We start from the raw sequence: 284,141 nt of genomic DNA, 5'->3' as shown, positions 1-284,141 counted from the left end.
TACCATCTTCTGAGGGACTCAGAGGCCAAAAATAAAACAACATGGAGGTTTTGGGGAAAAACACAAACACACAAAACTGATTTTGCCTTCTTTTTGCTTTTTGGGATTTAGGGGCAAAGTTTCATCTTTACAGCTTCCAGTATCTGCACCTACTTTGAAAAAAACTAAGAAAAAAATAAATTATAAGAGACCAAAACTGAACAAAGCAACACAGCTCACAAAGGAGCAGGAAGTTGCTCCCTGTGAGGGTGCTGAGGCGCTGGCACAGGGTGCCCAGAGAAGCTGTGGCTGCCCCATCCCTGGCAGTGTTCAAGGCCAGGTTGGATGGGGCTTGGAGCAAGCTGCTCCAGTGGAAGGGGTCCCTGCCCGTGGCAGGGGTTGGAGCTGGAGGAGCTTTAAGGTCCTTCCAAAACAAACCAGGCTGGGATTCTGTGATCTCCGCAGACAAGCACGGGGCTGGATGCTTCCTGAACACGGGGCTCAACCGCCCTCAGTGCCCAGGTGCGCACAGTTACACCATTAGAAGACACCGCAGTTCCCGTGACACCACCGCAGCTCTCTGACCACCGGGGCTTCAAAAACCCGGCAGGGGATAGGCCCCAGGGGCTGTCTGTCTTAACGGGGCCGTGCCTCGCTTCTTCTGCTCCCCTGACCCTCTGCAGGTCCCCGGGAGCCCAGGCCGTGCCTTGCGGGTTGTGGAGCCCAGTGAGAGCACAAATAAGAATCACGTTCATCTTTTTAGGTAGCGCCACAATTAAACCTGCGGGGGGCGAAAGCGGAGCAAGCCAGGAGCCGCATGAACACGGCAGTCCCCACGGCTATGGCAGCCCCGGCCCGCCGCGCCCCCTCACGTCAAGGTGCGTTCGTAACGGTGAGTTCGGAGCCCCGTGCTCGCTTCCTTCCTGCCTCCCTGCCACCGCCCGGGGAGAGCGGACCTCCTCACTCTCCTCCTCGTTCTCCTCTTGCTCCTACCGCCCGCCCTGCGAGCGCAGCCCCAGCCCCGCCGGGAGCGCTTTGCCGCGGTGCCGAGCGGGCCGTGCCGGGCCCCGCCGCCTCTGCCGCTGAGGGGAGCCGGGGCGATGACGTCACCGGATCAGGCCGGCCGGCAATGGGCGCCATTTTGAAACCCCGAAGCCTCCCGCGGCGGCAGCTCCGTGCGGCGGCTGCGACCCGCTCCCGGCCGGCGCCTGCCCCCGCGGCCCCCCCGCCTCCGCCGCACCGGCACCGCGCGACATGGCAGGTGAGGCCCCGCGGCCCCGCTGCGGCTCGGGCTGTGTCTCGCCCGGCGGGCGGAAGGCGCTGCGGGACCGGCGGGGCAGGCCGCACCGCGCTGCCCCGGGAGGCGGGGGGGGTAGCGGAGGGGGGCATGGCGGGGAGCGGGCCTGCCCCGCGGGGCGCCGGGTCGGGCTGCAGCTGGGGGCCGAGGCGGTGTGGCCTACGCTGGGTCGGGCCGTGCGGCGGAGGAGCGGGCCCCGCGGGGGAAGGGGCTGGGCCCGAGGCTCCGCGGGGCGCCCCGTCCCTCACCGGCCTCTCTTCCCGCTTCAGGGGTGGCAGGAGGTGGAGGCGTCGGCGGCAGCAACGACTTCCAGTGGTGCTTCTCCCAGGTGAAGGGAGCGATCGACGAGGACGTGGCGGAAGGTAAGGGGAGGGCCGGGCCGGGCCGCGGGCTCCCGGAGGCGCCGGTGGCTCCCGCCCGCCGGAGCCACCGCCACCTTGTTTTCCTCTCCCAACATCGGTATCACGCTCGCGCTGAGGGAACCGGGGCTGGGAAGGGCAGAGCGGCGACAGCATCTCCTCGGTCCGTGCCCCAGGCTCGGAGGACGGGTTGCAATGACTAAGCTACTGCCTGAGCTCTCAGTGCAGCGTGCTGCTCTTTGCAGGAGAGCATAATAGAGAAGGCACGGTGGCTTCCTCCAGTTCTTTAGTGCTAATCACTAGGGAGAAAAAGGTAATGACAGTGATAAAACACAGCGGGGAGGGGGAAACATGAATGGAGTCTGTCAGGCTTGTCAAGTTTTCCTCTGATGCAAAGAGAGCAGCAGAGAGCATGTAGGTTTGTCATTTGGGCTTCATTTAAAAAGCAGAGTTTACAGGTTTCCTGCAGCTATGAAGAGATTTCAGTCCCACTCGTTACATTTGGGAGCTATAAATAGCTGTGTTTCAGTCGGGAAAATGGGCACACCTTTGCATGGCTCTGAAACTTTCTAAGCATAGCATGTTTTGCAGTGATAGAAGCTAAGGAGAATGTTTCAACTGGACAAAGCCTTTTTCTGTAGTGTGTAGAAACAACATGAAGTTTTGCTCAGTTTTGATGAGATTGAATTTTTTTTCCCTTAAATTTTCAGTGTTCAGACTGTTCACGATTGCAACACTGGGTTTTATTTAGAAAGGAGGGTGTGAAGTATGTGTGTGAAACAATTCTGTGCTGTTTGTCTGATTTTACTGCATTAACTGAAATAGCTGCATGTATTAAGGGAAGCAGCTTGCAGTGCCAGTGTGTGGTTTGGGTTTGTTCTTTACTGGATGCAGTAAGTATTTTTCCTAACTGTCTACTACAGGGGAATTATGCTGACAGTGTTTTCGTTTTCATGCCACTTGTTTGGCATTCCATTCAAAATAGTAGCTATGGGAGGAATGGACTTGAAAACTGCTTGAGAAACAAGTCCTCAGGCTGAGTTGTTGCTCTCTTCCTTTTTTCCTTTCTAAATACATGGTTTAGCTTGTGCTATGGTTCTGAAGTTCCCAGAATTCTTATGAAAATGGATTAAAGTGGCTTTTATGAGTTTTCCAAGTAGTCCTTCTTTTTTAGGATTTAGCATCTATGTGACAGAAAGTTCTTCCTGTTGCAAAAGTATACTCCTATGAGCACCTTATTCCTATGAGCACTTCACAGTGCCGTATAGAGCCAGAAAGTTGCTCAGTCTTGAAACACTAGCGTGGCCTAAACCCAATTTAATTGTTTAAGAGTGTAACAGGACTGTTCAAAGAAGAACTTTGTATTACTGTTTGTATTACTGATTTGTATTACTGATGAGACACACCACTAAGGCACAGTGGTTAGAGAGAGGAAAACTCTGGTTTGAGTAACTAGGAATGGTAGAGGGAATAGTGGTAACACTCAACACTTTTACCCTGGGTTTTCCCAGGGTAGAATTCCCAGATGCATGTTATTAATGTGACTTCTCCTGGAGTGAGGGCTTCAGATTGCGTGTGATGCTGCTGCGTGTGGGGATTTTCATTTTCTCCATAGAACAACTAATATAATTATTCAGCACCTGGCTTTGTGCTATTGGTAGAGTTTGGTTTTCCTACTGGCAAACTTGCAGCTTTTGGACTCATTGTCTGTTTTGGTTTGTGGACTTCCCCCATTAGTTTTTTTTGCCTTGAAATTGGAATTAAATAGACTTGCAATATATTTGCTAATAATTGCTTGAAATTGATTGAGCAGTATGCAATAAGAGTGCAATTACATTTGTAGTATTTTGTCCCAAGTTAAGGAACTATTTACTCATTACCATCTTCTAAAACATTTTTAAACCATCTTTCACCAGACTGCACATCTAAGCGTATGTGATGGGTGACAGTTCCCTTGCTGCAAATATTACATAAACCCCTGGGAGTTTCCTGTAAGGTTTTGTGATGGTGAAAACTTACAATTTCTATAAATAACTATTTTCCTCTTTTCTCTTGTGAAAAAGCAGCTCTGTAGATGCAGTCTGGAAAAAAAGACAACATAAAGTACCTGTCAGATGTATTAAATGCAGGCTTTTTGCAGACTGTTCTTACAGACAGTTCAGTCAGTAGGTGAAATGACAAAGCCTGATAGTCAAGCACCTTAACCCAAAGTCACTTCTGTTGAAAGTGTAATTCTAGGATCTCTTTAGATTCAGTAGTTGTTTCTCACATGTATTGCTTTGATACACATGCCAACATGGTTATGCCAGATCCCTGCAGTTGGATGTGCTGCTGCCATCTTCATACCCAGGGTTTTTTAACTAGGTTGCTAATCTATATATCACTTTGTCTCCTCCTTGTCTTCTGTGTATTCCCTTTCTGCACTGAGTAATCTTTGAATCTGTACTGTGGTCTGTGTAAAGAAATAGAGCAGTGTTTGCGTGCCCAGTCTGGCCACCTAAAGCAGAGCAGGGATGGTACACCAGTTACTGAAATACGGAGTTTTCTAATGCAGAAAAGTTGAATTGGATTCAAGGAGGAGGAATAGGGGATAAACCAGATACTGAATGAAAGAGTTGACATTGAGACCATTTAATTTAAAACTGTGTGGTAATTCTGTTGTTAGTGTAAAACCATATGTCTACAAAACCCCTACTGACCGCTTGTGAAACTTGTTATTCCTGGATTACTTTTTTTTGTGGAAAGTACCTTTCTAAATGCAGAAATATTTTTAAATTATTATTTTTTTACTGATACTGCAGCCTGAGACCTCATCAGTTTTGAGATTTCAGTGTTTTGTATGTTCAAAACTGCTCCGTTTGGGGGGTTGATTTTTGGTTTTGGTTGTGTTTTTTGTTGGGTTTTTTTTTTTTTTTAAGCAAGCAAAATCTAGTACAGTTTATTAAATAGCTTACAGATATTCCTAATTTCCTTGGGCCAGATGTGCATATAATCCAGGAGCACTTCTGGATGTAATTAACGATTTATTTTTTGTATGTGTGTATATATATATATACACACATATGTATCGAGTGGCACTCTAAGTCTTCCTGAGTCAGTTGTGCCAGTGACAGACTGGAACTGCTGGGCAGAACGTCTGCTCTTTGTCAGACTGGGAGCCAGTATGCTGTGGAGATCATTGTGGGTTTCCCATTGTGGACACCGGGGTTTCTTTGGGCTTTCAAAGAAGTCAGTGTTGGAGTTTGGGATCGAGATGAACCATTCCCTTCTCTAAATGCTGGTTAGATGTATCTTCCTGTTCAGACACAAGCAGCTTTAAGGGTATGGTGACTCCACCAAATGAAACAGGTACTGCTTTCCTCTCAGAGCTTCCTCAGCTTAAGCTTCACCTGCTTTAAGTGTGGGTTTTGAAACCTTCTTGTGAAGCAGCTGAGTGTGAAGCCTAGTTCTGCCCATGAATGCTGTACACAGTGCCCTTTGGTAGTAGGCAAGAGCTCCTTGGAAGCTCCAATCCATTAACTTGAGGATGAACCTTTGTGAAGTATTTCACATGGGCAAAACTTCTGTTCTTCAAATTAAGTTCTGATTGACTTTCAGAAAACCTGCCTTGGATTTTCTACTTGCTCAGAAGCTTCATATTTCCATTTAAATACCAAAATAAGTACTGTTAGGGTTTTATAAAAGGTCTTCAAATAGTAATAGGTATAGACAGCACTGATAAATTCAAAGATACCTTGTTGTCATCAGGGGAACAAATTCTTTGCTTCTCCTTTTAAAGCTTGTTACAGTGCTAAGGAAGTCCAGCTCAGGAGATTGTCAGAGCACAAGTATGGAAGAAACCCACAATTAATAAGAATATATTGGACTCTAATCCTGTAACTGTTCTCAAGTCTGGATACAAGGGATTTAAAAACACTTAGTGTTAAGTCATCTTTATAAGTCAGTGGTTCAAAACTGTTCTGTGGGGCTCAGGAATTTAACTGGCCTGTTCTTGCTGGTTTTAAAGCAAATTCTGGCACAGTTTCAGACTTAAACTTATTCCAGAAGAGGCACAGTTATTTGACATATGCTTAAAACTGCATGGAAGGAGTGACAGAACTGGGTGATGGCTTTTAAGATTTGTTTTCTGTAAGAACTGGAAAATATGGTAATAATGGCTCTATCATCAGGCCATGTGTATGGTCTCCTTTCATTGTAAGCAATGGGCTGTAGCTGACAATGGAACTGGACAGAAGATGGGTGTTTAAGCTGTGTTGTGGTTTGGTTTTTTTCCCTGAAAAGCACTGTTCTGCCATAAACAAGAGCTGAGATACCTGCTTTTGCCCTCCCTAAAGTAGTTATGCACTGCTCCCCAGTAGCAGTGTGCTTTGCCTTGATCCTCTGACAGTTCACCACATCCCCACTGCCCAGAGGACTGATGTGAGCATTCTGAAGAGCCCCCATTCCCAGCAGGGACCAAAGATTTTGGAAGTTTCCTTCATCTTCCCTGCTTTGTGTATGTGGTAATTTGCAGGATACAGCTGATACCGGCTCTGGGAAAGGTTTTTGCTGGTGTTTAATTTGTAGGATCACAAGGTGGTTTTTGTTGGAAGAGACCTTGAAGCTCATCCAGTTCTAACCCCCTGCCATGTGCAGGGACACCTTCCACTAGAGCAGCTTGCTCCAAGCTCTTGTATCCAACCTGGCCTTGAACACTGCCAGGGATGGGGCAGCGACAGCCTCTCTGGGCACCTTGTGCCAGCGCCTCAGCACCCTCACAGGGAAGAGCTTCTGCCTAAGAGCTCATCTCAGTCTCCCCTCTGGCAGGTTAAAGCCATTCCCCTTGGCCTGTCCCTACAGGCCCTTGTCCAAAGCCCCTCTCCGGATTTCGCAGCATCTCCTCGCTCCAACAGCTCCTCGTCTCTCTTGTGCTGTTGCCCCAGAGCTGGATCAGGACTGCAGGGGGGAGTCTCCCCAGAGCACAGGAGAGGGGGAGAATCTTCTGCCTGACCTGCTATGCACACTCTGGGGCTGGAGCGTAGCACACAGGGGGGTTCTGGGCTCCAACACACACTGAAGTCGGGCCATATTACTATGCAGGCAGGTTTGACTTGCATGCATGTTGTATGTTGGTTTCCCGTTGATGAAAGTTGCCTTAGTGTTTCAGGTAGACCACTTTAATCTCAAGTCATTGTACAAGCCATGGGCCAAGAATTTGTCTTCACCCTTTATTCTACAACACACTATTACCTAAAAGGTTGTTCTCTGCTGGTAGTATTTAATAGTAAGTGTTCTTTTGAATTCCAGTCCTGTCAGACAACATTAAAACCAGGGTGTTAGCCACCTGAAAGTAAATTGCACTGGCTTACTGTCTTACAGTCACCGTTTCTGGGGGCATCTAAAAGCCGTGTAGATACGGCACTTAAGGACATGGGTTAGTGGTGTGGTTGGCAGTGCTGGGTTAATGGCTGGACTTGATCTTAAAGGTCTTTTCCAACCTAAATGGTTCTGTTAATATGTTAATGTATAATATGTAGGTTTACTCTATAAAATTAACTCTGGATACTAAGATGTGTTGTGTGTGAGGAATACAACATTAGTGCACTTTTGGAAGCTTCTATCTCATAATTGTTAGACTCCTAGTAGTGAGAAAGCCCAGATGTGCGGGTGAATAGTTATGTTTTAAAAGACAAAGCTCCAGGTGATCTTCAGGCTTCACAGAAGTGGTCATTTGGGGTTTCTGTGGAGAAGAGACTCTGCCTTGCAGCCATCACACAGGGAATTCAAATCTGGAATCTTTAGCATGGTATCAGGTTTTGATTCCTGTTTTCTTTGACATGTGCGCTCCATGAGTTTCTGGACCTGCATGGGCAGGAGGAGGAGCATGAATACAAGTAGAAAAATGTTTAGTATATCTGTCCTTTTTTAAAGGGAACCAGGAAGTTTACAGCTGAAGTGGAGACCTTAAAGGCAGTCAGAAGTGGTTCATAAATGCCTCATTTCACAGTTGAAGTTCACCCGTAGCTTTTGCATCTAGCATCTTTTTCCTGACTTAGATGCATAACAAAGTTAGGACAGTCTGGTCAGAAAAGAACAAGAGTATAGGGTTGTGGGCATTAAGGGGAAAACATTCTCAGTACCAGGGGAAGATGGCAAGTGGAATATTAAAGAACAGAGAGGAAAATCCTTTCAAAGACTAAGCCAGAACAGGTTGCAGGAGAAGGCAAATTGCTAGGTGTAGTTGGGTGATAGTTACATGTGTGAAGCTGCAGGAGTGTGTATCACTGAGTGAGTGATGAACGGTTTGGGTCAGCAGTGAGTGTTACAGAGTTGTGGGGTGTGAGTGCAAAATACAACACACTGAGTAGTGAGAGTACAAAAGTTAGGGCAAGTCTTTACAGCCACGTGTTAACTGTGTGCACAGTGAAAGCAGCTGCTGTTTGTCTCTGCAGTGCCAGCAGGTTGTGGTACCTGTTGATACAGTTCCCACATGGGCTGTCACTATTGTGCCATTTGTGGAGTGTTTTAACATCTGGGGGAAAAGCTTAAAACTGACAAAACTGCTTTAAGTAAAGAAAAGACACAGGAAAGTGAGTGCTGCAAGTGGAAGAAAAGATATTTACCCATCATGTTAAGGCTTTTATTAACTCTTATTAAAGTACAATAAAAAGCATGACAAGGAGCTACATAGAAGCAAACCTAACAGAATCACATCAGTTCATTAAATATACTTCCAGTAGCAAAAAGCTTGTTGGAATTGCTATTCCAGAGGGGGAAAAAAATAATACTGAGACAATGGATTTGCACCCAGAATGCTGGACTGTGTCATGAATATTAAAAATAGCCTCCACAGTTACTTATTGCTTGCAAGAAAAAGCACAGAAAGCTTTGGCAAGCGTGAAAGTAGTGTTCATGGCTGCTTTCTTCTCTTGCTTCCGCTTTGCCCTTTCTTTGTACTAACATCAAACTGTGTATGGTAAACTAGGTGAAGATGGGGGAGTTTAAAATATAATTCAGAGGACGCTTCCAGCACCAATTTATGATCTGGTTCCATTGAAAAGGAAGTGCAAATTGAACTCCACGAGGGAATTGAACTAGTTGTCCTTTGGGAGAGGCAAACTCCTGTTGTTGAGCCAGCTGAGCAAGCGCTTGGTGTGGGGTGATTGCTGGACAGCCTGGGGAGAATAGGGAGCAGCTTTGGGAACAGGGTTTGGGGGCGGTTTGACACCTTCAGTTGCTGCTTCCCTGCCCGGATCCAGCAGCCTGGGTGCTCCTCCCGCTAAAGTGCCGAGTGGCTTCGCCCTGGGCAGCCTTCGAGGCGCGCAGGGCTGGCAGCCCGGCCACAGGAGGGCTGTTGTGTGCAGTTTGCCGTGGCACAGCAGCGGCTGCGCTGACTGCGACCGGCTCCCGCTGCTGCTGTGCTGGGCGGGCAGCTCAGTGCCTAGCGCGTGCCCTTGGTTGACCTTAGATCTGCTTGGTAATTCAGATTCGCTCAAGAAGCAGGGTTATTTAGGGCTCTGGTAAACTCTTCCGGGTGCTTCAAGGTACTTCTTTGGCCTGCAGTGCAAGAGGGATGTGGAGCTGTTGGAGCAAGTCCAGAGAAGGTCATGGAGCTGCTGTGAGGGCTGGAGCAGCTCTGCTCTGGAGCCAGGCTGAGAGAGCTGGGCTGGATCAGCCTGGAGAAGAGAAGGCTCCTGAAGGGGAGACCTTAGAGCAGCTCCAGTGCCTGAAGGAAACGTGGAGAGGGGCTTGGGACAAGGGCCTGTAGGGAGAGGCCAAGGGAAATGGCTTTAACCTGCCAGAGGGGAGACTGAGATGAGCTCTTAGGCAGAAGCTCTTCCCTGTGAGGGTGCTGAGGCGCTGGCCCAGGGTGCCCAGAGAAGCTGTGGCTGCCCCATCCCTGGCAGTGTTCAAGGCCAGGTTGGACACAGGGGCTTGGAGCAAGCTGCTCTAGTGGAAGGTGTCCCTGCCTATGGCAGGGGTTGGAGTTGGATGAACGTTGAGGTCCCTTCCAACACAAACCAGGCTGGGATTCTGTGATCCCAGATTCCGATGTCCTGGCTGATTTAGGAGCACAATAATTGCCACTTTGCTTGCTTCTGCACTCTCAGCTTCCTTCCCATCAGCTGTCGGAGGCTATGTAATGTCTCCTGCAGCTTTTTCCAGCCGTAGCATAAAACCCTCTGTAGAATAGCAGTGTGTCAGAGAGAAAGGTGTGTCACCTTTGATCTCTGTGACAGGCACAGAAGTGTTCATTCTAAGTTTAGTTTCCACTGGCAGTCTCCCTTACAGTTCATGCCAGCTGCCTGGCTCTTGTCCAGATCCAGTCTCCAAGCATGAGCCTCCTCAGGGAGTTTCACAGTCCTTCATTCCTTTGCTGGATCTCTAGGATACATCATGGAAAAAGGTGCTGTGTGTTAAAGTATTTTCCAAAGGGAGGGGTGGGACCAGGTTTCTGATGGGTGGTGTTCTGTCAGTGTGTGTGCTGAATGTGAAGCAGTGTGTTGGCCGTTACCTGTTTGGAAAATAAAGTTAAAATCCCCTGGAAGTTGGATCTACCCACTTTAGGTGATCTTCCCCAACAGTGACTGTGTGACTTCCCTGTTCATCAGTTTTCTGGGGAGTGGGCTTTTGACAGAAGGCTGTGAATAGCTTAGAAGAATGAGAGGGAAGTCGATGCTGTTTGTGTGTAGTTAGTGCCAGTCCTAAGCATGAACTGCAGCTGCACATTCATTCATCTGGGTGAGCTGTGCAGCAGTGATGCTTTCCAGGGTTTGGAGTTTAACCCAAGCAGCAGTGTGCAGCCACCTTAGAGAGGAAGGGTTCATGGGTGCTACTCTTAAGCATCTAATTTAGGTGTTCTGGATCTCTTGGCATTCCTCAATACGTAAAGAGGGCACAGGCATCAATACTGGTGTCAGTTAGAAGCACCCAGTATGAATCCTTTGTGGGGTTAAATTAGTTTGCAGGTCTAAACTTGCTGTCATCTGTGAATCCTAACAAATGGTGGTCTCTGTGCCCCTTCACTCCCCATTATAACAAGCTCAGAAAGATTTGGAGGTTAGAACCTTAAGAGCATTCTGGCAGGATTTTTGTGATAGAGGGAGATGATGGTGATGTTAAAAGGTTTAGAGCCCTTGTACTCAATCTTGGAGCATGTGTGAAGGCTTACAGGACAGTCTCCTGAATTGCTGAGGGTGGCTTCCACTACATTATTATACAGGTGGATGTTTGTACCTTTTTCCTGTGTTGGGAGGATGTTTACTGCCCATGGACGTGCTCAGTCCTTTTGAAGTTGAGATTGTAGAGAGCCATAATTTAGTTGTCCTTTAATATACCAGCTTTGAAGACAGCTAGGAGTTTCCTGCCGTGTAGCTAGACTAACTACAGTAGAACTCTGTTCCAAAAGTGAGACTAAACATTTTTCATGCCTAGAAAGCAATATTACCAGGGAATATCTTACTGTAAAGCCATAGGTATTGCTGCTCTCCATAGTTTACAGGAGGGAAGCTCCCTTGCCACTTGCAGAACAGAGTTCTGGCCACAGTGGAGTAGAAACAGAGGGGAAGCTGAACACCTTTGCTTCTGGACAATCAGAATCACAGGTGTGTCTTGCATGTGAGAGGAGTGCTGTGAGATGCTGTGTGTAAGCCAATGTGACAGTAGTTTGTCTTCTCTTGCCCTTATGTACATGTCAACGCAAGTTACTTTGTTAATATAGAGAAAGGGCTAAAATAGGGAAGGCTCCAGAGGACCTTAGATCAGTTCCAAGTGCTTAAAGAGGCTCCAGGAAACCTGGAGAGGGGCTTTGGACAAGGGCCTGCAGGAACAGGACAAGGGGAATGGCTTTAACCTGCCAGCGGGGAGACTGAGATGAGCTCTTAGGCAGAAGCTCTTCCCTGGGAGGGTGCTGAGGCGCTGGCCCAGGGTGCCCAGAGAAGCTGTGGCTGCCCCATCCCTGGCAGTGTTCAAGGCCAGGCTGGACACAGGGGCTTGGAGCAAGCTGCTCTAGTGGAAGGTGTCCCTGCCCGTGGCAGGGGTTGGAGCTGGGTGAGCTTTGAGGTCCCTTCCAGCACAAACCAGGCTAGGGTTCTATGATCATCCTGTTCTTTATCAAAATGGAATCTTTCCATAACCTTTGAAAGAAAGATGATTATAAAATCAGATGTGTCCAGCAGCAGGTTAATAATGTGGTTGGGAAGGCTGGGATACAGCTGTAGAAGGTTGTTATTTGTTTATTTTTAATAATTATTTTTAATCTGAGAAGGTAAATCATTATCTTTATGCACCAGGAAAAACTTTTCATGGGCATCTGTTAATAAAAGATGAAATACGGATTATATATTGGGAAAACTGCTTAGACTTCTAATTGCCTTCCTCAAAAGAGTGGGGGCTTATTGAAAGGAATTTAAGAGATAAGCAGTTTTCATCTACTCTCCAATTGCAAACTCTGAAACCAGCTGGTATCATATAGTTCAGATCTTGCACTTTCTCTGCCTGCATCATCCAGTGAAGCCCTTGTGTGGCCACAAGCACCAGCCCAGATGAGTGTGTCCAGGATGAATGTTTACTCATCATCTGATGCTGAGTAATGTGTTGGTTTTGTTGCCATATGCCTGAAGCCTGATAGATGTTTACAGCCCCTTATCTCTCTGTCCCTTGGTTAGAGATTGTTTAAGGGCACTTATTTCTTTACTGCCACCTCCAAAGATTTATTGTGGTGAGCAGTGGTGAACTAACGCTGGTGGTTTCCAGGGTTCAGTCCCAAGGGCACCTAGCTCAGTTTGAACTGGAGGTGCTGCTTTCTTTTCCTTTATTCTCCCGGTCCTTCAGGTGCAGTGAGCCTTGCCTCTTTGTTTGTGGTGTATGTGCTGGTTCTTCTGCACACTTGGTTCGGGAAGCTCAGCTAGAAGCATTTTGTTTCTTTCCTTCCTTCACCCCAACCCTTCAACAGAGATGGATCCCCAGCTCCAGTTCCTGAACTAATTACATGAGTACTCAGCGTGAGGAAAGGCAGGTATGCCTCAGCCTCAGTGGGAGCAGTGCATGTGCAGTGCTGCTCCAAAGCAATACCAGGATCACAGGTGAACCTGCTTCCAACAGGATTTATACTTGGGTCTGCACAGACTTCCCATCTCCATTACGTGCTTCAGCATTTACTGGCAACAGATGGAATACAGAGTCTGGATTCCTAAAACAATATGCCTTCTCTGTCATGATTGAAGGCCCTCAAAAGCTTAAACTGAGCAATGAGGAATTGCTTTAGATTATAAACTTAAATCTAAAAGTGGTGTTAGGCTCCGAAACATGGCTTAGTGTCTGGATATGATGATGTAAATGAAGGAGTTGTGTTGTTGCTTTAATACAAGTAGTAATTTTGTGTTCAAGTCTTGAAACATCTTGCTTTGCTACCCACATTACAGTGCTGTTTGTTTCTGTTCTGTTTACAGCTGATATTATTTCAACAGTTGAATTTAATTACTCTGGTGATCTTCTTGCAACAGGAGACAAAGGTGGCAGAGTGGTTATATTTCAAAGGGAACAAGAGGTCAGTGACTTGAAAAACAAAAGTGCTGTTACTCCACTGTTCTTGTGTTGCACTGTCTCACTTCATCTTTCCGTGCTGTGAAGTTTCAGTGGCTGATGGCTTTCTCATAAAACCCCAAGTTAGCCAAATCTCTAAATACCTGCCCTGTGCTGACCTTGGGAGGTTGGTTTGTGGTGGTTAAACCACCCTCCACCCAAAAAAGAGTCCTCAAAATCCAAGGGAGTTCTTCACATCCATACCTACTGTGCTCCGTATCATGTTGCAGAATTGCCTCTGGACTTTCCTTTGAACTTTATACTTGGCCAGGCTGATCTAAGGCAGGCTGAGAGAGCTGGGCTTGTTCAGCCTGGAGAAGAGAAGGCTCCTGAAGGGGAGACCTTAGAGCAGCTCCAGTGCCTAAAGGGGCTGCAGGAAACCTGGAGAGGGGCTTGGGACAAGGGCCTGTAGGGACAGGGCAAGGGGAATGGCTTTAACCTGCCAGAGAGGAGACTGAGATGAGCTCTTAGGCAGAAGCTGTTTCCTGTGAGGGTGCTGAGGCGCTGGCACAGGGTGCCCAGAGAAGCTGTGGCTGCCCCATCCCTGGCAGTGTTCAAGGCCAGGTTGGACACAGGGGCTTGGAGCAAGCTGCTCCAGTGGAAGGTGTCCCTGCCTGTGGCGGGGGTTTGGGAGTAGATAAGTTTTAAGGTCCCTTCCAACCTAAACCATTCTGGTCTGTAAAATTATAATGCCTTTGAAGATAATGAAAGAAAAGTTCATGAATAAGGATACAAGTTAAGCTGCAAGGACAGCAGGGTGGGATGGTTCAAAAACTGAAGAATTAATCAGATATATTTCAGGATTTTATGAATCAAAACCAGTGGGAACAGCTTCTGGAGGGAATGCTCAAGCATTTTCAGTTCAGAGAGGGGAATCCTCATCTTCCTGCAGTGGCACACTCTTGGCTGGCTCCTCGCAGTGCTGCTCAGTTGTGTGATAGCACTGTAGCCTCTGCTGCCCATTCACCCCTGCAGAGCCATCTCTGAGCTTTTTATATCCAGAGAAATAATGTGTATTGGAAAAGCGCACTAAATGCAGAAAAATGTCATGCTTTGTCATGTCTGGGAGAAATCTGGAATTGTGTTCTTTAAACAGTCAATATTCCACAGAGATATTTTCACCTTTGCTCACCTGCCAAAGAACTTGTTTATCCTTTCCTTTGAAGAGCTGATGAGAATTTGAGCCTTTGGTTTGCTTTGAGCTTTTCCTGGGTCAGAAATACCAAAACTGAGCCTGGAATTTTAATTCAGCTCATTTGTGCATGAATTACACTGATTTTTAGATGCTTCCGGTTTTTTTTTAATCCAAATCCTACTTCTTTTGTGATGTGGCTCAGCTGATGCTCAGTATATTGCAGTATCCAGTATTATATATCCAGTATCTCAGCTTCCATTATATTGCATTTCATGCTCACTGTGATACTATTTATATCCCCTTTTATCAAAGGTGACTTACTGTTTTACTGTGAGGATTTGAGAGGTAGTGACATGAAAAAGCTGCTGAAACACTGCCCTGCTGCACCTGGACAGCTCATAGCTGACGGATCAGTTAGTCTGCTCTAGAGACTGAACCAAGGCACAGAGAGATCAAGGTCAGAAGTGTCCACCTGCTCAGGATCTCTGACTGTCTTGATGTGTGTTGGGAGTGGAGCTATTACTGGTTGGCTTTCAGCTGTTCTGTAAGTCAGAACCCAGCTGGGGGGAAAACCACCACCAGTCAGACCGCTTACCCAGGAATATTCAGGTGTTCTGTGGAGCACATGCAGACTGTAGGGAAGAGTTGGGCATGAGTGTCCTATATCTTGGCACGTGTAAAGCTACGTAAGTCACAGAGTGGAGGAATAGATCTCAAGTGAGTAAATAAAAACTTACAACCAATATTTTTCGATAGTGTGGATTTTAACTAGGCCAACTAGGTTACCAACAACTTAGGATAGTTATAAAATTCCCCATACTCTATGGTTTGGGAAAGTGGGCTGAACTCTTGTACATCATGCCCTGAACTTGACATCAGTTCCAAGCAGCTGATGATTCCAACCAAATGTGTGAGTAAAGAGCGAGGCCATGGCTTAGTGCCTCAGCTTGCTCAAAGCTTGGGTGGCTGTAAATGATGCAGAGTGATACTGAGCAGGGTTAGCTGGGAGCATCCTATCCAACATTTGGAAGAGCGACAAATAAGGAATAATAATGTAGAGTCCCAGCATTGACTGAAACTCCTCCATACCTGCAAGACAGTGCAGGAAAACCTCTCACTGAAGTAACCTTGCCCATGTCACTGTGTCAGAACACAGGTTGGCTTTGCAGCCACATGCTGGTCTGGTGGTCTCTAGGGCTGTGAGTCCCACTGTGTTTTCCACCACCAGTCAGGGTGCAAGGTGGGCTTTCCTGCTCTGCTGCCTGCCTGCCTTTGCAGAGGAGTGATCTGCTACTTCTCCAGCAAATGATTTCCAGCTGTGTTTGAGGAGTTTGTTTTCAGGAGTTCTGGGCTCTGCAGCTCTCCGAACATGAATCAGCATCTCTCATTAACCCAGTTGAAATCCTGATAACGAACTGTCCCAACTCTGATAGTGCAAATCTGTGGATGCTTGGGAATGTGATCCTTGCCAACAAATGGGGATCGTACAAAGTGTTCGTCTAGCTCTGTGAGAGGAAAACTTGTCAGTGTGTTTGTAATCATCTTTGGGACACCGTGATGAGCACTATGGAATGGCTTAAATGAAAATGTACTAATGCCAGCCTGCATGGCTTTTGACAAACAAAAAAGGTTGTCAAAGCTCAATTATAAACCTTGATACCACTTCTGAACACAGCAGGCTTTAAAAGGAGTAGGAGAGGAGGTAGATCTAAGTGATCTCATTGATCTTGCTGTGCCTTCAGCACGACGACTTCTATAAAAAACATATTCAATTACTCCATGTCTTGTGTCCTTTTACATTATGTCCATATTGTGGTGATTTATAGGAATGAGTAAAGAGAAAAGGATGGGAGTAGAGATTAAGTGAGGAGCAGAAACTAATGACATGGAGTTAGTGGTGTGGAACTTAGGATGCTATTTCTCTGCTCCAGCTGTGCTGAAACTGCTTGAGAGAGGTGGAGTAGCTTTAAACCCTTTCAGGCAAGCACAGGGACTCCTTTGTGGCCAGCATACCTTGGAATGGGCTGTGTTGTATGGGTACACATGTATTAATAGAGAGATGCTTTTAAGTCTGTGTGCACTCTAGTGATGCTAAACTAAGTACAATATCACAGAGTAAAAATGTAACTTCAAGATCTGTTGTAAAAGTTTCTACTTGACAATCTGTAGTCATTAGTTTGTATGTGCAGTTCCTAATGAACTCTTGACACTGCTTGCAGCTGATGTTACTGTTTCCTTGCAGAATAAAAGCCGTCCTCATTCCAGGGGGGAATACAATGTTTACAGCACCTTCCAGAGTCATGAACCTGAGTTTGACTACTTGAAAAGTCTAGAAATTGAGGAAAAAATCAATAAAATTAGGTGGCTACCACAACAGAATGCTGCTCACTTCCTGCTGTCTACAAATGGTAAGGATACATCATTTCTGCACAGAAGACTTCATCATGTGAATATTCTCTTGCTGGGGGGAGTGTCTGCAGGGTTTGAGGTTGGTTTAATGTCTTCTCTGTATGTAAAATGTGTTTTGTTTGTAACACTCTAAGTACTGATATATGAATGTAGAAATGAGGAAGCAGCAAGAGACATGGTTCCAGAGCTGCCTTCTGAGGACAGATGGACCACTTTACGTACCCTGTTACCCTGTTGTATAGTTCTTACATAGATGGGTTCCTGATGTGCTGAGCTGTAGCAGAAATCTGGATTTAACTTCATCATCCTGATTTTGAAATGTAATTTTTTGCGATCCCTGATGAATTTGTAACAATTACATTTGAAATGGAAGCACTGTGGTTACAATCTTTTTGCTTTCTAAATGCCAAAACATCACATGTGCTTTGGAGAGCAACTGTTTGAAAAACAACAGTTACTCAAGGAGGAGGTTTATACCATGTTCACTGTGTGCTTGTAATTTCTGCACAGCTTCCATGTATTCTAAGTCGGAAATGACAAGGTTTTATGCACTTCAAGGCTGTTTCTGGTTTTTCCCCAGTATTTTAGCTGTGGTTCTTCTGTATTGGGTTGGTTTCATTTTGATGCACCATGGAGCAAGCTGCAAATGTAAATGGAGAACTAGGGATGTGGTTTAGTGGTGGCCTTGGCAATGCTAGATTAACAGCTGGACTTGATCTTAAAGGATCTCTTCCAACCTAAATGATTCTGTGGAAAAAGTTGCTGTTACTTTCAGAGGACTATGGTTATTCCTAAGAGTTTGGATCACTTTTTGCCTTGTGCTTAAATGACTGTGTAAGTGCTGATATCCTGCCTGCTATATGAAACTGTAAAAGCAGGAATGACTTTTGTCTGCTGCACTTTGAAATTCAAATAGCCTTAACTTTGATAATGATTTCCATGTATTGGTTCTGCTGAACAACATAGCTGAAGGCACAGAGTACCTGAGGGGGACACTACTCTGTGTTACCTTGGTGTTTAAAGGACCCCATCTTGGCCCTTCCTGTTGCACGCAGGGGAAACCAAAACAGACAACTGACAGCTACTCTGCTGCCTCTGTGGTTTAGTGGTTTTATTTGATTTGAATTGATTCTCAAGCACGTGAATTTTTGGTTTTAGATAAAACTATTAAATTATGGAAGATAAGTGAAAGGGATAAAAGAGCCGAAGGTTATAATTTAAAAGATGAAGATGGAAGACTGCGGGATCCCTTCAGAATCACAGCACTGCGGGTATGTGTCTGCTTGCTGACTTTTAGTATCTTTCTGCATGTACTTCTCTACTTTTGTATTACCAAAGTGCTCAGCTGCAGTGTGGAGATTAAAAATGGTTTGGTTGGGGTCACTGAAAACATGTATAAAAAATGGAAACATTTCATTACATACATATGTAGTAATTAAATAAGGTTCCTCTGGAGAACTTGAGGCAAACTTTTATTATAATATTGTATTATTGGCTTCCAAATAGTTTGTTGGGGTTTGTTTCTTTTTTTCTTGGAACATTTTAGCCTGTTGAAAATGGATTTGAAATTTAAGCTGTTTTTAAAATGAAAATATTTTGTTAGAGAAGCCTTTGTCCACCTCAGTATATTAGAATTGTAGAAGACAATGCTGATTTATTGACAGCAATGAAATGTTAACAAAATGTTGTTATTCAAGCCTGAGAACAGCTTTTTGGGGTATCTCTGGCTGGGGCTGCACTACTCTGTGCTCAGTTCATAGCCAGCATGGGCTCATCCTGCTGTGCTCTTAATAGTCTAATGTCTCAGTGCAACAGAAAGGAAAGTGCAGAGACTGCACATTGATTTCAGACTCTGACTTATCCTCCTGACCACAGCCAGTCAGCAGAGGACAGCGCCATCGTGTCTGTGATGGTATGAAGGACCCAGTGCCCAGGTTAACCTGTACAGCTTCCCCAAGGGCTGCTCTGAAGCTGGCATGTAGGATGCTTCTCTTGGGGGCCCTTGTGAATTGGGGAAGAATTGGCTCTGGTTATATTATAGAATCATAGAATAGGGTTGGAAAGGACCTTGAGATCATCTACTTCCAACCCCCCTGCCATGGGCAGGGACACCCCACACTAAACCATGCCACCCAAGGCCTCATCCAACCTGGCCTTGAACACCGCCAAGGATTGAGCATTCACAACCTCCCTGGGCAACCCATTCCAGTGCCTCACTACCCTCTCAGTAAAGAATTTCTTCCTTAGATCCAATCTAAACTTCCCCTGTTTAAGTTTGAACCCGTTACCCCTTTTCCTGTCACTACAGTCCCTGATGAATAGTCCCTCCCCAGCATCCTTGTAGGCCCCCTTCAGATACTGGAAGGCTGCTCTGAGGTCTCCACGCAGCCTTCTCTTCTCCAGGCTGAACAGCCCCAACTTTCTCAGCCTCTCTTCATACGGGAGGTGCTCCAGTCCCCTGATCATCCTCGTGGCCTCCTCTGGACTTGTTCCAACAGTTCCATATCCTTTTTATGTTGAGGACACCAGAACTGCACACAGTACTCCCACGTGAGGTCTCACGAGAGCAGAGTAGAGGGGCAGGATCACCTCCTTTGACCTGCTGGTCACGCTCCTCTTGATGCAGCCCAGGATACGGTTGCTTTCTGGGCTGCGAGCGCACACTGCAGCCAGCTCATGTTCATTTTCTCATCGACCAACACCCCCAAGTCCTTCTCTTGCAGGGCTGCTCTGAATCTCTTCTCTGCCCAACCTGTAGCTGTGCCTGGGGTTGCTCCGACCCAGGTGTAGGACCTTGCACTTGGCATGGTTAAACTTCATCAGGTTGGCATCAGCCCACCTCACAAGCGTGTCAAGGTCCTCTGGATGGCATCCCTTCCCTCCGGCGTATCAACCGAACCACACAGCTTGGTGTCATCGGCAAACTTGCTGAGGGCGCACTCAATCCCACTGTCCATGTCACCGACAAAGATGTTGAACAAGACCGGTCCCAACACCAATCCCTGAGGGACACCACTCATTACCAGTCTCCAGCTGGACATGGAGCCATTGACCACAACTCTTTGCGTGAAGTTTGTTCTTCCCCCTCAATATTGATGAGATTTAACAACTTTGGTCTTTTTTTCCTCTAAGAACAAGACTCCAGTGTAAGCAGGGTGCTGAGTATTCTGTGGTAAGGTAGAAGGTAGTTGTGTTAGAAGCAAGTTCTGAGCGTTTGGAAAACCTAATGTGCATTTGAAAGATCCTGACATTTTCCACTTGCACAGTGATATAGAGGTAGGATTAGTGCTCCAGACTTGCGATCCTTCAAAGCAGGAGCTCAGGCAGTGAAATCGTGTGGAATTGAGGGTGGTTCTTGGGTTTTAGGTGGTGGTTGTTGCCATAAATAGGAATTGAACTGAGGCTCTCCCTACTTTCCAAGACAACGCCACTGCTGACTATGCCAGGAACACTTGTGTGATGAGACAGGAGAATTGCCTAGTAAAAGTAATGGATTAATTTTAACCATTCTGGTTTGATGTAAACAGACTGAGATACAAACACGGTGAAAGCCATTGGCAAGCTCTTGAGTTCATTTGTTTCTTGTTGTGGGAGTACAGATTGTCTTGAACACTGTCATAACTGTTTTCTCTTGGTTAGATGATGTAATTTGGTGTTCGTGAAATTCCATGTACTAGAACAGCTTAGGATGTCCTTGGGCAACCTTCACTTGCTGGTCAGTGGGAAAGAGCCAGAGGGAAGCTTAGTCTACTTGTCCCTGGCAGCTCAGCTGCTTGTGGCAGGGCATCTGGGTGTTCCTAAAGCTGTTCAGGGAGCACGGTGAGGTGTTGTTTGCAAACTGTTCTTCCCAGTTTCACACCCCTCTTAAGATGTGGGGGGCGTTTAAAGTGCGTGTTTCAAATGAACATGATCTCAAATGTCATAATAAACATCCACCACTGCCCTGTGGGACGGGGTATGAAGCTGCTGTATTTGACAGATAACTCCTACTGCAGTCAGTGTCTGAGGTGGTGTGTGCTGGCAGCAGCAAAGTCATCATTCATGGGCTGCTTTATTGCTTTCTTGCTCAGTGGGTTTCAGAAGTGTTTATAGTCACTAAATCAAAACAGGAATCGGTGATGTGCAATTAATTAATTAATTGCCATCAACATTTATCAACACCCCTATGGTGTTCCCAGGGCTCAGTATCAAGCTTGGCTCTGTTAATACTTTTATCAGCAATCTGGATGTGGGGATTTGAGTGCCCCCTCAGTCAGCTTGCAGATGACAGCCAGGTTGGGTAGGAGTCTTGATCTGCTTGTGGATATCAGGGCTCTACAGAGGAATAGGGACAGGCTGGATCAATGGGACAAGGCCAATTGAAGTTAAGCAGTGCTCAGTTCTGGGTTCTCTACCCAGGCCACAACAACTATACAGGCTTGGAGCAGAGTGGCTGGAAAGCTGCTCATGGAAAAGGACCCGGGGGTGCTGATTGACAGAGCTGAACATGAGCAGCTCGTGCTCAGGCAGCCAAGAAGCCAAATGTATCCTGGCCTGTATCAGCACCAGTGTGGCAGCAGGGCCAGGGCAGGGACTGTTTCCCTGTGCTGAGCGCTGGCGAGGCCGCACCTGGAATCCTGTGTTCAGCTCTGGGCCCCTCACAACAAGAGAGACATTGAGGTGCTGGAGCGGGGCCAGAGAAGGGCAATGGAGCTGGTGCAGGGCCTGGAGCCCAAGTGTGATGGGGAACGGCTGAGGAACCTGGGGGGTTCAGTCTGGAGAAGAGAAGGCTCAGGGGGGACCTGATCGCTCCATATAACTGCCTGACAGGAGGATGGAGCCAGGAGGGGCTGGGCTCTGCTCCCAAGGAACAAGGGATGGGACAAGAGGAACCGGCCTCAAGCTGCACCAGGGCAGTTTTAGATGGAGCTGAGGAACAATTCCTGCCCCAAAGGGTGCTCAGGCATTGGAACAGGCTGCCCAGGGCAGGGCTGCAGTCACCGTCCCTGCAAGTGTTCACACACTGTGTAGACAAGGCCCTCAGTGCCATGGGTTAGTGGTGGCCTAGGCAGTGCTGGGTTAATGGCTGGACTTTAGAATCTTCAAGGTGTTTTCAAACCTAAATGATTCGGATTGTAATTAAGATCTTCTGAATCAGAAATCAGGTTTATGCCAAAACTGACTGTTCTTCTTCATGTTTCAGGTGCCAATCTTGAAACCCATGGACCTAATGGTAGAAGCAAGTCCCAGAAGGATATTTGCAAATGCACATACTTATCACATAAACTCTATTTCAGTTAATAGTGATCATGAAACGTACCTTTCTGCAGATGACCTAAGAATTAACCTATGGCATTTAGAAATCACAGATAGAAGTTTTAGTATCCTTTTTTTTGTTCTCTGTGAACACTGGGGCAGTTCTAAATTGAGTGTGTTTAAGAGAATCACTTTAATTTTACGCATCAGAGTAGGTGTGTTTGAATCTAGGGATTAAAATAGAGGATTTGGAAGTCTGGAGTTTAATACAGTGAAAGCAGGCTTTAGGATGCTCTCATTTGTTCTGAGTGCAAGCATCATTGCAGTAGAAAACTGCCAGTACAATTGTCATTGATAAATTTATTTCTAAAGAGAAATGGATTAATTAAGGGAGCATCCTTTATCTGTGGAATTCGATTGACTTAAGATTGGAAAGATACAAAAAGCAGCTCCTTAGTTACTTTAGATATTCCTTTCCAAATTCTAATGTCTCTTTAACTGACACTTCTCTTAAATTGCAGGGGGGTTCCATGCAGGTGATACCATTAACTGCAGAAATAACTTTCAAACCTCTTTGCAAGGCTGTGTGTGCACAGCTCAGGATGTTCTCTCACAAGCCTGCAGTGAGGTAGAAGTTGGAGAAATACTGAGTGTTCAAGAAGTCACATACAAGTTTTCCAAAGCCTTAGGTAAAGAGAGAGAATGTGTTCAGTAGGAAGCATTAAGAAGGAGGCTTGGGAGGAGTCTGGAATTATCTCCAGCATCTGTTAAAATTGACTTGGAACATCTAGACTTTTATCTACTCAAGTCAAGGTGTGTAGATGGCACATGGTGGAAATTAAGATCTCGCCCTGGTTTTCTACATGATACTTTAGCATTTTTCAGTAGGCACCTGCCAGAAGCTGTCTGAGTGTGAACTTGCCTTTACAAACCCTCTCCAGATATTGTAGATATTAAGCCTGCTAACATGGAGGAGCTGACAGAGGTGATCACTGCTGCAGAGTTCCACCCTCACCACTGTAACGTGTTCGTGTACAGCAGCAGCAAAGGAACCATTCGCCTCTGTGACATGCGGTCCTCAGCACTCTGCGACAGGCACTCCAAGTGTAAGTTGGGATGAGTCTTTGCTTCTAGGCTTGCTTCGGTTTCATGCAAGATAGAGTGTGTAGGTGTCCTGCTTTTAAATGACCATGCCAAGTTCTGCTTTTTGGTAAAGAGCATACGAGGTAAGGGGTGGTAGTTTTGTAGAATGGAACATTTTAATTGTCTTGTTCTAGGCCATCACCAAGCAGAAGTGTAGCATGAGACAATTGACCATCTGACTCTGCTCCTGTTTACCCATTTATGCATCATAAAGTGATGGGAACAAGTGCTTTTGGCACCAGTGAGACCTGTCTTCTGGCCAGACTCAGTCTTGGTGCTTCTCAAAGGTATCTGCTTATCAAATGCCAGTTAAGGGCAGTTTATTCACCTTTGTGCATTAGAAACTGGGCTGATGCTGCCAGAATCCATTTACTTTGTGACATTTGCAGCTCTTAGCATAGAATTAGTTCCTAAGGCCACATGCTGCGCTTGAAGTAAGTTTTGCTCTTTAGTCTGCTGAAAAGGAAAGCTTTTGTATTGAAGCCATAAGGAAAACTGCCTATGCCTTGCACACAGCCTTTTGTTCACAACTGTAGTGGTTGTGGCTTAGCAGTATCCCTTAGCCCTATGGGGTGACCTACCACACTGACACTTGCAGGTAAGCTCTCTACAGTGCAGATGGGGTTTTCCTGCTGGTGGAAGGACATATTTGTGCATTGGGAAATGCAGACTGTGAGGCCACTCCATGTATTCGAGTTAGAGTTGCTTTCAATTACCTAGAAGCACTTTGTTTTTTAACTGTTTGTGACTGAATAACATCCTGCTAAAAGGGATCCATTCAAAAATTAAGTAGTTCTTGTGTCCTGAAACACTGACCTCAGAGACTGACTCCTCAGTTTAAATAATGCTTTTCTTTACCTGCTTTTTAAAAGCATACAAACTGCATTTCAAGTGTAGATACTAATACTTGAGTAGGTTGCATTGTACAACTGTTGTTCAGATCTGAAGTAGGCTGTACAGGAGTCTCAGTGCATGGGTCATGCATTAAGGTACTGTGTTTGGGGTGCTGAGGCTTTCACCAGCTCATGTTCAATGTGATTTGTAGCTCAGCTGTAATGTTCACTGCACCCATGTGTGGGTGTTTAACTCTTTCCTCTGATGGACTTATAAGACCCATGAGTTGTAATTTGCTGATGCTGTGCTCCAGTTGGGAATGTTTGGAGATGGGCATCTAGCATCTGATGACCAAGAGCATGACATTACTCAAAAAGACATTATTTCTAAAGACTGTTTACCAGCACCTTTCTTTAAAAAGCAGAGAGAGTGTTGATGTAAAGCTTTGCAAGCACCACAGGCGCTGGAGGCTGTGAAGGTTGGTGTTGGTTTCATTGTCACTGTGTCTTCTGTCTGCAGTTTTTGAAGAGCCCGAGGATCCTAGCAGCAGATCATTTTTTTCAGAGATAATATCCTCGATATCTGATGTTAAATTCAGTCACAGCGGCCGATACATGATGACAAGAGACTACCTGTCAGTCAAAGTGTGGGACCTCAACATGGAGAACAGGCCTGTAGAGACATACCAAGTATGGTGGTCACCTTTTCTTCAATACACCTCTTTCACCTTTCCTTCTCTTTCTTTATATCTAACAGCAATTTCAATGTTCCCAAAGGTTCATGAATACCTTCGGAGCAAGCTGTGTTCCCTCTATGAGAATGACTGCATCTTTGACAAGTTTGAGTGCTGCTGGAACGGTTCTGATAGGTCAGTTCGGGGCTTTGGTTTGGGGTTTTGTTTTCCCTTAGCATGAGGGATTTGGTTTCCAGTCTGGAAAGCCATAAGGAGGACTTTCAGATTGTAACAAAACAGCTATGGCAACATGAGCTGCCTGTTAAAATGCTTTCAGATGACATAGATGAGACCATGGCAGGTCTGGATCTTGTGTCTGGATGCTCTGTGTTGGCTTCCCTTGGGCATTCTTACTTTGTTGAAGATTGAGTAAATCTGAAACACCTAAACCAGGGACCTGTCCGCAGCCAAAGCTTGCAGGCTCTTCAGTGAAAAGGTATCAGGTTTGATTAGGGTGGTAATAGGATCAGGCTGTGAAACAAGCTTTGTCCTAAACCCTATCCACTGTTGGAGAGCAGAAGATCCACCACATAGGTTAGATGGGGAGAGTGATTGGGGAAATCAAATCTCAAAGCTGTGCACAAGGGTCAGCAAAGAAAGTGACACCTTCCTCCTATATTGCTACTGCAGAGGTAGGTGGGATTGCCATGTGCTGCTTAAGTACTGATTCCGTAAGTGAAGAGCATGAAAGAGAAACCTGGAGAGGGGGCTGTGGACAAGGGCCTGTAGGGACAGGACAAGGGGAATGGCTTTAACCTGCCAGAGGGGAGACTGAGATGAGCTCTTAGGCAGAAGCTCTTCCCTGTGAGGGTGCTGAGGCGCTGGCCCAGGGTGCCCAGAGAAGCTGTGGCTGCCCCATCCCTGGCAGTGCTCAAGGCCAGGTTGGATGGTAGGGGCGGGGAATGGCCAGAGGAACACCCAGGGAGAAAGCAGTGGTGTGGAGGCAGTGCTGAAATCCAGATGGAACAGAGCAGTGGTGTACATCAGGGAGGGGAAGAGTGTGATGCCCCATCCTGGTCATGAGCTGGGGCTGACAGACTCCTTGTGAGTGTGAGGAAAAAGACTGGGGTTGATGCTGTGTGTGGCAGCCACTAAGATGTGCCTTCCCTCCGCCTCTGAACAGCGCTATCATGACTGGGTCCTACAACAACTTCTTCAGGATGTTTGACCGCAACACGCGCCGGGACGTCACCCTGGAGGCCTCCCGCGAAAGCAGCAAGCCCCGCGCCGTGCTGAAGCCGCGCAAGGTCTGCACGGGGGGCAAGAGGAAGAAGGACGAGATAAGCGTTGACAGTCTGGACTTCAACAAGAAGATCCTTCACACAGCATGGCATCCCATGGAGAACATCATTGCTGTAGCTGCCACCAATAACTTGTATATATTCCAGGACAAAATTAACTAGAGATGACTTCCCCGAGGATGGAGCCGTCGTCTCACATAGTTACGCTCAGTTGTTTATCTGTAAAAGAGAAGGCCTTGTTGTCCTACCAGTGAAGAACATTGATGCACTTACTTCCCTTTAGCTCCAGGAGAGGATCTGGCTGGGTTTGGAGTCATGGATGTTCTGCTGTTGGGGTAGGGAGCGTCAGCCACAGCTTTCCAGGTGGAACCCTCAGAGGCAGAATGGATGGACAGTGCTCACGAAGGCCAGCGCTCAAACCCAGTGTATTTATTGAAGTCTGAGCCTTCCTTTTCAGTTGATAGACCAAAAATCTAACACCCAAGAAGGAAACTTGTCATGACAGTGTAATTTCTTCTCTCTCACGCTCTCTCTGCTGTAATATTTGGGCCTTTCAGAACATATATTGTGCTTAACGCCTGTGAACATTCCTCCTCTGGCCTTGTCGGGGCTTAGGTGGTTTTACCTTGGAGCACTTAGGTAGGTCTTGAGTTGGGTTCTTAGACAGGTTTCCATGACTATTTACTCAGCACCTGTATCTCTAACCACACCTGCTGGTGTCAACCACTTAATAAAATAACAAGCTATAAAATGTGTTTTTAAATCTGAAGGTATGTATCCAGTCCTCTTATTTTTTCTATTGCATGTCCTGAGATTGTGCAGAATTACTCAAGGGGCAGATTTGACAGGGTTTGCCCACAAAACAGTGATTTTTTTGGCAGACTAATCCAGATGTTTTTGTGTAGTATCTCAGATTCCAAGGTCAGAGTTCCCACGAAGCTGTTGTTCAGTTCAAATTGCACTGGTTTCCTTGTCAAGTGCTCTCTGTACCAAGTAGGAGACTCAGAGGTCAGTATAAAGACATCCACAGCCTTAACAGAAAGTGACCAGGAGGGAAAACCAAACGTGGAACACTATTTCTTCTTTGAAGATAACAAATTGAGTTCATTGGCTGCATCTCAACGTTCGCTAGAGCCAAACCTCATGTGCATTATGGTTTTTAACCTTTTTAGTCTTTGTCAGGAAGATAAGAGTTTATTTTAACTACTTGGCATAATGTATTGTATTCCTGTTGCAGTTCCAGGCCCAAACCCGACCCCTCTCATGGCTGTGCCCAGCTCTGGGGCACGCTGTGGCTCTGACACCCCAACGGCAGGAGGCACCAAGGCCACCGGCGGGTGTTGCTGTGGCTGCTGGGATCCTGCTCTCCCCTCCTGTTCTTAAGCCTTAGGTACTTTTGTTTTCTCCAAAGAGGCCTAAAATGCATCCACCTTCTCCTCGCCCTCAGGCAGGCTGGGTGAGGGCTCCTGCCGCTGTTGCAGCACCTGTTGGTAGCATCGAGTAGGTAGAGATGATGCTGGGAATGTGCCTGCACATTGGGAATGGATGTGAGGCCCCAACTCCCTGGAGGCAACAGCTCCAGTGTGGTTTGTGCTCTGCTTCCTTAAACCCAGGGCTGTTGCAGTGCTGGTGGGCTCTGCACACACCAACGTGTCTCTGTGGAGGGCTGAATCCCCTGGGGGGAGCTGAGGGTCTGAAAGGGTCTGAATCAAACAAACCTTGCTCTGTACATTGGTTGTGACACTACTGGAGGCTCCTGGGCCTGGCCGATGTGTTCCAAGCGAGCCTGTTTCTGCCGTGCCCGCGGGGACGCGCTGGGGCGGTACAAAATGTTCAGTTCTTTTGACCAAAAAGTTTAATAAATTTTAACTGTTTACGTGGCCTCGCTCTGTGTGTTCAGCCTGAGGGGACAGGGAGGAGCTGCTGCCCTGGGAGGGTGGGAGGAGCTGGCACAGGGTGCCCAGAGAAGCTGTGGCTGCCCCATCCCTGGCAGTGTTCAAGGCCAGGTTGGACACAGGGGCTTGGAGCATCCTGCTCCAGTGGAAGGTGTCCCTGCCCGTGGCAGGGGTTGGAGCTGGAGGAGCTTTAAGGTCCCTTCCAACCCAAACCAGGCTGGGATCCATCCTGTGTGTGCAACTTTTCCTGCTGTTTGTGAGTGGATTGGCCAGAAGAGCTGTCCCAGGGTTGGTTGTTCTGCAAGCGCAAAGGGGGTTTGAGTGCTTTCTGTCTTGGAGCCCTGGCTGTCCATGTGCAGCAGTTCTGTAAGTGCTATTTCTGATCTATTTGTTCAGCAAATTAAGTGGAATATGAGTATAAAGAAAAGGAAATGATGAAATCTTGTGTTACATAAAACATGATTTCCTTGTGCCACTTCCAATTAAACAGTTCTTGTCAATTCATGACATTTTTAGCAGTTCTTTTTCTGTAAACCCAGATTTTATTGTAAAATGATACCATTATTGTTTTTTCAGGTATTTGCCCCAAACAGCCCTTGAGCTCAGGGCTGGTTCAGGAGCATTGGACTGCTCACACGTGCAGTGCCCTCAATGGTGACTCTCAGGAGAGGGGAGGTCTTGTAGGGTGATGGGGGGATCCTGGCACTGGGATACATGGAGTAAGAGGGGAGGATCCATCACCCTGTGGCTGTCCTGGGGGTGAGATAAGGCCAGGCCTGGGCTGGTGCTGAAGTGATGGGGACACTGGTGATTTGTTGGTGATGAATCCATAGTGCCACACTGGCTGGGGCTTGAGTTGTGTATCTGGGGGGGGGGTGTGTCTGTAAACCTGATGGAGACTTGGCTTCTGCTCCACTTCTCCTTTCAGCACTCAGTGCCAGCTGCTCACTGGGGTCTGTCTGGGTGCTCAGTCCTGCCCTGGTCTCTTCGCTTCTGTGTTTGAGAAGAGCAAGAACAGAACAAGGAACCGAGGTGCTTCCTCTGGTCACAGCAGAAGTGTCACAGTGAGTATTCCCTCGGAGAGACTCTAAGATGCCTTTAACAATGTCTGTGGTGGTTTCTCTTTAAACACCAGTGATGGACTGAAAGCCCAGGGACCGCCCAGCACAGCCCCTCTGGCAGTGGACACAAGAACCCCACACAGATACAGGCCAACAGTGAGGCGCTTGGACCAATGAACCATAGCCCAGCCCCTCCATCTGCTGTACCCCCAGGGACAGGGGTGAGCCGTGGGGTACATTGTTGGGGTTGTAGCAGCATTCATAAGGAATCTTTTATGTACATTTGGATGCAGTGGTATAAAAACCCCACCAATCTTATTAGTTCAAAAGGTGGGGGGAGCAGTTGATCAGAATGTAATTCTGATACCAGTATTTTTAATACAATCTTTGTGAAACTGAGGTTCAGCTCCAACTGCAGTCAGATTAAAGTGTGTCCAATTCCATACCTAAACCTGGAGAGGGGCTTTGGACAAGGGCCTGTAGGGACAGGCCAAGGGGAATGGCTTGAACCTGCCAGAGGGGAGACTGAGACGAGCTCTTAGGCAGAAGCTCTTCCCTGTGAGGGTGCTGAGGCGCTGGCCCAGGGTGCCCAGAGAAGCTGTGGCTGCCCCATCCCTGGCAGTGTTCAAGGCCAGGTTGGACACAGGGGCTTGGAGCAAGCTGCTCCAGTGGAAAGTGTCCCTGCCCATGGCAGGGGTTGGAGCTGGAGGAGCTTTAAGGTCCCTTCCAACACAAACCAGGCTGGGATTTCACATGTGGGAGCTATCATTCAGAAATGAAGGTAATTCTGTAAATCCGTTTCATTGCACAAAGAGTAAAGAAACCCCAAACAGATCCTGCCTCTGCTGTAAAAGGTGCACAATTAAACACCCATGAGAAAAGATTCACTCCCCTTGCATGTAGCACCCACAGCAGCAGGATGTGGACTCATGGTGGAGCACAGAAGGAATCAGTTCTGGCTGAAGGACAGAAGCCAGAGAGTTGTAGTCTATGGGGCGGAGTCCAGTTGGAGGCCTGTATCTAGTGGAGTGCCTCAAGGGTCAGTACTGGGACCAGTATTATTTAATATATTCATCAATGATTTAGATGAGGGAATTGAGTGTACTGTCAGCAAGTTTGCTGATGACACTAAGCTGGGAGGAGTGGCTGACACGCCAGAAGGCTGTGCTGTCATCCAGTGGGACCTGGACAGGCTGGAGAGTTGGGCAGGGAGAAACTTGATGAAATATAACAAGGGAAAGTGTAGAGTCCTGCATCTGGGCAGGAACAACCCCAGGTTCCAGTATAGGTTGGGGAACGACCTGTTAGAGAGCAGTGTAGGGGAGAGGGACCTGGGGGTCCTAGTGGATGGCAGGATGACCATGAGCCAACACTGTGCCCTTGTGGCCAAGAAGGCCAATGGCATCCTGGGGTGTATTAGAAGGGGGGTGGTCAGTAGGTCGAGAGAGGTCCTCCTTCCCCTCTACTCGGCCCTGGTGAGACCGCATCTGGAATATTGTGTCCAGTTCTGGGCCCCTCAGTTCAAGAAGGACAGGGACCTGCTGGAGAGAGTCCAGCGCAGGGCGACAAAGATGATGAAGGGAGTGGAGCATCTCCCTTATGAGGAAAGGCTGAGGGAGCTGGGTCTCTATGGTTTGGAGAAGAGGAGACTGCGGGGGGACCTTATTAGTGTATATAAATATATAAAGGGGGAGTGTCATGAGGATGGAGCCAGGCTCTTCTCAATGGCAAACTATGATAAGACAAGGGGTAACAGGTATAAACTGGAACACAGGAGGTTCCACTTAAACTTGAGAAGAAACTTCTTCTCAGTGAGGGTGACAGAACACTGGAACAGGCTGCCCAGGGGGGTTGTGGAGTCTCCTTCTCTGGAGACATTCAAAACCCGCCTGGACACATTCCTGTGTAACCTTATCTAGGTGTTCCTGCTCCGGCAGGGGGATTGGACTGGATGATCTTTTGAGGTCCCTTCCAATCTCTAACATACTGTGATACTGTGAATAAGGACAAAAATAAGAGTAGAAAGCAAACTGATTGTGAACTGATGCCTGGAATAGAGCACACAGTTGTGAGTTCAGTGAGTCTCCATCCACCGAGTGACTTCTGCACCCAACTCAACCATGTTCAAGAAGGAGCAGTGAAGCTGTTTTCTAAAGGAACTTCTTAGTTGTCAGTCCCAGCAGTAACCAGTGAGAGACTCTTGTTTGCAAAGAGTCCTGTGAGCCACCTCCAACAATCACCAGAGAAAAAGGAATGCCAGAACCGAGTCCACGAGGAACCTTTTTATTTAAATATATAAAACATGGTATTTGGCAAACATTCATCTTCTCATTAAATAAGGTAAAATCACTGGAAGGCATTCCATCAGTAAAAACAATGAGCGAGCAACCCTTGGAAATCTATACAAGGCTGGGGCAGTATCAGCTGCTAATTTAGTATTTTACAGATGAAAAGGCTGAGAAGCGATGGCCTGTGAGCAGATACAACGGAAGAACTTCAAGCAGTTGGCGAGTTAGATCAATGCCTTTGCAAAGCAGCTATTTCTTAGAGGCACCAGAGTCCACACTGTAACTCAAGGCTGTTGTGCACCCCACTTAATAGTAAAAACTGGTGCAGCTTTACTCCGAGGGGCACTGCTCCCACCTGACAGTGTCCCCCTGCTACTCATACCCCAAAGTGAAAGAGCCCACCATGATCTGCCTTGAGTGAGGCTGAAGCTTCCTCACTCCTCCTGTAACACAAGAGGCCATGCACCGTGCGGGGCTCATCCCTTATCGTGGTGATGGCAGCAGCAGTGACCAATACATCTACAAAGCACAAAAGCAGCCACAGGATGAACACTCAGAATCACTACGGCTACACTGGAGCAGGGCTGGCTTTAAACATGGAGTTGTTTTGATTTGCAAAGATACTTCACTACAAAGCAATACAACAGACGTGAACACATCGGAACTTGCTCTGGGAATGGCTGCAGGAGATGTCGGCACCGGATTCCCATCCTCCTTACTAAACTGGGAGCACAGCAGAATGGGTGTACATGAGTCGTGAAGTCACAGCTTGCTCCACATTCCTGCCTTTCCCTCCTGTATTCCCAGGCTCTGCTCCGAAACCAGGCTTGAGGTGCCTCTAAAATGCGCTGCTGGAAGTTGTGGTTGTCAGGCGCCGCCCGATGTACACCCTGAGGAGGGAGAGCACATGGTCAGTGAGTGCTGTGCTGCAAGAGGCACATACAGCACGGCGGGAACACTCTTTTCCATCAGGATACAAGTCCTGTCATTCCCAGCAGGAGCAGCAGCTATAATCCAGTGGGCAAATCAAGTGACTGCTCCAGGACTCAACTTCCAGTCACTGGTGACTCTGTGCCCACCCCTGGCTTTTTCTATGGAGAAGTGTTTATTCCTCATCTTTAGACAGAGAGAATCAGGGGTCAGAATTGGACCTTGGGAAAAAACAGGTCAAAATATAATGTAGCACTGACCCCAGTCCAATGGCGAGCAAGTGGGAAAGCAGCAGAGATGGGAGGAAAACCTTCAGGAATTCTGCTGAGAATATCCCCCCTTTCTTCATCACACTGGTGTTCCTCATGCTCAGGGTGGCTGCGCGCCTGGGGTGCTTGAAAAGGAACTCCCTGGTTAGAGGAATGAAACAGTGACAGCATTAAGGGATGTGTGTTTAGACCAGTGGAAGGAAAAGCTGCATCTAAGCTGACCCAGAGGCACAGAGTACTCACTTTGGGGGGATGTTCTCTGGCCTGCTGGACCAATCCCAAATCCAATCCGCATTCTTCTTCAGGAGCCTTTCCACCTCCCTTCTCCTTTCAAGGAAATCTTCTTCAGACTAAAACAAAGAACCATTGTCAAACACCTCGGAACTGTGAGAGGTGGGAAGCTGGTACTGCAAAACAAAGGTCTTGTTCTGCCTCTACGGCCATAAGCCACACTAGCTCTGGAGCTCGCTTCTCCCATCTCTGCCCACTGGGGACTCTATCACTTCTATGGAAGTGTTTAGATCCACAGAAGGAGAGGAGGGAGATCTTTCTTCAGAGCAGGATCAGAGAATCTGGGAATGGTCTGGTCTGGAAAGGACCTTACAGCTCCTCCAGTTCTAACCCCTGCAACAGGCAGGGACACCTTCCACTAGAGCAGCTTGCTCCAACCCCTGTCTCCAACCTGGCCTCGAACAGGGCCAGTGTTAAAGGATGTGAATGGAAAATATCCCATAGCCTTATCTGCTTAGTAAAGACTGCCCTGGAAATAAAACATCAGAGCTCTGCATTTAATCCTTCCATGCAGGATCTGAAAGTGCCCCCAGCACACACATCTGACTGGCACTTGGCACAAGCAGCTTAGTGCCTGCATGCAGAACTGGATGGATGTCACTGATCTGACAGCCCTGGATCAGGCTCAAGTGAAACCAGTCCCAGTGTGGGGCCAGTGCTGAGCATGCAGCAGTGAGGTGAGCCCAGGTCCCTCTGTACGCACCTCTGCAGAACCCCCTCAAACAGCAGGGACTTTGTTTTCAAGTGAATCACAGCATAAACATTGAGTAAGAACACAGCTTCTTGTTTAATACATGGGCATTCAATGGAGCCAAGGCTTGAGGTAAAAATAGTGTCTGATCACAGAATGTGAATAGCTGTATCTGCACTCAGACACCCTGGAGATGGAAATGGGACAGTGCAGGCAACTGCAGCTGTGAGGGGTTTTGAGCTTTCCCCTATTGGTCCTCAAAGTCTAGGTAACAATCACGAGACACATGAAGGGGTTTCTGGAAATACAAAATCATTGTTTTCCAGTACTGTGCTTTGCTAACCTAAAGGCTGTAATTCCTTCAGCTGGATCCCTGGAGGAGCTGGGGAGACAATGGAGAGTTTCATGTCAAGGAAGAGGCAACAGGACCAAGCAGAGTTTGTGTAGCTTTGAGAACCGATCACATCTATGTGCTCCTGATGCAACTGTGACACTCCATGGAGCTGGAGCCCCGCAAGGCTAAATACTGACAGTGAACTTGTTTTAAAAACAACTGGGCAGGAAAAGATAACCTATAAACTAACACAGCACCAAGGCCATCAAGGAGAGCTCAAAATGACAGCAGACAGTGTCCACTCATCTACAGATAACACAAGAGCAATGAAAAAAGGGAGGGGAGGGAAGTAGTCTTCCCTTGTTTAAACTCAGATGTGAGGGTCCTGACAGCACTGCCCACTGCAGCACAAGGCCCTCAGTGCTGGTAACATTTGCAAGGTTATCACACACTGCTGTTTCTTTTCATGCAGAGGCTCCAAGTGAAATACAATCCTCATTCTCAGTTGCTGACTGGTAACCCTGTGGGAATCAGTCACAGGCACGGAATATACTTCAGTTTAATGAGAAACTACTATCTCTGTACATAACAGTGCAGGGAGAGACTTACCTAAGATAGTACAGCAGGTCTTTGGAAGAGCAGAGACATTTGCTCACTTTTAGTACACCGCTCCCCAAAATGTTTTGTAAGTTTTGTCCTACTAGAGCCGATTAATTACAGTGAAAATGTAGGATTTTAGGCTGTCATCATACAATAAGCTATGGATTGCTAAACCAGGGTTAACATACAGCATCCTCCTTCCCTGCTTCTCAAAGATATCTACTGATTTTCTTTGCAAGCATGTAAATGTGCTAAAATGAAATTAGAAGGAACGGAGGGGAAAGAGGAAGCTTCTGAAGCTCTGATGGTCACTATAGAACAATGCCTGCACCCACCCTAGTGATGTGTTTCCTACACATCTCAATGCAAACCTCAGTTGTCTCCCATCTGCTGGACTCACATCACAATCCACCCAGTGAGCAGAGCAGAGTAACCTCTGTTCCACCACAGATGAGAGCACTTAAATCCTTCTGGAAAATCCCAGATACAGGTGAAAACATAACCCATGCAAGTCAGATACAAACACACAAGGCCTGATTCTGCAAAGATTACTTTAAGTTACTACATTATTTAAACTCTACATTATCAGCTTCACCTCCTCTTGCCTAATGCTGGGTTTCAAACAAGGGTAAGGAATCCTTTCTCCCAAAGCAGGATGAGGTTTTTACCTGAAAGCTGTTCTTTTCTCCACTGCTGTGACTCTCTATTTCCAGAGCTCTGTGACTGTCCTGAGGTGTCTGGGAACGAGGAGGGCTTCAGAAATGGAAGCACAAGGAAGAAAACTCATTAATTTGTGATGACAGTTTATGGTATGCACTGAAAGCTCATCAGTGGAGCTCACCTGCACCCAAAGAGCTACAGAGCCCTAACCAGAACCTGAGAAACTAATCAGTCAGTAGGGGACATCATCCAGCCACTGTATGCAATTCATCTTTGATTCTCTAGCACTCTGCTAGGAAGCTTCTGCCCAGAGCTGTTCTCAGCAGAGATGCCCAGAGGCTGGAGGATTTGACTTAGGTTATTTACTAATAACAATGGGCAGCAAATGACAAAGGAAATTGGGTTTGGTCTGAATTCAACTGGCCAGGTGAAAGTATGGGAGTTGTGCATCCCACTGTCTAGTCTGAGTCCTGTAGCTCCCTCCCTTCTTTTCTTTTATTTAAACCAGATGTAAGCTGGTTTGTTGTGTTGTACTTGTGTTTTGTATCTATATTGTAAACTGTATCTAGGTGACAACTCTTCAGCAAGTACACAGGAACTATTAGCTGATGTACCTCATTACAAAACACAAGCTGCTCTTTACCCTTGCTCTTACAATCCTGCTCCAGGCAGCAGTGTGAGCAGCACTCTGTGCTCCTAAGGACAGCTCTGACACTGCCTGCACAAGGTATGATCCTTGAACACAGCAGCTTCCCACTGCTCCGAGTATTTAATTTACTGGAACACGGCTGCTGCTTGTACATTAGCACTAAACCCATTGCTCAGCTGCTGGACACCTCTATGGGAGTACAGCAAAACCCCAAGGGGGCATCTTCATGAGCTGTGAGAAGTCTGCGTCCTCTCCCCTGTAACTTGCTTTTGGTTTCAGGACGGGCTCTAACACAAGTGCCACTCTAGTACTTAAATACCAGTCTTCTAAAGACAAAGTTTTCCTATGTCTCCCTCTTTGCACTTGTGTATATGCATGTGCACATGAAAATACATGTGTGTAAGCATTTCTCTGTCTGCCTCTTGTGCATAAAAATGGCTCTGTGTAGTAGAGACCTTCACTTTGCTTACAATAGAGCACTCTGTTTACCTGTCACAGTGTGAGCTTTCTCTTGAACTGCTTCTTCCAGATTCGTGTTGAGCATCAAGGAGTATTTTCTCCATGTCACCATTGTGAATGGAAATGGAGGCTGGCACTTGCTCCTGGCTTCCCGCACTGACACTGCTCCCATTGCCGTTGCCATTGCTGCTGAAGTGTAGTTCCACCCAAGAACCTGTTTGGCACAATTGAAAAGAGAACCACAATCAACCAAGTGCTTATGTATAAGAGATATGTAAACTCTGCTGCTGAGCCTCCCCAGTGTGCTGGTGCAGGACAACCTGCACAAGTATTGACACCTCTGCTAATGAACATGCTGGAATGCCAAAGGGCAGAGGGGCTTTTATCAGCGCGCTTGAAACCCCCACAGGGCTGAAGAGCTGGCGAGCACACCCAGTGTCCTTCTGCTGCTGAGGAGCCTCTGGTTGGAGATATGTTTAATTCTTATTGTTCAACAAAGGTGGCAGCCAAACAAAATAATCTCAAGGACTTTCTGCCAAAAGCTTATTTGTTCATTTACTGAGCATATCTGAGGCCCCAGGACCCAGCAGCCCTGCTCTGTTTAGCTTTTGCAGTAAGCATTTTCAGTGTCACTGTTAAGCAACAGAGGATATGTGGCAACGACCAGATCATGTGTTTGCTCCTCACAGTATATTTACCACAGACAGTCGGTCACATGCTGTGTGTTGAACAACAACTCCCTCCTGGGCTGGCAGCACCCAACACACTGCAGGACCTGCGGCTGTTGCCTCAGTTATACAGCAGCTCAAGGCTCAGCTAATCTCTGAATTACACAAATGTCGGGGCAAGTCACCTCTGGAACATGTTTGTGTGGGTAAACAGCAGCAGACAGAGGTATTGTGCCCATCCCAGAACAGTTTCCAGGCAATACAACAGTGAGTACAGGAGGGGAGGGCAGGTGAAAGTCCCTGCTTTCCAGTGAGCGCAGCAGAAAGCATGCGTGAGGCATGAGCAGGGAAAGGGTGTTTCTAAGGAAGAGAGGCTGGGGCAGAGCCCGGGAGCTCAGCAAAGACAACAGCAGGAGCAATAGCAGAGCAGTTTTTAAGGTATGCACAAGAGCAGAAGCCAGTGCAGAGCCCTAGTGTGAAACAGAAACACCAAATGATGATGCTCCTTGTGTGAAGAGCCTGAAGATTCACTATTCTGTGATTCATAAATGAAATGAAACCAGCAAAAAGCCAAGCTGCTCAACCTGTGTTAGAGGAGAGATAGTGGTGCTATTAAAAAGCCAGGTGACCACAAAGTCCCTTGGATGGAACCATGCTGGTCACCCAGCTCTGAAGGGTGAATAGCCTCTGTTACGGAACAACTGCTTTGCTGGTTTGGTTGGGTTGTGTTTCCCCTCCCTGTGACTGTGTGGTATGTGCCTGGGTATGTGTTTATACCCACACAAACTCCTTCCTGCCCTTTCCCCCCAAACTTATGAAAGCGCAAGCTGTTTTCCAAGGAATGAGCACAACCACTGCAGTTTAATAGAAGGCAGCGTCCACCCGGAGCTCCAGCTACCCTGTGAGTACCAGCATGCTCCCACTCCACCTCCCCTCACTCCTCAGCACGCCCCACCTCAGCTTCCACCCTCTGCTTATGAGAGCAGAGCACTCAGTGCTGGGGGATGGCTCTGCAACTGTCTCCGTGTGGGGCCAGAAGCTATTTTCTCCTGTAAAGACGTGTGACATCCGAGGCACACTCAGGTTTCAACAGGCATCAACACAACTGCTCCACACAGCAACCACCACCTATGGAAACCGCACTGGATACAGCGCGGGGAATGCACAACAAAGCATGGAGGAGGTTAAATGTAACCAGGATTGCACTATTATCACTGAATCACAGAGTAGTTTGGGTTCAAAGGACCTTAAAGATCATCCAGTTCTGACCCCCTGCCATGTGGATGTGCTTTACCCATGTCCTTTTATTTCCTTTAGACACTTCAGAGAGTGAGGCTGTGCTGGCGCACCAGGAATGTGCTGCTGCATTATCATTTACAGATAAAAGAGCCCATATCTTTATGGAGTTGGAAATATAAACAGATAAAAGCACATGTAACATGGCAATGCAAACTCAACAGACTGAGCGGTGGCGAAGGGTTTTGAAAGGAGAGATCCTATGCTACTCTAGCCCAGGGCATATCTGTGGGAGGACAGATTAGCACTGAAGTACCAAGTCAGCTTTAAAGTACTCGATCAGCTCCGGGCTGCTTAATTTCTTAAGATACAGCTTTCAAAACTGCTAACAAAAAGGCAAAATTCCACCGAAAGCCAAGAATGTAACCTCAAACTGCTGAAGCCAACCGTGTAAATCACACGGTCTCATCGAATCCCATCCTGGTTTGTGTTGGAAGGGACCTTAAAGCTCCTCCAGCTCCGACCCCTGCCACGGGCAGGGACCCCTTCCACTGGAGCAGCTTGCTCCAAGCCCCTGTGTCCAACCTGGCCTTGAGCACTGCCAGGGATGGGGCAGCCACAGCTTCTCTGGGCACCCTGGGCCAGCGCCTCAGCACCCTCACAGGGAAGAGCTTCTGCCTAAGAGCTCATCTCACCCTTGAACGCACAACTGAGCTCAGATCCTTCACCTGACAGCTAAATCTGCTTCAGACTCTTCCTACACGCAGGTCAGTGCCGCTGACCCCGAAGTCTCCTCAAAGGCACATCCCAGAAGCACACAGACGGTTTCTCTTGGCGAGGAGGGGCTGACACCACAGCGCAGAGACCTCACCAGCGGCGATGTGCATCCAGCCACGCTTCAGCTCAGCTGCACAACCGAGACGCCCCAGCGCTCTGTGACCCGTCCTCCCCTCCGCCTGCCCTGCTCCGGCTCCAGGCAGCCCTGTGCCGGCTGTACCGGGCCGGTACCGGCAGGGCGGGGACGGAGCGCCCCAGGGCCCGCCTGCCGCGGCGGCCGAGTGTCCGCCGGGACCCACCGCCCAGCAGCTAGCCCAGCCCACCCCGCTGCCGCCGGCACGGCCGCCAGCCGTTACACCGAGGCCTTCCCGAGCAAAGCGGCCAGGCGAGGGCCGGGGCCGCCCGTCCCCAGGCCCATGCAGGCAGCGGCACCGCCCGTGCCTCGGGCAGGCCCATGGCGGCGGCCCGACCACCCACCTCAGCGCAGCGCGGGCCGGCGGGCACCGAGGACCCCAGGCCCGGCTCCCCCCGCAGCGGCCCCAGCCCTTACCCTGCAGGTTCTCCTCCTGTGGGCTGAGCCGCGACATGGCGCGGCCGCACCAGGACACGCACTGACCGCTGCGCACCGCCACTCCTGCGGCCAGCGCCTTGACGTCAGCCACCGCCCCGCTGCTGCCATTGGCCAGCGCGGAGGGGCGGGGCCTCCGGGGCTGCTCCCTGGCCGCGGGCACGGGGAAGCTGCGGGGTATCGGGAGCGGGCCCGGGTTCGGGACGGCCCGAGCTGAGCACACGGAGACCGCACAGCGCGTTCCCAGCCCGTGCCAGCGCCCCGTGACCGGCCCCGTGCTGCCCGTGACTGCGTGCGGCGCTTCCTCCGTGAAGGTGCGCACGGCGAGCGGAGAACCGGGACTGGGAAACGGAGAAAGGGGGTCTGGCGGTGAGAGCCAGAGTGGTGACGCTGGACCGGGCTCTGGGAGCGCCCCTGGGTAGGTGGTAATTGACTGCCCCTGGTTTGGTGTTCGGCACGGTCACAGGGGTCTCACATAGGACATTGCTCAGGGAAGGCTTGTGTTGTGGTTTGCAAGCATGCACTGATTGACTGCAGGGAGTTTATGAACACAAGTAAATCCAATTATAGTTTATTCGGCCAGAGGCCAGGTGAAGGGTTATTTACTTAATGAGAGCAGGCAGGCGTTTTATCCAGGCTGAGATTGTTTTCATTGGTGTAGTAGAGCTTTCTACAGTACACAGTCATGGAGCCCAAGTACCATCATGTATCACTGAATCCCAGCCTGGATTGGGTTGGAAGGGACCTTAAAGCTCCTCCAGTTCCAACCCCCTGCCACGGGCAGGGACACCGTCCACTAGAGCAGCTTGCTCCAAGCCCCTGTGTCCAACCTGGCCTTGAACACTGCCAGGGATGGGGCAGCCACAGCTTCTCTGGGCACCCTGGGCCAGCGCCTCAGCACCCTCACAGGGAAGAATTTCTTCCTTATATCCAATCTAAACTTCCCCTGTTTAAGTTTGAACCCGTTACCCCTTGTCCTGTCACTACAGTCCCTGATGAATAGTCTCTCCCCAGCATCCTTGTAGGCCCCTTTCAGATACTGGAAGCTGCTCTGAGGTCTCCACGCAGCCTTCTCTTCTCCAGGCTGAACAGCCCCAACTTTCTCAGCCTGTCTCCATACAGGAGGTGCTCCAGCCCCTGATCATCCTCGTGGCCTCCTCTGGACTTGTTCCCACAGTTCCATGTCCTTTTTATGTTGAGGACACCAGAACTGCACACAATACTCCAAGTGAGGTCTCACGAGAACAGAGCAGAGGGGCAGGATCACCTCCTTTGACCTGCTGGTCACGCTCCTCTTGATGCAGCCCAGGAAACGGTTGGTTTCTGGGCACACTGAAGCCGCTCGTGTTCATTTTCTCATCCACCACCACGTTTTTAGGTTAATGTGTGTTTACTTTGTCTCCATGTGCCAGGCCCGGTGGCTGCACCCAGCCGCGGCTGTAGGAGCGGAGCCTGCCCCGGCTTGGTGCTCGTCCCGTGGCTCTCTGCTGCCCTCTGCTGTCCAGCAGTCCCGCCCGTGTGCCTCGCTCAGCACGGACACGCCGGCAGCCCTCAGCGCAGAAAGAGCGCGTCCGGCATTCCAGGGATGTGGCGGTCTCCTCCCTTTGTGCTTAAGGAGCAGAAAGCTCAGCGCTGCATTGACACTTATGCGGGTGGACGGGCTCAGGAGGGAGGAGGGGGTCGCCAAAGTGACTGTGACCTGCTGATGCCATCACCTTTTCAGTCTTTCCCACAAAAACCCCAAACATCTACATGGAGGAGTTTACAGCACTGGACACCCCCCCATCCGCTCCACTCTGGGACCCAATAGTAGCTCCACCATACTCCCCAGGGCAGATCTGTGCTGTGACCATGCCTCCTGGTAGCACAAAACCCCTGCAAGTATTTTATGTTCTGGTGCTGTGCAGACCCTGAGCATACCCTATGTGTGTTCACCAGGGTGAATTACAAGGGCAATGTTGTTTCCAAACCGATTTCCTCTGTTGGGGGTTTCTGGCAGCATCAGGATACAGGAGGAATCTGGGAAAAAGTCAGGCTCTGTTAGGGGTTTCCTGATGAAGCCCAGGGAAGCAGGGAGGAGGGACCCACGTTTTCCCCTCTGCAGGATGCACTTCACGGTAAGGCAGCTGTGTGGGAAGGTAAGAAAGACAAAATATTGTAGTTTCAAGCCCACTGTGGTGGGAATATCAAGCTGGTGTCCAGGGTTTGAAGCTGCTTACAGGTCCTTGGGTCATTCAGTTGCCCTGTGAGCTGGGTGAAGCGAAGGCAGGCGTGTAAGAGGGACTTGGAGCGACGCTAACCTGCTGCTGTTAACACAGGCAGGCTGTTCAGGGACTCCGGCAGTAGTTTGCAATGAGGAGGTGCAGTTTGGGGGCCAGCTCTTCTAAAGCAGGGACTTTGTTCATACCAATACCTGGCAGTGCTCCCTTACCCTAAGTGCCACAGGGAAGGGTGCTGGGCAGGGAGGCATGGCTGGGGGCTCACCAGCACACCCGGTGAGGCTGTGAGTCACACTGGGCTTGTTTCAACATCAAATCACTTTGTCCACCTCCTGGGAGGGGAAATTGATTTGTTTGGGAGCACAGGAGCAGCTTTGGTACAAGTGGCAAACTTTGTATCCCAGCAAGGAAACACCAGGGAAGGGCACGATGTTTAACCCCTGAAATGCTCGGTTATGGTTTTACAGTGTTTGCTGCCCCAGCCACCACAGACTGGTGGGGGTGTGTGAATGAAGTGCTGGGAAGGAATGGTTTAGGTCACAGTGAGCTCGGAGTGCGCTCAGCTGAACTTAATGGCTAAAACATTACTCAGGTGCTGGAGCGGGGCCAAAGGAGGGCACTGGAGCTGGTGCAGGGCCTGGAGCACAGTGTGATGGGGAACGGCTGAGGAACCTGGGGGGTTCAGTCTGGAGAAGAGAAGGCTCAGGGGGGACCTGATCGCTCCCTACAACTGCCTGAGAGGAGGATGGAGCCAGGAGGGGCTGGGCTCTGCTCCCAAGGAACAAGGGATGGGACAAGAGGAACCGGCCTCAAGCTGCACCAGGGCAGGTTTAGATGGAGCTGAGGAACAATTCCTGCCCCAGAGGGTGCTCAGGCATTGGAACAGGCTGCCCAGGGCAGGGCTGCAGTCACCGTCCCTGCAAGTGTTCACACACCGTGGAGACGAGGCCTCAGTGCCATGGGTTAGGGGTGGCCTTGGCAGTGCTGGGAATGGTTGGACTGGATGAGCTTGAAGGGCTTTTCCAACCTGGTTTATTCTGTGATCCTATGCTAATTACACTGGTAGTTATAGTAAATGCGTGTAAGTGCCTGACACACAGTGTCTGTGCTCAGGAGCTGGGATACACTGTTCAGAGACCCTGCTGGGGCCCTGGGTGCATTGGTAGCCCCAACCCTGAACACCCACCCTCAGGCCCCCTCCCAGTCACCCTCTGCCTTGCTGAAGCCCATCCCTGGGCCTTTGCTTCTATTCAGAGCTGTGCTCCTGGCTCTGCTCCTGGAGATTTTGGATCTTCTGATGTGCTTTAGGGACATGGTTCTACCTGATGATGGCTGTGCATGTGTTATCAATATAAATCAAAGTAATCTGTACCAACTTTGTAACAGATACAGTGTGAGACGGGTGCAACCAGAGGGCACTCAGGACTGATTTGGAATACCATGCCTGCGTCACTTTGGATGGTGGCATCACTGCACAGAACAAGAGATGAAGCTCACTGCTTTCATAGAGGCATAGAATCCCAGCCTGGTTTGTGTTGGAAAGGACCTTAAAGCTCCTCCAGCTCCAACCCCTGCCACGGGCAGGGACCCCTTCCACTAGAGCAGCTTGCTCCAAGCCCCTGTGTCCAACCTGGCCTTGAACACTGCCAGGGATGGGGCAGCCACAGCTTCTCTGGGCACCCTGTGCCAGCGCCTCAGCACCCTCACAGGGAAGAGCTTCTGCCTAAGAGCTCATCTCAGTCTCCCCTCTGGCAGGTTCAAGCCATTCCTCTTGGCCTGTCACTTCCCTTCCGTGCCTCCCTGTCTCTCCAGCATGGTTCTGCTGTTGAACTCTCTGTGCAGGGCACAGGGCCTCAAAGCTGCTGATATCTGAGCACTACCCGGTTTCATCTGGTTTTTCAGTGCCAGCAGTGGCTTAGTCATTAACCTTCCTGCAGCCTCTGCACATCAAACCAGAATGTGTGTTTTTATGCTGTGCATTTCGTGGGCTGGTGTTCATTAACCACCACACTGGTCTCAGATACTCATTCCTGAGCTGTTCATACTTACTCAGGCTGTTGACATGAGGAGGTCAAATAGACAAACACAGAGTCTATTAGTTTGGCTTCTTTATTTCTGAGAGTTAAAACCCGTAACAATCTTGGCACAGGGAATGTAATGGTCTGCTTTAAAATACAGGCTGAAGAAGGAAGGGAATTAGGGGTTAGGTCTGCACATGATCGTCACACCAGTTCAAGCAAGTGTATTTCTGAAGTGGTTTAAATAGGGAGAATCTGATGTAGACAATCTGACAGTGGCTTACATTAGCTTAGAAGGGGCTCAGATTGATCAGACCACTGGGCACAAGGGGTTGGGTGGTGCTGGGGAGCCCAAGCTGCTCCGTGCCCCCTGAGCTGCCTCTGGGATGCACTGCCTCTGCACCACAGCTCAGCTCCCCAGCACCTCTGGCACACTGAATGTCACCAGTCCTGAAAGCTGCTGCTGGGGAGCCTGGGTCTGTGCACGGCTGCTGCCAGCCCCAGAGTCAGGACCTGACGGGATCAGGCTGGAATGGGACATGCATCCTATTTGTAATGAAGGAAGCAGAGAGGAGTGGGGGACAGACAAAGATCCTCTTACAGGTGAAATAAACCCAGGACTTGGGTGCAGAAGAGCCCAAGTCTTTTATCTGGGCAGTCTTGTTACTTTTTGGTGAGATTTCCTTTCTTCAATTTATGGGCATGCATCACTATTTCTTGCATGTTATTGTCTCTTTTGTACATGTTAGCTCTTTCTCACAGCAGTTTCTGATGACCCAGTGACATAAATCTGGTCATTAGTATTGTTCGTTCCTCACAGAGCCATCAGCTGGCTTTGCAGCCTGGGCAGAAGCAGGAAATGGGACCCACTATAAGTAGGACTTCATTGATTTTAGATGTTCAAACAGATACTCTACTGGTAGGACTCAGAAACAGCATTCTCTCAGTTGTAAAAGATGCTCGTAGAACCAGGTTTGACATTAGAAACACAGATTGGAGCTTACCTGGCAGGTAAGTGAAGGAGGAAGTATCCTCAGGACATCTTTTAGCCAGTGGTACCCCCAAGGTGTCCTTATCCCACTCCAGAGGCTGAGGTGGGGAGCAGCCCCCTGCAGCTCAGCATCCGGGGCATGTGTGGCCATCTACTGCTCCTGTCCCCAGCACGCTCTTCAGCAGAGCACTGTCCCTGGCTATCGAAGCATCACTCTATTCCATTGCCCTCCACATCTCATTTCTTGACTGAGAAGGTTTCAGTTTGTTCCATTCGGAGAGTAAAGGGAGAACCAAGCTGCTTCTGGTGTAACTGCTGCAATGCCAGGGCTGGGCTGTGTGCTTGTGCAGTGCCTTTCACAGCTACCGCTGGCAAGCCCTGAGGAAGAGGCTGAGGGAAGATTTGGGCCCAGTTCCTGTGCAGTCCCCTGGCTGACCTGCTGCGCTGTACTGCAGATAAAACGGCTGATGCAGGGATGTTCGGAACAAACCCAGACTTCTCATGCTCTGCTTCTCAGCCTCTGAAATGGGAGTGCTGAGCACTTCCAGTGTGAATCAGAAAAGTGGAGCATAAAGATGCTTTCAGCTCTTATTTGCTTGCTGTGCTCAGGTTCTAAAGTTCATTAACATCTTAGTTCTGCATGATCAAGCACTGAGCAGTGGAGTGCTCTGGAGGAGGGCACCTCCTCCCACTGCAGTGGGTACAGCTCAGGGTGTGGAAATTGCCAGAAGGATGCTGGTTCCCTGCTCTTGCCCCCTGAAAAACAACCCCCCTTTGTGGGGGTGATGTAAAGCACCAATGAGCTCTTGCTTTGTGTCACTTACAACACTGCCGTCAGTGTTCCTTGTTCTACACACAAACTGCCACAGAACACTGGGATTCAGCTCTAGAAACAAAAAACAGTCCTGTTTATCCAGTGGTTCTACAGCGATTGTTTGTGCAGCTCTGGTGGGACCGCAGCCAGCCCTGGGGCTGAGGGACAGGGCTCCGGGGTTCAACCGGGAACCGGCCGGGCTCTGTGTGACCGGGGCAGCGCACTGAGCCCAAGCGTGAGCAGCGGCTCAGGAAGGGGATCCTGCCCCTCTGCTGCGCTCTGTGAGACCCCCCCTGCAGCCCTGATCCAGCTCTGGGGCAGCAGCACCAGAGGGGCTTCAACCCAAAGCACTCCGTGATTCAGTGATTCTGTGAGAGGATCTGATTTTAAAACGTTGGTGTGCACGGGAGCAAGGGAGATGCTGAGGGGTTGTCTGAGCTGGAGACATTTCCGGAGGGGGCAGCCCTGCTTTGCCTGGGTCTGACACAGGCCTCAGTGTCTCCGTGTGTGCAGGTTGAGGCGCTGACCCCGCAGTGTCTCTGCCGACCAAACTGATAGCAGTGGGGTGCCCCAGGGGCAGGAAGCAGCCAGGCCTGGGGCTTAGGAGAAGCCAGCCCTGGAGCCCGTGTCCACAGTGTGGATAGGCAGAAATAAGGCAAATTTTGAGTCTGTGACTTTGATAGCAACCCCACAGATCCTGTTCTGGCAGCCTCCTGCCTGTAGCCATGCTGTCAGGTTTGTCTTTCTGGGGGTTTGCATGAAGTAAATAGAAGCCTTGTCCTCATGGTTCTCCCCAAGTGCCACCACACGTACCTCTGTCCAAGGGCAGAGGGCACATGAACTCCAGGAGTTGGTAACCACAGCAAGAGGAGCAGGTTTCTAGGAACCTGGTTAGAAGTCACACACGTTTCTTGGCTTTGCATTGAGGTGCTGCACAGAGCTGCGGGCTTCGGACTTTGGGAAAGCCAGGGATTTAAATGGGAAGTTCCAGGTTCTGAGGGATTGTTTAAGGTGGTCCATGGAATGAGTCACTTAGAGTTACAGTGCTGCGTGTGCCAGTGCTGTGCGTTCCAGTGTGTGTTTGCTCAGCTCCCCTTGCCCAGCAGCAGCAGCTGATCTGCTGAACCCCAGCCCATGAGCTGTGGCTCTCACCTCGATGTGCTTTGGGCTGGAACAGAGCGGGTGTTTTCCCAGTGATGTTCCAGCAGCTGGTACCTGCTGTGCTTTGTCTTAGGGCGGAAGAATGTCGATAGCACAGGGATGGTTTGGCTGTTCCTGAGCTGTGTTTATCCAAGGCCTAGGAGGTTTTGGGGTCTGTGCTCTGCCGATGAGCGGGTGAACAAGAAGCACAAACCAGAAGATAAAGGGGGCCACAACCCTTGGCAGAAGCTGCCACTCAAGAGCAATAACTGGCCTGTATGGAGGTGAAGAAAGAGCCCACGAAGGTGTTAGAAGATGCCAGACCAAAGATCACCCTTGAAATAAAAAGTATATGAGGGGTGGGTGCATAGATCCTAAGAGCATAACTGCCCAGGGGTTTCTTTGTCAGGGTCCCTCTCTAGAGGCCCCTATCTCAGACTTCCCTTTTTGCTGCAGCTGTCAGGAAGATACAAAAAACCAATAAACAGGCCCCAGATCCTCTTTACTTGTAGATAATTCTGCACTGTGGGGCTGACACAAGTAGCTTGTTACCAACTAAGTTAATTTTACCTGGATTTGTTACTCGGTTCTGTTGTAAAGGGGAATTTTCAGTGTGGTAAATAGGAATATTGAATAATTTTCTGTTACAAAACTAGTGAGAGACAACAAACTGGGGTTAAAGACGTGCTTTCATCTCTGCACTGCTTTACTTCTCCAGTCGCACCTTACAGGGGTTTGTAAAGACACCTGCCTTTTTCCCACCATATTCCCACTCCCATATAGTTCCAGAGCATGGGGTTATCCAGTAATGACATTCCTGGGAGGCTCCAGTGCCAGGCTCTGCACTTACATATGTAAGGATTCTATAAAATATGGACTCATTGGAGTGAGTCCAGAGGAGGCCACTGAGATGCTGCGAGATCTGGAGCAGCTCTGCTCTGGAGCCAGGCTGAGAGAGCTGGGCTGGGTCAGCCTGGAGAAGAGAAGGCTCCTGAAGGGGAGACCTTAGAGCAGCTCCAGTGCCTAAAGGGGCTGCAGGAAACCTGGGAGAGGGGCTTGGGACAAGGGCCTGTAGGGACAGGCCAAGGGGAATGGCTTTAACCTGCCCGAGGGGAGACTGAGAGGAGCTCTTAGGCAGAAGCTCTTCCCTGTGAGGGTGCTGAGGCGCTGGCACAGGGTGCCCAGAGAAGCTGTGGCTGCCCCATCCCTGGCAGTGTTCAAGGCCAGGCTGGACACAGGGGCTTGGAGCAAGCTGCTCCAGTGGAAGGTGTCCCTGCCTATGGCAGGGGTTGGAACTGGAGGAGCTTTAAAGTCCTTTCCGACACAAACCAGGCTGGGATCCTGTGATCGTAAAGCTTGGTCCCATCTCCTTCGCTAGGAGCCAGTGGAAAGCTGGTTCTAAGTCTGAGCATCCCTCAGATGCTCTCTGCCCGTTTCGGTAACGCAGCCGCTGCTTCAGGAGGAGCTCGGCTCATCTCAGCCCGTGCTGGAAGCCAGTCTCTGGCTCCGGAGTGAAGCTGCCGGCAGCAGGTGCTGGAGCTGAGCCTGCGCTGGCGGGGCGCTGCCATGTACCCGCACGCTTGACTTGCGGCGCGGGGAGGGCGGGCTGTGGCTGCCGGGGCCGCGCCGTGACGCCCGCACTCGCTGCAGTGACACTGCAATGGCTGAGGGGCGGCTGCCGGCTCCGCGCCGTGAGCTCATCCTGCCCGCAGGGAGCAGCGCTCACCCAGCAGCACCCGGCGGCCGCAGCCTCCCCTCGCTCGGGCTGCTCTGACGGCCCCCGCGGGGTCCCGTGGTGAGCGCGGTTTGCTCTGCTCCAGCTTTCCTTCATTTTATCCGCTTTTCCTTCTCTGCCCTCTAAATCCTGCCCTGGACTGAGGACCCGTTTCTCATCCGGCTCCACTCTTCAGATGATAGGGATGGAAAACACGACCTCATGCAGCAGGGATGGATTATGATGTTTTGGTAGCCTTCTGCAGCAGGAATAGTAAAAATCCTTCCAGCTCTGCGTGCTAGGAGCAGCCTCCAGGTTTGCAATGAAGTGCCCTGCACCCGAGGAATGCTGCTGTCCTCAGGCAGTGCAGACAAGCAGTGTGCGTCACGCTGGAGCCTGCCTCTGAGGTTAGTTCTACGTGTGTCTATGCATCTCTAAATGTGTACGTAATGTGTGTTATATATTTGTATGTTACACATGCATCGTCTGCTGCCTAAGGGCTTTGTATAACCCATTTCCAACTGTCCTGATTTGCATTCTCTGTTTGGGTTTCTCCCCTAGCCCCCAGCTCCTCCTTGGGGTGGTTAATACCCCCCAGCTCTGCTGTGCAGCAGCTTTGCTTTAGGATGCAGGAGCCTAGGGAAGGGAATGGCTCTGCCTTTCCTTGGATACGTGGGCTGCAATTCCTGCTCCATTTATTCATCAGGATCTTCATAGTCTTGTCATGTGTGATGGAGTTAAATGTCAGGGCCTGAGTTGCTGACAGATCTCTGCAGCTGTAGGTGTTGGTGTTTCAGTGTAATACAAGTTATGCTGAATTACTGTGATGAATAATCTGGTTTCTGTGCTCACCGAGTAACTGATTTGGACATTTCCTGTTTGCTGCACTCCAGTGCACATAGTGTGTGTGTGCAGAACACACAGTGCTGCTTAACCTGTTAGATCAGAACAGAGCCCATTTCCCCTCCTGCTCACTGCCTCAGTGGTTGGAAATGTCAGTTCTGTCACCAGGATTCATTTCCTTTGGTTAATGTGGCTGCACCTCTCCTGACACTGCTTCAAACGCAGACAGGAATTAGGGAGCAAATACACTGGGTCTGACTTCTCTCTGTTGTTTCTTGCACCATGATGCTGCCAGAGAAATGTGTATAGCATAAAATAATAACTTACTGGCAGGAGACACGGACTGCTGTCAGTGCGGGCTGGCAGCTGACACAGAGCATCCTTTAGCTACCACCTATCCTATCCGTCTGCTCTTCTCTGGGGGTTTAAGTGCATGGCAGGGGCTTAAATGTGCTCCAAAATGTAGAGTTTGGGGGGGACTGTCTTAATACTTTACTTCTGCAGTGGACTGGGTCTGGTTTGCGTTGGCTCCTGTCAGCTTCCTGAGTAGTGACTGCTTGTTCTTCACCTGAAATAGCAGCTGGTAGCAGTTTAGGGTCTGTAGTGGTGAATTAAAGGGCAGATGACACTGGTGCGAGGGTACAAGAACACCTTGACCAGAGGAAGTTGCATTTGTCTCTTGAGCCCCAGTGGAAAACTATCAGCCCATGTCAGAATGTGCTCAGGGCCCATTGGGTGTCTGGAGGAGAATCAATCTCGAGTATCTCTGTGGAGCTGTGTGCCTCTAAATCCTTCCTTACTGCATGCTGTGCAAGCGAGGGCTGTCAACACCTCCCACGTGCTGAGGCTTCAGAGTTCCCAAGTGTGCTGTCAAAGGATAAAAATGGGCTTCACTTTCCTCTCTTCATCCCCCCACAAATGCATCTCTGCAATGTTGCCTCTACCGTGCATGGCTCAGATTCACAACTGTGTCAGCACAGGAATGTTAACCAGTGAAGGCCTTTAAATAATGTTCTTTTTTAAACACCTCCCTTTACACTATGTGTCTTCTAAGTTTGCCACCTTCTGCAGTGCAGCTTTTCATGTGCAATCACCAGCAGGGGGAAAAACATAGAAAGAGAAGGTTCTAAAACTGTTCCCCAAACTCAGCACCCTCACAGCTTCTCCCTAAGAGCTCATCTCAGTCTCCCCTCTGGCAGGTTCAAGCCATTCCCCTTGGCCTGTCCCTACAGGCCCTTGTCCCAAGCCCCTCTCCAGCTTTCCTGCAGCCCCTTTAGGCACTGGAGCTGCTCTCAGGTCTCCCCTTCAGGAGCCTTCTCTTCTCCAGGCTGACCCAGCCCAGCTCTCTCAGCCTGGCTCCAGAGCAGAGCTGCTCCAGCCCTCACAGCAGCTCCATGGCCTCCTGTGGACTTGCTCCAACAGCTCCACATCCCTCTCATCAATCAACACCCAAAGTTCTCCTCCTCAGGCTGCTCCATTCAGTCTCACCCAGCCTGTGTTTGTGTTGGGATTGCCCGAACCCAGGGGCAGGAATTTGCCCTTGGCCTGGTTGAACTCCATGAGGTTCACACGGTCCCACCTCTTCAGCCTGTCCCTCTTTCCACCTTTTGAAAATCATTATTGATGTTATTGATTGAACTTGGTCTTTTAATACCAGAAAGACTTTTCATTGTGCTGAGTGCTCTGGTTTGTCTTGCATGACCCTTAGTTGCATAATAGATGTGTCCCCTGGCACCTACCGTGGGTGAAGGACAGTGTAAATGAACTCCAGATGGCACATACCGTATTTGACTGGGTGTAAATCTGAAACAAGCTCTGTCTTAATGGGGTTTAATTAAAAACCAAATTGCATGCAAGAGGCCTGGTTCTGGTGCCACTGAGTCAATGTCGGCCACAGTACCGACTTCAGGGAGTCAGGGTATGCCCAGAGGGAGAACTTTGCTGACAGCTGTAGTGCCTGAAGATACACTGATCTGCACTGCTTCCCATCACCCTCCCAAGAAGTTTCCTACATTGTGCATTTGCATTAAGTCTATGGTAAAATATTGACTTGATTCATGTGATATTGGATTACTTTTCGAGCTGCTCCATCACAAATGAAATCTAACCATGGTTCACAGTTAGAATGTGTCCAGTTTGGATGAGGACAGTGCATTTAAAGCAAATCTCTTGATAGTTTCCACGTGCACTCTGGTTTGCATGATGGTATGGTCTCAGCACCCACCATCTGCATTCCTTTTGGATGCCACTAAATCAGAAGGTGTTTTCCAATGAGTAACCACACCACAGGGTAAGATTTCAAAGTTCCATCAAAAAGTCCCACAAGGTTGGCTTTTTGTAGATACGGGGCTCATTCCTGTAGGTGATATTTTCTTAGTCTACCTGAAAAGAAATATTGACACAGAAAGTTAATGAGGAACTTGAAGGCATAGTAGAAACCCAATGTAACCATCCAAAGCACAGACTGTTCTCTGCCTCAAAAGCTCAGGTTCAGATTTTCATATCAGCAGGAATAAACATTCCCTAAATATAGTTAAAGCGGTGATGTTTGTGTGTTGAAATAGAGAGTAAATCAGAGCACAGCCTCTGTCCCCCTGGTGAACTGCAGAGGTTCAGAGTCAGGAAGCCATCCAAGTGTTGGGTCCATAGTAGTCAGTACCCACAGTGGCTGATGAGATGGTTTGTCTTGTTCCTGGAAAGATAAAATGATTAATCACAACATTTTGTTATTGGGGCAACAGCACAAGACTGACGTGGAGCTGTTGGATTGAGTCCAGAGGAGGCCATGGAGCTGCTGCGAGGGCTGGAGCAGCTCTGCTCTGGAGCCAGGCTGAGAGAGCTGGGCTGGGTCAGCCTGGAGAAGAGAAGGCTCCTGAAGGGGAGACCTGAGAGCAGCTCCAGTGCCTAAAGGGGCTGCAGGAAAGCTGGAGAGGGGCTTGGGACAAGGGCCTGTAGGGACAGGCCAAGGGGAATGGCTTGAACCTGCCAGAGGGGAGACTGAGATGAGCTCTTAGGCAGAAGCTCTTCCCTGTGAGGGTGCTGAGGCGCTGGCACAGGGTGCCCAGAGAAGCTGTGGCTGCCCCATCCCTGGCAGTGTTCAAGGCCAGGCTGGACACAGGGGCTTGGAGCAAGCTGCTCCAGTGGAAGGTGTCCCTGCCCGTGGCAGGGGTTGGAGCTGGAGGAGCTTTGAGGTCCCTTCCAGCACAAACCAGGCTGGGATTCTATGAATATCATCATTGCTTTGTGCATGTCAGGTATTGACCACATTATCCTGCCAGGATTCCTTGAGAAACATTGGATGGGAAAGCCAGTTACATGTCTGGTTCTTTTCGATAGAAGATGGTGGGGGCACCTGTGAATATCTAAAGGAGGATGAGCAGAGCAGGGAGTATGTGGCTGTGAGCACCCAGGTACTGGGAGCAACAGCACTCAGTGCTCAGCTCTTCCACCCATTTCCCACAGAGCCTTTCCCTGTCTGGAAAACACGGTGACAGATGTGCTGCACTGAAGCTTGCTGACAGGGAACACGATGTGGGGATGAGTCACTTTGTGCTGCTGGGGCCTGTGCCATGATCGCTGAGGTTTCAAGATCTCTAGTTTGCATTCATACAAAGTCAAAGGAAGCTACAGGCAAAGGAAATGTTTGCATGCAGTTAGTAAAGGTCCTGGTTTGGGCCTAGGTAGAGTTAAGTCTCTCACTAGTAGCCGGCACAGTGCTGTGTTTTGGCTTCAGTCTGAGAACAATGCTGATAACACACCGATGGTTTAGTGTTCTGAGGTGTGTTTACTCTAAATCAAGGACTTTCCAGTCTCATGCTTGCCAATGAGGAGGGGCACGGGAAGCCGGGACGAAGCAGAGCCAGGACACCTGACCCAAACTAGCCAAAGAGGTATTCCATACCACAGCACGTCATGCCCAGTATAGAAACTGGGGAGAGTCACCCGGAAGGCCCAGATCGCTGCTCAGGTCAGACTGGGTACCAGTCAGCGAGTGGTGAGCAATTGCATTGGGCATCACTTGTGTTTATTTGGTTTACTGGGTTTTATTCCTCTCTTTTCCCTTCTCGTTGTTGTTGTTGTTATTATTATATTTACTTTATTTCAGCCATTAAACTGTTCTTATCTCAACCCACGGGTTTCACCTTTTCCAGCTCTCCCCGTCCCACTGGGGGGGTGAGCAAGCCTGGTGCTCAGCTGCCAGCCAGGTTTAAACCACGACAGTCCTTTCTGGCACCCAGCGTGAGGCCCGAAGGGTTGAGATAAGGACAGATCTGCCCGCAGCGCGTCCGGACAAGCTCGTTCTGCGCTGTCGCTTTGTTAGGGTGGCGGTCGCTGCTCGGGATGTGGGTGCAGTCGCTGTCGGGGCTGCTGCTCTGGCTGCTGTCGTGGCGGCAAGCAGCGCCTCACCTGCTCTACGTGTTCCCGGTGGCGCTGTTCCTCTCCTCGGGGCCCTGCGGCAGGGTCCTCATCCTGGTGTACTTCGTGGTGCTGGTTTATGGCATGATCGAGGCGGCGCTGGAGGAGCTGACCTGGGCCGTGTGCGCGGCGCTGCTGTCGGTGCCGTCACCCGTGGACCTCACTTCGGGAGCCATCTCTTGGGAGCTGTAACGAACTGCACTGCTCCCGGGGAGCCATCCTGTGGACACCCCCTCCCACGTCTGCCCCGGCCCCACCGGGCCGAGCACAGCAGGGAAGGAGAACTCGGACGGTGGCAATGTCCCTGGGGTGCTGGCACCAGCTTGGTCCTGATGCTGGCAGCCAGCGCGTTGATGAACTTGCTTCAGATCTTGTTTAGGCTCCAGCAGCGATTTGCAGCTACTGCAACCCCTGCGAGAGGCACTGCATCCACTGCAACCCCTGCGAGAGGCACTGCGACCCCTGCAAGAGGCACTGCAGCCACTGCAACCCCTGCGAGAGGCACTGCAACCCCTGCAAGAGGCACTGCGACCCCTGCAAGAGGCACTGCAGCCACTGCAACCCCTGCGAGAGGCACTGCGACCCCTGCGAGAGGCACTGCATCCACTGCAACCCCTGCGAGAGGCACTGCAACCCCTGCAAGAGGCACTGCGACCCCTGCAAGAGGCACTGCAGCCACTGCAACCCCTGCAAGAGGCACTGCAACCCCTGCAAGAGGTACTGCATCCACTGCAACCCCTGCGAGAGGCACTGCGACCCCTGCGAGAGGCACTGCAGCTACTGCAACGCCTGCGAGAGGCACTGCGACCCCTACGAGAGGCACTGCAGGCACTGCAACCGCTGTGAAAGGCACTGCAGCCACTGCAACCCCTGCAAGAGGCACTGCAGCCACTGTGACCCCTGTGAGAGGCACTGCATCCACTGCAACCCCTATGAGAGGCACTGCAGCCACTGCAACCACTGTGAAAGGCACTGCAGCCACTGTGACCCCTGCGAGAGGCACTGCATCCACTGCAACCCCTACGAGAGGCACTGCAGCCACTGCAACCACTGTGAAAGGCACTGCAGCCCCTGCGAGAGGCACTGCAGCCACTGCAACCCCTGCGAGAGGCACTGCAGCCACTGCAACCCCTGCGAGAGGCACTGCATTCACTGTGACCCCTGCGAGAGGCACTGCAGCCACTGCAACCCCAGTGACAAACAGCATAGCTCCTCAAACCCGAGTGACAGGCACTGCAGCTACTCAGCCCCCAGTGATGGGTGGCATGGCTGAACCAGAGGCCCCTCTCTCTCCTGCTGCTGGGACAATGGGGACAGCAGTCAGGAGTTAGAGGGGAGGGAAGCCAAGCGGCTGGGATCCCTTGCTAGGGAAAGGCTCATTGATAAGGTGACTGGGAGAGGGACGCAAGCCCTCAGCCTCTGGAGGCGACTGCTGTCAGCTGTGGGGGAAAGGTATCCCTACGAGGAACACACACGTCACCCAGGCAAGTGGGCCATGGTGGAGAGAGGTACCCAGTACCTGAGGGAACTGGCTGTGCTAGAGGTGGTTTATTCCGACCCGAAGAGCACGCAGCTACTCACAGACCCAGAGGAAGTCCCATGCACACAGCGCATGTGGTGGACCATGGCGCACCATCATCGTATGCTAGCACACTGGCTGCAATGGGCTGGAGACACAAAACACCACCCGCAGTGGATGAGGTGGCTCACTGGTTCCTGCCATATAAAGATGTTCTCTCTTCTTCCTTCATCTCAGCAGTGGGTGAACTGTCCATGGAGTTCCAGCAGTTCAAAGAGGATAATTCCTACTCCCCACCCGCATGGACCTGCACCTCAGCTATTAACAGTAATTGTCCTTTCACTCAGGAGAGAGGATGGAGAGGGTACCCACCATGGGGTGCAGCCCTGGGTGTGCTGGACTGTGTGGATCGGGTGGCCTGGCACGTGTCGCAGAGGAGTCAGACACATCGCTCAGGAGACCGAAGCAGCAGTGTGCTGTATTGATAAACCAACAGTAAACGTGACAGTGGTTTAATGTGATTTAATGTCAAAGGTCCCTGGATTATGGACTTCATAGAAGACGGCGTTAGATAGAGCTGTCAGGGAGAGCCTGCCCTTGGGTCATGAGGTTCAGAGAGGAACCCCTCACTTCCTAAACTCCTCAGAGGGGAGTTCAGGTGTGGCTGGATCCTCTCTTAGACCCAGACTTGCTCAATGGTTTATGTGTAAAGTATTATATATATACATGCACAATCAATCCTTCAGATCACTTAGTTGAGATTCCAAGGTTTAGATGCTATTAGTCACTGTCATGGAGGCCCACGAAGCTCACTTAGGTAGTTTACAGGGCCCAAAGGAATCTTGTTCATAACCTTAATTCATGTAATACTTAGACAGCTTTAGTCATTTGCCAGTTCTAGATGCTGAGTGAAATCGAATACTACATGACTGACTTATCTCAGGTTTAAAGGGAATTCACCTAAACCACGCTGCCCTCGCCAGTCAAGATGAGGGCTCTCGACCCCGAGAGTTACCTCAGGCAGCATCCCAGCCCCAGGGGAGAGTCCTTGACTCCAGACCTGCTGCTCCAAGGAGGATCAGCTCAACCCCTGCCCTTTGACGTGGCCCTGTTTGTACCCTGTTTGGTCAAATAACAGGGTCTGAGAACTCTTGGCTTTCAACCCGAGTGTGGGTCCAGCAGCAGCTACTTGTGTCTCTCCTGCTCTGCCATTAGAAGCTGGGGGACAGCAGAGACAGGACCCCAGACCTGAACCATCCAAATGGATATTCCATACCAGAGAAGTCCGTGCTTGGCAGCTGGGAGTGTTGGCCATGAGCGACTGATCCTTGCGGGTGCTGAGCAGTTGTATTGGGCATCACTTGGCGTTACTGGGCTTTATTCCCCTCTCTCTTTATTATCATTATGATTATTAGTAGCAGTAGTGGTAGTATTGTTATTATTCTATTTGCCTTCATTTCAATCATTAAGCTGTTCTTATCTCACCCCACTGGTTTGACCTTTTTCTGGGCAGGGGGGAGCAGCAGCTTTGTGGTGCTTTGTTAACCCCAGTTGGGGTTAAACCATGATGTAAAGTAAAAATGCAAAGGGTCTTAAAGGAAAATGTATTTGTTGGGCCTGTAGGGATAATTACTAAATGTAATTATTATACACAACCATAACAGTCAATATCAATCCATTTCATCCCTGATAATGTGTGCAGTTAGCGCCTTTTCCTTGCGATCAAAGCAGTTTGGGGATTTCTAGTGTTCTGACTGGGTGCTGAACTGACTGGGTACTGTACTGATGGGACCCAACATGGTGCTGCAGAAGCTGTGGATTTTCCCAGTTGTCCCTGGAGGAAGCATTATGGGTTTGGGTTTGGTACCAGACTCCTGTATTTCCAGCAGGACGTTGGCTTGCGATGGGCAGCACCCAGAGCGCTGCAGGAGACTTCCCTTGGCTCCAGTGGATTCCTGAGGGTGCTGAGCCTGCAGGGCTGCGGCAGTCTTGGCACACCAGGGTGAGGGATCTGTTATTTATGTTGCTTGCAGGAGGATTCATTGGATGCTTTGACACTTCCACCTTTTCCTTGTGCCTTCTTTTTTCAGTGTCCCATGCCTGGTGTTCTCAGGTGCTGTTTGGGTTTGCCTGTGGATGTGCAGGGAGAGGCTCCCTGCCCTCCCTGCCCCGCAGGCACTGCCCTGCTCTGCTCCTGGGCTTTCACCTCTTGCCTTATTTCCTGCTCTGTGACATAGTCTAAATTCATCCAGCATTCATTGTGGAACAGCTCAAGTAACCATGGGTTAGGTGCTGAGAAAGCCTTGTCCGCTTTAAAAAGCATAGCGAAGGCTGAGTTTCACATCCCAAGACCACAGATCACAACATGTCGTAGCACAGTTAGAGGAGAACCAAAGCAGGCTTTTGGGGCAAAAGGAGGGATTATGCTTTAGTTTTCTCTGCTTCCCCAAAGATTTCCTGAACATGTAATTTATGTAATTTACAGGGACAAAACCATCACTGCCAAAGCTTTGGACTTCACTGGTTTGCAGGCTTGTAGTAGAAGGGAAACCTCTTTATGTTTCCCTTCCCTTAGGATACACTCAAGCTTAGCAGGAGTTAAACCCCAGTTATGTGCTCCCAGGTGCCCTCATTACACTGTCAATGAGCCCAGCAGGCTCAGAAGGGCTGACCCGGTTTTAGGCAGAGCCCTACAGGGCTGTCTGAGGAGTTTTGTCAGGTGGCTCTTCCTGAACAGGGGAGGTTTGTTGCTTTCTTTGGCTTGGGATATGTTTTTCCTTCCCCTCTGATTGAAATGTCCGTGTGTTGCTTAAGTCTGGCTTGGCAAAATTTTGTAACCACAAACTAAGCAAAAACAGTGGAGAAGCAAGCACCCGGGAAAATGGGGTATAGCACAGATGTGAAGAGGAATGGAAAAGTGAGGAATGCTTCACATGGTCTTGGAGTGCATCCTGTGCATGAAGTAAGTGGTGGGTAAAGGTGTCTGAACTGGCCAAGGTGGGCAAAGCAGAGAGCACAGAGGATGGGGAGAGTGACTGAGTTTGGTGTCAGACTTACCATTAGGAGTAGTTGTAACCAAATACTGATATTGCCAGCAGGATATGGGCTCACTCATGACTAGGAGCAGGGAAATACACCTACACTCTGCTCCTTGAAATTTGTTTTAGGGGGGTTTTTGGTTGGTTGGTTGTTAATTATGATGATGATGATGATGATGATGATGATGTTTGTTCAAATGGGAAATCTGAGCTGGAGGAGTATGGGAAATGACTGAATCCAGCAGTACCTGGTAACCAGCAGGATGGCAGTAGATGACCAGGATCAGCTTGGTATTAACAGAGATCATCAAATCCCAGCCTGGTTTGGGTTGAAGGGACCTCAAAGCTCCTCCAGCTCCAACCCCTGCCACGGGCAGGGACACCTTCCACTGGAGCAGCTTGCTCCAAGCCCCTGTGTCCAACCTGGCCTTGAACACTGCCAGGGATGGGGCAGCCACAGCTTCTCTGGGCACCCTGGGCCAGCGCCTCAGCACCCTCACAGGAAAGAGCTTCTTCCCTCTATCTAGTCTGAATCTCCCCTCTTTTAGTTTACAACCATTGCCTGTTATTCAGGATGGGACACTCTCACTAGTAACTAAAATGAATTTGACATAGTGCAGGTGTAGCTCTCGATTTGTGATCAGACAAACCCCATTGTTAATGTTGGTAACTTGGTATTGACAGAGGTGGCACATCCAAACCCACGGGAGAGGTGAGCAAAAGCTTTGGTACACCCCAGGCAGCTGAGTGAGCTCTGCTGCTGTGTGCTGTGAGGCTTGGGAGAGGACTTGTGAAAACTGGGGGAAAAAATAGGCATAATACTTTTTGTCCCTCTTTTACATGCAAAATACATTCACCACTGCCCTTCTGTTCCTGGTCTGTGCTGTGAACACAGCTTCCCTGTGTGAGAGCTCCAGGAGCGTGCTGGGGGTGCAGAGTGAGGTGATGCTGTACCCGGTGCACCGGTCAGCGCAGGTGCAAGGACTCTGTTCTGGGCTGATGCCCTGTCCAGGCATCGCCTGTGCTGCCGGCAGCCAGGAGAGCTGGGGCTCCAGGAAGTCTGGGGTTTGCTGGGGAAGAGGAAACGATCGGTGTTAAAATCCTCTTTTCTATTTGCCCTCCGTTATCACCATCTCTGCCTGGCACTAGAGAGGCACGTATAGCAAGGGATGCAGCAGGCCCTGGGGACCAGGGCTGGCCTTGCAGCATAGCTTGTGTTTGCTCTTCAAGGGCTCCAGCAACCTCTCACAAGGAGCATCAGGAGTGGGGAGCAAACAATGTTCATGGCCCACGATCCATTCTCTTTCCTGGATGCGAAGTTGGGAGTTTCCTGTGAGCATGGACTTCACATGAAAGAAAAACATGGAAGAAATTTCTTCCATCAGCTAAAGCCAGAGGCTGGAGAGCCCAAATACTCGACAGGAGCAGACTCACACCAGCACTGTGTGCTGTACAGGAATCTGAAGTGGCTCCCAACAAGTGAGATGCTCATTCGTTGGCATTGCTCTAGTGATTGGTATTGGCAAGGGGCTGAGCATCAGTAACTGGGCTGGTTCAGTTGTCCATCTAACAGTGATTGCTTTCAATCTGCTTGATGCTGTCAGAAATGTTTGCATGTGTGTTACTGTAAGAGCAGTCCGTGAGGGGGGAAAGTTGCTGATTAACTCAGTGTCATGAATAAACATCTGGAAGTACAGAAAAATAGGTGCTTCTACTAAAAATATCATTACTGTCACTAAAAAAGAAGCCACTCGACTGCATTTGACACTGAAGACTCTTAGACAGGCATGAATATTTTTCCTGTGCTTGTATTTCTGTGTCAATCAACAAGCAGTGGTATCAGGGAGCATTAGTCATCTCAGGAGCAGATGTACCTCCTGGGAAGGAACGTCTGCGCCAAAATAGATGTACATGGGAATGTGCAAATCGTGAGTGAAAGATAGGGAGAAAAAGGGTTTGTTCAAACAATAGATGCAGCTTTGGGACAGAGCTTGAGGAGGTTCCTGTGTATCAGCACTAGCTGAAGCCACATAATTCAGTCACTAAAAAAAAACACCCTGGAAACTGTGAAACACATGCTCCTGCCTCCAGCCAGCCTTCGGGCTCAATGCCTCATCCTCTCATTTGCCTTAGGGTCCATTATCTCTTTATCACTTCTTTCAACCCTGTGCTAGTAACTCAGGTGTGATCTAAGAGCACTGGAAATACCTTCTATCTGCTGTTCCAGTCCCTATGTCTGTGCTTGCAGCTCCAAGTGCATCCTGTAATGTATGCCTGTAACAGTTCTAGAGGTGGGGCTGATGTTATCATAGTCACAGACTGGTTTGGGATGAAGGGACCTTAAAGCTCCTCCAGCTCCAACCCCTGCCACGGGCAGGGACCCCTTCCACTGGAGCAGCTTGCTCCAAGCCCCTGTGTCCAACCTGGCCTTGAACACTGCCAGGGATGGGGCAGCCACAGCTTCTCTGGGCACCCTGGGCCAGCGCCTCACTTTCCCGGGTAACTCAGGGTAAGTAAGGACATTCCCAGTTGCCACCATGGCATGCTCCAGCGCAGGTATCCCCAGCCCGGTGCTGGGCTGTGCCTGCTCCAGCTGCTGAGGATGTGTCTGCATTGGGTGTTTAACACAGTCACCAGCAGGATGGGCCATGCTCCGGTTCTGGCAGCCTCACTGTCCCCACTGTGCCTTAGTGCTGCAGCCATCCAGCAGCTCTTCCTGCTGTGTGAGCTGAGCACATAACTGATTAATTACAGAGCTAATTGTGAGCAGAGCAGCTGGGTGCTTCAGTTTGTGCCTCAGAACCCACTGCTGAGTGCATAAGCAAACATAAAGGAGCCTTGAGTCCCCTGGGGTACCAGGGAAGGTTTCACCCTTTGAGCTTCCTGTAATAATAACCCTTAGTGCTTGGGTCATAGGCAGAGGTGTTTGCACTGGGTATGAGCTGTGTGCTCCAGATTGCTGTGAGCGATTTGTTAAGTAAAGCCATAACAATAAACAATTAATTTATAATTTATATAGGTGCATACACAGAGCTGTATGTGAGGCTCTCTATGAAGAGTATAAACCCTTTAGGAAAAAGGGAGTCAAACTACAAAAAAGAAACTAATTTTTCCTCACAAAGATTTGTTCCTCACTATGATCAACACTAAGGAGCTGAAATGTTTTATCTTGTTAGGAGCAATCAGCACTGATTCACCCTAAGGACCTAGACATACTCATCAGTTACATTCACTGATGGAAATGGAGATGTTTCCTCACCTGGAAAGGAGGACATTGAACCCCTTCCCCATGGTGTATGAGGTGATCACATGCAGAACCTTGAGTGCTCTTTTAAAAACAGGCAATTTTGTGTATCAGTGACTTGTCATCAAACTCAGCTTCAGTTGCCTAGCTCAAGGGTGTCATTCTGAACCTCATTTCATACATGCTTATTTCATATTAATGTGACTCATCCTTCTAAAGTAACACAAGTGCAAGCTCAGGGCCCCAAGTTTCCATGGGGTTTTGGATTCCAGGCACCAGCTTCATTAACTTTGCATCAAAATTTTGAGCCATGATCTTATTTACAGCCAAAATCAGTGTCATTGTCTCTAAATTCAGGCCGTCAGTCATGCAGGTGGGATCAGGAGCAGTTATTTGTTATAAAAATGGAATTGTCCCATGACTGGTGTGGTTTCACGCAGAAGGTCAAACCGGTTTCTGGATTTGGATCATGTTCTGCCTGTCTCTAAAGTCTGCACTAAACATCAGAAATAAAAAGAAAAGGAAAACCTGAGTGGCCCAAACTTGCCCCTGGAGGTTAGGATATCGCTGCATTTCTTCTGCAACTCGTAACAGCTTTAGGTCATTGCCAAAACTGCCTTTGTGCAGTAACTCATGCGGATGTTCTGTTTCTTCTCTGAAGAGGAGCAGGAGTGAGCTCATAGAGCCAAAGCTGAATGTAAAATACCACATTTGGGATGGTTACAGCACCTCTCCAAGAAGTCTGATTTGGATTTGGAGGTACTTGTAATATTCTCCCTGGGATATAGGGGTATTTGGGTACAAATAGATTGTACCACATCTATTTGAAGATGAAGCATGAAGATTTCCTTCTAGCATTTGCTGCTAAGAGATGATAAATGACAAAGCAGAACAAAATTTATGGGTTCCTTCTCTATGGCAATAGCAGGAAAAAGCACATCTGCTTCCTGCTGGAATTGGCAGCTTTCCTCTGCTCCCTCTGGAATCAGTCAGCTGGGGTCAGCAGTGTGGGGCAGGGAGGGATCCGATCCTCACCCTGCCTGGGTTTAGGGGTTTTGTGGTGTTCCTTCAGAACAGAAGTGCAGTGCAAGCCCATGTAGCTCTGTGCCTTGGGATGCAGTGGGCATGAAGACATACTGGGGTCAGGTTGGAGTTTTGTCTGGATTCCTTGATATCTGGGTTTCCATGGAGACATGGCCTATACCAGCACACAGCAAACCATTGGCTTAGTTCAGGCACCAGCCCACTGACACATCCCAGACATGTTCTCCTTATTGGGACACTTACTTCTCCCTTTAAGCCCCCCTAGACACAATACAAACCCATGGCTTGACACAAAGGCATTCTTCTTGGAAGCAAATTATTAAAATAGGGCTTTTAAACTCTAGGGTTTAATTAAATGTAAGTAATTCAGTGCTGAGGCTCTGGCACAGGGTGCCCAGAGAAGCTGTGGCTGCCCCATCCCTGGCAGTGTTCAAGGCCAGGTTGGACACAGGGGCTTGGAGCAAGCTGCTCCAGTGGAAGGGGTCCCTGCCCGTGGCAGGGGTTGGAGCTGGAGGAGCTTTAAGGTCCCTTCCAACACAAACCAGGATGGGATTCTGTGGTGACTAAAATGACTGAGGACTAAATCCATCATCGAAACTCTCTGTCAGCACAGTAGCTGCGGATGCTACTGTGGTATGCTGGCATACTGCGGATGCTGCCACTTGTTCCTTTGGCCCTTGGAGACCTTGCTGTAAATAACATTTACTGATCTGCAGCAGAGTTGTTGCCTTTCTGCTTAATCAAAACCAGGCTGTGAGAGGAGGCAGCAGCAGCAGCAGGGCTACAGTCACTGTCTGCTGCACAGCAGGCAGGAGATGGTCTGAAACACAGCCGAGCACGTCCAGAGCTCCATAGCAACTGCAGCAGCTCCCTACGGGAGGGATTCGAGTGTTCTGCTGGGCTGGGTGTAAAGCTGCTGCGTGGGTAAGTTGCTCCTGAGTGTGTGTTTGTTTGTAAGATCTCTCTGGCTACAAGCCCATTTGCCAGTAAAGTCATCTTCACATCCGGGTAGGATGTAAAGATCCAACTGGATGTCCCTGCAAACAGATCCTGCAAGTCCTGCTCAGCCCTGCAGATCCCATCACGGGGCTGCCTCTGCCAAGAGTTAAAGTGGGTCCAGAGGAGGCCACGGAGCTGCTGCGAGGGCTGGAGCAGCTGCTCTGGAGCCAGGCTGAGAGAGCTGGGCTGGGGCAGCCTGGAGAAGAGAAGGCTCCTGAAGGGGAGACCTGAGAGCAGCTCCAGTGCCTAAAGGGGCTGCAGGAAACCTGGAGAGGGGCTTGGGACAAGGGCCTGTAGGGACAGGCCAAGGGGAATGGCTTTAACCTGCCAGAGGGGAGACTGAGATGAGCTCTTAGGCAGAAGCTCTTCCCTGTGAGGGTGCTGAGGCGCTGGCACAGGGTGCCCAGAGAAGCTGTGGCTGCCCCATCCCTGGCAGTGTTCAAGGCCAGGTTGGACACAGGGGCTTGGAGCAAGCTGCTCTAGTGGAAGGGGTCCCTGCCCATGGCAGGGGTTGGAAGATCTCCATCTATAGCTGCAGAGATGTCAAAACCGTGCACTCACCTTTCCTGCGCCTGCTGCTGGAGCACCCGCACCTCAGCACCTGATGGTCAGGTCTTTTGTAACCCTGAGGACTTTATTGAATCCACCGGGATGTGCAGGGGATGACTGGGAGATGTTGTGGTAGCAGTGGAACAAAACAAGCAAATCCTGGATGTAAATGACAGCTGCAGCCTTGCTTCTAATTAAAGAACTGCAGGGAAACACTCTGTAGTTCAAGTACCTGTCTGCTGACTTGTCACAGGCTGAACCCACAAGCACTTGATGCTTCTGGAAGTAAACTTCCAGCTTTCCTTCTCCATAAGCATTCCTCTGAACAACTCCTCATGGTTTGAAATTCCAAGGGCTGGGTCTTGGAGTGGACAGGGAAAGGGCTCCCACAGAACTGGGGCTGCAGCATCCCTGACCTCATGGGCATATTCCCATGTCCCTGTGCTGAGTTTGTCCATGGCAATGCCCCCCTGCCTGCTGCACCCTGAGCACAACAGGGCAGTACCTCAGGCCTTCGCTTTCCCTCTTGTGCTTGTTTGTGTGAGTTCTTAGCAAATAGAGTTTGTAGTGGTGGTGGCAACGTCTCTCAGATCTTTGTTGCAAAGGGAAAGAGTGAAAAAGCATTAAGAAATAGCCTGGGGGAGAGCAGTCATTTCTGTATTATCTGGTGCAGTGGGGAACTGGGACATCTTGGATTAGGAAAATAATCTTGTAGGATTGATGGAGTGGTGCTGGGAGTACTCAGGGCGCTGCCTGGGAGCTGCTGTGGGTTCACGGGGCTCAGGGGAGCCCTGTGCATCCTCTTCAGGTACATCCTCATGGCAGGGACCAGTGACAGAGGGGAGCACAAGTATGAGATGGTGGCTGTCAGGTTTGTGTCTGGACCTGATGCATAGTTGGAGCTGCAGACAGTGCATTGCGCCTGAGTGTACATTGCCTAATGAGGAGCCACTGAGGCTGCTGAGGTTAGTGTAAGACATCAGGGTTTACATTGGAACAGGCTTGGGATTGCAAGATGAGCCTTGGTCCATGGGCTGTGGCTCTTTCCCCATGCACCCCATGGCCCTGCCCTGTGCCAGGGCTTGTTCCGAGCCCAGCAGTGGGGTATTAGGTGAGGGCTGCCCCTCCCGTGATCCCGGCCTGTGGAAGGGCAGGCGGGATGCTCGGTGGGCAGAGATGCAGGGCAGGAACGGCGGCTGCTGCCCTGCTCCAGCTGCTTCTCCCCTCCACCAGCCCGCCGCGTCCTCGGGCAGGCGGCTGCGCTCCCTGCAAGCCCGCAGGGCTGAGGATGCCTGACTGGGAGCAGCGGGACCCCGAGGCTCATAGCAGGACACCTCCTTTTCCCTTCGGCACGGCGCAGACAGGGGCTGAGATCGTTTCCTTCTCGCTCAGCCCGGCTCCCGTGCAGGCTCGCGTTTGGTATTTTTCCCCCTAAAGAAACCGTTTCCTGTTGCCATCATGTAAGCAGATGGGGAGGGTTCAGTGGAAATACCTCAGGAGAGGCTGGCAGAGGAGTGGATCCGGGAAGCAGATCCTCCCCGTAAGGCTGGCACGGCTTGGTAAGTTCCATCTGGAACATGGGAAGCGGCTCCCTTTGCTGAGTCACAGCCCCTCGGAGCTGGAGCTGGGACAAGCCGGAGCCGCCGCGCCTCTGGAGGTGAGGCAAAGGTGAGGAGAGGCTGTCCGGAGCCCTGCCCCGGCGCGCTTCTCGCCTGGAAGCATGTTTAGATCTCATTAAAGTACATTGGGAGCCGAATTCCATCGGCGGCAGCGGGTGCTGGCGTTCCTGTGCTGCAGGGCTCGGCTGCGTGGATTCGCTAAGGCAAGTGCCGGGCAGATCACGGTGACAGCTCCTTCCCTCCCCGAGGGCAGGGACCTCGGGATGCAGCCCCTTCCCGCATCCCGTGGCGCGGGTGGGGAGCACAAGGGACGCAGCACGGGAAGGGGGTGCCGGTATGTCCGGGAACTTGTCCCGGAGGACAGGGAGACTCTGCCTGTCCTCCTCTTGCAGATCGGGGGATGCGGCGGTGGGGAGCGGTTGCATTCTCCCCTCCACTGCTCCTGTGCACCCTGCAGCAAAGCAACCACTGATTCCCTGTTAGAGCAGCCTCTCAGCCTCTGCTGCGCATCTGCCTCGCGTTCCTGGAGCTCACCATCACTCAGGCCTGGTGCTTCTCCAGGCTCTGCCCTGCTGTTTATTTGCTGGAGTTGTAGCAGCTCTGTACTCGCTCCAGGACCATGTTTCAGTGGTTCGGATGCACTGTTATAGGTTGCTGTCGGAAGCGTTGTTGTCATCTTGAGTCTGCAGAAATGGGTGTCAAATCGTAGAATTATGGAAGAAGTTGTTGCCTGTGAGGGTGCTGAGGCGCTGGCACAGGGTGCCCAGAGAAGCTGTGGCTGCCCCATCCCTGGCAGTGTTCAAGGCCAGGTTGGACACAGGGGCTTGGAGCAAGCTGCTCCAGTGGAAGGGGTCCCTGTCCGTGGCAGGGGTTGGAGCTGGAGGAGCTTTAGGGTCCCTTCCAACACAAACCAGGCTGGGATTCTGTGGTCCTTACGGGCTGTGACTTGGTGTTGCAGGAGCCTTGGCTCAGCTCAATCTTCCATCCTCAGCACAGGATGCTGTAGGGGGAGCTGACGGTCCCTAGGGCAGGAGCTGAGGTCTCATCTGGATGAGCACAGGTCAGGAAGCAGCAGGGATGTGCTGGGTTCTGTGTTTTGCAGTCTGTAGAACAGGGAGGCCACTGGCGCTGCCCTTGTGCCTGAGCCCTGGGCTCCTTCCTGCCTCTCCTTGCCCAAGCAGATCTGCTTCAAGCCAACCTACCTGAGCTGTGCCCTGGTGCACCAGCTTTTGCACAAGATAAGAGAAGAAACCATGGGATTTCAATACAGAAATTGAGATCAAGGAAACCAGGAGGGCTGACATTCTCCTTAAAGGAAGGATGAAGACACGTTGTTGTTTCAGTCCTGACACCTGATGCAGGTTGTGCACAGAAAGTCTGAATCTGAGCAGGGGATACATTGCTGCTGTGTGGGGAGCAGGTGACCACTGCGTTGTACTGGGAGCCACGGCCTCTGTGAGTTCATCACACACATTTTGCTGCTGAAATGCATTTCCTGGCCTGTTTTTTAAGCAGCTGATCACTTTTGGCAGCAGCAAACACAAAGGGTGCGGAGGGGCTGAGAAGAAGCTGCCCATCAACCAAGCAGTGTCTTGGAGGGGTGCGTGGAGCTGGGGTGGATGGCTCTGCACAGTGCCTGTGTCACAGGGTGCACTCTCCTCCCCCTTCCCTGAGGCCGTGCCACTTGTAATACAGCAGTATTTGTTTTATTGAGCCCCCAAGGGGGGATTTTGTCACTGGTTTCAGGAGGAGCAGGATTCTAATTTTAATTATACTGCAGTAGCAAACGGTTGTCAAGGGAAAAATATGGTCTTGGGTGTAGGAAACATGTTCTTTATGACCATGTAAATATGTTTTAGTTCCCTCCTAACTATAGCCTGATGCAGGGCAATGCTGAGGTCAACTCCTGAGCCTGATGTGGTGCTCATGGGGTTCCTTTTTGTCAACCACAATGGGCTTAAAAAACCTGTAAGCTGTGTCCAAGTTCACATTCTCCTCTCCATCATGGAGCTCCATGGCCCAAAAGTGCCATGTGGATCCGACCTACTCTTGGGTCCAACACGTGAGATTTCAGTACAAATGTTTTTAAACGCTGTGCTGAGCACTGGCACTTGTTTGACTCTGGATGGGGAGCTCTGGGGTGATGTTAGTGCTGGTTGGAAGTCAGAAAAGCAACTGATCGAACCCAACTGCTGCTGGGATGCTCCTGTGCTGCTGGGCAGCACCAAGGAGATGTACCATGATGGTTTTTCTGTGGGTGATTTAATTGAGTACAACTTTAAAAACTGATGTAGACAAGTTAGCTCCATAATGCACACTCGGTGAGAGCTGGGATTGAGGTGAGGCATCACCAGAAACAAGGACAATGTCACCCATCTCCTCATCACACTGTGGTTAGACTGGGAGGCTCCACAGCCCTATTTATAGACCAAAATAAGCAGAATATTACCCTGATGGGCTCCATGGACTGAGTCAGGAGGGTCAGAGGGGTGAGCATTCATCCATGTGCATTGGCCGAGCTTCACCGTGATGTGTGAGGAGCAGAACTCGGAGTGTAATGATCCCCAGACGGAAGCAATGGGGAGGCTGCAGAGGGAGGAGCTCCTCCATAAGCTGTGTGTGCAGAGTTAGTTACTGGAGATCTTTTGGCTACGTAGGGAAAATGCTTTAAAGAAGTGAAGCAGTGTGAAAGCTTAATTATACATCCAGAGCTGTGCAGAAATGATAGTTTACTGTGAGAAAAGAAACTGGATTTTACTAATTATATGTGGCTGAAAATAGACTGAAATTGCAGCCAGTTTTACTATAAGCCTCTTAAAAACCCACCCAAACAAACAACACCCCTGCCCCAAACAGCAACAGCCCCTGTGAACTACAAAGCCAGGCTACATCATTTTAATGCAGTGTATTTTACTTCTTTTAGCATCCTTCCACAGCCCAAACATGTAAAAGTCGGAACAGACTGGAGAAGCCAGGATCCCTGAACACTCTCCCTTCGAGAGCTGCTGTAGGTGCTACACCTGCTAGTTAAACAGCTCTCTACCACATCCTGCTCCACTGATGCCAGCAGGTCACCTCGGAGGGTTGGTGTTGCAGGATGTCAGGGAGGCTCCATCGCTAACCACGTGTCAGCCCTGGGAATGCTCTGGATCCTCATTTGTAAAGGGTTTGTGTATTCAAAGCAAGGGCTGCAGGGTGAAATGGTCCTGCTCTGGGCAAACTTGGGAGGCACCTGCAGCCAAACCTCTTGAGCTGCTGCTCTGGTTGCTGAAGCAAGGGAACCACTAGAAGAGTTGGTGTTATACCTTCCATGATCACTGTTGCAGGTCACGTTGGGGCTGGATGCTGCCAGTTCTGCTGCTGTCACCCTGCACCTCCTGACTCTGCTTTTCTCCCCTACTAAATTTGGCTTGTGGTGGTTTGAACCAGGGGCAGCAGAATGATGGGGAGCTGCTGCCGGGGTCTGTGATGTGTGATACACAGTGGAACGTTCATCTTTCTACTGGAAGCACCATGTAACTATCATCTACCAGGGCCACACAGGGCGGCTTCTTGTTCTTGCATTAGTGTGAACAAGTAAATGAAACATCCTTATTTCCTACACAATATCAGTCATTTTCTAACTGCTTGTCTGATGGCTCTTCACAAAATCACAGGTCCCCAGGCTTTTATTACCCGGTCACAGCAATTATGTTTCCTTTAGACAAAGATGAATGTCATAATGAATACCTACCACTCATCTCTCTGCAAGGTTGTAATGCTTTTCAGCTTATCTCCCATCTCCTGCTATTACAATCTAATGTCTTATTTACCTATCTGCATACACAACAGATGTCCTCAGTGATGACTTGCTCTTTCCTTCTAAATCTCTGTTTGCAGGATATGTCAAATTGTATTTTTAAGCATAGATTATCTTGTACTTTTCTATACTGAAATGCATGTTGCTTAGTTACCTATTTTTCTAGTTTGAGGTTATTGTTTTATTTTGTCTTCCTTTTTCTTGCTTTATATTCCCCTCCCATCCTATTGACCTAAATACTCCTCTCTTATCAGCAGATTTGTATATCCTACACTTTCCTGCTTTTTCACAGGTCTCCAGCAGAGCATCACACGCTGTCAGCCCCAGCTCTGGTCCTTGGAGCTCATGAATCTCCTCATTTTAGCAGTAATTCCTCTTCTGTTCCTATCCCCCATCCGTGATTAGAGTTTCTCACACATCATGTTACTACATCTGCTTAAGCAGTTACCAACACAGGCGTCCAAGCCTTCAGCTGTACTCTGTGAAGCTGAGATTCAGATGTACCTTCTCACATCCTTTGCACAGTTAGGTGCAAGGTCTCACTGAGGACATGTCACTACCCAAACACTGCTCATGGTTCAGGCTGGGAAGTCCTTTGCTTCTGGCAAGTAGGTGCCTGTGCAGGGCAGGTGGCCACCAGAGCTTCAGCATGGCAGCTTGGGCATGGACGGCTCCTATGGCTTTGATGATCCATGTGTATTTGTACAGCTGGTACATGTTTTCTGTTAAAGCATGAACACACTCGGGTTACCCAGGAGCAGCCACAGCTATTGCTGGTCTGAGTTGAAGGGACCTTAAAGCTCCTCCAGCTCCAACCCCTGCCACGGGCAGGGACACCTTCCACCAGAGCAGCTTGCTCCAAGCCCCTGTGTCCAACCTGGCCTTGAACACTGCCAGGGATGGGGCAGCCGCAGCCTCTCTGGGTACCCTGTGCCTTCACCCTCATGGTGAAGAATTTCTTCCTCATAGCTAACCTAAACCTCTCATAGATCTAGAATGAGGGACTTGGCCACAGAAGTGAACTCCAGCAAGGCAATTGCAGTGACCCAGTAAGAGAGCACGAGCAGAAGCAGCTGCTGAGGTTCCCCTTTTTCCCATTTACGTATCTTGAGGTTGTCCCAGTTTTGTCCCTCAGCAGAACCAGCAGATTGACCGGGGCCTTAGCTCTGCTGCTGTGCTCTGATGCCAGTGCTGGTGTGATCTCAGGAGTGCCTTGGCCTTCAGGACCTCACACCTGGGAGCAGCAAACATCAGGAGAGCTTTCAGAGCTGCTGCCCAGCTCTAGTGAGCCACAGGAGGCTCCTGTGGCAGCACTTCTGCTGCTGGGGGGCTGGGGGGATTTTACAGTGAGTTGTGTATTGGTCCCTGGTGGCTTTTGTAGGCGGGTAGAGGCCACATGGTGCTGTTGGGGATTTAATCATCTGCGTGTGTTTGTCATTCCTGGTGGCAGGAGGCTCTGTAACATGCATTAACTCCTATTAACTCTCATCACATGCACACACGCTTGGCTTGGATGGGCCACATTCCGAGCTACTCATCCCAACGACTTTTATAGTTAAAAAACTATTCCAGTTGTGTTCATCTTCAATGTGATGCTTCTTGCACATAGTGTAGCATTAGGAGGGTCAGTTTATGTTATGCTTGTAAGTAACTGGGATTATATCTTCAGTATGCTCATGTGCACAAACTGAATGAGTTTTGCATCAGCTGTCTTCTTGTTGGTCTTGTTAAAGAAAGTTACAGAGCTCTTGTGTTGGAAGTAGAATCATAGAATCATAGAATATGCTTTTTCCAGAGGAATTGATTCTCTGAGTGTTAAAGTGAGGTTGAAACAACCTTCGCCTCTTATTCCCTTCAAAGCACAAAATATTTCAGAGCAGGTTTGGTTTTGCCATGGTGCATGGAAGTCCTAAACCCTCTTACTGAGCTGGTCTGTGAAACTACGGAGAAATGGGTGTCTGCCTGCCAAGCAAATTGACTGCAGCATCTCAAATCAAATCAGCTTTAAAAGACCAGATTATAGCTTAAACATTCCCGGCCATGTACATCCGGTTAATGCAGAGGCACATATGACAGGATCACCTTGGCAAGGTCAGCAGGAGCTGCATGGCCTCAGCATGTCAGCACCTGGTTTGTGCCATGGCACATGGACATTTCTCACCCCTCACTCTGTGCTTCTCCCTGTGCCTCCAGCATTTGCTTCCCAACTTGTTGCTGTTCCTCTCCCTTGAGAAGCGTGAGCTTTGTCATTGCAGGGTTCATGGGTATCTTACTTCTGTTTCACTACTTGGGAGCACATTTTGGCTTTAAGATGTAGTCAGTCATCTTCAGGCGGTGGGCTGCTTTGGCTTTAAAATCTTTTTTAAAACAGATCTTTTCTTTATAGTGGCAAATATATGTACTTAACCCGATGGAGCTGGGGTTTTTTCACCTTTCTGTGTAAATGCTGAGTATTCCAATAGTTCCTATGCACTATAGGATGTTGTGCTGGTTCACAGAATCATAGAGTCACACACTGGTTTGTACTGGAAGGGACCTTAAAGCTCCTCCAGCTCCAACCCCTGCCACAGGCAGGGACCCCTTCCACTGGAGCAGCTTGCTCCAAGCCCCTGTGTCCAACCTGGCCTTGAACACTGCCGGGGATGGGGAATGCATTTTTAGTTTAACCTTTAATTTCTCCTTAGAGGAACACAAAGATAGTCAATCTGTTCTGAGTTAAGTCAGCAAAATGCCAAACTAGCCATTTAGAATTAGAAATGTCCTTGAAGAGATAAAGGGCAGAAAGCACCATTTCTGAAATTAGAAGCCAAACTGCAATAACCAATAACAGCAGGAAGTGCAGGCAGCAGGACTCTGCTTCACAGCGCGAGTGTCAGTGGGGTCCTTCTCTATGGACCTCAGTGCTCAGGCTGTTATTTACAGGAGGTCATATCAGTTCTGCTCTCCCAGCTGACAGCCCATCATCCTGAGCACAGTTTGGCTAATCAGGATAGGCCCTCTGTGTACCAGAAGCAAATGCAAGAAAGTAAAGTATCAAAGAAAGGTGAATTCCCTCATGTTTGGTACAGCCATGGCTGAATAGGAATTTGCTTCCACATGTAAAATTATGTCGAGGCAGTAATATTTTTCACAGTCATCCGGAATAACTATTGTCAGGACTGAAGACGGTCCTTACAACGTCATAGACTGCTTTTCTTTAGAGCACTGAACCAGCTCTGCTCTGCTCATTCTCCTTGACTGCTTCTCTGCTCTTTCCTAACATTCCAGCTGCGCTTGCCCTGAAGATGAGAAGACACAAGGAGGCCCCTCTGACCTGTGCCCATGTGCAGCTCATGGGTGTCATCCCTCTGCCCCTAGGAGCTGCAAGAGATTCCTTGGGAAAGAGCAGCGTCCCCTCAAGCTGCACCAGGGCAGGTTTAGATGGAGCTGAGGAACAATTCCTGCCCCAAAGGGTGCTGAGGCATTGGAACAGGCTGCCCAGGGCAGGGCTGCAGTCACCGTCCCTGCAAGTGTTCACACACCGTGGAGACGAGGCCTCAGTGCCATGGGTTAGTGGTGGCCTTGGCACTGCTGGGTTAATGGTTGGACTGGATGAGCTTGAAGGGCTTTTCCAGCCTGGGTGATTCTGTGATTCTCTGATTTTTATCCCAGTGGAATCGAGGGAGGAGCCTGGTGTCAGTGAGCTGTGGGTGAGGCTGTGAGGGGACACGGCTATGCCCAACTGCATCGCTCTTCTCCAGCATCCCTGTTCATAGAATCCCAGCCTGGTTTGTGTTGGAAGGGACCTTAAAGCTCCTCCAGTTCCAAGGGCAGGGGCACCTTCCTTGCAGAGATGCATTATTTCTAGAGATGTACTGGAGCTTTTGGCTCCAATGAAGTTGGCCAACAACATTTTGTCTTTTCTTTCCAATCCTTTTCTGCTTGCTCAACGTTTCCATGTTCTCTTCTACCATGTGTTTTATTCAGTGTGTAACTTAAAATGTGCAGAATCAATGAGCTGGCTGTTTTCACTTCGTGGTTCTCATGGTGTCAATCAGGTGTGAAGAGACCGCTCACGTGCTGGTTACTGGGGATCATGAAACCTGGAAACACCTACAAACACTGAGGTGTGCAGTGGTTGGTACTAACAGTGCTCTGTGCCCTTAGGGTGCCAGCTGGTACATTCGGTAGCAATGCTGATGTTTAAAGACAAAACCAACAAAGGTTTCTGTTACTTTGTGGCCAAGTTTATAAGCAAATTAGAGCAATATTTACAAATAAGCGCAGTTTTCATTTGTTTCTTTTGCTCAGTGCATCCATTGGTAACTTTTAACAGAGACATTGCAAGGCCAGGTTGGACGGGGCTTCAGGGCTAACTCCTGGCCTGTCTCATGTGTAAGGTCACCCTTGGTGGGACCCCAGCTATTGTGTAACTTCCCACTCAGTAAATTCGCTGCTGTAGCTGCCTCAGGGCCTTGGGAAGCTCCAGGTCTGCCAGATGACCTCTTGTTGCTGTTGTTAGTGCTGCTGCACCGCAGAACTGCTGCTCTGCCTCATAAAACCCTTGGCTTTTTAACCGGAACCGACCACAGCTGCACTCTACTTTAGTCTTTTGTGTCGGGGTTTAACTTGAACCTCTCATGTGTGTGTCTGCAGCTCTTGCCTTTCAGAAGACAGAATCTCCCACTGTTGTCTTGTCTCCCAGTTTGCCATGAGAGATAGTACAGGTAATGGATGGTCACCAGTAATGAACCAGCACTGCTCCGGCTGGGTCCTGCGGAGCTCGGCTATACTGAATTGACAGCTTCCTTCAGGAAGGGATCTGAGGAGGAGTTTATAACCCCCAGAGCACAGCATCATCCCTAGAACTGGTTTTTATTTCCCTTGCCCATGCTCTGATGTTATCATCTGATAGAAACCCCTGTACCTAAAATAACTCCAGCTGATGATGTGCAATACATAGACATGACCATTAGTTTGTTATGGTTTTCCCATCCTCGTTCCAGTTGTCATCTATCACAGTATCACAGTATCACAGTATGTTAGAGATTGGAAGGGACCTCAAGAGATCATCTAGTCCAATCCCCCTGCCAGAGCAGGAACACCTAGATAAGGTTACACAGGAATGTGTCCAGGCGGGTTTTGAATGTCTCCAAAGAAGGAGACTCCACAACCTCCCTGGGCAGCCTGTTCCAGTGTTCTGTCACCCTCACTGAGAAGAAGTTTCTTCTCAAGTTTAAGTGGAACCTCTTGTGTTCCAGTTTGTACCCATTACCCCTTGTCTTATCATAGTTTGCCATTGAGAAGAGCCTGGCTCCATCCTCATGACACTCCCCCTTTATATATTTATATACACTAATAAGGTCCCCCCGCAGTCTCCTCTTCTCCAAACTATAGAGACCCAGCTCCCTCAGCCTTTCCTCATAAGGGAGATGCTCCACTCCCTTAATCATCTTTGTCGCCCACTCCAGATGTCTGATACCGAGCACTAAATCAGAAGCACTGGTGATGTGATATTTGACCAGCTTCTGTTTCTGAACTCATTTGTCACCTCTGTATTGATCTCTCTTGGCTTTATCTTCTCTAGCAATGTTCTTGCCAGGACCTTGACCAGTGGCACATTGTCTCTTCAGTTACTGCAATGCAAAAGGTCTCCCTTTCAGTGGAACTTACCTAAAGCTCTCTTGGTGTTCCCCAGGGCCCATCTCCCCATCTGAGATCACACTGCAGGGCTCACACTTGCTTCCATGAGATCTGGGACATCCAGCCCCCCCGGACTGCGCTCCTCAACCAGATGTTAGTGGGAGAGGAATGGTGCTGATCCCTGTGCTGTCGCTGTTGGTGGGTACTGCAGCTGGACCCTGGTATTGTAGATATTCATTTATAACCACAATAAGTCTCCAACAAGTCTGCTGGGTTGATCATAGTTTTGCTTTCTTTCTCAATCAGTTATGGACAAAGGGACCTGCTATTAACTAAATGGGCAGAGGTGGCCTGAAATTAGGGAATGCAGTCTCACCAACTGTCAAGAAAAGGTTGTTTAAACTGGGGTATTTAGTAAAGAAAATTTTTGACATAATCTGATCCCCTTTTTTGGAGGCTGAAGGAGCAGCTTTTCATTAGAGCTTGGTGGCACCTAACAACTTGTAACTGTTTTCATTTGGGAGATTTATTGACTTTCTACTCAAACTCTTGGCTGTTGATGTTAAATCATAGAACCCCAGCCTGGTTTGTATTGGAAGAGACCTCAAAGCTCACCCAGCCCCAACCCCTGCCACGGGCAGGGACACCTTCCACTGGAGCAGCTTGCTCCAAGCCCCTGTGTCCAACCTGGCCTTGAACACTGCCAGGGATGGGGCAGCCACAGCTTCTCTGGGCACCCTGTGCCAGCGCCTCAGCACCCTCACAGTGATGGAAATTTTTGCCTCCACTTAGACCAATAGCACACATCTACTGGGAAATGCCTGTTTTGGACAACCTCACCAAAGACAGGTTCCCCCTCCCAGCAGCATCTCTCCACGCTGCCCAGTCCCTAAAGCTGAGCTTGATGCGGATGAGTCACTCTGAAATGAGTGTTAATTCTGAACTGTCACCAGCAGTGCTTGCGTTGCCACGCTGGAGTCTGTTATTTTCAAGCTCATTTATGAATTGATTAAATCCAACAACTGAAAATCTTTCATAACAGTGTTCAGTTAAATGCTGCCTTCTCCTCTCCCAATCCAGCTGTGTTGCATGTTCATGCAGAAAAGGGGTGGGGAGGTAGTGTTAAACAGTTATTATGGGATGTTAATAACATGCTTTCAATGTTTCCATAAAGTGCTTTTGGATCATATGATGCCATCTGTGTTCCAGCTGATTGTGGGTAATTACACAGGCATGGATTCCTTGGGAAATGGATGGCATTACCCAAACAGTTTGTTTGCCATCAACATAATGGAATGACACAATATTAACTGAGGGAATTAAGTCTGAAGTGCATTCCTCACTAATAATCCTCAAATCAGTGGAATTATTCACTGGAACTGAGAACTCGGGTACGTGTCCTACTGTAATGTTATTGCAATAACTCCAGTGGATTCTTGAACCTTAAGTGTTGTGAAGTGTCTGAGAAGGAAGAAAAATTAGCTTCCTACATAGCAGCCACTGTTTCTGATTAATTATTTCACTCTCTGCCATTGGGAGATGTGAAAGCTAAACGGGTGTCCTGCTTTGAGATGCACATGTTGAGAGCTAGCAGCAGTTCCGTCTTCCAGCAATGAAATTCAATTACTCTCCTCTTTTTTGCTGTAAACCATTGACTATTCACATAATTGACACCCAGCTGTGCTCTGTATTTAAAAACCCCACTAAGTGTGTAAAACTTACGATGAAATATCAGTGGATGGGATGCAGATGTGTGTGTGTGATGCAGCCAGTCACCTCTGCAACAGGAATCTACATGCACCATGCCTATAGCTTACAGGGTGCCAGATTTCACTTGTAGCCATGGTCCACCCAGCAAAGGGTTAAAGCTCACAATGTCTAAGGATTAATGTTTAGGAGAAATTCAGGTCAGTCGGGATTTGACATGTGTCCATTAAAGCTGTTGTTGGAATTGATCTAATCCCAAGCAAAACTTTGACTAGACTTCATCTGCAGGCTCGATACTGCGCGCTGGGGCTTGGGGAGGACTGTTCCTATCTTTGATTCAGATCAGATATTATTTCATCAAAGAGCAGTTTAGGAACCTATTTCTCACTGGAAACATTGGCTGGATGGTTTTTTCCCCTTATGGAAACAGATCTGCTCTAAACCAGCCAACTGTTGGTAAAGGAGTGTGTTCACTTTGCAGCATGGGCAGCCCACGAGGGGTGTGCTGGCATATGGTAGTGCGGGGTGTTCTGTTTAGAGTGGGGATCTCCACACACGACAACATTTCTCAGTGAGTGTGGCTCTTGACTAAAAGCAGGGTCCCAAATGCAAGTCTTTAGCATCCTTAGTGAGTGTGCTGCATGCCCAGGCTTTGCTTACACCAGTGGCTTCTCCTGGGTTTGATGGGAAGTGTTGTTCTGAACCTGGAATGTTCTCAGCAAAAGCACGGTCAGGACAGATGGATGTGCTCCACTGGAATTTGGGTTGAGTTACCCACAGCTGGGTTTATTAAAAAAAAACAAAGTGGTTTATCAAATTGTTCCAATTTAATCCTGGTCTGAAATAGAAACCAGCAGCTTTCACAAGGCTGTATTGTGCATTTGACATGTGCAGAGTTTGTAGGAACAGTGTTTTGCTGAAGTGATGTTTTGCTTAAACTATTGGCACTCTGGGCAGGGGTTTATTCCTTTATTTTTCAGTGCAGTGAAACACTGATGTCAGAAGCTCTCACCTGGAAAACACATTTCCCAGCTAGCCTGGATGGCTGATCGCGAGTCAGGAGGCACAGTGTGAGGAGCCCTGCTCAAGTCAGCTCATGCTGCATTATTGATGCTGTTTTCAATATCAAACATACATAATATATTCTCCCAGATTCAACCATGTGCTCTATTAGGGTGAGGTGCTTTAGAGATGCCCCTTCTACATAACTCATTGGAAAAAAGGAAAAAGGGACAAAAAAGGTAATACTACAGCGGCAGGGTGCCTGCTTTGTAGGAGGTGGATTCCCGGTGTGCCTCTCTTTCAGACTGACATTTCAGACTGCACCAGCAGCCACCACCGTCCCTTTCATGAGTACAAGTGACTGCTCTCATGGTTCCCAACAATGCTGCTTGTCCCACGGCAATTACAGAAGCCTGTGGCTGTCACTGGGGAGCTGCCTAACTCTGCTCAGCCTCATTTCCCATTGTTATCTCTGGGAACAACAACCCAAGTGTATACCAAATGGAGCGATGACCCCAAACTGGGTAAATCCCTTTGTGGTGTGCAGGACACTGAGTGCAGGAGGGGTCCCTGTGTCTATCACCAGTTCTTGAGAAAAAGACCGTTGCTTTGGGGGTTTTCCCCTACAATCCATACAGCCGCCTGAGAATTCCCTGCTCTACAGTGTGTGTCCAGGGATGTGATCAAATCCACACTGTTGCCATCTACTGCCTCCCAGGAAAGCAGCTCTGAGCATGCACTTCTGTGCACCTCTGGTAACACTTTTGCCTTTTGGTTCACTTGTATCAGTCCCTTAGTTTTAATTTCTATAAGCAAAGAAGCAACAATTCTTGTAGCCCTTTGTCAAAAATGATCCTTCTGGTTGAGGTTATGCTCACAAATCCCTGTCTGGTTCAAATTTGTCTCGCATTCATGTGTAAGCAGTGAAAAGCCCGCCTTGTGCTGCTGCTCAGCTCCTTGACTCTTGGAATAACCTGGCTCTGCCCTCTGCATCTTTCAGCAGAGCACATCATTTAAGGAACTAACTGTAACGTGCACAGCTCCATTCATTGCAGGCAGGAGGATTCAGTGCCTGTGGCCACAGTCTGCCCCATTTTTTCTCTATAAAGCAAGAGGGTTTCTAAGACCCCCATTGTAGATCACTGATTGCATTGTCTTACACAAAGAAGCAAGAACCTTAAATGCAAAGAACATCCACGCCTGTTTATAGGTTTTCAGGCAATATCTGTAAAATGTTATTCATTCTCTATCTTTGACCAACCAAACACATTTCTTTTTATGGGAACTTTAGGGCTGCAAAGTCAGTCATCAGCCTGAGGATTAAGGCTGTTCGTACTACCTTGATTCAGTCAACTAATACCAGGAAATTTACATTTTCCCTACTTTTTTCTCTAAGTCCCAAACTCTCACGGTGACCCCAGTGTAGATTGGCAGTGGCTGCTTGTCCTGCTCCACTCCGTCGCTCAGCAGCTTTGCCTGCTTATTCCCGAACTCCAGCCACTTGCCCTAGATGCTTTCAGCCCTTTCCTGGCTTTGTATCCTATTGATGTATCCCCCAAGGCAGCTGCCTCCCTCTGCTCTTTTCTCCCCAATGAATGTAAAGTTTTGCTGTTAGAATCAGGCTGTTCCATTATTGTTACACTTGTCTTACTATTACTATTATATTGATATTTTACTATGATTATTTACTGTTATTTTATATTACCATTTACTGCTATTTTACTATTACTATTTACTGTTATTTTACTATTGTTATGTATTGTCATTTTCTTATCACAGCTGCCCTGAGCTGTTAAGCCTCTTTACTCCTGCTTGGACAGGGAATAGAGCTGCTCTGTGGTGGTGTTGACTGCGAGTCATGACGAATAAACCAATGCAGTGAAGGTCATCACGTCCAGAAAGATCATTATCCACAATAATAAGGTCAGTATTAACAAACTTGAAAATGTTACAAATTTGAGCTTTTTTGGGGGTTTTTTATAGTCTAACTGAAATAGCTCTTTAAAATAAGGATTTATTTCAAACTAGCAATGTAGTGCTAGTTCAAAACGAGTCCCAGTACATTTGTGAGCTGAGAAGCACGTCATCATCATCAGGGAATAGTTTTATTTGAGCAAGTCAATGATCTGCAGTGAAACATTTTTCATGAGATTTTATATTCTCCTGTTAACTTGCACATTGTTGTAAAATTTCCAATGCTCTCTGCTGTGAAACAACAAAACTGTGTTATCCTCGTCCTCATCTCAGAGGATGGCCCAAGTCTTGTCTGAGCACCTGGTTGAAAGACAGAGCCTTTATACCGCTGGATTTCACACTGCTCTGTTACTGCAGCTTTTAGGATCATCCGGTTCTCTGAATATGACTTTGATCCTTCTCTTTGCTGATGGGATTTCCCCATTTGGCACTTCCATATGCATGTATCCTGTGGGAAGCTACCTGCTCCTCAAGGGCCCTCAGTGAGGGCTTCAGTCCTGTTCGGATTTCTCACAGTCTGTTTTTAACTACACTTGTGTGGTGAGTCAGCTGTGCCAGGAGCAGGGGGAAGGTTTCTTTGGTGGTGACCTTTTGAATAGGAGTGAACTGGGCTGTCCCAGCCACAGTCTGTTTCCTCAGACTGAAAACTTGCACAGGGTAATTATCAAGGAGCTTGGGCGGCAGCGTGGGGATTGTCCTTCCATAGCGCTTTGGCAGAGCTGTGTGGTTGTAAGAGAAGATCCTGCCAAAAGGACACAAAGTATGAAAGAAATGAGGAAGGAGGCCACGGAGCTGCTGCGAGGGCTGGAGCAGCTCTGCTCTGGAGCCAGGCTGAGAGAGCTGGGCTGGGGCAGCCTGGAGAAGAGAAGGCTCCTGAAGGGGAGACCTTAGAGCAGCTCCAGTGCCTAAAGGGGCTGCAGGAAACCTGGAGAGGGGCTTGGGACAAGGGCCTGTAGAGACAGGACAAGGGGAATGGCTTTAACCTGCCAGAGGGGAGACTGAGATGAGCTCTTAGGCAGAAGCTCTTCCCTGTGAGGGTGCTGAGGCGCTGGCACAGGGTGCCCAGAGAAGCTGTGGCTGCCCCATCCCTAGCAGTGTTCAAGGCCAGGTTGGACACAGGGGCTTGGAGCAAGCTGCTCCAGTGGAAGGGGTCCCTGCCCGTGGCAGGGGTTGGAACTGGAGGAGCTTTGAGGTCCCTTCCAGCACAAACCAGGGATTCTGTGATTCTTTGCAACACTGGAGAACCCCCCCCATTTTGGGAGCTGAGCAAACAGCACTTCTGTTCCACTGCTCCAGAGCTAAACAAAGCCTCCAGGCACAGCCCAGGCTTTCTTGATGTCCTCAGGTTCCTATGAAGTTAAAGCTATTCACAGTGTTGATGAGCACTGAGTCAAGTACTGCTCAGAGGAAGGGTTCTCAGTGACCTGCCCTGGTGTGTTCTGCACAGGGCACTCCTGTGCAGGATGTTAAGGGCCTGTCTGCATCAATGTAAGGAGCAACCCAGATGCAGCGAGGACGCCCGGTAGTACTGTCAGTCACATTCACCTCTGTGCCGACAGCTCACAGTTCCCAGGGCTTTAATTTGATTTGACAAAGAAGTTGATTATTTATTTTTACATAGAACTCACAGAGACTTTCCTGAAGCAGGGGCTGGATGCAGCATAAAGATGGCATTAACAGATTAAAAAGTGTCTTTCTCCCTGCTTTCATCTGTCTCAGACTGCAGCCTCTTTGGAGTGGGTTTTGTCTTGCTCTGAGGCTCCCTGTGCCTGACAGTTGCATTGAGCTTGAATATCTTCTTTGCAAGGAAATGAGTTTTCAGTAACTCACACTCTCCCTTTCCTCTCAACAGTACTGATTAGAAAGGGCCTTTGGGTTTCATTGATGACACGATGTATAAACTGGCACAGCCCCTGCAGACCTTAATGGCTGTTACCCATTCCAGACCGCTGCTGTTGATCTGTGGGCAAAGCCTCTGTTGGGGAATTCTGGAATAAAATTAAATGCCCGTAGCTTTTAGCACTGTAATTCAGATTCTGTGTTCTGCTGACAAATCTGAACTTGTCGCTATAAATTGTGTCTGTCGTGTTATGAATGTGTTGGGATTAATGGGAAGCATAGAGTACAAACTATGTTACTGTATGAATTCTGTGAAGATGGGCCCACTTTTGCCTGGTTTTCCACTGTTTAATAGGATGGACTGTCTCAATTTTGTTTGCTTAGATTTGACATTGTTACCAGGCTTGGATAAACCTGTATGGAGTTTAAGTGCTGGTTTGATGATGCACCTCACATCCTGTGTGGAAAGTTCCTGCTGCTCTTGGGCAATCCCTGCTCCTGCTGTAGCTTCTTTTTCTTTACTTTCATTATTTGTATCATGAATAGCTGAGGAGTATCTGTAAGAAACCAAAACTGTTTTTCATAGAATCATAGAATCATAGGATAGGGTTGGAAAGGACCTTAAGATCATCCAGTTCCAACCCCCCTGCCATGGACAGGGACACCAGCCTTTCTTAAGGCTCTTCTTTTTAAAGCACGTAGAAGTGTTCTGCCCATCCTGAGAACAGTTTGAGTTGTTGCTGTCTCCAAGCCATGACGGTTCCAGGGGATGGTGCTTGGACATCCTTCCCCAGCATCCACCTCCTCTGCACTCGGGGAACTCCAGTGCAAATGAAGGGACAGAAAACGTTTCTACTTTGTGATTTAAATGCTTTGCTTTGCAGAGGTGTGATAACAAATAACATCACCATGAGTGGGTCTCTTGCTGAACCCAGGGGAGAGCTGCTTGATCTGGCTATCGGGTACCTCCTGCTGTCTACAACTGCCTTGTGTCCCATGGTGTGCTGGGTGGGTGCTGCTCCCCCTGCCCATCCCGGTGCTGACAGTGGCTGTGTCATCTCCCTCCTTCCAGGCAAGAAAGAAAATGTAGAGGGCCGGAGGCAAGGCCGAAAGCCCGGAGCGAGCACTGGGCCCCGCGGCATCACCATGTCCAAGAAGGGCCCCAGCAGCCGAGCCCGGGGGGAGAAGCCGGATGCCCTGGCCGCACTGCAGGCTGCCAACGAGGAGCTCAGGGCCAAGCTCACTGACATCCAGATAGAGCTCCAGCAGGAAAAGAGTAAGGTGTGCACCCTTCCTTTCCTTCCTTTAAAGCACAGCTGTTGCTCTGAGCGCTGACCACTGTTTGCCTCACTCATAGCTGACTGTACACGACTTCAACAAGAGCCCTGAGGGCAGCACCGTGACCCAGCCTCTGCAGGGCACACAAGGGGCAGCCCCTGTGCTGGAGATGTTTAAACTGTTCCTGTATTTAGAACATGCCTATTGCAGAATCATAGACTGGGTTGGAAGGGACCTTAAAGATGATCCAGCTCCAACCCCTGCCACAGGCAGGGACCCCTTCCACTGGAGCAGCTTGCTCCAAGCCCCTGTGTCCAACCTGGCCTTGAACACTGCCAGGGATGGGGCAGCCACAGCTTCTCTGGGCACCCTGTGCCAGCGCCTCAGCACCCTCACAGGGAAGAGCTTCTGCCTAAGAGCTCGTCTCAGTCTCCCCTCTGGCAGGTTAAAGCCATTCCTCCTGTGGTACCAAAGAGCACTGAAAGTGTGGGTGATGCAGTGACATGGCTGGCAGTGGGAGAGGCGAGTGGTGAGGATGAGCAGGATGGGCTCTGTGCTTCCTCCCACCATCCAGGGAGAAACAAAGTTGAAATATCACAAAACTAAATGCCAGCAAAAGGTCTGGAAACCCAAACATCTGCTTGGAGCAGACGGGAGGATCACATGGTGGCGGAAAGCTGTCCTCCTCCTTTGCTTCCCTCACTACAGCTTCCTCTAGTAAATATTTACCTATTCCCGAGGCTGGCTCCGGGGGGGGGGGGGTTGGGTGCAATTTGTTTTACTCACAAATTCTCTTTGCTGATTCATCTCCACATTTACACTGATTTCACTTGGATTTTGTGCTCAAAATCCTTCAAACTGGCTGCTTACAACTTCCAGATGTATGGCCACAGGTCTCAGCTCTGCCTCCTGCTCCCGTCACCAGCGCTCCAGGAGCCACCACTTCACCTTGAGCTTTGAGAGTGGAGGCTGGTGCTGCTCGAGCCTCAGCCTTGAGAGCTTTCAGCCCCTTCCAATGAGAGCATGAAAAGTTTGTTTGCCTTTCCCTCATCGCCTGAATTAGTTTCTACTGATCAACTTTGGGGTTTTTGTGGTTAAGGGATGTTAACAGCGACATGCGTTATCTGCATTTTTCCATTTCTTTGCATCATTTGTTAGGCGGTGTAGACTGTGATTCCAATTTTTAAGGAAGCTTAGTATGTGCATCTATTATATATATATACACACACAAAATAACAAAATAGACCATCTATTAAGCCTTTTGTTGTGAAGCAGCATTTTCAGTTTTAAGCCTAAGCACCCTATTTTCCTTCTCTGCTCTCCCCTGTCACTTCTCACTGTTGCTTCTTTGCAGGTTATGGTATGGTTTTCAGTTCAAATGCCATTTGGCTCTTCTGTGGTCAGGTAGTTGGTTATTTGTACTGAATAATTCATTGCTTAAAAAGCATTTGATGAAGTGCAGTTGGTTGTGGATTCACAGAGCTTTCTGTGCCATGCGTATGTGTGTGCTCACGGTGCAGTTCGAATCCATGTGCTTGGGCATGCTGAAATAACAGCTTAAAATCTTATTTCTCATGGATTCTTTTGGGATGTGCTGTGACAGCTTCTGCAGATGCCCAGCTGAAGAAGAAAGTGAGGACTTGGCCTTACCCGGAAGATACTGGCCAGTTCCTGAATGTGTGTTATCTTACACACGCATCTGCTTCTAGCACCTATCACACATGTGTTAGCCTGCTTCCTGAGCAGACGTTTCCTGTTGTGTCTGATCCGGGTGGTCGGTTCACCCAGGCTTGTGCTTCTTGCATAGATTTATGGTACTTATTTATATTGTGTTAAGTCAGGGTTTTCAGGGCAAGGAATTGGGCAAATTAACTTGTCGATAAGATTGCAAGGGATGTTTTTATGTTGTGGTTTAACGGAGATGCTAAAATCAGCATTGGTGCCTTGACTGTCATCCTCAAATCAATAATTTGCAATGTGATAATGACACAGTTTTGCTTCTCTTTTTCTAAGCACACAAATATTTCTGCTTATGCTGCTTCCCAGTGAAGGAAAGGTCTTTTCTGCAAATTTGTCACCACTCTTTTTCTCATTTTTTCCTTATTTTCACAAATTTCTTTTTCCCTAGAAGAATTATTGAAGTTCTCCATAATGCCACAGTTTTCTTTCCCCTGCACAGTTTGGTTCTGCAGGGCTCTGTTTGTGAGGCAAACATAGGCATATTCTTAGCAAGGAAACCTAATTGTGTCAACTGAGGAAGAAAAAGGCATCCTTACTGAATAGCATTGACTGGAATATGTATTCCAGATAAACACTTCAGTAATTACATGCAATGTAAGAAACAGCCACTTCTTATTTCTGGCATTTAATTGTGTGCACAAGCTCTTTGATAGATGTTATACGGTAGAAAAGACAGCAAACAGGCATGCAGTCCCTGCCCAGAGCACCCCTGCCCAAAAGAGAGGGTCAAGTCTGCAGCCTTGTCCATGCTGTGGCAAACACATGTGTGGGAGATGGAGAATCACTTCTTCAACCCTGAGACCGTCTGCCCGCATTGGTGACTGTGTTACTGAAGATCCTCACAAGGTACCCACCGAACCTTGAGGCCAGTGAGAGCCGCAGCAGTTACTGAGAGTGTTTGCCATTGCCTGTCAGAAACCTTTTCCCTGTGAAGATGCTTTACAGGGTTTGTAGCATGTATTTGCTTCACACAAAATGCATCAAGAGAGGAAATTGCTCTTTCCTAAGTCCACAGCATGAAGGCACTGCGGCAGAGCTCAGAGTTCAACCTGGAACCTCCTTAGAAAAGGGATCTTTGATATGTAATAAAGTATTGGATCATAAAGGATGAACCAAATGCCAGATGTGTAGGTCACCTTGTGGTGATACTGACCCACTGGGCTGAGCCTTCACTCTGAGGCACAGACCTGCAACACTGAGGTCTAATATCTTAAAGTGATCTGTGCCACTTTTAAATGACGCCATGATTTGTGATAATCATGTTTTGATTTTTCCTTCTAGGTCAGCAAGTTGGAAAGGGAGAAAAACCAGGAAGTGAAGCAGATCAAAGAGCACGAACAGCATAAAAGTACAGTGGTGGTAACGGAGCTCAAAGTCAAGCTTCACGAAGATAAAATGAAGGAGCTCCAAGCTGTTCGAGAAACGCTTCTGAGACAGCACGAGGCTGAACTGCTGAGAGTGATAAAAATCAAAGACAATGAAATCCAGAGGCTGCAGACGCTCCTCAACGCTGTGCGCGACGGGGCTCCTGACAAGGTGAAGACAGTGCTGCTGTCCGAGGCCAAGGAGGAGGCCAAGAAGGGCTTCGAAGTTGAGAAAATAAAAATGCAGCAGGAAATCTCAGAGCTGAAGGGGGCCAAGAAACAAGTGGAAGAGGCTTTGACCATGGTCATCCAGGCTGACAAGATTAAAGCAGCGGAGATCAGGAGCGTGTATCACCTGCACCAAGAGGAGATCAGCAGGATCAAGAGGGAGTGTGAGAGAGAAATCCGGAGGCTGGTACGTGTTGTATCTGCATCTCTGTGTGTCCTGCTGTTATGTTATTGATAGTAAATGAAGGTTGAGGCTGGACACAGGTGGCTGGGTGATGGGCATTCAGACTCTGGAGCTTGCTTTACGTCTGGGTTGCATTCACTAATAGAGATGTCAAAGTGTTCTTTGAAAACTGTCAGGATGTTTTCTAAGGAACTTTTTCAGCCATGTAAGTGCCTGTTAAAGTTGTTCATATTTCAGTGGTCAGGAAAAGGCCTTGGTTTAGGAGAAGTCTACAAAACAGTTACATTTATGGGCCTATGCCTCTGTTTCCCCACTATTTGTTCCTTGCTGATTCCCCTTGATCCCTCCCTTTCCTTGCCCTTGCTAGTTCCCATAAACATCCCATAATGAGCTTTACACAAACCCAAACTGCCTTTTCTTCTGCATCTCATAGTGAGTCCTATACCCTGTAGGTAGTGACCACCTTCACTCAGCAAGGCGTGCAGGAAGGGGTTCCTCTCTGTGACCCACCTTGGTGGCTTTCCCCTGGAGCTGGGGCTCCTCACCCACCACTGCTCATCTGGTCCTCAGGGGGTCTTTGTGCTGATCAGCCTTCAATCACCCAATTGAACCCCTTGAGTCTCAGGTGCAAGAGGCTGAGTCTGAAAGGCAATAATAGCTACGTGCTTATGGCTCCGCAGTATTCCTCCAATGCCTTTGGAGACTGGTTGGAGAGGTTAAACTGGATCATGGTGCTTCAAAAAGGGGTTGCTTCTATGGACAGGAGGGAGCTCCCTCAAGAGGGAAGGCTTTGCATGACAGCCTGGCAGGCCGCCAATGCTTCCTGGGCATTCGGATGATTTCTTCTTCACTGCCATCCCAGACTCACAGTCTTGTGAGTGCACAGCTGATGTGCAGGACCATGTCCCTTCACTGTTGCTGCCTTTCCCAAGGACATGGGAACAAATGGATCACCCGTGTTCTTGTGATGCATGTTTTGAGTCTCTTCTCAGTATTTAGTTGATGTCACCATCCTTTTGTGTTTGCTGCGATTTTTATAGTGTTCAGTGTTTCAGTATAAAATCAGCCGTGTCTCTTCGAAGTCATTATCCCTTGGCTATGATCCAAAACCCTTCAGAACCTCCTGCCACAGGGATGGTGCAGTATTGTCTGTGTCTGAATGAACCTGCTCGAGAGAGTCCAGAGGAGGCCGTGGAGCTGCTGCAAGGGCTGGAGCAGCTCTGCTCTGGAGCCAGGCTGAGAGAGCTGGGCTGGGGCAGCCTGGAGAAGAGAAGGCTCCTGAAGGGGAGACCTGAGAGCAGCTCCAGTGCCTAAAGGGGCTGCAGGAAACCTGGAGAGGGGCTTGGGACAAGGGCCTGCAGGGACAGGCCAAGGGGAATGGCTTTAACCTGCCAGAGGGGAGACTGAGATGAGCTCTTAGGCAGAAGCTCTTCCCTGTGAGGGTGCTGAGGCGCTGGCCCAGGGTGCCCAGAGAAGCTGTGGCTGCCCCATCCCTGGCAGTGTTCAAGGCCAGGTTGGACACAGGGGCTTGGAGCAAGCTGCTCCAGTGGAAGGGGTCCCTGCCTGTGGCAGGGGTTGGAACTGGATGGGCTTTGAGGTCCCTTCCAACACAAACCATTTCATGGTGCTAATGCAACGCAGTGACTGCACAGCTCCATTAGTCCATGGGGTGCTTCGTACCTTTATTTAGCCACCCTTTCTCTCAGACTTGAGGTTAAAAGATTTTTTTCCCCTTATAGATTATTTTATTTTTATCAAGAAGATATTAAAATAATTTATAGCCAACTGATCTATTGATACTGCACAAGCATCCTGCAGGGTAAGTACTTCCTATTCTAAACAGACATTACCAGCAGCATTGATTTAATACCTCAGTGTGAAGGGATGGCTAATGTACATCCTAAATAAAGTTGCTGTGTTCCATGGGAAGTCCATGGTAATGGCCTCTAATGGAGAAGCTCTAAAACAAATGTGTTCTTAGTTAGAAGGAAGTGGGTTGACATTGTGCTTTCTAAACTGCCTTTAAAAATAAAACTTTTTAATTCCTGCTTGAAAGAATCCAATTATCCAACTGTAGTAATTAAATTACATCATTTTACCAAGCCCTGAGTGCTTCCTGAATGACTTCAAGTACTCTCAACTCCATTGACTTGACCGTAATTGATTTCAATGGGAGCTGTTGGCTCCTGTACCTTGAGGGTGTTGTGGGAGAAAGACTGGTGCCACCTCCTCTCCTAAAAGCTGTGCTCTCTGTGACTCTGAAGCTGTTCTCAAACACACTGTGACTGAAAACCAGGGCTTGTTTCCTTGTATAAGGCAGGAGCCATCAGTAACTGAGGTCGCTGAGCCTCCCTGGGGCTGCAGTGACATAGAGACACAGAATAGCCCAGCATGGGCAGGTCCCTGCAGCCCACAGCGCAGTGGGGATTGCACCTCTGGGTAACAGCTATTGCACCCATCCAGCCATGAATGATTAATGGATTCCCATTGGGATTTTAAGAGCTCTGATTCATGTACCATGCATTGTTAGTCATTGCAATTGAGGGCGAAGTAACCTTTGAACAAATTCTAACTTCATGCTTAGGAAAATTCTGCCTTATTTGTTCGGTCAGAACAGAGCAAGACAAGTTGTACTCACTCACTCATGTTTGGCTTTTGCAAAGATATGCACAGCTCACACTCCAGAGGAACCAGTTTTCAGAAGCAAAAGCCTTTAGGCATGTGGCAAAGGGAATTTTGGGGTTCTTTATAGCTGGAATGGGGCAGCAAGTCATGATTTCACCTGCCCCACTTAACGTTCCTACACTTAACAGCTGAACACTGCAGCTCCCTCAACGATGCAGCAGTGATGTCAGTGGAATGTGGAGGTTTGCAGATGGTAGCAAGTGCCCGAGCCCTGTCCATCAATGCCAGTCCTTTCAGCTTGGAGAAGAGAAGGCTCCTTAAGGGGAGACCTTAGAGCAACTCCAGTGCCTAAAGGGGCTACAGGAGACCTGGAGAGGGGCTTTGGACAAGGGCCTGTAGGGACAGGCCAAGGGGAATGGCTTTAACCTGCCAGAGGGGAGATGAGCTCTTGGGCAGAAGTTACGTAAGGGTGCCCTTAGCAGTGGGTGATGCTCCTGCATGGACACCCCATTCCCAGCACTGGGTGTGTGGACTAGTGGGCCCTAGTGGGCCAGGAGGAATCTCACTGGTCCCACGCCACTGGTCCTGCAGGATGAGACCGGGCTGTGTCACAGCCTAGTGGGATGTGACTGTGGACCATCACCTCCTCGAGCAAGTGGCAAGTTGTTCCTTGGCCTTTTGTTTTCCTACTGTTACTAGTGCAAGGAGGAAATGTGCTGAATCATGTTTGCCAGTGAAATGCTTCCTTCCATTTTGCTCCTTTTACTGTATTTCTGCTGGATAACGGGCTGCTGCCATCGTTGTTTTGCATATTTCATGAATATGAATTTAATCTTATGAAGGAAAATTGTTGTTGCCTTTGTTGTTTGTGAAGATTATATTTAGGGTTTTTTCTGGGAAACAAAATGCTGTGAAATGTTTTGTGTTTTCTCCAGTTTCTTTTTTCCTCCTAATTTAAAGCATTGCCTATGTTGTAACACGTCTTTGTTTTCATGTGAATAGGGATCAACTGCCCAATATTCTGCTTCTTCTGAACCAATAACCATCTGACGATGTGTTAACTTTTCATCTCTCCATCCCTTTAGATTTCTGCCTGATCAGATATTTAGCAGAAAGACCTCAGGAGGCATTTCTGTTTCATTCAAAGCTAGTAGACCGTTGCCTTAATGGAAATTGTTGAAAGCACCTTTAGATGGCACCCAAAGTACATTTGATTTGCTCTATCTTACTAAAGGAATCTATATTTTGCTCAAAAGTCTCCACACAGGTGCTGATGAGTTGTCCCACGGTGTCTTCTGGCAGAGGCTGGCTTTGCCCCCCGGGACCATGTGGGATCTCCTTGGGCTTGTAGCTCACTTCTCCCTTCCTGCAGCTACCAGAAGGCAGGACCTTGGGACCAGTGCATGACTCTCACCCATGGCCAGAGCAGGGTGATGGGGCCACCCCTCTGCGCCAGCAGCCTCCCTGCTGTGCCATGGAGGGATACCATGCCCTGACCCACTGCATCCTCTGCTGTGGAATTTATCCCACAGTTGTGCACTGCGGTCACCCCCTCTGTTCAAATGCATGCCATGGAAGTACTTCCCCAATACACTTGCTAGGAGTGTGTAAACCACCACTGCTTGCTTCTCCCCTGGATGTTCGTGCAGCATTGAACACAATACTTTGAGAGGTCTGTTAATGTACAGTGTCATCTTTTCCAGGTTTGCAGGCAAAGCTAGCAAAGAAAAGTACTAAACGCAGCTCTCACAAGGCAAAAGGTCCTTACCTCAAGCAGGCCACATTTTAAAACTGCTCATTTCAATGAAACATGTAAAGTCTCAAAAATCTTATGCATTTATGGTGTCTGAAACCAGATCAACAGACATTTTAGAGGCTGTGAATGACTTCTTTCTTCCTTAGGATCATTATCTGCCAGCACGGGGGCACCCCTGTGGTGTGACTGTAATTAATACTTTCTGGTCATGTATAATGTATACATGTGCACTCCAGAGGGAAGAGCCTGGGGCTCTGTCGCAGTGCCATGTATCAGCGCTGGCACAGAAGAAGATGTTGGGCTGTGCTGGGTGATTTTCCGTTACTTGGCAGGGCACTGACTGTCCAGCCTGACCCCAAGGCTCCGGTGCCAGTGCCAGCCGTGCCCCATGTGCCTGGGCTGCAGCACAAGCACTGTGCTCCAGGCTGGTGAACTGGGATGGGCTCCATGGAGATGGGGGCTTTAACCCTGCAGAAGCATCCGGAAACATCCAAGTGTGCTCTCCCTTGGAAATATTCCTGGAGCACTGGTGAATGCAGCATGCCCCATCCCAGGGCAGTGAGATGGCAAGAGCAGCAGGCAAAGGAAGCACAGGAGCATTGGGGACAGCTGGACCTTTGTCATTTAAGCACTTAATGGCTTTGTATAATGGTATCATGCATAAGCAAAACCTGTCCTGGGAAGGGGATAATGAAACAAATTGCTCACATGGGGGACTTGGGGGAGAAAGAAGAGTTAAAGAACTGCCTTTCTGTCTCTATGTTTAAAATGAAAAGGATGTTCAGGTTTTGATGTTTTTCATTCAAAATTATTACTCCAAAGTTTCAAAAGGTGGTGTCTGAGCAAAATGCTGCAAAATGGTTAAAATGTCTGAGTGAACTCCTCCGCATTGTGATATCAATACTGGGGCTTAAAAAACTGGGGCTTCTTTAAAGAGACTCTGAAATGCTACTAAGAGCATGGGTTACTTCCCGGTCATCTTAATGAGCTATTCCTGCTGAGAAGAGACTTTATCCTGGGTAGCCCCCAGGAGAAGAGCAATATTCCAGAGTTGTTGAAGAGATTCATCTCATACATGCTATTTGCAAGTGATGCTGTTGTATTTTCCGTGTGGAGGGCTGTTGGCACTGGGCATCTCCTGTCTGGCCGCGCTCGGGGTCGTCAGATGCTGTGTTGTTGTCAGCTGCTGCCTCGTGTGATTGTGTTCTGTTCTCCTTGTAGATGGAGGAGATTAAGTTTAAAGACAGAGCAGTCTACGTGCTGGAGAGAGAGTTAGGGGTGCAAGCCGGGCATGCTCAGAGACTGCAGCTCCAAAAGGAGGCTTTAGATGAACAACTTTCCCAGATCAAAGAGGCTGATCGGCATCTGAGCAGCCCCAAGCGGGAACTTCCTTATCCAAGTGGTGCAGGAGACGCTTCAGACCATTCGGGAAGCCCCGTAAGCACTTTCACATGGTTTCACCTACACCAGCAAGCAGGCACAGCGACGAAAAGGCACAAAGTGACAATCTTGATGAGTGCACCCTCGAGCAAGAGCTTTCCCATAGCTGTGCAGGGAGACCCCGGGGCACCCATTGGTCAAGATCTGAAATGAAACCTTGTTATGGGAGAGCTTTTGCTTGTCTGTCGTTGTGTTTTCCGGTTGGTTTGGTTTTGTTAGCAGGGGGAATCGTTCTGTTCTCTCTTCCTCACTGTACCATACTGCTGCCACCTGCCTGAACCCCACAGTTTGACACAACTTTGCTAACAAATGATGCAAATGCATTTCTAACAAGTGATGTATGTGTGCGAGCTTCCGGAGCTGCTAACAAGGAGTTTGAGAGCAGATGTACAAGGCCAGTTGACAAAGGGAACTGGGGGACGGCAATTGGTGCACAAGAGCCTCTAGCTCAGGGTTCCATGCAACAGAGTGCTCTTGCTCTCACCAGCAAGGGAATCCATTAACCTGTCCTCTCCTAATTCTTTTCTACAACACAATATCCGAACATGAACTTTTAGCCACCCTTTCACAATGGATTGTTTAACATAACTACAGCACCTTCCTGCTTCTGCCTTACTTTGCTCACATGCCCCCAACCAGTTGACTGACCTCATACATCTGACGTGTGCAGATTTCCTTCATTGCTGATTCTCATCAAGATTTCTTTTGCAACAGCCTTAGTTTCTCTCAGTAGAAGCGTAAAGACATAGACAGGAGCAAACCAACCTGGTTTATTCTTTGTCCCAAGCCTCTCCTGCACCTGTTGAATGAGGAACCAAGACCTCCCAAAAGAGCCACCACTGCTGTGGACACTAATTTGCTTCTTTCAATTTGAACTCCACTTCTGCCAAACATGAGAACAAGCCCTAGAGAAAGGGAAAGTCTGTCCCATTCCCAAATAGATGTAACTTCTCTGATTCTGAACGAGAACACATCTACCGATATTCCTACTCATTTATAATTTGATGTAAGCATTTTCACTCAGATAAAGTGGCTTTATGAGTGACCCTTTAGAGCCCCATAAGGCCACAGCTTTATGGATGAAGAGCTTGTGCAATGGTAGAATTGCCTGGATTTTCCTCGCTTGTACCCCATCATTTTTAATACCTTTTTCTTACAAAAGGTCCTCAAGAGTGGGTGATGAGTCTGAAGCTCTCAGTTCAACAGTGGCATGCATTGGAAACACTGCCTCATATTGGATGTTTTCTTTTCTCTTTCCATGTTTACCATTTACGACATTGTGTTTACATATACATACTTCTGCATTTGCATACTTTGTTCCATTATTCCCACCTTTCCATTGGTCTCATCCTGCAGCTCTCGGTGGCCGGTTAGGTTACATAGGTTACACTCTGCCCTGCAATGTTTTGAAATGTTTGGATTTGGGATAAGATAAAGTTTGAGCTTTGAAGAACATTGGCTTTGCGTGTGCACTTATGAGCAGTTATTTGCAGTTGATCTTTGTTTTAGGAACAGCAGTTGGATGAAAAGGATGCCAGGCGATTCCAACTGAAAATCGCGGAGCTGAGTGCCATCATCAGGAAGCTGGAGGACCGGAACGCGCTGCTCTCGGAGGAGAGGAACGAGCTGGTGAGTGCAGCGGTGGCTGCTCGTGAATGTGCTGCTGTGGCTGTGCCTGGCCCCCAGAACACCAGGGTGTTTTCTGCTGGACTCTTTGGAAATCACTGCAGTAGCAGCTGCCTCCTCTCCATGCTCTCTATTTGGATGCCAGAGAAGGACTCTTCATCAGGGACTGTAGTGATAGAACAAGGGGTGATGGGTTCAAACTGAAACAGGGGAAGTTCAGGTTAGATATAAGGAAGAAGTTGTTTACTGTGAAGGTGGTGAGGTGCTCACACAGGTTGCCCAAAGAAGTGGTAAATGCTCCATCTCTGGAAGTGTGCAAGGCCAGGTTGGACAGAACCTTGGGTGACATGGATTATGGTGAGGTGTCCCTGCCCATGACAGGGGGTTGGAACAAGATGATCTTAAGGTCCTTTCTGACACTAACTATTCCAAGATTCTATGATTCTAAGATTCTATTATTTGGTGCTGTGCCACACCACACTCATAGAATCACAGAATGGTTTGGGGTTGGAAGGGACCTTCAAGATCATCTGGTTCCAACTCTCTGCTCGGGGCAGGCACACCTCATCCTTTGTTGTACAGCAAGGAATTTTTAAGATGGCATCAGCTGGAGTTATTTTTATCTATTTTCAAAAAGAAATGCATTCGCTATGTGGTGCACTCATTGCAGAGATTGAACACCTCATGAAGGAGGAACAGCCTGCTTCCCAATGGAAAATACCAAGAAGTTTTGATCAGTTCTGCTTTGCATTGGGAGGAAACACTGCTAGTGTGACAGATAAAGAAAATGATGAATGTATCTGGTGAAAAACGGCAGCTCCAGAGGTGTAAATTCTCTTTATCTTTCAGTTAAAACGTCTGCGAGAAGCTGAAAGTCAGTATAAGCCCATTCTGGACAAAAACAAGCGCCTTAGCAGGAAGAATGATGAATTGTCACATGCCTTACGTCGAATGGAAAACAAGCTAAAATTTGTGACACAAGAGAACATTGCAATGGTGAGTGTGTTGCAGTGGGAGGAACAGGTTGTTTGGTACTCACAGGGCTGGAGAAGTCAGGCAACATCCCAAACTTGCAGGTCCAACAGAGAACCTCCGCCTTCCCGGAGGTGCTGCGATGCTCTGTGGTGCGCTGCTGAGCGGTTTGTGGCTTGAACGTTTCATTTTGCATAAAATCTTTTGGTTTAGCTTTAAAAACAAATAGTCATGAAATAAAGAAGCTGCATGAGCTCTGTGCACTCTGGTCAGTCAGCGCTGCTCAGCTCCCACCTGAGCACAGGTCACCCCACCTCACCTCTGGCTTCTGTGCCAAACCTCCTCATCATCCCTAAGAAATCCGCCCTTCTGAATCCTTCCTGTTTTCTCAGTTAGATATTGCTAGTGAGTGATAGCTGGTAACTATAGAGGCAACACTGGTCCCAGCTCTGAATTCCTCCTCCTGCAGGATTCACAGTGCCCGGCAGCATGGAAGCACACGTGCAGCCAGGCTGCTGCTATCCCCTCTTTGGCAGGCAGGTTTGATGGCCCATGTCCTGCTGCTTGCTCAGCAAAAGGGCAACAGGGCAGCTGCCAGAACTGCCATTAGGTTGGATGCATCACTAGCTGTCAAGGGAAGGGTTGTGAACTGGCCTTTGGCAATCTCCTGAGCGTTTCTCTTCTGCCATGTGGTTGTGTTTTTAGAGGCAAAGAGCTGGAACAATAAGGAGACCAAGCTCTCTGAATGACCTTGACCAGGAAGAAAGAGAAGTTGATTTCCTGAGACTACAAGTTATTGAACAGCAAAATATCATTGACGAGCTCTCCAAGGTAAGATGTAATGCTGCTGCTCCCCTGCGAGGTCAGCTGGGGCTGCAGCAGAACAGGAGGCCTATGCAAGGGGACCAGGGGGCTCCATGAACTAACGGCACAGCTTGGTCAGTGGGGCATGGTAAACATCTCCATGATGAATATAAGTTATCTGTAGTATGGTATTTGGGAAGAATCCTTTCAGTCTACATTGCCTTTGCATGACAGAACCATTGCAACATGTCCAGGAGATATGGATATAGAGGGAATGTCAGAGCTGCTTTAGCTGGAGATAGCATCAGGGCTAAAGACTGCTGTGTACAAGGGGGTGTTCTGCAAGGCTGTGCTTGGGGTTTTGCATCTTTGTTAACATGTTTGCAAAAAGGACATACTGAAATCCTAATGCTCAATGCTCCTCAAGAAAACAAATACCTTTTTTATTTAAGTCTGTGCGCTTCCTGACACTCTTTCATCCTTTTTCATTAGACACTGGAAACTGCTGGCTATGTGAAGAGTGTCATGGTAAGAATGACGTTAACTTCGTCCTCACCTTTGCATGCAATTCCTGTCTGTGAAAGGCTGCAGGGTGTGATAATATTTGTTAGCATTTACGTCCCTGTTAACAAACTAACACAGTGCTTTTCTCAGCATAGATGTTGTCAAAGGCCATAGCAGCAAAGCTTGTATTGCAAGCAAAACAGTATTTGATTTTCTGCTGTCACTGCTGCTGATGTCAGGATTTGCCATTGGGCTGATGGTGGTGGCACATTAGCAATGTCCCACAGGGTCATCGCATCCTTTTGCCACATGGTTAAAAGGAAAGAGTACAAGGGTTTCCTTTTTGAAGTTTTAAACCAGTCCGTGAGTCTATGGTTCTATTTTGAGGCAGTGGCCAGCACTGACGGTACTATTTCTTGGCTGCTAGTACTGACATGGTTAAACAACAGCTCTCGAAACAGCTAACGTATGTATCTGATTCTTTAAGGAACGTGATAAACTGTTGAGGTATAGGAAGCAACGGAAGAAAATGACGAGAATTCCTAAGGTGAGGAAAAAGGCTTCTCTTAAGGTGTGTTGATGGGCACGGGCATGCTGGCTTCCTGGGGTGCTCCGTGCACCTCGGAGCCAGAAGGGGGGGTGTTGTCCTCAAGGGTCTGCAGACAGGTTGTGGCCTTGAATTTGGTTGTGCAGTTCAAGAGCATTCATAGCCTGGTTGGGATGTTCAGAAAAGAGCTGCTGGGGACAGGGGAACTGTTTGCATTGCACGTTGTGAGCATTTGCACGTGCTGCCTTTACCAGAGCAGTCCCGCAGGACCCCAGTGGTGTGTGAGTGTCTTAAGATAAGACAGATTTCATGAATTAACACATCTCCAAAAGATGCTTTAATGGCACTGCCTGGAAACACATGTACGCTGTAAATAATTCATGACAGAGGTTAGTAACATGCACAACTTGCTGGTTACAAGAAGCATCAGGCAGAGCTCAAGGAAACAGAAAATGCTGGTTAATGAACACTTGGCAGGATGTTAATATAAATGTTAACTCTGTAACAGCATTGTAAGGTCTAATGCCAGGGACCTGAGAGCAAGCTGTGTTCTATTATGAAGAACCAGCTAATAAATCTATAAATAACAAATTGTGGCCAATGTGAGATAACTCCTTCACTCCTGCCATCCTGCAAATGGCAATCAGGCCTTCGAAAGAGCTACACTTTGTCTCCTTCAAGGGTTATCCGCTGCAAATTAAAACAAGCAGCCAAAATCTAGAAATGCTTTTGTAAATCAGCACTGAAAAATATCTTTGGAACTGTGCTTGAAGCACTGTCTTTGGCTTTCAATCAGTTAATGGTAAATCTGTCTTTACCACCACTACCCTCGTTACTTTAAACCATAGGAAACTGGATCTCTTCAAACTGTACAATCATTGCTGTGGTGATCACCTTCACATCTCCAAGGAGAAGAGTTTTGGCAAATCTAACTTGCCATGCGACAGTTGCAGTAATGGCAGGAGGGACATCAGGGGTGACAGTAGTCTGGCAAAACCATTTCAATGCACAGCTCCCTCCCGACATGGAGGTGCACATCCAAAGTGAGCTGAGTGCTCTGAGCTAGAGAGAGCTGGAGGAAAACGCATTAGAAGAAGGCAGGGAGTTAAGGTTCCTCCCAAGGGGGCTGTGTTCAGACCCAACAGAGGTGCAGGGTTTGGCTGTGTGTCCAAAGCCACCACTGTGCCCTGATGCCCCCCAGGCTGGCGCAGGCGGTGGCACCGCTGCGGTCAGTGACACCTTCTCTTTGCCAGAAGCCGGTTGTGGAGACGTTCTTTGGCTACGATGAAGAAGCTTCCTTGGAGTCTGATGGTTCCTCTATCTCGTACCAAACTGACCGCACAGATCAAACCCCTTGCACGCCTGAGGATGACTTGGAAGAGGTACCCATCCAAAACCCATGGTGTCTGTGTTGAAACCTCTCTGCTAGTTTTTAATGTCATTCCTGGGCTCTTACATCCTTCATCTGTCCCCTCTGACCAGAAAATGAAAACTTGATGTTCAATTTAATACTGGGCATGTTGGTTAATATCCCTCAAGTCTCCAGTAACTTCACAACTCTTAACCAAGCTGTAAATACTATATCCTAAGAATACTACATGTAGAATGGGTTTATAGGTTAGAGGTCTAAAATGACTGAGCAGTTGGACAGCCCTGGGAAGATCTGTTCACACTGAGGTTTACTGCAGGTTTGGGCACGGGTAGTTGGTTCAGGTCTTTCTGTTTGTCATTCTGAGCTCAGCCCAGAGCACAGCCTTGAGCCCTGCAGTTGGTGTTTCTGGAGGAGAGGTAATAGCCCTTAAACCGCTGTCTCCAGAGGAAGGGCTGTCCCTCCTACTGAGGTTGTGTCTTTCGGGGAGGCTCTGGATGCAGAGTGCAAAGGTAGCTGGTGACACACATCAAAGTTACTATTCCTGATATCTTGCAGGGCTTCCCTACATGCGTGTTCCCAAGTGCATGCCAGATCCCTGCACTGTTACATGTCTCTGGGCTCAACAAGAATCTTGTCATGGACAAAAAAACCCTGATAATGACTCTTTATGGTTATTATATTGTATTTATATTCACCCTTATTACGGTTGCTGCCTGCAGTTCTTCATCTGCCGTTTCACCTGTTCCATGCCTTGTCAGGAGATCTGTTAAAAGGGAGCCTACAGAATTCTGATCTCCCTCATTAAAGATACATGACCGGTTACGGCATGTGCGCTGCACTGCAGGAGGCCTGAGTGTATTTCTATATGTATGAGCCTCTTGATCTCTCATTCCTGTATTGACATGTTCCCTGTTGAACAGTACAAGGTGTCTGCATGCAGCCAGCAGTGTAATTGCTTTCGTGTCAAACGCAATATTCTGGTCAGCCTGACATGAGCTCATCCAGTGCTGGGTACTGTAAGGAGAGTGAGGAAGAATGAAGGGTTCTTTTCATGTCAATGTCATCATTGCTACAAGTATTAACTCTAGATTAGTGTTTTAATACTTGAGTGAGGCTGTCAGGCTCAGCTTGGAAACCTTCTGTTGTTTTGAGAAAGTTGTATTTTCATCTTTAAATGTGATGACTTTGCCTGCTACAGTAATAAAGGGTGATTCAGCCATTAGTGTGTGACATGGATGGCAAGCTTTTACCTTCCCAAGGCAGGGGAAAGTATCTTTTTTTTTTCCAATATTGCATTTTCTTTATGTAAATGTGTGCAAGAGATGTTTATGGGATGAAAGAGAAGCAGTCTGAGGGCACATAACTGAGATCCTCAGTACTGTGCTTCCCAAATTGCATTTTAAAAGTAAGAATTTTGTCATTTTCTAGAGAAAGTAAATATTTTCACTGTCATTGCAGAAAAAGGGCAACAAGCACAATGCATCTTTGGTTTTAATTCCAGGGCATGGCCAAGGAAGAGACAGAACTGCGGTTTCGGCAGCTGACAATGGAGTACCAGGCTCTGCAACGAGCATACGCCCTATTGCAAGAACAGGTCGGAGGAACATTGGATGCAGAACGAGAAGTTAAGGTCTAAATGGCTTATATTACATGAAAATAAAGGATTGTCGTTGTATGGGGATTTCCACTTGCTCCTTTGTTTTATGTTTGTTGGGCAGGACACGGTCAGGCTGGGTGCTGATGGGGGCTGCAGGGTCTCTATCTCCAGCCAGCCCATCCAGCCTGAAGGGCTGGTCTGCTGGAGGAACCACCGTTACTATAGTTATGTCTCTTCACCTCTGATCAGTCTAAGAGAAATTCAGAGAGAACTTTTTATGGGAAAACTTTAAAATTAAGCTCCTCTATAAAAACCTAGGCCATCTATCTTAAATATATAACGCTTGGTGTTGAATTCCTTCTGGGTTCTGTGATATTCCTCAAAAAATGTTTAGAAAGCTTATATCTGAGATTCTTTTTCTTAATTCAATTGCAAAGTGTCTTATGCTCTTCTGCCTGCCTATCTGCCTCATACAGCCCATGTGGCTGCACACACCTGGCATAAAATCACTGGTTTGTGTTGAAAGGGACCTTAAAGCTCATCCAGTTCCAACCCCTGCCACGGGCAGGGACACCTTCCACTAGAGCAGCTTGCTCCAAGCCCCTGTGTCCAACCTGGCCTTGAACACTGCCAGGGATGGGGCAGCCACAGCTTCTCTGGGCACCCTGTGCCAGCGCCTCAGCACCCTCACAGGGAAGAGCTTCTGCCTAAGAGCTCATCTCAGTCTCCCCTCTGGCAGGTTAAAGCCATTCCCCTTGTTCTGTCCCTACAGGCCCTTGTCCAAAGCCCCTCTCCAGGGGCCAAACTCCTGTAGCTCAATGTCATCTTTGCAATAGTATTTCACCTTTGCTAGCTCTGTAACTAGTCTGGTTTTCTTCCACTGAATAATTCAATGAATTAAGTGCTAATTTCATCACAGTCTCCACTGGTGAGCACCTCTCAGCCATCCAGATTTAGCAGCATCCCATGTCTCCCAACAGCCTTCCTGTCTGGCCATCATGGATAGTCTCACTCTTGAGTGCCCCAGTGCATTGAAACTGACATTCTGATAAGCACATGCTCTGCTCTGAAGTTTTAGTTACTGCACAGGTAAAGAAAATCATCATGAAACAAGACATGCCTGACCTGAAAAGTGCCTTGATTTCACTTTTTCTGTAGTAAGACAAAAAGAGAACAATGCAGGTAATGCAAGCAGATTGGACCATGTTCATTCTAACAAGATAAAAAGCAGATAAGTGGTTTGAGGAAAGAAAATGTTCTATAAAACAATATTTAATGAATGAAACAGCTAATAGTAATTGCATTTATCGTCCCGAAAACATGTAGGAAGGTGCTGTATATTTAAATAAGCATGAAGCTACAGGTATAGTAAATAATTGCACACAATGCAATAAGACCATCAGATAGGGCACTACATGCTCAGTTGGCCAGTTTGTATTGCTACATGTGTAGGGGCTGTTCTGAGCTTCTTAACTTACCAAAAGTTTAAGGAAACAAGTGTGCCCAGAGCTGTGGCATTGTCATTTGATGTGTTTTCATGGAGAAATGAACCTCCGTGTGACACTGCCTTTCTTAAAAGCCCTGTTCTAGGTTAAGGAGGGCTGCTGAGTGCAGGCTGCCATAGCCAGCTGAGAGAGGCCATTCACATTTTGCTGCCCTGATGGGATGCTGCTTATGTCCATCCTGAGTTCAGGCTCTAACTTATCATCCTGTCTTAGAGACTTCTTTCTATGAGGAATGACTCCTGCTGTGTGCTTTGCTGCAAACTGATTCTGCCACAGAACTTTAAACCCCATTGGTTAAAAGTATTTGATGTTTTCAGCATTTTCTGTCCCCGTGTTGGCTTGGGTCTGTTAGAGAAAGTTTGATTGATGGCTTTTTGTCTTTTCCCCTCATATCCCACAGACACGTGAGCAGCTCCAAGCAGAAATACACCGCTCACAGGCTCAGATCCAGGACCTGGAGAAGGCCCTCGCGGAGCAGGGGCAGGTAATGCCTGCAGCTGAATCCCTGACACATGATGTCCTGGGGGTTGTGGGCTTTATATATTCATCAAACTAAGAAACCAGTTTAAAAACAAGGTTTATTTTGCCTAATAATCAGAAATACATAACTTATTTTCAGTCTAGTAGAAATTCAATCGTAGATACATAGCTAGAAATATCCCTTTTAATGCAAAGAAATATTTTAGCCTGAAAGAGGTTCTTAGTCACTGGAGTGTTTCTATTCCATTTGTATACTGCAAACTGTTAAAATAATGGAAAAGTTTAGCTTAGGAAGTTCTTTTTGGAAATAATGGAATTACAGTTTCATATGCAGCATTATTCTATCCTTCTCCTCTATCTGCATGATTTAGTGAAGTACTTGCTGCTGTGTTTGTGCTAACCATTGCCAGCTTCACCTGCAACCTTGGTCATTTCTTTCTCAAGGACATGAAGTGGATTGAGGAGAAGCAAGCGCTGTATAGAAGAAACCAGGAACTGGTCGAAAAGGTAATCCATGTTTCTATTTATATTATTCAAACAATATTTGTAGTTTAAGGGATGCAGAAGGTGCAATATTTTAATCTGTACCACACAGCTCTGATGGAAATAATTAGTGTATAATAAGATGATATATATAAACCTGCCAGGAGAAGGGGTTTCTGGCCTTCCCTGTTGTCACTTACATGTTTTCTGGCCACCCCTGTTAACCCATACAATGTCCATGTCACTAAGGATGGTGGCTCTGGAGAAGAGCCCCCATTCCCCATCACTGGTGCCACATGTCCCTGCTCACGCTGAGCCCTTGTTTCCCTGGCATGGTCAAGGCAGGTGGATCTGGAGTGACACTGCAGCCAGTGCTAACCACGGGCTCCTTGTTTTGCAGATAAAACAGATGGAAGCTGAGGAAGCTCGCTTGAAACATGATGTCCAGGATGCGAAGGATCAGAATGAGCTCCTGGAGTTCAGGATCTTGGAGCTTGAAGTGAGCACTTGTTGCAGCCCTGGTCCTGCCCTGGTTTGTGTGAGCTCTGGCTGGGGGCACTTGCCCATATGTACTGTAAAGAAAGAGCTATATTGCCCTGAATGAGAGCAAAGGGTTTGGGACAAAGTGCTAATGAAGGAGGAAAACCACCCCAAACACCCAGGGATCAATGCCAGTGCTCTGCATAAGTTGTTCTGGCAGTCTTAATACTTAAATAATTTAACTTCCAGTAGATTGGCTCGTGATGTGGATACACATTTACCATACTCCATCAGTCCTGAAAATGCAGAGAAATAAAACCTGCACAGATCATACATGGGAAAGAAAAAGAAAAAGCAACTTTTGTTTTCGTTGCCAAAACCCGTGGCTGTGTTTCACCTCTTGCTAAACATGCAGAGGAGGAATCGTGTGCCCCAGGTTGCTAAAGTTACTCCACTGAGCCTTCTGTTTTCTGGTGTGTTATCTGACCTGTACAAACAGAATCTATGAGCTCTTGGAAACTGTATTTAAATTCTCCAAAGAGAGATTAACAAAGCAGACACTAGTAAGGGAAATTTAAACGCTATATTGTATTAGATGTAAGTGTATAGAATCATGGAATCACAGGCTGGTTTGCGTTGAAGGGACCTTAAAGCTCATCCAGTTCCAACCCCTGCCACGGGCCGGGACACCTTCCACTGGAGCAGCTTGCTCCAAGCCCCTGTGTCCAACCTGGCCTTGAACACTGCCAGGGATGGGGCAGCCACAGCTTCTCTGGGCACCCTGGGCCAGCGCCTCAGCACCCTCACAGGGAAGAGCTTCTTTTTCTGTTCAATATTTGTTCAAATACATAATGTTGTCAGATGATAGGGAAGTGGTCATGGTTGGTGCCCAGTGAAGCACCATGGTGGGAAAATGCAAGCACTGTTAATACTACATTGATAACATATGGCTGATCCCCTGTACAGTGAGGTGAGGTCTCCATCAGCCCCAAGTGCCATCACAAAAGCACAGGGTCTGGCTGGAGAATGGCTCTGGTTCCTGGCTCTTAGTGCCAGTCCATCCAGGTCAGAGGGAAGGGTCTGTGTGCTCTGTGCACCTGAAATAAAGCCGCCCTGTGACAGCGTGGCTTTGTGATGGGCTCTGTTAGAGCAGCCCTTTTCACACCATGTTCCTCGGGCTCTCTGTGGTCGGTGAGGTACCACCATGGGTATAACCAAGCAACTCTTGTCATTGCAGGAGAGGGAGCGGCGATCGCCTGCCATCAACTTCCACCATGGCCCCTTTACGGAGGGGAAAAGCCCTCTCCAGGTGTACTGCGAGGCAGAAGGTGTAACAGTAAGGGATCCTCCTGTCATGTTTTCCTTCCCCTCAGTGAAGCCAGGCGCTCTGTTCTGACTCCTGCTTTTCCATTTCTCTCTTGTTAGGACATAGTAGTAGAAGAGCTGATGAAAAAGTTGGACATTTTAGGGGATAACGCCGTAAGTGTATGTTCCTTTAATAAATTGTGCATGCTTTGGTCAGTGTTAGTCCTCACGTGAAGCTAGCAAAGCCTCCTTGGGTTGCTGCTGCACAGCCTGTCCTGCAGCCAAAGCACGGGGCTGTGAGCTCAGCATTCCCTGGTTCTTCAGGGGGTGGTTACAGGCTCGTGGCAGTGCCATGCGGGATCCTAGTGTCCCAACATTGCTCTGAGTGTCCCAATGGTATGGAAAATATTGTGCATTGTGTTTGGTTTCTTCTGGCCACTGTCCCCACAGGCTCCTTTGTTGCTTACTCTGCCTCTGCTTTGCTTTGCTTTGGCATCCTGGCAGCTCTGTGTTCTGCTTTTGTCTGAACCCCATAAACCTTTGGTAGCAACCAGGATATTAAACAAAAATCTACAACAGCAGCATGAGAAGAAGCAGCAAATAATAAGGAATTTGAAAGCATTTCTCCTTTAGCAAATGGAAGTGAGTAATTACACATATAGTTAGGTATTTAGAAGGTATATAAGCCCTTGTGTATTTGTTCCCGGCACTCCCATCTGTAAGCAAAGCCACAGAGCCCGTGGCTGTGCAGCAGAGGGGAGCAGAGCCCTTGGCCACTGCGGGGAGACCCCACCACTGGCTCTGCAGGAAGCCATCAACTTCCTAATCATGGGAATGACAGCTCATGGCTCCCTGGATCGGAACAAATGTGGCTCCAGACCAGAGGGATTCCTTCCTCCTGGAGTATTTATGGTCAGAGTAAGACCAAAGTTTGGAATCAAATACAGAACATGGTTTCCATACTTTGATGTTCTAACATAGCAGCAAAACCTGGATTGAAAAGCTGACATCTTCACAGATGCTTTCCAAACTCATGGCTTTGCCCCACAAAATAAGGATTGTGTCTTAATGTACTGTGCATGGAATGAACTCACGGACTGACAACTGCATCTCTTCTGAAGGGCACACTGCTAAGCTTGGTCTTGTCTTGTGTACTGTGTTTATTCCCTGTCAGGTAAAAACAGGCCCGGTGTCACCTGGTTTTTTGGTAAACATGAGAATTTTGGAAGAATTAACTCTATGTATGATAGAATTCAGCACAAAAGGTTACACTTGTTTTTACAATGATGTTACAACACTAATTTTCCTAGTTTCTTGTTCCTTGAACATTATTTAATTTCATATTTATTTAATACAGCAGTGCCCAAGTAGTGGATTAATAACAAGACACTGGGATTTGTTGTAATTCTATTCTGCTTTTGGTGCAGAATCTGACCAATGAAGAGCAAGTAGTTGTCATACAAGCAAGGACCGTTCTTACACTGGCTGAAAAGGTAAGAACACATCAAAACCAAACTCATTGGTAAATGCATGTTGTGAGAGCACCTGGCAGCCTCAAGAGCAGCTCACCTGGAGACACGGGTGAGGTGGGTGATGGCTTCATCACCAAATGCTGTGGTTCTTTATGTGGAATTGCACTAGTTTTTGTCAAAATGAGGGTAACATTCAGGCAATACAGACAGACATTGCTTAGATTTAAGTGTTATTTAATTAGCAAAATGATGTTAGAAGGTAAATGGCTTTGAAATCATGCTTTTTTTCCCTCAATATATATAACAGAAAATAAAAAGTAGTAATAGATCAAGTTCTCCTTTTTTATTTAGTGAATTTAAGTAAGTAGTGACAGTGTGGGCTGATAGCTCCTAAAGTCACAGTAAGCACTGAATATGAGGCGTGCTGCCTCTGCCATGTGGGCTTAATCCCCTGCTCTCTGTTTTGCGCAGTGGCTACAGCAAATAGAAGTGACAGAGTCTGCGCTGCAGCAGAAGATGCTGGACCTTGAGAATGAAAAGGTACCAAGGGAAGGAACCGTGGGAGAAGCAGCAGAGGAGCATCACAGTAGATGTCATTGCACTGATGCCTCTTCCTCTGTCCCCAGGAGCTGTTCAGCAAGCAGAAGGGTTACCTGGACGACGAGCTCGACTTCAGGAAACAGTCCCTGGACCAAGCTCACAAGGTGAGCAAAACCAGCTGAATGATGACGTCTTGATTAACTTCCCTTCTGTCATATGCGTGCTCTGCTCCCTATAGAAAAGCTCTGCTTTGGACAGGATTGCACACGGAGTGACCCAAGAACTAAACAGGCTGAGTTTTAAACAAACCCCTCCATGCTCTGCATTAACAATGAATTCCTTATGGACAGAGTTCCTTGTGTTTGTGTGGACCTTACAGGATTAGGACCTGAGCAGTAACTCATGAAACCCAAGTTCTAATGTAGCAGAGGCTTCAGAAAATGACTGGCAAGAAAATGGTGTTTTCAGTAAGTTCTCTTTTCCCTCCAAATTAGAGCCGTTAGGCTGGACATCTCCTTAGATCTTAGGTTCCAGCCTCTGTAACCAGAACAGCTGGAGCATTGTGTGATTCTGCAGACTTGAAATGAAACTGCTTTTAGGTCAGGTTCATCATTAGCTGATCCGAAGCCATTTCAATCATATCAAAGAATCCTGGTATGGTTTGGGTTGGAAGAGATCTTGTAGTTCCAAGCCCCTGCCATGGGCAGGGACAGCCATCTCCTCAGTCACCTGCTGTCTTGTTTCCTTCAATTAAACAAAAGTTCAATACATACTCATGAAAGACACACATTTGCATATCAATGTATCTCATTCCGTCGGTTCCATTTAAATCTCAAGCACAGTTATGCTTTCTGAGAAGCAATGAGTATTTATGCTTCTCGTTCTGGATACCTGTTCTCTATTTTGATCACAAACCATTTGGGGGAGCTTTTACTCAATATATTTTCTGTCTGTAAGGATGATTTTAAAGACTGATTTTGCCGCAAGCTGAGCTATAGCTGGAACCATCTCCTGTGCACAGCATCTCCTCTGGACAGGCCTCCTCTGCACCCGCTCCAACAGCTCCACATCCCTCTTGTGCTGCTGCCCCAGAGCTGGATCAGGGCTGCAGGGGGGGTCTCCCCAGAGCACAGCAGAGGGGCAGGATCCCCTCCCTGAGCTGCTGCTCATGCTCTGGGGTGCAGCCCAGCACACGGGGTGGGTTCTGGGCTCAAGCGCTCACTGAAGCGGGGTCATGAGGAGTCATATTGGGTAATGCTGGCTCATGTTGAGGCATCACACCATGTCTGCAGGCGAAGCAATGGACTTTACTCCCGGGCATAAAAGCAGCCTGAAAGCAGGAAGGAAGCTTTGTTCTGCCCTGAATTTAGAGTGGTGAAAGCTCTTTTGATTTGTTTGATTTGTTTCACTTCCATGTTTTCTTTGTGCCCCTTGGGATGAGGAGCTGCTAATGTTCCCCACTAACTGCAGCCAACAGGATTACCAGCCATAACCACTGAGCTCCTTGCATGGTTTTCACTCCCTTGGCTGCTGGTGGGGGATTTTGCTCTGAGAAACACTTGGCTCACACAGACTCCTGGTGCTGCTGCTGCTCTGGAGGCTGTGAATTCCCCCACACTCTTCTTTCTTCATAAGTCAGTGTAATCTCGGAGCACAGCAGTTGTTTTAACTGAGGTTTGGGGCCCAACAGAAACCCATGTTTCAAACAGCAGCATTTTGTTGAGGCAGTAATGGTTAGCAAGGATGTTGGTGTTGCTTTTAGGAGCGAAAGCAGAGTGTTCTTCTGAGATCTGATCTCATCTTCTCACAGAGAAGACATGGTTGCTGTCCCTCGGTTAGCATCAGTATCCAGAACTCCTGCCATGATACTGTTATTCTTGTAAATGCTCCAATTCTTTGTCTGGCTCTGCTAAGACATAGTAAGAAACCACCGGCAGCAGCCTCAGCTGCGAAAACTTGATGATTTTTAACTGAGCTGAGTTATCACACCAGATATCAACAGCACCGTCAAACAGCCCAGCCGGAGGTTCAAACCACACTAGTGCAGCAGCCTCCTGAGGCCATGGGGAGCTCTGCGAGGTTCAGCCTGCACCATCACAGTCCTCCTGAGGCCATGGAGAGCTCTGCGAGGTTCAGCCTGCACCATCACAGTCCTCCTGAGGCCATGGGGAGCTCTGCGAGGTTCAGCCTGCACCATCACAGTCCTCCTGAGGCCATGGGGAGCTCTGCGAGGTTCAGCCTGCACCATCACAGTCCTCCTGAGGCCATGGAGAGCTCTGCGAGGTTCAGCCTGCACCATCACAGTCCTCCTGAGGCCATGGGGAGCTCTGCAAGACCCCAGCAGCTTAGTGGGGGGTGCGCAGAGGTGCCATTGGAGCTGCTTTGTCTCCTTCTCTGCATCAAACTGTATCAATCAAAAAGATTTCCGCTTGCTTTTGGCTTGCATGAAGGACTATCTTGGGCTCTGAGGCAGCAGGCATTGTCTGGGTCACCTGCCCTAGGAGGGTGCTGGGCTTGGTGACCTGGGGAAACCTTCCCAGCCTGTTTCCTCCACACTTGTGTATCTCGGCACATCTGGAGGGCACCTCTGCCTGTGAGCAGCAGACATTTTCTGATGCAGTACAATCTCTGCAGCCTGAGACTGCAGGAACAGAGCCCAGCTTCCAGATACATTTTTCATGAGCATAAAGCCTCTTGGAGCTGACAGCTTTGCCAGGGAGGGCTGGAAACACGCTCACACCAGGCATTTTAAGCTCATCGGTACCAAATGCTGCAAGCACACAGCAGGGAGCTGTTCCTTTCTGGCAGGAGCTGGTGCTGCCCTGTCCTCTGCTGCTGCAAACAGAAAACTGAGAGGCTGAACACTGCATTTAAATACCTGTAACTCACAAAATGAGTCTTTAGAACCATTGTCCCTTTTCCCTTTTCATGGAATCATTGAATGGTTTGTGTTGGAAGGGACCTTAAAGCTCCTCCAGCTCCAACCCCTGCCACGGGCAGGGACACCTTCCACTAGAGCAGCTTGCTCCAAGCCCCTGTGTCCAACCTGGCCTTGAACACTGCCAGGGAAGTGTCCCCTTTTCACTTTTCCCTTCTCCTTTTTCCCTTTTTGATTTTTCTCTTGTCCTTTTGCCTTTTGATTTTTTTTTTCCCTTTTCCCTTTTTTCTCTCCCCTTCTCCCTTCTTGTTTTATTTTTCTTCTTACTTTTCCTCCCTGTGTCCATCTCCCATCTCCATAAAGGAGGCATTGACACCCATACATTTTTGGAGAGGCAGACTCGGATGGGCGCAGGGGCCACCCCAGGCCCAGTGCTACTCAGAGCAAGGGATCAAAGCACCCTGAAGTATTTCCCACATGTACTGAGCTTTCCTCACTGTCTGGCAGGAAGCTGAGCTCACAGCCCCTCCACTGGTCCCGTTCCCTTACCAGGGCAGGGTTTTCAGTTCCTCACAAAGCCAGGCACAAGTGAAGCTGACAGCCTCGTGTTGTTTTTGATCAGCAAATTCTGGAATTAGAAGCCATGCTCTATGATGCCCTGCAGCAAGAAGCTGGAGCCAAAATCTCCGAACTTCTTTCGGAAGAGGAGAAGGAGAAGCTGAAGAGTGCTGTGGAGCAATGGAAGCGGCAGGTGATGAGCGAGCTCCGGGAGAGGGATGCCCAGATCCTGCGGGAAAGGATGGAGCTCATCCAGCACGCACAGCAGGTAGGCAATGGTGCCCGGGGGGGGTGAGACCTGGGGTGGGATGGTCCCTCAGGTGGAATGTAATGAGCTGGTGAGCACCAGCCTGTCCTTAGAGCTGTACCAGAAATGGCTGCTCCTGGGTCAGGTTGTGCTTTGCCTTGGATCTGATCCCTGCAAACAGGGCACTTGGGTTTTCCTGAAAGTGGTGACAGTCACAGAGGACTCATCTACAGCTTAAAACCCAATCTGGTTTTCTAGAAGCGCAGCACATACAGTTTGTATCTCCCAAACTAATGCATCTTCTGGGTACGTGTGTATTTGGTTGGTTAATAAATATTTCTTTATTTGACATCTGACAGAGAATTAAAGAGCTAGAAGAAAGAATTGAAGGCCAAAAAAGACAAATAAAAGAGTTAGAGGAAAAGGTAAGGTAATGCAGATGAACAGTTCCTGTACGTGCACATGACCATCTGTTAATTTCACCTTGGCTAAAGGAACAGTCTCAGTTGTGTGTGTCAGTGCAGTGAGTCCATGTGAGAGCACCAGGAAACCACCTCGCATTGGCATCAGTCCCCTGAGAGGGAGAGGTTACCAGCTGAAACAGAATCTTTCCTTCTGCTGTCCTTCAGGACAGTCCGGAACACAGAGCACAGCAGGGATGTGGGGTCCAGCTGCCCTGGGAGAGGAGCACCAGAGAGCAGAGGCTGAGGCCACAACACGCCCTGGGGAAGGAGCTGGGACTTCTCCGCCCTCCCATCCCCAGCATTGCACTTGTGGCTGCACTGGCCGGGCTTCCCGAGAGGGAACCATAGAATGATCCTAGAATGGTTTGTGTTGGAAGGGACATTAAAGCTCCTCCAGTTCCAACCCCTGCCACAGGCAGGGACACCTTCCACTGGAGCAGCTTGCTCCAAGCCCCTGTGTCCAACCTGGCCTTGAACACTGCCGGGGATGGGGCAGCCACAGCTTCTCTGGGCACCCTGTGCCAGCGCCTCAGCACCCTCACAGGGAAGAGCTTCTGCCTAAGAGCTCATCTCAGTCTCCCCTCGGGCAGGTTAAAGCCATTCCCCTTGGCCTGTCCCTACAGGCCCTTGTCCCAAGCCCCTCTCCAGGTTTCCTGCAGCCCCTTTAGGCACTGGAGCTGCTCTAAGGTCTCCCCTTAAGGAGCCTTCTCTTCTCCAGGCTGAGCAGGTTCTCTGTCCTTACCTGCAGCCACAGCAGTCGCTGTCACCATCATTAATGTCATCGAGCTTTCTCTAGTCGAGCCATAACTGTTGAATTTTACCCTAAAATTACCCTTGTCTGAAACCATCTATTTCTCATGAAATTGCCATGGGAGAACCTGTTCAGGTACAACAGGGCTGAGCTGGGCACTCACCTGACTCTAGACCCAGCCTTAGCAGTGTTGGCTTGGGGTTGTTTTGAGGCATCATAAGAATTCAGCTGATTCTCTTCCTCCCTGTTTCTCTTGAGCCCTTGGCTGTGCCTGGGGCAGAGGATGCCGCTCATCACTGTGAGGGCCATGGGGGCTCCAAGCCCTCAGAGCTTGCTTCACGCTTCATTTCAGCTGGGTTGTGTTGCGCTCTGTCTGTTAGCACAGCTTGTTTCTCAGCTGAGCACCCTGTAAACTCTTAACCTCTTTCTTCTCTTCCATTTTTCCCCTCTCTTCCCTCCCCTTTTCAGTTTCTGTTTTTGTTTTTATTCTTCTCTTTAGCTTTCATTCTTTGGTCATAGCCCTTCAGGCCACGTGCAGAAGGTAAGCCTCGGACCGCCTCCGCTCTGCCCTCTTCTTGTAAAGCTTCCCCTCGCTATTCAGGCTGCTTTGGCAGTCCTGGGGGTTCTGGGTGCCCAGATAGCCCCAACATGGAAATCTCTAAAGCCTTTAGAAGATGTAAAACCTGGGCCCCGCAAGCTTAAACTTGTTCAACAGAATTCCCTTCTCTGAAAGGAAGGGCAGGGAGAGATTAAAACCCAGCAGGCTGAAAAGCAAGGAAGCTTCTAGCAAAGCAGGGTGAGCCCCCAGCCTGTGCTGACTACATCAGGGGGTTCTCCAGCTGATCCTTGCTGGAATCCATGGAAATCCGCTGCCCTTCTCCCTGCATGGCTCACAGCCAGGCTGAACCTCTCACATTCGCTTGTCCTGCTTCAGGCTGGGCAACCAGAACGCTTAGCGGGGGGAATGTGTCATTTATAAATGTTTCTCCAAGCATTATGCCATAGGGCCCTAGATTTGCCTAAATCCCCCTTTTCCCCAGGTAAATAGGAGGTAAATTGCCAATCCATTTGTGCTTCCAGAGATGGTACCACATCATGGGTGGCATTGAGGGTAACGTTCCCCATTAGCCATCAGTGTCAGTAGAATATAACACAGACCCTTTGCTATCAGTTGTACAATTCAAATGGATAATCACAGACATAACCCTTACAGAAATTTCCTGCATGTCATTTTTGCCCAGCTATACTGATCTTTGATCCATGTTTGTGTATCTTGTCTTGTTTCAGCCTGCTGAAGGGGCTACAATTGCTTCTGCTGTTACTAGCAGGAAGACAGCATTGATTACCAAGGCAGAAAGAGAGACTTTGCCACTCCAAACCCCACAAACATCTCTCATCTTTTGCTACTGGCGGTGGGAGGTGCAGCCTCTCTGAGCCTCACAGACTGAAGCTGGACTGGGATACGTGGCCAGTTCTGCACAGGGCACGTCTGCACCACTGAAATCCCTGAGGGAGCATCCTGAAGAGCCAGAACTACAGCGACCAAGAAAGCCAACTGCTCTCAGTGACTGCCAGAGGAAGTGCTGGCTCTGCTGCTCGAGGAGCTCTCAGCTTTACGTAAGGAGCGCTATTCTGATTCAGATAAACTGAATTCATTTGGTTCCCTGCTGAGCAGGCAGTAAATTGCTTCTCTGGAGAAGTGACTGTGTCCTGGTTTATGTGTCACACGTTTATATTTGTTACTCGGTTTGTTCAGAGTCTGTCTTGGAAGAAGATTTTAGGAGTAACTCATGAGAAGAGAAACACAAGTGGAAATTAAGTGTTTTGTTCCAAGGTATTCCTTCGTAACACAGGGTATGTCCAATGGTTTGCTGCATATCCCACAAGCCCAGTTCTAGGGAAGAACATGAAGCTGTGTTCAGTAAATCCAGCTGTAGGATTCTGCTGAGTTTGCAGTAGACCACGGTCTGCAACACGATGAAAAATGGCACAATAAATTGTAATGTGCTGTCCCTGAGCGATGACCAGAGGCTTAACATCGTCCCAGCAAAAGGCTTGACCTGGACAAAAGTGAAGGTAAAACGCATGATCCCTGATCCACACGCTCTGGGCTGGGGGAGGCAGCGAGAGGGAACAGAAAATCACCACTGTGAGACTGAGGAGCACAAGTACCTCAAAGCCCCAGCCCAGGCAGCTGCTGCAGGAGCCGGGAAGGGAAATGGATCCTCTGGAAAAGCAGGTGAAGGAGGGAAAATCCAGAAGAAATCCTATAGTGTGATTCAGCCCATGGGAACCACGGTCGAGTGCCCAAGCCTGGGGCTGCTGGGGAAGGCCAAGGTCAAGCTCCCATCTGCAGCGTTCCCTGGATGCTGAGCAGTGAAGCTCCCCAAGGCAGAGGATGGTGAAGGAACTGCCCATCCCTTGGGAGCATGAGGCAGGAAGGAAACCCAGAGCTCCCAACAGGTAGGATGGACCAGTAACTGAAACCTGTGTGTTACAGGTTTATATGCACCGTGTACCTTCCTTTATATGGCCGGTAGCCTCTTGCTCAGGTTAAGATGCTTCTGATGAAGTGTTAGTCTTTATCTAAACGTTATGTATTTATCTCTGGTTTACTTCAATAATTTAGGTGTTGAATTTCAGTATGATACAATCACAAATGCTGACTTCATGGGTTTAGACCCCTGGTCACCCTTAACAAAAAGTTAGTAGGGAGGCAATGAAATACACTGTAGGATTTATGCGAGCAGACCTGCTGCTTTAGAAATAGGCATTTTAAATGGAAATACTTTTCATTTCAGATTGGAAAGACAAGCAGCATTCAGAAAAGTATTTATTTCACAATTTCACTTCCTTTTTTCCCTAACTTATGCTGTAATAAGTTACTTGGCTGGAAAACATGGGGACAGCAGCACTCCTGGTATGTGCAGTGCTCCTATTGGGTGGGAGTTCAGGGCACCCACTGTACGGAAGGAAAAAGGAGACTGGAACCAGTGTGTGCTCAGGACACTGAGCTGCTGCTTGGTAGGTTGTGCTGTTTTCAGCAGTTCTAGGACACTGCTTTAGGCCATTATCTTAGTTACTTTAGTGTGTTCTCAAGTCCTGTGGGAGACTGGGGACTCCCAGGGGAAGGCAGCACTTGTGTGTTTCCAAATAAGTAAGGTGTCAGTTAAACTGAGAGACATTTTTCTTGATCTTCACTTTTTTTTCCAGTTATCTCAGTTATATTTCAAACATTTGTTATAGCTCAATATGATAACGGTCATATTGGAGCTGCATGCGGAGGTCCCTTTCGACACTGACAATTCTGTGGTTAGAAAGAACTAACATCTGAAACATGTAAAGCCCAGCTTTGCATAAGGAAAATCTGTACTTGAGGCATGAGCTTGTTCATGAGTGTACGTATACTTTAGCAGCATGTGTCTAAGCGTATATTTAGTCAAATCTAACTGAGCATTGGGAGTTTACATAAAGTCATAATTCCCAATATCTGATCTAAATCTAATAATCCTTAAATATTCCCTCCATGAGGATGGATCACATTGGGGCGATGATCCAGTTTGATTTATGACTGTAAATGTTTCCTATTGGCAATAGAAAGCAGTACTGTAATTACAACCTTAATTAAACCTTCAATCTTAATTAAAACACTGGAAGTATTACTATTCAAAGAAGATTGCGTACCTCTTTTCAGCGACAGAAGGATGGAGAGAAGCTCCTGTCAGGAGGGCTGCTGTGTTTGGCTGCTCCTATGGAGCAGTATTTCCTGCTGCAGCAGCAATTGGAAATACCAATGGCAAATGCTCAGATCCTGATCTTTGGCACTGGATCACCAGTGTGAGTGCAGTGGGCAGGTGGCATTCCCCTGGCAAGTGTCCACCCAGGTCCTGTGGGTCACCCCCTTCTGCTCCTGTGCTGGGTCTGCCCACAGGGGCTGTCTGGTGCGGAGAGAATTACTGTGCTGTAAATCACTTTGTGTATTGGCTCCATAATCAGGTGGTTCTGTTTTACTGGAGTACTTCAGTGCTCAGAAGGGGTTGGGGTTTTTTTAAGGTCAGCAGCACACTTTGCCAGAAACAATGCAGAGGGAAGAGGATGAGTTACTGCAGCTGAAATTTGCCTGTAAATGCTCCACCAGCAGCCTTCTGTATATACAGAGTCACAGAGTGGTTTCGGCAGGAAGAAACCTTAAAGCTCATCCAGTTCCAACCCCCTGCCATGAGCAGGAACACCTTTCACCAGACCAGGTTGCTCCAACCCTATCCAACCTGGCCTTGAACATATATACATGTATATATATATATCTTCATGCATTTTGAAAAGGGTTGTAAATGCTTTTGCTCACAGCAGTGTACAGAGATCAGGCTAATGAGCTACATGCTCAGAATACTAACTGGCAAGTCTGTGCTGTGCAGGGTGACCCAACACATCTTGGTTCAAAGTGAACTGAGTAGGGGAAATTCAAGCCATCAGGATGACTCCAATTGAGGGAGCATCATTCCCAGGAGGATATAAAGGACAGGACTCAGTGGCTGCTCATTTTCACTGCACTGCAAATCTTGTGCAATGTTCTTAATTTCAGTAAAGAGCAGAATTCACTCAGTGAAGATGAAGTGATTTCCAGCAGATTAGTAACTGTCATTTATATGAAAGTGTTGGGTGTCTTGTTCCCAATATTTCTGCTTTAATCTTGCAGGGGTTGTTACAGACTGAGGTGCATGGAACTGACAATGTCAGTCTGAATTTAGAGCTGAGCTGAGCTGGATGTCCTGGGGTGGGAAGAACACCATCACTGATGCTGACGGATAGCTCCAGCACAGGGAAGGTTCCAGGCATGTCTGGGGAAGCTCCTTCATTGTGGAAAGGTCTTGGGTTGTAAAGAAGCTGCTGCTTGCTGTTGGCTGAATCCTACAGGAGCACACTGAGCAGATCTGCTGAGGTTTTCCTGCTTTATTACAACAGCATCTTTTCGTTGTGCTTCCTAGGCAAGCTAAGAAAGGGCAGGTACCTGGGACAGTCCTTTCCTTTATCCTCTCTACCATAGAATAATAGAATGATTTGGGTTTAAGGGACCTTAAAGATCATCCAGTTCCAACCTTGCTGGACACAGGACTGCAGGGGGTTCTCCCCAGACCTGGGGATGCAGCCCAGCACTTCCAGGTCATTAGAAACCCCCAAGAAAGGAGAATGTGTCCAAGTAACTCAGACCTGTGATTGCCTTCTGCAGATGTGTAGAGGCAGATGTAGGAGATTTTGTTGTGTCAATGGCTTTTCTGATGAGATTGCCCCAATGGCCAGTTTCCTTCTTGTTATAAACAAGAACACACCCGAGGGATACAACAAATTGATGAAATGAGGGTCAGAATGGCTGTCAAGGAGATACCAGTGTGTGTGCTGGCACTGCTGTCATGGCCGTGAAGGTAAGAGGGCTGTAGGATACTCACACATCATCAAATCAGAGCAACCTTCTCATATGAGGAGAGTGACCATAGAATCCTAAAGGCTGTAAATGTATAGTTTATCATGTTTCTGAGGGTGTTAATTGTAGCCAAGCTGCCTGAAACCTGCTGCGGAAGGTCAGTCGGCAGGAGCAGAATGTTTCAGTTGGATAAGGCAGCATCAGCCTGCAGGAGCCGGGGCTTCTCATCAGGGCTGTGATGGAGGCTGACGTCTGGCCCTGACTGCTCTCGCCCTTGGCTGCCTTTCCCCCCGGAGCAGCCGGAGCCACGGTCTGGGTGTCAGCCTGTGTTTCCCACATTAGATCCGCATTTAGAGCTTGACTGTGTGCCCCCAGCTTGGAAACCCTCCCTTCTAAATGTCCTGTGAGAGTGCTGCAGCTGATCCCTATCTGAGACCTGGAGATCTATAACAAGAAACGATGCTTGTGAGCAGCCAGGTTCTGGACAGGTTGCAATGGGTTTATTATTTTCCTGTCTTTCAGAGCTGTGTGTTATTCACAGAATCCCAGCCTGGTTTGTGTTGGAAGGGACCTCAAAGCTCATCCAGTCCCAACCCCTGCCACGGGCAGGGACACCTTCCACTAGAGCAGCTTGCTCTAAGCCCCTGTGTCCATCCTGGTTTTGTCTGCAGGTTGCACAGGAGTCCGAAGACACAAAATTCTTGGTCCCGAGCAGCCCCTGGAGATGCTCTCAGTTAAAGGCTCGATTTCCCAATGGAAATCTTCAGCCCTGCCAGCTCCAACAGCATCAGGGACTCTGGCCATAAGCACAGTGCTCTACATTGCACATAGATCTCTGTGAGGGTCAGTGTGCTGATAAAGCTTTTAAATCCTCATATCCTATTGCAGATACAGAAGACAAATACTTTAAATTCTTTCACTGGAAAGCAAATTGCTGCTATTTATCCTTTCTGGGTATGTAACCAATAGTGACATCCCTTATCTATAACACAACATGTACGCATATTTTATAGCTATCACACCATGTTTTCCAACACCATAATGACTGCCTTCTGATAGGTTTGTCTTTTTATAAGCCATTCTAATGTCATTTACCAACTATATGTAAATGTCTTGCAAATTCACTCATAAGCATTCTTTACCCAAGTGAAATACCCCAATAATTAAGGGGTGAGAGCAGCAATTACAGAAAACCAGGTTTCTAAATGGCAAAACAAGCAGTGCAGAATCAGCCATTATTCTAAAAGCAGTGCATGATTAATACAGATAAATTTAACCTGCTCTGGTGGGAGTACAAGAGCCAAGGCCGAGCTGCCACGTGCTGCTCTTCAGATGCAAAAGGAGTTGTCAAATAGCTTTAATTATAAGTCTTCTTGTCATTCTCAGTTACACACTGCTCGGGAATCCAACCTGACAGGAAAATGCTATAGACTTCTATTAATGTATATATATGTATGTGTATATGTGCGCGCGTGTGGAAAATGAATAGTATCCAGTTTATTCCTAAAAGACTTTATCCTAAATAATTAACTTGTAGTGGAATTAGCCTTTTAAAATGCTTCTGTTAAGCTTCAAAGGATCAGCTCTATTGAGCCCTGCAGCAGAAGATCCAGGTGGATCTGTGTCAAGCTCCTCCTATGGTCGTTAACAGGAGATGGGAAAGGCAAATCCCCAGGGAATGGCTTTAACCTGCCAGAGGGGAGACTGAGCTGAGCTCTTAGGCAGAAGCTCTTCCCTGTGAGGGTGCTGAGGCGCTGGCACAGGGTGCCCAGAGAAGCTGTGGCTGCCCCATCCCTGGCAGTGTTCAAGGCCAGGTTGGACACAGGGGCTTGGAGCAAGCTGCTCTAGTGGAAGGTGTCCCTGCCAGTGGCAGGAGTTGGAGCTGGAGGAGCTTTGAGGTCTCTTCCAACGCGAACCAGGCTGGGATTCTATAAATCGGCCATAAATTTACTCATGCTTCTGGATCTAGTGGGAGACGAGGGGAAGGTACAGAGAAGGCCAACCCTAGCCCATTTTCCTCAACATAAATATGGAATTCCAGCTTTCCATTCCCAGTGGGCAGGCAGTGAAGCACAGGTCACCTCCTGGTGGCATTCACCACGCGGTGTTAGGAAGCTCAAGCAAATATCGTTTCGCATTTTCAGCCAATTTAAACTTGCACCCATGTTTCAATTGTTTCTTAACTCTGCTTACCGTATGGAAATATGGTACCAGGGAAATCTGGTGCGAGTATTCATGTAGTAGGTGTGCTGCCTTTGTGGTTGGTTTAGTCACTTTTTTGTTGTTCCCTGGACATTCGTTAGGTTCTTCCCAGTAATTATAAGAGATGTACATCCAGGTTTCCCTCTCGGCCATATGGTAGCTCATGCTGCTGTCACAGGTCAGTGCTGGCCATGAGGCAGATGGCCCATGGCTGAGCATCACCAGGATGGCCTTATTCAAAGCCATCCTTGCTCCATACCAGGGGCACGCAACTGGCCCAGGCACATGGAATGGGATTTACAGCTCAGGTGGTGGGTTTAAACAGAGGCCCAGCAAATCTCCCTAGTACCAGTTAGAAATAAGGAAACAGATACAGATACAGAGGTAGAGATAGATAGATAGATAGATAGATAGATAAATAGAGATAGAGAGATAGAGATGATAGAGATAGGGATAAGGATAGAGGTAGGGAAGTAAACATATATATCCTTTCATTGCAGCCTTGACAAGAGGCTGTGCATATAATAACAGGCGGCTAATGGAGGCAATAATTCCTTCTCCATATGAAATGTTACCCATAATCTTTGATGAATTGCATCTCTGGACTGCTGTGTTGCAGTGAAGCTGCAGTTTTCACCAGCAGTGAATGCTCAGCATATTCCAGCTCCATCCATTACCATTTTAAATGCTTCTTTTGTCCCATTTTTACAGCTTTCTGAAACAAAATAAATCTCTGCAGCAGCTGCTGGCGTGGTGAGAGGATAACTGTGCTCCTGTTAAATTAACCAGCTTCAGCCCTGCAGGCAGTGCCCGGGCAGCACTGAAGTGACATGTGCAGTGGCAGTGGATGTGATCTGCACTGAATGTGCAGCACCATCCTTTGTCTCTGTGCAAACTCGTGGTGACTCCTCACCCTGCCCAGTGCTGCCTTCTTGGTGAAATGGCACCTTTAACATTCACTGTGATTCACTCTCGGTTCCTCCAAGTTTGGTGTCTTTTTAGGAATTGCCTATTAATATTGTGGAGGTTTTGTTTTCCCCATGTGAGCAGCGCGATCCCTGTCTCAAGGATGCTGCGGAAGGGAAAGAAGAGCTGCAGGAGCCACGGGCTGGGCAGTGGAAGGGCTGGGGAGGGTTAATTCATCCCTGCACAGTGCAGGGGGCTGAGCTGGGGAAGGGAGTCCATGACCTGTGGGTGAGGTTTGAGGAGAAGGGATAGGGAATGGGGGTCTGTCCCTTCCTATTCATTGACTGAACTATTCTGCTTTCCCTGTATTTGCCCTAAAAATTCCCCTTCCCTCCAGTGCTGGTCTCGTAGCAAAATGGGAAACAGAAAACGATGGAGACTGGCCCAAGTACAGAGCACAAGGAGCACAGAAGGGGACAGAGCAGCCCAAAGGAAGACACCCTTTCCATCCTTTCCACCCTTTCCACCTTTTCTACCCTGTCCACCCTTTCCACCATTTCCACCCAAGCGCAGGACATCCTTCCATGCTGCCTCTCCTCAGTGAGGAGGTGGGATTTGGCTCCATGGGTTGTTAACTTGTCCTCTCCACAGCAGAGCTCCTTCCTCTGTCCATTATACCGTGGCTGATCAGCAGGATCAGCTATCCCTGAAGGAGCTCCCACTGCTGCGCTGGCTCCTCGACCTCCCCGGTGCCTGGCAGCAGAATGCAGCATCTCCTGGTGACACACAGAGATGTGTGTCCATGCGGGATGGCCACGGAATCCTGGGTTTGGAATGGGTGACGTTCACTGCTGCTCAGAGGGCATGGTTCATGAGGCAGCCTTTGCCAGCTTGGAAATTCAGCCAGACTTAGCTTGGCTTTCATTGCGATGGCAGAATGAGCCATGCCCCTCCTGGTAAATGGTAATCAGCAAACGCATCATCTGATTGCTGTTTGCTGGCCACAGTGTAGAGGTGGCCGTGTCTTAGCATGTTGCAGGTCACTCCTCATGCCCTCACTCTCTTTCGGGGTCATCCACATCCCCTCAGTAATTCCCATGTCCTGGGAATCCTCCTGCACCCGTGGATGCTCTGAAGGGGAACCTGTGAGTGATGCTCAGGAAAGACACCTCAGAACCTGCATGAAGATGGATGGGGCATGTTTTAAATTCATAGAACCATGGAATCCCAGACTGGTTTGGGTTGGAAGGGACCTTAAAGCTCCTCCAGTTCCAACCCCTGCCATGGGCAGGGACACCTTCCACTAGGGACATGCGGGGGGTTCTGGGCTCAAGTGCACACTGAAGCTGGGTCATGGGGGGCTTCTCCTCACCCAACACCCCAAGTCCTTCTCCTCAGGCTGCTCCATCTGGTCCCCCCCAGCCTGTGTTTGTGCTGGGATTGCTCCGACCAGGGGCAGGACCTTGCACTTGGCCTTGTTGAACTCTCTGATGTTCATTATCATCACGATGTTCTGAGTGTTATGTGAACACTGTCAGGGGAGCACTGCTGCGGAAGGAATAATGCTATAATATATGGGACAGCCTATAGTAAGTATACATTTAACATTCAATAAATGATCTATTTCTTCTCAGAGAAACCCCAGCAACTGGTAAGTCTATTGCAGCTGTAGACTTAGCTGAGAGCTGCCTCACACACAGCAGCCCCCATGGAATGGATACTCTCAGCGCTGGGACTAAAACCCACATGTTACAAAGCTGTAGTTAATCCTTATATTTCTTTCTCCTGTAGGTGCTTGCACCACTTCCAAACCCTGTGTTGAGTTTACAAAGCTATGAAGAAAGTCCTTCGATACTGAAATTCCACAAACTCTCCAGGTCTTGTACATCCATCATCTGTTTCAAAGCGGACAGTGTGAAGAGCTGAGGGAGCTGAACTACAAACATGTAAGAAAATGAGGTGCTCAGAGTGACCTATTTGTACTCAAGTATTACAGCATTTTAAGACAAAGGTGATGGATTTTGATATTGGCACATGGTTGTATTATAAAAGTGATTTAACAGATTCCAGTTCTACCAGATAGAAATACCAGCACTGGAATTATGTGATGAGCTGCAGTTTCACTTCTGCATCTCATGCTTAAAACGTGTATGCATTTTGAGTTCTACTGAAGTACTTATGTCTTAAAATACTTCATTGGAAGCCCTGCAGACGGCAGCTGAGGGAAGCCCTGCAGCCTCAGGCATAGCTGTCCTGTCACTGGGAATCCAGAGGAAGGCTCTGGGCTGGCATCCCTCAACCCCAGAGAGCTAGAGATGGGAGCTGCTGCAGGCGGATGGATGGATGGGGATGGGGAACAGGGGCAGCAAGTGGGCTTGGAAGTGGCTTGAAGCCATTTCATTCCCCTTCACCAAGACCACACTGTCACACGTTGTGTATGGGCATCTAGGAGTTCCCTTCCATTCTCCCATAGTTACTTTCTTAACCATGCTTTTTTGGATTAAAAAGCTATCTGCCCAGGACAGGACATGTGTAAATAAGGGATTGTGCTTGTGTATATGTCCATATTTATATGTAAAAAGATGTGTACATAAGAAAGAAAAAAAAAGGCTCAAAGAATGTTTCCACAACTGTTCCTTACAAAGGCAGAGACAGGAAATGTGCATAAATGTGCTCCTTAATTTCAGCATAGGGGCTTTGCTCCATTTTCAGTCACTGCATTTGCTCCCACTGGGCTTTTGTAGGATGAGTTTGTACAATGAGACTGTGAGCGTGGCTGGAGCTGCTCTGCAGACGAGGCCACCCTTGGCCCCTGGGATGAGCTGTGGCTGTGGCTGTGTCACATCTCATTTGTGTTTTCTTGCTCTGGGTCTTGTGCATCTTTCACAAAACAAGGTCCCAGAGCCACAGCACCAGAGGTGGATGTTTACCTGATGTGAGGCTCTTTCCTGCAGCACCCCCATCCCTCGGTGCAGGTAAACAGCGGGGAGAGGAGGGGTCTGCAGCCACTCTCAGGCCAGCGAGGAGGCAGCAGCAAGTCCAGAGCTACCAGCTGCTCCAGTTCTCCCCATAAGCATCTTTGCAAGCTCCCCAGAGCCCTTGAGAGCAACAAGATGGGAGGCCAGGTAAACCGAGCGCATCCTGGGGCATCACCGGCACAGCACCACCGCTCCGCTTTCCCTCAGGACTGTGAGGAAGGAGCGTGCCCGTGAGCAGCCCAGGCCCACACAGCTCCTGGAGGAGCAGGGAAGCGGGAGGACACAGGCTTCCCGGTCCCGCAGGCAATCTAGGGACTGACATCCACTGGGATCACAGCACGTGGTTCAGGCCTGCTCCTATTCAAGCTGTCGGAGGACCATGGCATCAAGTCCCCTGCTCCACTGCTGTCTGTAGCCTTCAGTGTATCCCCGAGTGCCTTACACAGCTTGTGAACACAACTCCTGACCTGAAGGAGAAACACACCGAGGGGCCCGGTGCCGGCTCCCACCACATCCCCAGTGCTGCTGCTGTGGAGACCGGTTCAGTTTAGCCTCAGGAAACCGCGTTGTTGAGTAAGTGTTGAACCCTGCACCTCTGATCGTTCTTTAGAGACAGGAACTGTCCTAAACTTATGCAAATCGTAAACCAGAGAAAACATTTCCCCCCCCAGCCAGGCCGGCTGCCGGGTTCCTGCTCCCCAACAAGACCCAACAACCGTGTTAGCATCCATTGACGGTTGGACCTGATGATCTTAAAGGTCTTTTCCAACCCGGCTGATTCTGTCCCCCAAGTATGTGGTGTCTGCTCAGTGCTGAGGCAGGAGCTGATGGGGCTGAAGCGATCGATTACAGAATTTTACACATATTTTTGTATCGTGATTCATATAATATCTATCAAGAGACTTTCTATTCATTTGTAAAATACATAAATTATTGTAAACTTTTAATAAAAAGAGCTGTTTTAAACCTTCAGGTTGGATGAATTGTTTGGTTCTTTGGTTGCCAGAAGGAACCCTTTGGTTGGTTAGTCACTTTGCTGATGGCTTTTTATAACACTATCAGGTTTTAATCATTTCTTAGGTTTTACCTTAAAGACTGATTGAGACAGGAATAAACGCGTCCTTGCAGAGCGATGGGACCCGCCTCCCGCCAAGCCCAGTGCTCACTCATCCCACTTCTTCAGCGCTGGATCGCGGGTGGGTTGAACCCGTCTGGAGCTGACCCAGGGGACGGAGGGGCCGGGCGGGCTGCGGCGGTGCCTCCAGCGGACCCCCCCTGACCGCTGGGACCTCTCCCGGAAAGCCCCGCAGAGGCTTTCCCCCCCCGTTCCCGGGACTTCTCCCTCCCGTTCCCGGGACACCCCCCTCGGAGACCCCCTCCCGGGGACCTCCCTTCTTTCCAGAGGATCCCTCCTTGTCCCTGGCGACCCCCCCGGCTCTCCCGGGGATCCCCCCTCGGGGTTCCGCCCTACCCGAGGACCCCCCCGTTTGCGCTGTCTCTGCCACCACGCGTGGATGGTCACGGCCGGGCGGGGCGGGGGCCGGCGCTCGATCCCGGGCTGCTTTAAACGCTCTTTGCTCCCTCCCCAGGCTGCAGCAGCGGCACCGGCTCCATTCCCGTTACCGCTCCCGTTCCCGGGGCCGCCGCAGCCATGCCGGGCCGGGAGGCAGCGCTCCCCGCCTGCTTCGCGGGGCTGGGCACGGGCAGCCCGCGGCCGCGGCAGAAGCGCGGTGGGATGTTCTGCAGCGTGGAGGACGCCTTCGACAACAAGACACTGGACTTCGCCTCGCTTGGTGCCTCCGGACCCGGGACACCCTCGGCCAGGACCCACCGCAACCCCGACCCCCGCACAGGCCCCGGCGCGCCGGCCCCGGCAGAGCTGCCCGCCCGCTGCCCGCAGGTGAGGGAGGGACGCGCCGGTCCTGGAGCCCCGCGGGGAGCAGCCGCCTTTGCCCCTTCTCCGGCCGCCGGGGCCGCAGCCGCCCTGTCCGAGACCCCGCCGGAGGGTGAGCGGCGGCCGCGTCCCATCCAACCTCAGCCCGCGGGAGCCCCGTGCCCGATGAACGGACCGGTCCGGGGAGCGGTTTCCTGCAGGGGAGGGTCCGGAGGCGGCCACTTCGCCGTCGAGGAGCACAACGTTCACCAGCCCCTGCGGGACCGGCTCCGCTCCGCCCCGCGCCCTTCCCCGACGGCGGCTTTGTCTGTGCGCCGGGAGCGCGGCCCCGGGACGGCGGCGGGGGGCGCGCACGCACGCGGGGCCGTGCACACACGCGTACACAAACACACGCTCGCACCGCACACAAACAGCCGCACACAAACACCCGCACGCACCGGGCGGAGCGCGGCGGGAGGATGTCGCACCAGGGCAAGAAGAGCGTTCCCCGCGGCACGGTGAGGGGCTCCCTGGCGCGGGGTGCGGGCTGAGAGGGGTCGGGACCCGGGGGGCTGCGGGTCCCGGTGCCGCTCCAGTGCCGCTGCCACTCCGGTGGGTCCGGGTCCCGAGTCGCTCCCGGCCGGAGGTTATGGAGCAGAGCGGTCCCCCCCGCCCGTGGGGCCGGACACGCGGGAACGCTGCCGGAGTCGGAGGTCCCTCGGGCTCGTCCGCAGCCGGGGCAGCTCCGCTGGCTCCGTCGCCTCGTTCACCGGCCGCGGCCCGGTCGGAGCTCGGGGGCTCCGGCGCTTTGTCCGCCGTTGGCGGGGCCGCCCCGCGGGGACAAAGGCAGGCGCGACCCTCACCGTGGCTGCGGGGCTGCCCCGCCGCTTCCCTGAGTCCCGTTCGGGAGCTGGGGTGGGAAACGTGTTTCGGAGAGGCTCTTCTGCGGAGCGGGCTGCGGGGGATCACACACGACATCTCCCTGTCTTGTCCCCTGCCTTGCTCCCTGCCCGGTGGCCGGTCGGCTCCGAGCCTGGTCCGTACGGTCACCGCGCCCGCTCTGGCGCCGGTTCCGCTCAGCAGGAGCAGGGGAGAATCTCTGGACAGCCCTGCTCGTGTTTATTCATTATTTCCTCCTCTCGTTGTGCTGGCTCGGGGCTGAGTTCCGTGAAAACATCCCGGCGGCAGCCACGAGCGCGTTAATGGGTTACTGCGTTTGAGTGAGCGGGGAGGATGGAGATGAGAATGGGGATGAGGATGAGGATGGTGAAGGGGTGAGGATAAGGATGGGGATGAGATGAGTGTGAAGATGAGGATAAGGAGGGGGATGGGCGCCTCAAGGGGAGGGGCCATCGGGCTCTCCCACGGGGCAGCCAACACTGAGGCTTCTGTGATTGATTTTACAGGACAAGGGGAAACAATAAAGGTGCAATAAAGATGCCACGTGCTCCTGCATCCCTCCTGTCTCTGTGCTGGGGCCCTGCTCTTTGTGTTGCTTGTTGTAGCCTGGGCAATAATTTTTCAGCAGCACCAGTGAGCAGGAGAGGAATCCTCATCTGTCAGGCTGCAGTCCCACATCTACATCACTGCCTGTGCTTTCTGGTTAAGGATTCTGCAGATCTGACAACTGTACCAGAGGCTTGCTTTGAAGTAGGGAAGTCCTGGAGGCATTTTCTGCCTCTGAGGAGACTGTGAAAACTGATGGGTGCAAATAAACTACCAGGTCAATAAGATGCGCTTGAAAGTCTGTAACTGGAGCAGGTTGAGGAGGTGCGTGCCTGACTGAGCGGAACCTCCAGCTTGTGTGATTGAAGGGCTAAATACTAAGTGTGAGGGTTACTGAAAGCTCAGAATGAGTAAAGTGGCATCTAAATAAAGTGACCTCTAAAAACTGTGGGTTTCTTCCCTTTAGAGTGACCAACTTCTGATCAAAGGAGGAAAAATTGTCAACGATGATCAGTCATTTTATGCTGACATCTATGTGGAAGATGGTTTAATAAAGTAAGTTAAAAATTCATATTGGGTAATGTAATTTCTAAGTGTGGTGCAGTGCCAGGGTATCTGAGCGAGGCTCTTTTCTGTCCTTTTCCTCTTGGAAATATGTTCCCTTTTTGAAACACAAAGCTTCCAATAGATGGGGCTTGGAGCAACCTGCTGTAGTGGAAGGTGTCCCTGCCTGTGGCAGGCGGTTGGAGCTGGATGAGCTTTAAGGTCTCTTCAACCCACACCATTCCGTGATTCAATGAATCAGTGGCATGTGCCCACCAGCAGTGCGTGGAAGTTGGTTTTGAACCTTCATTTAAAAGTTGTTGCAAGTTAACAGGAGATTTTAATGCTGTTTTCAGACAGATTGGGGAAAACCTGATGGTTCCTGGTGATGTGAAGACCATTGATGCCTATGGCCAGCTGGTGCTGCCAGGGGGGATAGACGTGCACACCCGGCTGCAGACACCCGTCATGGGGCTCACCCCTGCCGATGACTTCTACCAAGGGACACGAGCGGCCCTGGCAGGAGGCACCACGATGATCAGTAAGATGCAGCAGCATCCAAGCCAAGTAGAATGTGGTTTGGTGAAATACTTTGGGCCTTTATCCCTGTGGAGAGTATTTACCCTCATAGAAATGTTCATTTTTGCTGTAGAAATCAAAGCGCTGCAAAGCCAACTAAAATGCCTTGAGTACCTTTCAGCACCTCCTTCCATTGCTACACACATACATTAATCACAGACTCACAGGCTGGTTTGGGTTGGAAGGGATATTAAAAAGCATCTAGGTCCAACTCTGTTCCATATACAGCTGCTCCTGCTTCAGCTCATAAGAGAATAAGATGGAAGGAAACCTTAAAGGCCTTTTAATACATTTTTAATAGCTTTAGAACTGTGTTTTTGTAAGTTTTTAATCTCTGTGAGCATGGGTTCCACATTTATGTTAATGTAAAGTACTTTTGATTTCTGCTTTGCTCTTGTTCTGGTCCCAAGGCCCACTCTAGTATGTAACTGTCTCAGCAAATCCTGGTATAGCTCCATGCGCATCTCATGGCCAGCACTGCAGGGACTAGGAGCAAAGACAAGAGAAGGGCAGTAATCGATGGGCTGTGGGTGACTGCACATCGGAACTGCCCATGTGCATTGGTGTGCAAGGACATGCTGTGGTCGCTGGCCACTCTCAGATGCTGTGCTGGGGGGGCTCTGTGAGCAACAGGCACAATAATGCCCATAACTTGGTGCTGGTTCGTTCCACTCGTTTCACTTATCTGGGAAATGGATTATCCTTCATCTTCAGCCAGTGCATCAGTGCGAAACGTCTCCTTTCCACACGCCCTGCAGGAGGGCACCGGTGCTGCTGGTGTTCCCGGCTGTGTCCCTGTCCCCACTAACGCTGTGCAGTGTCTCTCCAGTTGACCACGTCTGCCCGGACGCCGGGACCAGCCTCATGGCTGCCTATGAGCGGTGGCGCGGGAGCGCGGGGAGCCAGGCCTGCTGCGACTACTCCCTGCACATGGACATCCCGCGCTGGCACGAGAGCCTGCGCGAGGAGCTGGAGGCGCTCGTGAAGGACAAGGGTGAGGATCGCAGAACCCCAGACTGGGTTGGGTTGAAGGGACCTTAAAGCTCACCCAGCTCCAAGCCCTGCCATGGGCAGGGACACCTTCCACTAGAGCAGCTTGCTCCAAGCCCCATGTATGTAGATAGAAATGTTCAAGACAGGGCTTGTAGAACAAACCTAAGCTGTAGGCTTTCCACAGAGATTTCCTTTGTAATTCCTGCACATCCCGATGTCTCTGCTGGACATGCTCTACTGGAAGGCAGGCTGTGGGGCAAGAATTCCTGCGTTTTGTTAATACTTCCTTGCTTGGGACTACATTTGCTTTCAGCTACGATTCTATGCCAGTGCAGAGCTGAATGACTTCAGTATAATTTGCAGTCTTGCAAGCAAGGGCTTAATAGGTCAGTTAACATCATAGAGATCCACAGTGAATTTCCTATTAAAAGGAGTAGCTGAAGTCATAGAGCTATTCCAAGCATGTGCTGGGTATTTTTCATGTGTACATTCACATGAAACACGGCTTATTTTTAATTTGACTGTCTGGGATTAGCTGTTGCCTCTCTCCATATAAAATACAGTAGCAACTCCCTAGCTTTGGCTCAGTGCTTCATGGATCATCCTTTATGTTAGGAATGATAGAATCAGGATTGCCAGGCTGTATGCAAAGTACTGCCCAGCTGTTTCTGTAGCTAAATAGACGGGCACTAAATGTCAGTGCTCTGATGTTAGAGTCTCATGCTGCAATTTAGCCCTAGCACTAATGTGCTGATTCAAAGACAGTTACTGGAAAGAGGTGGAGGGTAAACCGCAAATTGAAGCACCACATTGTGACTGGGAGCAATGCATTTGGTTCTGTGCATTCAGAGTGACTCAGGGAAGGCACCTAGAACCAGAAAAGGGCTGGGGGCTTCTGCTTGTTGGTTCAGGTGCATCCAGAGGTTGGGGTGTGTTCTCTGTTGTGGCCTCCAGGCTTTGGGGATCAGTTTTTGGGGGAACATTTCCCATTCCAGCCCTTAGCTGTGCTTTGCTTTGGGTCTAACCCGAGCCAGCATGAGCCCCAGGTTTGATCTTGGCCAGTATCGGGTTGCTGGGTTCTCAGCTGGGACAATAAATACAGTAATAATACAATAAATGCCCTTTTCTTCTCAGCAGGTGTGAACTCCTTCCTGGTGTTTATGGCCTACAAAGACAGACTTCAGTGCACCGATGCCCAGGTAACACAGCCAGCACCTGGTGAACGTTTCCCCTCACACCCAGAACATAAGCAGTGTGTCGGCTGACGTTGGGTAACCCCTGTCTCTTGACAGATGTACGAAATATTCTGCATTATCCGGGACCTGGGAGCCGTTGCCCAAGTGCACGCTGAAAACGGAGACATCATCGATGAGGTACAGGCTTCGGATTGCTTTACATGAAAGGAGTATTTGATCTAAGAGTATTTGATCTAAGGCAGTGTGCTGATGTGAGCAGAAGGGCTGTGGTGCCTGGGGGAAGTGGAGCAGTGCAGCTTTGCTTTTAGCCTTCAGCTGGTGCGGTAAATTCCATAGGAGTCACTCCAGGTGAGGGGAGCATCACCCTGAGGTGTCACCCGTGGTGGCAGGATCAGGGCTTCTGCTAAAACCAGTTGCATCTTCCCTATTCCTCACACCCACTTGGGTTTAATCACAGAAATCCTTACAAGGGCTGTTCAGTGGTTCCAAGAACTGTGTTTGGAGGCTTAAAGGATGACTGAGTGCGTGAGTGATACTTAGCACAGTATCTGTCTTGGTTAGAAGAGCTGGGTACTTGAGAGAATAAGGAGGTTTGGACCTTTTGCAGTAACGTGCGTTGCATGTGGCAATACTTATCTCCACAAATGGCACTCAGGAACTTCCTTGGCACTGAGGCTTTGTCCATATTCATTCTTCTTCCTTTTCACCTTTAGAAAAGAAAATTGAATGATACAAGGTAGAATTAGACCTTTTTGCTTATGGTCATGCAAACGTTCACTCTGGTATGGAAGGAGAGTTTAAAATGGAAGCAGAATCCCAATCCTTCAAATGGGCTTATTTGAACAAACAGGATAGGGGCTAATTCCCACCTCCCTGGGATTTTATCTGAGAAACCTTCTTTTCAGCTGGCTATGAAACATGATCCCAATGTGATCCCAAGCAGTTCAGTGTCTCCAGAAGTATTTCTTTAAGTTGCCAGTGTGATAATGCTTGAGCCCTGAGGACAAGCTCGGAGGATATTCCATGGTTCTATGATACGATATCTGCAACAGGGATATAGAGAACTAAACATCCTCTGACAGCAGGATCCTTTAAAGCCTCCAAGATCTGGTCCATAGTGTTGAGTAGCATCCTTGCATCTAATGCTAGCTAAATGGGAGCACTGCATGACAGAAAGGAATAAGGATGAGGAGTGTGTTGGACATCTGTCTTCAAACACCATGTGGATGACATGGGTGCAACCTGGAGTTCATTGCAGAGCCTGTCACCAGAAGGGGAATGTGTGTGGCCTTGGCTGCATAATGTACCGGCAAGGCTCTGGATGGGTGGCACTTGCTGTGCCTCGCTGATGGTTTCACGTACCTGGCACTGCTTCCTCCCTGGGCTCCTCCAAGCACCCTCAGGCAGCCGCAGGTCTGGGGAAACATCCATTCCTTCCCTGTAGCCATGCATCCCACCTGGCACTGCCTCGGAGTAAGCAGCACAAGGTTTACAGTTCTCTTCCTCCAGAGCTGTAGCTGGGTTTGCACAGTGGGGAAGGTCCAAAGGTGCTGTTGGGACACAGCAGTTCCCAGCACAGAAATGCTCCCGCAGCACAAGGTGGTCCCATAGGAAGCAGCTGCAGCAGTTTGTGGAGTGCCACAGGTACAAATGGCACCACCTCCTCTAGTCGTGATTCCCATCACCCTTCAGGTGCTCCCGAGCAGGGTGTTCTCTGCCCTGCACGGCTTCAGCCGGGCTGTTCCTGTCACTGACTGCTCTCCCATTCGCCTTCCTCCACCAGGAGCAGAAGAGGCTGCTGGAACTTGGGATCACCGGGCCGGAAGGGCACGTCCTGAGCCGTCCCGAGGAGGTAACGTCCCAGCCCTGCAGCAGCTCTGCCCCAGGGTTTGGCTGTACCAGACCTTCCCTGGGCTCTGTGTCCGCAGGTGGAAGCGGAGGCAGTGTACCGGGCCATTACCATCGCGAAACAGGCCAACTGCCCCTTGTACATCACCAAAGTCATGAGCAAAGGGGCAGCGGATGTCTTGGCTCAAGCAAAGAGGAAAGGTAAAGTGCTATTTCCTATCAGGCGGCTGGAATTGGGTGATCTGTGAGTTCCCTTACAACCCAAGCTGTCTGTGATTCTATCTGCACACTAATTGGGCCTCTTTAAATATGTCCAGGAATATCGTTCTGGCTGCAAGGTTTGAGAGCTCGTTATCACCCAGGTTCTCTCACATTTTAAGGGCGCTAGAACTTAGTGTTGGTTGTTCTTTAGAGTGTGCCAGAGCTAATTGCTCTGGACTGGAAGGATGTGAGGAAAGCTGGAAGCTTTGACACCCGGATCTCAATAGGCACAGCTGAAAAAGGGAAATAATTCACTGACTTTCATTTGTCATGAATTAAATGAAAAATGCATCTGGAGCAAGCTCCAAATTCAGGCGGGGGGTGGAGTGGGAAGAGCGGGAAGCAATCCTGCAGGGAGCAAGGAGGAAGGCAGTGCCCAGGGACAGGAGGGGGAGTACAGCCATCCCTACCCACAGAGATGCTGCTTTGATTTAAAGGAGGTTCGATGCTTTGTAGGCATGAATGTATGCTTGGTCTAAGGAGCAAACATTTGGATTCAAAACGTGTTTTGACAGCGTGTCCCAGTTAGCTGAGGTAATCTAGAGGATTAAGGTGAATTTAAAAAGCTGCAGTGCTGGGAACACTGAAGATCAGTGAAATGTCTTGTGTTGTTAACCCAGTATTTGTCTGTGCTGTGTGCCAAGAGGCTGCAGGGCACGATGTGCCATCCCTGGGGACATTCAAGGTCAGACTGGATGGGATTCTGGGCAAGCTGCTCTAGTGGAAGTGTCCCTGCCCGAGGGTTGGAACTGGATGAGCTTTAAGGTCCCTTCAACACAAGTCTGGGATTCTATGGCACACAGTGTGTGTGCATCATGAACTGCTGCTCCACAGGCACGGTTGTGTATGGAGAGCCCATCACCGCCAGCCTGGGCACCGACGGCTCGCACTACTGGAGTAGAAACTGGGCCAAAGCCGCAGCCTTCGTCACGTCTCCCCCCATCAGCCCTGACCCCACCACACCGGAGCATCTCTCCTCACTCCTGTCCTGGTGAGTTCTGTGTAGGTGAGGATGCCTGAGGGCATAAGCAGTGCTCAAGGCCAGGCTGGATGGGGCTTGGAGAAGCCTGGTCTAGTGGGAGGTGTCCCTGCCTGTGGCAGGGGATTGGAATGGATGCTGGCAGGGGTTAGTGGTTTGGGGCACTTCCTCTGACCTCCTTCTCTCTGCTTTGCCTAGCGGGGACCTGCAGGTTGCTGGCAGCGCTCACTGCACCTTCACCACTGCGCAGAAGGCTGTAGGGAAGGACAACTTCACCCTCATCCCTGAGGGCACCAATGGCATCGAGGAGCGGATGGCCATCATCTGGGAGAAGTGCGTGGTAGGTACTGACGCAAGGCTGGTTCCTGGAAGGCTGTGGATGGAGGTGCACGTGAGCCATGCTGTGCCAGGTGATGCTGTGTCCTCATTAAATCAAAGCAGCCAGGAGGTGTGACACTGTCTAGACTGGCACTGCAGAGGAGCTCGCTAATGAGAGAAGATGTGACACTTGAACGCCTTCAGTGTCTTCAAAGGCTTCGGTGCAGGATCACCTCCCCGCTGTCACTCGCAGTCACAAGGGAAGGTCTCTCCAACACATTCTCCTAAGGGCGAGATGCGATGTTCCTCTGCCTGGTGCTTGCAGGAGGCCTGGGGGGAGGATGGGGATGTGGTGTCTCTCCCTTGGTGGCCATGGCCCCACTGGTCGGGACAGGCTCTGGTGGCACCTCCATATCTGCTGGGCAGTGGCACAGATCTGTGGTACATCAGTGTCTGGCTGCTGGGATCAGGTCCTGTGTCCCTGTACACTGGTGCCCCCTGCCCTCCCGAGAAGCATCACCGGGAGGCTCTGGCTGTATGTGTGCAGGAATTCCAGGAGCTTCGGAACCAGTCCACCCCAAACCCTCCATCTTAGGTAGGCTTTGCTCAAATAGAATTTATCTTAGGATAATAAATAAAGAGGATAAATAGCACTGTTCAGGTTCAGTTCCAGTCTTTCTTCACTGAAATATCCTTAGCCATCTCTAGAGAATGTGAGATCCCTGTACAGGGAGCTGGAGCCTACCAGGAAGGTCTTGTTTTTTGGAGACCATGCAAAATAAACCCCTTCTATGATTTAGCCCCCAGGGACAAGGCTTAGCCCTTTCCCCTGTGATTGCACTGCCCTCATCCGCAGTGAGGATCATTGCACCTCATGGACATGTGGTTGGATCCTGCGATCTCATCTCCTGGGGCCTCATTCCTCCTGGTGGGAGAGCACAGGTCCAGGCACAGTGATGGCTCCTCCCTTCTCCTCCCCAGGTCTCGGGGAAGATGGATGAGAACGGTTTTGTAGCGGTGACCAGTACCAATGCTGCCAAGATCTTCAACTGCTACCCCAGGAAGGGGCGCATCGCCCTGGGCGCTGACGCGGACTTGGTGCTGTGGAACCCCAAGGCCACCAGGATCATCTCAGCAAAAACCCACAATCTGGTGACATGTTTTAAACAGCACTTCCTGAGCTGGTTTCAGAGGCAGAATTGAGCAGTACAGCAGTGTATTGCTTCAGGTCACGGATCACAGAATCATGCAACGGTTTGGGTTGGAAGGTTCCAACTATAACGGGTTTACCCTGTACAGTACCCAAAGGGTATTTCAATTTGCTTGTATTTGTAAAAGTAAATGCAAGGCTCTTCACACCTTAAACAGCTCCTCACTTGCTGAATGGTCTGAGCTTCCTGACTGCTTCCCTGTGAGGGTGCTGAGGCACTGGCACAGGGTGCCCAGAGAAGCTGTGGCTGCCCCATCCGTGGCAGTGTTCAAGGCCAGGTTGGACACAGGGGCTTGGAGCAAGCTGCTCCAGTGGAAGGTGTCCCTGCCCGTGGCAGGGGTTGGAGCTGGAGGAGCTTTAAGGTCCCTTCCAACCCAAACCAGGCTGGGGTTCTGTGATCATTTCTAGTATGAAGGGTTAATTATGTACAACTGATTGTGCATAAGGAGCAATGTACAAAAATGGGGGGGTATAACTGGTCAGACTGCCAGTCTTCTCTCCTCCCCTCCCCTCCCCTCCCTGCTCTCCTCTCCTCTCCTCTCCTCTCCCCTCCCCTCCTCTCCTCTCCTCTCCTCTTCTCTCCAAATCCTAACCCCATGGAATATCTTGGTTTGCTTTTTTCCAGAACGTGGAGTACAACATATTTGAAGGCACAGAGTGCCATGGGGCTCCTACCGTGGTCATAAGTCAGGGCAGAGTTGTTCTTGAAGATGGAAACCTGTGTGTCACCCAGGGCTCAGGTCGCTTCATTCCCAGAAAGACGTTCCCTGATTTTGTTTATAAAAGGATAAAGGCAAGGAACAGGGTAAGGAGAATTTTACTTGCCATGATCCCGTATTTTCATTGCAATCTCTCTGCATTACTGAATTGCAGTCGCTGTTGTGGCGGGTCTGCTGATGGAACAGGCAGCAGAAACAAGAGTATTATTAATGGTTTTCTTTCTAGGCCTTGGAAATCTCTCACGTGTCACATAACTGCCTTGGTGTGCAGCTCGGCACGTTAATCAGTGACACCTATGTGAATATGATAGCTGGTATTGCCAATATTGCCCTGGCTGGGGCACGTGTCTGTGGGAAAGCAGGAATCCCAAGGGGCCTCTTGGAAACCCTTTCCCCACTGGGACAGGACCTCTGCCATGGGGTCCAGGCAGCATCCTCCCCTTGGCTTCAATGGTGGGAGCGCTGCTGGGTGCCTCATCCTGCCTGGGCTTCCCAAAGCCCCTCAGTAAGGGGTTAAGCACAGAGTGAAGGACAAGAGGTCGTTATCCATGAGTTAGGGCTGGTTCTTGTTCAACACAAGCCTTACCCTCCGCTACTCCCCTCGCAGCTGGCTGAGATCCATGGCGTCCCGCGTGGTCTCTATGATGGGCCGGTCCACGAGGTCCTCACCAGCACCAGAGCCGTGGCTCCCACGTCAGCAGCCAGGATCACACCGTGCACGGGCAAAGCCCCAGCCCCTGCTGTGCGCAACCTGCACCAGTCGGGGTTCAGCCTCTCAGGTAGGGCGGGCACCCCCAGAGCCAGGGCTGTGTGCAGCAGGGCAAGGCTGAGGAGTGGAAACTGCAGTTCTGCTAAGTAAAAACCAGTTCTTGCTGCTGCAGCAGCCCAGAGGCTAGATGCAGCACAGGAACCTCTGGGATGCTTTATGGTATCTGGGTGATGCACTGATGAACGTGTAGCATTAAGCTTGGCAAGGGGCTGTGGGGTGGTTGTGAGTACAGGGGCCATGTGAGGCTGAAATGATGGAGAGAGGATGAGATGAAGGTGAGGGTCTCACCAGTGTCCTGCCTGGGTCAATGGAGATGCTGCTGTGGCTGTTGGTGGGGGGTCAGGACTTCAGCCCTGGCTGCATCCCCTGCTAGTCATAGGTTAGAAGTGGTTGGGGTTGTAGAGGTTAGCCAAAAAACTCCATTTACAGAAATCAGAATTTAATTCCTTTGGACTTTCTGCATAAGCAGGCAGAGGTTCGTAGAACCATGGCATGGTTTGGTCTGGAAGGGACCTTCAAGTTCCTCCAGCTCCAACCCCTGCCACGGGCAGGGACCCCTTCCACTGGAGCAGCTTGCTCCAAGCCCCTGTGTCCAACCTGGCCTTGAACACTGCCACGGATGGGGCAGCCACAGCTTCTCTGGGCACCCTGGGCCAGCGCCTCAGCACCCTCACAGGGAAGAGCTTCTGCCTAATATTGAGCTTCATTCAGCTCAGCATCCTGCAGAAATCTGCCTGGCACCCTTAGAGACCTTGGAAACCAGTGCTTTGCCACAAAATGACTTTATTAATGTTTTCTTAGCTGTTGAAAACAGATGGATCACATCCTGTTTAATAAATGTACAAGATCCCTCATTTTGTTATATAGAATCTGTTTATACAGGAAAGCATTTACAGTGTTTTCCAGAGAGAAGCAATGAAAAATGTTCAGGCAAATAATGGCGTTCCAAACTGTACTATGATAAAGCAGTGTCCAAAGTGATGTACAGTGAAGAGATGGGTATTTCCACCAGGGAAATGTGTTACGGTTGTGCCCTCAAAGCAGTGCCCCTCCTGCCCATGCTCTCCTGTCCTGCAGGGTCACAGGCAGACGACCACATCGCGCGCCGCACGGCTCAGAAGATCATGGCCCCGCCGGGGGGACGCTCCAACATCACCTCCCTGTCCTGATGGGTGCTGGGGCCGCACTCTCCCCCCGTGCCACCGCACCAGCCGCTGCCGGGGTGTCCCCGTGTCCCATCAGGCAGGGGACAGTGGGTCCCTGGCGCTGGGGGTGACAAGTGAGCATCCGTCGGCTGCCCCAGCCCTCCCTGTAGGTAGAACCTAACATAAAGTAACCCCGAGAGGTAGCGCTCCCATTCCGAGCCCTCCCGCCTGTTTCTTCAGTAGCTCCTCAGAAAGCCTTTCCCTGTGCATGCAGGCACCTACGTGTGCACTTGGCAGCGTGCTCTGCCTTGGGGCCATCCCCGCCTGGTTTGGGTTGGAAGAGATGTTAAAGCTCATCCAGCTCCAACCCCTGCCACGGGCAGGGACACCTTCCACTAGAGCAGCTTGCTCCAAGTCACATCCAGCCTGGCCTTGAACACTGCCAGGGATGCAGTGAAGGTGCGCTGTGGCTGGAATAGGCTCCTTTTGTAGTAGCAGCAACTGCCGTTTGTAGTCTAAGGACTTTTAACTGATAAGCACTTCTGTCTCTATGGATTTAATACATACATGGAGTGCCCTTGTCCAGCACAGCTGTGTGTCATGGCCCTGTGTCCATCTGTCCCTGCATTGTCACAGTCTTGGCATGGTGGGTGCAGTGGGTTCTGGGTCCTGCACCGTGGCCGATGTGCTGCTGAGCTGCAGCCTTGCTGTTAGGCTCATTTTTAAAAGCCTATTTATACTGTTTTTCAATCGCCAAGTCCTAGCACCAGTAACCAGCTCAGCTGAAGGCCAGCTACACAGGACAGACTCTTTTATAAAGGTTATTATAGCCTGTTGATTATATTTAAAGCATATACAGTTAAGGTGAACCTCTCCACACAGCTATGCATGTACCTCTGACGAATGGCTCACCTTTCATTCTGCTCCTTGCCTTGAATAAAGTTTGTTGGAAACCATGAAATGGTGGAAGTGGTTGATCCACCTGAGCTGAGTTTTGTGTTTCCTTCCTTTGGGTTCTTACATAGGAGGGTTTGTGAAATCAAAACCCATGAGTTCATGGCTCGTAGGTTGCTGTACTCCCCCTTGCCAATGAAAAGAGGTTTGTTATTAGCTGTGCGGGAACACCACAGAATCCCAACCTTTTGCTGAGACCCAGCATGCTTGCAGGGGGCTGCTCCATCGGATTTGGGGTCATGCAACAGCCTTTGGATTGCCAATAAAGCTGAAATGCCACTAGGGGGGATGCTTTTCCCTACCAGGTCAATGCCAGCACTGATGCCTGCGGGACGCCGATGCAGTAAGAGATGCTGTAACGTGCCTGTGGGATGCAGATTTCCCTCCGGCAGTGTTGTGCTTTGGTTTCCAGCTCACTCTGAAGGCAGGAAACAAGAAAGGGAATAAAGGAATTCCGAAAACCTGAGCAAGCATCTGCTCCGAAGGTGGAAGCTGAAATCGCACCGTTTGACAGCTCTGGATACTCTAACCCACAAGGTAAATACAAATAAGTGCACCTGAGCTCGCACATTTAAACCAGGAGGGGATATTGTTTTGGTGGTTTCTTTGATTATCTGATCTGACCTAGGTCTCATTGTTTAATGCAATGACCTGCAGTGATTCCTGCGTCAGATGTCAGAATGCATCTGTTCATGTATTTTATATTTCATTTTAAAGAAGTTATTAATGTCAGTTGTTGGTTTCCTGGGTTTTCCTGCAGTGGCACCAAGGCTATTGAACACTTGTTTATTTTCTTTCTAAACAGAGTTTTTAGGGTGGAAACTAACAGGGAAAGATTAAAGTTACAGTTTGCTGGCAGTGACCTCTCCCAACCTCGCAGCCACCCATTGGGTGTCAGGAATACCCCAGCAACCCCAGCTTGGGAACACTTAGCAAGGGATTGTATGAACTTTGTCCTGGAAACACCCCTTTTCCAACAGCCAGGCTCCTCAGTAGAAGGTACCCGGGGTGGCTGGGTAACTTCAGCCCTTGTAAGTTAAGGGCTCTGTGTGGGGAACTGTCCTCACCCCATTACCTCCTCCTGTGCAAGGGGTGAGTGCCACTGCTTGCTGTGTGCTCCATGTGCCCCTGGGGACACCGAGAGGGGTCACACCAGAGGCACCGGCTCCCACTGGGCATGGCCAGGGCACGGGGCTGCCAACTGCCAGCAAAGGGCTCTGCAGAGAGACAAGGCTCAGATATGGGTTTGTCTCATTCCTTCATCACTTCTTTTGAAGTCAGGAAGAGCCTTTGTAGATGTAGAACATCACTGAGCTGCTTTCCACCCCGCAGGTAAAGCAAGCCAGCACATTGCACCAACAGCCACAATAAACAGTTCTGAGTACTGACAAGGGATGGAAGAGGAAAAGCAGAGACCTCCCCAAGCTCCCCGGGGCCATTTTTATCTCATTCAAGATGCAAACCTCAGGGCTGGGCACTGAAATACTAAAAGGCTGTGAGCTGCAGCTGTGGTGTGCTCAGCAGGGTCAGGGTCTCTCACTGACACCAGAAAGTGTGACACTGTAAAATGCCTGGGTTCAGTCATCCCCCTTTTAATAGCTGTTTTGCAGTTTCGAAGGTGTCTCATAGATCCACAGAACCATAGAATCCCAGCCTGGTTTGGGTGGGAAGGGACCTTAAAGCTCCTCCAGCTCCAACCCCTGCCACGGGCAGGGACACCTTCCACTGGAGCAGCTTGCTCCAAGCCCCTGTGTCCAACCTGGCCTTGGACGTAATTAAAACATTCACTTTTTGTAAGATTCAACATTTTTCTTCTACAGATCAATGACCCAGAAGTGACAACAAGGACCTGGCGATGTTAAAAACACACATTTATTACTCCACATACACAATGGCTCCTTGCAGTATCTGCAGAAACACAAACCTGTCAGAACTCAACTATTCTGTGACATGGTAAAACCCTCATGCAATAAAAGTACAGAAATGTATTAACATAAAATACAGAGTTATCCTTTACATAGATTTCCACTGAAATAATTAAAACCAAACCCTACCAAGGCATCAAGATTTCAGCACTGTCCAATGTCAGGTTCATATTATTGGCCTTTTTGCTATGGTTTTATTACTCTGATTCTCTTTTTGGCAAGGCAGAGTAAGAAAGACTTGGCAACAGAAGAAATGTCAGGACCTGATCTGGCATTTGTTTTTTATGCAAAATTCCCAGTGAAGGCTGTGGAATTCAATGGACACACTTAAAAATCTGCAACTTTGCAAAACTTCATAATACAACAGAGAGAAAGGAACAATCTTATGGCAAGGAATTGAAGGAGAATAATTTATAGGTGACGTCGACTTCTCACAGCGGATAATGGCACACCCTGTATAAATCTGTCATACAAAAAATACATGTATTTAAATATCTATATACAGAGAATTATTGTGTTCTGGTTGTAGTGGAGGTGTAAACCAGAGTTTACACTGCTTTACAGAGTTTACACACTGCTACCGACTCCTCCAAGCTCTGCGCAACGGGGTTTGGTACCAGGAGGGCTTCACAACTTCACTGCGAGTTCTGCTCACCTCTGGAGCTGCACATGACAGCAGGTCACCGCCAGTACAGTACAGGGGGGAAAAGGCTCCTGTCCCATGCAGGACGTGGATGGGGTTTGCTTGCCATGGGACAGCCCCAGAAGTTGCTGTGGGATGTGGGGTGCTGACCTTGAGCAGCACAGGCTGGTGATGGGGACACAGTGATGGCGACACAAAAAAACAGGTATCCAGAGGCACAGAGGGGATGAAGGACACGGTGTGTTGAAACCCACCAGGAGATTCTGACAAGGAAGCAAATATGAAGCTGTTTCCATAGTTTTTCCATTTTCCAGCTACTCTTTGCTTGTCATTTCTTCTCCAGGGGCTTGGCATGAGCAGGCATCAGTACAGCCTGATCCCGATGGGCACTCCTGGAGTTACACCCATGCACTCTCAAAGATTAAAATTGAGTACTGCAGTTGTATTATACTCATGGTGTCCTTACTCCTCAGTGCAATGATCCCAGAGGTCTGTGTCCTGTCACTCTTCTCTGTGGTTAAGGTTTAGAAGTAGACTGAGGCAGAAGCAGTGTCCGGGGAGATGTGCTGCTGGATTTCAGTGGCACTTCCCAGATTATTTCCCCTGGGATGGCGCAGTTACCTGGTGCCTCCCCACCAGCTCTCCCTGCCTCCGCCAGGTGCTGCTGAGGATATTCTGCATGATTTACCCAGGAAGAGCAGTGCTAAAAAGCAACAGAAATGACTGACATGGAGAGGGTTTGGGTGAGAAACAGCCATTTCAGAAGTGAGCCAGCTCCTCCCTGCACATATCAACCTCAAGCTCAAGGGCCATTTGTCACTTGTCCTGAAGAAAGGGATGAAAACATATCATTAGACATGTCCTACCAAACTGGCTTGGTACATCTCTTCTGGCCTGAGAGCTTCTGGTTGAACAGGATCTGTGTGCACCTCTCATATACATGATAGTTTGGTCAAAATCCAAGTTATGCTCCTTGTCGTGCCAATACTCCGTATTTCTGTCGTTATTTACAGGTATGATATATAGTGCAATGGAGTTTGCTGGCAAACCTTATCCATAGTGATGGAGCAAATCACCTGTCATTTATAATTCCTGAATAAATACATGCTTTGACCCTCATTCTGCTCCTTGTGCCCCAGCTGCCACGGGCAGGGACACCTTCCACTGGAGCAGCTTGCTCCAAGCCCCTGTGTCCAACCTGGCCTTGAACACTGCCAGGGATGGGGCAGCCACAGCTTCTCTGGGCACCCTGGGCCAGCGCCTCAGCACCCTCACAGGGAAGAGCTTCTGCCTAATATTGAGCTCCTCTCAGTCTCCCCTCTGGCAGGTTAAAGCCATTCCCCTTGGCCTGTCCCTACAGGCCCTTGTCCAAAGCCTCTTTTCACGAGAAAGCAGGGGAGCGAGGACCAGGCCGTCTCCCCAGGAGCAGGGGCTGCTCACCAGCAGCAAACAGGGCAGAGCACACCGCCCATCCACAGGCACACACAGGTGCTCTGATGTGCAGGAGAAGGTAATTGGGTAATGAGGGTAATGAGGTTACCCAGTAATCAGACCAGAAATGACTCAGGGCAGGGAGGGAAGGTCCCCCAAGGCAGCCCGGATCAGGGGACAGTGTTCATCTGAGACCTGCTCCCTGTAGCCCATCATTAACACAGCTCCTCAAGAGGCACAGGGTGTCCCTGTGCAAGGACCCACAGCAGCACTGGGGCCACACGGGGTGACCCTGGTCCCTGTCCAGGCCAAGGGTCGGGATGCTCATCACATCCAACAACATCCTCCTGGCTCTGTCCCGAACATAACCGTGCAATGGGGGGCAGAGCTTTGGCTTCCCTCCTGGGAGCCATGCCTGCACACCCAGCACCTCCTGGAAAGAATCCTGTGGGAATCTGGTTCTGCATGATTTGAGCCATGCACTAATTTCCACATAAAACTGTGGAAAAGAAACGCATTGTGTCATGTTCCATATAAACTGCCTTGTATCAGCTTCCCTTTTTTATTCACAGAAACAAAAAACACATTAAAAATTGTCCTGAAAGAGTCTGCATCTGTTAAAAACATCTTGTACCCATTTCTGCACAGGAATAGGCAGTGAGGATGCAAAGCTGCACCCTGCTAACCCGGCAGCACAGGGATGTTGGCAGTGTGACAGTGAGCGCAGCCCTGTTGCAACCCTGCGCATCACCACAGTGCAGCAGAACCCACAGCTCATCTTCAGCAGCAGCAACCGAAAGCCACTCTACAGATAAAGCAACTAGTGAAGACTTCTGAAACAAGAAGAAAGGCAACAGCCACAGCTGGAGCAAGGTAAGAGCTCCTGTCTTATTAAGAAGCTAAAACAGGAATTGGTAAATTATATACAGTACTTGTAGTTTACACTGAAAAGAAAGTAAATCGAGGGTGAAATAAGATAATCCCATCAGTCAGAACCGAGCAGCATTGCAAGGCCACCACTCTGCTCCAATAAAACCTGAGCCTGTGGTAAACGGCATCATCCAAGCAGGGTCTGTTCCCACAGCTCCTCACCACTCGCAGCAGCTACGGGAAGAAATCAAACATTCAGGTACACCCTGTACCTCACCTGCACGTTGCACCCTGCCCAAACCCCTGCAGAACTCATGGAGTGCACAAACACCGCTGTTTGCCCCCAGGTGGGGAAGAAACGCTGAGAGGTGAAGAGGACAGGGACGTGCCTGGAACATCCTGATGCTGCCGGACCCACCAGCCCGAGGCTCCCAGGAGGCTGGTGCCACCCGCTGCAGCCCAGAGAGGCCCTGGTGCTGCACATGGAGGGCTGCTGGTCCCCATGGCCACTTTTGCCAACAGGGAATGCCAACAGAAAACTTACGCCCCCTGTTCAGCCTCCTCCACACCCGCTCGGTGCCTTCCCTGGCTGTACCCAAGGATGTGACTCCCTTTCTTGCCATGTCACTGTACCAAAACCGTGTGCAGATCAGCAGGTCAGCAATCTGACACTGAGAAAGGACATGTGAAGAAGCTGCTCCGCCTCCTCTGACAAGTTGCATAGCAGTATCCATACCCACGGCAGGCAGCCCGTGTGCTGACTGGTGATCCATACTGCAGGGTGCAGCTCTGTGAGAACCGTCTCTGTTGCTACAGCTTTGCAAGACCCGTGTGGGTGCTGCAGGGTGTCGGGGGACACCCTGTGGTGCTCAGCACGACCTGAGGATGCTCCTGGCGTGGCGCAGGATGCTGCAGCCTAGCTGCTGCCTGCCGCGGAGCACACGGAGCTGCACATGGTTAGGTTGGAGGTCTCGGCCTCGGCCTCCGTCTCGGCTTCATCGGCGGTCTCAGAGGGCAACACAGACTCGCTCGGCTGCTCTTGGCTCTTCTTTAGCCTGCGTGGAGACAGGAACCAGGCGTTACACAGAGCGCAGCAGGAGGGGTGAATGGGGTCTGCAGTGGTGAGTGTGCCCCTGCTCCTCGAGAGGTGCCCGCAGCACACCCATGGTGAACAGCAGGAGCACAGAGCACACTCATGGGCATGACAGGAACTGATGTACCAGCAAAACCCACTGGAACCTCTGCAACCCTCCACAATGCCCTGCAAGGCTTCAGCCCACCTGGACCTCAGCACAAGCTCCCTGCCCTCCATCACCTCCTCCATGAGGCTCTCTCTTGCAGGATGGGTGTGAAGGTGCAATGGGGGAACTGAAGCAGTGTCCCACACATGTGTTAAATCCAGCAGTCTCCCTGCAGCATATTTTATGTAATGGCAGAGATTAATAATCCCTGATCTTTTCTCCCTTTTTGGTCAGAACTGCTTTTCATACAGAGGCAGCAGCTTTGCTCCTCAGCTCACATCAGTCATCCAGGGCTGACCTGGCAGAGAGATGCTCCCAGCCGTCAGGCACCAGGGCTCTGATTCCAAAGGGAAGTCAGGACAAAGAGTTGTTTTTCCTTAGCAAATAAAAAATACAGACTCACTTCTCTCTGTTGAAGATGACAAAGTCTTGCTGGATCGCTTCAAGGCATTCTTGGAGATAGTCATTTTCCTGTTGAAGAAAAACAATACAGGCATGAGCAGTTCCATCTGCACCTCAAACGGCTGCATACGGTGCCCAGGAACACCGGCTTGAACAGCCCACCCTTCCTGATCTCTGCCTTCATTTTACCTCCTGCATCACCTCTGCCAAGGTGCAGAGACCTCCTCTGAAGCTCCTGCTGCATTCCAGCTCAAACCACTGCAGGAGTGCTCCTCCTGCACATGCAGCATCTCCCATGGTGCCTATTCCTGCACCCCCAGACACGGCCATGGCTGGGGCCCTGCTGGCTGTGGGTCCTGGCAGCAAAGCGCCTTCACCCCTCCTGGCAGCGAACCCTGCCAGAGGTGCTTGCAGATTTGCTTATTCTGGGTTTTTCTCCTCCCTCACTTCCCGATTTCTTCTTCACCGGTTTCCAGTAAGTCTCATTGATTGCAGCATTGGCTCCTGCTGCAGAGGAGGGGATGGATCTAGCACTTAATTGGTGCAGACAAGGAGACAGGCAAAATCCCACCCAGCATTCCCTGCTGCTCTCAGACCTCACTGCGGGAGCAGCGTGTGTTCCCTTAGCCTGGGGCTTGCGCTGTGCAGGGGAGCAGGGCTGGTAACGTGTGTTTGCCCTCACAGGCCTCTCCACACACCACTGACCACAACACAGCTGCTTCCTGCAGGACCGGTACCTGCTCTGCTGCCTAAGGAGATGCTTTTACTCCTGGAATGTGTCTGCTCTGTAAAACCGAGATTCCTGTGTTTACCTCCCCAGTGCATCACGATTCCCACAGTGAAAAGAAGGAACCTTGTCTCTAGCTTTATCCCTGGCTCATGTGGGGAGAACAAACAGGAGCAGTGACCCAAACCTGGACTGGATGTTCCTGCATGGCCACCATCAGTGCTTGGTAAACTACTGCCAGGTAACCCCACCGGCAGCAGTCACAGACACTGGGCAGCGCCTCTTGGCAAGGTGCAGACCACATGGATGTGGTTCTTTATCTGCTTTCTTGATCAATGTGCCCAGAGCTGCTTCTTTTATTTCCAAAACACAAATTACTGTGTTTCAGAGTACAGATTATCAGACTCATGTAAAAGGAACATTTGGTTGGCCGAAAGACTCCATTGGCAAATGTTTTTATCAAAATCAATCTCATTTACTTTGTTGTTGCAGTAACTAGAATCATAGAACCACAGACTGGTTTGGGTTGGAAGAGACCTTAAAGCTCATCCAGTTCCAACCCCTGCCACAGGCAGGGGCACCTTCCACTAAGAGCAGCTTGCTCCAAGCCCCATCCAGCCTGGCCTTGAGCTTCTGCTTTACACCCCAAACTGAGCCCTCAGCCCATTCCCTCAGAAGCACTTACAGACTGTGAGCTGTCCTTGCTGTTATCCCTCGACTTGTTCTTCGCAAGCCTCTTCTTTTTCTTGTGCAAGGGCCTGGACTCCAGGATCATCTCCTCCAGCTCAAAGGTGGGGTCGCAGTGCAGGCGGCCCTTCTGCTGGGACACAGGACACAACACAGGCGTCAGGCACTGCAGAGACTCTTGCAGCAAACAGAAATGACTTCTCCATCACAAAGCCTCTGCTGAATGCAGTGGTTCCAAACCAACAAGAAGCAGCCCCAGCTCAGGGCTGGACACAGCTTGCTCCTACTCACGTTGGGGACGAAGCCCGGCTCCACTTGCTTCCTGCAGACGTCGCTCCAGACCACACTGGACAGGTACGCTGAGGCCTGGATGTCGGCCAGGCAGGAAAAGCGATGCTCAGGGTTCACCGTCAGCAGCTGGTGAGAGAAAAGCATTCCTGTCAGAGGAGAAGGATGAGGAGCCCACCAACGTCCTGCCTTTGGGATGGCTCAGGTGGCTCAGCCATGCGGGAACCTTTCTGTCATGGGAAATAGGGAAATCACTGTAGGGAAAGATAAGGCTAGAAAAATATTCTGGAGGTTGTGAAACAGCTCTGGTACCATGAGCTTTTGGACTAGCATGGGTTTGCTCCTCCCTGTGCCTACCTATGGTGCACAGCCCTTCACCATAGTGTCCAGAGCTGTTACCCCAACACAATGCTCCTCATGCCAGGGACAGACCTTGCAGAACCAAGCTGAGAGAGCTGGGCTGGTTCAGCCTGGAGAAGAGAAGGCTCCTGAAGGGGAGACCTTAGAGCAGCTCCAGTGCCTAAAGGGGCTGCAGGAAACCTGGAGAGGGGCTTGGGACAAGGGCCTGTAGGGACAGGCCAAGGGGAATGGCTTTAACCTGCCAGAGGGGAGATTGAGATGAGCTCTTAGGCAGAAGCTCTTCCCTGTGAGGGTGCTGAGGCGCTGGCCCAGGGTGCCCAGAGAAGCTGTGGCTGCCCCATCCCTGGCAGTGTTCAAGGCCAGGTTGGACACAGGGGCTTGGAGCAAGCTGCTCCAGTGGAAGGTGTCCCTGCCCGTGGCAGGGGTTGGAGCCGGGGGAGCTTTAAGGTCCCTTCCAACACAAACCAGGCTGGGATCCTGTGATTCTGCAATGACGGGCAGCCCAGCAGATGGCAATGTGAACCTGCTGAATGTTCTGCAGCAGCCCTCACTGACAGCATCACAACGTTGCTTCTCATTGAAACAAAAACTGTATGTAAAGTGTCCACCCAACACTGACTTACACCGGTGTTACTTGTCTGCTCACCATGACATGAGGGTATCTTTTTAATAACACACTTCTCAGCTACAAAGAAGCCAAACCACAGCCTCCACACCAAGTCAACAACCTATTCACGCAGCAGTGGAAGGAAAGCAGCAAACTGTCCCATCTGTATGGACACCCCAGGCTGGTCTCACAACTCAGCCCAAAGTAGACTCTCTGGCTGGCAGAACTGTTGAGAGGAGCGGTGAACACAGCCTGGGCAGCCTCACACGGCTGTTTGTGCCACTACTGCTGCCTCCGCAGGTTATGATGGTCACAGAGAGGATGCTGGAAGGGCACAGCTCCAGCCCAGTTAGTAATGTGATCATCACACCAAAATCAGCCTTTTTCCTTCCCTTGTCACCAAACATAACGCATCTTATTGCAGGGCTAATAAACAAGCAAAATACAAAATTAATCTGTGCTTAAGCCTGAACAAAGTCATTAAAATCAGTCCTATTTCAATTTTACATTATTTATTAATGTGCTGAAAACGTTCCAGCTAGTCCCACATGCTGCAGCTAATGTGGGGTGTAAACCACACCAGCAGCACTATTACCTTCCGCAGCAGAGCAACCATCTCTTTTGACCAGGCAGACGAGTACTGAACGCTCACAGTGCTGAAGAGCTGCACTAAAGACTCCACGGGGTTGTTGGAGTGGATGTCGTATGGCCTCTGGGGGGGAAAGAAGAAAGATGAGAAGAAATTCCCTCTCCTCTGCAGCCCATCAGTGTTCTTCAGCAGTCGGGGAGCCCTACCCAGCCCCGCAGCAGCTCATATGCCATGATTCCCAGTGACCACCAGTCGACCTCGAAGGAGTAGCCCGTCCCGCCGCTCAGGAAGGAATGGAAGATCTCCGGGGCTGGACAGAAAGGGCAAAATGCAACAGGTTACGTGCTGGCTTCAGTCTGTCTCTGGTTCAGTATTCACATGAGGCAGTATGGAAACCTTAGGGTTACCTTGATGCACTACTGCCCACGGGGAGGGTTTGCAAGCGGGGTGAGAGCCCTCCCAGCCGAGGGATGGCAGGAACCTGCACCCATGAGGATGCACTGAGACCCAGCAGAGGCTGGGGAGGGGAGGGTGTGCTGATGCTGACAGCGATTCATTCACTTGTCAAGGCTCAGGCTCACTGAATGACTTGGGCGCATGCATTAACGTGCTGAATTCATTCAGTGCCTTTGTTTCAGGCAGGCACTGTCAGGCATGCAGTGAGTGCTCTTGAGGTATAAAATATAGATGGAAGGAACAGCTATTTCTTACCCATGTATGGCTTTGTTCCAGCTAATGCAGTTGCTCTTTCACCGTCCCTAATTATTGTTGCAATATTAAAATCTGTTAAATGTGCATGACCTTAAATAGAGACACATTTTAAGAAGGAATTAATCGCAGTGGCAATGGAGTCAGAATACATTTGCTTTAGAAGCTGCTGCCCCTTGACAGTGTGGCACAGGCACAGGCAAATCAGGGTCAGACACCACTGAACAGCCATAACAGGTCCTGAAGCATTCTCAGGCTGTGGATGTTTCATAGTTGCTAGCTTTGGGTCTGGATTTTAAATCAAACTAGCAGCCCACACCAGCTTCAGCACTTGCTCAAATTGCTCTAGATCTACCACTGCACCAGAGATCACTATAGGATCTGCTGCAGTGTTTCATCTGCTTTGGCCACTGGGACTATTACCAGTAGATGCTCTCATAAAGATTCCTGCACTCACTCCAGCTGGCTCAGCCCAGATGCGTCCCCCCAAGAAGACATCAAGGCTAAAAGGGCATGTGCAGATCACACGCTAAAACCCACCAAAGCCCATCCCCGTGCTTTGAGCCCCCCCACGATGCCAGGCACTGCAGCTCTGGCTCAGTGACCTGTGCACTGGAGCACAAGGAGAGAGGAGGTCAAGTGTGAGCAGACAGAGGCCGGGGTAACAAGGACAGCAGCTGCTCTTGGTGGATCTCCCATGGCATTACAGCTACGTTCAACCCCACACTGATCAATTAGAAGGAATGGTGCTTTTTCCACACTTTTCCCAGATAAAAAGACACACGGTATTCAAGACTGCAAAGAATCTGTCCCTCGAATGAAGGAGGCAGAAAAGCAAGGCTGAGAGAGCCTACCTTGCTCATCGAGGAGGATGTTGTCTGGTTTTACATCCCTGGGAAAAGAAGCAAGGATAGAGCAGGGTGAAATCTCAGATCAAGGATGAACTCAACAGCAAGAAGCCTTTTTTATCTATCAAAAATTAAGAGCAACTCAAACAAAAACAGCCTAACATGAGATAAGTCCCTTTAGGATGGACTAGAAATATGCTTTTCCAACACAAATGGGAAAAAAGTAGGAGCATGGGACTTGTTCAGGCATCATTTCCAAGAAAAATTAATAACACAACACTGGACCTATTTCTGTTAAGCCCTTGATCAGTCTGAAGCCTGCATGGGGAGGTGCCTTCAGTCCTCAGCAAAGTGTCAGGCTTCATCAAGGTCACAGGGGAGCAGGACCAGCAGTGGAGAGTGGCCAGGACCAGCACTGCCAGTGCAGCTTAGTGCCACCAGTTCCATGACTTGGGGGCATCAGTAGCATTAAGCAAAGGCAGCATCATAGATTTCACAGAACCACAGAGTGGTTTGGGTTGGAAGGGACCTTAAAGCTCCTCCAGCTCCAACCCCTCAACCCCTGCCACGGGCAGGGACACCTTCCACTAGAGCAGCTTGCTCCAAGCCCCTGTGTCCAACCTGGCCTTGAACACTGCCAGGGATGGGGCAGCCACAGCTTCTCTGGGCACCCTGTGCCAGCGCCTCAGCACCCTCACAGGGAAGAGCTTCTGCCTAAGAGATGTGGGTTACCGGTGGATGATGTGCTGGCTGCGGAGGTAGTCGAGGGCCAGCGCCATCTCACAGATGTACAGCTTGACCGTTTCCTCCGTGAACTGCACGTTCTGCTGCAGGTGATAGCGCAGGTCACCGCCGAGGAGCAGGTCCACCACCATGAACATGTCCTCCTCGTCCTGGAAGGAGTACCTGCGGGACTGGTGGCTGTGAGCCAGTGGCCTGAGCCTCACCACCAAACCACGTCAGGCTTTTCCCTCTCCTCATTACACAGCTCCTGTGAATACTGCAAACAGCCCCACCACGAGCATATGCTGTTTACAGCTTCCTAATGGAGCAAGCCCAACTCCAAATGCTGTCTTGGTTTTCAGCCTATTGCTACCCTAAGCAGTGCTGCTTCCGAGGGGTGGGAATCCCAATGAACTTCCCCCTGCTTGCTCATCACCTCCTGATTGCTGCTGTGTGACCCCAGCAGCAGGCAGAGCTTGGGGCTTTGCTAGCCAGTCACTTCGGAGAAACTTCCCACTTTCTATTGTGAACAATCCAATAAAGCTACCTAAAATATCCCTGCCTCTCCTTAGAATGGATTGGGAAACACAACTGCTAATTTAACCAGAAAAAAACAGAAACGGAGATTTATGTTTACTGTAGAGTAAAACGCCTCCCTAGATGTGCGGTGATCCATCCCACAGGAGACTGACAGCACTGGGGATACACCACCAAACAAGGCCCAATTGTTATATTTGGTGACAGCATTTCTAAGGAGAGAGTATGTGGGATTGCATAATACTCATGAATCACACGCTTCTGCTCTCATCTTCAATGTAGGTTTATTCTAAAAGTACGAGCTGAAAGGGAAGGATCTGCTACGGGAGCAAGTTTTCCCAAAGAATTTCATGACTTGTTGGAAAAAAGCTGTCTTCAATTGCTAAAATGTTGAGAAAACAGATACTAACTTACTTGGCTCTTCTGGAGCAATGCATCAACAAAAAGAATGTCAGGTAGGTATCACTCTGGGTATAAACCCTTCCGAATATCAGACCACTGATTTGATTGTATGTGCACTGGCAAAAACCATCCCTGTTACTGAGTAATGTGGTAAGGTCTAATTGTGAAAAACCTCCTCAAATCAGGCTGATTTAACAAACAGCTTTAGCTGGCAACACTCTTGAGATGCATCCTGTCCAGTCACAGTGCAAATGAGATGCAGGAGATCTCCTTGCCTTCCTCACAACCAAATCAGTCCCCTGCACTAGCATCCCTCGGTCTCCATCTGTGGAGCTGCCCTTGCAGTGCTGGTGCAGACTCAAACAGGGCCAGGACAGCTTTAAACCACCCAAGCTCAGACCTACCCAGAAACTCCAGTGAGCACACTGGCTATGGCTGCGAGCAGTGATTCATGAGTATTACACAATCCCACATACTCTCTCCTTAGAAATGCTGTCACCAAATATAACAACTGAGATATGTTTTATGGTGCATCCCCACTGCTGTCAGTCTCCTGTGGGATGGATCTGTTTATTTAAACCACCAGTCAACCTCTGCAAGTCTGAGTCCTTTGGAGGGACCACATGCTGTGTGAAACACTGGATATTTTGTGTAATTTTGTGTTCATTAAAGTTATAAATCATCACCTCTACAACTGCTGGGTTTCTTTGGCTTTTCACACTGTTATTTGCTACAGGAACTGGCCCCACACAGTGTCGGATCCACCACAGACCCTCACAGCTCTCAGCATCTCCATGCACATCAGATGGACCATCCCTTTAACCAAGAGCATTGTACTGCCCGGGGCACCTTAGTGGGACTCAGCGTAGCAGCACAGCATGGTACACAATGATTTAGGGTTAAGCGGGCAGAGGGGTCCCTTCGAAGGGACCTGACAGCGGCATTTGCAGCAGGCTGTGAAAAACACCCAATGCAAGCACAGGGGTTGTATGGAAAAGGAGAAGCTGAGCTGTTCTGAAATGTTTGGTTCCCTAACATTTGGGTACATCCCGTGCTGTCTCCTGAACGCATCCCATTACCATGGACTTGCATTGCAGCAGCTCACTGGGATGCTCCCATGGATGCCCGTGACCACAGGAGAATGGGCAGAACGTGACTCTGTGAGCACTGGAGGGCAGGGGGAAGGAGCTGCTCACCAGAGGTTCACCAGGAAGACATGCTCTATCTCCTGCAGGATTTCCAGCTCCCTGAAGACGTTGCGAACCTCGTCCCTCTCGATGCACTGCTGTTTGTTCATGTACTTCATGGCGTACATCTTCTCGGTGTCTCTCTTCTGCACGATACACACCTCAAGTGGTGCAGAAGGGGAAGGAAAAAGAGATTTAGTGAGATGTTCTGTATCTTCATTTGCTGCTTTCCTGGGCTGAGGCCCACACCACTGAGCACTTCTATCCCCTATCCAGTATTCCTGATCTCTGGGCTGGGAATTGGGATCTACAGGTAGAAGCATCCTTGCTCCAAGTGCAGTGCCCGTGCACTCCTGATCTGGGCTCCGTTACACCCAGGCTGTCTCTAACTACTCAGTTACGCAGGAGATTCCTCTAGGATGTGGCAGCCAGCTCCAGGAGAGCTTTCCAGCAGGGACTGTGTTTGGGAGCTGTGGGAGAGAGCTCTGTGCTCACTGCCTCTGACCAGAGACCGGCTTCGGGCAGCAGTGGGGCTCCTCTCCCAGCCTCAACTCCATTCTGCTCACATCGCTGGCTGCCGACCCCCGCGGGCTGGTTTCAATCTCCTACACACAGAGCGGTGCTTGGAAAGGTCAAAATAATCCCCTTTGCTTGAGCAGAAAGTCATTAACATTCAAATTTGGACCACAACCACACTGCTCCTGGAGATGCAGCGGTGCTTGTCCTTGCAAGACACAGACCTCTCTGCATGGGGCTCCATAGAATCCCAGACTGGTTTGAAGGGACCTCAAAGCTCCTCCAGCTCCAACCCCTGCCACGGGCAGGGACCCCTTCCACTGGAGCAGCTTGCTCCAAGCCCCTGTGTCCAACCTGGCCTTGAACACTGCCAGGGATGGGGCAGCCACAGCTTCTCTGGGCACCCTGTGCCAGCGCCTCAGCACCCTCACAGGGAAGAGCTTCTGCCTAAGAGCTCATCTCAGTCTCCCCTCTGGCAGGTTAAAGCCATTCCCCTTGGCCTGTTGCAGGGTTTGCAACCTGCTGTGCTCCCAGCCCAGGCTTGCAGCCTCCAATGGTACCCATCTACTGGGAACAGGGATACGCTCACAGTCATTCCCAAACCAGCACACAGAGCCAGGCCACCAGCAGCCGCCAGTTCCTGGTCCATTGGGATCACCCAGTACAATCCAGCACAAGCCCACCAGGCTGGTCTGGGGCTCCCTGCAGCCTTGGGTGCCCTCCCCTGGTTCTTCTGATCCTAATGACACCCTAATTCCCGAGGTAACCAGTTTTAAATGAACTAATGATTTCTCAAGGTAACTATTTTTAAGGGAACTCATGCCATTTCATATCATGTAATCATTCATGTACATACATGTACATGAACAATACATGTATACATGTACATGTAGACATTCGTGTAATCATTTCATTCCGTGCAATCATTGTGCAATCATTAATCAATCAATCAGTCTGTCCTCTGTGTTATCAGCCAGGCTCTTGATTACAATGCACTGGATGTGTTTCCTTTGCAAAACAATCAGTTTGGCATTTTGGTCACACAGCCTTCATGGGAGGGTGGCCGGGGGATGCTGCTGGCAGCTCCTTAGAGCAGGTCACATCCACACAGCACAGGAGCAAGCACAGGGGGGGCCTGTGCAAGCACCGCAGACAGACAGGAGCCACAGAACTCTCCTGCACATCCAGACTGCTGCCATTAACAACCATTTGCAAGTGCTAATGGTGCACGATATCATAGCATCAAGGACACACTGCAGCAGGGAGGTGACACGGTAATAGGTGGTTATCATTAGCCTGATGAAAACATCCCAATTAGCGACAGGAACTGAAATTAGGAGGGTATTTTGCGTTGTCATTACAATTATGGGAAGAGCAGAAAGTTCTGGGTTGAGGTAACTCCACACACACCTCAGACCCCATATTAAAGGGTCAACCTCTGGGCAGCTTGATCCGAGGAGCTGTCACTGGGATGAACTCACCTGCAAACGGTGCTCATCCTGAGAGCCCTTTCCTGCCCCTCTGGCTATAGGATGCGATTGGGTGTCCCCAGCCCCGTGCCCACGGGAAAGCAAAGCCCATCAACTGCAGTGCCAGGGACTGCTCACTATAGCAAACAGGACGTAACCCCCTGCTCTGTGCAAACAATAATGATAATGAACTACCTACAGACCCCAGCAGGATCCAACCCCTGCCCACAGCAGGCTCTAAACTGGTTGCACATTTAACAAAAAAGGAAAAAATAACTGTAAATTCTTCAAGCAGAAAAGACCTAACAAAAGCCTTTTGAAACATAAAACCATAGAATCTCAGCCTGGTTTGTGTTGGATGGGACCTTAAAGCTCATCCAGTTCCAACCCCTGCCACGGGCCGGGACACCTTCCACTGGAGCAGCTTGCTCCAAGCCCCTGTGTCCAACCTGGCCTTGAACACTGCCAGGGATGGGGCAGCCACAGCTTCCCTGGGCACCCTGGGCCAGCGCCTCAGCACCTGAAAACATGGACATTGCTACAGGATTTCTCTAAAACACATCTCTGAACATCAGCCACCAGGCACTGATAACATCGTTCCCTGTTGTCAGCTCATTCCACATGATGGCCAGAAGCTCACGAATCTATGTGTTTAATTTCTTTTTCTTTAGACTGTCACTTGCAGTATCTTACCAGCTATTGCATTTGAGATTTGTCATTTCCTGCTTGTTTCTCTGCAGGGAGAGTGGGAACCTAGCACAATAAATGAGAAAATGATGAAAACTTCTTGTGCTCTGTAATCATCATAAATAGCTTTCTGAACCAGCACAGCATCACCTACATACAGAGCAGTGCCACTGTCAGGCACTCTGGAAAAGAGCACCAGTGTGGGTGTCGATGGAGATGTCCTTCCTCCAGCCAAGACCCACAGAGATCAGGGTGGGAGGGCAGCTGCCCTCCAGCATTAGGACTGGTGTTGGTGCTGCCCCGGCCAGGCTCAGCCACTGAGGTCCTTTGCCACTGGAACCCTTCCTAAAATGCCCCTGGTGACAGAAACATGCCTCTCCCCCGAAAACATCAGTGCCCCAACTCGAATTTTCTCTGTCTTGTGCTTCTCCACTCGTGCGTCTGTTCCTGGGCAAGGAATAAACATCCGCTTGGGAGCAAGTCAAGAGTGGGTTTTAAAATGGATCCGTTTTCAATCAGATCCACAATGGGAAGCAAGGCAAGAGAGCAGAAAGAGCCTACTTTGTCTTCACCCTGCATAATGCAGGGCCTCGGTGCACAAAGGACATTTGCAGTGGTTAAATACAGCCATTAGAAAAGATTGGCTGTAATGCTGCCAGATTTGCGCAGCAGAAGGCAGGCATCAGCTGGTCCTGTATTGCTCAAGACATGGCACATAAAAGATTTAATAGAGTCCCAGATACCCTGAACATTCAGCTACTGCCAAATGGTTTGTATACAGCTGCCTTTGCTTTTATTGCATTAAAGGCATAAAGGGTTTGGAGCCTGCATTTGTGATTCAGGACATGAGATGAGCATTTACCATCTCCAAGTTCGATCTCCCTTCATGGGGCCTCAGGGGATGGCAAGGCCTCTATTGTCACCTCACTGGCAGCTTCTTCTCACCTGAGCAGGGGACACCCTGGGTCTTCACTCAACAGGAGTGATCTCAAGGAGATAGCCCCAGATCTCTCATTCATTTAGAGGTGATGTTAAAATAGTAACAGGCAGGGAAAGCTGACTCCTGGCTTTGAAATCCCTTTCTGTAAGGCCAGAGTTAGCATTAAGAAACACAGAACATGAACAGGAGCGTTCAAAGCTGCCTCAACTCTTCGTGCAGAGCTGGGATTTGGGTGGCTTCTGGCGTCCAGGGCACTCAGACATTACGTGCTTTTTGGAAGCTGTTTTTGTTCTTGTTAACTTAAGATGCTTCCCCCAGTCACCTACATTTTTGCTGCTCTGTACACTTTTGGGTCCAACTTGCTCTCTCTTAGGCTGCCTTTGCCTTTTCTCCTTTAGAATGAAATAACATTTTTCCTGCTGATTCTGAAGGAATCCAGCGGGCTGAAATCCCCACTCAGATGAAAGGTCATCTAATCATTTAATAGCATGTCCTGACTTATCTCAAACTAATTATAAAGGGGCAGCACCATTTGCCTAGGCTCAAACAAAAGCAAGCGGTTTGCTTTCCGGGCAGCATCTGCAGAGCTGATAAATACTTGAGCTTGTTTGATCTCGGCTGCACCAAGATTATTTTTCCCTTCTGCAAATGCAGATGTCACCTTAAACTAAGGCACCGTGGCCCTGTGTCCTGCAGGACATCATCGTCACTCCTGATGCAAACACCACAGCTGGGTTCAAGAGATCTTCCTTTTGCTTCTGCACCATGAGCAGGAATCTCTCAGGGGCTTCCGCCTTTCCCAGACAAGACAAATGCGCTGTAATCCTCACAGACACAGACACTTCCCTGGCTCCGGCTGCAGCCATCACCAGGTTTCACTGTACAAAGCTGGATTCACTTCTTTCTTTTCAGAGTTGAGTCAAAGCTTAGCATTAGCAAGCACTACACAGCCACATCAAACACCTTAATCCTGCACAATAGTGAGCCACAGCTCAGCACCACTCTAGCTTGTAAAAATGCTCATTTGGGGTGGTTGCACCTTGCTCACGTGTGATTTCTCCTCCAGCTTCTGCTGACTTCCATGGGTATTTATATCAGGCCTCCCAATACCCTTAACCTCACCTGCTAAGCCAAGAAATAAACCCCTGTCTTCTCTGCGAGTTTCGTCCTTTACATAGCGGTGGTGTCTGATCAGCTGGAGGGAAATTCCTGTCCCATAGCCTTTAAAGAAGACTCAAAGAGGACTTCAGTTGGCAATGAGCACTGCAATGGGCAGAGTGATGACCATGCGGAAGGGCAGTGGGACAGGGACCACCGCTGGGACCCCAGTGCTTTGCTGCGGGACAGTGGTGCTGCATCAGGAGCTGCAGACTGAATCTTGCCTGTTGTATTAAAACAACCAAAATCAGTTCGCAGCTGCTCTCAGGAACGCAACAAACAGTTCTTTATTACAGCTATTCTGGAGAGAAGCCAAAGGCCTCCGACACGGCCACGGGGCCACGGCTGCACAGGACGCAGCATCAGCTACCCTGTCATTTAAAAGCAATCTTTATCTCATTCTGTATTATGATGGCACTGATGGTAATTGAAATACGATCTCTGCCTGGTAATTAACATCTGTACAATTAACACTTGTAATTAAACAGATAATATTAACTTGTTCCACAGTTCTCACAAACATTAAGGCTAAAGCCCACTAATCACAATTTTTTTAGGCATAGCCAAGACAGCAAAGCTGAAAGCTGCCTCCAAATGCAATTAAAGTATCAAGGATTCATGAATCATGGCGGGCAGCTGGCTGAAGCTCTGCTGGAAGTACCTACCTGCTTCCCATGGGTCTGTCCATGACTTCTGCGTCCAGCCAGGAAGGACTCCAGGACCAAGGCCATGCCTGCACACTCCAGAGGAGCCCAGGAGCCAGTGGGCACAGAGGGGGGGGTGGCTCTGCCATGGCCATAAGCCACCAGCATGGTCCCCTGAGGGCCACCAGTGACTGGAAGTGGCCTGTGCCAAAACTGTCCCCCGCCTTCCCCTGGGGACACCCCCTGGTCAAAAACTCCTTTAAACCCTGGCATTATCGTGTCAGTTCCCAGCTACTGCCTTGTGACAGCCCATGGCAAACAGCACCGCCTACAAAGCCACAAGAGCATGTGAGTTATGGGCAGTATCAGGCGTGAACTGCTGACAGCCTCCACCAAAATTCACCTCAAATTCATCAAATCAGGTTTATCTCATCAACAGTCCTCTTTGCTTTGACAAAGGCAGTGACCTAGCAGCTGGGTCCTGGGCATCTGACAGTGCTGCCCGGCTCTGCTGATGTTCTCCTCTCCCAGCACCCAGAAATGAGCAAACAAGGAAGGACAGGCAGGCAGGCAGGCAGGCAGGCAGGCAGACATGCTCTTGAGCATAGTTGTAAGTGCAGCTATGGGCAGCACAACACTGTGTGCCTTGGGCAGGATGATTCACGATCACAAAGTAAATTGATGATTACCAGACACACAGGACAGTAAAATCTGGTCTAAGGGGCAAAGGCTGGGCTGAAGACCACAGGTACACAGGAGCAGCTCCCTGCAAGAACAGGCCCAGAAAAGGCACCCAGCATCTCAAGGATGCTGGTCCGCTGAAGGTGTTTCACCTCCACAATTGCTGACCCAGAGCTTGGCTCGATGAGCACAGGAGGAAATGATGAAGGCAGTGGGTACTGCAGGAGCCTGTGCAGCCCCTCATCATCCCCTCAGGGCTGCTCTGGTGGAGGGAGTTCTGGGTGAGATGCAGTATTTCAGACCTGTCCCTGGAATAGCTCCTCTTGTGATGCCATTGGCAGAGTGCACAACAGGTCTGGTGCAATCCCAAGGGATCCCACAGCACCTTGCTGTGAGCTGGGGAGGCTGGGCTTCAGGGACAGAGGTGAAGTCCTGGGAGCAGGACCATGGCATCACACAGCTTACCCATGGCACTTACCCACGCTCAGCGGGACACGTTACTATAATACTGTCTGATCCTGAATACAAACATACTTAGAAACAATCAGAAACCCTATTGCTTGATTATGCAGCTTATTTAACCACCACTTTGCTCTGGGAACAGTTTTGACAGCAGTGTCTCTGGCAGTGTTTTTCCCAGCGATTATCTCCAGCACACAAAGACCCATTTACAAGAATAGGACATCTGCAGCTCTGGTCCCAGCGCCATTCTCCCACATTATCCATGTGGATGAGCCAGGCTGGATGACACAAACACGCGGGTGCTGCTGGCCATGCTGACCGCGCTCCTCCGGCTCCCCACTTCTGTCCAGCTCCAACCATGCTACATCACTCAGAATAACAACAGTATTTAATAACTGAATAATAACAAGCATTTGAACCTGAAGTTTCCCCTTCAGATGCAAAGGTCAAAACCAGAACCTATCAATCTACTCCAGTATAAACCACATCAGGAGCTGTAAAGTGGCAGTGAATGGAAAATCACTGCAATCCTCAGGATACATGTTCCAAGTATAAGGTAACCAGCCCCCAAAAAATGCCTTCACGTCTTCAAGAGCCAGTTTTGTTTGCTATTCCAAACCCCTCACCACGTTTCACTCCTTCAGGTATTTTTTCATGGAGTCTTACTTTACTTGTTCCCTGATGCAAAGTTGCACTTTATCACGAGATGGATGAAGCACTGGTGTGTCAGAGCACCATAAATCATTTAAAATCTCTAATTCAGCACTGCTGCTTGCTGCAGCCAAGTTGTACCAGCAGCTGATGAAACTTTTATTCATAGCAAGCCTGGTCATGTCAACAATTCCATTAAAAATTCCTTTCAGTTGCTTATGCTAGAGACAAAAACCTCTTCTGAACCAAAATAAAACCTGCTGTTGGAGATCACACCTCCACGTGCCATACCTCAATAACTGCAACGCTGGGGTCTTGGGAATGTGTTTGTGTTCTCACCTCGTGCAGATCTGCAAACCCTGAAGTTCAACAGAGCCGTATGGATTTATTTATATCATCTACAGACATGGCCATTTGTGCACCAGGAAAGTAACACACGTCTCATAGCTACAGCCAGGAGTGTGCTCGGAACACGTGCAAAACTAGGACTGCTCTTTCTTCACGTCTTCTTTCCACACTGAGCCTTATTTCTGTCTTGCTGTTGACATAAATGGCACAGAACCAGCACACAGAGGCTATGTCAGGAAAAGCTCTCCTCGGTGGCACCTGCACACAGCACGCAGGGAGCTGAGCTCTTCTGCTTGGTGTCTATCATAGAATACCTCCCAATTCTCCTGCAAGAATTCAGGAAAGGGGGTGCAGAATGTAACCCATGTGCTCTGAATCCTATGATTTAAAGCAATTTTAGGTAGTTTAGATGAAGCACTTCCTTTTACTGCCACGCTGAGAAAAGAGCATCTCATCAGACATTAAGCAGATGTTTCTGTAATTGAATTCTGGATATGGGTGATTATTTGACCTGCAGCTACAAAAAACCGGGTAGACTTCTTTACCTCAGGAGAGACATCGATCAAATAAACAAGAAAAAACTAAAGAAGTGACAGCATATAAACCTAAGGAACAAAAAAAGGAGCATTTTTCCTTACTTCTGTTTGTTCTTGCTCAATCCCCTCTCCCCTTGCACACCAGATACAGAGTTTCGTCATTTGATATATAGTCAGTCAGATATAGAACCATAGACTCACAGGATGGTTTGTGTTGGAAGGGACCTTCAAGCTCCTCCAGCTCCAACCCCTGCCATGGGCAGGGACACCTTCCACTGGAGCAGCTTGCTCCAAGCCCCTGTGTCCAACCTGGCCTTGAACACTGCCAGGGATGGGGCAGCCACAGCTTCTCTGGGCACCCTGTGCCAGCGCCTCAGCACCCTCACAGGGAAGAACTGTTTCCTAATGTTGAATATCTCAAACTCCGATGTCTTTACTAGATTTCAAAACAAAAAATGTGGGCATTCTGGGCCATCCTCTGGTCACGGTCCTGAGCACGTCTTCGATGTGGCATCAGATGGACACAGAGCAGCAGACCCTCATTGTGGGGGGTTTGGGGTGGACGGGAGCTGTTTCCCACTGTAGGGGTGGCTGTGCTTGGGTGGAGAGGAGGACAGGCAGGGAGATGGGTTCTGGAGCTGTCATGCTTCCTACAGAAAGGCTGTTCAGCATCTCAGTTCTTGTGTAGCTCTAATCACGTGCTCAGAGCTCTGCTGGGCTTTTCTGCCTTTAATAACATTTAAAGAATGATGACAACTCAGACCACGCTCAATCCACCACAACCCTCCTTCTTCTTCGTCTTGGATCAATCCAAACCTGGATCCACCATTTACTCCAGCTCAGCAGTACTCAGATTCTCATGAGGGTCTGAATCCCTGTAAACAACTACAGTTAACAAGTCTTTTGTGAATAAAATGGGGAAAGTGCATCTTCCTATGGTTGACCTATGTTTGGAGTCTTGTATTTGGAGTAGTTTTTCATTACAGCCATGGTTACATTCTGTGATGCTTTACACACTGCTCAAGGAGGCCAACAAAATAGGGGTTTTAGTTACATATTTGATAAAACTTGGGAACAGAGAGAAATCCAATTGTTTCCAAGGAAGAATGGAGGGCTTTATTAAATCTCAGACCATAAATGGATGTTGAAGCTTTCCCTGATCCCAAGGCAAGAACAGTCAATGTGCTATTTCAAACAACCTTATCGCTCATTCCAAACCGGCTCTGCTGAGAGCCTTGTCCCTGACATCTTCATCTGTGCTGCTGCACAACCTGCCCCAAAGGGCACACGGTTCCTATCCATGCTCAAGTAAATAGATAGAGGTGTAACTTTTCAGCTAAGAAGGAAGGGGGTGCTTGTGTTTGACAGCACAAAACCTGCAGGAGGAATTAATGCCCCCTGCAGCCAAACACTTCACTTTTCATCAGCAGAAGCTTGCTTCATTGCACTGAAGGGTTTACCACCAAATTGCATCTCCTCCAGTAAAGGTCTGGTACTGAAAGACCTTGTTTTTCAGCCCAGGTATTGCAAAGAAAACATAAGAGCTTCCACACCACAGACGTGTGCCTAAGACACCAGCAAATGGGGACGTGACTCCCAGCATCAAGGTGAGAGAAGCTCCCTGCAGCCCATTAAAACCAGCTAATACAGAGCTCTGACAACCTCCCAAAGGCTGACACCAGCTGCTGTGGCTGCAGTCTGAACTCACAACACTTATAAACAACTGATACTGACAGCAAGAACCTCTGTGGTCATGCCATGCACACTGCACACAGCATTCATTTCTCCACCAACCCCAGTACCACACTCCAGGTTTGAAGTCAGTACCTTGGCTCAATGGAAGTTTGGCCACATTGTGATCAATCTGTTCACATTCGCTTTCCAATATTGCAGTAAAATCCCTATATCTTTCCCTTGGGAAAAGGGGCAGCTCAAACCTAGACCTTGTAGTACATGACCAGACACAGCTTTATTTTCTTTGTCCTACACACCCAACACTCAACCAAAGCATTTGGAGGCCACCAACAGAGGCCTATCTATATCTAGACTAAGGCACTATCACAGTACACAAACAGCAGAAGTGTCTGTGAGAAAATACCATCTTGGAAGTGGGATGATGAATGGTAAGTTGTGGTTAAGACCAGCACAACTCCACTAACTACCATGGATGAATTCCATTGTGACCATTGTTGACCCTTCCTTTAGAAAAAGCAAGAAAGCAAATGTTAAAGCAGCTCCGCAAGGAGATGTCTCTTCCAACTCCACTGTCAATCCCCACGCATGCAGGAACTCAATACAAAAAATACATGGAGTCTCTTCTCCACGATGAATCTCTTACAATTCTCCTAATGCTCAGTTCCTGTCCCGGCTGGCTGGAAAGAGTGATGTCTCCTGGAAGAGAAAGCTGCACAGGCTGCAGGGGAGATGGAGGTACCTTCCAGAGGGGGTGCAGGGGCTCCGCATGGACATCCCGCCTGTTCCTCCCTCCTCCACCAGTGCAGCCGCCCTGCCAGCTGAGCCAAGCAGATGGCTCACAGCAGACGAGGGGCTGCCCCCACGCTGTTCCCAAGGAGCCACAGCACTGCTTCACAAGTCTATCAAACCTACTGAGCAGTGCTCAATTATATCACATGAACAAATGTGCTTCAAGCATTCAAGAGCAAAGAGGATCTTCCTACTGCAGCTCTCCTATTAGGCATCTACAGAGCTTTTACACTTCCACTCATCAATGCTGCTGAGTTACTCACCATGCCTCAAGTGGCCCATCATCGTGCATGTCTCCATGAATATCAGGCAGCACTTGCTGAGCTGAGTCATTGCTGTGACTTCATCCTGGCCTCCCAGAGGAGCCAGCAGCCACCCCATCCAGCACAGTATGATCAATGACAAGCACATCCCTTCACAGCAAACTGCTCTCCCAGAATTAATGGCACAAGGCACTGGGAAGGGGCAGATCAACATACAAGCTCATTGCTGCAACTGAGCACCAGTGCTTGACCAGGGCTTCAATTCTGCCTCAGTTCTGAAGAAGAGCTGCTGCCCAGAAAAGTCTTCAGCTAGAGTACACTGCCCAGGAACACCCCTGTGTATCTTATTCCTCCAGATAAGCCAAAAGATTATAGCAGGGAACTAAAATCTAGTTTTAGAATCACAGAATCCCAGACTGGTTTGTGTTGGAAGGGACCTTAAAGCTCATCCAGTTCCAACTCCTGCCACAGGCAGGGATGCCTTCCATTAGAGTAGGTTGTTCCAAGCCCCGTCCAACCTGGCCTTGAGCACTGCTAGGGATGGGGCAGCCATCAGTCCCTAATGAAGAGTCCCTCTCCAGCATCCTTGTAGCCCCCTTCAGACACTGGAAGCTGCTCTGAGGTATCCACACAGCTTCTCTTCTCCAAGCTCAACAGCCCCAATGTTCTCAGCCTGTCTCCATACAGGAGGTGCTCGTGGCCTCCTCTGGACTTGCTCCAACAGCTCCATGTCCTTCTTACTTTGAGGACATCAGAACTGCACCCAGTGCCGCAGATGGGGTCTCACGAGAGCAGAGACCATCTTGTGCGAGTGTTCTCCTTGCATGAATTTCCCTGCTGAGGAAATAAGGCAGAGCAGGGCAGAGCTGGAGCTTTGGGATGTCACAGGATGCACAGAGCTGGAAGAGTGGTGGCCAAACAAAGCTCCCACCGCCTGTCTAAATGGCACTTGTCAGAACGGCAGCTCGGAGGAATGACGTGGCTGTTATTTCATCTTCAGCACAGCCTGCTTTAAGCGCAGCAGCTGCTGAAGGAGCAGATCTGTGTTTTACATCGCGTTGCCCTTTGTTTGGAGGAATTTTTAGCATTTACTTTTAAAAAGCATTTATAGATCAGTAATGGCGCAGCACAGCAACCCTTCTGCAGCTCTGAGGAGCAGGAGGATTCTCGATGGAGTTTTTACATAAATAGTAACTGAAAAGGAGGTGAGAGTGAACAGCAGAGACACAAAAGGCTTCTGTTCAACAAACACGCTCACTTTCCTTTCTTTTCCTTCTTGAAACACCCCTCATGCGTTAACAGCACCGAGTTTTCCTGAGGGAGGCAGAATTCCTGATCTTACAGCAAAAATAGAGTTTATCCCAACAGTGACGGGTCAGGAGCCCAGCTCAAACCAGGAACAAGTCAGCAAGAATAAAAAGAAGCATAAAACACTAGAAGAGCACATCTGCAAGTGTCAAAGTGATATTATAATGAAGGTTTTCTTTCAGAGAACAAAGTGTCTGCTTCGTGTGAAAAAGGAAAGCACTAAATTTGGAATTCCTCAATGTTTTCGTTCCTAATCTCTTCATTTATGAGACTACTCAAACTGTATTTTGCTATCTTCATTAGACAACATAAAGATGTCTAGAACGTTTCAGCAGGGCTGTACCTGCCGGCCCCTCAATGCCCTAACAGCTCCAGCACCGCAGCACTGCTGTACTGCACACACCAGGGATGGATGAGAATGAGTGCAAAGGCAGGGGACGAAAGCACTGTTTGGGAGCTCGGAGGCACTGAAAATCGCATCCTATTACTTATGCTGCTCACAAAACTTGCTCATTATTTCACAGCCATTTTCCTTGCCTGTGACAGGCTGAGCAGCTTGACCTTTCCTTCTGCCCATTCTTCCCTGTCTCCCCAACGCCAAGAGCAGTATTTAGCGGGAAGATACAGCAATAGAGACCAAAGAAACTCAAAGAGCAGGTAATGACAGAACAGAATACAGCTGAGCCATAAGAATTAGTCATTTCTGTCTCATCCCTCCAGATCCATCAATCTTGGGCAGAGAATGAAATGAGAAGCAGAAAAGTCACAGAATCACAGGATCAGCCAGGCTGGAAAAGACCTTTAAGCTCATCAAGTCCAACCATTCCCCAGCACTGCCACACATGGCTGAGCCCCGCACCCCTGGCACAGCACAGTGAGCTCCTCTGAGTCTGCATCAGCATCCCTCTGCTCCTGGCTGAATGAATGCATTGTCAGGGAGCAGCCAGGCAAACAACAAGCTTCTCAGTAACTGGAGAGAGCAGCAGCAATTTGCCACTGCACCCTTTGTGCAACAGCTACGCATTCCTGGTTTCCTTCAATGTCTCCTAATGCAGTAGGTATTCTATATAACACCCATCCATTTTTCTTCAGGAAGCTTTTTCCAGCCAGTCAGAGAATGAAAGTACTCATGGAAATACCCAGCATGTTACAATTATGGCTATTTCCTGACCACCAAACTCTGCAGCTGTGCCACATAGAAATGGCACGTGAACAGAAATGAGAAGGTGCATAAACCAGCACAGAGACCTCTGCAGACTCAGGTGGCTGGTGTGCAGCTCAGGGCACTCAGACACTGGGCAACGCGGCAGTCAGGGAGGCAGGAAACTCCATGCCCAACAAGAAATGCACTCCCATGGTCTCCCCAGTCCTCCACACAACCCTTCTGATCCACCTCTAAAGGTCTATTCCACAACAACCAGCTTTTCCACATCCTCTTTTTGCCTGTTGATAGAATCCAACAACACAGTTCATTAGGAAATAAGGCAAAGCACTACCTAATTCTGAGCAGACTGGGAAAGAGGGAATGACAAGTGAGAAGGCAGGCAGGAAGACTGGAAGGAATAAAAGCACCTACTGTGCTCATAAGTGGGAAAGAGCCTCCCTGTAAGCCTGGCTCAGGAGAAGATTCTGTCCATGGCAGGTCTGGCCTCGGTGCTGCACATGACTGGTGGCATGGCACAGGCGGCCAACCTCTGGGACAGAGTGGAGTCAAATCTATCATTATAACAATCGCTTCTATTGTTAATTGTGTGCCAGTTGCATCAGTTTCTGCTTGAGTTTCTCGTGTTCCTTTTATCATCACTATTAAGACACAGAAAATCTCAGTTGCCTTTCCCTGGCTTTGGGGCAGCTCCTGTATCCACCCCAGGAAAACCACAACAGACCCATAGCCATAACAGCTCTATGGGTACATGTCTGCATTACCATTACATAACTACAATTACCATGAGATTCCCTGCCCATGGCAGGGGTTGGAACTGGAATGAGCTTTAAGGTCCCTTCCAACACAAACCAGTCTGGGATCCTGGGATTCTATGATTCAGATTTGTTTTACGCAGTGCACAGACACATCAGTAGGAAGTCATGAACTTCAGACTTCTTTAAGCCCACAAGAAGAAATACATCATGTGAGGAAAAGGAGAGTCTCCTTCTGCAAACATCACTGAATTATATGAATTATAGAGGAGCAAAAGGGGTGCACCCCATAATGCTCCAGATAAACTCAGACAATATTTACTTCAATAAACTATTATAAAAGCTCTTAGAGAACATTTGCTGTATCATGCTGATAGAGTCATCATTTCATAAGAACAAAGGTCATTGTTGCTTATCGTTTATGACATTAAGTGGCTTGTAATTGGATTGTCCAACCATGAGCATTAACACAACAACCCAAACTCATAAACTGCAGCTTCCAAGGACCTGTAGACGACACTGACATCCAACGTCACTTCCATTTGATTGCTGCCAAGTCCTGAATCTGACGCTGAAACACCTGCTGCTCCCGGTTCAGTTAGCTAGCTTGAGGGCTGGTGGTTGATGGCTTCTCAGAGCGAAAGAAAGATCAAATGCTGGTCATATTAAACCACCAAGAAAGTTATAATTAACACTAGCAAAGCAGGGTGCATTGGTTTTACTCTAAATTAAGACTTCTTTCTGTCGGCCATGCAGAACAGCAGCTGGTGCTGGCTGCCCAGCAGGCACCAAGCATGGGTAAAGGCACTACTAGAGGCAAGTCCCAGCCTCTTGTGTTGACACAGTTGAAGTGGGTCCCTTGAGGGTAATGCTAGAAAAACAATAATCAGATTTCCCATTATTAATCCCACCGAGTGCCAAAATATTCTGCTCTTTGTCCTCACAGATGGATGAGAGTTTATGGAACTCAGTAACAAGTTTAGGTCAGGTTTCCTTCAGCAACCTGCTCTAGTGGAAGGTGTCCCTGCCTGTGGCAGGGGGCTGGGACTGGATGAGCTTTAAGATCCCTTCAACAAAAGCCAGTTTGAGATTCTATGGTTCTTGAATGCCACAGCACCCAGCCCACCCTGCCCTCTTCTCCTGACACTGCTTTCCTTGAGAGAGTTCATGGAGTCCTGCAGGACTTGGAGATGCTGCTGCACGATCTCCTCTTCCCCTCAAAGACCTCAGCTCTGTGCCTCATTACCCTGTAATTACAGTGGCCCTTCTGAACACAAGTGCCAGTGTTTGATTTAGAGACATCTGCCACTCAGCAGATAGCGTATGTGAATCCACAGAAAGGTCTCCTTAATCAAAGCCCCAGGAAGGAGACTGCATTTGTGCCTTAGGGGTGGGGGTGGGGGGGGATTTTGTTGTTGGAATATTGGAAAACCTCACATGTAAGAGCCAGGGAGAACCTGAGCAGAGAACAGCTCTTTAGCCTTGATGCACACACGGGAATGCATGCGAGAAAGCATTTCTGCTGACACAAGCCACAGGAAGCTTTCACTGCAGTGCTGGGCTTGTGGTTCACCTCAGGCCAGTGCTTCTGCCTGCAGACAGAGAGGAGCCCCCGCAGCGATGCTGAGAGCACGCACTCCACAAAGCCAGGCACTGCACGTCCATCCATCCATCACAGCTGCCCCTGCCTGCTTCTCCATCCCAGTGCCCCAAGCACCAGCGCAGGGCTGGTCAGCTCTGAGGCTCCTCCTGCAGCACCCCTTGTGATGCTTCTACCGGCATTTACAAGCTGTTGTACAGCCAAAGAGCAGTGATGGCAGAGAATGGAAAACAAAAGCAGTTCTACCTTCAGACCCAGGGCACACAGTGTGGGTTCTGTCTGAAAGAAAAGGACAACGAACAAGAGCAAAAGTTCCAACCGAGTGCAGGCAGAGATAATGTGGCAAAGGTAAAGCAGGCAAAGAATATGGCAGAGGTGTCCTAGAGGGTCCAGCCTGAGGTTCTGACTTGAGAGCTAGCATGGGTTAGGCCTAGAATCACAGGATGGCTTGGGTTGAAGGGACCTTAAAGCTCACCCATTCCCAATCAGTGACACCTTCCACTAGAGCAGCTTGCTCCAAGCCCCATCCAGCTTGGCCTTGAACACTGCCAGGGATGGGGCAACAACAATTAAAGGTACATTTGCAATAGTCACAAGTAATTGGAAAACCACCTTGTTTTTAAACATGAGAACACTCTGGACATTCCATCACAGGGAGTTCATCGCCACTCTCATTTAGGGTGGCTGAAGACAACCATGGGACTCTGATGCGGGTTTTGAGCAGGAAAGACACGATGCCCCTGTGAAAGCTTAGGTTGTGCCTCCGGCTCACAGGACTGAGCTGCACCCTCTGGGGAGCTGGTTTGCCTACGTGGCAGCAGCACTGCATCGTTTTACTCCTCATAGCAAACAAGAACTCCATAGCCTTTACACAAACATGTCATGGCAAAGGCGTGTTATGGATCGGCTGTCTCAGCTTCCTCCCACTAACAACCTTCCTGCAAACTGCAGGAGGAAAGGAGCATCTCTGCCTGTCCTGGGTGAGCTCAGGGCTGAGAAAGCCCTGAGGAAGGGTGCAGGGCCTGGGGAAGGCTGGGCTGCCTCAGAGGAACAGTAACTCCTTGACTGCTTTAAGGAATTACCAGATCCACAGATCCCGGCTTTGTGGAGCAGAGCAAGCAAAGAAAGCAGATTCATCAAACAGCAATGACATGTAGTGACAGGACAAGGGGTAACAGGTTCAAACTGAAACAGAGGAAGTTTAGATTGGATATAAGGAAGAAATTCTTTACTGTGAGGGTGGTGAGGCACTGGAATGGGTTGCCCAGGGAGGTTGTGAGTGCTCCATCCTTGGCAGTGTTCAAGGCCAGGTTGGATGAGGCCTTGGGTGCCATGGTTTAGTGGGAGGTGTCCCTACCCATGGCAGGGGGGTTGGAACTGGATGATCTTAAGGTCCTTTCCAACCCTAACTATTCTATGATTCTATGGACCTACTCGAGTGAGTCCAGAAGAGGCCACGGAGAAAAGAAGGCTCCTAAAGGGGAGACCTTAGAGCAGCTCCAGCACCTAAAGGGGCTACAGGATACCTGGAGAGGGGCACATCCACCAGGGCCATGGAACCCAGCACCATCGACGCAGCAGCACTACGTGGCTGCCAACCTCCAGTCTGCAGGGGTTGGGTTAATGCTGCACTTACAACCACAGACATCCCTTTCCCTTCTCATTTCATGCAAGCTTTTTTAAAAATGAAAATAAATATAAAATTTTATAAACTTAAAAACCATTTTATACTTCCTGTTTGCTTTTTACTTCATTTTGCACAGTTCAGAGGCAGTAATGGAAGGAAAAACACAAGGAAAACCCCAAAACAGCTTGTCTAAAAGTGGATACCAGGGGCAGATGGTATTGCGACCCCAGGGGTCAACAAAATCAAAGAATGAGAGTGATACAGGAGAAAGGAAATGGACAACAGGATCGCCCAGCACCCCTTGTTCTTCCCTCTTCCATCACTCACCAGCATCACAACTGCTAGTGACAGTTTATCATACCCCAACTACAACACACCAATAGCACTGGCATATCCCGAGGTGTCACCACTGGAGCTGTGACAATTTGAATCACTGCATCCCGTGGGGAAGCTGGGACCGGAGCTGTGCCCATGCACTGCCTGCCCCGCTGCAGGGGTGGAACTGGGATGTCACAGCCAGACCTGCTGCCTCCTGCAGCCTAGGGCTCCGGTGTTCCCGAGGAGCAGGATCACCACAGGAGGGATGCAGCTGCTGGCTGTGCTCATGGCTTCATGAATCAAACATCGGAGTCTGCCTTCCCAACAAAACAATGCTACTGCTTTCTTTTCCTCACACTCACCCCTATGGAACTCTGCAGTGTTGGCTGCTCTCAGCCAGATCTTTGGGAGGGATGGACATCTCAGAGGTGTACTAGTTCCTCTTGTGAAAATCAATCAAACAACACAAAAAACAAAGATCCAGAAGGAGGGAAAGGCTCCACCATTAATTACACTGCATTATTAGACACCAGGGAATCCCCATGAATCCATCACACCGAATCAGACTCCACTGCTACGCATGAGTTAGTCGAGACAAGCTTTGTTCTGGCAACAAGACACGAGATCCTCTCGGTGCTGGTGCACTTTGAGAGCAAAAGATGACTTGAGAAGAGAAAACAACAGAGCTTCAAGAGAGGAGTAAAGCGGCACTGTGCCCAACAGCTCTGTGAGCACAAGGCAGAGCATGTCTACAAAGTGTGTGGGAGCCACCAAACGAAAACATCTTCTGGGCTGTTTTGTAGTAGATGAAGGAGAGAGGCTGGTTCACAGAATCCCAGCCTGGTTTGTGTTGGAAGGGACCTTAAAACTCCTCCAGTTCCAACCCCTGCCACGGGCAGGGACCCCTTCCACTGGAGCAGCTTGCTCCAAGCCCGTGTCCAACCTGGCCTTGAACACCGCCAGGGATGGGGCAGCCACAGCTTCTCTGGGCACCCTGTGCCAGCACCTCAGCACCCTCACAGGGAAGAGCTTCTGCCCAAGAGCTCATCTCAATCTCCCCTCTGGCAGGTTAAAGCCATTCCCCTTGGCCTGTCCCTACAGGCCCTTGTCCCAAGCCCCTCTCCAGGTTTCCTGCAGCCCCTTTAGGCACTGGAGCTGCTCTAAGGTCTCCCCTTAAGGAGCCTTCTCCTCCCCAGGCTGAACCAGCCCAGCTCTCTTAGCCAGCTGTTACTCTTGGTTATGCATTAAGCCCTGCACTGCACTCCTCAACTCCCATGTGCTGCTGGCACAAGCAGCGAGCTCTGCCTGTCCCCACGGCCCAAGAGGGGGAAGGAGCTGGGTGAGCAGGGATGTGTGTTCGTGACTCCAGAGGTGTCACACTGCTTCAGAACAGCATCCGCACCCTGTGGGGAGGCTTCAGCAAAGCACGCAGGAGATTCCCCCTGACACAAGATGCAGTGAATCAGTGGCCAGGCTGCACGAGCTCAAAGTTTGAGAATAAGCAGCATATCGAAATGCCACAACTCGCAGCCAGGCTCCCGTTTCCTCCAAGCCTCCTGATGACTGGGAACCAGCAGGCTCCATGATTCAGGAGGGACAGAGCCCGCTGAGCAATACAGTGAGAGCCTGTATGGTGAGCAGGGGAGCCAGGGACACAGAGCAAAGCCACCCCACTCAACACACAGCTCCTGGGTGCTGCCATTGGTGCGTGCCCCACTGCAGCCTCCCTGTGTGCCCCCCCCACCCCGCTGGGCTCTGGGCCATGCCCTACGCATGCATGGAGACCTGCAGGGGTGGCCTCAGGCCATCAGTGGGTTTTGGGTGGAGGAAGGTGCTTCCACCCTCCGCTCTCACACTGCTTCACTGTCCACAGCCTCCGGCTGCTGAAGTGTGTCCCACCTCCCACCCCACAGCGTGACTCATCCACAGGGAATGACAAAACCCCTGGCAGTCTCTAATGCACATGTTAATAAGGCACTGGGTATATAATTGTAACAGAGGTGGGCAGCTTTTTACTATAAATCACTGCCTTATGAAGCCTGATCCTGCAGCAACCCCAAACAGGTCCCTGCGGGGGTGCGCAGCGTTGTGTCCCAAGGCTCCCTCCACCTGAAGTCACCGCTCACACTGTCACTCGAGATCATTCAGCAGCAGCTTCTGCTCTGTAGTTGCACTGCTGGTGTCCCCCAGCCCAGGCCCTGCACAGGAAAGCACTGCTGGACCACACTGTCACCTCAGCCTGTCGTTCTCTGCGATTCTCTCCCATGGCTTTTGCCAGTGACACACTGACAGCTCAGCAACACCCAAGAAAGGAAGAACATCAGTAAATAGTACCCAAGGGGTTGTATCGGAGGGAGCGTCACCCTTCCTGTGCTCTGTGCTTCCGCACGCACCCCCTGGCACAGAAGGGTTTGGGGAGATGCCCTCTGCAGCCAGGGAGCTGCTCCTGTGCCGCACGCTGTGGTGAAACACGTCCCCCACATCACTACTCCTCCCACTGCATCCCACCCAGCGCCCTGTGCAGCTCCGGGAGCCACGCAGGGTGGTGAGAGGCCTTTCCTTCATCCAGGCTGGGGCCACATCCTGAAACCTCACCCAGGCAGGGTTGGATGGTCAGACACCAGAGACTGCGGACTCACGGCACCCCTCGTCCGGCTGCCCCCTCTCAGCTGTCCACACTGCTCTGGGAAAAGCAAACCCGTGTTCACCTCCTGGCCTCAGTGCGGGTCCTTCTGCTGCCATCCGAACCAGGGCCGGGGCTGCCACCAGTGTGTGAAGGAGTGACAGGGTCCATGTCCAGTGAGGACATGTCTGGGGACACTGCCTGTGCTCTGACAGACCCTCGGCCTCACACGGGCTCCAGCTCAGCGATGGAAAACACAAGGCAGAAGATACCCATGATATCAAAGGATTATGTGTCTGGCCTTTCTCTTTGGGGAAAAGTCCAACATTTATAAAGGTGGGAAAAAGGCACAAGTTGTGCTACCAAAGAGGGGCTCTGCTGAGAACGGACTTCAAGGGAATTTTATTTGCAGTGTATGTGCCGGGTGGGCAGGTCTGACCTTTACAGAATGGATTAAAGCTTTCAGCACCCAGCCTGGGCTGTGTGAGCAACTCAGGCAGCACACCCAGACACCACAGTGCTTGTGCAGAGCAAACCCAGGCAAGCAGGAGACAGGGAAGGGCCACGAGCATCGAGCCCGGGAGCAGGGACTCCCCTGCACCCTGAGCATGGACAGCTCCACTGCCTGCCATGCTGAGCTGAGCTGAGCTGAACTGAACTGAGCTGAACTGAGCTGACTGCAGTCCTGCCCTGGGCAGCCTGTTCCAATGCCTGAGCACCCTCTGGGGCAGGAATTGTTCCTCAGCTCCATCTAAACCTGCCCTGGTGCAGCTTGAGGCCGGTTCCTCTTGTCCCATCCCTTGTTCCTTGGGAGCAGAGCCCAGCCCCTCCTGGCTCCATCCTCCTCTCAGGCACTTGTAGGGAGCGATCAGGTCCCCCCTGAGCCTTCTCTTCTGCAGACTGAATCCCCCAGGTCCCTCAGCCGTTCCCCATCAGACTTGGGCTCCAGACAGTCAATACCTGACTACCACAAAACCCTCTTTGGTTGCCTTGAACCTTCCCAGGTCCTACTAAAACTTCACAAATTACTTAAAGAAGAAAAGACAAAGATGTTACTGAAAGCAACACACACACACACACACACACACCCCTAGTCCCTGGGCACTGGCTGCATGGGCCCACCCACCCTGAGACATGTTTGTTTTCTCTGGAAAACAACATGTTCCTGTCATTCCAGCCCCATCCACTGGCTTAATCCCCTATTTCCAACAGTATAAATCACTTCACAGCACTGAAGTGGAAGTAATGAATTCCCATAAGCCTATCCAGTTCTTTATCCCTTGGAAAAGGCAGCAGTGGCTGATTTGAGGGAGAATCAGAAGGAAAGCCATGTGGGAGGAGGATTACAGGAGCAAACACTCCTCGGCTGCCTCCTGGTTCAAATGGAGGAAGACTGCAGCCAGGAGAACTCAATTTTCAGGAAGGGAGATGTCAGGATTCTTGCAATGCAACCAACGCCTTCTGGGATCCCCAGGTCTCACCATGTCTCTCCTGAAGCATAATGCAGCTCAGAGCGTGGTTCCCGTTACAACAGGGGATCACAAACTGCATCACATTCTGGAACCTTCGTTCTAAGGACAGGACAGGAGAAATGGCTTTAACCTGCCAGAGGGGAGACTGAGCTGAGCTCTTAGGCAGAAGCTCTTCCCTGTGAGGGTGCTGAGGCGCTGGCCCAGGGTGCCCAGAGAAGCTGTGGCTGCCCCATCCCTGGCAGTGTTCAAGGCCAGGTTGGACACAGGGGCTTGGAGCAAGCTGCTCCAGTGGAAGGTGTCCCTGCCCGTGGCAGGGGTTGGAGCTGGGTGAGCTTTAAGGTCCCTTGAACACAAACCAGGCTGGGATTCTGTGAACCCTCTCTTGGTTGCTGCTCCTTGGGTAACAGCAACAGAGCAGTGAAAGCCTCAGTAACTGCTGCTGCTTGAAAAGGAGTCTGTGCTACAGGACAAATGTAATGCTCCTATGAAAATACCGAAAATCAAAAGAATATTACCTCTAATATGGATGGAAAATATTACCCATTTGCTAATTCGAGTAGACATGGAATTAAACATGACATTCATTTGATTATTAGTATCTTAAAGTTGATTAAACCCATCTCTAGTAAACAGAAATAGGTTTGGGTTTGCAGACCTGCTGAGCCACAGCTCCAGGCTCCCCGGCCTCTTCTAAAGCAATTCCTGAGTTCCTGTTTCCTTCCTTTGGTAGGGTTCCTGTGCTGAGGAGCACACAGCCTGTCCTGAGTGGAAAGCAAATCCCTTGCCTAAAGCTACCCAGCGGTGCTGGTACTGCCTGCCATCACTACGAGATCACACAGCACACCAGACTTCCCAGGTCACACCCTGCATCCCCGTTTTGAGATGGATGGGACATTGGCTGCTGAACTCCTTCATCATTGTGGGCAGATAGTGCTTGAATCAACCAAAGCAACCGAATCACTCATACGTTTCGAGCACCAGTTTCCAGGTAGGAAGATCTAAATTTTCTGTAATTAAATGTGAGTTGTAAATGACTTTGTAAATGCAAAAAGCTTTTCTTAGCATCAAAGGAAATTTAGCATATTGACATAATTATCGAGAAAGATGACAGATGAATCACTGCAGCATTTTGTTGAAAGTGTATATACAATTCTGATGCCTGATAGACTGCTATGTGCCAGACTTAACCTTTCTTTAGCATAAACAGAGAAGGAAGCAGCCATGAGGAGCAGCTCTCTTCAAAGCCATAAAGGCCCTGCCCTGGGACAGGAATATCTTTTTCCCCATTTCATGTTCTGAGCAGAATTAATTTTCCATCCCCAAGTGCTGCTGCTCAACAGAATAAATCCTCTTTGGCAGGTTTACATTCGGAGCTATTAGTATTCTCATATGAGCTCCCAAAATACTGTTGGCTGCTATTCTGTAGTAAGGTTTTGATGTAGGTTTTGGTCTTCGATGATGAGCAGAAGTTACAAAACCCTGAGAGATCCTATTCTGGCCAGGCTGTCTGGGGAGACCTTCCTCTGCTGTTTGCCTTTCATCTTTACAGCACTACCCTAAGGAAGGGCCTGAGCTTGTATTTAACTATTCTGCATCATCTATTATAACCTCAGGAACCCCACAGAGCTCTGCTGCCAGCTTTTGCCTTTTCTTTCTCAAGAGACACGGCTGCAGACACATGTGACTGTTCAAACCCTCCTCTTCGTGACTTGCACACTGCCCAGCGTTCCACGTTTATCAGCCGTGGCAGTCCCACATGGACTCACAACAAACCCAGGAAGGAATTAGCATGGGAGAGTGTGCCCCAAGCACATTAGAACAGTGTAAAAGATACCTCAGTGCTCCGCAGTTAACTGAGGCTGTGACAGAATGTCTTCACCAGCAAGCAGTGCTAAGGACAGCACTGTGACTAACAGTGTCCAATCGCTCCACTCTATAAGCTGGACTCTACCTCATCAACACTGCAGCTGGATTTTGTGCTGGGGCTGGTCCTCACGACTGATGCTACATCTGAAGTATCTAAAATGAGGATTTCAGAGCTTCTGCCTAAGAGCTCATCTCAGTCTCCCCTCTGGCAGGTTAAAGCCATTCCCCTTGTCCTGTCCCTACAGGCCCTTGTCCAAAGCCCCTCTCCAGGTTTCCTGCAGTCCCTTCAGGCACTGGAGCTGCTCTAAGGTCTCCCCTTCAGGAGCCTTCTCTTCTCCAGGCTGCCCCAGCCCAGCTCTCTCAGCCTGGCTCCAGAGCAGCAGTGATTTCAGAACAAAATGATCTCTGACTTATGCAGTGAAACCTCCAACTGAAGCGTTTTCACTCTCCTCACTCGCTGTTCCGCTGACCCAGCACATCACATCCCAGATGAAACACATTCTCCACAAGAAAACTACAGAACGGCACCAGTGCAATGAAGTCGCACGCATGTGCAAGGACATGGCACACGCACGCACACACGCACTGAACCTGGTGCTTGCAGTGCAAGCAAGTGGTGTAAAATGCCATGACAGAAGCAGCAAAGAGCTACTGACACAGGGACTGAGTGAGAGTCACTGGAAAAGGGGGTGAGAAAGGACTAGAGCTAGGAAATCGAGCAGTAACAGATTTCCAGAGCTCTCCAGCTTTTTGATCATCACCTCCCACCTTCTCCCACATGCTTGGCAAAAAACCCTTGTTAAAAATAAACAACAAAACCTCTCAGCATAACTCATTTCTGATTGGGAAAACAGCCCAGGGCTTCAGAGAACCCTCCAGACCACATTGTGCCAGCTCAGTCCGTCACCCAGCACAACTCCCTACACCCTCCTGACTTACTGTCCCCCCTCACAAGCCATCAGCCCTCCCAGGAAGCAGAGAACACGATGAGTATGTGCTATGAAATGGCCCCAGTTGTGCTGTAGTTACAAATACACCTGTTTCACCAAGATGCCAAGAAATAAAGTAATGCCAAACAGCAGCAAGGTATTTCCTGAACACATTTTTCCTGTGTTTACTGAGCAGTCATGATCCAGTAACGAAAGTGGCCCATTTCAGCACCGTTCCTGTGGCAGCAAGTAAGCAACAGCAGATACCTGATACAACATACAAGCAAACTGAGGACTGAGGGTCCAAGCCTACCTTGCCGAAGCTTCCCTTTCCAATCGCCCGGAGAATCTGGAAGTGGTCAAAGTTCACTACAAGGTAAAGAAAAAAGAATTAACATTTGTAAATGCTTTACTGCAAAGAGCTTACATTCAGAAAGAAGACAAGGAGACAACTAAAGAGCATTGGTCATGCTTCAAGTCACCACCACCTCCTGGGGAAGATGATGGCGAGCAGTTGGTTTGCTTTCAAATCTCATTACCTGCTTGTAGTAGCTAGAAAAGAGGTTGAATTAGGTTATTGAAGAAGTGGTTTAGCACAAGTTAAAATGCAGCTTTGGCTTGTGTTGATACAGGAGGAGTCTCACAGATATGCCATGAGCACATGATCCAACTCAGAGCATGGCCAAGAGCAAAACACAAGCGCCTGGATCCATACAGCTTTACACTCAGCATCCCAGGGGTCTGGCACTGGGGCATTCCATAGGACAACAACTAGAGGACAAGGACTGACCTCTGCTCTCTTCACGTGCAAACTCATCTGTACCTGACCTGTTGTTTCCCAGAGCCACAGTGAGGAGCAATGACAAGAGAGGTCGGTGCAGCTCTAACACTTCAGTTAGTGCCATGATCAGTAGCGCTGCAAATGAAATTACTTTTGCTAAACTATTGCTGTGATCTAATCCAATCTCAGTCTTCAGTAAAAAAAAAAGATATAAACATAGAATCCCAGCCTGGTTTGGGTTGGAAGGGACCTTAAAGCTCCTCCAGCTCCAACCCCTGCCACGGGCAGGGACCCCTTCCACTGGAGCAGCTTGCTCCAAGCCCCTGTGTCCAACCTGGCCTTGAACACTGCCAGGGATGGGGCAGCCACAGCTTCTCTGGGCACCCTGTGCCAGTGCCTCAGCACCCTCACAGTAAGAATACAGGTCTGTTTATACCACTAATGAAATAATCCTCATTGCCACATAGGGAGTGCCTCACAGACAAACAAATACTCTCACAAAAGCCGGGGTGCAGGACACACCATTACCCCCATTTTACAAGTTGCCTCTTTCTGTCTCAATTCCTTGATGCCCTCAGAGCTCAGGAAGCTGCATGCTGCAGAGCCCATGGCACACGCTGCACTTTGGGGCTGGCTGCGGCACAAGCATAGCGCTCCCAAAGAGGCCATAGGTGTTGAGGAGGAGCTCCCCAGGGGCCTGAGCTGGACCCTGCTCAGCGCCACCCGTCATCCTTGCCACTCCCACCACCAGATCCTGACATGCAATGGGACCCTCAGCATCTCCTCCCCAGAAGGCTGGATGTGGGGCATGAGTTTGAGGACCTGCAGCAAGAATGAAGCATGAAGTGTTCAATAGCGAGCACTGAACCCGTGTTTGACTGGCAACAGAGACCAAGATCACACAGGAAGAGCAAGAGCAAAGAATTCACCATAAATATTCCGAATCCCACTCCCAGATCTTAAATAAAGGCACATCTGTCATCTCTGAGGATGAATCAAAAGCCCACGCATGCCCGTGGAGTTCCTATTACCCTTTTGTGCTAGGCTGATATCCAAAATATTGTTATTGTCATTTTTGTGGGACATTTTCTGCAGGAGAATTCGGAAAACTTTGCCAAATTAATTGAAAACAGAGCCTGGGCCAGCTCTTACCACATATCTGCCCGCACTCCCAGCCCACTCCACACTCCACAAGTGAAGCTGAAGGGCAGATGCACCATCTCCTCCTCAACAATGCTGCAGGAGACTCCATGAAAGATTCATTGGGGAAACCAATGCCACCCCATCCTGACAGCCCCTGTGCCTCCGAAGGGCTCAGCTACATGGGTGGTGTCATCTCCTTATCACACCCCTTCTCTCTCTCAGCTCCTGTCTACTCTGCTCTGGCGAGACCCCACTTGCAGCACTGTGTGTAGTTCTGGTGTCCTCAACACAAGAGGGACGTGGAGCTGCTGGAGTGAGTCCAGAGGAGGCCATGGAGATGCTGCGAGGGCTGGAGCAGCTCTGCTCTGGAGCCAGGCTGAGAGAGCTGGGCTGGGGCAGCCTGGAGAAGGGAAGGCTCCTGAAGGGGAGACCTTAGAGCAGCTCCCGTGCCTAAAGGGGCTCCAGGAAACCTGGAGAGGGGCTTTGGACAAGGGCCTGTAGAGACAGGACAAGGGGAATGGCTTTAACCTGCCAGAGGGGAGACTGAGATGAGCTCTTAGGCAGAAGCTCTTCCCTGTGAGGGTGCTGAGGCGCTGGCCCAGGGTGCCCAGAGAAGCTGTGGCTGCCCCATCCCTGGCAGTGTTCAAGGCCAGGTTGGACACAGGGGCTTGGAGATTTAAGGTCCTTTCCAATCCAAACCATTCTATGATTCTATGATTTTACTGAGGTTTTTCCTTACCACCCCTCTTAGAGAGCCTGTAGTGACTGCAGCACTGCAAAGCTGCAACTACATCGTGTTCATATTCTCTCAGATCCAAACTGCTCTCACACAATACACAACACTGCAGGATTTGGGGCAACAGATCCAGGCTTCTTCACATGCTGACAAATCAATTAACTGAGCTTCTGTCACTCAGAACCACTCAAAGAGGAAACCCAGCACTGTGACAGAGTTCTCTTGGCTGTGAAACCCTTGAGAGCACTCATGCTCTGCGATCACTCTGAGAGGACAGTTCCTGACAGTTCCTTAGTACAATGCTCGGAATATTGTGTAAAAAAAGCACTGCCACTAAGAAAACAAACCCCAAAGTGTCATTGCCATGTCTCCATGGCTACAACTGCTCTAGAAAGCACACTCCAGGCAGCAGGCAAGAAATCCAGATACGAAAAGTCACCTTGAACCTGTCAGTGAAGATGTCACTTCCAATAAGTTAAATCCAGGGTTCTGCCCTTTGAGGTTCAGCTGGTGTCAGAAACAGGCACTGACTGCTTTCAGTTTCATTATTTTCTTCAGGAACTGGTGAGCAATCCCATTAAAGCAGCAAATCTCAGCACCTGGGGAAGGAGATCACAGCAGCAGCATGTTGCTTTTGTGTTCGGCACGCTGGATTTCTACAGATGACAACGTACCACTACAGGATATGTGAGACAGGAACCTGAACGTGCCTGGAACAGCTACCTGTGATCCGAGGCCCCCTCCCTGCGAGCTGACAGAACAAAGCTGCCCTTCAGCCGCTGCTGGAAGAGCTGATGATGTGGGGGTGACTGGTCCTGAGGCACAGGCTCCGGTGGAGGACTCATGACACTCACTCCCAGCGAGTAGAAGACGGAGAGGCGGTCAAGGCCCCAGGCCTGCCAGGGTTTAAGAGGCATTTGGACAATGCCCATAATCAGATGCTTTAACTTGGTCAGCCCTGAAGAACTGGATGACCATTGGAGGTCTCTTCTAACTCCAACTGAAATATTCTATTCTATTCTATTCTTTGCTTCTATCCTACTCTACCCTACCCTACCTTACCTTATCCTAGCCTATCCTGTTCTATTCTGTTCCTATTCTATTCCTATTCCACCCTATACTTAGTGACATGGTTTAGTGGTAGCCTTGGCAGTCCCAGGGCAATAGCTGGACTTGATCTTACAGGTCTTTTCTAACCTTGCTGATTCTATGATCCTATCCTATCCTATCCTAAACCCACCTGCAATGTGCAAACACGAGGGATTGTGGCACCACAGCACAGGACGTTGACTTCTTGGTCACACCCCAACCCGATGCCATGTGTTGTGTGTACCCGATGGGTACTTTGTTAGCTCCTTGTGACAGAACTACACTAATGACTCCTATTGACTCCTTTAACACTTGTTATCAATATGGCACCTCTACAGTTAAGTGGGACTGCTGGACACATGATGGCATTTGCCATGAGAGAAACCTGCCTCTTCCTGACTCTCCCCAGAACCAAGTGACCAGCCATGAACCACAGATAGAGATGAACACCATGACCTGGATTTGCTCAGTTTGCTGTGTTCCTGTCCTCCATCTCCAGCACTGCATGACAAGCAGGGGCAGGGTTCCACGTGCCAGTGGGACCTCAGCAAACCTCACGCAGCCCAGTGCAGCCCACTTCACAAGAGAGGGCCAGGTGCTGCACTGGCATCCCTGTAATTAAGACGTCATTGTAGTCACAAAATGTACTCTGTGATAAAGCTTCTATTCTCCAGTGAAATAAAGGGAATGAAGAACATGTTTCTCTGCAAAATTCTTTCTACAAAAGGACGCCTCAACGTGAGATGCAAAAAAATGAGGTTTTTGTCTTTACTATCCCAAATTTGTGAGTGTTTTCATTATTTTTGCTGTTTATTCTGCATTTCTATACAAGATACCTAAAAGTATGGCAAGATAAAAGTACCATGAAACTTCAGATACACAGTGGACACCCAGTGAGGGTTCAAACTCTGGACTTGATATCAATGTTCAATAGCAGGAAATGGGTGCAGCTAGTAAACCTGGTATCCAGTCTCCTCAGATCTTAGGAAAACAGAGAATTAAAAGTGACATTTCAAGGACCAAGTCAACCTTTCACTGTATATCTGCACATTTTTCAGCATTATGGATAAAAAAAGGGAAGTTTTAACTCCAAGAATGACTTTCTACAATGGTGAAGACCTAATAAATTCTTTCTTGAGCCTTGTAACAGCAAACCTGTAGGGCTAGTACAACATGATCAGCTTCCTCTTTCTATCAATGTATTTCTATATGTTGGCATAATTAATAACATTTGTCAACCTGTTACATTACTGCAATTTAGCTTGGGAAGGAAGCATCATGGTAATTGATGCTGAAGCATTAATGTGGCCACAGTAACCACAAGCTCACTGCCACAGAATGCCCAGAGCTTCAGCTTGCAGAAAAGAGAGTTACAGCTTAGACTGAGAACCACCACACACATCGATCCCAGCCGGAAGGAACGGCCGTGTCTGCACGTGTCAGGTGGTGGATGGGCAGGAGCTCTTCCCTGTGAGGGTGCTGAGGCGCTGGCCCAGGGTGCCCAGAGAAGCTGTGGCTGCCCCATCCCTGGCAGTGTTCAAGGCCAGGTTGGACACAGGGGCTTGGAGCAAGCTGCTCTAGTGGAAGGTGTCCCTGTCCGTGGCAGGGGTTGGAGCTGGAGGAGCTTTAAGGTCCCTTCCAACCCAAACCAGGCTGGGATCCTGTGATCCAAGATTTGACAGAGAGAAGAAGTAAAGAGCAATGGGGATCAGTATCAGCAGTGCTCCCCAAGCCTGGAACCCTCTGAGTACAAGGCATCCATTTTCCTCTAAGTGGAAGGCTCCATACGGCACAGGAAACCACTGCTTTCCTTTCCATCACTGCAAAAGCACAAGCAATATGTTCTGTCTCCAGCACCTTGGGCTGATCTGTTTTGCCTATTCATATCCACAGGGAAGATTACATGGGTGAGAAAAATGGCAATGAGGTAGAATGTGACTGACAGGAAGCTCAAGTGAGCATTAGCTACCCAGGAATTCAGGGAATGCTGGTAGATAATGAAAGAAATTAAAGGTACAATATAAGCCCTTTCGAAACTAAGAATTCAAACATACTATTAGGCAGCAACTCTGAAGTCGTGTAAAAACAGCAAGTTATTGTGTTTAAAAATGAGTCTCTGCAACTCAGTAAGGAATCAAATGCACCACACAAAGCAACTGCAAAGGCATTTTAGGATGACTGAGGGTTATTGATGCTGGGTACAAAAATGTTTGCATTGGCCAGAAACCATTCCTAATTAGTGCAAAACTACAGCCTGCATTGGCCAGGAACCCTTCCAGAGGAGTGCAAGCTTGCTGCATTCATCTGCTTCTCCATCAAGGAGGCACTAGAGACCTTGGAGGAAAACAGCCTCTTGTCCCCATGTTCCGTGTGCTGTACAAATGCTGTTTGTGTTGTTCCTTTGCAGTAACTACCAAAGGGGTTATTCATTAACCCCTGGCTGAGCTCTCCTTTGGTGTGGATTAGCGAGCAGTAAATGAGTTCACGGTGGCCAGAAGCAGAGCAGACAGCACGTGCTTTACGCACGCAGGCTGAGGGCAAACCAGGCTGTTTGCATCTACCATGCACCTCCATGGCCATTGCCCTCAGCTCAGGGTCAGACGTGCTGTCAGGGGCCAGCTGCAGGAGGGCAGCACATGCCTGCTGTGCTCACCAGAGCCGTGCAGCACCCAAAACGAGGAGCCAAGGCCCCAAGGCCAGCGCTGACGGTGGTTTTGCTCCTCTGTGCTCCCACATGCCCGGCTCCAGTGCTTCTAGGAGGGTACTGCCTCCCAGCAAAACTCTCTGGGAAATGGCCCATTTTATGGGATATTGCTTGTTGAACATTACCCAGCGGTGGTGCTGAAGAGCAGATGTTATACAGGAGTCATCCCACTGCCCATGTGAACGCCGGGCACTGATCCCTCATCCTGGTGCTCCCAGCCCCAGCCCTTCCCACCACACTCTGATGCTCAGCTCACAGCATGGGCAGGCTGCAGAGCAGGTTTCATTACAAGGCAGCAGAGCTAAGGCTCGATGCCTGTCAGCCCATAGCAGATAGAGCACGTCATGGCTCCAGCACTGGGACCTCAACTACTGACCACCAGCCAGGCTGGGGTGGGCACTGACACCCAGCACCAGGGGCTCAGCCAAGGTGGCCATGGAGCTAAACTGAGGCTGAAGCTCATGGACCACTACATCCCCCTACCAGCTGCTCGGATGAAGGGAGGAGGTGTGTGCCAGTAGAGCCATAGAATCCCAGCCTGGTTTGTGTCAAAGAGACCTTAAAGCTCCTCCAGCTCCAACCCCTGCTACGGGCCGGGACCCCTTCCACTAGAGCAGCTTGCTCCAAGCCCCTGTGTCCAAACTGGCCTTGAACACTGCCAGCGATGGGGCAGCCACAGCTTCTCTGGGCACCCTGGGCCAGCGCCTCAGCACCCTCACAGGGAAAAGCTTCTGCCTCAGATCCCCGTGGGACTGCCGGCAGCCAACTCTCTTCCTGAGCCCAGGCCAGCCACCAAGCTGGGCTTACTTGGTGGGCTTCGACAGGCCAGGAGCTGGCGACATCCACGGCAATGGTAGAAAAAAATAGAAGACACAGTGCTCTTTGGTTGTAGTCCATGCCAGAGCAGTGTCATGCCTTGGAATGGGGCAGCCACCGCTGCGCTCACTCCCATTAACTGATGGGTTTTCGTTCTCAACATAAAATGCTTGCAGAAAAGCTTCTACAGAAGAGTGTACGTGCATCTAAACACACACCCCACACACAGCTGTGTGCATGAGCAGGCTGTAGGCAGAAAGACTCCTCACGGCTCACCTTGCTCCGTTCTGTTTAACTGAGAAGGGATCCCAGCACTGAACACCATCAGACACATCTAGGGGCACATGGGTCCTGCACTGTAAGCAGGTGCTGGAGGAGGACACAGTGCTGTGATGGAAATCCAGAGCACTGCAGCAGCATGTGCCACATGCAGCACTGGGGGCTCTCTGTGCCAACTTCATGCCATGGACCACGCTCTCCTTCCCCACAGCACCACGGCTGCACTGGGGAGGGGAGGACATGGAAGGCTCAAGCAGTGTGCCCTGCCCTTCAGTGTCAGTCCTCCCCTAGGACCCCAAGCCCACACAGCCAGGTTCTCACAGGCCAATTCACCCAGATGGCAAACATCGCCACTGAAATGTGCTACAATGCTCTTTGTGTGAAGACACGGCATTCAGGGCATTCTGCACTAGAAAATAAACCTCATTAAATACCAGCTTCCATCATTTATCAAGCTGACAGATCGGATGTCTGCTTCAACCTTGAGTTGTTTTGTTGCTTTTCCCCCACTTCTACAGCTCAGAAAATTTTATTTCAAGTAATTAAAATTGATTTACCAACAAAAATAACATCTTTCCAGCACATTTATAGTAGCATAACATTAGCAACAAACATCTGCTAAATGTTACTTAATGCTTTGGCAGCATATGTTACAAACGGTACATGGATGACTGAAGGTGCATTACAAAATCTTTAGGTTGCATTGTGTGCAGAGCTAGGCTGTGACAAATAGAAACCCCAAACTGAACAGAAAGCCCCCTAGTAAAGCTGAACACTGTTAGACAAATGTATTCCAACAAAAGCTGTAAATCTGGCTGCACCAGGACACTGAATTCCCCTCCTCTGTGCAATGTCATTGTGGTACAGTGCACAGGGAGGGGGAAGAGCTCTCTTTCCTGCAGCGCTTTCAAAACTGACCTCGTCAGGACTTCCCTGCACAACAAAACCTCCTTTGCATTTTAATTTTAAAAGGTAAAAAGAGTAAAGAGCTGCATAAACTGAAATGCTTGACCCCAAAGTTTTAATTTCTCCTCTGAAAAATGTGAATTCCAGGTACAATACCCCAAAAACTGGAACTTTTCACAACTTCCCACTTTCAACTTTGAACCTTGAGAAACATTTCAAGTGTTCTCAGTATCTCAGCTAAAACAAACCTGGGGCATCTTTGCCATTTCCATCTCAAACCGGAACCTGCCAGAGGGGAGACTGAGATGAGCTCTTAGGCAGAAGCTCTTCCCTGTGAGGGTGCTGAGGCGCTGGCCCAGGGTGCCCAGAGAAGCTGTGGCTGCCCCATCCCTGGCAGTGTTCAAGGCCAGGTTGGACACAGGGGCTTGGAGCAAGCTGCTCCAGTGGAAGGTGTCCCTGCCCATGGCAGGGGTTGGAGCTGGAGGAGCTTTAGGGTCCCTTCCAACACAAACCAGGCTGGGGTTCTATGATTTTGCTCAGCACAACAGAAAAGCCTGGGGTTTGTCAGCCTCGGTTCACTTCCATCCAAGGGAATCATGGTCATGTTTTATGCATGTGCCACACATTCTGGCTGTGCAGTGGTAAGGTTTGCTGAGCAATCCCAGCTTAAATACAGTTAAGGAATTCTCACTGGAAGACACAGAAACTGTTAGCAATTAGAAATAAAATCCAGCCAGTAAAGAAATCCTGTTTCCAGGAAGAACCTTATTACTACTATAGTGAGCCAGCTCCAATCCTCCTAGTTTTTGAGGAGGCAGCTACTAACTCCAGGTGAGCCAGAAATCCACATGGACTCTTGCAATGAAGCAGAAAGCATAAGGAAAAAGAAAAGAATGAAGCATTTTAGAAGCTTGTAATAAAATCAGGGATGTAGAAGTTCAAGAACCATCCCAATATTAAATAAAAGATACATGAGATAGAACTTTAAAAGCCCGAGAAATTAATTTAATTAGGAATTCCTTTGATGCAGGATTTTTCCCCTTGCGGTGCTGCGTGCCCAGCCCCTGGGACCCAGCTCATCATTTCACGTCTTTAAACAGAACTCCACATAAATGCTTTTTACGCACCCAGCCAAGAGGGTTTTCATGCTACAGCAGCGCATTCAGGGCAACCCTCCCTTAGCTCTTGTCTTCTAAAGGTCCCCTTACCCAGCAGCCACACTAGCGCCCTTTAAAGTTTCCAACCAGGATGGTGCTGGCCATGCTGTGCTCCCACCGCCGCAGTAGCTGCCATGATGCCCTGAGCTTCCTCACATCCTCCTCATCAGACCCACCACCTTATCAAAGATGGATCCTGCAGCATTGCTCGATCTCCACCCTTGGGAGGAAAACCCACTGCTCCCTCGAGCGCGGTCTGAGCTGTGAAATATTTAAGCCCATGCAGTGATGCTCTATGAGCTCTGAAAACAGGGACAAGCCATCAGTTCTGCAGCTAGGAGTATGCAAAACCCTACTGAAGCAGCACAAGGATGTGTCTAAAGACCTGCCAGAGCACAGGCATTGCTGTGATTTCTGTCCTGAGAACACCACTGGAGCCTTTGTCCAGCCAGCACGTGAGGGGTCGCACAGCCAGGAGGACCAGAACTAGTCGTTCTTACAGCAGCCTCTTGCGTTAGTGATTTTCCTGCTTGTTTCTTCTCTTGGCAGCCACTCCAGCATGACCTGGGATGGATGAGGCTCCAAGAAAGGTGCAGAAAGATCAACATCACACAGCCCATGGTGTATGGGCAGTAATTATCATAGGGGGGCCCACACGCTAGTGCGCTCTACCTTACTCCTGGGTGTATCATAGACTCACAACTGGTTTGTGTTGGAAGGGACCTTAAAGCTCCTCCAGCTCCAACCCCTGCCATGGGCAGGGACACCTTGCACTGGAGCAGCTTGCTCCAAGCCCCTGTGTCCAACCTGGCCTTGAACACTGCCAGGGATGGGGCAGTCACAGCTTCTCTGGGCACCCTGTGCCAGCGCCTCAGCACCCTCACAGGGAAGAGCTTCTGCCTAAGAGCTCATCTCAGTCTCCCCTCTGGCAGGTTAAAGCCATTCCCCTTGGCCTGTCCCTACAGGCCCTTGTCCAAAGCCCCTCTCCAGGTTTCCTGGAGCCCCTTTAAGCACTGGAGCATGGAGCTCCCATGTAGCAGGAATAGAACACGCAGCAGGAAGAGTTCCTGGGTTTCCCATAAATACGACCAGGAAAACAATGAAGGTTGATTGTTGCTGCTCGGTGCTGAAGCCGTTCTGTCAGCCCAGCTTAACTGCCCTATTTGACATGTCCGGGCAGGGTGGCAGTAACAGGCAGCAGCATGGGGCCCTTGCTCCAGGCTGGACCCTGGGGCTCAGTGTGGTGTGACAGCAGTTCCAGCTCTACTCTGTACATGCCAGTAAAACGTACATTAAGTGGATTAAGAGCAGGATGAGCTCTGGCTCTTGGCATGGTGCTGGAGCATTAACCATTTTTCAGAGCTGTCTAATATAAGAATAATAGATTTTTTCCACATTTACAGCACAGTAATGGTTTCATTGAGTGTCCTGAACTTGCAGTCTCATAAATAGATGGCTTGTATCAGAAATAAGGTCTGCTTCTTTTCGTGAACTTGCCTCACCTGTGGCTCTGACTGCACAGAGAAACCATGAAACGAGAAGTTGAATCTTTTCAATCCACAATTTAAACAGTGACAAAGCCTCCTTTGACAGCCTGACACTCCAAACTGCTTCAGATCCTCGGGTCTTTGATTCACCTTTCTCCTGAGGATGAGCACAAGCCTAAACCCTTATCTTCTATCAGCAGTGATATTCATGGGATACAAAGGGTCCGGCCTGCCCTCCCACACAGAACACGCCTGGCTCCAAGCACACACTCCCCTCCGTGCTGTAGCCTCTCCTCTATGTTAATCACTTGAAAGTTGCTAAATTATTCACCGCTCATAGAATACATTTTCATTGCCTGGAGCTGGCAGTGGGGAATGACTTAGAGAAATAGGTCACCCTCATCCCATGCAACCAACATAGACCTCATCTGTGAAGTGTTTAATGGCTGAGGGACCTGGGGTTTCAGTCTGGAGAAGAGAAGGCTCGGGGGGACCTGATCGCTCCCTGTAACTGCCTGACAGGAGGATGGAGCCAGGAGGGGCTGGGCTCTGCTCCCAAGGAACAAGGGATGGGACAAGAGGAAACGGCCTCAAGCTGCACCAGGGCAGGTTTAGATGGAGCTGAGGAACAATTCCTGCCCCAAAGGGTGCTGAGGCATTGGAACAGGCTGCCCAGGGCAGGGCTGCAGGCACCGTCCCTGCAAGTGTTCACACCCCGTGGAGACGAGGCCTCAGTGCCATGGGTTAGGGGTGGCCTGGGCAGTGCTGGGAATGGTTGGACTGGATGAGCCTGAAGGGCTTTTCCAATGGTGCTGATTCTGTGATTCCATGTGCTCCCCCACCCTGTCTGCACTTCCCACACTGCTCCATGCTGCTGAACCCACCATCTCCACAGTGTGCCCTGACTCTATCTCTGTAACAAACCACACACAACACAATTAATAGATCAGCATTTGCCTGGTGTTCCCACAGACCATGAGCAAAGCCTTACAATAACTGCAAAGGACACGATGCAAGCTTTCCAACACCACTACCTCAGCTGGAGAAAGCTCCCCCTGCCTGGAGCCCAGGCCCACCACCAGCCTTAGCCACGAGGTTCCTCCTCTGCCTTGGAGCAGGAGCAGGTTGAGGTTTTTCTTTTCCTTTCCTTTACCTACACGCCTCCAGAATAAACAGATTTGAACACGCATTTAAAATAGCAAATTAAAGAAGGAATTTTTTGCTGGCACATTGAATTTTCTGTTTTTACACATTTCCAAATTAAATGCAATTTGCTAAGGACTGTTCCCCAGCAAGCTGTTAGCCATAATACGCCCAGGCTGCTGTCTATTGGGTCCACATCAATTTTCCTCACTGGGAGACACAGAACAAGGACCCTGCTCGAGCTTTCTGCTCCTGTGATGCTTTGCACCGGTGGAGGTGGCACTTGCCAGCATTTGATTACATGGAAATCACTCCACTACCACCAGCCTCTGGGGAACGGGATTCAACTGGGAGGAAACAAGCGGCACATGAAGCCAGAGTACAAAGCAAGGGATCTTTAACACACCGTCACTGGAACTGGTGCTGAAGCAAGCTGTAAGCCCAGCATGCAGCCAGGGGAGGAAAGGAAACCTCACTGGACAGGTCAGAGAAGGATGGAGGGACTGCAGCACCACATAGATGAGCCTGAGGACACAGACAGTCATCAGCACTGTGCTCTATTCCTGGCTCCTTCTCTGGTTCAAAGGGAATAGAACTGACTCCCTCTTTGTGCTGCTCGCTGAAAGCCCATTCTGCTGCACAGAGCAGGCCTTGCTTGCCCTGGATCACACACACAGAGCCAGCGCCAGCACAGCAGTGTCTGGTTCACAGCAGAACCCAGGCAGAGGTGTCGGAGCAGAATGATACACACTGGGCAGCCCAGCTCGCTGCCTGCAGGGCACTGCTTGCAGCTTGAGATGGATAAAGAGCAGGGATAATGGAAGAGGTACACGGACCACTGTTTGGGAATTCTAAGGTCCAGCTTCAGTCCCAGACACAAGACTCTTGGAGAATCCACGGCACAGACAGGTCCTTCAGCACTTGGCAACAGGATCCTGTTTGTGGGTCACAGCAAGATGCTGATCACGAAGTGAAACCTCCCTGGCACATGGAGTGCAATAATTACCACACTGTTTTGTTCCCGTAGCAGGTCAAAGCGATCGTTACCATCTGAGGAAAGCCAGTGCTAATAATAGCACTGCTCACAACCCAGTCCAGCGTTCAGTTCAAACCGATAGAAACAGAACCACGGAGTGGTTTGGGTTGGAAGGGACCTTAAAGCTCCTCCAGCTCCAACCCCTGCCACGGGCAGGGACACCTTCCACTGGAGCAGCTTGCTCCAAGCCCCTGTGTCCAACCTGGCCTTGAACACTGCCAGGGATGGGGCAGCCACAGCTTCTCTGGGCACCCTGGGCCAGCGCCTCAGCACCCTCACAGGGAAGAGCTTCTGCCTAAGAGCTCAGCTCAGTCTCCCCTCTGGCAGGTTAAAGCCATTCCCCTTGGCCTGTCCCTACAGGCCCTTGTCCCAAGCCCCTCTCCAGGTTTCCTGCAGCCCCTTTAGGCACTGGAGCTGCTCTCAGGTCTCCCCTTCAGGAGCCTTCTCTTCTCCAGGCTGACCCAGCCCAGCTCTTTCTGCCTGGCTCCAAAGCAGAGCTGCTCCAGCCCTCGCAGCATCTCCATGGCCCTCCAATAGTTGAGCTCAACGGCCAAGAGCTGATGTTGCTTCCTGCTGATTTTTAATACTTGTGTATGGAGAAACACAGATTTCACACTGGAACAGCACAAACTCTAATGCACAGGGGATTAACTTTGAACTTAATTATGTGCAGTCAGGTGGCACTTGGTATTCCTGCTTCCTTAGCTGAACCCAGCCGCACACATCTAATGCTTTCAGTGCGCATACACTGATGGGGCTAATTAGGACTCCTGGAGGGCTGAGCTCAACTTCGGCAGTGTTGGCTACACTGAAAACACAGCGCTCCAGAAGCCACCCTGCACAGCAGAGGCTGTGAGACAGCATGCTCCTGCCAACCTGCACCAACCAGCGGCGCTGGCTGGGGAAATGAGAACATCCCCACAGATAAATGCTGAACACTGCATCTCCTGGGCTTCCACAGGGCTTCACCATCGACTCCGGCTTCAGGAGGCTCAAACCAGGAACCAGACTGAAACTTTGCTCACATGCTTTGAACTGGATTATGCTAAAGCTACATTAAATAAAAGGGTCGTTTAAAAATAAAAGCATTAAACCAAATAAATTCCTGCACCTGTGATTCAGTATGAGCGTGAGAAGGGCACAGGGCTGGGTCAGGCCAGACGTTAGCTCATCTCCCATTAACCTAACCCTGTGCCTTACCGCACGGCTTGCCCCCAGCAGGCCTGTTTGGTGCTGAGCTCACACTGGTGCTGTGCTGTGGCACACGCTGCCCATGCTGCCAATGGGCTGCAGAGCCTGCAGAGCCAACCTACCTCCTGCGAGCCCCCCAGGAGCTGCTGGTGGTGAGGAGCTGATGGACCAGGGAGCTGTGGGAACAACATCTGCCAGACAGGAGGCACTGAGAGAGGCAAGACAGGAGCTGGTGTCCTCCAGAGCTGGTGAAGTGATTGGTTACAGCATGGGGCTGCACCACCATGGTGCTAAAATGCACGCTAGGGAACGCTGGTGGGAAATGCTGGGACATTGCTGACCTGCCTTGAGAGCCTGCAGAAAGAGACGCTCCAAACCATTACATCTGTACCAAGGTATTACTGACTAACGGCATGAAGCCAAACACAGGGTTTCCTTCTGTCAGCTCCCAGGAGTGACAATGTTCAGCAATACATTACAAATGCTTTTCTATAACCTTTCTTTTTCAAACACATCAAATTATTCAATAACATCTTTGTTCAGTCTGCTCACTGCAGCTATTTTAGCGCTGTCTGACCTGTCAGAGCGAAAAAGAAACCGGAGGAGAACTGCTCACATCAGGAAACCCAAGTTTCAGTCTTTTCCTATGAACAGAGCACCATTTTTACACTAGCATCGTGCACTCACAGAGGCTGGGTAAGAGCCAGACACAGACCAGTCACCCGGTCTGGAGTTAACGTGCCGTTTCCTAAGCCTTTCCAAAGCAGTCCCATGAGAGCTGTTACCTGGGCAGCAGTGGGGAGAAGGCCCAGCACGCACAGAACTGCTGCTCACCCGCAGCGAGCAGGGCTGTGCGCAGGGCCCTTTGCTGCAGCACAACGGTGATGGGAGCAGAACCAGAAATGAGTTTTCCAGCAGGAAAAGCCCAGCTCTGGTTTCTGATGAGCTTTGCTGCACATGGTGCAGATGGACGTGCACGGACTGACCCACCACCATTGCCACATGCACTGCAGATAGAGACATAGAATGAATCGCAGCACGGTTTGGGCTGGAAGGACCTTAAAGCTCACCCAGCTCCAACCCCTGCCATGGGCCCGCTCACGTCGGATGGAGGCTCCTCCCTGTGCAGAAGCCACAGCAGCTATTTTGGGATCTCCAGCTCCCACTTCACAGGTCAGCAAATCCACACCTCAGGAACACATCCCTCTGTGCCTCACGGCATGGAGCGTTCCGGGCAGCCGGGAGGGGAACTGTGCTCACTCCCTGCAGCACCCACCAGTGCTGGAACATGCGCCAAGGCACCGCTGCCCGGGTGAACATGGGGACACCCAGCATCTCCCCAGGACCAGGCAGACACAGACCTTCTGCCCTGCCTGCCTTCAGCTCCAGACAGACTTCCCTGTGGGATAACACAGCCTTCTGCTGAGCAGAACACAGGTCAGGTCCTGCAGAGCTGGTGCCTCCTGCCAGCGCAGGGGCATTTCCATCATCTCCCATGCAGGCACAAAGAGAGCGTCAAAACGAAACCCTGTTAACAGACAGCTGCTTGTCATGATTTCTGTATGGTTGTTTAAGGACTCATTGTACCTCCTCTAGGCCCTGAACTTGGCTTCAGACTGCAGAAATACATGCCGTAAAGAACATGCCAGCTTCTCTTCCTGGAAAACCTAAATCCTGCACTTCCGTCACGTCTCAAAGCACAGAATTCACAGCACAGAAAATCCTCAGATGATGTGACCACAGAATCACACACAAAAGGGAAACACAGATTTAGCTAGATCCAGACACTGAAGCATCCTCTCTCGTCTTCCCCGTTCCCCTACCTGCACTTTATCCCCCTCTCCTGTTTTATTTCACTTAGGAATTCTCTTTCCTCCCACTCAAGTGCTGTAACAAACTGGTTCTCAGCTCCTGCTGGAAATGTACCCATCAAGATGCATTAATTCATGTAAAACCCTCTCCACTTTTGCACACCAGCAAGAGAAAGCTGAACTTTGAAGTCTGAGGTAAGTACCTTGGTGCTCTCACAGAAACAGCTCTGTCGCAGCAGGTGACACCATCCCAACACTACTGCAGAGCCAACCACACTGTTAATAGGGGCTAAATTAGCCCCTATTTGAGGCTCACTCCTGCTTACCACAGGGGTGTTCCGGCTGCAGTGGTTGATCTGGTATCGAACATGCCCAGAGCTGCCACGAGCAGAGCTCACCGAGCTGCAGAGACAAAAGCAGGACAGTGTCACTGCCTGTTACCGGTAACACCAAGCTGGGGTGTTCAAGCACCACAAAACACTTCTGGGATAATGAAATGTCCTGTGAATGCCAATGGACTGCAATATAAAGACACTTCTAATGCTCAGGATATAACATATAATAAAATATATAGGATATATAGTATTAATAGAGATACGAATGTTAGCATTGGCTCTTCAGAAACTGACCCACAGTCAGGATACCCACTGTATTCTGTGGATCACATTATAGGTATTATATAGGTTATATTATAGGTAGATTGAGACGAACTCTTAGGCAGAAGCTCTTCCCTGTGAGGGTGCTGAGGCGCTGGCACAGGGTGCCCAGAGAAGCTGTGGCTGCCCCATCCCTGGCAGTGTTCAAGGCCAGGCTGGACACAGGGGCTTGGAGCACCCTGGTCTAGTGGAAGGTGTCCCTGCCTGTGACAGGGGTTGGAACTGGGTAAGCTTTAAGGCCCCTTCCAACACAAAACAGGCTGGGATTCTATGAGTTTCAGCCAGCCATTACTGCTCCTCATTCAGAACGTGACTCAAACCAGTGGTTCTCACTACCATCCATGACAGGAGGAAATGGAAAAGCCCCAGTGTCCAGGAAGATGCTGCCCCATGTGCCAAGCAGAGATAAGACCCGTGGTAATGAGAGACTACCAGCAACACGAGGCCAGCAAAGGAGAGCACTCTTCTCTGTCCAGGAGCTGGAAACAAGTCCGTTCCTAAGTGGTGAAACCCCTGACACCACTCACCCCCATTCAATAGGCTGGAGCAGTAAGGTGATGGTTATCTACCAGGGTGCTGCACGAAGGAACAAGCAGCACAGAGATAATGTCTGTCAGCATCACCATGGATCACCATGGACTGATGCCAGCTGCTGCATCCATGGGGAGTGGCGCCAAGCCAGCACCATGATGCCTGGCACCAGTGAGCACAGCGAGGACATGGTCCCCCACCAGGACCCCCTGTCCTCAGCCCAGCTCCCACAGCACCCAGGGGGGAAGATCCTGCTGAGCTGAAGATGTAGCAGGAGGAAAAAGCACCCAGTGTAACACTGACAAACACAAGTAACTCGAGCCATCTGGAGCCAACAGGCCTCAGGTTGTATGTCACTGTGATTTATCCTGCAGATAATCTATCTGCTGATGCACTGGATTTACAGCAACTCCTTACACGAGGCTGTTCCTCTGTAGCAGCCACACACTAACAACCTGCACACTTTCATTTCAAACACTCACAGCCCCACAAGCAGGCAAAGGGAAATGTCTCCCCTGCAGACTGCTCCGCTCTGTGCCTCCGCATCCCTGTCCCAGCACTGCCCAGCTCTCATTATAGCAAACCAGGCAGCACTGGAGATTCTGGGTGTTCACCAGCATCCCACAGCTTCCTCACCCTCAGCACGGGAGGCAGGAACCCTGTTTGCCTGCTGGAGAGAGCAGCCACGGTGAGGCGCAACCAGAGAATACGAATAACACAACCCCAGCATGTAACTGATGCCCAAAGCACCCAAGTAAATGTGTGACGGTACAACACCCTGTGAAAATGCAGTCAAAGCACCAGTGAAGTCCTGCCTTTGCTCAAACCAGTGCAAACTCCCCCAGGGAAAAACATGGGGGGGTCAGTCCTAAAACAGAGGATCCAAACTGCTGGGGGTAACCCTGGTGCTATTTGCACCCCTGAAATCGTCTCCTCCAAGGGAAGGTGAATGCGCTTTCCAGTCCTTTCGACCTCCTGTAACACAAATCTCTCCTCCATCTCCTCATGCTCTCTCTTGTTTCCCTATGGCTGAGCCACATCTGTGGTGCATCCCATGCACCCGCTGCACCATGAACAGCATTGAGAAGAGATTATTTAGATTTTTCCCTAATTACAAATTCAAACAAATTCTGATAAACAATACAGTCAATTGAAGAAAACCAAAACCTTCCCTTTCCCTCAGCCTCTGTTTTCATTCCTGACATCTTAAGCACTTCCCAGTTAGATTTAATGAACAGAAAGTGTTCTCTCCTTATTCCCTAAAGGCAAATACTACTTTCCTACCTCCTGGGGAAAAAAACTGCTCAAAATCTACTTCCTTTTGGTGAAGAAAGAGAGAGAAGACGACAGAATGTTCCCTAAATTTGCGTAATAGTATCCAGAAATAGTAAAAAAGCCATTATAATGGAGATATATATATCTCCATAGAATAGGCAATATGTATATCACACCATAACTGAACACTGTGAGTACAGAATTCGTTGCCAGAGGAGGAGCCAAGTCTTGTGCTCATGGTATGAATGGAATGCCACTGGCTTGGAGCAAGCTGCTCTAGTGGAAGGTGTCCCTGCCCGTGGCAGGGGTTGGAACTGGATGAGCTTTAGGGTCCCTTCTGACTCAAGCCGTTCTGTGAGTCTCTGTATTCTTACTGGAAAAGCCATGAGAACATACCCTGGGTTATCCCTTGCACCTTGCAAATCATTGACCACAGCCTCTTTCCAGAGCAAAAGATACTCATGGAGCCGGGGGGGGGCGGGATAAGTTGTGCATTTCCAGAATTCCATGGGTTTTCTCGCCTTTCACCTTCCCTTAGCCCAGTGCTTTCCCAGGAGGTGTTCCTGATGTCAGCCCCAAGCTACACTGCACTCACCTCAACACAGAACAACACCTATCGTGCTGGCAGTCACCACAAACCACACTGAGAGTGAATCCTGCCTGCCCCCTTCTGCACCCCTCATGTGCTCCACCACCATCCACCCCCCTGCTGCATGATTAGAAGCTTAAAGTGAGCTTGGAAAGAAGTAGATGCATGATGCTGAGCCAGATTGTGGCCTCAGCCCTGCCCCAAGCACAGAAGTTATTGCTTCTCTTTTACAATCAAACACAACCACACATCAATGGTGATGCTCAGGTTGCATGGGTCTGCTCCTGATGGCACATCTGCCCTGCAGAATTGCTCGTCTCACTCAGCCCAGAGAAGTACAGATGCCATCCAGCACCTCATAACGCAACACCTGAGCCTGGTTTTGTAAGCAATGGGGATGTCTGGCTACCTGCTTGGGGTTTACACACAGCTCCTCCTCAGTGTGACCTGGAGAGGACCATGAATTCCCCCTCAGAGAAGGGTGATGAGCAGAGGCTGTACCCACCTCTGCACACACAGACCCCAGGGTGCTCTCCAAGTCCCTGGGGACCAGGGTTTAGAAGCTCTAGGCAGCTCTGTATCTGCCCGTGGTGGCATTTTAATAAGTGTGTAATTTACAATATTGAACAAAATATGGAATAAATACCACTTGTCACTATCCAGTGCTACAACTTCCCTTAAGCCTGTAATTACTTACAAAAGCCTTTTACTACTCTACAGATCTCCCACAGATTTTTCCCTAAGTCAGTTCAGGCTGAATCTGAAGGCTGTCATCTGAGAAGATGTGAATTTATTCCAACCTATTTATCCCTCCAGTTACATCTGTCCTTAGGATGAGGAGAAGACAAAAAATATGTGTCTTCACCATCCCTGGCAGTGTTCAAGGCCAGGTTGGACACAGGGGCTTGGAGCAAGCTGCTCTAGTGGAAGGTGTCCCGGCCCGTGGCAGGGGTTGGAGCTGGAGGAGCTCTAAGGTCCCTTCCAACCCAAACCAAGCTGGGATTCTGTGATTTCCAACACTTCTCCAGCTGTGCAAACCTATGTCCTGCATGGTAACAAAGGTGGAGCCGTGGGGATGGGATGTTGTCCACAGGTATCAAACTAGCTCTGCATACTCCATGTAATGGGTTTGAGTTTGTATCTTTAAACATAAGCTGTTTTGTCATGTCTTTTGGGCAAGAAGTACTAAAAATGCATTAATGCCTTGTTCTATTAACAAAGAAACTATGGCAACACAGACATAGTTGCCAAGAGAATTACTGAAACAAGGTTTAATAGTTAATAAGCAGCCAGATGATGTCAGACTCATCCATTAAGATCAGTTTATATCTGCCTATTAGAACTTAATGTCCCAGCAAGTTGGCTTGGCCAGGATTAAATAGTCTTCCTTTTAGCCCAATTACCACTAATAAAACCAATTTTCTAAAGAATAGGGTAGTGTTATCGAAACCGTGGCCAGACCAGGCCTCTGTTCCATAGCACAACTATTGCCTCCTTTTGCTAAGGAGCAATTTTCTGGGTGTCAGAGATGTGAATCAAAATGTAACATCATGTGTGTTATGGGGATGGAAACTGAGCACTTGCTCTCAGAACACCCCGTCCACCCGCAGCACGTGGCGGGGAATCAGAGGCTTTGCTACATCACTGTTTGTGCCAATGCACACTGGCACGGTGAGTCTGTCGCCCAATGCTATGGAAGACGTGGAGCAACATATGCCTCACCATCAACTGAATGCAATGGCTTTGGTCAGCATCACCTCAAAAACAGTGGAAGGAATGTAGTACACATTAAATACTCAATAACTGAAAAAATAGTAACAGGTTACCAGTCAGTGCAAAACCACCACAAATCTGTGTAAGTGAATCACTGACTCCCTATTACTGGGCTATTGGAATCGTGATTATTGGAGGTTCAGAATCAGACAGGTTTCTACCAAGAGAAGAGTTTTCCAAACACAGAAAGGGACGACCCTTACACTGAAAGGGCTCGTTTCTGGTTGGGTAGAGTGGAAGAAGTCAAAATGAAGCAAAATGGAGATGAGAGGGGTTGAGGCTATGGACCAAGCCCACTGGAAGCAACGCCTGCTCCTAATGCAGGAGCAGCCATTTCACCACATCCCCCTGGTGCGCGGTCAGCACCGCAGGCTCCAGAGGGATCGCTCCAGCTCCCCAGGGGAAGCACAAGACAGCACCAGAGTGCTGTGAGGTTAATGAACATGACCAAGAAACACACTCTCCGAGCGGGTGATCCTGGCAGGCTCTACAGAAGGAGAAGCCAGGCTCTGAGCAGGGCTCCAGCTGCACGGATGAGTTTTCCACACAGGAGGTCTCTGAGGACAATGGAACACTGCCTGCAGGCCGCCTGCTGTGCCAGGCTCCAGAGCAGCGCACAGCCCCAGCCTCCCTTGGCACTGGCTGCCCAAGCACAGGAAGCCTTCCACAGCATCCAACCACCACTTCCTTTCTGTTCAGTACATGAGCCATCGCTTGTTCTGCTGCTGATGAAGGCAAAGGTGTCTGCTCCCCACCTCTGGCATCATCCTCCTGTTCCAGACCTAAGTCCCTCACTGAGTCTCCGTGGCTGGAGGTCCTGGTCACTGGCAGTGGTCCACCTCCAGTCCCTCCCAAGCAGCATAGTGTCAGGGCTCCACTGTCGATGAAGCCCCCACCAGCTCCAGGCACAGCTTCTTTTCTTGCAGAGCTGCTCCCTGACCAGTTTCTTCCAAATCACTCATCACTCTGCTGCTGCTGTCATCACCGGAGACACCCCATCTGCATGAGCATCCCATCAGACAACCTGACACCTCACTTCATCTCTGGCGTGCTCTATTCTTAGCAGCTCTCAGCTCACTGATCCTTTAAATCATCTTTGACCTACTCCATCTTCCACAGCTTGCTTTCAGCTTAGTCTCCAGCGCTGCTTCCCCTGAAATCAATCTTAAAACTCTCAGTACTTTCAGAGTAGTAAGAAAGAGATGGGACGTTACCTCTGGACAATTTCTATCCCTGTCTTGATTACATCTGACTCTGCTCCCCTTACACTCACTGCAAAATCAAAGTCCTCTGGCAAAAAACTCCTCCACCTCTTAAAGCTTTTTGTACCATCCATGGAATCACAGGACCACAGCGTGGCTTGTTTTGAAAGGGACCTTAAAGCTCCTCCAGCTCCAACCCCTGCCACAGGCAGGGACACCTTCCACTGGAGCAGCTTGCTCCAAGCCCCTGTGTCCAACCTGGCCTTGAACACTGCCACGGATGGGGCAGCCACAGCTTCTCTGGGCACCCTGTGCCAGCGCCTCAGCATCCTTATCACTGCCTTTAATCATGTCACAAGTCAGAAACTTCCATTTAGCATCCAAACTCCAGCCCAAACAGCAGCTCTGCACAGACAGAACAGGAGATACCGGGGGGGAACAAGCACCAGATTCCCTGACAGCCCCTGGGATGAGCCATCACCACTCAGGGCAGTGCTAGGAGCAGGTCCCAGAGCCCAGGCAGCTCTGCCCTGTTTTGACCAATTTCAGTGCATCCGGCAACCATTCGGTAACGCTGGTAACTGAAAGAGAGCTGCAGAACCAGTGCCTCCCGCAGCGGCTGGCTGAGAGGTCACCATGAGCTATGGTGGTGCAGAGCAGACAGCACGTGCAGCTATGCATTAGACCGGGGTGGACTTCACCACCCCAATGTGTGTGGGCAGCCCCAGTGTTCCGGGAACACCAAGTGCATCATTTCATGGAATTTCGCCTGCGTTAGCATCCACTCCATAAAGAAAAACAGCTTTAAAAACCTCAGCTCCTTGTGTGAACAGCACAGGAGGGATACAGAAACGTTCACTTCTCTATGAAGTGAACAGCTCAATAACACACAGCAGATGGGCCGTATTTGGATCCATCATAACTACAATATTCACATTTGGATACACAGCAGTGCAGCTGTCCATTGCCCCCACGCAGAGGGGGCTGCTCATGCAATAAGCAGAAACCAGGCGGCTGTGGAAGGAGAGTAGAATGTGACAGCACATCTTCAACATCAACAGGGTGACTGACAACAGCTCTGCAAGGGCCTCACGCCATTCCTGCACATGGAAATCAAAACAGGGTCCTGCAAACCCTCCTGGAGCAAAGACACCATCTCCTGACAGCAGTGCCGCTGGAGGGAGTACGACTGTTCACCTACCTAGCTGTCATTTAGGACAGGTTGCTTTTCCTGTATTTTGCTACACCAACCCACAACAGCTACAAAAATAAGCAATAATTAAGTTGCAACTCCATCTATTATCGTTATTGATGATAAATTATGGATTACTCTATTGTGGACACTCAGTACATCCAGAAGGCTGCTAAATAAATACACAAACATTCCCAACTCCCTGACCCAATGCCCACATTAGTTAGTAACGAGAGTCCTGCATGACTCGAGCGAGGCCAGCAGCAGGCTGCACTTGGTGGATTTAGGTCCTGTTGGGAGTAGGCGTAGAAAGGAGCATAAATCTAAACTAGGGATGAGATGACTCAGGCGAGACCGTTAGAATGAGGCAGGCGATAAAAATACCCAGAAGACATAAGGCACATCTCCAAAACACTCCTTTGGTTCTAGAGCAGCCCAGCTGGACCATTCCTCCTCGCCTGCTGGATAACCAGACTCCACAGTGAGAGGTACCGGGGTAACAGCACAAGAGGGACGTGGAGCTGCTGGAGCAAGGCCAGAGGAGGCCATGGAGCTGCTGCGAGGGCTGGAGCAGCTGCTCTGGAGCCAGGCTGAGAGAGCTGGGCTGGGTCAGCCTGGAGAAGAGAAGGCTCCTGAAGCGGAGACCTTAGAGCAGCTCCAGTGCCTAAAGGGGCTACAGGAAACCTGGAGGAGTTGAAGCACCGGTGCGAGGAAGCGCAGACCCGCAGCCAGGCCGGTGCCTTGGTCCCCCCAGGAAACCCACCCAGATCCGCCAGCCTCACCCGGGCTGGGAACAAGCTCATCCTGTGGCCGTCACTTCATGCTCAGCAAAGGTGCGCAGAACACTGACAGGAATGTTCCTCACTTACCAAGTTAAACCCCTCCAAGGAGAGGCTTCAGTTTCTGTTAGGTTTCAGCTCTGCAGCACAACATGCTGCTTTTATCTGATTATTTTACCAAGCAAATTTTTGTTTGGAACCTGGAGATTTGCCTCTTTGGGAAGTCAGGATTTTCCCTCTGTTATTGCCGTAAGTAACGGGCACTCATTTAATTAAACACTCTCTGTAATTGGACAAGAATCTCTAGAAACCATTTCTCTCCTGGATCACCTCCTGGAGAGGCTTCCTGACAAGATGTGATGGAGAGAGTGGCCCTCACCTGGAACGGAGAGTTACCACAGCCCAGCCAGAGAATGCTGGGGGCTGCTCCCCACGGTGCTCCACAGGGGATCTGCAGTGTGGTCAGTGTCAAACCTCCCTCAATCACACTGGAGCCCCAGAACATTGCCCAGAAATGAAATCACACCCTTAATTCATCCTCATCTCCATCACTGGCCGGGCTGAGCGAGGGGAAATGGAAAGTGCCACCCCAGAGCTTTGGGAATCCCTGTTCTTCATTCACAGTGTGTCAACCACCGCACACCCAGTGATGTTTGACAGACGTGGGTACTGTCATTCCCTGTTAACTCATTATGAAATGCAGTCATTGCCAATTTACCACCACAAGACATGTTACAGCTGCTTTCTTATCAACACAATAGGCTCAAGCTTTCCATTTCAAACAGATCCTTCAGAGGCAAGAAGTGATTAGCAGGAAAATCAGGCCTTTTTCACACTGCCATTGAGGATACCCACTGTTCTGAACAGAGAACTTACTCCAAGACTTAACTACTTCTAGCATTCTACTATAGCAGCTGAAGGTGCTCACTCAAACTAAATGAGGACACACAAGTGTTTTTCTCTCTTCCTTGTGTTTCAGTTTCCTTTGCTCGCTTCTCAAAGTGACTGCACAGCCTCTGCTGCTCCCTTGCAGGCCACAGCAGTTTGGGCACCCGGCTCTGGTTGACTTCAGCTGCAGGGAGGAGGCTGCAGCGCGGCAGTGTATCTCTAATAACCATATCTCACATTAGCAGAACATCTTTGTTTACGCCAAACACGCCACGAAACATTCAGCAGTATATGAGGAAGAAGGAGCGTAATTAAATCTGCACTGGAATTGTCAAAACAAACAAGCAGCATTCACTTTGCTCATTTGCTGATAGAGTTGTGCAGTGAAAAAGGAAAATAAACGTGTCGGGTGGTGGATGGCAGCGGATGGAGCAAACCCCCCTCACCCTCACTGGAAGAGCTTTCCTCTTACCTGCTTTGCAATTAACTGCCAGTAATTAGCAGGACCCAAACGGCCTCAGCAGAGTGCCTCTGAACAGCTTCTCACCACCCCCCAAACACAGTGAGGTTTAAGTACAGGCTGGTCCTGGCTGGGCCAGTGGGTCCAAGGGCCCCCAGCACCAAAACGACCACTGGTAAGGCACCACTGCATGTACTGCACATACTGCACGTACTGTATATACAGCATCCACAGCACCCACTGCACCCATGCAGCCGCTGGACACACACAGACAATAAGAACCACGGGGGATTTGTGCGTGTCACCCCATTCGGGGCACACTGACCCTGTAATGCCACCTAAGGCGACCCAGACCACAAAGGCTGGACACAAACAGGCTGCGGGTTTGAGGTTGGTCCCTGTGCTGGTGGAAGAGCTTCGTTGCCAGAGGCACTCACAGAGAGGGATGTGTTTAAAATAAAACTAAGTCTAAAAGCAGCAGAAGCTGCAGACAGCAGAAGAACCAGGTATGGTTTTCCCACTCCATCCGTTTCTTCCCCCCATTAATTTCCCAGTGCACGGTCTCACTGTGCACCCACAGTGACACCCCTTCATCCTCCCGGTGCTGAGTGTGGGCAGCACAAATCCAGCACGGAGCACAGCCCAGCCTGAGGGGTCCAAACCCAACTCAGCAGGTGCTTCCTCCGCAGGCTAACAGGTCCCTTCCTCGTGGACCCCATCTCACCAGTCAAACCAGCCGCCTGCACCACCTGACACTCATGCACTGACAGAGGCGAACTGTAACCAAGGAAGCATTCGAGACCAAGGACAAGCCTACATGGCCAGAAGAGGCTCATCCTGCAGAGCATCACTGCAGGACGGTGCTGGCACCACCCAGCAAACACCTCTGTGTGGCCAGAGCAAACGGAACAGTTAAAAGCTCATCTGCAGGTTGGTGCATCCCCAGTATCCAACGCCATCCTCGGAAGCACTGGTAGGAAGGAACTCATGTATGTGGGACATAGACTTGACAATCCTGCAGCAGCTCTGCTTGAGCTCACAGCTACCGAATGCTGCTGTACCAAGACCTACTTCTGCGATACACCCAGTGCTAGATGTGCTGCATATTAGTACACAGGGAACTTCCAAGCAGTGGGGCTTCCAGAAAAGGCTTAAAAAACAAACCTGGGGAATGGAGCTGCCGCATGTGGCAGCATAGGGAATCTGATCTTGGATCTATCAGAGCAACCCCAACCGCACTCCCGGCAGCAGCTCCACTTGAGGAACAAGCTGAGGGGTATTTGAGGGCCCTGAGGAGACGCTGTTCACATGGTTACATCCATATCCTAGGGAAGAGAATTACTTTTCTTTTTCCAAATGAACCTATACTTCCAGGTCAACCAAGGAAGCTGTGAATGTCCCATCATCCCTGGCAGTGTTCAAGGCCAGGTTGGACACAGGGGCTTGGAGCAAGCTGCTCTAGTGGAACGTGTCCCTGCTGTGGCAGGGGGTGGAACTGGATGAGTTTTAAGTCCTTTCCAGCCCAAACCAGTCTGGGATTCTATATTTATGGCAACATAAGTCATTACTTACGTGCAGTGATTATTCTTGACTGCAGGCACAGATCTGACCTTTTCCCTGTCCAGCGAGAAGGGTATTGTTGGCGGCAGAGAAGAGGCAAGAGATAGCTCCGGGCAGTGCGGCGCCTGTACCCGGATTGTCCCAAGGCAATGTTGTAAACCACATACATGGATTGACAACAGCTTGGACATTAATGAAGCCTCCTCAGTGAGTGCCGACCCGGCTCTGCCGCGAGATCTGCTGTGTCTGCTCCTGGGAAGGCAGCAGCCCTACGGCCATCCCATTTCCCACTGCAGACACCACTTGCTGCTCCGCTCCCCTTTTGGTTTATCCAAAACTACTGAAAATGTCCAGATTTTGCTTAAAACCAGAGCCAGCTGCCCCACGCAGGGGAGCCCTGTCTGCAGTGCCAAAAGCCACACGTATATGGAATTCCAGGCTTGAGTAATGAACCATCCAAAGAGCACCAAGCTGGATGCGTACGGCTGCACCGGGCCTGCTCCCCCCATCCTTCCCTGCCATAAATGCCAGTTTATTCTCACTGTTCTTTATGCCCTGTGACATTAGCTGAGTAAATTTAGAAACAACAGACTCTTTATATAGCAACAGCCAACCTGTGGAAAGCAGTGCCCTGAGACTGCAGAACAGAGCCTCCACTCTTGGTTTCTTAAGGGCTGTCGGGTTGTATTACCACTGCCAGGCTGATGAGCGAAGGGAGCAATAGGGACACTCACTCCTGTCAGGATGTGTGCTGAAGGGCAGGAGATGCTCCTGCCCGGCCAGCCCGGGCTGCTCAGTTACCCCTGGTAGCTCCTGGTACAGCCACACATGCAGATGGGTGCCTGGGTGGCTCAGAGACCTGATTCTGAGTAGGAACTGTGTGGAAAGTGAAGGAGTGGTGCTGTCTGGTTAAGAAAAATGAGAACAAATATGTTTCCATGGATTCTTATGAGATGGGAAGGGTTGCGGTGGAGCTCTGATGAATGGAGAGAGAAAGCCCTGCTCCCATCACTCACCAGCCAGGAGCAGGGGCTGACACGAGGCTCCTGCCCTCAGCTCTGAGCAACCCCAGCACCACACACAGCAGCGGTGGGTCCACACCAGACCTCCCCGTTGCTATGGAAATACAGCTAATAATGAGCAGCAAGAGTAATAGTGGAGATGCACCAGTTGCTAACATGGAATCCAGTGCACTGCACTGCGCTGCAACAACATCCCAACTCCTCACACACAGCCACACAAATGTGTCTTAGGGCAACGAAGCCATTCTGGAGACCTGATGCTTTGTGTTCAAAGGGCAGGGAAACGGCTTACAAGAATATTCCAAGCAGACAGACCATTGCTAATCCCTTGAAAAGGCCCTGACACTGTACTTTGGGAGATTTAAAACATTAATTAATAGCAAAATTCACAATATTAATAATGAACAATGCTTTTCCAAGCAAGTGAGCCACATTAAACCCAGTCGCTGTGGATAAGTGAAGTCCTCAGACCTGGCGTGTTCTTTCTGCGTACCTACAGCAAGCAACAAAGGCTGCTCAAAGCAGAAAAGGAGCCACCTCCTCCTTGTTTAACACCGTGTTTTATGCAGGAGCAAATGCTGAGGCATTGTGAAGGAATAATCAGGCTCACAGCAGCAACTGTTGTGCAGTTGATCAGACACGGGCAGGAAAAGTCCCTGTATTTTGGGGATAAATCCCTGTTTGCAAGGTGGGAGCTGATCCCCTGAAGTCCCTTGCCAGGTGCTCCGAGGCTGGACACAGAGCAGAGAATTCCCAGTGTCCCTGCAGAGCACCCCAGGGATTCATGCTCCCCGCAGGCACTTGGACCATCACCCTGGCATGGAGCACTGCGCACGGAGGCAGGCAGGAGTCCTGTCTCCAGAGAGCCAACTGCATCCAACCAGCACCTACTTCTTGTGCTCCCTCACATCTATTGAGCTGCGGCTTCCTTCCTGCAGGAACTATCTCCCTGCTCAGTTCTCTCCCATTCCACTGCTCTTACCATGACACAGCTACACAAGTGCAGTTGTGCTGGTGGCTCTCCAGCCACTCCGCAGGGCTTTCATCCAGCACTGCCTCATTCTCCCACCTTTTACTACACTCAACAAGGGCACTGAGCACTCAGGTTTTAAGTGAGAACAAGACAGTCTGGAGCATTACCATTATTATTTACATTACAAGCGAGTCTTTAAGAGGCCAGAGACTGAAAAAATAGGTCTTTTGGGGAAAAAACTTCATTATTCAGTATCATAACTTCTACCATTTAAGTTTCCTGGTTAGCACTGCTTTTCCTCCATAACTCCAGAAACATTCTGGTTTCCTGCAGGCTCCGCATGTAACAGCCTGAGACAAGAACTCTTTGTAACCATGAGTCCACAGGAATATTCTCTACAATCAGCTGCTTCTGGGTTTGCATCAAAAGAGGCTTTTACTACTTGCCACACCAGCAAATTCATTGTGGGACATGAAAGAGAGCCTTGTTCCTCCTGCTATTCCACTGTGGCTGGTGACAACTGTCGTAATACGTGCAGGATAAACCCCAAAAAGCTGCTCATGCACAGCCGTGTCAGTCAGTCTGCTCTTCTACCACAGTGCTGAGCCTGTGGGGTTACGAGCACAAAACATCCGCCTTCCACATGAGGCAAGCAGACAGGAACCCAGCAGCAGCTCAGTTACAGCTACACTTCAGTCATTGCTCATCATCTGCGGTGTCCAAGAGGCATTTCATCTGCCAGAGCTGCAGTAGAGGAGACACTTAGAAATGAAAGGCAGTTTTCTTGCTGTTTAACATATATAAAGCACTGCTGCATATACCCCACTTACAGAGTTTAAGGGGGTCTCTGCTGCAGCATTCCATTCCAGTTGGGTACCATAAAGAAAACTGAAAAGGAAGAACCTCCTGAGAAGGGCTGGGTGATCACAGTCAGCTGGATTCACCTCCTGGCTACTGGATGGACTAGCACCATGGAAATACAGCTGGCATCTGGTTTGGTTGGTGGTTTATTTTAACAGATGCATGTTAATAAGTGTCCTGGCACCAGCTGTGAATCCCCCCATGACAGGAATCTGCTTCACAGGAGGGTCACCTCAATGCAGCCCGAGATGCCATCGATGCCACATCTATGGCCCCACAGAGCACACACAACAATGGACACCCTCAGGGCATGGGGGTCCAAAGGAGCATCCTCAACAGACAGCATTCAAAGAGGGTATGCACTAATCTGCAGCAGCATAAAGCCTCCTCTCCTCCAGCAGGCAGCACTTATCTCGCTGTTTAAAAGCCCACAAGTCCTTTATTTACTCGCATGGCGATGCGCGCGGTATCTGCATGTGTGTACATCGCACTTGGAGTTCATTTCCACGTTCCCAGCTGAGGCAGCTTTCCCCGCGACAGCCCTGTCAACACTGCCGTGATGGCTTGAAAACAAACTGGATCCACTTCCCAAGAGCAGCCACCGGTGGGTTTGCTCCAGGACACTATTTTAGGCGCACGGTCCTATCTTTGTCCCAGCGGCTTGTGAGCAGCCGACACATTCCCAAAATACCTTCCCCTGGGATCAATGGATGTGCCGCTCCTCAGAGCTGCCGCAGCAGTTTAACCATAGGACCATAGAATCCCAGCCTGGTTTGTGCTGGAAGGGACCTCAAAGCTCCTCCAGTCCCAACCCCTGCCACGGGCAGGGACACCTTCCACTGGAGCAGCTTGCTCCAAGCCCCTGTGTCCAACCTGGCCTTGAACACTGCCAGGGATGGGGCAGCCACAGCTTCTCTGGGCAAGCTGAGCTCCCGGGTGTCCCTGTGCGTGCCGGTGTCCCCACGGTTCTGTGCTCTGCCACGTGTCAGGCATTGGGTGATGGAAGGGGCTTGGTTTTGCAAAGAAGGTAAACTGAAGACCAAGGCAGTATAAATGAGTGGCTGTTGGTCACACAGGCTTGCCATGGACATACATCTGGTAAGGAAAGAGCCACTAGAGATTCACGAACACCTGAAGATCTTCGTGCCAAGCAAGGCTTGGCCCCAGGCAGGAGCAGTGATCCCCTCAGTGCCTCCTGTTCTTTTGGAGGCGTCAGAAGGGATGTACCCCTTGGACAGACCCCACTGACACACACAAGTGTGCCGAGCACCGTGGGGAATGCACCTGCCCTTATCCCACCAGAGTGCTCCATGGATCATAGGATCATGGAACAGTCAGGGTTGGAATGACCATAACCCAACAACTGGAGAGCAGACCCTAGCCCGCAGTGGGGTGTCAGGCAGGATTAGCCACCAAGTCTACCCCCGCCAGGTGCCATGGCCACCCCGCTGCCTGCTTGCACCCATACTGGCTTGCCCATGGCAATAAAGACTCCCACAGCCACAGCAAGAGAGAGAGAGAGGAGCCAGCAAAGGAAAATTCCCATGGCAGGGAAGAGGAGGATGAGGCCTTTGGGGAGAGGAGGAGGTGAGGAGGGGGCACCCTTGGAGATGCCGAGCCAAGTACATGGAAAAATACAAACCATGACAGCGGAGACTGTAACTTCCCAAGTGGTACCAAGGGGCCAACAGGGACTGAATTGCATGCTGATGCTACTCCCCATTTTGATAAACAGAAGCAATTTGCTCTAGTTAACAGAAACCTGTCATTTTATACCTAATTTCACACACTGATCTTTCTATCAGAAAGCCTTGTAGAAAAATACACCACATGCTGAAAATGTTCATTAATCAATGGCTGAGTTCACCTCAGACCTGCTTGTTTTGACACCTGCCTGCAGTTTTGCTGCAGTTTTCCTGCTGTGGCATTTAACAGGCAATAAAAACCAATTTAACACAATGAACAGCGACTGCAAGTGCCCCCCAGCCCCTGCACCAGGCACCACACCAGCACTGAGCCCTTGGCTGGCACTAGTTTACAAGCTGTCTACCACAGATCCCGTTATGGTGCTGTCCTCCCAGTAACTGATCACTGAAAGCAGGGTCCAGATTGCCAGTGGGTCTAAAGCCTGAATCAGCCACAGCCAAAATACAGAGAGCCACGACCAGCCGGGGCTGGAGCAGCTCTGCTCTGGAGCCAGGCTGAGAGAGCTGGGCTGGGGCAGCCTGGAGAAGAGAAGGCTCCTGAAGGGGAGACCTGAGAGCAGCTCCAGTGCCTAAAGGGGCTGCAGGAAACCTGGAGAGGGGCTTGGGACAAGGGCCTGTAGGGACAGGCCAAGGGGAATGGCTTTAACCTGCCAGAGGGGAGACTGAGATGAGCTCTTAGGCAGAAGCTCTTCCCTGTGAGGGTGCTGAGGCGCTGGCCCAGGGTGCCCAGAGAAGCTGTGGCTGCCCCATCCCTGGCAGTGCTCAAAGCCAGGTTGGACACAGGGGCTTGGAGCAAGCTGCTCCAGTGGAAGGTGTCCCTGCCTGTGGCAGGGGTTGGAGCTGGATGAGCTTTAAGGTCCCTTCCAACCCAAACCACTCTATGACTGTGATGTCTGAGCAGAGCAGCACAGCACCACCATCAGTAGCCCACTGTTAGCCTCTCTTTGCCCATCAGCTCCATACAGAAGCCCTGTCTGTGTTGCCTGTCCAGCTGTGCCTGAGCCTCAGGACTCTCCAGCTACTCCCCAGTACCAGCACTAAGCAGTACTTGTGCTGCAGGGCCAAGCCAGGCACACGCACACTGGGGGGGAAGCCCCAGCCAACGCCTGCTCCCAGTTCCCAGCTCTGGCTGCTCCATCCACATCGCTTCCCACTGCAGGGGTTCATTCCTCCAGCAGTGCCGTCTGGGGAGCCCAGAGCATTGTGCTGAGCCCGTAGCAACAGCTCAGCCCCACGCTGGCTCCCCTGGTAGTGCCTGCTGCTGGTTAAAGGTGCAGCCAAGTATGAAAGGGAATGAACACATCAAGGTCAGGCCCTGCAGGCACTGGAGCCGCCGAGCTCTGGGCACCACCGGAGCCACCGGCCAGTTTGACCGAGCGGGAATGATGGGGTTGATCCCAGGCCTTATGGAGACACACGACCAGCACCAGCTGGAGTGTGTCATCCCTGCACCGAGGACCTGCCACGTGCTCTCTGTGCTGGAGGAGTCATGAATAGATGTCAGGTCAGGGTTTGAGCAAGTCTAGAATCAGGTTTGAATATGAAATTATAGGGACTGCTTGAACGTGTATGAATGATTCATGTGATTACCACATGCAGCATCAAGCCTTTAAAGTGCAAATTATTTGGGACCAAGCCTTAGCCTTATTTTCCATGAGGCATAAACCACCCCCTCCAACAGTGCAAACAATCCAAGTCCAACATATATCATTTTCTGTGCTTCCCTCTTTCTGGGCTTGCCTGCCAGAGTCCATTAAGACTGGGAAACCTGTAAAGCATAAAGCGAGTGTGCAGTATGTGACTTTTACGGGGATTATATGGCACTTGTTTTACAAGGTAGTTTGAAAAAGGTCTTTCACAAGAGATGTAATAACCTTCTGACAACAAAACCACACTGACTCATGGAGGTAATGATGTGTGCAGCCACCATCAGGGCAGCAACAGCAAGAGATTTACCTGCTGATGGCTGTGCCTCCATAGCTGGGGAGGGAGGGCTGCAACCAGCACGTTCCACTGCACCACAGTCATGGATGCACATCCAACCGCACCACAGTCATGGATACACATCCAACCGCACCACAGTCATGGATGCACATCCAACCGCACCACAGTCATGGATGCACATCCAACCGCACCACAGTCATGGATGCACATCCAACCGCACCACAGTCATGGATACACATCCAACCGCACCACAGTCATGGATACACATCCAACCGCACCACAGTCATGGATACACATCCAACCGCACCACAGTCATGGATGCACATCCAACCGCACCACAGTCATGGATACACATCCAACCGCACCACAGTCATGGATGCACATCCAACCGCACCACAGTCATGGATACACATCCAACCGCACCACAGTCATGGATACACATCCAACCGCACCACAGTCATGGATGCACATCCAACCGCACCACAGTCATGGATACACATCCAACCGCACCACAGTCATGGATGCACATCCAACCGCACCACAGTCATGGATACACATCCAACCGCACCACAGTCATGGATACACATCCAACCGCACCACAGTCATGGATGCACATCCAACCGCACCACAGCCACGGATGCACATCCAACCGCACCACAGCCACGGATGCACATCCAACCACACCACAGCCACGGATGCACATCCAACCACACCACAGATGTACATCCAACCACACCACAGATGTACATCCAACCACACCACAGCCACGGATGTACATCCAACCACACCACAGCCACAGATGTACATCCAACCACACCACCACGGATGCACATCCAACCACAGCACAGCCACGCATTGCACTTGAGCAGGTTTCACTTCCCAGGCAGCACTCTGCGTGTGGCTGCAGCGTGCACTGGCAGGCAGGGTCTCACTCAGAGCACATGTGCCATCCAGTGCCTCAGAAGGGGGTTTCTGTACCTCAGATAGCACAGAAGTGGTAGCAGCAATGAAATGCTATTTGCAAGGCAAAGGAAACGTGTCTGAGCCAACAGCCAGAGACTCCTGAGCTGTGTGCAGGCACCGTGCTGCTGCCCATGCGGTCAGCGGAAAACAGATCTGGCAGGATCCTGACTGACCCTGAGGGTCCTGGCTGATTAACTGACATCTGATGCAGGGACTTTCCAACTCTACAGTTTGCTCTGTTTTAACCACTGTAATTAGCATTCATTGCAGCACCTCTGGTTTACCTAATCCTCATGGAGAGCTGCTTGCTCAGAGGAACCTGGGCTTCAGCCCAAGCCCTTCCAAGCCCGTTCCTTTCAAACTTGTCAGTATACTTGGGCACTAGACCTAAAAGCACACGGGAATTCTTCAAGTGACCATGAAAGGGGACCCAAGTAAGTACTTCTCCAGGTGCCCTTACACTGAATACCCCACCTATACACCAGCAACATTAAATGCCAGTGCTAGGAAGTGTCTCAGCTGTTAGGTTCTGAAATACTGATAGTTTCTTTTCAGTGCAAGTTTCTTCCCAGTTACTACGGAGTTTTTCTGTTCCACTCCATCCCCCCATCCCAGGTATCTGTAATACATACGACAGCTGCCCCTCAATCCACAGGACACAGCCCATAGCCAGAATGTGAAGCAGTGATGCCAGCTTTTGTTCGCTGTGAATTTGAGGTTGGGTGGGTGGGTGCTGGAGGGTGAAGGTGTTTTCTGGTCAGGGAGTCAACCCAAAATGCAGACAGGATGTTTCCTGAGCAAAGGCAGATGTATTTTCCCTTGTACAAGCCATGCAGAAACAAGGGACCCAAAGCAACGCGCCAGTATCACAGAGCCACGCTGCCACATCTATGCTCTTATTCTCACTGCTCTGCTCCAGAGCTACTCAGTGCAAGTTCTCCAACAGACTGTAACCAGTGTATGACCCTTGTATGCAATCCCCTGCATCTTTAGTCAGCCAGGCTGTAAGGAAGGGAAAAACCCTGGACAACAAGGTAACTTTTTGTGTTGGAACAGCCTTTTGCAGGTGAACCTGAAAGCATCATCAGCCCAGGAGCCCCCAGCTCTCGGCTGGTGCCACTGGAAACAAATCAGTGTGTTTTCTGGAATAACAAATAGAACTATCAGCTCCCTGAGCTGTCAGCTCCGCTGTAATATGGTACACTGCTGGCTAAGTTAATTACACAGCATGGCCAGCGGTCAGCCTGGGAGGGCCTGGTGCACACAGCCAAAGCAGCGGGCACTGAATTCAGAGCACCCTTCAGTGCCTGCAGCCCTTTGCTGGGCCCAGGTGGTGGAAAAGACCCTGAGCCACAGGCTCGCTGTGAATTAGCTCATCACCATTCACCCGCTGGCAGCTCTCACGGCTCGGAGCGCCTGTTCCCACACACCAAAAGCACTTTTAATTTTCCATAACTGTCACCTAAAGCAATTTAATTCCTGAGGCACAGTGGGAGGGGGAAGAGGACACTGACATTTACCTTCCCTTGTTAGGAGAAGCCACTCATGAGCTATCCTGCTTCTCTCAGATTCGGGAGATAAATGTCAAACCAAAGGCTGGTCATCACTGCTGCTCCCCTGCTGCACTCCCATCTACACACAGCACACAGCACTGTGGACTCAGTGGTGTGTAAACCCCTGCCCTTCCATCACTACTGCACCATGCCCCATGCTACTTCTCTACAACTTGAAGACTTGTCACAGGATCACAGACTGGTTTGTATTGGAAGGGACCTCAAAGCTCATCCAGCTCCAACCCCTGCCACGGGCAGGGACACCTTCCACTGGAGCAGCTTGCTCCAAGCCCCTGTGTCCAACCTGGCCTTGAACACTGCCAGGGATGGGGCAGCCACAGCTTCTCTGGGCACCCTGGGCCAGCGCCTCAGCACCCTCACAGGGAAGAGCTTCTGCCTAAGAGCTCATCTCAGTCTCCCCTCTGGCAGGTTAAAGCCATTCCCCTTGGCCTGTCATTTTACCCTGATCTCTCTCTAGAGCTCCCATGTATGCACCTTGCTCATACCCTGTTGCTGTGCTGGCAGCACCTCCACTGTGCACCAGGCAGATGTAGGTATGGAGCTTCCTGGGGGGAAAAGGCCAAGTGAGAGGAGAGCAGAGAAGCCTGCACAGCCCCACACAGCCTCACAGCTCCACCACAGAGCCCATCTGCACCTCTGATAATGGTGAACTTGTAAACGGAAAACAGCAACAGAAACATGAAAACCCCACAAGGGCTGGAAAGAACAATGGAATGCTGGAACCATGGAATTACCAGTGCTGATGCAGACTCCTTGCTATGAAAGGAGGTTTGGTTTTGTAAACAGCTGTAAATGAGAATATTTAAATATATGTTCTCAAGCTGACTCACGCGGAGTATAAGCAAGGTCTCAGGCAAGCGATAGCAGCGACTTTCCATAACTGCAATTTTCAGTGTTCAAAGGGAGAGAGACATTTTGTTCCCCTTCACCAGCATGATCCAGAGCAGTTTGTCTCCACATTTCTTTCAGCACTATTGAGAACAGACCCCAGCCTCCAGCATGGTGAGTGACAGCAAGTTATCGATTATTTCTGAAGGAGAAATAGAGCCAGCAACACCAATGCTGCCCATGATGCCCCTCACATCCATGACTTGCAGTCGCTGAGCAATCTGGGTTTAGCCTGCTCCTTCATTACACAGCACACTGAAAAGCTTCACATGTGGAGAAGTTTTCAATGCTCAGACTGGATCAGGAGCAGCGCCTGTGCTGGGGCCGTGCACAGCAAGAGCCTGTCCTTGGGCAAAGCACCCACAAAGAGCCACGGATGCAGGGGAAGCCAGATGCAAAGCAACCCCAAAGCACCACTGACAACACTAAACACAGCGTTTCTGACACCTCCTTGTGATTCCCACTCCCTCCTCCCCCCGCTCACTTACTTAGCTGCCACTTGGATAATAGAGAAAGGCTTTTTTCTCTTGTTTTTAAATAACAGGGAAAGGCATCTGTGCTCCCAGCCCACAGGCACACAGGAGCCTGGCTAGAAAAAAGTCTGCCTTATGCTCTGATCAGTGACTGCTTTAGTAAGTGATGTGCAGAGCATGGGAGCTGAACACATCTGTGTGCAGCCCTACACAGACAGTATTTGGGATCTGATAACTGCCTCACTGTGCGTTATTCCACAGCTTTCCAATCAAAAGGAACGTTTCCTTCAAAATCAGTGTTCGCAGTTCCAGGCTGGAACCGCTGCTCAGTCGAGGCGGTGAGCACAGTGGCCATGGCAGCAGGAGCAGGGACCATGCTGCAGGGCAGCACCAGGGCCCCAGCTGGGCTGTGCTGGCAGCTCAACAAGGAGCTGCACAATGTTTAGGACACTCAGCACCTTCAGAGGGGGACAGAAACCCTTCCTGGTCCCTGGATCAGGGTCAGTGCCTCATCTCCCAGGGCTCCTGTCCTGGCAGTGCAGTGGGGTTGGAGGGGTTTGGGTCAGTGGTAAGGGATGCACAACAAGGTCAGTGTTTGCTCCCCACGTGCCTATCTCTGACAGCCTGGCAGCATGCCCTGGTTTCACTGCAGGTCCCAACCCCCAGAACAAACAATCACGGGCAAGTGTCCTGATTCAAGAAACTATCGCCTAGTGCTGAGGAGGAGCTGGGCATCGCATTCCCGTCGGATCGGAAAGAGGAACAATGTCAGCAGATTCAGTATGTGATGACTGAATTCTTCACTTGAGCGTGGTGCAAGCTCCTGATGAGACGTGAGTCTGAGCATCCTCCCTGAACTGCAGCTGGAGGACCCCAGCGCCCAGCATCGCGAGGTGCTGCAGGACAACACCGAGCAAGAGGCAGGGTTGGCACCAGCGCGGTTCCTTTCCTGCGCACCAGTGAACCCCGGTTCTGCTCACTGCTGGTGGGGGGCAGAGGGCTGCATGCACCGGGGTCTGTGTCACCCCTTCCTGCCCGCATGCCTCTTGCAGTGGATCAGGGATTATTTTAAGCACATTCCCCAGGTTCTGCAGCTTCTCGCCCGTTTCCATGGGGACAGGCGCTGTGTGCTGCTGCCGGGACTCTCCGGCCTCCTGCGGGCCCTGCGAGGGTGAGGATGATGAGGAGGAGAGCCGGGACCGTCCCTCCAGTGATGCCCAGGCTGCAGGAGTCCCTGGGCCCAGCACATCCAGAGAGAGCCACACAACCACAGGCTGGTTTATGTTGGAAGGGACCTTAAAGCTCATCCAGTTCTAACCCCTGCTGCAGGCATGGACACCTTCCACTGCGGGGCCAGCGAAGCATCCCTAAGACACGTATCAGTTTTCCTGCTTTGCCACAGAAACATGTCTTCACACAACAGCATTTCTCAGCATGGAAACCCACAGCAGGGGTAGGAGTGCCTCTTCTGTTATACTCACAACAGCCAACACATCAGGCCACGGGGCAGACTGACCACCGTGCTGGATGGTGCCCCATGGCCAATGAAAGCAGCATGGCCCCAAGCAAGGAGAGAGCACACATCATCCCCATGGCTCCAAAACCCCATGTCCTCCCAGGGCGGGAAGCCCTCACCCCACTCATCCCCCTGCCCTTGCAGCTAGGGTTTGCTCCTCAAACCAGTCTGGTGCCTCTCCCAGTATGAACTGAGCCATCACATTTCGAACGGGCATTGTTCCCTAGGAGGAGAGGCAAAGCCACCCTCGGTCACTTCACCTGACCCAAAGGTGGTCCAAGGGCTGGGCAGTGGGTGAGGAAAGGCTGAGGGAGCTGGGACTGTTCAGCTGGAGAAGAGAAGGCTCAGGGAGACCTCGTCACCATGTGCCAGTAGTTGAAGTGTGGCTACAAAGAAGACAGAGACTCCCTTTGTACAAGGATTCCTACAGGAAAGGTGATGGGCACAAGTTATTCCTAAGGGGATTCCCACTGGACACAAGAGGAGAACTTTTCCCAATGAGAACAATCAGCCACTGGAATCATCTCGCCAGGGAAGTGGTGATTCCCCAGCATTGGACACTGTTAAGGTTTGGCTGGACAGGGTACTGGGACACCCAGTCCAAGTCATGCTGTGCCTGCGAAGGTTGGAGCAGATGATCCCTGAGGTCCCTTCAACCTGGGATTCATGATTCTATGAATAACTGACCCCAAGTCCACACCTGGAGTCACTGGTTCACTGGAGCCCGTGGGCTGTAAAACTGGGAACTTGCTTTCAAAACCTGATGCTGACGCAAGCAGAATGCACTTGACCCCCTTGCAAAGAGCCACCCACACGCTGGCAGAGGCAGGTAGGGGACGGGTAACAGAGGGATCCAGACAAAATACTGATCACGACACAAGCAACAGGGCTGCAGCACTGAAACCTTGGAAACCAGCTGGAAACCTCCCTCAGCTTCAGGAAAGGGGCAGGAAGCCCTGGGAGCACTCACCTCGGTGTGAGCGAAGGAAGGAGCCCTCAGCAGAAGGCACAGATGGCTTTACATATTCCCATGGGTATTTACATACACTTCTTTGGTAAGCAGCTTGGATTCAGAAGCCACAACCAAAACGCACGCTTGAAATTCTCCTTAGCTTGAATTTCCTCTTATCGCTGCATATAAAGAGACATCAGGCTCTGGTTTTCCCCCTCTCTCACATAACGCAACTGTGGGCAATGCTCATAGCACCAAGTGTAAGTGTGCCTTCTATTTCCTGTCACTCAGCCCTGGTTCCAAGTCCTAAAAACTCCGCTAAACTTTGTGTTTTAATATTTGGGTTGAAACATCCCCATTGGCTTCACAATGAGGAGTTTTTCCCCAGTATAAAATACTTTTCCATCAGTATAAAAATAGAAGTACAGATAAACTGCAGGAGGTGTCCATAACACTTCCCAGAGAGATAACGGAAAATACCTTCTGCCAAGAAGAAAATCAAGCCCCAAGATCATTGAGCTGAGACATCACAATGCCCTGAGACTACTACAGAGAAAGGATGGTCCTCAGCAGCAGAGAGGCAGTGGGCAACACAGACAGGGCCTTGTTTGGTGATGGTGGACAAGTGCACTGATCATGCAAGAATCATATGGAATCGTATAATCCCAGCCTGGTTTGGGCTGGAAGGGACCTTATAGCTCATCCAGCTCCAACCCCTGCCACGGGCAGGGACACCTTCCACTGGAGCAGCTTGCTCCAAGCCCCTGTGTCCAACCTGGCCTTGAACACTGCCAGGGATGGGGCAGCCACAGCTTCTCTGGGCACCCTGGGCCAGCGCCTCAGCACCCTCACAGGGAAGAGCTTCTGCCTAAGAGCTCATCTCAGTCTCCCCTCTGGCAGGTTAAAGCCATTCCCCTTGGCCTATCCCTACGGGCCCTTGTCCAAAGCCCCTCTCCAGGGTGAGAGGGGTGAATACTGAGGGTGAAGACTGTGCCTTGGTTTACTACTCACTAGAATAAATGTTAACCTTCTACTTCCATACACCCTGTCATAATTAACAGCATTAACCACTAGATTTCAACAGTCAGGCTCATTCTTGTACATCCATCACTGGGAGCCACCCCCAGGTAAGATTTCATGCACTAACCTCTCCTTTCCCCCCCCCCTTTCTTTTTTTTTTTTGTTTTTATTTATTTCATGGTAAATTGCCATCATTGGTAACTCTTCCACATTATGTCACACACAAAACCAAAGTACTAACCAGCTTCTCTATGTAAGTTATCAGAATGCCTTAAGAGATCTCCATAGCAACCTTGCCTTGACAGTAAATAGGAGTTCACCAGAACAACACAGTAATTGCTCTGAGCACACACCAACAAGCCACGACAAAAAAGCAGGCAATATTAAGTAAGTAAAGTCCTGATAAGTCTCCACAATTGCAGGAACTGCTTCAAAAGACCTTATGGGATGTTATCAGGTTTTGCTCAGTGGTTATCCACCTGCAGAGCTCCATTTCCCTTTACTGGCTGTATTCAGGCTCGGTTCATAGAATGGCTTGGGTTGAAGGAACCTTAAAGCTCATCCAGTTCTAACCCCTGCCAGGGCAGGGACACTTTCCACTAGAGCAGCTTGCTCCAAGCCCCTGTGTCCAACCTGGCCCTGAACACTGCCAGGGATGGGGCAGCCACAGCTTCTCTGGGCACCCTGTGCCAGCACCTCAGCACCCTCACAGGGAAGAGCTTCTGCCTAAGAGCTCATCTCAGTCTCCCCTCTGGCAGGTTAAAGCCATTCCCCTTGGCCTGTCCCTACAGGCCCTTGTCCAAAGCCCCTCTCCAGCTTTCCTGCAGCCCCTTTAGGCACTGGAGCTGCTCTAAGGTCTCCCCTTCAGGAGCCTTCTCTTCTCCAGGCTGAACCATCTCAGCCTGGCTCCAGAGCAGAGGTGATTTCAGAACAAAATGATCTCTGACTTACACAGTGAAACCTCCAACTGAAGCGTTTTCACTCCTCACTCGCTGTTCTGCTGACCCAGCACATCACATCCCAGATGAAACACTCCAGTTTGAGCACAAAATCACGGTGGCTCTGACCAGCATTGCACACACACCACAGTCACCCCGACCCAACCCCACCAGCTCGCTGCTGTTCTAAGGGGTGTTTCTCTATACCTTGTAGTACGAGACAAAAGGGCTAACAGCGCAGTGTTACACTCTGAACTGCCAATTAACACTTGTTGGCGATACCGACTTGCTGCTTCTCTAGGGAAAGCAGCCCCGATTTCACGCCCCTTCAGAAGCACAGGCTCGATTTTGGCCGCCCTCACCAAAGGGACGCTGGCAGACCCAGGGCTCAGGGAAACAAGAATATCACCAGCCTCGGAGACTGAGATTAATGTACAGAACTCCAAGTTTATCCAGTGCAAAACCCCATCACCCCGAGCACCCAGGGGTTTAGCCAGAGCTCAGTGAGTGCCCCAGGGCCAGCACAGCATGCTCTGTATGCCGGGATTGCTCCCGGCGGTCTAGCACCCCATCCACCACTCCCGAGGCTTCCCGCACCCGCAGTCCCAGCTTCCCTCCTCTGCTCCTCTGAAATAGCACCCTGCAGCCGAGGAGTCTCGTGTAACTGTGGCATTTCATGGTGTATTTCTACAACAAAGCCAAAGCAGCCCTCCCGCAGTGACACGCAGTGTTTGGAGTTGATGCCCAGCTGTGCTTGATGCTCCTGTGTCAAAATCACAGATTTCCTTGCACAGGTGGAAACTTCACTGCTAAACCGACCCCTCGCTGCCCGCTCCCCCGTTACCCGGTATTTCAACACCGGCTGCCCGGGCTCCGCTCCCTGCGCCCCACGGGCAAACCCGCACCAGGATAGGACGCGCAGACCTCAGACTCCTACTGCGCTGCTGGGACCCACTGGGCCGAGTGGAGCGGGGCTCAACAGGTCCGGGACTGGGCATCCGGGAATGCGCTCGGCATCCCGGGTATGGGCACCCTGGGACATCCAGCAACCGGATAGAGCACCCTGAGGCAACCTGGGGCATCCCGGAGCTGAGCATTCGGGGGCTCAGCATTCCGGAGCATCCCGGGACTGGATATACGATCCGGGACAGCGATGGGCAACCCGGGGCACCCCGAAGCTCAGCATGCCGGAGCACGGCTCGCCATTCCGGAGCTCGCCTTCCCGGAGCAGGGCTCCCCTTCCCGGCCCGCACTCACCGTCTTCCCGCTCGTCGAAGACCGGTCTCTTGGAGGAGGAGGCGCTCGCTCCCATCCTCTTCTTCCACTTGCCCCAGTGAAACATCGGGGCGAGGCGGATGGCATGCCCTGCGCGCCGCTGCCCGCCGGCTCCCGCCGCCGCCGCCCTCAGCCTCCCGCCCGCATGGCAGCGCCCGGCGCCGCCGCCTCCCGTGCCCTGCCCGCGGGGGCTGCCACCGCACGGCGGAGCCGAGAGCGCGGAGCCAGGCGGGCGGCGGGAGCCGGCGGCCGCAGCGCCGAGAGGCGGGGGGCGGGATGCGGCAGCGGGGCGGGGCCGAGCCGCCCTCGGCGCAGCGCCCCCGGCGGCGGGACGGCAGCGGCACCGCCCGCAGGTGCGGCCGGGGCGGGGCGGGGCGGGGACTGCCCCGGGGCGCGGATGCCCTGAGCTCAGCGGGAGCGGTGGCACCGCTCAGATGTGTGTGAGCTCCTGCAGGAACACGGGCACTGATGGGAAAGGCCAGAGCCTCCCATGCGCTGGGCTGCATCCCACACGGGGTGAACAGCGGGTCAGGGAGCAGATCCTGCCCCTTTGCTACGTGAAGAGGAGACTGGTTCAGCTCTGGGGCAACAGCGCAAGAGGGACGTGGAGCTGTTGAAGTGAGTCCAGAGGAGGCCACGGAGCTGCTGCGAGGGCTGGAGCAGCTGCTCTGGAGCCAGGCTGAGAGAGCTGGGCTGGGGCAGCCTGGAGAAGAGAAGGCTCCTGAAGCGGAGACCTGAGAGCAGCTCCAGTGCCTAGAGGGGAGATTGAGACGAGCTCTTAGGCAGAAGCTCTTCCCTGTGAGGGTGCTGAGGCGCTGGCACAGGGTGCCCAGAGAAGCTGTGGCTGCCCCATCCCTGGCAGTGTTCAAGGCCAGGTTGGACACAGGGGCTTGGAGCAAGCTGCTCTAGTGGAAGGTGTCCTTGCCTGTGGCAGGGGTTGGAGCTGGAGGAGCTTTAAGGTCCCTTCCAACACAAACCAGTCTGTGATTCTGTGGTTCAATGAAAGGCACAGAGTTACAGCATGGCCCAGCCTCTACCCACGTTGGGTTCTGAAAGCACAAGTAGTTCATCCTAAAGCCGTCAGGAGCACTCACTACCAATCTTTAATCTTACTAATGTGAAGGCAGCTGCGTTGATTTTTATTTAGCGGTTGTAATAAACTAAGGACTTGATTTAAACTAGTGGGTAGCTTGGAAAGTCAATGTTTCTCTTGTACAGATGTTCCACTGCATTTCAGAAGCTTCCTCACTCTGGAGATCTTTACTGAAGAAGTCATAGAGGATGTTGTGATACAGAGAATAAAAGCCTGAAGCTGGTCGGTTAGGGCTGAAATCACAGAATCCCAGACTGGTTTGTGTTGGAAGGAGGCTTACATCTCATCCAGTTCCAACCCCTGCCATGGGCAGGGACACCTTCCACTGGACCATAAACTACTGGGCTTATGGGGTCACCTTCCAGGAGGCAGGAAAGGTGGGCAGTGAAGTGTGTGGCTGCTGGTTCTGCCACAGGAAGTGTGCACACATACAGAGGGTGAGCCTCGATGAGAAGCCTTACACTGTGTTTCTGTTCCATGCATCACTGCGTAGTGGAAAACCCACATTGCCGAAATAACTCCTGCTTGTATCCTGCTAGCTCTGGTGAGTTCCTGCTCTCCTGCCGGTGATAAATCCCAGGATTGCTGCAGAGCTCCTCAGAAAGGGAATTCATAGAATCATAGAATAGAATAGTTAGGGTTGGAAGTTGGAAAGGACCTTAAGATCATCCAGTTCCAATCCCCCTGCCATGGGTAGGGACACCTCACACTAAACCATGGCACCCAAGGCCTCATCCAACTTGGCCTTGAACACTGCCAGGGATGGAACATTCACAACCTCCCTGGGCAACCCATTCCAGTGCCTCATCACCCTTACAGTAAAGAATTTCTTCCTTATATCCAATCTAAACTTCCCCTGTTTAAGTTTTAACCCATTACCCCTTGTCCTGTCACTACAGTCCCTGATGAATAGTCCCTCCCCAGCATCCTTGTAGGCCCCCTTCAGATACTGGAAGGCTGCTATGAGGTCTCCACGCAGCCTTCTCTTCTCCAGGCTGAACAGCCCCAACTTTCTCAGCCTGTCTCCATACAGGAGGTGCTCCAGTCCCCTGATCATCCTCGTGGCCTCCTCTGGACTTGTTCCAACAGTTCCATGTCCTTTTTATGTTGAGGACACCAGAACTGCACACAATACTCCAAGTGAGGTCTCACGAGAGCAGAGTAGAGGGGCAGGATCACCTCCTTTGACCTGCTGGTCACGCTCCTCTTGATGCAGCCCAGGATACGGTTGCTTTCTGGGCTGCGAGTGCACACTGCAGCCGGCTCATGTTCATTTTTTCATCGACCAACACCCCCAAGTCCTTCTCTTGCAGGGCTGCTCTGAATCTCTTCTCTGCCCAACCTATAGCTGTGCCTGGGATTGCTGTGACCCAGGTGTAGGACATTGCACTTGGCATGGTTAAACTTCATAAGGTTGGCATCAGCTCACCTCACAGGCGTGTCAAGGTCCCTCTGGATGGCATCCCTTCCCTCCAGCATATCAAACCGAACCACACAGCTTGGTGTCATTGGCAAACTTGCTGAGGGCGCACTCAATCCCACTGTCCATGTCACTGACAAAGATGTTGAACAATCAGGAGAGTCACTCTCAAATAAAAAGACGGAACACTTTGTACAAGGCAGTAAGTGTTGCTTTGTTTAGGGGCAGGTTTGGTTTCCAACACGCTGCAAATAGCTGAGCTCTCAGCTTCCACTCCTCCCCTTCTCCTGCCTTTGCAAAGTATGAACAAGGCTGTTAAATGCTGCTGTTCATCTGTCACTTTGCTGTTGTTTCTCTCTTATTCCCCCTAAGATTCCAACAAGTGAAATCCATAGCACAGGATCATAGTCTTGTTCCAAGAAGCCTGCAGAATGTGATGTAGGAAAAAAGAATGGGAAAAGAGGATGTGATTGTCCTGATGCCAGGGGAGGGTTTCAGCCCACCATGTTTCTTGATGCCTTTGCCTGTGGAATGGTAGAAGTGACATCAACAAGGGCATCACCAGCAGAGATAAAGATGTCATTGTCCCACTCTACTACTGCTTTCATCACCATAAATCAGGATCAAGTTCCCTGGTATCAGTGAAGTTACCCTGAATAAAGCCAGTGTAACCAGAAACAGACCTGCCTGAAGTAGCATTACATTCTTTAGGGTATCTGTGCTCTCTGAGCTGATGAAAATGGTTTCTAAACAAAGCCACTACCAATTATCACAAAACTGCAGAAGCAAGTAAGACACTCCTGATTTTGGCACAGAAACAAGGGGGGCAATATACCATAATATTACACTCCTCTTAAAAGCCCTTTACTGAAAATAATGGCTATAATTGCAACATGTTCAAGATGATGAAAAGAATATTACCGTAATCCTTAAAATTCACATGCTTCCCCATCAAGGAGAAAGCCATCAGAGAAAAGCCTATGTTTATTTTAAGCAGTCCCTCTGAAAGAACACATCATTCTTTCAATAAACATTACATAAGGGGGAAATGTCACATATTTGCCTATAATTAGTGTTTCTGTAAGTAGTGCCAACTCTATTTTTAAAGACGCTAATAGTAATCACTGTGATCCAGCTGCCTCAGAGCCTTTTGACACCACCCCAGTCAACCAGTAACCTCCTCCATGAGGTCCCTCTGCAGCAGCACACACACAATGGCTGCTGTGCAGCCCTAAAGCTGGCAGCTCAGGCAGGCTGGCAGCAGGAGGGTAACAGCACCCTTCAGGGCAGAGCAGGGCTCCTCTCATCCCCAGTGCCAGCTGCAATGCAGGGTTTACAAGGCTATTACCAGCAGGTGCTCAGACCCCTCCAGTGATGAAAGTGCTGCCTTCTGCCTTCTCTACCCCCTTCTTCCTCCTAAGCTGGCAAGTAAGTCTGTCCTAGTTCATTTGCTTGGTTCGGTTTAGCCTTTTACAGCATAAAATAGATATCCTGCTTGATTTGCTGTATTCTGCAATGCTTTCTCTTGCCTAATCCTGGCAAAGAGTGATTTGTTTCTGGTGCTGTTTGAGCAATTCAGCCCTAAATTTATAGTGACTTCTGCCTCCTTTTGTTTACATGTCTGTTCATTTTCCTGCTTATGTTATTTATTTATTTAGGTTAACCAAATGTTTCATTAGGAAATTAGGAACATATGTTAGTGTATTTTCATAAGATGCATTCTTAGAGTTCAATCAGTTCGTTCACTTATGGGAGTATTAAAAGCCTTATAATGTTGTACAGAGCGGTTTTATATGGAAAGCAATGACATTTCTGGTATTATTTAACAGCTCTTACTTTAGAAAGATGAGGAAGAACTTTGCTTCCTAACTTATCTGAAGTCAAATGAGAGTTAAACTTGTGTAACATAGGTGCCTGCTAACCTGAACCCGTAGATGCCAGGGAAGCTGAGCACTCCTCTCTGGAGCTTGGAGTGCATAATCCAACAGTTCCTCTGCGTGAGGGTCTCTGGCACCTTTCATTCAGTCGCCCACATCAACCTGCAGTGCTGAGGAGGAGCACCGGTGGCATTGATATGTGCAATAGTCCCTGCTGGCAAAGTGCTGTCCAGCAACCTGAGAACACAGCGACCAACCTGACAGTGGTGTGTGCAGTGAGATGCACATTCTGGCTGTTGCTCTGTGACTGAAACTTGGAACTCTGGCTTGCTAAAAGTAAAATGAACCTATTTATTGACTTCCAATCTATTCTTTCTTCTTGCCTTCTCATCAGGATAAAGTCTGTCTAGATACCATCACGTTGAAGAAGTGGTCTATGTTACTGTGCTGGTGGTGCCGAGGACTCCAGCTTCATGAGGAGGCCAAACTGGACAATGAGATTTGACAAGCAACATTGTAAGTCCTGTTCTAAGATGATTCTCTAAGTTGGGTATCTTTCCAGACCACTTGCTCTCCCTTAAGTAGCCATAGAAGTGTTTCTCTATTACTGTTGTGCTAGAGAGAGTTCTAAACAGAATGCTAAGATCAAACCCAGCTGAAATAATTCTCTCTTTAATTGAGGGAATGATGTCATTGGTTTCAATTGTAATGTATTTTCTTATCTTAAATAAAATTATCTGAAGTATCATGGGGTTTGCATAAACAAGTGCCAACAATGCTTCCGTACAGCTTCGCCAATGATCTGTTTTTAGCCTTCATAAACTTTGCCCTCTGGCTCATAAATATTGTTCATAATTAGGATTTAAGCACCTCAGTAGCCTCAAAGAAAATCTGTTCCAGGAAAAGCATAATAAAATTACCCCTTGTACCTGCTCTCTCTTGCAAGCAGCAGGAACAGCCTAGTGAGTGGGATCTCTGTTTCCAAAGTGCAGATGCATTCAAGTGAGGAATAGGTGCTTGGTCTTATTCAGCCCAGGTTATGCTGTGCTTTCAGAAGCTCGTGGCCCTGTGACAAAGCAAACATAAAGATTTAGGCCTGTTTAGTTCCTCATGTGAGCCAACTGTTCCCATGAACACAGCGGTACCGCAGGCCCTGCAGGACAGCAGGATTCTCTCTCCAAGTTCAGAGACTTGCTATAAAATGGAGGTTCCAAGGCTCAACAGGCTCTGCTACAAAACAAGCTCCTGGCTGGATAGTCTGGGATGGGTCAGGAGTTCCTGAGTGAGGGGATTGTTGAACCGAGCCAAGGTGGGAACAATTCGAAACTCAGTGGAATCAAATGCAGTGCTGCACCAATGCAGCATCTCTGCCAGCTGGAGATGCTCCAGCCTCCAGGTGTGCTTGCTACAGAGGGCACGCCATGAGCATGGGATCTAACAAGAACTTCACCTGTTTGCCTCAAAATGTTATTGCCAAGGCTGTGTGGTTTGTGTTTTGCCATGTGACAGTTCTAGCAGTCAGCAAGATCTTTTTTCCTTTGGAGTGCAATATGTATTTGAGGTTACAGACTGTAATAAAATGGGCCAGTTTCGCTTCTTCAAATAAATAATCCTTCTGTAAGGAAATAGTTTCTAAAGAAATCCCTCTAAAATAGCTTTCTTTTCTCATTTAGTTTAATAAGCAGCGTGTAAACCAGCAAAAACCACCCAAAAATCATGTATCTAAATTCTAAAATTAGTTTTGTGTATTAAAACCCAGTGCTGCCGATCACACTTGGTCAGGTCACTGGGAACATAATTATCTGGGTTTGTGAGATTAAGCACTCCTCATGTCTCAGTAATGGGTTTCTACCATCTTACTAATTAAGAACATATTTTATTTCAGGCTGGTATGACCCCTGGCTAATCTCAGCGTTATTCACCTCAATGTGCAGAGCCTCTGCAGGGATGCTGCTGCTTCAGCGACAGCCCCGACGGCGCTGCGATGTGGGGATGGTTTTCCCGTGAGGGCTGGGTCATTCCTTGTGCTGCGGATGTGTCCCCAAAGAGAAAAAACCTGCCAGCAGAGCTGGGGTGAGGGAATGGCGGGTGTGGGCTCTGGAACCACGGAGTGGTTTGGGTTGGAACGGACTTCAGAGCTCACCCAGCTCCAGTCCCCATTGCTTGAGCTGGGGACGCCTCCCTGCCCTGCCAGGCAGCAGAGGTTCCTGCCCGACGGAAGGGGCACCACGGCCCCCCACGGGCGATGCTCCGCGGTGCCGCTCATCCCGCCCCTGCCCCGGTCCCCGAAGGCCCCGCGCTGTGCCCGTGCTCCGTGCCCCGTGCCCTGTGCCCTGTGCGGCGGCGCTGACGGTTGCCGCGGAGACACGGCCGGGCGACGGGACGGCCTGAGCAGGAACCGGGACCGCCACGGCGCCTGCGCCAAGGAGCCGGCCCTGCCACAGCCCGGGCATCGTGAGCGGTGCCGCCTCCTGGCTGCGGAGCGGAGCAGGGGAGCCCTGCGGCGGGCCCGGCTCGCGAGTGAAGAGCAGGGCAGCGCCGCTGGTACCCGCTGAAACCAGCGGAGGCGGCGCGGACCGCGCAGGGACGGGTTCAGTTGGAGCTGGGAGCAGCACGGATGGAGCTGCGCCGGCTCGGGGCGGCCAGGGCCTGCGAGAGCCCGGGCTGAGGAGCGGCCGGGCGCTGCTCCGTGAGGACGCGGCTCTCATGTCCTCAGCATGGGCAGGTGCTGTGCTGCTGCCAACGGCTCCGCACCCAGCGCTGAGGACGGCTCTGACCCATCGCGGTGACAGAGTCGAGACCCTCCTGGCACCTACATCCTTCGGCGCCTTCCACCTCCCAGTGGAAGGTGTCCCTGCTCATGGCAGGGTGTTGGAACTGGATGAGTTTTAAGGTCCCTTCCGACGCAAACCGGGCTGGGATTCTATGACGATTGTATGGTTTACTGTGTGCGTGTATGTCAGTGCTTCTCCCAAGGCTGCATATGACACGGTGTGGGGGAAATGTGGCCACAAAGGCTGGTTGGAGATTTTTGTTATTTCCTGTGACTTCACATGTGTATTATTTGGGGGCTGGGCTCTGCTCCCAAGGAACAAGGGATGGGGCAAGAGGAAATGGCCTCAAGCTGCACCAGGGCAGGTTTAGATGGAGCTGAGGAACAATTCCTGCCCCAGAGGGTGCTCAGGCATTGGAACAGGCTGCCCAGGGCAGGGCTGCAGTCACCGTCCCTGCAAGTGTTCACACACCGTGGAGATGAGGCCTCAGTGCCATGGGTTAGGGGTGGCCTTGGCAGTGCTGGGAATGGTTGGACTGGATGGGTCTTTTCCAACCCAGTTCATTCTGTGATCCTGATGAATCACATACTCGGATTGATTTGTGTTGAAAGGAACCTTAAAGCTCATCCAGTTCCAACACCTGCCACGGGCAGGGACACCTTCCACTAGAGCAGATTGCTCCAAGCTCTGTCCAGCCTGGTCTTGAGCACTGCCAGGGATGGGGCATTCACAGGTTCCTTGTATCATTGGCATAAGTATATACATATATAAAAGTGACAAATTGACTGGTTTGTATCACACACAGCAGTGGGGATAATCTGCAAATTAATAATATAAACAGCAAGTTGGTTTGTATATGATCCCATTCCAAAATATGTTGTTTTTTCCCAGCTCATGACTTGCCTTCACCTGGTCCCTTTGGATTCCTGAGCCGGGATTCCAGGCTTGCTGACAGATGGATGACAGCAATTCTAAAGATTTTTACAGCAGCAGTGACAATCTGGGAGATCAGTATCTCAACAAGAGACATTCTTCTGTTCCTGATTCGTCACAAGGGATCGGGAAGGCTGCTGAGGAGTCCCTGCTCTCATCTTCAAGCACTCATGATGTCAGCAGAAAAAATATTAAGCATCTCACTGAGGAAATGTACAGATTGCCCAACATAAAGGTGAATCGTTGTTATGAGTAGTTCACCCCTTGATTTAAGTGTAGCACAGTGCATTTAAGGGCAAATGAGTGGAAAAGCTTCAGGTTCTTAGCTATGATCTTTAATCCCTGGGTTCTTTAACAAAAAGTCCTTAAATAAACCTCTCCCTGTGTAATTCATCATTGTGTGTCCTTTAATCCCCTTTAGCAGTGTTCCTTCCACAAAAACAGAGAGCAGTTCACAGTTTTCACATTCGATGTTGCATGCCAGGGAACAGCCCCTCTCCTTCTGGATGTAAAACATGTTTCTGTTTTTCGCACAGTACCTTCATCTGGAAGGAAATGTCATAGCCACACTTCCCGAGGATTTGTTTCAAAAGCTGCCACTTCTTGTTTGGCTGGATCTCCGCTATAACAAGATTAAAGCTCTTCCCCCTGGAATGGGTTTCCACAGGTAAGATCATTGGTCAGACAGATAACTTAATAACAATTGTATTTGCCTTCTATTTCCCCTACTGTAATTTCATTGTAACAGTCAGACTTTCATATGTGTTTGTTTGATGTTGACCTCAGCGCAGGCGAGCGGTAAATAGGCTTAATTGTGTTTGCTAAAGCCCACATGAACTGAAAGGCCCAATTAATATTACACAGTGAATTTGTACACCCTTTGAACCTTAAAAGGCAAGGCCTGGTCGTCTTTACGCTGAGGTTTTGCCCCAGTGTCATTTTAATTACCTGTAAGTGACTTTTTAGTGTTGTGGGTGAAGTGAAAATGGGGACCCACAGTTACAAACCTAGGTGACAATGTACCCATTAATCTGTTTGTGCTGATTGTCTGCCATGGGGTTACCTGTTGGGAGGATTATTTGGCTGTCAGTGACTCAGATGGAGCATGCAGGGAAAGAAGTACACCATATTGTGGTGACCCTGGAAGTGCTCCCACATCACCGTGATCACCAAAGCTAACTTCCCAACAGGCTTTTTTCATGTCTTTGGACAATTCCCTGCTCCTCACTCCAGAAGTGGAAGACCACAAATGACAATGTATGGTAATGAACAGGAACAGAGGAATTACTTTCTTACTGGAAGTTAAAAGACCAACCCGGTTTGCAGCTGTGGTTCTGAAAGAAACCTTTCTGTGTGAGGAGAAGGAGGCAACCCTTGACCAGGGTATGATACAGCATTTTCCAAAACAAAAAACCCAACAGTCCCATGGCATCTTGTGATTGAAACAAGGTGCTTAAAGGTATTTGAAGAGCTCTTGTTTGTGAAATTCTTTACTGAGAGGGTGGTGAGGCACTGGAATGGGTTGCCCAGGGAGGTTGTGAATGCTCCATCCCTGGCAGTGTTCAAGGCCAGGTTGGATGAGGCCTTGGGTGACATGGTTTAGTGTGAGGTGTCCCTGCCCATGGCAGGGGGGTTGGAACTAGATGATCTTAAGGTCCTTTCCAACCCTAACTATTCTATGATTCTATGAATCATTATATATTCAACTTGTGATTAGAAAAATACAGTAAATGAAATTTATACCTCTAAGAACAGCTGGAAAATGTCAAGTTTAATGATGTTTGCAAATCTTTTAAATACAGCTTTCCTAAATTCAATTGGACAGGACTGGTACAATTTACAAACCATATTAGAATGCTGCCATCATCGTTGCATGAGTGGCTGAGATTCTCTGAGATGAAGACATTCTCTGTGTGCATCTTCCTCCAGCATAATATGTCAGTCATCAGTCCCTGCATGTGTCACGCTTTATCTTGTTTGTAGTTTTACACTGACTCCAGGCAGCAGCTCCATCAGAAATATTCACTGAATATTACTTACTCGCATTTTATCCTTATTATGTGTGGGGGCATAAGCTATATTTTAAGATGTTTGGTAATTCTTGGGCTGTGCTTTTCTGGAAGCAGCCTGAAGTGTAGTTTTAATCTCAATGAAACACTGTGCTAGTTTGGAGCCTTTTGGGCTGACCATTCAAGCAGTTCATGAACCTTTCATTGATTTTAATAGCTGTTATGATTACAGTGTCTCCAGGTCAAACAAAAACATTGGAAACACTTGTGGAAATGGTGTCTGGCCTGGTGTGCAGGCAGGGAAAGTGCTGCTCTGACACTTTGCTCTCCACAAATCCCTGTGCGATCTGGATGTGCAGCTGGGCAGGGATCAGCCACGGCTGTGTACATGGAATCCCAGACTGGTTCGGGTTGGAAGGGACCTTAAAGCTCATCCAGTTCCAGCCACTGCCACAGGCAGCGACACCTTCCACTGAAGCAGCTTGCTCCAAGCCCCTGTGTCCAACCTGGCCCTGAACACTGCCAGGGATGGGGCAGCCACAGCTTCTCTGGGCACCCTGTGCCAGCGCCTCAGCACCCTCACAGGGAAGAGCTTCTGCCTAAGAGCTCATCTCAGTCTCCCCTCTGGCAGGTTAAAGCCATTCCCCTTGGCCTGTCCCTACAGGCCCTTGTCCAAAGCCCCTCTCCAGCTTTCCTGCAGCCCCTTTAGGCACTGGAAGGCTGCTCTAAGCTCTACCAGTCTGCCCTGAGGCAGCAGGGCTGTCCCTGCAGACTTTGGTGCCTCTAAATGTGGGGGAATTTGGGATCAGAGTCTGATATCACTTTTTCCTCTAAGTGCAGCTGAAGACTCCGCTCCAGACAGGCAAACGTGAGCCCAGCACTCACATTTCTTGACTGAATTGAAATGTCTTCAAATATTGCCACAAATGTGAATCCGGAGCTGAGGAGCTGCCAGAATGTTTGGTTTGCTTTGGTTTTCCTTCCTGGAGGTAAAGAAATATTATGACCAACACTATGGAGCTCTCTTCTTGTTTGTTTTGCTGTATTTTAACAGTAAACAAGTCCAATTGCAGCACAAGTAAATAAAGCCAGCACCATGCCTATAGAATACCATTTGAGCCAGTTTGTTGCTGGATATTAAAGGCTGTTTACACAAATGCTGTTAAGATGGCAAAATGAAGCAGTCAGAAATGAGGAGAAAGGGAAGTGGGGAGTCTGTGTAGTTCCCATTTCAGAGCTGCCTGGGTGTCAGTGGCTCCCTTCACACAGATTAGGCATCCCTGCATCCTGAACCTGCAGTGCCCAGAGGTTTCCATTGGAGACCTCCAAACAAGGGCGGATTCAGCAGCTCCAGCATTTCCCTGACAATGCCATTGTTTTTGAGCAGGGGCGTGCTGACATTTTCTCAGAAGCTCAGGATTTGTCTAAATGTTAACAGATTTTTCAGATATATCAAGAAAATATTATCTTGTGTGGGACATAAATGCCATGAATATCGTATGTGACCTGTGCCAAGCTTCTTGGCTGCGTCCAAGAATAGGAACACTGGAGCTTCTCAAAGAAAGAGACTGATGCAATGAAGTACAAGTAGGGCATATTTCTTTCTAATCTCATTATCAAGAATGGCTGAGCAGTTTTAGCTCAAATTTAGCCTGAGGAATGCACTCAACAACCCAAACAGCTGAAGCTCAGCAAGATGATAAACAACTGGAAATGATGTGTTTATAATTGGAGCAGTCAGTATCAGACTTTAAAGTGATAAGCAGGCTTTGCAGGCAAAGATCAAATGCTAAATATTGAAGTAGTTGCATAATAAATGGGCATAAATGCCAGCTTCAGATGGCTGTTCCAGAAAGCTTTGGGGTGTGCCGTTTTCCAGCACTAATGTTAGCAATGGAGGAGTGTGGATTTGCCTGAGGAGCCCTTTCTGTAGTAGGGAACAAAAGCAAGGAAACAATTAAGGAGCAAAACTGTTCTTGTGTTTGTATTTAATTAAATGAACTTTGCTCTTAGAGTCTCTTTTCTGGTTTATTGAAAAGGCAATTGAAAACTCTGCTCTTAGAGAGGAATCCTATAAAAGAGCTACCTGCAGAACTCGGTAAGTACTCACTCCTGGTTTGAAGATACCAAAGACATTTTTTGGTTCATAGTGTTTAATTCTGTGGTTAGACTTTAAAATACTTCAATACTTATGTAGAGAATGATTTTAATTTACCACAAACATGTGCTATGAGAGGGGAAAATAAGTTACTTATTCATAATGATTGCCTTCACTGATAAGAGGGGAACATTTTATTGTAGTGCTGTAGTCAGAAATGTTCAGTATTGTTTCCTTGAGTAAGACTGAAGTAAAAACCATATCTTGGATGTCAGACATAGAATCATAGAATCACAGAATGGTTGGAAGGGACCCTTTAGTGATGCAGTCATAGTCTAAGGCCCAAGAGTGTTCCCAAGCACTGTCATGCTGTGATTTTAACGAAGCTTTGCTGTTTGTAGTTAGTGCTGTGCAAGTGTGACCCCTCCTGCTCCTTGGGCAGTGCATTAGGAAGCAACCGGGCACATCAGTAAGTGTCCCTTCCCCACAGCCGTGCTGGCCCTGCACATTTAGTACTGACCCTCCTGCTTCCCACCAGCAGTGATCCTGGAGCACTTGGGACTGGTCCCATTTCAAGGCTCCCAGCACCAGAGTCCCCATGCAGCCCAGGCAGCCTCCAGCTCTCTGGGGTGATGCTTGCTTCTGGTCTGTGCCCAGGGGCTTTGGGCCAGCTCATCCTCCTGGATCAGGCCAGAACCCCCTGAGCTGGGTGCTGGAATCCTGCACACCCAGCATGCTGCAGACCTGGTGCTGTCTTCATGCAGAAAGGGAATCAAAACCACAACTTACCCCTCCAGTTCAGATGCTGTTTCCTCAGACACAATTCATACCCAGTGCCAGCTCTGCACTGCTGGTTAGCTTTCAGGGGCATCCTGAAGCAGGGCTCATTCCTGTGGAGTTTATCTCCTGGAAGAATTATTTGAAGAAAAGCTTTGAACAGGGGATTAAAGCATGCAGGGAAGAGGCCTCAAACTGTTGTTGGGCTTGGTGTCCTCTGCAGCCATGCTGCTGCCTACCCGTCTGCTGGGGAGCAATGGCTGGTAGCCCAGGCATGGGAAGGACAGAGGGTGTCCACTGTTCTATTCCTGCTTCACATGAGGGAGCCTGCTTCTGGAATAACTCTGCTCTTCCTACCTCAAGCTGAGTGGTAATGCATCAAAAAAATGCTGTTTGCTGATTTAAACACCCTTGAGTCTCTCAGAGTGGGCCACTGCTACACTGGCCCTTCTGCAGTAAAATTTGATTTGTGGGTGCTGTTTTCTGGACAGATCCTAAATCAGGACACTCCTCTACTGCAGTATTTTGATCACTGCAGGTTTCCCAGATTGGTGCTGGGATGAGGGAATTCCTGCCATATGTGACATTCAGCCATTTCTCCTGGCTCTGCGGATAATGGGTACTGAAAAAGAGATGCCAGTGCTCCTGCTGTGCTGGAGGCTTGTTCAAGCTACAGCCACTGGTAAAGAGCCCGGCAGGGGTGTCAGGGCAGCAGTGCCGTGGTGACAGATGGCTGGAGGCACAGGTAGAGGATGGCTGCAGCCGCACTACCCAGAGCTCATAGTGAGGGAGGCAGTGGTACCCTGGCTGTGCAGGGTGGCCCAGGCCAGGCCCCTTGGCACTGCCAGCTCCGCAGAGCGCTGCGAGCACCGTGAGCCTTCAGCAGTCACACACATCCACTGTGAGATTTCTGACAGCATCCTGGATCAGACTTGCTGCATTCATAGAGTCACAGGATGGCTGGGAAGGGACCTTAAAGCTCCTCCAGCTCCAACCCCTGCCACAGGCAGGGACACCTTCCACTAGAGCAGCTTGCTCCAAGCCCCTGTGTCCAACCTGGCCTTGAACACTGCCAGGGATGGGGCAGCCACAGCTTCTCTGGGCACCCTGTGCCAGCGCCTCAGCACCCTCACAGGGAACAGCTTCTGCCTAAGAGCTCCTCTCAGTCTCCCCTCTGGCAGGTTAAAGCCATTCCCCTTGGCCTGTCCTTACAGGCCCTTGTCCAAAGCCCCTCTCCAGGTTTCTTATTGGCCCCTTTAAGCACTGGAAGACTGCTCAGAGATCTCCCTGAGCCTTCTCCATTGTGCTGCGGTGATGCTGTCCTACCACATGCCTTTACTTTGGATGTTCTGCTCCCTTGGCAGAGCCTTAACATCCCCTCATAGTTCTATATACCACAGTTGCCACCATATAGTAGATACAGATAGGTGTGTATATGTGTATATATACATGTGTGATTTTAGAACTGAGCTCCCTCTGCCCTACAGCAGCTGAGCTGCTTCAGGCATGATTCCTAATGTAGTGGACAGTGTAAGACTTGGTCCAGCACAGAGACTGGAACCTTAGCAAAGGGTGGGACATGTAATGGACAGGGCTGCCCTAACCCAGGTTACCGAAGCTGCTCATTTCCCTGTGGGGGAGCTGTGCTAGTCAGGGCTCAGGGCCCCTGCATGTGTCAGCAGCTAGCACTGCAGGGCTCTCCCATCACAGGGAGCTGAGGGGAGAACCAAGCAATCCACCTGGTATGCTGGGAGAAAACCTGGGAGTTGTGCCTGTGACATAGCGAGGGGTTGTGAGGATCTCCTGTGTTTTTACACAACACCCATGTTTTGACAGGATTGTTCCGTCTGACAAAATCGTGTTTCATGAGCTAATTCCCAGCCCACTCGTCCTCCTACCCTTGCCTATTGCCTTCTTGTCTGCACACTTGCCATCGTAACCTCCTCTATAAGAAACAGAGTAGGAGCCAATGCTGGCAGCATCAGCCCTGGCTTAAATTAGAGTCTCTGGCCTGCAGTACCCGCTCTGTGATCCCTTCTCTTGTTGTTGCAAGTAGAACACCCGTTTGTGATGCTGGTATCATCAATACCAAACAGAAAGGTTGCAATGTAAACCCAGGTGAGCTGGGAGGATGGTCCATGATCACTGTCTCAGCTGTTAGTCTTCATGCCTAGGGGTGTTTTTTTCATCAAGATCTGGAATTAATCTTCAGCGCTTGCCTTTGTTCATTGAACTTGTTCAAAACTACCTGTTCAAGGAATGAAAGGGCTTTGCAAGGGGACCAGAAGCCTGAATGGCGCAAACCAGCTTTGATTCACCTGTGGCTGTTCCTGGAGCATTTATTCTGGCTCCCCTCGTTATCACTTGGCCTGAATTTAATCAGCAAAGGAGAGAATTTCATTGTCAGACAGAAAGTGATCTCAAACTCATGTGTACTGCGCACTGCTGGGCAGTGCTATGGGGGCTTGGGATACATCCCGTCTATTCCCAGGACTGCCAGCGGCTTGCTGGAGAAGTCTGGAGTGTTACCTGGCTTTGGACACATTTCAGGACTGCCCATGCCTCAGTTTCCCCTGCTGTAAAATGGGAATGAGAAGTGTTACAAAACTCCAAGCTGCTAAAGACAGCATTGCATGGGAGCTGCATGACTTTATGGCTGCACCTACCTGAGAGTTCTTTAGCACAAGTTAGGAATGATTGTACAGCATGAAGATCTCAGTGGGTGATGCAGTTTAAAAGGTGAGTAAATGATGAAAAGGCTGTGGAAAGGGAGCATTGCCTGTCCGCCATCCGTGCGTGTGAAGCACGAGCTGCGGCTGCATGGCCTGTGCAGCTCCCCCACTGCAGTCAAATCATCTTCAAACCTGAGTGGTTTTCAGCAAGATAAAACAACAAATCCGTTTTTCCAGCCCTGAAGTCATCTGTGTGATTCAGTTTGATCATTGCTGTTTAAAAATAGATTCAGTTTCTTCATGCTAATCAACTTCAAATCTAATTGTATTCCCAAAGAGTTCTTTACAAGGTGCATTTTCAAAGCCATCCCTACTCGTTAGTAATGGAGCTCTTCCATTGCTGTGTTTGTGGTTTATGATTATTTGAAGTAATTTTCTAATCTGTGAATCACGGCTGTATGTGAAGGCATCCTGGTAATTGTAGCTCGCTTAGCAAACTTCTGCATGGAAACTCTTAGAACACAGTCACTTTGCTAACCCTCCAAAGCGCAGCATTCCTTGTCACTGGTGCCAGGTTGACAGCAGTCAGTCTTATTGTGGAGAGCCCTGGGAATGCTTGTTTTTTGTACAACCACAGAAGCATTTAGGTTGGAAAAGACCTTTAAGCTCATTCAGTCCAACTCTTCCCCAGCACTGCCAAGGCCACCACTAACCTATGTCATTAAGTGCCACATCTACACAGCTTGTAAATACCCCCAGGGCCATATATGAACTCTGTGGGTATATTTCTTTACAAAACCAGCAGCAGTAATTACACAACAGCATATTTCCTCTCTGTGCAATAAACATGGATTTTCACTTACAAGCCTTTCCGTTACTCTGTAACATGGTTCAGGCACACAGTGCTGCTGGGCTGTTGTAGCTTTAGTTTGTAGTCAAGTATTTCCTCCTTTATGCTTTTGCTTGTTTCTCTTGGCCAGTCTGCATGCCTGGGATATTCCTTGGTATATGAGCTGCCTTGCTCTGTGACACCAGGTAATTCCTCTTTTCCAACCTCTCTCCAGAACTCTCGCCCTTCCGTCAGACGTTGGCAGGCCCATTCCGCATTGCTCCCTCCGAACCTTAGCTCACAGTAAAGCAGTATGTCTGGTTTGCACCTAATGTGTGGTATGTGTGCAGAGCAGGCAAACTGTCATCAATCTTTCCCCAGGGATTGCAACAAATGATGTCTTCAGTCCCACTCAGTTTCTCTATCTCAGCTCAGCTGCAGTTTGAGCACAATTCCAGAGTAACCATTCAGGCTGTTCTGGTTTCACTGGTCCCCAGTTGGAGTGCAGCTTTAGCAGACTTCAAAGTAATAATCCTGATTAACATGTGAGAGTTGCAGTTCTAGCTCTGGTCTGTGAGGAAAAGAGCAAGTGTTGAGTGGGTTTGAGATCGGAGCTGAGATTGCCTTACCTCTCCAGTATGGAACTTTGTTGGTGTGGGATGGCAAAATGCAGGTTTTCTTGCACTACTGGTAAGTTACAAGTCAGCTCTTGGCCTGTGGCTGATCAAAAATACAGATCAACCATGGAAAATCAGGATGTAGGTGAAAAGAAGTCAGTTTTAGGTGCGTGTGTTCTCCATTCCAGTGGAACTGGAACAAATCTGCATCCCGTGGTGGTAGTATGATGGCGCTGTGAGTTCTCTGTGTGGCTGTGGCGTAGTTTTGCATGGAGCAGGTTGTACCTGGTATCTCCTTGATGTGAAGAATCCATTTGTGCCTGGGCTTCAAGGCTCCCCTCCAAGGGAATGGATCCAGAAGGATCCAGCACTGTCCCCATCCTGATGCTTGGAAAACTGCTTGGTGCTCCCCGGAGCCCCTGAGCTGCTCTGCTGCCTCAGGCTGGGTTGGATTTTCCCAAGTGCACTCTGTCAGTGGTGCAGGAGCTGACATTTCCAGAGCAGGAACGTCAAAGGGTTGTTAATCACACTGGGACGTTTGTTTTGTAACACTCCTTTCAGCTTTAATTGCTGCTAATTTACAATCAAATGGCTGTGCTTAGTAATGTATTTGTCATTTCCGCAAGTCAGGTTTTACCGGAGCAGTTTAAAAGAGCAAACACACTATTTTATACCGTAATGAGCGAAGCACATCGGCACAGGCAGAACGTGAAGCAGCCAGCCTGTAGAGAGCTAGCAGATTGAGGATGTGAATGCAGATTTGAAGTGTGACTCCAGTAATACAATGGGAAACCATTATGAAATCCCGTGTTTCGGTGCGGTTTCAATGCTGCACTCCCTAAATACATCATTATAAACCATGTGTCATACTAAAATGTCAGGACAAGATATGGTTATTACCTTCCTTCTGGAGAGTGGCACGTTGCTGTTAGAGGGATTTAACAGATTTCAACAGTTGTGTTCTCGGCTGAATCAAGATTGAGTGAAAGTATTGTTTAATTCTGCCAACCCCGACAGGGAGGGAAAATGGCAAATTCCGGTTTACATCTAGGAAACAAAATTGATATATCTGTATAAACACAAATAAGGAGTGCGACTCTGATCCTGGAAGGATTGTGTGTGTTTGGTGTTCCCTCAGCAGCAAGTGGAACATGAGGGATGGCTCCCACCAACCCGGTAGCTCCTCGTCACATGTGTCACTGGTGCTGCACATGCCTTGGTCATGGGGTTGGACTAGATGAGCATAGGGGTCCCTTCCAGCCCAAACTACCCCATGATTCTAGGATTCTATGAGCTAAGCAGGAGGCTGGGCAGTTGGTGAGGTGTGTGTGGCCCTTGGAAGGCCAGAGATTAATGTCCCTCTGTCCATTGTCACCCAGAGATGGTGGCTGGGGGTGAGAAGTGAGGTAGATGCAGTGATTTCAGAAGTAGGAAATCAGAACAATGCACTAGGAAGTGCAATTCGGGAATAATCTTAGGTATGGCAGTATCAGCGACACTGTGCATATATAAAAACATTGGTTATTTGTAGCAATAAAACCAGGAAACTAAAAATCACTGGACTTGGCCAAATACATAATTTAAGGTGGTATATAGTGTCTGCATGTGTAATAAGGGTCATTATCATAGAAATCACAGGCACAGTGCTTACTAGTCATTCCCTTTGACTCAACTAATGTGACTGTCTGTCACTGCGGTTCATCATCATCATCATAGAATGGTTTGGGTTGGAAGTGACCTTAAAGCTCTTCCGGTTCCAACCCCTGCCACAGGCAGGGACCCCTTCCACTAGAGCAGCTTGCTCCAAGCCCCTGTGTCCAACCTGGCCTTGAGCACTGCGAACTCACCCATCTTGCCAGATGCTGAAAGGTTGGGCCTGATGATCTTCAGGGTCCTTTCCAACGTGGGCTGTTCCATGGTTCTGTGTTTGCTAAACCACATCATTTTCACAGGACACTTGACTTCGCTGACAGCCTTGAATCTGAGACACTGTCCCCTTGAATTTCCCCCTAAAGAGGTCATACAAAAGGGACTAAAATCCATCCTATCCTTTCTTCGGGATTCTGGGAATGGAAACCTATCCTGCATGGAGCCAGCCACTTCAGGTATGTTGGAGGTGTCTTTGTGTGCACTTACTGTGATTTGTTTGGAGAGCAGTGTGAGGAAAGGGGTGCTTTCCTGATGGCTTTTCACTAATGGGTGTCATAGAATCCCAGCTTGGTTTGGATTAAAGAGACCTTAAAGCTCATCCAGCTCCAACCTTTGCCATGGGCAGGGGCATCTTCCACTAGGGCAGCTTGCTCCAAACCCTGTCCAACCTGGCCTTGAACACTGCTAGTACCTGGCTTACAGAATAAATGTTCATCCACACTCCAGGAGTCTGACAGTGTTTTCTGTGCTTTGATCCTGGATTTGAGCCCATGTTCCTCAAAGACGCAACTTGCCCTTTATCACACTTCCTCCTTTTTTTGTTCCAGTATCACAGCTATAAATTCACATCAGGAGGGTAAAATTAAGAAGTTGTCAGAAGGGAGGAAAAGATGCAACATAATTTGCATTATTTATGGTCTGATATATTCCAGAAGTCATTAATAATAAAAATACTGGGCATGTTCCCACAGAAGACCTCTTCTCATATTTAAGCTTTCCTGTAATGAAGGCTAATTACCCTGGGTACCATTAGCATCCGACTGGAATTAGTGGTGTTAAAATGTGATATTATTAAAGGGACGCAGTAAATTCACGGCATGAATGAGCTACTTGAAGTGCTAAGTAATGTGGTAAGATAGAAAAATGTCAGCTTCGAATACCATGACACTGAAATGAAGTCAAAATACTGATATAAAGATAATGACTATATATATTTTGATTAATCTCAAGTCCATGCATGGTGTCATTGAAGGGAACCATGAGCAGTTCCAGAACTTCACATGATTATTGTCAGGGTTTTAAGACCTTGTTTATAAGTCTTAGTTTGGCACAAATGATATTCCAGTAGTGTGGCTTCATTCGCACTATTTACCTTCAGATTTCACCACGTTAGCATGACTTGAGAGCCAGCACTGCATTTTTCTATATAGGTAAGTTTTATCTGCATCATTTGTGCTCAATGTTTGTGTCTTTTCTTCCGTATTAGTGGACTTTGGAGAAGGGCCTGTAGGGACAGGACAAGAGGAATGGCTTTAACCTGCCAGAGAGGAGACTGAGATGAGCTCTTAGGCAGAAGCTTTTCCCTGTGAGGGTGCTGAGGCGCTGGCACAGGGTGCCCAGAGAAGCTGTGGCTGCCCCATCCCTGGCAGTGCTCAAGGCCAAGTTGGACACAGGGGCTTGGAGCAAGCTGCTCCAGTGGAAGGTGTCCCTGCCTGTGGCAGGGGTTGGAACTGGAGGAGCTTTGAGGTCCCTCCCAACACCAGATGTTGGCTGATTCAGTGAAAGAGCTCTGGATTTTGCTTCTGAAGATGTGCACCCTGATGATCACCTGTCTGCTCCTCTCCCTTTCTCCCTCTGTGAGAGGTGAAGCAGTGGTAGCTTTCAGAGCTCACTTTCTCTCCTCACCAAGCAATTCAGCACTAATTACAGCTGATCTCTCCTCAGGTAGTGTTGAGGTGAGAGGTTGGTTTGGCAGTCAGCAGAGGGGTGTGTGGCAGGGCTGTGGGTTCCTGTGGGCACAGCTGGTTCTCCAAGGTCACTCGTGTTTGTTACCCGCTTCCTTTCCAACCAACCACCCACATAGTGTACTGGGAACACTCCAGTGGTTTGGTTTGGTTTTTAACTCCCTTTCAGCGGTGCAGTCTTGAACATCAACAGGGCATGGTTAGGAGCCTTCGAAATAGCAAATCAAGAGTATTCTTCCTGCTGATTTATGTCTGCATAAGGATGTGGGTTCGTGCTCTGTTCTGTTCTGCATAGCTCCAACACAATGGATTAGAATGACAAAACAAGTATAATGCTGCTCTGGAACAGCGTTGTAACTTGTGTTGTTATGTTTAATGTTAGCTTAGATAGTGGTATATTTAAAGAAAAATAATCCCATGGACTTTAATAGCTAGAATCTGTGGGCATGCACATGAAGTTTGGGAACCTTCTGTGATATGCAGGAGTTTTTTGCTCCCTCCCACATGGCCCATCTGTTCATGTTGGATGCGGGCAGTGTGTAAGAAGTAGTATATACATACTTCATGCAGAGGAGATAACAGAATGTGCCTTGCAAGAATGCTTTCTCTCTAAAACGTGAGAGGGAGATGAAATCCAGGGTGTTTCTTCTCTAGGATTCAGGGAACCTTCTGAGTTTATGGAACCAAACCTTTGTGCAACTCAGCATCTCCCAGCACTGCAGTGGAGGTGAGGAGCTCTGACAGATGTAGCTTTTGTGTAGGTACAGAGGTAGGTGCAGACCTGTCCCAAAAGTTGGAGGAGCTCTGTGCCAGTCACCTATTGTGCTTGGCACTGCTGTGGGTGCCTGAATGACTTAGACACAAACCTCCATAACCAGTAAGTAGAAGTCACACTTTGTATGCAGTGTAGGTACACCCTAGAATTGATCATTGTCATGTAAATATGAAAGATCACTGAGTAAGTCCAGTTGTGTGTGAAGATTAATACCTCTAACAGTGTAATAAAGGTAGATTTGTCTAAGCTGAGATGCCAGCTGGGATGAAATGCAGGGTGTGCTGGAGCTTTCATCACTACTTTGATTGTTGCCATTACATCACATTACATACTTCAATTGATTATGTTAAGAGCTATTTCCTGTTTTGACTCACAGATTGCATTTGGGCACTTGTAGTATGTTAATGATTATTGTATCTGTTTGCTTTGCATTTTCACTTCCTCTGATACATGGAACATATTTTTAACTCCTATTCATCATGCACAGTACACTTGTCTTTAATTCAGTCATACATAGTTCATGTAATACTTATTTATACCCAAATCTACATTGGCAACCTATAAATGCTCCTGAAAAACAAAGTGAGAGAAAAAGTGAGGGCTGTATGCAGCCCAAACTCAGTCCTGTATGCACATGCCTTGTGGGAGTCTATTTTTACCCTCAGTGCAGAGATCCCAGTGCAAAGCTGGGATTTTCCCCTTTGGTGTCCTACTCTGGTTCAGAATTCCCTGTCGTTCACACAGTGTATTTGATAGGCCACATCTAACCCTTGCTGATGTCTGTGGTAGGCTGCAGATGGATACTGGGCCAGCCCCAGATGAGGCAGCAGACAGTGGAAAGACAACAAGGGGCCTTCAGGGAGTCAGGCTGTGGATGCTACTGTGAGCCCGTGATTTGTGCAGGGTGTCGAGGACAAGTGGCTCTTAAGCTCAGTATAAGTCACAGAACCCCAGCCTGGTTTGGGCTGGAAGGGACCTTAAAGCTCATCCAGCTCCAACCCCTGCCACAGGCAGGGACACCTTCCACTAGAGCAGCTTGCTCCAAGCCCCTGTGTCCACCCTGGCCTTGAACACTGCCAGGGATGGGGCAGCCACAGCTTCTCTGGGCACCCTGTGCCAGCGCCTCAGCACCCTCACAGGGAAGAGCTTCTGCCTTAGAGCTCATCTCAGTCTCCCCTCGGGCAGGTTAAAGCCATTCCCCTTGGCCTGTCCCCACAAGCCCTTGTCCAAAACTCCTCTCCAGAAACTTCAAGTCAAGTAGTGAACACTGAACAAAACTGATGGTACTTGAATCAGCTTCTGCAGGGTGGGACTGGTAAGAAGCTGGGTGAAGTTTCCCAAGGTATGAGGTACTTGAATTGCCAGTGCAAAGGAGGCCCCTGCTCTGCTCACATCCATCCGCAGCCTGCTGGTGTCTTCCAGAGCACAGATGGCTTCAAACTTTGTGAAAAATCTTTAAGCATAAAATAGGTCTTAAAGGAAAAAAAGACCAACGAACCCCACTTCTGTTGGATTGATTGACTGGCACTGTCTGAGCACTGCACTGTGCTTAACCCCAATGAACGGGTGTGTGGGGTTGCAGCCCTCTCCCTTCAATCCCTGCAGAAACGCTGCCGGTCCCGGAGCGGAACCTGAGCGACCTGTTGCAGCACAGCCTGGATTTGTCCCAGGAGTGGCGAAGTGAGGAAGAGAACCGATGGTTCCAGAAGCTGCGGGCAGAAATCACAGGGAAGGAGAAGGAAGAGCTGCTTGCTGAGGGACATGATGGGGCAGCCCAGGGCGGGAGCGCAGCACGTGGCAGGCTCTGCCCGCACCCAGCGGGCCCCGCAGGGGACTGACCCCCCCTGTGCTGCGAAGCACCATAAGGGTCCTGCAAGTGCTGCGGGCTCTGTGCTTCCACTGGGAAATGCAGAAGCAGTTCAACTGCCTCACTGCACGCACTGTCAGGTGTGTGTGTGATGGGTCAATGAGATTTCTGACAGAAGTATGGGGCACACACACCCAACTGTCGTATTTTCTAATATTTTAAATATTAAAACCCACTATCAAACTTTTGTATTTTCTCATTTACTTGGTTTTTGATTTTGATAGTTGTCCCCTTGAATGTCCAGATTCATTCCACTGAAATATAGAATTTCATAATACAGAATAACAAAGGGCTGTAGGATCCTGCAGGTACTTTGATTCTTCATTTCTACTATATGCAGTGTGATAAATAATTGTATAGATACAAGGTAATACATTCAATTCCTTTACGTTTGCATACAAAGCATTTAACAGATGCTGTCTGTTACATTTTGCAATAATGCAAACCCTATTTGGGAAGTAACTTTTGTGTAAAGGAGAGAATAAACACACAGGAAATGTTTGTAACTTTATCAACATTTCCCGTGATAGCAAGGATTTGTGTCCCCCAATATTCATGAACATTTTTACTGGCACTTACAAATCATTTCTCTCACCAGTTTTTACTAAGCTGGAGCTGACTGATTTTATTGAAGTATCAATGACTTGAGGAGGTTTCTCATTTCAGACAGGAACAGAAAAAGGTTTTGACATTTACTGGGAGTTTGCTTTCTTGCTTTCTCTCTTTCCTCTTCGTTCTTTTTTGTTCTCTGCCTCCACCTCTCTGATGTCACCCAGGAACACAAAGCACTGTAAGTCAGTAGCAGAATCCAGGTGCTGAGTTAGTGGGGCAGAGGCAGGGGAGGTCTCCAGGCATCAGATCAACTGATCTGGGAGCTTCTCCCTCCTACCTGTGTGCTCCATGCTCACTGCTGGGCCTGTGACAAGGACGGGCGGCACAGTCTGTCCCACGGGGTGCCCCACACCTCAAGTGCTCACCGTTTAGGGGTTTGAGGGGTTTGAAGTAACAACAGTATGGAAAACCTTGCAGAACCTGTGGTTTGTGCCTAATATTTCCCCTCACAACGCAGCTTCAGGCTTGCAGTAGGGTTATGAAGTAATTCATTTGGTGAATTACTTAAACATGGCTTTTACTTTAAACACTTTAATGGTTATATGGAAATAGAACAGTCAGCTCATAAGCAGGATCACCAGTAGATAAACCCAGCATTATGGCTGTGTATATCCTCATCATTAACTGTGCCTGCTTCTCTGTGTAGTATTCAATGAACAACACCAAAGTGTTTGTTTCAAAAGGAGCACGAACCACCCAGAGAGATGCCTTTAGTGAGCCTCTGCCCTCTGACAGGACACTGCAGGTGAAGCGAGTGGAGAAGTGCAGGTCGGCAGCAGAGAAGGAGCTGAAGAGGGAACGAGCTTTGTTTGACCAAAAGAAAAAGCAAGTATCACAGCGTCACTGTCTTAAAAGTTGTGACTTCGCTGCTTAATAATCCCCTCCTCGACTGTCCATAAGGAAAGAAGTAATTCCAAGTATCCTTCACTCTAGATGGAAATACAGAGTGCCTTTCCTTGCAGAGTGCAGTGCTCCAAGGCAGCAGGAAAGGTGACTGACCAGGCTTCTTACCTGCTCAGCCATGGAACTCCATGAATTCCTATTCTGTCTGAGAGAAAATAAATCCATATCAGTTAATTCGCACGTTACATTCCATGGAAGCTTAAATTTAACTTCAGCTTTGCTGACAGAAGGCTGCAGCTAGAGGGCAAACTCTGCCTGTGATATAAAGATGTGAGACACTCAGGGTATAAAAAGTGTGTGGATTGAACACATTTTGCTACAAGCACTTGTTCATCTCTGCGTACTTTCCCACTTTGTGCCTACACTTGGACTGCTCTTCAGACATCAGACCACTTACTCCAGAGGAGACTCAAGAAATGAGGCAGTGATAGTCCTGATTTGTAGCATCTTAACACCTTCTTTCTTTTCTAACCGGAGCTCTGGAATTCCTGTTACAGAACAAGTGCCCCTCAGTGGCACTCTGGAAGTACCAGCTATTGTGTTATGGAAGGGTGATGCCCTTGATCTGGGAGCACAGGAGCTGGACCTCTGTGTTACAGTGATTCGGGTTACATCTGGTGAGCTGTGGTGCTTCCTGGGCCTCCTGGCAGCAGGAGAGGAGCAGAGCCAGGAAATTCTTGTCTCCCTTTCCCTTCCAGCCAGGCAGGGAATGCTGTTGGTCCTAAGAAACATGCACCTAGGTGCTGGTGACAGGGCAGTGAGCACTCATTTGAGCCGGGGTAGTGAAAATGAGCTGGCTTCTCCTGCCAGTTCCTTATCCAGTGTGTGCACAGAATAGTGACTGTTTGGAACAGGGCTGAGCTTTATCTGCCACAACCTGCCCTTCCTCTGAAGTGTGGCTCTTTTATTCTGACCCTCATCCACTCCCAGGTGAGATGCAGACACAAAGGAGGTGTTTGTTCAGCTTCCAGTTGGCCTCCAGTGTGAGCATTCCTTAGCTTTATGGACAGTTCCAGACAGAATATAGGGGTCAAGGGGCAAATACTGGGAAGACTTAAGGACAGTGTCCATAGCAATGGAAATGAAGGGGATTGACCTGATTTATGTGCCAGAGAGTGGCAGTACAAGGAGGAGTAGCCTGAAACTTGATACTGAAATGCAGGAGAATCACTGCGGACATTCAGAATGAGAGTAAATATTAATGAATAGATATAATGAGTAGGTATTAATGAGGCCTTAACTGATGCACCCTAAAAATATGATGGGTCAGATTATGTGATCCAGTAGGACTTCTTGTGGTACAACTGTCTACTACTTCTTTATGTTCACTCAGCTCTACTTGTTATCGAAGCTTACCAAGTTTAGTCTATAGCCCAGAGATAAGCTGAGTGCTTGTTACCAGTCATTTCATTGCTCTGCATGGCTCTAATTCAGATCTGTGTCCTGCTCTTTCCTGCTATTTTCCTCCACTGAACTGGGAAATGAGGGTGGGTCTTCATAATTCTCATCTTCCTTGAGTAAGTTAATGCTTCTTGAAAAGGCCCCCGGTGTTTTGTTTCATTTTGTTAGGAATCAGTATGTCTAATAAGTATCATAACAAGAGTAATAACATTGACTTCTTAAAGGTATGGCTTTAAAAGTCTGACACAAATCCACCTTTTCAGCAGTAAAGAAATGCTTTGGGAATGGTGCAGCCAGGCAAAGCTGAGGAAAGAAAGAAGAGAAGCATTTAGATTCTTACCTACAAGGGCAGATATGGTATGTAATAGACACCAGCAAGGTAGGACATGGGAACCCCCAATCCACCAGTGACAGCCTTTGATTTATTTTCCATATAGTCCATACATTCAAATTTAAAACTTAAAAGGAGAAATCCAGGACTCGAAGCAGCATCCCCTCAGCGATGGCTTTGCTGACCCTATCTCAGATACCCGTGTGGACTCTGGCTCCTGCAGGAGCCCCATGTGCAGTGTGGGAGTCGCCATATCCTTCACGATGCTGTTGGAAACCTGTTGGTGGCTCCAGGAAGCGGCTCTCGGAGGCGTTGGAACAGAAGCGTGTGTGTGGAAATGGGAGTCTGAAATCACCGAACGCCTCCACTGTGAGATGCAGCCGCTGCCAAACTGACTTGGAAGTCAGCTGGATTTGCTGGTTCCTCCAGGGATTTGTAAACATATGGATATGGAAGGGCATATGGGAGAGGGGACCTCGCTTCTGGTTCTCCTGAGCCTGTGTGAAAGGCCTGAGACGTTTTCTCTCCAAAGTAACAAAATATTAAACCTAAAATCCAAAACCTCCTGTCCCGTTGGCTTTGCCATTAGATTCATTCCTCATAATGCGGCGCTGCAAGAGATGAGGTGCTAAAAATGGATACACACGATTTTTCCAATGCTGTGGTGTGAAAACGAACTGTAGCAAAGACACTGAGTAAGGCAGCTCGAGATGATCACTGAGGGAGCTTGGGATGCTCGGGGAGTGTTTCTCTTGCTCTGAGGAATTCTTGCGTCTCAGTTTGATGGCTGCTGAACATGCTCCTTCCAACCCTGGAAGCATAGGAAGATTCCCAATCTTTTGTGAGATATCAGCAGGTTTAAAATGAAAATGAATTCCGTCGCTCAGTGGTAACAAGGAATTTGTCCAGATTTAGTGTCACAGTTCATTGATTCTTCCCTGTGAGGGTGCTGAGGCGCTGGCACAGGGTGCCCAGAGAAGCTGTGGCTGCCCCATCCCTGGCAGTGTTCAAGGCCAGGTTGGACACAGGGGCTTGGAGCAACCTGCTCTAGTGGAAGGGGTCCCTGCCCGTGGCAGGGGTTGGAGCTGGAGGAGCTTTAAGGTCCCTTCCAATACAAACCAGGCTGGGATTCTATGATCTTCAATGGAGTTGTTACCCAGGTTTAGGTTACCACACATTTTAACCTGATTTTTCTAGCCTGTGGTTGTTCACTGCTGCCCTTATTGCCCTGGAAGTTAGAGATACATCAATGTAATGCTTCCATCTGTGATAACGTCTTGGCCAGTGTTGCCGCAGAAGTAAAGCCAAAGCAAAGTTTCTCTGTGGTGCAGGAAGAGGTTTGCAGGGTGGGTTTTATGTGTGCGGGCTGCGGGTGCACGTTGTGAGAAAAATGCCTCTTTGTGCTATAATCAGCAGGGGTCATGTCTGAATATGGGGTCAGACTGAATTGATTTTCACTGAAAACTAGCTCCCTGAGCTCTTGCTGAAGCTCTGAGAACCTTCCGAATGGATAACAGCTACCAGGGTGTTCTCTTCTCCCGCTGAGGCTTTGCTCTCTGCTTTCTCTGCGCAGGAAGGGCTTTGTTTTGCCAACCCGACTGGTTACTTTTAGGACCACAGAAATCCAGTTAGCGTTGAACAGAACTGAATTTTGACTGACAAGAGAAGGAACAAGTATGCTTTTACCTGATGCATTTACATATTTTGCTTCCATGTTCCCACATAAATAACTTGGGGTTGGGTTTGTTCAGCCTGGACAAGAGAAGGCTCAGGGGAGACCTTATTGCAGCCTTTCAGTTCTTGAGAGCCTGTAAGAAAGATGGAGAGAGACATTTTAGCAGGGCCTGCTGCCGTAGGATGAGGGGTGATGGTTTTAAACTAAAAGAGGGAGATTCAGGCTGGATGTGAGGAAGAAATTCTGTACAATGAGGGCGGTGAAACACTGGCACAGGTTGCCCACAGAAACATTCAAGGCTGGATGTGGTTCTCAACAACCTGACCTAGTGGAAGATGTCCCAGCTCATTGCAGGGGGTTGGACTAGGTGAGCTTTGAAGGTCTTTTCCAACCCAGACTATCTTGTGGCTCTATGAAATGTGGAGGATGATGTGCTCACACACTGAGAGTACTTGAATTTCTCCTGTAAACGTCTTTTCTTCTTTAAAAACAAAACAAAACAAAAGAGCATGTTGTGTACATACAGTGGTGTGATGCACGTACACAGTGATAACAACCCCTGTGTATGGATGGGATGCTGTGTGGACTGAAGGGGTGTTGATGGCAGTTTCCTGCATGCACACGGGCTGAGCACGCAATGGCTCCATAGGACCACACACCAGCCCTGCGTGGCTGTGGCTCCTGCTGCCTGTGCTGGAGCACTCAACCAACAGCTTTGCAACACGCTCCCACAGCTTCAGTCGCTGTCTTTACTTTTCACTCTCATATGTAGTGTATTTCTCTGCTCTCCAATCATCTTGTTAGGAGCAGTTTTCATATTCCTTGAGCATTACAAAGCACGTTCCTTTGTTTAACCCTAAATACTCCAGTTTTCACATTGCTCATGTTGGAATGGTGGTTTCCTGTTCTTCAGTAATATGAGATCAAGCTCTCAAGGAAAACACATATCTACCCAGAAAAAAGTGACAGGACAGATGCTGGATGACAGACTGTGCTGCATCCACAGTTACTGCTAATGCAATATTCTATGATGAACATACATCTATACATTCTGGCATGTTCCTGCCCCCCCACAGGAGGGTGGGTGCTGCTCGGGGCTATGTAGGTTGTTCTTAAGGCATTAAGAGGCATTTTTAAGTTTCTCACTTTATGGCAGGAGCTTGTGTAAAGCATCACCATTGATCTGCATTTAAACCATTTCAAAGGATTTGGTTTCTCTGGTTTTTATTCGCAGATCTGAGGGAAGCAAGACTCTTGTAAGTAAATACAAAATAAATACTGTGTTTCATCTGTGAATCATAGAGAATGGTTTGGAAGAGACCTTAAAGCTCATCCAGTTCCAGCCCCCTGCCATGGGCAGGGACACCTTCCACTAGAGCAGGATGCTCCAAGTTACACTTAACCTGGTTAACACTTAAGCAGGTTAGCACCAAGTTGCAGCTCTAATTGAAGGCAATAACACATAGGAGTACAAGATGCAGAACTGAGTTGTAGGACTCTGACTTCAACCAGTGTAGCCTCAGCAGGGCTCATGAGCATAGTCACTGTGCTCCACAGCACCAGTATTGTTGTACTAAAACCCAAGGTGCTCCAGCGCAGCCTTCTCACAGCTTTGGGGTTTGATTTTCTGGGCTCTGTATTAAACCTTGCTACAGAAACCAAAGCCTGTTCCTGCTGTGTGACAAGTTGGGAAGACACACAGGAAGTGTCTTCCCACACGTGTGTCCCCAGAGCCCAGTAGCCCAGCGCCAGCCACAGTGCTTCCAGTGGGCACTGTCCACCAGCCATCACTGCAGAGAACTGCAGCCTTCATCATGCTTTGAACTCAATGTGCAACCAGGTTTTAATCGCTGCCATCTCCAGATAGTGTGTTACCATTCCATTTTGCTGTAGATACCCAAAAATGCACCATGTGCACCTGATAACATCAGTTACCACACCATGAACAAGAGAGCTGAGAAACAGGACCCTACACCTCAGATAGTGGAAGAATGGATAATGGAAGTAAAGGGTGAAGCTACAAGGTGAGTGCTAAAATTGTTGCTATATAACGCAATTGATGACTTCTATTTATTTTGTCATTAAGAAAGTATTAATTTCATTTTTGCTATCGTATCAAGTAAAGAAATCTTGTGCCCCAATAAAGAAGCATTGTGGTTAAAGTAGATATAAGAAGGCAACTTAATTCCAGCCTTATTAAACAAACCTCAAAACCTTTCAAAAGAGACTCACAAGTGCTTCAACATTTGTCCCTGAGCTACATGCATTGGCTCCTTCATGTACAGTGCAACATCCATCCTCGAAGCATGCTCCTAAAGCAATTCCTAATGTATTAGTAATAATTAGTTTCAATAATAAACCAGTGATGTTATTGTACCTCTGTATCATCTGAACAGAGAGAGTGTGAGCCAAGGGCTGGCCAGAAACTGAGCACCTCTGGTCCTTTGTGCAAAATGAACTGAAGAGATCTCAGGTGATTGATGGCCTCACCTTGACAGGCTCAGCCCAGAGCCTGAATTTACACTTGTCTCAGTTGTTCGAGTCTGTCAGCAGGGCTGGAAAATACCTGAAAACACTTGAAACCATTCCTCTTTCTGAGAGTTTATGTGTGAACATGTCCCCAGGTTTTAGAGCCTGTAAAATGGGGCTGGTGCTGGTTTTAGAATGTATTCAAATTGAATTTCAGGGCTTTTTTCTCTTTAGTTTTAATGTCTATGGGGAAAGCTGGAAATGTTCTGTTTTGTGAGTGCAAGCTGTGTTGGTTTGCTCCACTTTGCACTATCTTTGTATGAGGCTGTAACTGGACCAACTGTACAAGCATGTTCAAGCTGTAATCTCAGAACATAGTTCATAACAGATGTCTGTAAGTCACGGAAAAATTTAATCAGCTTTAAGGAAAAACACACTATATTACACTGTCTTGTAATATGGAAGAGAGGCAGTTGCAGGTACCAGGGCTATGGCCAGACAAGTCAAGTACAAGTGCAGTAAACCCATTATTTAGCAGCCATTGGTACTTCAGCCCTGTTGTTGCACTGCCTCTCTTTCTGTGTCGATGTTCCTCTGCACTGGAGAGCACTGCTCCGCAGCATTCCTTTTGTATTTCTGCTGCCCAACATGATCTTACATTTAAAGCAAGACAGTCAAACAGCATTTGCATGTATGCTGCAGATGGCTCAGCCTCCTGCCCTCGGGCAGCTCAGTAGTCCCTTAAGATTCCTATTTTGTCAACATGCTTTCATCTCACCCACTGCTTGTGCTGAACCCGCTCAGCATTCCCCCCTTGAATCACTGCACTCCTCTCCTTTTGTCCTTTGCCATTGTGCTGCCTTCTTCCCTCAAAGCCTTCCAGCTCCCATAGCAGCCGTGCCAACGACCCACCAAATCCAGTCTGTGGCATTACCAAACCCTCAGCTCTCCCCAGAGCACCCTCGAGCTTCTGCACTGAGTGAGGTGGGTGATGTGGTGTGACATCAATAATGAACTAATTCCATAGATCCCTGCAAGTGTGCAAGCCAGTGTGGGACAGTGCCAGACCCCCACGTGGCACGTGCCCCACCGGGTGCACATTAGCAAAGGCAAGGCCACAGCGTGTCCTCGTTTTGCTCCCTGGGTCTGTACTTGTTTTTGGCAGAAATGAGCTATAATACTTGAAACTGGGAACAGAAGGGCCAATGAATATAGAGCAACTGGAACAGTGTTACCGTGTTTACTTAGATCCCGCCGGGAAAAGAAGCTGGAGCAGCACATCAAACAGCACACAGCAGTGGTGAAAGGAAGGGGGGCGGGAGTTAAAAGGAGCTTCCCAAGTAGAAATGAAGAAATCAAAACAAGATGCTGAGACAGTGAGTAGCTGCTCTTTGGAGGCAGGACAGCGGCCCCAGGGCTTTGCTGATGGACGTTGTTTGTTTGACATTTCCTTAACCTCACAAAAATCCCTACTACCAAATACTTTAAACTGTTAAGAATTAAACCCTGTATTCTTGCTGCTGCCAGAAGTGTGTTTGTGGTATGCCTGTATTCGCGTGCACTGCATGACCATACATAAGCATCTGCAGCACTCTGAGTCTTTCAAAAGAGATTCTAAGGTAGAATACAAAACCCAAGGAAAGCATAAGGGGTGGCCAAGGATTGTTACAGGACTCAGTGGATGAGGGTGATGATATTAACCATGGGCTGCACAAGGCAGTCAGTGCAAGTGGTTAATACAGCAATGAGCTGAAATTCACAGTTACCCATTTACAGTTGGGAAGAGCACTCCCAAATCTGCACCTTGAGCTGTCAGTCAGTGTCCTGGCTGGGAACAGAGAACCGGAGCTGTCCTTCCAGCTGTAGCTGTAAAATCTATATGCTTATTGCAACATTAGTCAGAATTCGTTTGTCTGGACTGAAGCTGTGTCACCAGTGCCAGTGAAGTCACTTCTCTGTCAGTAAGTGAGTCAGTGCTTTGCCTCTCCTTTGTTTGCTGCCCCATCCCTTTTCCCTTCTGCCTCCTGAGTCGCTCCCTCTGTGGAACGCTCCCAGCTGATGATTTTGCCAGATTCAAAAAGCAAACTGCCCTAGAAACACACTTCCTGTGGGCAGAGCAAGTACAAATCATGGAATCACACTGGTGTTGGCTGAGGGGATCTTATGGATCATCCAGCTCCAACCCCTGCCACAGGCAGGGACACCTTCCACTAGAGCAGCTTGCTCCAAGCCCCTGTGTCCAACCTGGCCTTGAACACTGCCAGGGATGGGGCAGCCACAGCCTCTCTGGGCACCCTGTGCCAGCGCCTCAGCACCCTCAAAGGAAGAGCTTCTGCCTTGTATCTAATGCCATGGCACATTGTGTACCTATTGTGTATGCTAATCAAGCAAGGAATCCCTTTTATTAGTGCATAGGGGTAGTGTTGGTGGTACTAAATGTGACAAAGCCTCTACCCAGTAAAGAATTGCATTGTGGTAATAAGTCCAGAGGAGGGCTACGAGGATGATCAGGGGACTGGAGCACCTCCTGTACGAAGAGAGGCTGAGAAAGTTGGGGCTGTTCAGCCTGGAGAAGAGAAGGCTGCGTGGAGACCTCATAGCAGCCTTCCAGTATCTGAAGGGGGCCTACAAGGATGCTGGGGAGGGACTCTTCATCAGGGACTGTAGTGACAGGACAAGGGGTAATGGGTTAAAACTTAAACAGGGGAAGTTTAGATTGGATATAAGGAAGAAATTCTTTACTGAGAGGGTGGTGAGGCACTGGAATGGGTTGTCCAGGGAGGTTGTGAATGCTCCATCCTTGGCGGTGTTCAAGGCCAGGTTGGATGAGGCCTTGGGTGCCATGGTTTAGTGTGGGGTGTCCCTGCCCATGGCAGGGGGGTTGGAACTGGATGATCTTAAGGTCCTTTCCAACCCTAACTGTTCTATGATTCTGTGATAGTGCTCCCAGGCTTTACGTACTCCGAAGAGGAGCAGCAGTCCATCAGAGCCTGTTCCATTGCAGCTTCTTCTCAAGCAACAATGAGAACTTGAGCCTGCCTGGGGTCACCCACGTCTGAACCTTTCACTGGCACATGGGCTTCCAGGTCCCGGGGAGTCCTAGCAGTCCCTGAGCTGTTTGTTTCAGGGACTCAGGGAATGCATATGTGGCTGTGGCTGTGAGAGCTGGTACCATAGAGGCCATGGGTTTCAGAGCCTCAGGTTTGCAGGGTCTGCACCACTGCACAGCCCCTGGCCTTATGGGAAAAAGAAACTGATTATTATTATTATTATTATTATATGTTCTGATTTCCATTTGGCCTCCAAGCATTAAAGGCAGAGCCTCCCTGCTGTACCTGACAGGGCAGACACACCACATGTAGTGCACAGCATCTGTCCCCATGCCAGGAAACAGTGACACTGTTCTAAACTTACCCCGGTGTCACACACAGCGCGAGCTGCTCGTTCCTCAAGGGAGGTGTCAGAGCCACCTATGCCATCAGCACCATGGCATGAGGGAGTGGACTCCGCAGGGCTCCAGTGCCCCACACCGTGGCCTCCTGGCACAGGGAGGGTCCCCCTGCTCTCATGGGTGGCACAGGGCTGCGGTTTGGTTCCTTTCCTGTCCCCATTAACAGCCTGCCCTTTGGGTTCATACGCCTGAGTCCTGGTGCTGCTCAGCAGGGCCTCTTCCCTGATGGCTGTCCCCAGGGGCTCAGCCACTGGCAGCTGCAGTGTCAAGTACACCTGCACAAGCTGCTGTGCGCACAGTGGGAGCCTTGCAGAGCAGAGGAGCTGTTAATGGCCTGTTAATGTGTTCAGAGGGGTCGTTACCGCCCGAAAAGCATCCGTCACTGGGTGCCAGTTGGGAAACTGGGATTTGAGTTCATTCACCAAAGTGGAAGGATTTCCAGCCTTTGAATATGACCATTTGTACTCCAGAGCACTCATAACACACTGCATGGCAAAAGAAATGATGGTTTAAAATCTCTGGTTGCATTTCTATAAAGCAGAATATTGTCATGAGGACTTGCAAGCGCTTTACTGAGTTTCCATCAAGTTTGTTACAATTTTGGGAAACTTCTGAGTGAATGAACATGACTCTAAATGTGGTAAAAAGTACATTTACATACCAATATAGAGTGGAGACTGCTCACAGATATATTTAGTAGTGATAAGTTTAGTAATACATGTAGCGACTGTTTATTACTTTCAAAATCTGTTGAGCTTTAATGCTTCCAACTCTTTTATCATCAGTAGCTTCTCTATTCCTACAAACCAACCTGTGCAACATCGGACATATGCACCGATTTCTGCTCTTTGTTATACACACTTATGTGTTCATCCTCTGGGTTTTGCTTTGCTTAAATCCGAGGCTGAAGATCCACAGATCAAGCCAGCAAACCCAACAGGAGGAGCTGCTCTCTGGGAGCCATCTCCCAGCCTTCCCAGGAGATTATCCTGACTCACCAAGTGCAAATTCCAAGGAGTTTCTCCAGTCACACTTTCTGATTGCCTAGAATTGTGAAAGCCTGCAGTGGTTCCTCTCCTCTCACTCAGTCTTCCCTTGACCTTGACAATGTTAAACCACACTGACAATCCAGGTGCTCTAATCAGTAGTGAGGTTTGTCCCTGCAGCAGATGTGTGGTAGGTGTGGTACAGTCTCCTCGGCCTCTGCACGTTCTTCTCATGCTCACTTCTACAGGAGACAAACATCCTGTGAAAACAAGATGCCGAAGCCACCCCCAAGGTTTGGAGCACCCATTTGTAACTGTGTTAACATGAGGAACTGTATAGTCTTAGCTAGCTCATTTCATGAGTAACACAGCTCCAGCCTTGCACTGAATGTCCCAGTCCAAGCCATGTCAGACAGCCTGGATTTCATCACGAGTGCTGTGTTTAATGTTGAATCATAACTGGATTTAGAGCTACTCTTCAAATGCAACCACATTACAGGAGCTGAACTTGTGCTTAATGACCTTCGGTACTGCAGGGTCCTGGGAAGGGGGTCTCTGTGCTGAGCTTCACCAGTACCAGAGCTCTTCCTCCCTCCTTAATGCTGTGTTCTCCCTCTGTCCCCACTCTCTCTCTTGTCCCTTGCGATGGCTGTGTCTGGCCCAAGGTATGTTTAGCATCACTGGATTTAATGGGTGCTGCAACGATGGAAACTGCCTTAGTCACTGTAGAATGGATTTGGAGGCAGATTTTCTGTATCACCATGTTGTAGAGGACGCTTCAAAAAATCCCTTTTGTTTTGATAATCAGCACAGAATTCCCTGTCCTTGATGACTTTAGAACTCTCTATGCCTGCATGTTGTTCTCAGCATGTTTGCAAGGGTTCGCAGCAAGTCAAGGCTGCCTCAGGGCTACAGCTTGTCCTGTCCTCCAGATGCTGCAACATTGGAAGGTTTCCATACTAAATAATACCGAAGTGTGGAGGATTTCTCTTCTTATTTTTCTGTTTAGAGCAATAAAGAAAATGACACATTGTGCTGTTTGTCTGAGTTTATTGGCCTTCTTTGGCAAGCCTGTGCTTGAAACCTTCATAACCCTTCAAAGATCCATGAGCGGGTCTCAGTCCTTTGTGTGCAGTGAGAATTCAGCTTCAGCTGACAGCAAAGATCCTTTATTAATTCTGTACAAATCCAGTGTACTTGAGCCTGTTCAGCCCCCAGATAACAATGGGATCCTTCCATAAGAGATCAGTGAAAATCACAGAATTCCAGACTGGTTTGTGTTGGAAGGGACCTCAAAGCTCATCCAGCCCCAACCCCTGCCACAGGCAGGGACACCTTCCACTGGAGCAGCTTGCTCCAAGCCCCTGTGTCCAACCTGGCCTTGAACACTGCCAGGGATGGGGCAGCCACAGCTTCTCTGGGCACCCTGTGCCAGCGCCTCAGCACCCTCACAGGGAAGAGCTTCTGCCTAAGAGCTCATCTCAGTCTCCCCTCTGGCAGGTTAAAGCCGTTCCCCTTGGCCTGTCCCTACAGGCCCTTGTCCCAAGCCCCTCTCCAGGTTTCCTGCAGCCCCTTTAGGCACTGGAGCTGCTTTAAGTTCACATTATCTGATGAGTTGGTTATCAAAGTTAAGTGGAGGCGATCTACCAAAAAGTCACCTTTCAGACACCTAGTAATGAGAGGTGATCCCTGAGAACTTCTGTACAGCAATCCTGCCTCTGCATAGACCCTGAGGGGCACACGGCCAGCACATGCTACAGAACTACAACGCATAAGTGATCAGCAAAGGCAAGGTTAAAGGAAGGATTTTTTTCTATCTTTTCCCTCTAAAAGTTACATTTAAGAGGACTTGGCTTTTGTTTCACATGGGTTTGGCCTTCACAGCTCTGAAGTCCAAAATGGAAATAGTCTGCAGGGGCTGCACAGCTCTCTCTGCCCCATCGCTGGCAGTGTTCAAGGCCAGGTTGGACACAGGGGCTTGGAGCAAGCTGCTCCAGTGGAAGGTGTCCCTGCCCGTGGCAGGGGTTGGAGCTGGAGCAGCTTTTAGGTCCGGTCGGTTCCATGGACTGCTCCCGATCCCGGTGCACGGAGGCCGCTCTGTGCGAGGCTCCCCCCACCGGGACCCGCGCGCTCCGCGCGCCACACGACGGGTCCGGGGAAGGGGGCGTGGTCTGTTTGCTCCGCCCCCTCTGGCACCGCCCCTCCCGTCAGGCCGGTGCAGGCATGCGGCGCGGCCGCCAGGGGGCGCACTGACGACACGGTTTAGCCCCGCCCGTCCCGCACACGTGCGCGCCGTCCCGCCCGGCGGCGCGGGGGGCACGGGGCTGCCCGCGGCGCGCGGGGGCGGTGCCCTGACGTCACGCACGCACGGCGGTGGCGGCGGGGCGCTCTGTGAGGTCATCGTGCGGCGCGGCGCGGCCCCGGCGGACCCCGCGGCGGGGGGGGCAGCGGCGGCGGCGGCGGCGGCATGGCCGAGGTGCCGCGGGCAGGAACGAGCGTGCCGGTGGTGGTGGAGCAGGTGGTGAACGACACCCTGGTGGTGACGCTGAGCCTTGGTGAGCGCCGCTTCACCGGCGTCCTCATCGACTGCACCAAGAAGTACGCACCGGGAGCGGGGGGGCGGCGGGAGCGTGGCGGCACCGGGGCGGACCGGACCGGAGCGGGGGCCCCGCGCCTCGCCCTTTGTGCGCCCAGGCGGGAACAAAGCGCCCCGGGGTGAGCGGGGCCGGTGCGGCTACCGCGGCTGTCCCGCAGCCGGCGGGGCCGGGGAGCTGCGAGCCTGGAGCCCCGCATGGCCGCTGGGCCGGCAGGGGCCGGGTGACTGTGTCCGTGCCCCCGCTGCCCGCCCGGGCCAGGGCCCGCGGCCTCCCTGTCCCCTCTCTGCGGGCACCCGCCGACCTTGTGCCGCGGCGGCCCCGCGCCCTTGGGAGGAGGCTGCGGCCCGGCCCGCGCTGGCCTCGCCGTCTCCGACGCCCTGAGCGGCCCTGCGGGTCCGTCCCAGGGTCCCTGCGGCCTGGTCACCGCGCTGGGGCCGGCACTGCCGCCCAGGTCACTGCGCCGGTGCCGTGACCGTGGTTCCCGGGGGTCTGGGAGGTCTCTTGCCCCGGTTTCCCGTCCTGCAGCGATTGCAACAGCCCCGGGCCTGTGCCGTGGCCGGTGCCGAGGTCCCCCGGGAGGGCCCGTCCTTCAGAAGCACGGGGAGCACCCACACGTGAACGCTTCATCTCAGAACGCCCCGACCTCTAACGCACCTCGCTGGTAGGTGCAGCCACCCCAGGACTAACACCTGGACCGGGGGCTCCAGTCTGGGCCGTGCTGAGGCTCAGGGGTTGGTTCCTGTCTGCTCGGGGGCCGCATTGCCGGGTCGGTGCTGATGAGGGTCCCTCCAGCGTGGCTCCGTGCTTCCCCTCAGCAGCAGCACGAAGCAAGGCTTCCCAGCCTGATTTACAGGGCTTGTTTAGCTTCACGTGCCTCCCTCCGAAAACTGGAGCCAGATCCTCAGCAGCGCTCAGGCAGCAAGCTCCGTTAGAGCCTCTAAACCCAGCCTGGTGTCCAGTTCCAGCCACCGCAGTGGCACGAGGCATTGCCTTGGCCGGTTCCAGCTGCTTCTGCCTTCCAACATTCCAGTTGTGTTGCTCCCTGCTGCCAGCGTGCACTCCTCATACCTGATCTTTTTCCTCCCTAACCTTTCTCCATGATTTCTTTTTCCTTCTTTCTTCCCACTGCGGATCCCAGGAATGACCCAATGGGTATTTCCTCTCAGGCTTTAAGATGCTTCTGGACCCCTGGATTACTGGTCTCTGCTGGGACAGGAGATGGCCCGTGGCTGCCATGTTGGGACGGTGGGATTGTGTCTGAGGTTTGGTTCTTGTTCTGCTGTCATCCCATCAACCAGGGCACCTGCAGCTGGAGGCTGCCTGGCCCCGTGGTGGGGATGCTGCAGCAGCATCCTCCCCATGGACATGTAGTGGGTCAGGGAGGGCAGAACGAGGAGGTGTTGATGTGGTTTGGCTCAGGGACAGGAGAGCTGCCCCATCGCCTCCCTCCTGCCCCAGTAACTGTGGTCTGTACTGGTCAGATTCGTCTGTGGCAGAGGTGAGCCCCAAGGTCACACAGGGATGGGATTGATGCTGCTCCCTTTTGTCACCTTAACAGCAGCTGACACCTTTGTGTGGTGTTCCATAGCCCGTCAGTACAGCAGCACTGCAGAGGGACAGGGGAGCAGCCTTTACTCAGGGTGCCACCATGGGACAGGCTCTTCAGGGCTATGTTTTAATTCTCTCCTCAGCACATCCCGCTCTCCAGAACCCTGGGAAGGGGAGAGCTCTGCTTCCAGAAGCCTCTTGCAGCACTGGGGGAGCCTCTCCCCTCTCTGGGTGTTCTGCAGAGCGATTGCTGGGGCCACAATCCCACCCGTGAGCCTGTGACACGTGGTGGCCAACATGTGGCTGCAGAGCTGTGGCCTCTGCTTGTGGCTGTCAACAGGCAGCGTTGTGTGTGAGGTGAGGTCTAGCTACTGTGGACAGAGTGAGTCTGGGTGAGCATGAGGAGAGGGCTGAAAGCCACCTTCTCCCCTGCTGCAGCCCCGCATTTGGAATGTGGAGGGAAGAAGGAATCTCATCCCATGAGCAGCAGGATGCAGGAGTCTGTCTGCTTGTGGTTGTTGTGTAAAGGTCAAGCTGTGTCCCAAAGGCAGTAGGAATTTGTCAGCTTGGTGCTGAACTTTGAAGGCCCCAAAACTAGTTCAGAACAGAGGTTTGGCAGAGATGTTTTTCCTACTCCTCCCTATTGTCCTGCTGATGGAGCTGTGACCCTCAATGGCCTGTGCCCTATGCGGAGGTTGCCATGTGCTCTGCCTGTACCTGCCAGGCAGCAGTCACTGCCTTGTGGTAGTGCTGGCCCACTGGAGAGCTGGGGCTGTGTGTGACTGGCAGGAGAGGAGCAACCAGAGTGTGTTGTTTTACCAGTCCACAAAGAGGGGAGAACCCGAGGAGAGAGGGCAGTGGGGGGCTGTATGGTGTCTCTCTGTCTTTATTCTGTGTTTTAAGCTGGTTTTACCATTACGCAGGCTCAGGGCAGAGGGACTGGAAAGCTGCCTGGTGGGAAAGGACCTGGGGGTGTTGGCTGGATGCACATGAGCAGCCTGTGCCCAGGCAGCCAAGAATTCAACAGCATCCTGGCCTGTATCAGCACCAGTGCAGCAGCAGGGCCAGGGCAGGGATTATGCCCCTGCACTGGGCACTGGTGAGGCCGCACCTGGAATCCTGTGTTCAGCTCTGGGCCGCTCACTACAAGAGAGACATTGAGGTGCTGGAGCGGGGCCAGAGAAGGGCAATGGAGCTGGTGCAGGGCCTGGAGCCCTAGTGTGATGGGGAATGGCTGAGGGAGCTGGGGGGTTCAGTCTGGAGAAGAGAAGGCTCAAGGGGGACCTGATCGCTCCCTACAAGTGCCTGAGAGGAGGATGGAGCAAGGGGGGGTGGGCTCTGCTCCCAAGGAACAAGGGATGGGACAAGAGGAAATGGCCTCAAGCTGCACCAGGGCAGGTTAGGTGGAGCTGAGGAACAATTCCTGCCCCAGAGGGTGCTCAGGCATTGGAACAGGCTGCCCAGGGCAGGGCTGCAGTCACCGTCCCTGCAAGTGTTCACACACCGTGGAGACGAGGCCTCAGTGCCATGGGTTAGTGGTGGCCTTGGCAGTGCTGGGAATGGTTGGACTGGATGAGCTTGCAGGGCTTTTCCAATCTGTCTCATGCTATGATTCTGTCACCCTGCTCCTGCTGCCTGCAGCCTTCTTCTGTGCCTACAGAGCTGCACAGCACTCCTGCTCACCAGGAGATGTAAATGCATTTTGACTGCTGTTACAGTGGTTTTGGTAACAACATGTGGTAATTTTGTTGCAAATTAACTTAAAATAAGTTAGTTTTTAACTATGCATGAGTACAAACCAGAGAATGGTGTCTTCTGTTTCTGGCAGAGCTGGGAGTGAGGTAACTTGGTCCATTTGGCTATGGCTGCCCCAGAAAGGGGTGTACAAAGAGGGTGAAATCTCATCCCACAGTATTTCCTGCTCCTCATCATACCCGCACATGCAGCAGTGCCCCTGATCCGCTAGCTTGGGCACCTTCATCTTAGGTAGATGGGTTTAGATCTGCACAATCGATAGTGACAGTAAGTGGAAGAAACGCATGAACTGCATCCAGATGTGTGCAGAAATATCTGGGGGGTGCAGGGAGGCTGCTGAAGCCGATGTTGTGCTGCTCCTGGAGGTGATGTGGAGCTGATGTTGTGCTGCTCCTGGAGGTGATGTGGAGCCGATGTTGTGCTGCTCCTGGAGGTGATGTGGAGCTGATGTTGTGCTGCTCCTGGAGGTGATGTGGAGCCGATGTTGTGCTGCTCCTGGAGGTGATGTGGAGCTGATGTTGTGCTGCTCCTGGAGGTGATGTGGAGCTGATGCTTCTCCCTGTGCTGCTCCTGGAGGTGGTGGGTGTCAGCTGAAGCATTTCATGCTCTGCAGGGGGTGGGAAGGCTCGGGAGCTCAATCCTCTTACCAGGAGCTGTGCCTGCAGTGGGGGCAGCTGCAGGCTGGGCTGGGGGAGCACAGCTGCTGCTCAGGAGCCTTTTAGAGCATCCCTACCAGGAGCAGGTAGTGAGGAGGGACAGAGGAACCAAAAGCAGCTGTGGGTGGTGGTGCTTGTTCACAGAGTGCTGTGGGTGCTGCGGGGACAAGAGAAGAAGTATCTGTTGGTAACCTCCCTGGAGCTGTTGTTCTTCCGCTGCGCCTGAGAACAGGGCCAGGGTGCACACGGGCTGATGGGGAGGCGGGAGAGAGGGCAGAATTCCTTACTTCTGCGCAGAAGTGGCCTGGTAGGTAGGCAGACTGGGAATGGGATGATTGCTCAGTAAAACTGCTTTCCTAGCCTTCGGAGGCACTTCCAGTAGGAAGGAAAAGAGGTAGAGACTCCCTGGCAGCACGTGTCCATCACCCATGTGCACCCATCAACACCCCAGCACACCAGGTAACCCGTGGCCGTGTGTGGTGTGCTGGGGCACCCATGTGGTACCTGGCACAAATTCCTGGTGTGCTGGCTGGAGCAGGAGCTGCTGCAGGAGCTGCAGGGGTGTAGCTTAACCTGCCTGCCCTGGCTGTACCTGTAGGAGCGCCCAGTGCAGGCAGCGTGGCTGCAGTGGTGCTGGGTGCTGCTGGGGGTCTTGAGGCAGTGAGGAGGGAGCTGTGAGCTGCCGCTGTGGGGGGATCCCAAGCCACAGCGGGTAGGATTTGGCTGCGTGGTCAACACACCCAGCTGCATGTCCCACCATCCCAGCACCCTGTGCCATGGCAATCTCCTGGTGGATGCAGGATGCAGTGCTGGGCCACCAGTGTGAGCAGTCCTGCTGCTCCAACGTGATGAGCAGGATTTGTGGAGATCCTTGTCCCTGCGCAGCCATGGTCCTCCAGGACAGAGCCACTGCTTGGTTCTGAGGAAGCTGCTGCTGCCGAAAGTGAATCCTGGTGTGACCAAATCCATAAAGTAACCAGAATTCATAGCCAGAGCTTCAGGAATGACACCACTTTCAGTTGTTTCATGAATGATGCTGACATCTCTGGCTGTACAAACTGTGCTTGCTTCATTGATTGTCGTTTGAAAGACACATACACTCTTGGTTGTCTCTATTTAAAAAACCCTCTTGAAACAAAACAGTTTTGTTCCAAATTCTGTGGTTTCAGCAGTTTAATCCTCTCCACTCAAACTTGGAGCTTCCCAGTTCAACTGCCTTGGCACCTGAGCAGCAGGTCCTGCACTCTTGCTCTCTGAATGATGGTGCAGGGCTTTGCAGAGCATGGGTAACTGTGGTGGATTTTATTTCAGAGAAGGGCCGTGACTTGGTACCAGCATCAGGCTCATTCCTGCTTGCTTGGTTTGTGCAGATCTATTTTTAAACTTGGTGGGTGTCTTCATGGAGATCAGGTGAGAGAGATGCAGTCTGTGTTCGACTGAGAAAAGGAGGTTGAAGCTGGTGATCAGAACCATAGTGAGTGGGATCCATGATCCCCATTCTCCTGTGATCTGCTTAAAAAGCCCTGCTCTGTTTTGTGTCTGGTCTTGGATGGATGTTGCTGGGGTGGAGGCACCTCCTTGCCTGTGCCTGGCCAGGTTGGACACAGGGGTTGGAGCAAGCTGCTCCAGTGGAAGGTGTCCCTGCCCGTGGCAGGGGTTGGAGCTGGGTGAGCTTTAAGGTCCCTTCCAACACAAACCTCAGTCTGGGATGCTGTGATTTTTAGGGTCCTTCCCACAAGAAAGCAGTGCAGCCTGAGGCAGAGCTGGGTGCTGGTGTGGAGGGAGGAGGCTTCTCTCCATCCTCTTCCTCTCCATCAGCAAACCTGCAGCAGTGACTTTGTGCTTCTCTTGCTGAGGGGATGTGTGAGTGAGGGGAAGCCTTCAGCTCCTTCAGCTCCCTTCTGCTTAAATGTCTGCCAGAATCCTCTCTGTAACAGCACCAAGAAACCCCTTCCTTGCTGGAGGAAAGGCCCTTCCTAAGGGTTGGAAAGAAAATGATGTCCTGTGAGGAGGGCAGTGGGAATGAAGTATCCTAAATTGAAATGAGTGTTCGGTCTGTGCCTGTTCCCCACCTCTGTGGCTTCTTGGTGGCTCACCCATACAGTGGTTTTTGTTACTAAAAATGCTGAGATACCTCCCTGGCCGTGTGCTCTGGGCAGCCAAGCACTGCTGTCCTGAGTCAGTGTTTCAGGGCAAATATTTGTCCAAGTGCTGTGTGAGCACAATGTCTGGTGTCAGGCCAAGGGAGTAAATTCTGGTGCAGAACCCCAGAGACACGAGTCACAGTTGTGAGTTTCAGGGGGTTTGCTGTCAGCAATGTCTGTGCAAGACACTGTACCCAGGCCTGGCCAGGCTGTGATGAGCCTTGGTGTTGAACAGTAGCACCTCATCCTTAGTCCTGCTGTTCTGAGGCAGCAGCGTGTATCCCTTATGTTAACAAACCAAGTGCTATGTGGCGAGGCTGGGGCAGAGGAGCAGTGCTGTGGACTGCTGAGCCTGTGGCTCCGAAGTGCAGGTTACCCACCCGAGCTGAGATGGTCGGGTTTCAGATGAGAAGCTGGGAAATCAGCTGTGCAGGCACAGTCAGGGAAGGCAGTTTCATAGCTTCCAGAAGGTTTGCGTGATCTGCATCACAGTGCTCCTCCTGCTTCACCAGCCCACTGATCAAATAGACTTCTTAGAGCAGAACTTTGCGCAGAGTGTCCATGGAAGCAGAGATTTTGATCTCCACACTTCTGCAGGAGAGTAGAACCCTTTCCTCAATTTGAAATGCTGGGAGTTTATCAGCGGCAGAATCTGCTGCCTTGTCTTAGAAGTCAAGAGAAATAGCACAGACAGGCCAAGGGGAATGGCTTTAACCTGCCAGAGGGGAGACTGAGATGAGCTCTTAGGCAGAAGCTCTTCCCTGTGAGGGTGCTGAGGCGCTGGCCCAGGGTGCCCAGAGAAGCTGTGGCTGCCCCATCCCTGGCAGTGTTCAAGGCCAGGTTGGACACAGGGGCTTGGAGCAAGCTGCTCCAGTGGAAGGTGTCCCTGCCCGTGGCAGGGGTTAGAGCTGGGTGAGCTTTAAGGTCCCTTCCAACCCACACCGGGCTGGGATTCTATGAAATGTGTGTTCTCAGTGTGCTGTAGCTGTGGGAGGGTTGATTGGTTGGTTTGACAGCAGCATGTTTGCTGCCCACGGTGTTCCCAGGTGCACCTTTCAAACACCTGACTCTGTGTCTCTTTCCCTCCCTGTGCTTCGCACCCATTCCAGGTCTGGCTTGTTCTGCCTCCCATCCTCTTTCCCCAAGCCCGAGGACCCTCCTGTGGACACCTGCACTAATGGGGTTGCTGCTGGAGCTGCTGTGCCGGGGGTGACGGAGCCACTGCCCGCTGCAGAGAAGCCTCCCCCCGGAGCTGGTGATGAGCAAGTGCCGCCACTGCTGCCCCCCCCCAGCCTCCCGCCGTACCCCCCGTACTTCGAGGGTGCCCCGTTCCCGCGGCCGCTGTGGCTGCGGCACACATACCACCAGTGGGTCCCGCAGCCGCCGCCGCGCACCATCAAGAGGACGAGGCGGCGGCTGTCGCGGAACAGGGACCCGGGCAGGCTCATCATGAGCACCATCAGGCTGAGGCCGCGGCAGGTCCTGTGCGAGAAGTGCAAGAACACCTTGAACCCGGAGGACGCTAGCGCCAGCAGGCAGAACGTCAAAACCAGGAGGAAGCTGAGCATCCAGGACAAGGAGCAGAAGAAGCACGGCGATGCTGACTACATGGAGAAAAGGAACAAAAGGGAGAAGAGAGAGGATGACAAGTTCTCTGGGGAGCTAGTGCATCGAACGCCCGTCATCAAAATATCCTACAGCACTCCACAGGGGAAGGGCGAGGTTGTCAAAATCCCTTCCCGGGTGCACGGCTCAGTGAAACCCTTTTGTGCAGAGCGGATGGTGCAGAACGGAGGGGAGGACCAAGAGGAGACCAGGGACTCCGAACGGTGTCGAGAAACCAAATGTTTCCTGGACAAGTCAGCAGGCAGCCAGCTTGCTTCCATTCCAAAGCTGAAGCTCACACGGCCAGTGCATTCCAGTGCGGATGTCCCACCCCCAAAGATCCGGCTCAAGCCCCATCGCATCAATGACGGTCAGAGTGTTTCAATCTACAAGGCAGAACTTATTGATGAAATCAGTGTCCTTCAGAACAGCAGGGAGTCCAACCCCGGCCCCTTCTATAACGACGAGTCCACAGACAGAAGTTTAGCTGAGGTGTCTTCAGGGAGTTCAGGTGAAGACGAGGACTTTAAAAGGTTTCCCCAAGGTAAAGATGGACACGATAACTTGGCTTTCCTTATGAATTATCGTAAAAGAAAAGCAGACTCTTCTAGCTTATCAGTGTGTAGTAATGACAGTCTGGATGAGTCCAAGTCTTCCAGTTCAGAGGTAACATCGCCAGAGATGTGTGACTTTCTGCCTGGGGATGATGCATCCGTCTCCTCATCTTCAAAAGATGAGCGTAAAATTGTGCCGCCGCTGACGGTCCGGCTGCACACCCAGAGTGTGTCCACGTGCGTCACAGAGGACGGAAGAACTGTTGCAGTGGGGGATATAGTTTGGGGTAAGATTCATGGGTTTCCGTGGTGGCCAGCGCGTGTTCTTGACATAAACCTCAGCCAGAAGGAGAACGGGGAGCCCTCGTGGCGAGAAGCTAAAGTGTCCTGGTTTGGTTCTCCAACGACTTCGTTCTTGTCTGTCTCAAAACTCTCTCCTTTCTCGGAGTTTTTCAAACTGAGATTTAACCGCAAGAAGAAAGGGATGTATCGGAAAGCTATCACAGAGGCTGCCAAGGCAGTGGAGCATCTGACTCCAGAAATCAGAGATCTCTTAACACAGTTTGAGACATAACTTTGCCTCCAGCATCAGGTGAGTGCTTCGGAGCTAATGCTCCCCATGGAAAACCTCCTCGTGTGTTTTAATCTACATTGCACTGTTTGTTTGCATTCACTTTTCCATAAATCCTGAGGTTGACAGTTATTAAATGCCCAGCTGTTGGTTGGTGCTGGTGATTTCAGAGAGGGTAAGAAGCTTTAGTTCAAAACCTTTGAGGGGACCTTGGGAGTTGGAATCCAGAGAGTGTACAAAGAAGTGGACACATGAGGAAGCAAGCATCAAAATGCTAGTAGAGCTGTAGTGATGTATCAGTGCCATTTACAGCTGGATGTATTTACAGGTATTGAGGGTGTTTTGTATGGGTCAGAACTAATCCTGTGTGCCTGGAGGGCAAAGAGCTGCCGGACTTCAAATTTTTGGGAAATAGCTTTTGGTTCAAAGAACTAAAGCTCTTCTTGGAGCTGAGATATGTTTATCATCCCTAGGTACTGGTGCCCAGCAACTACCCATAGCAGTTGAGGCCCTTGGAGGCCCTTTGCTCCACTGCAGTTTCTCTGACCCTCCAATATGACCATATGTAGTGACAGGACAAGAGGTAATGGGTTTAAACTGAAACAGGGGAAGTTCAGGCTGGATCTAAGGCAGAAGTTCTTCCCTGTGAGGGTGCTGAGGTGCCCAGAGAAGCTGTGGCTGCCCCATCCCTGGCAGTGTTCAAGGCCAGGTTGGACACAGGGGCTTGGAGCAAGCTGCTCTAGTGGAAGGTGTCCCTGCCCGTGGCAGGGGTTTGGAACTGGATGAGTTTTAAGGTCCCGTCCAACACAAGCAATGGCTGTGAGTCTATGATACGGATTTCTTATGAAGGCATTTTATGGCTCTCCAGAATGATCATACCAGAACCCAGCCTTGACTGGGGAACCGTTACTCAGTATTCCTCCCAGCACTTGAGGTTTTGTGCCTGAAGTGTTGGTGTGTTGCTGGGAAGCAGCCTGGGTCATCAAATTAAATCCATTTGGGCTTCACCTCTTTGTTTAAGGAAGGCAGATGTGGGAGCTGTTTCTTTGTAAATGCCTCCACGTTTGCTGCAAGCATGGAGGGGGATGGGACTCCCTCATCAAACAGTCAAAACTTTGCCCAGGGTGAAAACTTGGTACCTAGACACACAGGATGTGGTGTGAGTGGGAATAGAAACACATCTGGAGCTCCAGGCGATGCTGCCTCTACTGCAGTGCTCTTGGTGAAGTCCATGCGGGAAATCCAGCAGCTCGAATCGGATCTGGAAGCATTTCACAACCTTCCAGCCATCACTATCTGGACAAGACTTTATCTGTGATACTGCTAAAAAAGGGGAGGGATTAACTCCTTTCTGAAAACTGTAACTAATCATTAGGAGGAGTCTTGTTCTCAGAGCTGTTGTTTTATACAGGAGGTTCATTATGTTGTCCCCCAAATCTTTCTGCTCTTTTTCATGTTTGAAGGGCTGTGTGTACCCAAGCCAGCACTGCTCCTGTTGTAGGCTGTTCTTTATCTAAGCAGTGAGACTGTGATGGTCAGTACTCTTGTAATCTTGGAGGGAAAAAGGACTTTTTTTTGTACTCTCTGTCATGGAACTTCACCACTTGCTTGAGTGTAATGAAGGACTTGCCTTGCTTGAGTTACTGCTCCAACTCAGCAAGTCTGGATGTAAGTGTGGTATATTCATTCTACGTGCTCAAGGTGTCTGGAAAGCTGGACATTCGAGCGAGTAAAAATGTAACTGCGGCAGCAGCATTTAAGATTCATCCTTAATCTTGGCCCTTCGAATGCAGCTTAACTCTGGGTAAAGACTTCATTATATCAAGAGCGTTTGGATTGCACCCAAATTCCTATTAGCTAGATCTGGAGTATAAATAAACCTGATGCCCAGAATGTGCTGTCCTTGCCAGTGGGAGAATCATGGTCAAAATCTATCGCTCCTTTACAGACAGTGCTCTATTTAAAGGAGCAGCAGAGCCTTATCCTTCTCCTGAGCTGTCTTGGCTGTGTGTACGTGCAGTTTGGGAAGCAGAGAGGACGCTGTCGCTGTTACTGATGGCTCTGCTGTCCTGCGCTCTGCTGGGCTGGTGTGCCACATCTGGTGGCCTCTGCAGAGGGCAAGGGGCAGGGGGGAGCAGCAGCTCGTGCTCAGCAGTCAGATTGGCCATGCCAATCAGTCCGTGTGGAGTAGGAAAGTGTGTGGCCAAGAGGAGCCCAGAGTCCAGACCCTAAGTTGAAATGGGAGGATGTTTGCCCGGTCACACGTTAGCTTAAGGAAAACATTGCCTGTTCTTACCAGTAGGACCGGTGCAGATGTGGTGCTGATGGTGAGATCTGGGCATGAGATGGAGGGTGGAAGGCTGTAGGGCAGGGCCTCAAAAAGGAGTAGACCTGGGTTAGTGCAGGCACAGTGGGTATCTGAGCTATAGGTACAGAGAAGGGGTGAAGCAGGTCTATAAACTGGGGGAAAGAAGAACATGTTGAAAATGACAAGAAGTAACTGATGGGATGGCCTGCACTAGACCAGACCCTTCCTTCCCTCCGTACTCTTCAGCCGAACCTCTGCTGTCCATACGAGTATATAAGGACATTTAACACGTCACCATTGCAGTGGCCTCCTTCAGCTGGCTTTCCACAGGTGATGTTCGGCTTTACAAGTGTCTGAGGGAAGCTGCCACCAGTCTGGAGGTGATGTGGTAGCTGGAGGAACAACTGCAGTTGCTCAAAACTAGAGCAGCAGAACAAAACAACTTCTGTGCTGCATGTGCCACATGTACATGGGCTCTCAGTGAGAGCAGGGTGTCCAGTGTTCTGGTACATCACTTACACATCAACTCATTATTTCAGAGACCTGCCCTGTACCTAATTCTCTCCATTCAAGAGGATTGAATTTCATCGCTTTCCTTGAATTTCCCTAAGTAGAACTGAAATGTTCCCTTCAGTTGCTCATCATCTGTTCTTTCCTGGAGGATACAGGTTCAGTTTTCACTAAGGCTTGCAATTCTCAGGTCCCAGGAGCACCGTGACACTTGGGCTGCTTGTCCAGCCTTGTACCTGTTAACGTGGTTTCTCAGAGCAGGCATCAGCCTGGTAATATTGCACATTGCTGCTGTAAAATCCATGGTGCTGTGCCTTTGCTGGCAGCACCAGGGCTTGTTACTGTTAGCACAGAGCCAGACCAAGAGCGCAGTTACTAGAAAAACATACAAACAATCCAGGTAATTTGTGGATGCACACGAGTGGAAGCAGCTGGAGCTGGTGTGATCATGTTATGGGTTTAATATTTTGTCCTTACAGTTTTTTGCACAGAAAATACTTTATTAAGGCCCTGTCACTGATGGGTAAAACAAGGCCTCTGCAGGAGCAGCAGGCAGACCAGCGGCCTGGAACTCAGGCTGACTCCTGGTTAGAGCAGTGCCAGAACCAGAATGCCACTGAGCATCCTCTGCTGCTGCTTGTAGCCTGTGCTCATGTGTGATGCTGAGAGCCGCACGCTGCCAGTGCTGTGCACTGGTGAGGATCCTGGTCCAGCAGGGATGGGGCACTCAGCAGGCTGAGCAAACCCTGCAGCACTGCAAGGCTGGGTCTCTGACTGTGCTCCCTGAATGGCTCCTCACCAGATCTCCCTGTCCACAGCCCTGTCACACACTAAAACCTCCTGGCAAATCTGCTTGTGGATTCTCATGCACACCTCTGCATGAATCAAGCCTGCAATCTGTGCATGCATTTGCTTTTGCAGCCTGGAAGATCCTTTATTCCTCCTCGCTTTCTTAATCCCTTCTATCCCCAAGCTGTGGTACTGTAACCTGTAATGGAACCATTGGAAGGTTTTGATTTTGCTGCTCTTAGCTTAGTAGAGCCTCAGTATCAGTTTCTTTAGCCTTTCATCACCAAAACCTACTATGTACAGTAAAACCAAAGCCTATTGCATACTTGCTATATCTAGTAAGCTCTAACGTAAAATTTGGAATGCCACGTTATGACTTCACCTCCAAAGTTGTTCAGGGCTCTGTATGTGCATGTAGCCAGTGCTGCTTGCCAGCAGTTTATGAAGCAACATAAATCCCTGTGCTTTTTCCCTTTGCCTCTTCTCTTCTGCTCTACCAGGGGCATAAATGGTGTCTGGCTTCACACAGTGGTGTTTGCTGTGGTAGCTCAGGTTGTAAAAACACCTTCCTGCTCACGTGGAGTGTTTCAGCCTGAAGATGGATGCTTGAGATGTTTCTTGGCCTGGTTTCTGGATGGTTCAGTCAACTCACATCAAGCATCCAACTTAATTACTGCTTCTCAGTCTTCCTCCAAACGCTGGGAGTCAGCGTCTCTGCATACTAATGCAAAGCAGGAGAACAAGTCTGAAATAGCCTGCACTGCGTGCTTGGGTGCCCCGGCGCAGGGTGTCTGAGCTGTGCCTCTGCTGACGTCCCACTGCTCTGCCTGTTCCCAAAAGCCCTCGTCCCTTTGGCTTGTGACTGCTGTGGCTGCGTTTGGAGACACACGGGTCTGTGCTGTGGTGCTGCTCCTGCCTCTGGCATCTGCTGCCCCTCTGTGCCTCCGCTCCCTGTCCCAGACCCATTCCAGGCCCGGTGCCATGGGCCATCCACTGCTATTTCTGACTGCAGAGGGGCTGTGCGGATGCCCAGGAATGGGCTCTGGTTATGTGAGCTGCAGCTGCCCAAGGAGATGTGCATCAGCCGCAGGGCTTAGCAGCTCCCCTGGAGGCTGGGTTCTGGACAGGGTGTCTGAGCCCATGAGGAGCTGGAGGGACCACAGGCTGTGCTGTGCCCATGGGCAGCCAGGGGGTGCCTGTCCCTCCATGGTGCCACCAGCCTGCTTGGTGCCTATTGGATCTGGGCAGGAGCAGGGGCTGTGCTGGATCTTGGGCTGCTTACAGAGGAGCGTGCAGGGGCCAGGCCCTGCAGAGCAGCCCCATCCGCAGCACTGACTGCTTCCATGAGGAGGAGAGAGCAATGGACAAAGAGCCTGGAAACTTGTTTCTTCAGAGCTTTAGAAAGGAATATTAAAATGGAGTTCCCAGCTTTCCCAGGATTGTATTTATTTACTTGTTTGGGTTTTCAACTCAAATGGAGGTGGTTACACTACAGCTACAACCCACCTGTGCTCACTGAGCACGGAAGTTTGGCAGGGAGGGACCTTGGGCAGGGGCTGGTGAAGTTGCTCTGGGAGTCCTCTTGTCCGTGGGTCAGGCTCTAAAGTTTGTCCTAATTCTGTTGCAGTTAAACAGCCTGGAGAAGGCTTCTTAAGGGGAGACCTTAGAGCAGCTCCAGTGCCTAAAGGGGCTCAAGAAAGCTGGAGAGAGGCTTTGGACAAGGGCCTGTAGGGACAGGCCAAGGGGAATGGCTTTAACCTGCCAGAGGGGAGACTGAGATGAGCTCTTAGGCAGAAGCTCTTCCCTGTGAGGGTGCTGAGGCGCTGGCACAGGGTGCCCAGAGAAGCTGTGGCTGCCCAATCCCTAGCAGTGTTCAAGGCCAGGTTGGACACAGGGGCTTGGAGCAAGCTGCTCTAGTGGAAGGTGTCCCTGCCCGTGGCAGGGGTTGGAGCTGGATGGGCTTTAAGGTCCCTTCCAACACAAACCAGTCTGGGATTCTGCAATGTCATGTCCAGCAGTGATGATGGAGATGGGGCTTAATACTGTGACTTTCTGGAGTGCAGTCCCCACACCCCAAATCTCCAGCTCTCCGATCAGTTTTGGGGTGCTCTCTTGCTTCTCCTGGTGCCATCTGTGCCCTGGATCAGGAGGAAGGTGGGATCCTGACCCTGTCCCTTGTGTCATGGCTGTGTCTCTTTCCTGTGCTAGGGCTGCCAGGCTGGTCCTGGTGCCCATGGGCAGCAGGAGGCTCTTTGTGCTCCTGTCCCTATGGATGCAGCATGGAGCAAAGGTCCACCTGTGGCTCCTCCATCTGCGTGAGTAAATGTGACTCCCCTGGCCTGAGCGGGAGGGTCTCAAATGCTTCCCTGAGCCTTCCCACATGAACTCCATCAGCTGCCTGCAGTACCTGTGTAACCATCTCTGGGGATCATGTCTCTGTAAGGGAGTAGCTGGGCAGTGTTTTAATGAAGGCTTTTTTCCAACGAGTTGATTAATTTCTGCAGGAGTTACTGCTTTTAACTGCCAGGGCAGTTCCTGTTGAACCTGTGTGAGGTTCGTGCTATTGCAGGATCAGACAGAATTGTTTTCTTTATAAAGCATGTTTCCTGTATGCTCTCTGCAGCACAAGGAATGGGCTGTAGCAGGATTACTGGCTTGACTTCCTCATGAATGATGACTTGCTCTGTGTTTTCTCACCCAATACCCTGAGCCTTCTTCCATGCAGAAAGCAGAAACCCCTCGAACCTGATGCGGGATTTTCACAGAGGTGCTCAGGTGATGGAGTGGAACACAGAAGAACGCAGCTGAAGCCTGGCTGAAGTCCTGATGCCTGGGGGGTTGGAGGTGGTTCCAGCACTGCATCAATGGGTCAGGGATGGGGTCCCGGCCCTCCTCCCGCAGGAGGACAGCACAGGAAGGAGGGACAGGTTTCCCCAGACTGCTGCCAGCAGCAGCCTCTGCCTCTCCCCTTGCCTGCTGCTGAGCCCTGTCTGCAGGAACAGAGCCCTGTGGGGGCCAGGCTGGTGCCTGTCAGAGCTCCTCAGGGTGCCCTGGCCCCATCTCTCCTCTGCAGGGCTTGCTCCCCCTGAGCTTGCCCTGGGGCTGCCTCACTGCCCTTCCCGAGGGCAGATGTCTGGAGGAAGAGTGATTGGCAGTGCTGTTAATGGCTGTATGAGCAGAAAATACCCCTCAAGGTAAGCTGCTTGGGTGGAGGAAATGAGGCTTCATGGGGCTGTCACTTCCCAACCTGCCAGGACATGCAGGGTAACTAGGGCTTGGTGTGCTCACAGGGCTGTGGTGGCAGAGGGCTCCGTGCCCCAGCACTCCAGCTTTCCAGAGGAGCCATGTGCAGGAGGTGCATCCCTGACTCCAGCGTGTCTGCTGGTCTTCACCTGGAGCTGGTCTGTGAGTGCTGCTGGTGATGGTACAGCCCTGGATCACCCGCACACGCGAGAACCCCCTCAGTGCTGCGCTCATGAGGGCAAAAGGCCCAGGCCTGGGGTGCAACCTATGCCATGGAGAGGTGCTGAGTATGTCCTGTGCCTTGTCCTAAAGTGTCCAGGCACGAGTCCCCTGAGCAGGGCAGAGCTGGAGCGAGCAGGGTCCCCATGCACCAGCATGCTTGGGATGCTGTAATCCCAGACTGGTTTGTGATCATCCAGTTCCAACCCCTGCCACGGGCAGGGACCCCTTCCACTAGAGCAGCTTGCTCCAAGCCCGTGTGTCCAACCTGGCCTTGAACACTGCCAGGGATGCGGCAGTAATCTCAGCAGATAAATCAGTTTTCTGCACTCTGCTGCAGCTGTTAAATCAGAATTTGTGAATGGCTTTATTTGATCCAAAACTTTGGGGTTTTAGGATGAATAAGCACTTGGCTTCAGAGCTTCCTTGGCTTTCCTTCTGACATCCAGCTCAGCCCATGGGCTGCTGGATCATGCCATTGTCCTGAGTCGGTTGGCCTGTTACGTGTTGATTACTCGCTCATGTATCGATGCTGCAGCAGTGTTGTGTTTGATCTCCAACATGGAGCAGCAGCTTTTGCAGGTTTATTTAACAAATCCCCCAGGTTTTCCAGCAGTGAGGTGGGAATGCCGGAGCGGCCATCTCTGTGTTGCTTCTCCTGGGTGCATGCTGGAAACTCCTGGTTCTGCTCCTGGTTGTTTAGAACAGACCCTGAGCTCTTGCAGGGGTGGCCTCTGGGGTTGCAGAGCACTGTGTGTCTAGGACATGCACCCATCCATCTACAGGCACAGAGGAGGAGGGAAGGAGGTTTGACACTGTGGGATGTGGCACATCCACTGTTCTAAAGCAGTGTGGGTTTTTGCCATTAGCACCAACTTTCTGCTCCCAGGGAAGAGAATCCCTGATCTTTGTCCCCAGGTCATCTCCGTGGGCAGCCATGGTTCAGCCACATTCCTCTCCCAGATCCCCATCCCTTCCCTCTGCTCAGGAAGGACAGCATCTGCCCTGGCGCAGGCAGAAGCCTTCACTGGGGGGTGATTTGGCATCGTGCTCTTGTGATGCTTCCTTCCTCCAAGTGTGACAATCATGAAGAATAAAACCTGCCTGAGGGCTTGCTGCTCCTCAGCAGGGAAATGCACCTTTTCCTGGTTAGACCAAACATTCGCAAGCTGTAACCTGTCTCTAAAGGGTCAGCTTTCTGCAAAAACCATGGGAGGGCCGTTCTGCCCATGGACCTCACTGAGGTTTTGGTAGGTGCCAGGTAATAAGTTGCGAGTCTGTTGTGTGCTCTTGAAAACCTCACCATCCATCGGAAGGCAAGTGAATAGATTCTTCTGCAAGATCAAGTATAAATTTATACTTCATCCACTCTAGGTAATAGAGCCTTGTTGGGAGTTATCCCAGATTCCTAGGAGCGGGATGGTTCAAGTGCATGATACCTGGTTGCAGTCCTCCTCTGGAATGTAGGGGTTAGGGCATTTGCGGTGCACTGGACCAGCTCTTTAGGCCTCAGCTGTATGGTGATACTGCAGATCCTTCTGGATGCTGAGTGGGCAGATCAGTGTTGCTTTGGTTCCATGCCTGCAGCAGAGCTGCTGCTGCGGTTTCAGCAGCGCTGGGAATGTGATCGTCTTCCTGTGTCTGCTGCTGTGTTCTTGGCTTTTATTGTGCTCTGTATTTGTAAGTGAGGGGTTTTTAAAGGTCTTTGATCTTTTGCTTCATAGCAGTAATCCTGTTTGTCAGGAACATGGGTTTGAGCCTGCGTGTCCTGTGGCTGGTTTGGCAGGGACATGGGTTAGGACTGGAGAGGCTTTTGAACTGGCTCAAACTGATTTAGATGAGAAATTAGCAAGAAGTTCTTTGCTTAAGAACTCTGCCTAAGAGTTCATCTCAGTCTCCCCTCCAGCAGGTTAAAGCCATTCCTCTTGGCCTGTCCTTACAGGCCCTTGTCCAAAGCTCCTCTCCAGGTTTCTTGTAGCTCCTTTAGGCACTGAACACTGTTCTAAAGCCTCCCCTGATCCGGGCACCACAGCAGCAATAGATGTCTTCAGCCATTGCAGGTACTTGGAGCAGCTTCTGTGCAGTTTGTTCTCAAGGGGAGAATAATCCTATTTCGTAGGTAGTGTTAGAAAAGCAGAGGCAGATGTTCTTCACGTGGTGTGTTGTGCAGGGCCGCGTGGCAGATTAACCTGCGGTAACCCACCCCGAACGGGGCTTGGTCTTCAAGGCAGAGACTGAGGATTCATTACCGTCACTGAGCTCCATATCGAGGCTGTCTTGGAGAAAATTCCCACTCTTGCTCCGGGTTTGTTCCCTTGACAAAGCTTGTCCTGAAGCTGTGAGTGCTGCTGGTGCTGCCAGCCGGGAGCCAGAGCGTTCCCAGCTGTGTGTAGAGGACAACCAGGCATGAGCCCGGCCGCTGCCACCGGCCCTGCGCTCCCTAACCTCTCCCTCTCGCTTTCTTCAGGGTATCAGAAGACAGAGCCCAGCTGTTCTCCAGAGGGCCACCAGCCTGCGAGGAGCCAGGAGAGGCCGGAGGGTCCGTGCGCGCGGCAGGAGAACGCGGCACATTCCCTGTCACGCTGCTTTCCACCGGGGACGGGGACGGGCACCAGCAGGAGGCTCTTCTGGTGCGAGGCTGGCGGGAAGGTCTGGAGAATGTCTCACCCTAGCATGAGGATTTGACCAGTCACACAGCAGTGAACTGGGAGAACAGCAAAACCCACAACCCGGAATGTATTTATTATGTCAAAGTTAGCTATTCTTGATAAACCCCCAGATTATTGCTGCTGCTGCTTATTTTACTTACAGATTTCACACACTCGTTCATTTTAAAGCTACCAAACCTTTCCTCAATACTGTACTCCAAGAAGTGTAATTGGAGCAGGACATGCAATAGAATGAAATCATTGTAGTGTCTTAAGTACCATGGACTCACTTTTGTGTCTATTAAACCTTGGAAGATGTGCAACATGGAACTATGTGGCTGTCATTGCATGTGTTAAAGCTGCTTCGTGTCATCCCCTGCAGAGCTGAGGGAACGGGTGTTGTCAGGTACATGAACAAACTGTCACCAGGTACCTTGGATGGTGTGTCCCAGTGTGTGCTTTCAGTCACCTGGAACCACAGGCTGGAGCCTCAGCTCGCTCTCGTGGCTCCAATTGGAGAGTGAATTGATGTTCTGAACTCACTTGTGTTCGCACCAGGTCAGTGAGTGTCATTTAAGGCCCCTTGAGCATGTGGTGGTGGATAGGAAGGATTTTCATCCTTACACATGACCGGAGATGGTTAGCAGGCTTTAAAAATCAGAAAACAGCCTGCAGGTTTGGTACCAGCTTTAGAGCATGAGTGGACGACAGACTGAAGTGAGCTATGGACAAGCTTTTGAAACTCTTATCAGTTAATTTCTGGGGCTTGGACAAGCTTTTGAAACTGTCTCAGTTAATTTTGGGGGTTTGCATTAGTTTTGCCTTGGATTCCCTCAGTCTAAAAGCAGTATCTGAAGGGGGCCTACAAGGATACTGGGGAGGGACTCTTCATCAGGGACTGTAGTGACAGGACAAGGGGTAATGGGTTAAAACTGAAACAGGGGAAGTTTAGATTGGATCTGAGGAAGAAATTCTTTACTGAGAGGGTGGTGAGGCACTGGAATGGGTTGCCCAGGGAGGTTGTGAATGCTCCATCCTTGGCGGTGTTCAAGGCCAGGTTGGATGAGGCCTTGGGTGGCATGGTTTAGTGTGGGGTGTCCCTGCCCATGGCGGGGGGTTGGAACTGGATGATCTTGAGGTCCTTTCCAACCCTAACTATTCTATGATTCTATGATTAGTGTGTGGTAATCTGCTCTTCCTGATGCTGGAGAAAGCAGCTCCGAGTTGTCCCTGCTGGGTGACAGGTCACCTGCATGTCGAGTGTTGCCTTTGGGCTGCCAGGGTCATTGTGCAGGTTCCTGATTGTTCTTCCTCTGCTGCAGCAAACACTGTGCTGAGCTCTTGTCCAGTTAGAGGGTGAGCAGGCAGGCAGCCATCCAAGCTCGTGTTTTCCTGGTTCATACTGGTTCATGTTGTGGTCTTCTGCATGTCAGCAGCAGAGGTCAGAGCTTTCCTTTTCTGTTTAACAACAGCAGAGTTTAACAAGAAGAGTCCAACACCAAACCCTCTCTGCTGAGTCTCAGTGAGGGCACAGAGTCAGAGCCGTTTCCCACAGCTGGTACCCAGTGAGCTGTGGTGTAAGGCACACAGGCTGCAGTGCAGGGCTGAAGCAGGACATCAGTCTCCCAGGTCCGGCTTTGGCCACCTCTGCAAAGAAGTCAATAAGCTTCCTGTTTTCCAAACCCAAGTGTAAAAGGCTGCAGTGTGCGGTGAGGAATGTGCTCTGCACGTTGTGGAAGGCATCTGTGCAGCCGGTGTTTACCTGGGCATCGCGCTGCCCATCTCCAGCTCTGCGGGCCAGGGTGCTCTGTGCACTGAGTGCCCCGCAGCAAACAGCTCCACCTTTCTTAGCCCGGCCCGTCTGTCTTCAGCAGCTCCTTTGTGGCTTGTTTCTAGCATCTTCTCGAGCGAGGCCCAGGTTACCTGGTGGCCACTGAGGTTTATGGGGTTTCTGCTCACACAGTTCTTTATTGTGCAAAAGCATTGCCAAGCTCTCTGGCTGTAGCCTTGCAGCAGTCACCTGAGTGAGGGGGTACAAGCAGCCCTTTGTCCACTTCAGAAACAAAATTCAAAGGCAAAGCTGGAATAACTGAGCCCCGTGCTCAGGAAAAGCACTTGTCTGCTCCCGGCTCTAGCGAAGGCTCCTGCCTGCATGTGGAAAGTTTGCTCACGGTTGAAGAACATGCCAAGAGCTACAGGTGAGTCCTTCGTGCTCCTGAGAGGGCTCATGGGTATCACTGTGGTCCCATCAACAGGCAGTAGCACCCCTGAGGTCAGTGCTGGTGTGAGAGGGAGCTGTGGTACCTCACACCCACAGCTGCTGACCTGCCCCTCTGCTGCGCTCTGTGAGACTCCCCCATCCTGCGTCCAGCTCTGGGGCAACAGCACAAGAGGGACGTGGAGCTGCTGGAGTGAGGCCATGGAGCTGCTGCGAGGGCTGGAGCAGCTCTGCTCTGGAGCCAGGCTGAGAGAGCTGGGCTGGGTCAGCCTGGAAAAGAGAAGGATCCTGAAGGGGAGACCTTAGAGCAGCTACCAGAACTGAATGATCTTTGAGGCCCTTCAAACCCAAGCCATTCTGTGACATGAAATGGATGGAGAAGGTGAGCTCCAGCCCAGCATCTGTCCTCTGACGCTGGATGTGGTTCCAGGATGGAGCTGTTTAAGAGGGGATGTCCAAGAGTCTTTTCCCCCATGGTAACTTGGTTCCCAGTGTAACAACCCCTCCACACCCTGTGCACATAAATGTGCCCTGCCAGCTGTCCTTACCCCCAGATGTGTGACATTCCTGGCATAGATGGGCCTTGCAGAAAGCAAACAATGGGCTTGCAGTGCATGGGGCTCTGTGCCAGTGCAGAGGTAAGGGAGAAATGTGAGCGGTGCCCCTGGGCAGTGCCTGTGCTGCAGGGGAAGGTCAGAACTGGTTTGCTGCCAGTGCTGGGGCAGACCAAAGAGGAATGGAGGCGGCTGTGCTGGGACCCCTGTTCTGCCTCTCACCCCTGTGCCGTGCAGCCTGGCACACGTGTGTCTGTTAGCACCAGCTGTGGGAATGCAGCAGCAGAGTGGGATTCACACAGCCCGTGAGCCCCCAGGTTCTGCTGCTTCACTGAGATCCACTGCAGAGCTTCAGCTGCCAGAGAGGAGCCTGAGATGAGCTCTTAGGCAGAAGCTCTTCCCTGTGAGGGTGCTGAGGCGCTGGCACAGGATGCCCAGAGAAGCTGTGGCTGCCCCATCCCTGGCAGTGTTCAAGGCCAGGTTGGACACAGGGGCTTGGAGCAAGCTGCTCTAGTGGAAGGTGTCCCTGCCCGTGGCAGGGGTTGGAGCTGGAGGAGCTTTAAGGTCCCTTCAACCCAAACCACTCTGGGATTCTGTGATTCTATGAAGAACAGCAGAAACGGTGCTTGGGAGGCATGAGCGTGGGTCCTGCTCTGAACCAGCGGCTCATGGTGGGTTAAACAGCAGCCGTACACAGCATCCCAACAGGAAGAACAGCTGTGGGTCTGTGTGTGGCAGCTGAAGCAGCAGCTCCCTTCACCTTCATGAAAAGGTGATTCCTCAATTTTGGCAAGGTTTAAAGCCAAGATCTCCAGCAAATTGCTTGGTTTTTGCCTCAGCCGTTATTCAGATAGATGAAAATAATTCCTCAGCAGATTCCAGAGCTCAAGCCAAGAGCAGGGCGATGCTTCACTTCTGACCTGGTTTTACAGAGCTGATGTAGAAGTTTCTAGATGTCACTTTCAATAACGGGAGGTTTGACTGGCTTTCTGCAGGCTTTCACGCTGCCAGAGGAAAACCTGCCTGGCGATGCAGGGGAATAGCAAGTGCTCTCTGGTGTTCTGTGCAGCGGGAGCCGGGTTGGATGTGTGCTGGAAACTGATTGGGATGGATTTCCTCCCTCCGCTCCTACGCGTGTGCTTGGCTCTGGGAAGTGGGGCCTGTCCCAGCCCATATCCATTCCCGTTGCACTCCAGGTTCATCACAGTCTCTGCTGCTCCGCAGTGTGGTTTTGGGGGTTTCCTCCTGGTTCCCTCAGCCCACAGAGGTGGGTCCCGAAGTGAAGCCCTGCAGGAGCCCAGGGTGGTTTTCAGGGCGGGTTTGTTATTTCGTTCTGATGTTACCCAAAGCAGGACTGACCCCATTGGCACTTTTGTAATGGGGTGTTCTGCCGATGCAGTGAGTCTGTAGATGAAATGTGTGCTTGATGCACGTTCCTCCCCCATGGCCTCATGTCTCGTGTGCCTTGAGCAGGTTTTCAGGCCCCCCCAGCCCCTCTGCTCCCCACTGTCCCCATCCAATGCCCCGTGAGCACTGCCCTGGCCATGCCCAGTACCGTGGTGTGCACCCATCCCTTCGGATCACATCCAGGCTGGTGCCTGCAGTAGGTGTCCCTGCACCCAGTGCCCTGCAGGAAGCACCAGGTAGACAGCGGTGGCCCAGCCATGCTGTGTAGTGCTGCCCAGGCAGAGTCCCTGAGCTGAGCCAAGGGGAAGGATGCTCTGCTGAGCTAACATGAAATTGTGGCACTTAGCATAGAGGTAGCGAACACTGAGGCACTGGTGGAGATGGAGCTTTGGTGGAGCCGAGTGGAGGGCTCACATTGACAGTGCAGGAGGTGCAGCAGGGAATGGCAGCAGCCTCAGCCAGCATCCCAAGGGATGCAGTGCATAGCCCCTGCCATGGGTGATGGCTGGGATGGGGCCGAGCTGTTGTTGATGGACCCAAACTGGTCTTGTTTGATGTCTGGCTGCTGGGGTGGGGATGGGGATGCTTTTGGCATTGATTCTGTTGATGGCTTTCCTCCACCCCGTCCTTCTGCTCAACAAGGTCATCTGCAGAAACCTGTAATGGTTCTGCATGGTTTGAATTTGCTTATGGGTGTGAACTAATGCGTGGCTGGAAATCAGGCTTTGCTGGTCGGAGCAAGACACTGCTTGCTCCAGCTCGGTTGGACCCTCTCCCATGGATTTACTGCAGAAAGTCCCGGACACAATCCTGTGCAAGTGATCAGTGATGCAATTGGTGCTTGGGCATCACAGGCACCAGTACCGGTATCAGGGAGCTTTAACTAAGGATCCTCATGTTGTTGTAGCCTCTCAAACCGGATTTATTGATGCTGTCCCCAGCATCAATAGCAGCTCTGCTGCTAAAGGAACCCAGAGTTTTCCCAGAGCGTGGAGGCCTGGCTGGTGCCAGGCAGCTTCAGCAGCTAATCCTGGAGCTCCTCAGTGGCTGCTGGTGCAAAGGGGGCTTCCAAAGTGCTCCTGTTGAGTGGAAAATGATGGGATTTGGGTCTGTCCCAGCAGGGAGGGGCAGAGCCGCCTGTGTCCATGTGTGCTGCTTCCCTGAACTGGTCTTACAGCAGAAAGACCAACAGAGGAGCCTGTGCTGCTTCCTCGAGCCAGATCCATGGGTGAGCATCAGTTACGTGAAGGTGCTTTTAGATCCAGGAATCCCTCAGTGTAAGTATGCATTGGATTAGATGGGGTATGTAGTGGGGGTGATGCCCTGGTGAGAGGGACTTGGGGAGAATGGGATTTATATGAGCAATGTTAATCATAGAACCATAGAATGGTTTGAATTGAAGGGACCTTAAAGCTCATCCAGCCCCAACCCCTGCCACGGGCAGGGACACCTTCCACTGGAGCAGCTTGCTCCAAGCCCCTGTGTCCAACCTGGCCTTGAACACTGCCAGGGATGGGGCAGCCACAGCTTCTCTGGGCACCCTGGGCCAGCGCCTCACCTTGTGATGAAGAGTTCGTGACACTGAACCCATTTGAGGATCACTTTACTGGCCTGGTTTCTTCCCATTTCAGTACTTAAGTGTTGCATTCACATTCTCCGTCTTTCTCCACATGAAAACCGGGTGATCATCACTGATTCTTGTCTCTTGGCTGGTTTCTGACCCTAGTTGCTCGGTGGGTTCATGTGAGGGACTCCGTGTGATGTTATTGACGCACGTGTGGAGCTGGCAGCTCCTCCTGTATCCGTGTGTTCACTGGTGTATGAGGGGCCCCTGGGCTTGCCCTGGATCCCGATGGGTTCCCTGCCCAGGGCACCTGCAGCCCCGTCCTGCACGGACATCTCTTGGTATGACAATTGCAGCAGTTTCAAGGCACAGGAGTGGGGCCTGGGCAGGGATTGCCTTTGGAAACATCTGGTTCACATTTCTGTCCATGGCCTCCTGCTTGGAAACACCCTTTAAATTAAAGGAAAAAAGGTTGTTCAATGTAACACAGTCCCTGGAGTGGCTTTCAACCGGCCCTGAGAGCTGCACTAACACAGCTTCACCCTCACACATGGATACTTGGCGGGAAGGCAACTCCACAGCCCCCGTGTGCAAACCTCTCAGAGAATGGACTTTGTAGCTCCAGTTTGATCTCCTCTGATGCTGCCTGTACCTTCAGGTTGGGTACCCCCCATAGCAGGCCCCGGGCACCAGCATGTGCAAGGGGGTTTGCAGGTTGGCTGCCATGAGCCGACAGCTCTTCAGCACCTCAGACCAGGGGGATGCTGCAGACGGGTGTTGTCTGCAGGCAGACACAGCAGCGGCACCGTGTTGATGGGACCAGCACTGGGGGTTGCCCCTGCACTGAGCATCCCCTGCCCCATGGGGCAGAGCTCGGGGCCGTGGCTGGGATCGGGTGAGATGCGGCCCTCCCCACATGTGGTCCATGATGGGCATGGGTGCCATGGCTGGGGGTGATGGGGAACGCACTGAGGCGGTGAGGTGGAAGTGCTCCAGTCACCAGCCCTGCAAGTGTTCACACACCATGGAGACGAGGCCTCAGTGCCATGGGTTAGTGGTGGCCTTGGCAGTGCTGGGAACAGTTGGACTGGATGAGCTTGGAGGGCTTTTGCAACCCAGCTGATGCTGTGATTTGATGATTCAGAGATGAAGATCGTGACTTCCCTTGGGGGTGGCTTTGTCAGGCCTGACTCAGACCTTCCTCTGCGCTGCTGCCTGCAGCCCTCACTGGCTCTGCATCAGGCTGTGCTGGACAGGAGCGGCACCAGACTTCCCAGAGGAGCCAGGTTTGGCTGTGCAGTGCAGTGCAGTGCAGCGCAGAGGCTGGTGGGACATGGGACCCCCAGTCCCTGCCTGGGGACACCCATCCTGCTCCTGCTCGGGCTGTGGAGATGCTGCACCGGCAGCACAGTGTCTGCAGCAAGAGCAGCTGACATGGAGGTGGTGTCCCCTCCTCCATACAGGCTGCAGGGGGAAGGTTAAAGCTTAACTTCAAGTCACCCTGCTCCTCAATGTGCTCAGCTTTGCTGTTGGCTCTGTCTGGTCGAACCCCACCTCCTTGGAAGGGTCTGTGATGGGGACCTGACACTGCTCTCACTGGGGGCAGCTTTGTGCTTAAATCTAATTCACCCTCATTCAAGGTTAAACTGTTCTTCCCATCACAGATACTAATTATTAGCTGTAATTAATGTGTTTCCTCCCCCCCATTACAGATGATGGGATTTAGTTACGATCAAGCAGGCAGGATCAGTTGCTTGCACAGCATTGATGGATGCTCTTTTTTGGGTGGCATCACCAGTGTTCCCTTTACTGTGAACCTCCCTGGGAAGCGTGGAAAAGCGTTCTGTTGAGAAAAGCATTTTTTGTGCAAGGCTTTGGGGTTTTGCCTTTGCTACAAATCAGCAAACAGAGCTGCTGTTTGCCAGCACTGCCCGTACCCTGCATCCATCACTGCAAAATGGGACTTCTGGTTCCCTGTGGTAAGGAATGAGTGGTCGTGGCCAGCAGTCAGGACTTCCACTCTTAGGGAATTTACTGGTACAATAATAATTCACTTTAGAAGTACTTTGTATCTGATACAGAAGAAGAGTCCAGACCTATTTCACCCTGAAATCATGGAATCACAGAATCCCAGCCTGGTTTGTGTTGGAAGGGACCTCAAAGCTCCTCCAGCTCCAACCCCTGCCACGGGCAGGGACCCCTTCCACTGGAGCAGCTTGCTCCAAGCCTCTGTGTCCAACCTGGCCTTGAACACTTCCCTGACTGGGAAGTTCCTGATGGCCTTGAGTGAATTTGGACCTGGAGGGTGCTATGGGAAGTGCTCCCAGAGCAGTGGATGTGACCATGTCCCCCTTCTACGGCTCTGATGAACCTCACCAACCCCACCAGCACCTGCCTGTTAAGGGAAGGCCATGGTGGTGGTGGATGGAGGAGAGCCCAGCAAGGAAGGGACTGACAGGGATAAAGTAGGGGCTGTGAAGTCACACAGCCAAGTACATGGGAAGGGGAAGGGGAGGGAAGGGAAGCAGAAGGGAAGGGGAAGGGAAGGGAAGGGGAAGGGGAAGGGAAGGGGAAGGGGAAGGGAAAGGGAAAGGGAAGGGAAGGGAAGGGGAAGGGGAAGGGAAGGGAAGGGAAGGGAAGGGAAGGGAAGGGAAGGGAAGCGGAAGGGGAAGGGGAAGGGGAAGGGAAGCGGAAGGGAAGGGAAGTGAAAGGGGAAGGGAAGGGGAAGGGAAGGGAAGCAAAAGGGGAAGGGAAGCGAAAGGGGAAGGGAAGGGGAAGGGAAGGGAAGCGAAAGGGGAAGGGAAGCAAAAGGGGAAGGGAAGGGAAGGGAAGTGAAAAGGGAAGGGAAGGGGAAGGGCTGTTGACCTGCAGTAACGGAAGGTCTGGACTCTGGAGAAGCTGAAGTGGGGTCGTGCAGCGGGAACAAACCAAGGAGCGCGTTCCTGACCGATTGTGTTCTCTTCCTGCCCAGTCGCAGCTCTGCAGCTCACATCCGCTGCCAGGCTGGAGGGAGCATTGCCTCTGGTGCCAGCGCAGGCTCAGCTCCTGGCCCTCCTCCTCGTACCAGAGCAGCCCCAGCAGGGCTGGGTGTGCTCACACCTACAGCACAGCGCTGCCAGGCTCCATGTTAGCTCCTGATGAGTGACCTGTCCCT

At 50.0% G+C, this 284,141-nt stretch overlaps 7 protein-coding genes across 27 annotated transcripts; 5 read left to right on the top strand and 2 right to left on the bottom strand.

Moving 5' to 3' along the window:
- Nucleotides 1-1,108: 1,108 nt before the first annotated feature.
- Nucleotides 1,109-27,801, top strand: PPP2R2D (protein phosphatase 2 regulatory subunit Bdelta). Of its 3 annotated transcripts, XM_080620671.1 has the most exons (10): nt 1,109-1,240; nt 1,546-1,638; nt 13,065-13,162; nt 16,575-16,740; nt 17,900-18,012; nt 21,924-22,101; nt 22,918-23,082; nt 24,473-24,642; nt 24,730-24,821; nt 25,810-27,801. In XM_080620671.1, the coding sequence occupies exons 1-10, from the start codon at nt 1,234-1,236 to the stop codon at nt 26,087-26,089; spliced, it is 1,362 nt and encodes a 453-aa protein (XP_080476797.1). In that variant the 5' UTR covers nt 1,109-1,233; the 3' UTR covers nt 26,090-27,801. The 3 variants fall into 3 exon arrangements, with proteins under 3 accessions (XP_080476797.1, XP_080476799.1, XP_080476798.1); XM_080620673.1 differs by lacking the exons at nt 1,109-1,240; nt 1,546-1,638; nt 13,065-13,162; nt 16,575-16,740; nt 17,900-18,012 and adding an exon at nt 19,562-19,812; XM_080620672.1 differs by lacking the exons at nt 1,109-1,240; nt 1,546-1,638; nt 13,065-13,162; nt 16,575-16,740; nt 17,900-18,012 and adding an exon at nt 19,797-19,887.
- Nucleotides 27,802-31,150: 3,349 nt separating this feature from the next.
- On the bottom strand, nt 31,151-39,372 carry BNIP3 (BCL2 interacting protein 3). Its single transcript, XM_080621757.1, has 6 exons — nt 39,286-39,372; nt 36,085-36,268; nt 34,955-35,039; nt 32,614-32,720; nt 32,362-32,511; nt 31,151-32,061 (listed from the first exon to the last, which is right to left on the bottom strand). Exons 1-6 carry the CDS (start codon nt 39,320-39,322, stop codon nt 32,010-32,012), a joined length of 615 nt encoding a protein of 204 aa, XP_080477883.1. The 5' UTR covers nt 39,323-39,372; the 3' UTR covers nt 31,151-32,009.
- A 43,187-nt stretch (nt 39,373-82,559) lies between these two features.
- On the top strand, nt 82,560-111,132 carry JAKMIP3 (Janus kinase and microtubule interacting protein 3; the record flags this gene model as incomplete). Of its 16 annotated transcripts, none has more annotated exons than XM_080622157.1 (21): nt 82,560-82,694; nt 85,713-86,210; nt 91,810-92,025; nt 93,547-93,657; nt 94,504-94,650; nt 95,332-95,457; nt 95,923-95,958; nt 96,422-96,481; nt 97,735-97,863; nt 99,355-99,483; nt 101,356-101,439; nt 101,880-101,942; nt 102,319-102,417; nt 103,636-103,734; nt 103,824-103,877; nt 105,131-105,196; nt 105,647-105,715; nt 105,802-105,879; nt 109,216-109,419; nt 109,758-109,823; nt 111,082-111,132. In XM_080622157.1, the coding sequence occupies 21 exons, from the start codon at nt 82,560-82,562 to the stop codon at nt 111,130-111,132; spliced, it is 2,520 nt and encodes an 839-aa protein (XP_080478283.1). The 16 variants fall into 16 exon arrangements, with proteins under 16 accessions (XP_080478283.1, XP_080478282.1, XP_080478281.1 ...); XM_080622156.1 differs by having other exon boundaries at nt 93,544-93,657; nt 99,355-99,477; nt 103,824-103,883; XM_080622155.1 differs by having other exon boundaries at nt 93,544-93,657.
- Nucleotides 111,133-123,769: 12,637 nt separating this feature from the next.
- On the top strand, nt 123,770-136,021 carry DPYSL4 (dihydropyrimidinase like 4; the record flags this gene model as incomplete). 2 transcript variants are annotated; one of them, XM_080621472.1, is made up of 14 exons in its annotated part: nt 123,770-124,018; nt 125,904-125,992; nt 126,337-126,521; nt 127,389-127,553; nt 128,690-128,751; nt 128,845-128,925; nt 130,532-130,600; nt 130,677-130,797; nt 131,692-131,848; nt 132,035-132,176; nt 133,136-133,306; nt 133,990-134,169; nt 134,691-134,862; nt 135,930-136,021. In XM_080621472.1, the coding sequence occupies 14 exons, from the start codon at nt 123,770-123,772 to the stop codon at nt 136,019-136,021; spliced, it is 1,935 nt and encodes a 644-aa protein (XP_080477598.1). The 2 variants fall into 2 exon arrangements, with proteins under 2 accessions (XP_080477598.1, XP_080477599.1); XM_080621473.1 differs by lacking the exon at nt 123,770-124,018 and adding an exon at nt 124,471-124,509.
- A 6,715-nt stretch (nt 136,022-142,736) lies between these two features.
- STK32C (serine/threonine kinase 32C) lies at nt 142,737-218,981 on the bottom strand (the record flags this gene model as incomplete). Of its 2 annotated transcripts, none has more annotated exons than XM_080621470.1 (12): nt 142,737-142,875; nt 143,465-143,532; nt 144,876-145,007; nt 145,169-145,294; nt 146,728-146,844; nt 146,928-147,031; nt 147,433-147,522; nt 148,284-148,321; nt 149,010-149,183; nt 151,136-151,362; nt 175,939-175,994; nt 218,897-218,981. In XM_080621470.1, the coding sequence occupies 12 exons, from the start codon at nt 218,979-218,981 to the stop codon at nt 142,737-142,739; spliced, it is 1,356 nt and encodes a 451-aa protein (XP_080477596.1). The 2 variants fall into 2 exon arrangements, with proteins under 2 accessions (XP_080477596.1, XP_080477597.1); XM_080621471.1 differs by having other exon boundaries at nt 151,136-151,287.
- An 8,052-nt stretch (nt 218,982-227,033) lies between these two features.
- On the top strand, nt 227,034-242,240 carry LRRC27 (leucine rich repeat containing 27; the record flags this gene model as incomplete). The annotated part of the gene is made up of 5 exons (XM_080621113.1): nt 227,034-227,246; nt 227,548-227,678; nt 231,060-231,118; nt 237,966-238,118; nt 242,008-242,240. 5 exons carry the CDS (start codon nt 227,034-227,036, stop codon nt 242,238-242,240), a joined length of 789 nt encoding a protein of 262 aa, XP_080477239.1.
- A 14,241-nt stretch (nt 242,241-256,481) lies between these two features.
- PWWP2B (PWWP domain containing 2B) lies at nt 256,482-275,428 on the top strand. Of its 2 annotated transcripts, none has more exons than XM_080621641.1 (3): nt 256,482-256,695; nt 263,907-265,548; nt 275,064-275,428. In XM_080621641.1, exons 1-2 carry the CDS (start codon nt 256,565-256,567, stop codon nt 265,528-265,530), a joined length of 1,755 nt encoding a protein of 584 aa, XP_080477767.1. In that variant the 5' UTR covers nt 256,482-256,564; the 3' UTR covers nt 265,531-265,548; nt 275,064-275,428. The 2 variants fall into 2 exon arrangements, with proteins under 2 accessions (XP_080477767.1, XP_080477768.1); XM_080621642.1 differs by lacking the exon at nt 275,064-275,428 and adding an exon at nt 271,860-272,714.
- Nucleotides 275,429-284,141: the final 8,713 nt, after the last annotated feature.

This window comes from Psittacula echo (assembly GCF_963264785.1).
Source record: "Psittacula echo genome assembly, chromosome: 6".
NCBI lineage: Eukaryota > Metazoa > Chordata > Aves > Psittaciformes > Psittacidae > Psittacula > Psittacula echo.
Note: the sequence above shows the minus strand (reverse complement) of the source record. Positions and strands in the feature narration are given on the sequence as shown.

Coding starts and splice junctions, on each gene's coding strand:
- PPP2R2D (XM_080620671.1), top strand. Junction 1,639..13,064: donor CGACGAGGACGTGGCGGAAG/GTAAGGGGAGGG, acceptor TTCTGTTTACAG/CTGATATTATTTCAACAGTT. Junction 16,741..17,899: donor CTTCCTGCTGTCTACAAATG/GTAAGGATACAT, acceptor TTTTGGTTTTAG/ATAAAACTATTAAATTATGG.
- BNIP3 (XM_080621757.1), bottom strand. CDS start 39,322: ATGTCGCGGCTCAGCCCACAGGAGGAGAACCTGCAGG. Junction 36,269..39,285: donor ACAGGAGGAGAACCTGCAGG/GTAAGGGCTGGG, acceptor TGTGCCAAACAG/GTTCTTGGGTGGAACTACAC. Junction 32,062..32,361: donor TTGCTCGCCATTGGACTGGG/GTCAGTGCTACA, acceptor CTCCCTCCTCAG/GGTGTACATCGGGCGGCGCC.
- PWWP2B (XM_080621641.1), top strand. CDS start 256,565: ATGGCCGAGGTGCCGCGGGCAGGAACGAGCGTGCCGGTGGTGGTGGAG. Junction 256,696..263,906: donor CTCATCGACTGCACCAAGAA/GTACGCACCGGG, acceptor CACCCATTCCAG/GTCTGGCTTGTTCTGCCTCC.